The sequence below is a fragment of the Mesoplodon bidens genome, assembly GCF_964165515.1.
Source record: "Mesoplodon bidens genome assembly, chromosome: 2".
Lineage (NCBI taxonomy): Eukaryota > Metazoa > Chordata > Mammalia > Artiodactyla > Ziphiidae > Mesoplodon > Mesoplodon bidens.
The window spans coordinates 84,504,944-84,761,589 of record NC_138177.1 but is presented as its reverse complement, the minus strand read 5'-3'; the positions used below and the strand labels follow the sequence as shown (position 1 = coordinate 84,761,589).

The 256,646-nt window shown below is 35.6% G+C and overlaps 2 protein-coding genes and 1 pseudogene across 5 annotated transcripts; all 3 read left to right on the top strand.

The window, feature by feature from the left end:
• The first annotated feature begins 27,552 nt into the window (after positions 1-27,552).
• LOC308630076 (bile acid receptor-like) lies at positions 27,553-38,509 on the top strand (annotated as a pseudogene). The gene is made up of 9 exons: positions 27,553-27,616; positions 29,439-29,801; positions 32,035-32,175; positions 32,849-32,991; positions 33,086-33,190; positions 33,327-33,426; positions 34,285-34,416; positions 35,094-35,205; positions 38,147-38,509. The product of its transcript is annotated as a bile acid receptor-like (transcript).
• Positions 38,510-42,018: 3,509 nt separating this feature from the next.
• SYCP1 (synaptonemal complex protein 1) lies at positions 42,019-208,723 on the top strand (the record flags this gene model as incomplete). 3 transcript variants are annotated; one of them, XM_081225555.1, is made up of 32 exons in its annotated part: positions 42,019-42,126; positions 43,222-43,306; positions 43,483-43,526; positions 43,700-43,756; positions 44,893-45,057; positions 45,784-45,851; positions 58,067-58,140; positions 70,491-70,549; positions 71,797-71,866; positions 72,474-72,547; positions 75,297-75,405; positions 101,296-101,390; positions 101,896-102,080; positions 103,307-103,374; positions 112,424-112,485; positions 135,728-135,832; positions 136,639-136,742; positions 138,151-138,268; positions 138,956-139,026; positions 141,618-141,699; positions 143,494-143,556; positions 147,315-147,377; positions 147,547-147,609; positions 174,275-174,391; positions 174,820-174,930; positions 176,078-176,170; positions 176,692-176,766; positions 193,668-193,727; positions 197,404-197,583; positions 200,054-200,197; positions 208,387-208,476; positions 208,586-208,723. In XM_081225555.1, 32 exons carry the CDS (start codon positions 42,019-42,021, stop codon positions 208,721-208,723), a joined length of 3,000 nt encoding a protein of 999 aa, XP_081081681.1. The 3 variants fall into 3 exon arrangements, with proteins under 3 accessions (XP_081081681.1, XP_081081682.1, XP_081081683.1); XM_081225556.1 differs by lacking the exon at positions 143,494-143,556; XM_081225557.1 differs by lacking the exons at positions 143,494-143,556; positions 176,692-176,766.
• Positions 208,724-244,265: 35,542 nt separating this feature from the next.
• TSHB (thyroid stimulating hormone subunit beta) lies at positions 244,266-249,347 on the top strand (the record flags this gene model as incomplete). Its single annotated transcript, XM_081224551.1, has 3 exons — positions 244,266-244,324; positions 248,487-248,649; positions 249,093-249,347. 3 exons carry the CDS (start codon positions 244,266-244,268, stop codon positions 249,345-249,347), a joined length of 477 nt encoding a protein of 158 aa, XP_081080677.1.
• Positions 249,348-256,646: the final 7,299 nt, after the last annotated feature.

Below are 256,646 nucleotides of genomic sequence, written 5' to 3'. Positions count from 1 at the left end.
TGGATTGGCTTCCTGGATCCAGGGTCCATATCATACTTTGCATGGTGAATTCAGTGCTTGTTCCCACTATCAGTCATCCTTGAGGAGAAAATGTGGCCCCTACCTAGAGGCCAGCCTTTTCTCTGGATGGGTCTGAGAAAGAGAGCGAAAGCCCATGGCTTGGAAAGGAAAAGATAATGCTAAAGTGACTCCTGATTTTGGGAGGAGAGCTGCCATTCTACAACACCATGACCAACTGGAGGATAAGGAGAGAGCTCACTGTTAGAGAACCCTCAGGATAAAGTATTGCCAGTAGATTCTAGGGCAATGATAATTAAAATTTTGTTTTAAATGATTATCTTTTCCCGTGTTGTAGTCCCTTTTATATTTGAGCCAGCAGTTAAATTTATAAATACTAAAGCCTCAGGTTAGCTGTACTTAGGGATTTTAGGTAGGTGCTTAAGTCTACACTTGGGGCAAAGCTTTAGGGAGATAATCCTGGTAGGATGTTGAAATGAGTTTGAGATAGTATGAAGAGATCTTGTGAGAAACACAGGGCAGTAGACTGGAGGAGGAGATAGCAAGAAACAATAATATATTTGTGGAACACTTAAGCATTTCCCAAGGAATCTTAGAAATACTTAGGGAGTGGACAGAACTCCCTGAGGTCACATAGGATGGGGGCTTAGACTATGTTAGCCGGACATTAAAGATAAAGGTGATCGGGCTTCCCTGGTGGCGCAGTGGTTGAGAGTCCGCCTGCCGATGCAGGGGACACGGGTTCGTGCCCCGGTCTGGGAAGATCCCACATGCCGCGGAGCGGCTGGGCCCATGAGCCATGGCCGCTGAGCCTGCGCGTCCGGAGCCTGTGCTCCGCAACGGGAGAGACCACGACAGTGAGAGGCCCGCGTACCGCAAAAAAAAAAAAAAAAAAAAAAAAAGATAAAGGTGATCACCTCAATTCTGGAGAACTTGGGGATAATTTGAAGGTTATACTTGTAACCCAAGGAACCTTGACTGAAGCTTACCAGGATATGTTAGGACCTTTTTAGAGGGCAGAAATCTGGGGCAATCCTGGCTTTGTCAGCCTTCACAGGGTAGGTCTGACTGTGGGGAGTGAGAAGCTTCACCTAATGCTACACCTTTAAGTCAGTCAGGCATACGTGATAATGTTAGCTGGAGACAGTCTGGTGCTGTTTGTGTCTAAGTATTAAACCTCGTTTCCTCTCCAACCCTATTTCTATCTGACTCTGATTCTTGGCTTCACTTCTTGTTTACAGTTCTGCTCCTACTCATTGGACTGTCATCAGTATTTGGTCTTCCCTGTTGGACTCTTGGCCCTTCCTTAAGGATTTGGATCAGAGCCACCTTAGTTTTTCAGGCCTCAAAAATCAAACTTTGGGGGCTTCCCTGGTGGCGCAGTGGTTGAGAGTCCGCCTGCCAATGCAGGGGATGCGGGTTCGTGCCCCGGTCTGGGAAGATACCACATGCCACGGAGCAGCTGGGCCTGTGAGCCATGGCTGTTGAGCCTGCGCATCCGGAGCCTGTGCTCCACAACGGGAGAGGCCACAACAGTGAGAGGACTGCGTACCGCAAAAATAAAAAAAAAAAAAAATCAAGCTTTATTTTGGGGTGATGAGAGTGCTCTAAAATTAGATTGTGGTGATGGTTGCAGTACTCTGTGAATATACTAAAAACCATTGAAATGTACACTTTAAATACATGAATTTTATGGGATATGAATAAATAAATATGTGAATAAAGCTGTTAACAATCAAGTTCTGGATCACTGGCTAGTCACAATAAAAATAATAGTAGCTTATATTTCTAGAACATTCACTATGTGCAGTGTAATGATCTTAAGGCTTTATTCATAATTCTCACAACAACCTTATGAGGTAGGTATTATCATTACCCCTACTTTAACAGAGAAGGAACATGTAATTTTCTCTAGGTCATACTGCTTATATGTTCCAGAGCCAAGGTAGGAGTTGGGAGTCTGGCTTCAGAATCAGTGCTCTTTACCACTACACTGTAGTGTGGTGTTAGGACAGGGTGGGAGTTAAGTATGTTTGTTTTTCTCATTAAAGAAGGAGGTAAAATCAGGTGCTGAGAATGGTAGTAGGGGTGGTTATTAAATGGTGCAAGGGTTTGGAATAAAGTAATTACTGAAGTGAATCAGAGGGTATATCATTTATTTATTGCTGCATAAAAAACTACCCCAGAACTTAGTGGCTTAAAACAATAATCATTTATTTTGTTCATGAGTCTTCTGGGTAGTCCTTCTGGTCTGGGTCAGGCTTGGCTGATTCTGGTTTGTGATTGGTTGGTTGACAGGAGGCTAGCTGGTCCTGGACATGTTCACTCACATGTCTGGTGGTAGGCCAGCTGTCAGCTGGAGTGATGGGGGTGACTGGTCATGTGTCTCATCCTTTAGTAGGCTAGCCATGGCTTGTTCATGTGGCTATGGGATAACAAGATCATTACAAGCCCAAATGTGCAAGTTTTTTTTCACCTCTGCTTATTCATGTATACTATAGTGTCTCACTGGTCAAAGCAAATCATGTGGCCAGCCCACATTCAAGGGATGGAGAAACAGACTCCACTTCTTTCTGGGAGGGAAAGAATGTGTGTCATTTTTGCAATCTATCATAGGAGATTTGCGATCTCTCATAGTAGGAGAGGTACCAATGTTTAAAGATAAATGAATGGTGTTAGGGGTCTGACTAAAATTAGAAATTATACTTTTGTGGTGGCACAGTCTCCATGATTTTACAATTTTCTGTAGCGTGGTTCAACTTCTTAGAGACAAATTGTAGTACTAGCAGTGGAAGAGAGTGAGGTCTTTGGGAATCTGTAATGAGGCCCAGCTGAAGAAGAAGGCAGTGGACATGGGGGATGGTACTTTGTGGATGGACTGATATGCAACTGAGGGGGCAGTGGTGCTTGATAGAGGCAGAACCATGCAGTAGAGAGAGCCTAGTAGAGACTACTGCTTTTAGTGGGATAGGAGGGGCAAAACAACATGGATTCCAGATAGTCTTTGACTGGTCCTGTCTGTTATCATATGTAATACATTCTTTGAGACATCCATAAATATGAATGAATTTTGCTAGAAGACAGGTGTCTTAAAAGAGCAAGTGGAGCAAAGCTGGTGATACATTAGGTTTTTAAATTTCATACACAATATAAACCACAATTCCCAAGAAGATAGTGGCTTTAATTTTTGATATATTGGAAAGTTGGATTAAGTAGGCATGCTTGCTTTATTTTTCTTTTCTTTTTTTCTACTTGTGAGTGGTATGTGTATGTGTGGGGAGTACTGGCAGGGTTATAACTTTAGCTTTGTTACTCCCAAATGGGGTAGTAGTGATTATGTAGTTGACTTCCTCCACTGGACTGATGCCAAAGTTTCAGCTTTTCCACTTATAAGTTTATATATGCTTTTAATAAAGGTTTGGGATTGTAATGTTGAATTTCTAAACAATGTGAACATTTTTCAGATATCGTTAGACATCTTCTTTTCCCTTTAAAAAGTGCTATAGGAATTCTTTGGTGAATTTGATTTAATGGAACATCTTTGTTAGAAAGTAAGTAGCAACAAAACCCAAATATATCCACCAAAAAGCACAAAAATATCTTTGTAATAATAGCCACAATAATAATAAACATTTATTGAGCACATTTTATGTTTTAAGCATGTAATAAACATTTACAGATATTAGAACATTTACTCTTCACAACATGCCAGAGTTCTGAGGGTAAAATAGTGGAGAGAAAAAAAAAAAGCCTGAGAGAGAGAGAGAGAAATGAAAGAGTACTCTGGAGATGTGGACATGACTGGGACTAGGGTGAGGCAAGAGAGAAGTCCAGACCACAGACTTCAAGGAGGTACTTATTCTTAGGTTTTTGCTTGAGCCTGAGAGTGAAGGCCTCCTTAAATTTTGTTCCTGGGCACCTCTCTTGCCTTACCCTAGTCCCAGGCCTGGATCTGCAAAGTGTCATCCTAAATTCTTCAGCCAAGTACTGATTAGCACAAGAATATTAGGAAACTGCCTGTGGCTGGGGAAAGAACCACCTAGAAGACTAGATAGAGGGAACCATGCTCAAAATTCCTGGATCAGATGTGAAGGGCAGTTTATTACTATCTGCAATAACAGTAGCCAGAGCATCAGGACTTTCATGTTGGTTCCCCTATCTTCACTTCCCACAAAGTGATGTAAAGGGAGCAGGATGACACCTGCACATGTAGTGGGTTGATATAGGAGAAACTGGAGCTTAAGGAACATGGATCTTTTACAAAGGGTAGTAAGCGTGCCTCCCTTTTGGTCTGGAGGGAGACACTATCTTATCCTTAAAGATTGTTTTCTAGTCAAACACCTTTGAAAAGATAGTATGAATAAAGGGGAAAAGTGCATCAGTTGCAAGATGTGCATAAATGTTAGAGACCCTTGGAGAATTGACTCTCAACAACTACCTCCTAGTATTATTCCAAACACATACTATACCTTTATAGGAGTTGTAAACTCAAAGCCCAAGAGGGGCCATACAGGAATAGTAAATGAGTTAACTGAGCTAAGTGCTAATAATAGGGAGTGGAAGGCTCTGTGGTGAAGAATTCAAGAGAGTATGCCTCCCCCCCAACCCTACCTAAATACATTCAGATTAAAAAATTTTTTTAATATAGTGCTTGCCAAATAAAACTATGGTCACTGCTCACACTCACTTAAAGATGAGCACAACCCTTTCCTTATACATTTGTGTTAGTATATTCTCTACAAGAATTTTGAAAAAAATATCAACCTACTTACCGTTTTTAAGTTGTTTGTGATTTTTCACCATAAATATAGATACACTTTTTTATGACTTCTTTGAATTTTTAATTTTTTATAAAATGTTTAAAGGTTATACTCCATTTACAGTTATTACAAAATATTGGCTATATTCCCTGTGTTGAATGATACATCCTTGTAGCCTACCTTACACCCAGTAGTGTTTACCTACCACTCCCTCACCCCTACCTACCTTGCCCCTCCCCCCCCCACTGGTAACCACTAGTTTGTTCTCTATATCTGAATGCACTTATTTTTTGATAAAATTAGGTAGGAAATAGTAAACATTTATAAGATGAGAATTAACTAACAGGAATATTTAATTATATGATTTGACAAATTTGGTTTCAATACTTAATTGAATAAAGCACATCATTTATCTGTAGGTTTCAGTCACTGTATCTCAAAAAATTTGGGAGTCTCCCGAATATTCCATTTATAAATATTATACATAAATATATAACATATATTAAATATGTATTCTATTTATATTGAAAAGAAAAATCCTCACTAATTTATACTGATTCATCTGTTCTGAATTCAGAATATCCTAATGCGGGCCAAAATATCCAATATCTAATGCTAAGTCTTACTAAGCAAGATAAGAAGCCCTATGGGTTACTGTGCTTTGATTTATTGTTAAAGGAGATTTCTCCCAAACTAGCATTTTCATTTATGCTCTTGTTTGATGCTCTGGAAATATAACCCAGGGGAAAGTATTGTGCTAATATTTGGGTTGGATGAGGAATATGTACTTCTTTTGTAAGTAGGTTAATTATTATTATGAACATAAGCTCATTCTTACACAGATCAATTGTGAAAAAGCCTTCTTGAGATTCTTGAAATTGACTTCCCCAAAAATCCTTCAATGATGTAAGGATGTTTTCATGCATTTCTAGGGGTACAAGAATCCTAGTTTAGACACTGCTGGAGTATGAGTGAAATGGGTAAATGTGGACAAAGGGTAAACTTCCAGTTATAAAATAAATGAGTCTTGCAGATGTAATGACAGCATGATAACTGTAGTTAATAGTACTCTATTGTATATTTGAAGGTTGCTAGGAGAGTAGATCTTGAGGGATCTCATCACAAGGGAAAAAAATTGTAATTACGTGTGGTAATGGGTATTGACTGGACTTAGTTTGGTGATCATTTCACAATAGATACATGTATCGAATCATTATGTTGTACACCTAAAACTGAAAATGTTGTATGTCAATATTTCTCAATAATAACAACAAAAAAGAACCATCAAAAAAATAAAAAATAAAAAGAGGTCTCTTGGTCTCCAACTCTCTCAGAGTTCCAGGATATATGGCATCTAATCTAATCACTGATCTGACACTTTCATTCTTGCATATTTGCCGGAGATCCTTCAAGGCCTAAATCAAATGCCTTTAATTCTCCAGATCTCAACTCAATCTTTCATCTGGGAAGCTTTCTGAAATCTCTCAGTTTTGGTTAGGTTCTTTTATTATATACTGTCATAAAATTATGTTCTTTCACACATTTATTTTATTTATAGTGATGTTTCATCAGTGAGAAACATCTGATGAAATCTCATCATATGAGATTACTTTGTTTCCCCACAAGACAGTAATTTCCACTAGAGTTGAGATAATGTTTGTTCTTGCTATCATTGATCCCTAGCACCTGCAGAGTGCCTGAAAAATAGTAGGTATTCAATAAATATTGTGGAACAAATGAATGATGCCATCAGGTTCTCCCAATCAAGTTCCATTAGCTTGAATTTGAAAGCTCCTCAGTTTGATTCTGATGGTTAGGTGGACTTGAGGACCATTGCATTACATATACTAGAAGGTCCTGTTTAACATCCTGGACTGGGTCAGCAGATAGAAATATGACACAAGAAAAGCATGCTACCATTTATTAAGTGCTGTGTCCACCAACAGTCTTACATGCTAGCTATAGAGTAAAATTCTGGTGGGTTTGAATGGAGAATCATTTATTTTAAGGATACTGTGTTGCCTAAAGATCCACTAGGAAGACTGGAAAATCAGGTTCACTGTTTTGCAACCAGGAACAATGTTCAAAATCATGCTGAAGAACTTGTGTAGTGAGACCATTACAACTACCATCTTTATCACTAGATGCTTCAGTTTGCTCTGCAGAGAGTTTTCAAATATCTCTACTGTAGTTGCTCCAGGAACTTTTCTTTCTTTCTCTTTCTTTCTGTCTTTCTCTCTCTTTCTTTCTGGCTGTGCGGGGTCTTTGTTGCTGCTTGCATGCTTTCCCTAGTTGCGGTGAGCAGGGGCTACTCTTTGTGGCGGTGCGTGGGTTTCTCATTGAGGTGGCTTCTCTTGTTGTGGAGCACAGGCTCTAGGCTCATGGGCTCAGTAGTTGTGGCTCACGGGCTCTAGAGAGCAGGCTCAGTAGTTGTGGCACACAGTCTTAGTTGCTCCATGGTATATGGGATCTTCCCGGCCCAGGGCTCGAACCCGTGTCCCCTCCATTGGCAGGCAGATTCTTAACCACTGTACCACCAGGAAAGCCCCCCACAGAGAGTTCTTTGCAGCCTTTGCTATTGGGAAGAGTTGGTGTGGGGGACAGTGTCTGGTCAATTGAGCCTAAGTCATGTTCTAGCTGCAAGGGAGGATGCCACATTTTTAGCTTCCATAGTGAAATCTGGGCTCTGCCTTACCAAGAATCATAAGGAGAGGAACTTTTCCAAGCAGTGAAAAGTTTCAGGTACCAGGTGGCTAAAAGAATGATAAATTTCATCTACAAATGCTTATTGTGGGCTATGCTAATTATTTCTTCCTCTGCTGTGTCCTCACAGTTCTTTGTCTGCTTAGCACTTATCATGTTCTACCCTGTGTAGTAGTTACTTATATACATGTCCTACTCCCTACCTATAAAGCAATTATGTTTTATTTATCTTTGTTCTGCCTTAGGAGCCAGTGAAGTGCTTAGTTTATAGTCAGGTGACAAGAGATTTGGGGCAGTCATTAATATTTGTTAAGAACTTCCTATTAAGGTGTGCTGTAAATTGAATTCAATTAAATTTGTGATTAGAGGGGCTAAAATATTCTGATCTGAAAATTCTTTATTTTATTTTATTATTATTATTTTTTGGCTGCGCGGCTTGCAGGACCTTAGTTCCCTGAGCAGGGATTGAACCCGTGTCCTCATCAGTGAGAGCTCAGAGTCCTAACTACTGGACCATCAGGGAATTCCCTGAAAATTCTTTAATCTAGAGTGCTCATGTAATGATTATTTTTAAATAAAAAAATTTTTTAATAAATGTATTTATTTATTTTTGGCTGTGTTGGGTCTTCGTTGCTGCGTGCAGGCTTTCTCTAGTTGTGGCCAGTGGGGGCTACTCTTCATTGTGGTGCGTGGGCTTCTCATTGCAGTGGCTTCTCTTGTTGCGGAGCACGGTCTCCAGGGGCGCGGACTTCAGTAGTTGTGGCACATGGGCTCAGTAGTTGTGGTTGCAGGCTCTAGAGCACAGGCTCAGTAGTTGTGGCACACGGGCTTAGTTGCTCCGTGGCATGTGGGATCTTCCCGGACCAGGGCTCGAACCCGTGTCTCCTGCATTGGCAGGCGGATTCTTAACCACTGTGCCACCAGGGAAGTCTCTCATGTAATGTTTAATAAACCGAGTCCTGATACTATCAAATCTGTAATCTTGAAATTCTGAAGATTAAATGATAATTATAATGATAATTGTTTCTTGAACAATTCCCTCTCCGACACTTCAGTTTCACCAGTCATAGATAACTAAAATTATATTAATTAACACTAAAGCAACAATTTATGCTGTCTCTTCCTTCTAATGCTTTTACTTTCTGTCACATTTATTCTTTCTAGGCTGAAAAGAATAGATTAGTTGTTCACTCTAATTTTTAGTGTTTGACTTCAGTTTGATAAAATACTTAAATGAGGGTAGCAAGTGAAAAATGAGGTTGCTAAAGGTTAATGTTTTAATGCTTTTAATAACTATTAGCGCCACTTCTGCATCTTGTCAAAATGATACAAATTCATTCTGGCAGGACTCAGAAGAGCTGCTAACAAAGAATTACTTGATTTAGTTAAAAAAACAAGGAAGAGCAACTCTCCTCCTCCATAGATAATTTAAAAAATACCCATTCTAACTCTGGCATTAATATAAAAGGAGGTGCCAAGTATTCATAAACACTGCATAAAAAATGTGACTAATATTTTATCCTAACAATTAGAGCCTGAGCTGATCTGTCAAGGACCCATTAAATAAAACAGTCTGATAAGTCGCCCCCCCCAAAAAAAAGGCCTGCACAAATCGTGTATTTCTGTAACATTATGCCAAACATGATATTGATTAAGGAAAAGGGGAAGTAGAATGAAAAGAAGTCTTAGAAGATTTAATTCTATATTTTAAGGTGCATTTACACAAAATATCTGACAGTCTAAAACCAATGGTTAAATTTCCAAGTAAAGCGTGTCAGTATCATAAATGGTGACTCTCAAATTCTCTCTGATATTATTCAGCTTTTTAATTCATACAAAGGAGATTCACCTGGCTATTTAAACCAGGTGACTTCTTTTTTTTTCCCTCAAAATAAGAACCCTTAACAGGTGGTCCTACACCTTTGCCACTTGGGAGAAAAAATAATACTTTTCCCTTGCAGATTTTCACTAGTATTATGGGAAAATATTGAGCAGTATTATTTTAAAAATTCTCTAGATAGGAAAGTTGTAACTAGAATACTTTAGAAAAATTTCCCACTCTTGAAATTGAGATTGTTATAAGATTTAATTTTTCATTGGTTATTTTATTAAAATGATATTTTAAAATGTATAATATTCTGCAAAAGCTGAGTGAAGAAATTTCATAAATTATTATTTAATGTTAATTAGAAGCCATATATTTTTGGAGCTGTTTCTTCATAAACCAGTGCTAATCAATAAGATTTTAAAAATATATTAAGTATAAATTATAAATAGATAGAAATGTCCTTGCCATTATCTACAGATTCTATATTCTGAAAGGTCTGTGCTACATTAATATACTAGGAACAAAATAAAAATGAAGAAGAAAATATTTTAGAGGAAGTATCAACTTTGGGTTCAACAAGCATTTATTGATTATCTCTTATGTGCAAGTGACTGTATTAAGCACTGGGGAAATAAAAATAAACATGGTCTCTGCTTATAAGGTATACATGATGAATTCATTAGGATAAATATGAATAAAAACAATTATAGCCCAGGGAGATAAAGCACTAATAGATTCATAAACAAAGTGTCAACTGCTAGTGCTCAGTTTTCCTCCCACAAAATGAGCATAAATAAATCTTGAATTCAAAACAGGAAGTATAAGATAATGAAGTCCTTAATTGAGTATTTTGACTTTCTTGAATGCCAGAGCTGTTACTTTATTACATCTTTACTTTCACTCCCTGGATAGTTAGCTCGGCTGGTTAGCATAGCAGCCATTCATTCTTCATGCATTTATTTGTTTATTCAATCAAGAAATACTTATTGAGCATTTATTATGAGCCAAGCCCTGTGATGGGCACTGGGAACACAATAGTGAAGAAGATTGCCACAGACCAATAGTCTAACGGAATAGTAATGAAAAAAGATCATTGACTGAATCACCCTAAGAACCTTTCCTGCTCTATAGCTACAGATTGACCCCCTTATTCAGCAAAGTGAACTAGAAAAGAAGCTCAAACAACATGCTCAATTGATGATCAGCCAGTAGCATCATTTATATATATAAAGCTTGCATCTCATCATTATCCCTTATATTTTGAATTAGCGTTCTAGTTTTTTGCCTTATTTTTCTAACATTCTCAACTCTACAAAATATGAAGACTTGAGGAGAAATGATTACAAGAGTGGAGCATATTTAACTATAAATCACGTAAAACTTTGTGGCATTCTCATTAAATTCCAGTAGAACAGTCTTTTGGAATTGAATATTTAAATCTAATTTCGTTTTTGGATACACAAACTGGTAATTTTGCTTGTGCAATCTCATAAGCATATCATAAACTAAGAAATATGTTTTAAACTGTCTCCCATGCTCTTTTTTACTCAATCAACTGAAAACTAAGTAGACTAGAAACTGATGTCTCTAAAGGTGGTTTGATTAAATAGGAATCTGATTTTTATAGCTTATAGACATAAATAAGCAGCTGAAGACTCTGCTTTTCATATCAGTGAAAAGTATTGTTAAAATAATTACTCTTGTATAAAAGAATTCAGATAACTTTGCCAAGAGAAATGCTGTAGGTCTTAAGATTCTTTCGTAATAAATGGAAAACAACAACAAAATAACTTGGAACACTCCTATAATTAGTTGCAGTAGCTTTTAAAGAGATGTTACTTTGCCCAGATCCTATTCTTTGTTTAAATTTTGTTTGACAAGCATTTTTATAAATGATTAGAGGAGGTGGTTTCTGTTTCATTAATGAAGCTGATAATGGTTAAATACTAAAGTGGGGTAAACAGTTCAAAACCAGATCAAGAATGAAAAGCCAATTATGTAGAAATGATCCAGCTGTACTAAATATGATTTCCTTTTACTATTAAAAACCTCAAAAATGTTTTAAAACACTTGAGGAAAAAAAACAACCAAACCACCTACCATGTAACTTTATTGCTTACTGTTTTGTTTAGAATTGAAAGCCACATCTAGTTTAGTTTTCAAATCCAGTGAAACAGCTCCAAAAACACAAAATGGAATTTACTTGATCTTACCATAAAATGAAAATCAGTGCAACTTTAAGAGACAGCCTTTCTGTTTGCTCAATAGGAACCTCAGCTATAGAGCCAGGCCTTTCTTGTTATTAAACAAGGTGAAGTGTGGTTCATATGAGGTGAGGTTCATGTAACATAAAATTAACCATTTTAAAGTGAACATTCCAGTTGTATTTAGTACATTCAGTGCTGTGCAGCTACCACATCTATCTAGTTCCAAATCATTTTTCCTCAACCCAAAAGGAAAGCCCATGACCATTAAACTATTACTTCCCATTCACCCCACCCCCAGCTGCTGGCAAATTACCAATGTGTGTTCTGTCTCTATGGATTTACCTATTCTGGATATTTCATACAAATGGCAACATACAATATGTGACCTTTTGTGTTTACTTTCATTCACTTAATAATGTTTCTGAGGTTCATCTATGTTGTAGCATATATCAGTATTTCATTTCCTTTTATGGCTTAATATTTCATTGCACATTTATTTTTAATTATTTATTAATTTGTTTGTTTGCTTGTTTATTTTGCGCACCAGGCAGCATGTGGAACTTCCCCAACCAGGGATGGAACCGATGCCCCCTGCAGTGGAAGTGCAGAGTCTTAACTCCTGGACCGCCAGGGAAGTCCTCATTGCATGTTTACACCACAATTTATTTATCCATTCAACTACTGATGGACATTTACATTGTTTACATTTTTGGCTCAAATGAATAGTGATGATATGAACATGTATTTATTTGAGTATTCAATTCTTTTGGTTATGTACTTAGGAGTAGAATTACTTGGTCGTGTAGTAATGATATAACTTTTTGAGGAATCACCAAATGATCTTCCACAACACTGAATCATTTTACGTTCCCATCAGCAATGTAGGAGGGTTCTGGTTTCTCCACCTGCTTGCCAACACTTACTTTCTGTTTAAAAAAAAAATTATTATAGCTACCCTAGGGGCTGTGATGAGGTACCTCATTATGGTTTTGATTTGCATTTTCATGGTGATTAATGAAGTTCAGTATCCTTTCATGTGTTTGTTGGCCACTGGTACATCTTCTTTGGGGAAATGTCTAATCAAGTCCTTTGCCCATTTTTTAATTGAATTTTTTCTTTTTGTTATTGATTTGTAAGAGTTCTTTATATATTCTGGATACTAGACCATTATCAGATATATGATTTGGAATATGTTTCCTACTATTCCATAGATTTTCTTTTCACCTTCTTGGTAATTTTCTTTGATGCACAAAAGTCTTTAATTCTGGTGAAGTCCAATTTATCTATATTTCTTTTGTTACGCATATTTTTGGTGTGATATCTAAGAAACCATTTTTAAATCCAAGATCATGACAATTTACTCCTATGTTTTCTTGTAAGAGTTTTATGGTTTAGCTCTTGATATTTAGGTCATGGGCCCATTTTGAGTTAATTTTTTGATATGGTGTGAGGTAGGGGTCCAGCTTCATACTTTTGCAGGTGGATATTGAGATGTCCCAGCACTATTTGTTGAAGAGACTATTCTATCACCATTGAATGGTATTGGCACCCTGTCAAAAATCACAGATATATGGCTTAAAGACTGGCTTTTAAATTCCTTCAAAACCAAGTGGACATTTCTGTCTTACCACAGTGATTCTTAAAAATTTGATTCCAGACTAATGGGAGTGTGAGGATTTTCCAGGTGTTAGATATTCTGGACTCCAGGTTTAGTCCTTATAGTAGGATGTGGTAGTGAAGAATTCTATAGTGGAAAGAGCATTCACTCTAGGCTGCCTAGTGTTTGATCACACCTTGGCCTTTTCTTGTCATTGACCTCAGGCAAATTATATTATCTGCTTTTATAGGACAATGTCTAGAAGTTCCTTAGTTCAATTAATCATTTTGGTGCTCATCATTGGCATGTTGCCGAAAAAATGCAGTTATGCTTCTGAGCATTGTTCTTTTACTGCTATGACAACTGGTGGGGAAGGGGTTCCACTGGGTCTTTTCTCCATGATAAAGGGTCTTGTACAAGAAAGAAGTTTAGTGTTTACTTTTTGATTGTACATGCTGTTCCGGCCCTATACCTTCTACTTAGTGGTGTGGACTCATACTAACTTATGAAAGCCAATTGTGTGCATCTCTTTCTAACTCTGTGTTCATGTGACATCATGTTGAGAGCTTAAAATTGGCCATGCTAGGAGTATATACACCAGAGAAATTACTGAATTCTACAAATCAAGTTTGTTTGTTTGTTTTCCAGTGAGCTGGCTCACTAGCTCATTGCTGCTTCCACTCCTGCCTTGCCTTATTAATTTTTAATAACTCTTCAAGACTCAGGTTCAGTGAAATCTCACTCCAGAAGTCGTCACTTGCTTCCTCAGGTCAAGTGTACCTCCTCTCTTCTTTCATAGAAACTAGTGCATAATTTTATTGCCTTTTCAAGGACTTTTTTGAGAATCAAATTCTACATCAGGATTCAATCCTAGAAGCAGAACCAGGGATTTTAAGGGATTTATTACAGGGAATAAGTTGATACAATTGTGGAGGCTGGCTAGGTGAGTCTAAAGTCCAGGTGATCAGGAAGGGAAGATCACAAGCAGGCTAGAACCTATGGGCATGAGTTTTTTGGAGTCTTCCTTTTCATTCTCTTTCCTCCCTGCATCATTAGTCTTGACCCTCCTCACAGTGATCATTCTTATCATCTTACAAACATAGCCTACTACTTCATATGAAAAATAACAACGACAATAAAGTAAAACAAAAAATATCCCTGGACCTTATAACCCAATCCAGATACCATCCTACTTCTCTGCTCCTCTTCACAGCTAAACTTCTGGCCAAATGAATAGAAAATGTTTCTATTCATTTCATTTTGCTACCTCGCCTCCCATTCACTCTTCAGTTCCCTGTAATCTGGTTTCAGTCTCACCACACCATTAAAGATGTTGTTGTTGAGGTCATCATGGCAGGCACTTTCGATTGCTTAAACCATCCATTCTCAACCCCTCTTTCTTTTGTCCATTTTCACTGTAGAGGCTAGAAAACTTAAATTCTCACCTTCCCAGAGTTTCCCTTGCAGTTCAGGATGGCTGTGTTACATAGTTCTCACTAATGAGATGCAAAATAATTCCGAGGGAAGGGAAAGTTCTTCTACTCTAGTTAAAGGGGCATATGTTGCTGGCACCACACCTTTGCTTTCTTTTCCCTCTGTCTTGTACATGAGTCCAGAACTTTCCAGCCATGAGGGAGAGTCCAAGGGAATCACAAATCAGCAGGCTCTGACAATTGGCTCCCTAATGCCTTTAGCTGCTTACATCCAGGCTTTTTGTTGTGTGGGAAAAATAGCAGATTCCTAGTTGGGGTTAAAATGGATTTTTCGTTTCTTGACTCTGAAATCAGTTCTAATTAATTCAATCATCATTTACTCTCATGCTGCTAAATTCAGTGGAAAAATTTTTTTCTTTATCTTATTTAGCTTCTCTCAGTAGCATTCTACACTATAGAATACCTTCTCCATGAAACACATATCTCCCTTTATTTCTTTGATGCCTCTTTCTTGGTTTCTCTCTTACCCTTTTAGCTACTCAATCTATTTTGTGAGTTAACTTTTCCCAGAGCAATACTTAAATATTGGAGTTCCTCAAGGCTGTGTCCAACTACTTTTTTTCTTCCTAGGTGATCTTATATAGTTCAACAGCTTTAAATGCTATCAATATCTTGACAACTCCCAGATTATTACCTCCAGCCTTGACTTCTCTAAATTCCAGCCTCATGTATCTAATTCTTTGCTTGACATTCTAGATACTTCACAAACATTTTAACCTCACCATGTGCAAAGTTGAACTATTGCTTTCCCTTAAAAATCCATATCTCTTCCACTCTTACACATCCTAGCAAACTGTAATATAATCTGTCAACCAGAAACATGGAAGTAATCCATTATTCCTTATTCTCCATCATCCCTAATGTGGCAGGTACTCTGGGTTGGCTCACTTAGCGCCCATTGCAATACACTTCTCCCTGCTTTTCTCTACTTTAGAGACTGGAAAATAAAATATTCATTTCCTAGCCTCCCTTGAAGCTGAGTGGCCAGTGATATAGTTTTAATCAAGGAGATATAGACGACCCTCAGAATGGGAGAAAATATTTGCAAATGAAGCAACTGACAAAGGATTAATCTCCAAAATATACAAGCAGCTCATGCAGCTCAATATCAAAAAAACAAAGAACCCAATCCAAAAATGGGCAGAAGACCTAGATAGACATTTCTCCAAAGAAGATATACAGATTGCCAACAAACACATGAAAGGATGCTCAACATCACTAATCCTTAGAGAAATGCAAATCAAAACTACAATGAGGTATCACCTCACACTGGTCAGAATGACCATCATCAAAAATCTACAAACAACAAATGCTGGAGAGGGTGCGGAGAAAAGGGAACCCTCTTGCATTGTTGGTGGGAATGTAAATTGATATAGCCACTATGGAGAACATTATGGAGGTTCCTTGAAAAAGTAAAAATAGAACTACCATATGACCCAGAAATCCCACTACTGGGCATATACCCTGAGAAAACCATAATTCAAAAAGAGTCATGGGGCTTCCCTGGTGGTGCAGTGGTTGAGAGTCCGCCTGCCGATGCAAGAGACCCGGGTTCGTGCCCTGGTCCGGGAAGATCCCATATGTCGCGGAGTGGCTAGGCCCGTGAGCCATGGCCGCTGAGCCTGCGCGTCCGGAGCCTGTGCTCTGCAACGGGAGAGGCCACAACAGTGAGAGGCCCGTGTACCGCAAAAAAAAAAAAAAAAAAAAAAAAAAAAAAAGTTATGACAAAAAGAGTCATGTACCACAATGTTCACTGTAGCAATATTTACAGTAGCCAGGGCATGGAAGCAACCTAAGTGTCCATTGACAGATGAATGGATAAAGAAGATGTGGCACATATATACAATGGAATATTACTCAGCCATAAAAAGAAATGAAATTGAGTTATTTGTAGTGAGGTGGATGGACCTAGACTCTGTCATACAGAGTGAAGTAAGTCAGAAAGAGAAAAACAAATACCATATGCTAACACATATATATGGAATCTAAAAAATAAATGGTTCTGAAGAACCTAGGGGCAGGACAGGAATAAAGATGCAGACGTAGAGGATGGACTTGAGGACACGGGGAGGGGGAAGGGTAAGCTGGGATGAAGTGAGAGAGTGGCATGGACATATATACACTGACAAATGTAAAATAGATAGCTAGTGGGAAGCAGCCACATAGCACAGGGAGATCATCTCGGTGCTTTGTGGCCACCTAGAGGGGTGGAATAGGGAGGGTGGGAGGGATACACAAGAGGGAGGGGATATGGGGATATATGTATATGTATAGCTGGTTCACTTTGTTATACAGCAGAAACTAACACAACAATGTAAAGCAATTATACTCCAATAAAGATGTTAAATAAATGAAACAGAACAAAACAAAACAAAAGGCCATAAAAACTTTTGCTCTGCAAAAGACCCTGTAAAGGGGATGCAAAGACACACTACAGATTAGGAGAAATGTTTGCAAATCACATATGCAACAAAAGATTAGTATCTAAAATATATAAACAACCCTCAAAGCTCAACAATAAGAAGATAAACAATTCAATTAGAAAATGGGGAAAAGACATGAACAGACATTTCCCCAAAGAGGATATACAGATGGCCAAAAAAAAAAAAAAATGTGAAAAGGTGTTCAGGGGACTTCCCTGGTCGTCCAGTGGTAAAGAATCCGCCTTCCAATGCAAGGGATGCAGGTTCGATCCCTGGTTGGGAAACTAAGATCCCACATGCCGTGGGGCAAGTAAGCCCACGTGCCACAACCACTGAGCTTGTGCGCCTCAACAAGAGAGCCTGAATGCCGCAAACTACAGAGCCCACGTGCCACAACTACAGAGAAGACCGAGTGCCGCAACTAGAGAGAAACCTGAGCACTGCAACGAAGAGACCACGTGCCTTAACGTAAGGATCCTGCATGCCTCAACAAAAATCCCGTATGCCACAACTAAGATCTGACGTGGCCAAAAAAAAAAAAGGAAAATAAATAAATAAAATAAATAAATATTTTTAAAAAGATGTTCAGTATGATTAGCCACAAGGGAAACACAAATGAAAACCACAAGATATCACTACCCATCTATCAGAAAGGCTAAAATTAAAAATAGTGACAGTATCAAATTCTGGAAGAGACGGAGAGAAATTGGTTCACTCATACATTCCTAGTAGAAATATAAAATTATACAGTTATTTGGGAAAAGTTTTGCAGTTTCTTATAAAATACACAATTATCATAAAACTAGAAATAATATTTTTGGGCATTTACTCCAGAGAAATGAAAACTTATGTTCACACATAAATCTGTACATGAGTGTTCATAGCAACTTTATTTGCAATAGCAGAAAATGGAATTAACCCATGTGCCCTTCCAAGGGTATTTAATATTTAAACTGTGGTACACCCATAACCATAGACTACTACTCAGCAATGAAAATGAGTGGTTTGTTGATCTACACAACAACTTGGATTAACCTCCAGGGAATTATGCTGACGAAAAAAAGCCAATCATAAAAGGTTACACAATGTATGATCAATTGTATAACATTTTGAAAAGGCAAATTTTTAGAAATGGAGGACAAATTAGTGGCTGCCAGAGGTTAGGAATGGGGAGAGGGAAGAAGGAGGTGAGTGTGGTTAAAACAGGGTGACACCAGGGGTTCTAATATGGGAACTATTCAGTATCTTGACTCTGTGATGGCTACATGAACCTACAAGTGATAAAATTGTACAGAATTTAATTCACATACATAAATAAGCAGAGGTAAAATTGGGGAACTCTGAATAAGGTGGTTTTTATCAATGTCCATATACTGGTTGTGATATTGTACCACAATTTTGCAAAATGTTACCATTGGGGGAAACTAGATTAAGCACGTGATCTCTCTGTATTATTTCTTAGAACTGCAGGTTAATCTACAATGGTCTCAATAAAAACGTCAGTTAAAAACAAAACAAAATAATAATGATTTCCTGTTATATCCAGAATAAAATTCAGACTTCTCTCTAAGGCTCTTACAATCTGGTTTTATTTTCTCTCCAGTCTCATCTTGTTCAATTCCTGTCTTCTGTCACCATTCACCACACTGACCCTCTTTTGATGTTACACAAGCCAACACAGAACAGTGTCTTGTTCCTTCTAAAACATTCATCCCTCAGCTCTTCCTGTGGCTGGCTTTTTGTCATCCTTTAGGTCTTGGATGTCACTTTCTCATAGAGCCTTCCCTAATGATGCTCCTAACTATACAGCAAACAAGTGGGTTAGATTTGTAACTCTTTAGATTATTTGTTACTGATAATGTAATGATAATATTTATTTTAAATAGCATGTATCTATAAATATAAGCCACCTGTGTATTGAGTGACAGTACAAAAAGAATAAATTTCAAGAAATTTCCTCATTTATGCATATTAAGGGATATCAGTGAACCATGTGATTACAAGTAGAATGCTCGGTTGACAGTAGCTTGTGTAAAATTTGAAAAATATAAATCTGCTTTCCTTATTTTAAAATATCAAGATATATTTGCACATATCTTTAAGTACCTTGGAATGAGCACTATGCTAATGCCACAGTAAGTCTAGAGTATTATTATAAACCAGGGAAGTACATGTAAAAATTTGTAGCTGAAAAGTTCTGGATGAATCTTTTTTTTTTTTGTCTGCGGCCACACAGCTTGCAGGATCTTAGTTCCTGACCAGGGATTGAACCCAGTTCACCACAGTGAAAGTGTCAAATTCTAACCACTAGACTGCCAGGGAATTCCCAAATCATTTTTTGTAAAACTAAACAAGGAAGCTGATTGTCAATGAATTGTAAAATCTCAGATATAATTGGGATGGGATTGAGGGTATGCATGGTCAGGATGATATGAATAAGTGAAAAGTTTGAATCATTGAGCATTTGAAATTGTATTTTTTAACTACAGAAGCTAATAATTCTGCTTATAAACAGAGGTTAAAGTTGGGAATTATCTAAGCACTAAAATTGTATACATTATCCCTGATGTTTGAATACTAATAGTGAAAGGATTAAAGTTCTTTAAAAAATATGTTCTTTTAAGAAACAAATGTTCCAGATAAATATTTAGAAGTTAAGCATTGCTTTTAAAAGATATCAAGTATTATATGTTTGTTTTGCTATTTTTTCTTACTTTCTTTTTTTTTTTACTTATTTTATCATTTATTGAGGAAAAAGTTTTACATATTAGGGTTAAGCAGTAGAAATTGACATAGAACCTCATCATTTCCAGGCTCATGTAGTTGTTTTGCTATTTTTCAATGTAAGGTTGCTAGTGGAGAGTACCTCTTTTAAGACATAATCTGGAGCCTATTTTTGGAACATTTTAGAATCAACACAAATGAATTATAATGGCATGACTGTTATTCTTTGGTTAACCAATTAAAATTCACAGATACAGAGCCTCTTATTTTAAAAAGTAAACAAAACTCCATGTGACATGACTTGCAGATTTTATCAGGAATTCTGCTCTGTAGTAGATGAAGACCCTTGAAGAATTCATCATCAGTATTATAGTTTGAAGTCAGAAACTGGAGGTGGACAAGATCAGATGCCAGGAAAGGTAGAGATACATACTGAGGCTATGCCATGTTTACATGCAAGTGGAACTGGGCAGGACTGAGACAAGAGCGTAGAGTCAGATGAGAAAAGTCAGTCATCAGGTCAGAGGTGGTGTGACTAGGAGAATGGAGTTTAGTGGTAGAAAACGCATTTGTAAACTTGCCTCTGTAGAAATGCCTTAAGGGATAAGACTCTGAGCCTGGTATCTAACAGACTTTATTTATGTGACATTAAAAAAATCATAATGAAATTATTTATATATCCTGTTCAACTGCTTGGATTTTCATTGAGTTTCATCTCTGCTACTAACTAGCTATGAGAACTTGAACAAGGAGTAGTATCTATTGGTGTTGCAGTTCTTCTTAGCCAAAAACATGAGAGTTGGATTAGATGATTTGTATACATCTAACACTGCAGCAATCTATGAATTATTACACATTACTAATTGGTTTAACAAATTCCCTTTTTTATAGGTAATGAAAAGATAAACTTCAAGTTGAATTGTTATAGCACCTGTATTAGTGGAGTTTGAATTTAATGAAGGGTTTTTTTTCCTTCCTGTATATATTACTTAGTAGTTTGTAGAGACCCAATGTTTTGTGATCAGAATGGAAGAATGTCAAATTCAATCATGAAAACAAAGTATGTATTAAATAAACAATAAGGAACTCTGGGAGAGTGTGACCTGAAGGTCCCAAAGGCTTCTATCCCTGATGATCTGGTTATTATTTGATTTATGTCAGCTTGTAACTGCCCTTGCTTTGACCTGAGAGGATTGTGTGGGAAGTTTGTCTCTGAGATAGAGCTGAAGCATTGCTCTGCAGAGTGTCTAGAGCCTAAATGTATGCAGAGTGCCCTTATTTCCACTCCTTGATAAATAGAGAAAAGGCTCAGTTGCTCCAGATGGAAAGTTACAGTTAAAGTCATTGCTAAATCTATCTATACTCATTCTGTGAGGAAAAGACAATCTCTAGTAATATCATTGAACTGTGAGTATTTTGTTCTCTCTAAAATAAGAAAAATGTATTTTATACTGTCTAAATTAAATATGAATGCTAATTTTGTTGACAACTCACTTCATTATTAAACAGCAAGATATTAATAAATTAGAGGGTATTTTTTGAGATCTTTAGTTTCCACTAACATTAACTTAATTTTTGCAAGGTAAGACAATTGTTGTTACTACGATAGTCAAGCTATAAAAAGCATTTTCCCCTTGAAAATAAGAAATTTAATCAAGTAGATTACACAATAATTTGGTTCTTTCCTAAAGAATGACAAGATAATTTTAGACTATGGTTGGACTTGACATTTGATGTGATAAGTCACTTCACAGTAATGTTTATTGTTATATTTTAAAAATTAAACTTGTTTTTAAATCAAGAACTTATTGATAAAATATTTTATTTTTTGAAGCAATAGGTTATATGTAAATTCAAACCATTTGAAATAAATTCTGATAAAGATATATTCAGGGAATTATACTTTTGTTGAAAATTTTATGATGATATAATTATGAAAATTATGTCAGATTGTGGAAATAGACACAAATATTTCTATACTTCTGAAGTATATAAAATATTACTTTCATAGTCATGAATTTTCTAAATATTTAATCTATTTTCTTTCTGTCTTATGCTGTGAAAATTACTTAACATATTAATTAAATACTTTTTTCATATAAAACTATGTATGGATTATATGATTAGATTTATATGAAATGTCTAGAATAGGCATATCCATAAAAACAGAAAGTTGCTTAGTGGTTGTCAGGGATTGAGGGGAGGAGGGAATGAGGTGCCATGCTTACAGGTATGGGGTGATCATTTTGGGCTGACAAAAATGCTCTGGAATTAGATGATGGTAATAGCTGCACACTCTGAATATTCTAAAAACCACTGAACTGTACAGTGAATTTAAGAGAATGAATATGATGTTATATAAATTACATCTTGATAAAGCTGTATAATAAAAGCATGAGAAGACTTCACAGAGTAAAGTCCTCTCTGTATTCAAAAGTTAAAGGACAGATACTTATGGAGGAATCAAGAAGCCTTAATTTATGTTATTATTCAAATATATTCTTTTCATTTTTCCTGGTTCCAATAAGCTCAGAGAATTCTGGCTCAAAGAAGCACTACCATAAAAAATCTTTTTATTATTATGTATCATATAGCACTATCACTCATTTTTTAGTAGATGCTACTATGAAAACTAAAATTTTTTTTGTGAAGCAATATACTTTTCAATTATGTCAATTATGTCAATAAGCAATGCATTATTCATGATTCAAATGACATATATTGCAAGAGTAAAAATGTGAAAACTGTAAAATTCTTTAACATATAGATATAGTTCTCAGTAATCAATATATTTTTCCTGTTAAGGTTTTAGACATGAAGATTTACTAAGAACAATTTATGGTTAAAGCAGAGGAGATGCAAATTCATTTGTGCAATTACACATCTTTTCAGTAAAATAGCTATCATAATCTGTGAAAAATATGGTTTTTGATAAAGTTATATTTGTTAAAGAAAAAAATAGACTTTACGCAGGCCAAATTGATCCTCTTGACAAAATCTCCTCTCTTAACTAAGTTATTTTCTCTTTAAATATATATTTACTAGGAAGGTAATGAAACAGAATCATTCCAAGACCACTGTAATTTTTCTCTTTACTTTAATAGGATAGGAAGTTTTTGATTACATACCTCTCTCTACGTTATTAATAATTTGTTTTAAGCTAATTTTATAAGTATATTATTTCTGAAAATTTGTTTTACCATGCATACATATTATAACACTTCTGTTAGACATTTAGAAGTCTGAAGACAAATTTAATTAGTGAACATTTTATGTTGAAAATAATGCAACTATTACTATAAGCATATAAAAGAGAGAAATACTTCATATTTTAAAAGGCATATTTTAATCAATGGCCTATTTATGTTTGTATCCCATATATGCCCTGGATTATAACTACAAGCATACCTCATTTTACTGCACTTTGCTCTGTTGCGCTTTGCACATACTGGGTTTTTTACCAATTGAAGTTTTGTGGCGACCCTGCACTGAGCAAGTCTAGTGACACCATTTTTTCCAACAGCAGTTGGCTCACTTTGTGTCTCTGTGTCACATTTTGGTAATTTTCTTAATATTTCAAACTTTTTCATTATTATTATATTTGTTATGGTGATCTGTGATCATTGATTTCTGATGTTACCATTGTAATTGTTTTGGGGCACCATGAACCCACACCCGTATAAAGTGAACTTAATCGATAAATGCTGCGTGTTCTGACTGCTCCACTAACTGCCTGGTTCCCATCTCTCTCCTTCTCCTTAGGCCTCCCTATTCTCTGAGGCACAACTATATTGAAATTAGGCCACTGAATAACCCTACAATGACCTCTAAGTGTTCAAGTGAAAGAAGAGTCTCATGTCTCTCACTTTAAATCAAAAGCTAGAAATGATTATGCATAGTGAGGAAGGCATGTTAAAAGCTGTGATAGGTCAAAAGTTAGTCCTCTTATGCCAAACAGTTAGCCAAATTATGAGTGCAAAGGAAACGTTCTTGAAGGAAATTAAAGGTGATTCCCCAGTGAACACACAAACGATAAGAAAGTGGAACAGCCCTATTGCTGATATGGAGAAAGTTTTAGTGGTCTGGATGTAAGATCAAACCAGCCACAATATTCCTTCAAGCCAAAGCCTAATCCAGAGCAAGGCCCTAACTCTCTTCAATTCTATGAAGGCTGAGATTGATGAGGAGGCTTCAGGAGAAAAGTTTGAAGCTAGCAGAGGTGGGTTAATGATGTTTAAGGAAAGAAGCCATCTCCATAACGTAAAAGTGCAAGGTGAAGCAGCAAGTGCTGATGAAGAAGCTGCAGCAAGTTATCCAGAAGACATACCTAAGTAATGAATGAAGGTGGCTACACTAAACAACAGATGTAGATTAAATAACTTTACATTGGAAGAAAATGCCATCTAGGACTTCCATAGCTAGAGAGGAGAAGTCAGTGCCTGGCTTCAAAGCTCCAAAGGAAAGGCTGACTCTCCTGTTAGGGGCTAATACAGCTGGTGACTGGAAGTTGTAGCCAATGTTCAGTTACTATTCCGAAAATCCTAGGGCCCTAAAGAATTATGCTAAATCTACTCTGCCTGTGCTCTATAAATGGAAAAACAAAGTCTGGATGACAGCACATCTGTTTACAACATGGTTTACTGAATATTTTAAGTCCACTGTTGAAATGTACTGCTCAGAAAAAAAGATTCTTTTAAAAATATTACCACTCATTGACAATGCACCTGGTCACCCAAGAGTTCTAATGGAGAGGAATAGTAAGTTTAATGTTGTTTTTATGCCTACTAACACAACATCCATTCTACAGCCCATGGCTTTTGACTTTCAAGTCTTATTATTTAAGAAATATATTTTGTAAGGCTATAGCTGCTGCAGCTAGTGATTCCTCTGATGGATCTGGACCAAGTAGCTTGAAAATCTTCTGGTAAGGATTCACCATTTTAGATGCCATTAAGAACATTCAGGGACTTCCCTAGCAGTCCAGTGGTTAAAACTCCATGCTCCCACTGCAGGGGGCACAGGTTCGATCCCTACTTGGGGAACAAAGATCCCACATGCTATGCGTTGAGGCCAAAAACAAAAACACACACACACACCTTAAAAAAAAAGAACATTCGTGATTCATAGGAAGAGGTAAAAATATCAACATTAAGAGAAGTTTGGAAGAAGTTGATCCCAACCCTTATAGATGACTTTGAGGGGTTCAAGACTTCAGTGGAGGAAGTAACTGCAGTTGTGGTGGAAATAGCAAGAGAATTAGAATTAGAAGTCAGGTGTGAATATGTGACTGAATTGCTGCAATCTCATGATAAAATGTGAATGGATGAGGAGTTGCTTCTTATGGATGAGAAAAGAAAGTGGTTTCTTGAGATGGATTCTATCCCTGGTGAAGATGCTATGAAGGTTGTTGAAATGACAACAAAGGATTTAGAATATTAAATAAACTTAGTTGATAAAGCACAGGCAGGGTTTGAAAGACTGATTTCAATTTTGAAAGAAGTTCTACTGTGGGTAAACTGCTATGAAATAGCAGTACATGCTACAGAGAAATTGTTCATGAAAGGAAGAGTCAATTGATGAGGGAAACTTCATAGTTTCATAACTTCATCTTCAGCAGCCACCACCCTGATCAGTCAGCAGCCGACAACATGGAGGCAAGACCATCCACCAGCAAAAAAATTATGACTTGCTAAAGGCTCAGATAATGATTACTTTTTTAGCAATAAAGTATTTTTAACAAGGTATTTTTTTAAAAGACATAATGCTATTGCATGCTTAGTAGACTACAGGATAAAATAAACATAACTTTTAATATGCACCGGGAAATAAAAAAATGTATGTGACTTGCTTTATTGTGATATTTGCTTAATTTTGGTGGTCTGGAACCAATCCTGCAGTATCTCTGAGGTATGCCTGTAGTCCATAAACTGATAAAGACATTTCTGCTTTAGAAAATATTTTGGGGCATTTATTTATCAGTATTGGAAGGACTTGGTTTGAGAACATTGTTATTTATGATATGAACCCTGACAGCAGCATTGTTATAAGATACTTCTGTGTGTATTTGCCTGGATATTACCAGTTTTGTTTTAATGTGCTACCTCTAATTTATTCTATATTATTTCTTAAATGAAATCTTGCTCAGCAAAAAAAAGGAATACCAAATACTTTTTAATTTTCAGATATTTATTTAATATTATGTGAAGCCTAATGCTAAAAGCAGGAATTTTAAAGGAAGGGTGAGTAACAACTACAAGTTTTCACATTCATTTGGAATTTTCTAAAATCAAATTGAGACTCAAAAGAGAAGTTTGGAAAGAACTAAACAGGATTATTGCTAAAGAGTATGACACAAATTAAACCGATAGCACTTAGAATTCTTTTCATATGGAGAGCCAATTAACCTGTTGTAATACTGATCCTATTGATTTTAGTCCTTACTTTTCAAGGAAAACTGCATTTTGAAAGTGCACTTATTTGGGGGCACCACTTTTGCTTCATCTGTTCCATTCAGCACTTCTTCTACATGACTGTCGGAGACTGTGAGATTTAAGTACTTTTAAAGGAAGCTAGAGCCTATTAAGTAATACAGGAGACAAATTTCAGAGATATTACTATTTTAATCATCTTCACGAATGTAGAAACCTTTGCCATGACCTCATCATATGAGAAATAAATCTAAGTAAAAGATTTTTCAATATAATCTCAGAAGCTATCTCAGAAGTTTGTCATGTATATCTTTTGGTATGTTTTAAAACCCATTTTCTTCTTTTTCGGTTCTTTTAAAAGGTGAAAACAGTCTTTACCTTCGAATAGAGAGGATAAAGCTATAAAATGTCATGGACTCTAGAGTGACCTTTATTTTCTTTTAATAATTTCCAATTTCTTTAACTGTGATTTCCTGTTTAAGTCTATTCAAAGATGCATTATTTTTGGAGTTCCTACCTAGGAAATAACAAAAATAGTTTTTTTCCCATAAGGGATTGTCTTAGATTTTGAATAATTTTCCCTCATAATAGCTTATGATTTTTAGTCTTTACTATTAAAAATAAAACACTTTTTCAGTAATCAAAAAACTATTTTCATTAGTCATGCAGAACCAAAATTAATGTTTTAATGCTTAGCATATCACAGTGCTATGAAAGATATTTACAAAGGACTTAGAAGATTAAATAAAGTGCTATGAAAGCCATTCTTTTCCTACTCTTTAATTTCCTTCATGAAAAAGTGTAATTTTTCTTCCTAATTCATCTAAATTTAGAACACTGAGATCTAGAGAAACTATTAGAATAATAATTATACGACTCAGTTTTTAAGTCAAGAACTGTGCTGGATTTTAAACACATTAATTAAACTCTCCCAATAACTTGGCTAGGTGTGTTTCATTCTTTCGCCTTTACAAATGAGGAAACTAAGGTTCAGGGAGGTGTAAAAATGACCATAAATAAGTGGTAAATGCAGTGTATGAAGTCTAACTCCAAAGCTTGGTACCCTTTCAAGAGCCATAATGATTATTACCAAGATTTAAGTTATTTTAAAGAACTGAGCAATAAGAAATTGTCTGAATTAAATAATTTGGTATGTAGAGATATGAAAAATCAATATTCTTCCAGTTAAAGTGTAAATATAAATGTCTTGTATAAAGTCTGCTAAATTCTTTATTTTTCAAAAACAGTATTATACTTTTATCAAATCATACTGATTTGATAATCATACTTTCAAAAAGTCTACAAAATTCTTGTTTCCTTCAGGTTCTATTTTAGCATCTACTAATGAAGAAGTGAAAATTGGACCAGAGAATGGCCAATACTTATGTCACTGCATCTGATGGGTATTGTCTTGCTGAACCAGTGCAGTACTATGGTGTGTAAAAAAACCCCACAGTATAATAGTTAATAAAACCTTCTGTTTTTGGTGGGAATTATGGTTAATCAGAGGGCTTTTTTTAAAAAAGAAATTAATAAATGAACCAAAGACTTTCAATTACTCCCTACCAGAGAATATAATTACTTTCAAAAATCAGAAATACCAAAATGCTGTAAGCCAGAGTCAAATGTAAAGAAGAAAAAGCACAGTAGTCTAAAATTGTATTCAATTTTTAAAAATAGAATTAGCATGCAAACTATAAGTTATTTTTAGGGGTTAGCTGAAGCTAGTTCACATGCAATTTAGACAATGTAGTTCAGAGTAGTTTTTCAATGTACTTGAAACTTTAATCTTAATATAAGATTTTTATCAAAGGGAAAGAAATAGAAAACAGAGTGCAAGAGACAATAGGATTTTTCTCCAAAAAGACCAAGATTATAATATGAATTGAATTTTAAATGCAGTTTTCTTTTATATTATACTTTGAACTCTGATTTCCATGCCAATGGAACATCAGCCAGTACTCTGCAGTCTTTTGATACTCAGCCAAGAAGGGCCCTCTTCTTTAAATAAAAGTTACATTATTTTTAGTGATAAATTTTCTTCTTATATCAGCCTGTTATTGGTATTTATTCAACACTTTGCATTGGATTGGATGCTATCAGATTGCAAATAATTTATGTGAATTAATAGAAATTATACTGTTTACCAATCTTGGGGGTAGAATTTTGAGGGTAAGAGTAAGTCTAATCACCTTGTGATTCAGCACCAGGAAAAGTACAAATATTACTAGATACAGACATAGAGCAACTAAGTATTCCTGGGTCTCTTTGGAGCCAGTTTTCTGGATTGATTTCAGTAATCCTCCAGAAAACAGAAAGTAAGTTGGTGTTTGGGAGCTTCTGATAATAACAATAAAGATACACATTAAGTATCATTTTGTATTTTATACATGCTTTTGCATATCACATTTTATTTCATTCTTTTTTTTTTTTTTTTTTTTTTGTGGTATGCGGGCCTCTCACTGTTATGACCTCTCCCGTTGCGGAGCACAGGCTCCGGACACGCAGGCTCAGCGGCTACGGCTCACGGGCCCACCTGCTCCATGGCATGTGGGATCTTCCCGGACCGGGGCATGAACCCGTGTCCCCTGCATCGGCAGGCAGACTCTCAACCACTGCGCCACCAGAGAAGCCCTATTTCATTCTTATAGTCACCCTCCGGGGTAGGTAAGTTTATCACCAGATAATTGAATTGCTAGACAATAAAACAGAAAAGAAACTAGTAATTTAAATCAGGTCTACAAATGGCGAAGGATAGTGTTAAGGTATATTAAATGGGGAGTTTAAAGAATTTATTTTTTGCTTGAAATAACCAGATAACTGGTATAATTATATTTTAGTTTGATTTTTTTTGGTGGGGGAGGTGGGATAATTTATTAATTCATCTCTTTACTGATCTGATTGCACGGAAAACAATTTTATTTGCAACAAAGAAAATACAGAAACTGGGGAAAAGCTTTCATTTCAAACTCTGGGTAATATTCATTCTACTTAAGGAAATAGAATGCATTGGTATGTAAGCCATTAACAACCCTTTCTCGGAGCTCCTGAGCAACCTCTGCATACTTCTGGGGTGGCAGCATTTATCATGCATTGCAATTCAGTTTACTGTCTGCTGCTCATGCTGGACAGCAAGTCCCTGGGATGTATTGGACATGTTGAACTAACTCTGTTCTTTGAATGTAAAACTCTTTGAAATTTGAAAAATAAATTGACTTTCACCATTTTTTTTGTGTGTGTGTGTTAAATAAAACTAGATACTTTGCCAGAACAAATCAATTATCAGCTGTACAACACTGATTTTCAAGAATCACCTTATTGCCAGTATTCTACTGTCCAGTTTCCTCCAGCTCTACAGTCCCAGTCTTTACAAAGTCATTTCAACTCTCATAGCTTGGATCCACCGTTCAGTGGGGGAGAGTATGGACTTCTTTCCTGTGAATTAAATAAACCCACCTACGTGGTTGCCCACGATGCTGAAGATGGTTACCCTGGAATAAAAAGGTCCAGAATAACTCATTCTTCCATTCGTATTAAGGGACAGGAAGAACTCTGTGTAGTTTGCGGTGATAAAGCATCAGGATATCATTACAATGCACTTACTTGTGAAGGTTGCAAAGGTAAGGATAAAGTTAAAACTTTAATCCTAGTGTTCACTGAAGAGTCATGAAATTTTAAGCATGTAAGAGTACTCTCTTTAAAATGTGAAACATAAAATCAAGGAGAGCCATTGATATGTTTAAAGTGATCAATCTGTGGGATCAAAGATGTGAAAATGGAATTTAATGAAGTTTTGATTTGGTTTTCTTTTTAATTTTGATGAAGACTTTTACATTTAAATATAAAATTCAAAATATTTATGTGGCAGAAAGTTTGCATGTTCCTAGGTGAATCTGATGTTGGAATAAAAATGTCTTTTAAAAAGATCTGAATGTTAACTATTACATCTCATATGGCTGGTATAATTCGTGAATTAGGAAGAAATTTCAATTAAATGACTTCTAAGATTCTATCTAAGTCTATTTGTTGGAAATGCTTTTAAAAAATATTTATTTATTTTATTTTATTTTTTAATTTTTGGCTGTGTGGGGTCTTAGTTGTGGCACGCGGGATCTCCACTGCGGCCTGCAGGACTTTGGTGCGTTGCGTGGGCTATTTGTTGTGGTGCATGGGCTTCTCTCTAGTTGTGGCATGTGGGTTTTCTCTCTCTAGTTGTGGTGCTTGGGCTCCAGAGCACGTGGACCCTGGAGTTCGAGGCACGCGGCCTCTCTGGTTGAGGTGGGCGGGCTTAGTTGCCCCGCGGCATGTGGGATCTTAGTTCCCCAACCAGGGATCGAACCCGTGTCCCCTGAATTGGAAGGCAGATTCTTTACCACGGGACCACCAGGGAAGTCCCAGGAATGCTTTTTTGAAAACAAATGGGAGGTCTACCACTGAAGATCATCATTGATATTGGCATGGAGTAAGGAGTAAAATAGTCCTTGATGAAGTTTTGATGTTTTGAAACACTTTTGCATTTTTAAAATTCACAAATGAAATATTGGGGCAGAACCTGGAAATGATTAGATCAATACAGCACTAGGTAAACATGTCTAGAAGTTCAATGTGAAATCTTATTGTCAGAATCTCACACTCACCCCACACAAAAAATAGCCAAACGAAGACTAAGGGAAAGGAGGTACCAGCTTTATGAGTAGAATAGCTGGGCCAGTATTTGCTTATTCTTAAAATGCAGGGCCTTGCTGTTAAAACTAAGTTGAAGAATGAGGCATAGTTCAGAAACCTAAGCTGAGCTTTCTATTCCCTTTGCTGAATCTAAGTCATGAAACTCCCACTCTCAAGCGTGTCTACAGAAAGAGTATGGCAGGCTTCTAATTGGGGTATTGACTAACTTTGTCAACTTCACTGCTTGGAATGGAATAAGAGGAAGATAGCAGGGATCATTGTACAGGAATGGGAAATGAAACAGGAAATGGGGAGAGACTGCTATGCATGGATTTAGGAAAATGTAGAATCTCTACACCTCTCCCCAGCATGCACACACACACACACACACACACACAAAACAGCCCATTCAATGTCTTGGACTAAATAAATTAGCAATATGTTCTCATCTAGGGAAGTGCTAAAAAGGAAGAAGGACAGAGGAGTAAGTTTGGAAGAATTATCTCTTCCTTTATGAGTTGAGGTAGAAATGTGAGGCGAGAAAAAGAGAGGTTTCCTTATAGTTTTATTTTACTTGAGCACATATTCCTTCTAGGGAACCTTGAGAGATGTGTCATGGAATCTTGATATTCTGTAAAATATAGTTTTAAAATGCTTTTAAATTTTTTTTTTTTTTTTTTTCTCTTTTTGCGGTATGCGGGCCTCTCACTGTTGTGGCCTCTCCCGTTGCGGAGCACAGGCTCCGGACGCGCAGGCCCAGCGGCCATGGCTCACGGGCCCAGCCGCTCCGCGGCATATGGGATCCTCCCAGACCGGGGCATGAACCCGTATCCCCTGCATCGGCAGGCGGACTCTCAACCACTGCGCCACCAGGGAGGCCCCTAAAATGCTTTTAGATGGTATATTATAACCATAGAAAATAGAGAGTTGTTTTAATGTGTTGGGGTTATTTAGTTTAATTTCCAGATAGATTATTGACAGGAACAACCATGGAATAAGATATATCAAATAGGAGAGGATTAAAACAATTATCCAGATAAATGTATATTAAACCAAACCTTCTTACTGAGGGAAAAAACATTTTATTGAAATAATTTAGTTAACTTGATTACTTTTACTATGAAGGTTAAAAACAAGTAACTAAAAATACCTAATAGTAAAAATTTAAACACTCTCCTTTGTTATTAGGGTTTTTTCGATGTAGCATCACCAAAAATGAAGTATATCATTGCAAGAATGGTGGTCACTGTGAAATGGACATGTACATGCGTAGAAAATGTCAAGAGTGCAGACTAAAAAAGTGCAAGGCAGTAGGAATGTTGGAAGAATGTAAGTGCCATTGTGTTTTATTTTTTTTTTAGGGGGATTTTAGTTTTTCTTACCTTACTAGGAACTTATGTTCTTCAAGTTATTTTGAACATATTTGAACATAACATATTTGTCTGGATTTAAGCTATTTCTCCAGCAACTGCTAAATTAGAATAGCCAGTTACCAATCTAGGTAATTATTTCCATAAAATCTGTTCTATACTATATTGCTCTAACTTTGGTAATAATCATATTTTCTTCTTAATTGGAAATCCTTGTATTTTTATATTACTTAACCTAAAGTTATATAATTCAACTACAAAAAGCAGAATTTTAAATTAGTGGTTTCCCTTCAATGTACCAATTAACATTCTGTTGCTTCCAAGATATAATTAATGTGGAAATTTCTCTAACATAAAAAGGTCTAAATTTATAATTTGGAGATGGAAAATTAATTTTTAATTTATGTCTAGGATGACTGTGTAGTTTTAAGTAGACAGGTAGTTGTGGAAGGAAAAGAAGTAAGTAATGTAAATTTAACTGCTGTTGTACATGCTTACCAAAAAAGAAAGGTTCTTTGTGAAAAGGCAAGTTCATGATCACATATGTGTACAATGTAAGACAATTTTCATCAAATCCTATAATGTTATTTGTTGTACCCAAAATATTTTATGTGAATTTTGTAATATCACAGGTTTGCTCACAGAAATCCAATGCAGATCAAAGAGGCTTCGAAAGAACTTTAAGCAGAAGAATAATTTTTACTCTAACATCAAAGTGGAAGAGGAACGGGTAAACAACAAGCTTGTGTCACCTACCACTAGATCTGGAAAAGTGGCAAGACTCTCCTTAAAAAATTTCTTGTTTCTTTAATGATGATGTCTTGTTTAATAGGTATGCATTATAGTTTTCCCCCTCTATTTTCTTACAGATTCAGGAAAGGATGGAACTAACTCAAGAGGAACATCAGCTCATTAACAACATTGTGGCCGCTCATCAAAAATATACAATTCCATTAGAAGAAACAGAAAGATTTGTATGTGTTCATTACTGGCAAGAAATAATTTGTAATTAATTATGTTAGAAAATAACAGCAAAATCAGAAAACTGTAAAATTTAAACAGTTATTTGAAAGAAAAAAATTATTAATCTTATTTCTTTTTGTTGGTTAGCTGCAGGGATATGCAAATCCTGAACTGATCTTCTTGCGACTCTCAGAGACAGTTGTCCTACATGTACAGAGGTTAATGGATTTCACCAAGAGACTCCGGGGTAATCACTTTATCTTTGGAAAAAATTAAAGTAATTTAATACGTAATTTTTAAAAAGTTCCTTGTTTTAAAGGAAGGTGGCATTTTAAGAAAACAAAACCCTCTATTTTTCTACCAAAACTGCTTCTAAATTTAAAAACATGTTTACTTTGTTTGCTTTAATCAGTCAGTTGGATGAAAATATAAATATTTTAAAACATTATTCAAGTGACTTCAAAGACTGAGTTAAGACAGACTATGATTGGTTGTATGTTTTATTTTTATTTTGGGAAATAAATTGTTTTTGTTTTTTAGATAAAACAGGAAACAAAATTCCCTGTACCATACTAAAAAAAAAAAAAAAAAGGTGAAGCCACTGTTGGCCAAAACTTAGCTATCTAGTTACGTGCACAGGTAACTCTCTGTGAAAATAAATTCTTCAACACTAAACCAACTATGTTAAATTTGCTCTTGCCATAGGAAATTATTATTACCTGGTTCTGATGAAAGTGCCCCAAAATAGTACCATGTGGAATCATAATTATTCTAAGGGAACAGTTAAGATTCATATCATTAGTAAATAATATAAAAATGTTAAATCCTGGGCTTCCCTGGTGGCTCAGTGGTTAAGAGTCCACCTGCCGATGCAGGGGACACGGGTTCGTGCCCTGGTCCGGGAAGATCCCACATGCCGCAGAGTGGCTGGGCCCATGAGCCATGGCCGCTGAGCCTGCGCGTCCGGAGCCTGTGCTCCGCAACGGGAGAGGCCACAACAGTGAGAGGCCCGCGTACCGCAAAAAAAAAAAAAAAGTTAAATCCTATACCTGAAAATTATCTTTTCATTATTTACTTCAAACAATTATGTGATCTTTTCGTAAAGGATTTGAAAATTTGACCAGTGAGGATCAGACTGCATTACAGAAGGGATCAAAAACTGAAGTGATGTTCCTTCATGTGGCCCAAATTTACAGTCAAAAAGAATGTCTTTCATCAACTTCTGAAAGCAAAAAAGGTCAACTAACTCAATCTTAATGTTAATAGTTACTATTAAATTTAGCAACAGATTATATAACATTGAGCTATTTTTTATTTTATTTTTATTGTACTAGTTAGTGTACAAATAAGTACTTCATAATAGTGGTTTATAGTTTTCCAATTCATTGTTCTAGCCTTTGTTTTTCTTTTAAAGAAAGCCATTCTTCTTATATAGTATCATAGAAAACACATTTTTGGAGGGTATTCTATATAATGTTTATATAAAGCATGAACTAGTATTCTAGATTCATGTGTCAGTAATAAAAATTATAAAGTTACCATTTGTTGGGAACGTTTCCTGTTTAACAGAGGTTAGAGAGATTGACTTTACTATCTGAATAAAGATTTTAAAAAATCAGACTTTATAGTTTTTCCCTTAACTAGGTACTATGAAAATATCAGATCATTCACTGAATTGTCATGATCAAAGTCGTGATAGAAGTGCTATTTATTCTATGGAAACATTTTGCGATGAAGATTGTCCTTCGGCTATGCTGACAGTTAATATTATATATAATACAAAATATTGTATTGGATGGAAAAAATTTGTCAGACATGTTTCATTTTCTTGTACTGCTTTGAGAAAATATGATAATGACAATATGACTCTGCACTGTGTTCTGATGAAAATACATTTGATATTAATCTTTTTAGGTATTGCTGAAGAATTTATTACTACACTATTACTTCTGTAGAAGAATGAGTGAGCTTAGTATAACTAATAGTGAATATGCTCTGCTTGCAGCCACAACAGTGTTTTTTTCAGGTAAAAAACTATTTAGCAGTAAAAATTTGGATTAAGTTTGGCAATGAAATCATGAAGATTGTGGTTATTTTATTACTCATTGATTCCAAATGTACCAATTTTCATCAAAATAGCCTTCTCTATAAAGGCATTCCCTTCAGCTTACAAACATGCTGTAATTTCTTGCATCTTAAAAAAATGCCTTTTTAAAAATACATCTTTATTGGAGTATAATTGCTTTCCAATGGCGTGTTAGTTTCTGCTTTTATAACAAAGTGAATCAGCTATACATATACATATATCCCCATATCCCCTCCCTCTTGCATCTCCCTCCCATCCTCCCTATCCCACCCCTCTAGGAGGTCACAAGGCACTGAGATGATCTCCCTGTGCTATGCGGCTGCTTCCCACTAGCTATCTTATTTTACATTTGGTAGTGTATATATGTCCATGCCACTCTCTCACTTCGTCCCAGCTTGCCCTTCCCCCTCCCCGTGTCCTCAAGTCTGTTCTCTACATCTGTGTCTTTATTCTTGTCCTGCCCCTAGGTTCTTCAGAACCATTTATTTTTTAGTTTCCATATATACGTGGTAGCATATGGTATTTGTTTTTCTCTTTCTGACTTACTTCACTCTGTATGACAGAGTCTAGGTCCATCCACCTTACTACAAATAACTCAATTTCGTTTCCTTTTATGGCTGAGTAAAATTCCATTGTATATATGTGCCACATCTTCTTTATCCATTCATCTGTTGATGGACATTTAGGTTGCTTCCATGTCCGGGCTATTGTAAATATTGCTGCAATGAACATTTTGGTACATGACTCTTTTTGAATTATGGTTTTCTCAGGGTGTATGCCCGGTAATGGGATTGCTGGGTCATATGGTAGTTCTATTTTTATTTTTTTAAGGAACATCCATACTGTATTCCATAGTGGCTGTATGTATATCTTCTTTGGAGAAGTGTCTACTTAGGTCTTCTGCCCATTTTTGGATTGGGTTGTTTGTTTTTTTGATATTGAGCTTCATGAACTGCTTGTATATTTTGGAGATTAATCCTTTGTCAGTTGCTTCGTTTGCAAATATTTTCTGCCATTCTGAGGGTTGTCTTTTCATCGTGTTTATGGTTTCCTTTGCTGTGCAAAACTTTGAAGTTTCATTAGGTCCCATGTGTTTATTTTTGTTTTTATTTCCATTTCTCTTGGAGGTGGGTCCAAAAGGATCTTGCTGTGATTTATGTCATAGAGTGTTCTGCCTATGTTTTCCTCTAAGAGTTTTATAGTGTCTGCCCTTACCTCAAATCCCCTTTCAGCTATTCTCCTCTTTCTCTGTTCCACATTATAGAAAAAAAAAAATTAAGAGTTGTCTATACTCCTGCCTCCATTTCTCTCTTCTCATTTACTTCTGAATCCAGTGCAGTCAGATTTTGTCCCCTCCTTTCCCTTCCACCATAACTTATCAAAATCTTCAGTAATTTGGCATTGCAGATTCCAGTGGTCAATTCTTAGTCTTCATCTTACTTGACCCGTGAGCTACATTTGACAGAGCAGATCACTCCCTCTTTCTTAGAACACTTAACATTTGGTTTCAGTTGATCACTCCCTCCTTCTTGACATGATTTTTTTTTTCACTTGATTTCCAGGACATTTCACTCTCTTGGTTTTCCTCCTCAGTTCCTGCTCTTTCTGTCTCCTTTGTTAATTCCCCCTCATCTCCCACACTGATAAATGTTAAAATGTCCCAGGACTCAGTTCTCTTTTTTCCTATGTGCACTTCCTTTGAAATTTCATCTTATCTCATGGCTTTAAATGACATCTAGAGGCTGACAACTCCCACATTATATACCAACCTGGACTGCTATCCTAAGCTCCATTAAACAGCCTACTCAAGATTTCAATTTGGATGTTTAGTAGGCATATAAAATTTAACATGTCTGAATGTGAACTCCTGATTGCCCCCTGATTCTCCTATATTCTTCCTCCATCTCTACTAAATGGCATCTCCATCCTTCAAGTTGTATAAGCCAAAATTCTTGAAGTCATCCTTCACTTCTTTTTCTCTTATACCCATTATCAAATATGCAACAAGTCTTGTTGGCTATAGCCTCAAAATAGATCCAGAACTCAACCACTTCTTACTGTCTCTGTCCCTGCCATCCTAATAAAACTACTAACTCACTTTCCTGTTTTTGCCTTTGCCTTCCTAGGGTCTATTCTTTATACAGTAGCCAGAGTGATTCTTTGACAACATAAGCCAGATTATGTCATTCCTCTGCTCATAACCCTATAATGGCTTTTTATTTTACACAGTTTAAAGCCAAAATTCTTTCTATCAGTGTCTATTACTATTCCTTTTGCTCACACCACCACAGCCACACTGCTTTTGATGCATATGTTGCCTGTAAATTTCAAGCAGACTCCTTCCACAGCTTCTACTGTACTTGACAAATCTTCTGCTTGGAAAGTTCTTTCCTAGATAGTTTCATGGCTCCTTCTTCACCATCCTGGATCTCTGCTAAATGTCATCTTATCTCTGATTACCCTTTTAAAAATAGCTACTGCCCCCTCCCCCAATTCTTATCCCGTACTCTCGCTTATTGTTGTCATATATTTTTATTTAAAAAATGTGTATATGTCTCTTTCCTCCCCTACTCCTCCCAGACCCAAAAAATAAGCTCAATCAGGGCAGGAAATTTAGTCTCTGTTCACTGCTGTATCTCTAGCACAATGACTGGATGAGTGAATGCTGTCTGATCATTAAGAAATACTCTTCATAGAGTATTATGAAGATTAAATAAAACATTGCATAGAAGCAAGTTACCTGTCATAAAATCTGACATATATTAAAGGTTCAGTAAATATTTTTTATTTTTATTATTTAAAACTGTATTGTTTTAAATTAATTCATTATCTTCTACCGTTTTCCAATATTCATTAAGATATATGTGATAATGTTTTTCAGATCATCCATGCATTACAAATAAGCAACATGTGGAAAATTTACAAGAACCAGTTTTACAAATTTTGTACAAATATTCAAAAATTTATCATCCAGAAGACCTATAGCATTTTGCTCATCTCATAGGGAGGCTCACTGAACTGAGAACACTGAATCACAACTACTCAGAAATACTTAGCATTTGGAAAACAAAGGACTCCGAATTGGCTAGTTTACTCTCTGAGAAATGGAATTTGTATTCACTTTGATGAAATTTTAGAATGTTGCAGTTTGTCTTAAACTTCCTAAATCTAGATTGTTTATGCTATGATCACAGGATACTGATTTGAAAAACATGAACAGAATTGCTGTTACGAATATATCGCCATAAAATGGACATCATCAAGGGCTCATCAAATTTTGTGGAATATAGGATCACCACTAGAGGGAAATCTAGTATCCTTTTCAAGATTCGTCCCCAAAGAAGCAATGGTTATTGTTACTGCACGGTTCGTTCAGAAAGGAGTAGTACTAAATAGAGTTCTTACCTGAAGAAACTCTCCTTTTTTTCATTTAGTAGAAAATTGAATGAAAATATATATATTATTTGAAGACATAAAAGAGATTATTTAGTGGAAACAGTTGTAATCAGAATAAAAGCAGTTGTGAACCTCTTTAAGGCTAGATTGATGGATAAGGAACTAACATTTTCAACTTATTTCTGTTATAGCATTTTATAAATTATTAAAGAGGAACAAAGCTTTGTTCAACTCTTACTTTTTCTTAATGTCTTTTTTTTAAGATTTTTTTTTGATGCGGACCATTTTTAAAGTCTTTATTGAGTTTGTTACAATATTGCTTGTGTTTTATGTTTTTTTGGTTTTTTGGCCTCGAGGCATGTGGGATCTTAGCTCCCCGACTGGTGATCAAACCCGCACCCCCTGCACTGGAAGGTGAAGTCTTAACCACTGGACCGCCTGAGAAGTCCCTTAATGTCTTTAAAAAAGAGATCTTTTATAAGCCCCCATTAAAAATTTTGTCATGGCAAGATACTGAAAAAATTTAAATGACAAAATATGTTAACATACGTTGGGAAATTCAGCACAATTTAATGCTCATTCTGGTAGACAATATTCTGATATTTTTACCAACACCTTTTGCAGAAAAAATAAAGTTCTTAAAACCTGAAATCTTACCACAAATATTTTAATCCTTGTAAGAATAAGATTAACGTTAAAAATTTTTCATGTGAAATACATGAAAGTGAGAAATTCTATGGAAGCACAATTGTTTTGAAAGACTGGATCTGATTAAATAAAATACTGTGATTTTAAGTTAATTTAATACTAGGAATAGCATTTTGTTTTCAATACAGAAAAAAGACCATAGTTGAATATTTCACTGTTGTAAAACTTAAAAAAATTGGAATATTGAATTTATACCCTCAACTTATAAAATATATTAATTAAATGTATCAATTATTCCCCCCAGGGGTTATGTTGTGCATTTATTCTTGGTATCATCTCTTGAAGGGAGTATTTTATCTTTTTTAGGGTATCTAGACTGTTTCAAGTAAAATGAAAGCCTTACACTGGATCATCCTTTCTAGCTCAAAATGCAATTTTATCAGAAACTGTTCCATCTGATAGGTTAAATTTATACAAAATGAGTTACTTAAAAATATTACTAAACTCCTTTGGAAAAGCATCAATTATATTGTAGTACATGGAGAAAGTTAGAAAACAAAGTCAATATGTTGAAAACAGAATTCATTGTCTTATTGCTCAAACCTAGGTACCTAGCACCCACAATATTTATTGTGTCTAGTAGCGCAAGTCTGAAACCAGGCAGTCATCTTAGACTTATCTCTTTTGCTGCTCACTTTATTGTTATTATTATTTTTTTTTGCGGTACCCGGGCCTCTCACTGTTGTGGCCTCTCCCGTTGAGGAGCACAGGCTCCAGATGTGCAGGCTCAGCGGCCATGGCTCATGGGCCCAGCCGCTGTGCGGCATGTGGGATCTTCCCGGACGGGGGCACAAACCCGTGTTCCCTGCATCGGCAGGCGGACTCTCAACCACTGCGCCACCAGGGAAGCCCTGCTACTCACTTTAAAAAAGCCATCAAATCTTATTAATTTTTCTTCCTAAATATCTTTTACATTTGACACATTTTCTTCATCTTTACTGGCACTGTCATAGCTCAGGTCTCATACCTTACTTACCCAGGCTATTAAAACTGTCTCCCTAACTCCAGTCTCATAAACCTAAACCATTTTTCATACTACAAATTTTCTTCTGAACTTGATCATGCCCCCTTTTCCGCTCAAACTTCCTCAAGATTCCCATCCATAAAGGCTAAAATCCAAAAGCCTTCGAGAGGCCTTCACATCTGCTAAGTCTCCAGTCTCATCATTTTCCCATTTGCGTCCTCACACACCTACACCGCATTGCCTGGACTCACTCACTCTTGGACTCATCTCTCTCACGACTCCAGCGCCTTTGCCTACCGTCCCTCAGCCGGGAACACCCCTTCCCGCATTCACTATCTAGCCAACGCTCTATTCACCCTTCTGTTTTCTACGGAAGCAGTAACAAAAGTGTACCACATCCGTGAAGCTCTTTCCTGACTCCCAAGCCACTGTAAAGGCCACTGTCCCTTTCTAAGGGTCCCAACAACCCTTAGAAAATTACTACCATTAAATGATTACAGGGGGTTATAATTATGTTTGCACTTGTTTCTTCCCTAAGACTGTGAGCTCTTCTTAGAGGACAGAAATAGATTTTTCACTCTCAGCTCCATTCTATCACAGCACCTGATAGTTTTCCTCACATTCTTTAACAATAGGAGAAGCTTAAAGGAGGCCAATCAATTCTAAGGAGAAAGAGTATCCAGGGAAGAACTGCTAATAAGGTAAAGGGAAATCTCGCGAGATGTAGGTCTTGCGCCACGGGCCACCGGAGATCGCCGACCGTTATTTAGGCGTTAAACCGCCAACCGCCCTGCACCTCCTCCCTCCTGGCCGCTCGGCCGGAGCGATTTCCCGCCTTTTCCGAGGTTCGGAGGCAGAAGTTCGTGTTGGTTCTTTCTGCTGCCCTAATAAACAGCAGGTGGCGGTTCGCCTGAGCACCGATCCCGCGGTTTCCCGCTAGTTCTTTAAAGGTAAGGGCAGGTGTGCCGAGTTCCCTCCCTGAGGATCGAGCCCAGAGCTGGGCGACGTTTTGTTACTGGCCCTCCCTCACGCAGGCAGCCCCCGGCGCCTTCTGCGTAGTCGCCTAAGCACCTCAACTAGTTCTTACCGGCGAGGTGATGCATTTTAACAGGGCTGGTGGGGCTTCCCTGGTGGCGCAGTGGTTGAGAGTCCGCTTGCTGATGCAGGGGACACGGTTTCGTGCCCCAGTCCGGGAAGATCCCACATGCCGCAGAGCGGCTGGGCCCGTGAGCCATGGCCGCTGAGCCTGCGCGTCCGGAGCCTGTGCTCCGCAACGGGAGAGGCCACAACAGTGAGAGGCCCGCGTACCGCAAAAAAAGAGAAAAAAGCTCGTTCTCTTAGACTGCTATGCTTCTCTTCCCTGTCAGTCTTTCCTAACAGGGCTGGTGGAGGTAACGGGCTTCTTCTCAGGCTGCCCGGCGATGATGCCTAGTTCGAGTTTCTCGATTATCCATCGACGTCGCCAGCGTGGCCATTGGTCGTGGGGGGATGGTGGGGACAAATAGGGGATGTTTCTGCTTTGAACACCATGGCAGTAAGGGACGCCGTAGGCTTCCATGGTAGCAAATGTTTCACGCATTCCTTTATATACCCATTTATTATAGAATAAGTAGTGCATTAATGAAACAATGTAAAACACTTTCTCCCCCATCTTGAGCAATAGATAAATACGACTGGAAGAGAAAATGGAAAAGCAGAAGCCCTTTAAATTGTTTGTACCACCGAGATTAAGTAGCAGTCAAGTATCTGCAGTGAAACCTCAGACTTTGGGGAGAGAGTCTAATTTCTTCAAGGTAAATTTGCATTTACTCATTCGGTAAATGAGGCAAAGTGAACTTTCTTACTGGTGATATCTTATAATTTTTTACAGTAAATATGGTCTGATTTACCCAAGAATTTTGAATAGCATTGCTTTGAATGAATAATGAGCACACTTAATGTGTTTAGGCATCGTTCATTTAAAGAAATAATCATTGGTGCTTTGGAATTCTGCATACATAATGGGACCTGCTTACTTTAATTCTTTTTCTTTAAATGATTTAAGGCAACTTATGAACATATACAATGAAATAGTAAAATATAAATTAGAAGAATATTAGGATCAAGGAAAATTAAGAAAATTTGGACAAATATGTTGACATACTGGTAAAAATCAGTGTTTGAGGTTAAAATTTGACTCTGAGCTTCTGAGTTGACAGGATAAACGGGAAATTCGTACGTGTAGTAGGTTCTTATAGGAAAGGAAGAATAGAGCTTTTTTAAGTAATTTATTTATGTGGGGACTTCCCTGTCGGTCCAGTGGTTAAGACTCTGAACTTTAACTGCAGGGGGCATGCGTTCAGTCCCTGGTCAGGGAACTAAGAACCCGCATTATGCACAGTGCGGCCAAAAAAAAAAAAAAAAATTACATTAAAAAAAATAAATTTCTTATGTGGAACTTTATGTTGGAAATATGATGAAGCAATGAATATTTTAATTTTCTATGTTGTAGAAAAATTCTTATGTCTCTATAGCCAAAGAGTGTAACATTAAAATGCTATTCAGTGAAGAAAATTCTCAATTTTACCAGGGGAAAGATCATAATGAAATTGAAGAAAGCCAATATTCTAAGCTACTAATTAAAATCACTAAAATTATTCCTGAGTACTTACAAAGCATGTATCATGTAATTTTAGTTTAGCTTTCTCTTATAAGTGAAAATTAAAAAATTTTGCTTTGTTTACAGGGCAAAATCATTTGATATTTTTAACACTATGTATACATTAAAGGATTTACAATTATAGTCATTTTTTAAAGCAGATGTATACTGTATATGTAATTATATATTACACTGCTAGTTACTAGAGTGGTATGGGACAGTGTGTTTAAGAACTTCTTTGTGTTTCTAGGGTTTCAACAAATGTGTTGAAGATGATTTTGGTTTTCCATTTGCAATGACTAATCTCTCCAAAAATGGGAAAAACATTGATTCAGGTAGGAGACTAGAAAAGCAATGTATCACCTTACATAGAAGCATTTTTAAAATACACATTGCTCGATATCAAATAAGAGTATTATATTGATAGCCTTGACATTAAAGCTAGATATAATACTTAATATATAAAACAGGATGTTGGCATATTTAATTCCAGTTGTCTTTTATCTTGCAGATCCTGCTTTACAAAAAGTTGACTTTTTGCCCATGCTTGAACAGGTCAGTTAAGTATAGTGTATATAAATATAACCTGTTTAGATATTGAATTGCTTGCTTGAAAAAGAAAAAAAAACTTTAGTTGTTGGATTACTAGTCTTCAGTATTTAATTGCTGCTATTTGGAAACTATCATCAGAAGTATTTTCTCATAGGAAAAATTTATTCATTTTTTAGGTTGATAATTCTGACAGTTGTCATTACCAGGAGGGACTAAAAGACTCTGATTTTGAGGTCAGAAGATTTCCCATCCATATTAAATTTCTTGTAATTGGAGTATCATTTATTATTACTTGTATTTATCTTTCTTTTGAAGCTTCAAAAGGATTAATATTTAGTTAAGGTTTTAAGTTATATTCTTTAAAACCTTTTCGCCACTTTGCTTTTCTTTTGAATTTGCTGAAATACTAAGCCTCTGTATTTTCCTGAGTTATAAATGCATGAATTCTTAAGGGGCAATTTAACTTTAAACCATAAAAATCAAGAATAGAAAAGGGGAGATGAATGCAATGTGTGAAAAGGTTGAGAATTAAGCCAGTATTTTACAAACAATTCTTGAATTAATAGGTATGATTGTTTAGCTGGTTTACTGTCTAAGGAATTTGTAGGTTGTACTGTACTTTTGATTTTAGTTATAAAAATCATTCTTTCTTATGGCACATAGATGTCTTTAAAACAAAGAGAAATTCCATGGCCTGCTAAAGTGCTATCTGTTTATTGCTGGGATTATGGTATCACAAATTTAGAAATACGGAATTTATTTATATATTTTGATAACAGAGCTATCAGCAAGGAGAAAGTAGCATGACTAAAAAAAAAAACAACCAAAACCTCTGACGTTTACCTTATAATGTGGAAAGGGATGATGCAGGAAATCCAAATAAAATCCAAATAAAACCTCAGGCTAAATGAAACATCTTGTGTTCATTATTATTTTTCTTGTCATTGTACCTTAAACTTCATATCCTTTGGTTAATCCTTAAGCTGTTTGTATAACCAAAATATTTCAAGACCATTGCTACAATTGACACATTTCATGTAGAGTGATTCATTTTAGCTTTTAAGCAGCCAGATTCTCTCATTGACTTAAAGATTTCTAACTTCTGGCTTAGGCACATTTTGAAGTTATTTGATTTTATTCATCAAGGAATAACTTAGTCAGGTGACCGGTAACCTTAGTGAAGTAGCTAATATTGCCTTAGTAGTTAGAAAAAAGTTAATATAGCTTTCAGCATGGTATTAGGGCATAAATTGAGGAGAGATTTGGTCTCAACTATTAAGATACTCAAGGATATTTCAATAGGCAGCTGTAGTTTGGTTATACTAAAATTTTGAACTATTAACAGTCTTTAAAACCTATTTTATAATAGAATTCAGAGCCAATGAGCAGACTATATTCAAAACTGTATAAGGAGGCTGAAAAGATCAAGAAGTGGAAAGTGAGTGTAGAATCTGAACTGAAGCAGAAAGAAAACAAGTTGCAAGAAAATAGAAAAACAATTGAAGCACAGCGGAAAGCCATTCAAGAACTACAGGTATAATGAAATTTATAATTGAAAATATAGTATAGTAAATCTTATAATACTATTAAAACTAGAGTATTATTTCAGAGTAAGTTGGGTTTATCTTGTTTCTGCCATGTGGATTTTAAGAATGGTGTTTTTTGAAGTTTCGTTAATATTAGTTGCATTTCAACTTTAGGATGAGCAGAAGACAGGCTGCATGAAACTTAATGCAAATGACTAGGGAAATAGTAATTTACTTTAGATAAAGATTGATGTAATGATTCTAATTATGGAATTTTAATTTTTATTGGTTCCTGTTACTGATGATGTTTTGTTTGATATGTCTTTTTTATTATATTAGAAAATGACATTATAGATAAAACTTTAAATTTGAAACTGTTTCGCTTCAATTTTATGGCATAGTGAAAGAAAAATTTTGAGAAAATGCAACATTGGGTTAGGAGAAAGAGAAAAATATCATTTCAAAATGTTTAGGGAAGATAATATCACATTAAAATATTGTTGGATACATTTTGGAGATAATTCAGCAAACCTAATTTTAGACTGATGAAAGTGAGACCCATATTCTTATAGGATATCCATAAGTGTGACAAAAAAATTCTTTTTTGTATTCGAAGAAAATAATTCTTATAGACCATCATAGCATGTTAGCAAAGAAGTGCTGCTTAATGAATATACTCATGTTTATTTTGCTAAGTAAAATGTGATGAACTGTTCTTATCTCTTGTAAATTAGTTTGAAAATGAAAAAGTAAGTTTGAAATTAGAAGAAGGAATTCAAGAAAATAAAGATTTAATAAAAGAGTAAGTAATAATTTAATGAATTTGTTCTTTACAAATTTATTTTTTATTCCAAACTAATTATTAAAATAATTTCCAAAAATTGAATGAGCTCTTTCTGTTGTATAATATTAATTGATATATAGAATTCTATCTGGGTGCTGTGGAGAAAAGGAAGACATACCTATTTTACATTCTTGCATTTGGCAAACTGTGGTCACTGACTAATAACTTCTCACTTTTTAAAATGACAGGCAGGGGAAGCCATTACTTAGTGTTGATAAAGGTACCTGATAATCCTATATCTACAACTGCCTATGTATATTGTATACCTTTTTGTTTGACTATTGTTTTAGGTGAAACCCTTGCACAAGAGGGCTCAACTTAGTTCCAAGCTAATTCTCACTGTCAAATTCCTGTTTTTGCCAGTGACCCAATCATTCTTCCATTAACTTTGGCTTAAAACTTTAGTATCATCCTTTTTTTAAATTAATTAATTAATTTTATTTATTTAGTTTTGGCTGTGTTGGGTCTTCGTTGTTGCGCGTGGGCTTTCTCTAGTTGCGGTGAGCGGGGGCTACTCTTCGTTGCGGTGCACGGGCTTCTCATTGCGGTGGCTTCTCTTGTTGCAGAGCATGGGCTCTAGGCGCATGGGCTTCAGTAGTTGTGGCTTGTGGGTTCTAGAGCGCAGGCTCAGTATTTGTGGCACACAGGCTTAGTTGCTCCACAGCATGTGGGATCTTCCCGGACCAGGGCTCCAACCCGTGTTACCTGCATTGGCAGGCAGATTCTTAACCACTGTGCCACCAGGGAAGTCCAAGAATTAGGTTTGTAGTTACTTGTTTTGATTTTACAAAACCAGTAACAATAAAAAGTTCCTCTGTCTAGAACAGTGGTTCTTAAACTTTAGCAAGCTTCAGAATTACCTGCAGAGCTTGTTAAAACACATGTTGTTGGCCTCTCCTCCCCTGCCAGAGTTTCTGATTCAGTGGAGTAGAATTAAGAATTTGTACTTCTAACAAGTGATGTGGATGCTGCTGGTGCAAGGATAATACTTTTTTTTTTCTGCTTTATAACAAGTTTAATCAGTTATACATATACATATGTTCCCATATCCCCTCCATTTTGCGTCTCACTCCCACCCTCCCTATCCCACCCCTCCAGGCAGTCACAAAGCACCGAGCTGATCTCCCTGTGCTATGCGGCTGCTTCCCACTAGCTATCTACCTTCCGTTTGGTAGTGCATATATGTCCATGCCGCTCTTTCGCTTTGTCACAGCTTACCCTTCCCCCTCCCCATATCCTCAAGTCCATTCTCTAGTAGGTCTGTGTCTTTATTCCTGTCTTACCCCTATGTTCTTCATGATATTTTTTTTCTTAAATTCCATATATATGTGTCAGCATACAGTATTTGTCTTTCTCTTTCTGACTTACTTCACTCTGTATGACAGACTCTAGGTCCATCCACCTCATTACAAATAGCTCAATTTAGTTTCTTTTTATGGCTGAGTAATATTCTATTGTATATATGTGCCACATCTTCTTTATCCATTCATCCGATGATGGACACTTAGGTTGTTTCCATCTCCGGGCTATTGTAAATAGGGCTGCTATGAACATTTTGGTACATGTCTCTTTTTTTTTTTTTTTTAAGTTTATTTATTTATTTTTTTAATTAGTTTCTGCTTTATAACAAAGTGAATCAGTCATACATATACATCTGTTCCCACATCCCTTCCCTCATGCATCTCCCTCCCTCCCACCCTCCCCATCCCACCCCTCCAGGCGGTCACAAAGCACCGAGCTGATCTCCCTGTGCTCTGCGGCTGCTTCCCACTATCTATCTACCTTACGTTTGGTAGTGTATACACGTCCATGCCTCTCTTTCGCCTTGTCACAGCCCACCCTTCCCCCTCCCCATATCCTCAAGTCCATTCTCAAGTAGGTCTGCGTCTTCATTCCCGTTTTGCCCCTAGGTTCTTCATGACATTTTTTTTTTAAATTCCGTATATATGTGTTAGCATACGGTATTTGTCTTTCTCTTTCTGACTAACTTCACTCTGTATGACAGACTCTAGGTCTATCCACCTCATTACAAATAGCTCAGTTTCGTTTCTTTTTATGGCTGAGTAATATTCCATTGTATATATGTGCCACATCTTCTTTATCCATTCATCCGATGATGGACACTTAGGTTGTTTCCAGCTCCGGGCTATTGTGAATAGAGCTGCAATGAACATTTTGGTACATGTCTCTTTTTGAATTATGGTTTTCTCAGGGTATATGCCCAGTAGTGGGATTGCTGGGTCATATGGTAGTTCTATTTGTAGTTTTTTAAGGAACCTCCATACCGTTCTCCATAGTGGCTGTACCAATTCACATTCCCACCAGCAGTGCAAGAGTGTTCCCTTTTTTCCACACCCTCTCCAGCATTTATTGTTTCTAGATTTTTTGATGATGGCCATTCTGGTGTGAGATGATATCTCATTGTAGTTTTGATTTGCATTTCTCTAATGAGTAAAGATGTTGAGCATCCTTTCATGTGTTTGTTGGCAGTCTGTATATCTTCTGTGGAGAAATGGCTATTTAGGTCTTCTACACATTTTTGGATTGGGTTGTTTGTTTTTTTGTTATTGAGCTGCATGAGCTGCTTATAAATTTTGGAGATTAATCCTTTGTCAGTTGCTTCATTGGCAAATATTTTCTCCCATTCTGAGGGTTGTCTTTTGGTCTTGTTTATGGTTTCCTTTGCTGTGCAAAAGCTTTTAAGTTTCATTAGGTCCCATGTGTTTATTTTTGTCTTTATTTCCATTTCTCTAGGAGGTGGGTCCAAAAGGATCTTGCTGTGATTTATGTCATAGAGTGTTCTGCCTATGTTTTCCTCTAAGAGTTTGATAGTGTCTGGCCTTACATTTAGGTCTTTAATCCATTTTGAGCTTATTTTTGTGTATGGTGTTAGGGAGTGATCTAATCTCATACTTTTACATGGCCCTGTCCAGTTTTCCCAGCACCACTTATTGAAGAGGCTGTCCTTTCTCCACTGTACATTCCTGCCTCCTTTATCAAAGATAAGGTGACCATATGTGCGGGGGTTTATCTCTGGGCTTTCTATCCTGTTCCATTGGTCTATCTTTCTGTTTTTGTGCCAGTACCATACTGTCTTGATTACTGTAGCTTTGTAGTATAGTCTGAAGTCAGGGAGCCTGATTCCTCCAGCTCCATTTTTCATTCTCAAGATTGCTTTGGCTATTCGGGGTCTTTTGTGTTTCCATACAAATTGTGAAATTTTTTGTTCTAGTTCTGTGAAAAATGCCAGTGGTAGTTTGATAGGGATTGCATTGAATCTGTAGATGGCTTTGGGTAGTAGAGTCATTTTCACAATGTTGATTCTTCCAATCCAAGAACATGGTACATCTCTCCATCTATTTGTATCATCTTTAATTTCTTTCATCAGGGTCTTATAATTTTCTGCATACAGGTCTTTTGTCTCCTTAGGTAGGTTTATTCCTAGATATTTTATTCTTTTTGTTGCAATGGTAAATGGGAGTGTTTCCTTGATTTCACTTTCAGATTTTTCATCATTAGTATATAGGAATGCCAGAGATTTCTGTGCATTAATTTTGTATCCTGCTACTTTTCCAAATTCATTGATTAGCTCTAGTAGTTTTCTGGTAGCATCTTTAGGATTCTCTATGTATAGTATCATGTCATCTGCAAAGAGTGACAGCTTTACTTCTTCTTTTCCAATTTGGATTCCTTTTATTTCCTTTTCTTCTCTGATTGCTGTGGCTAAAACTTGCAAAACTATGTTGAATAAGAGTGGTGAGAGTGGGCAACCTTGTCTTGTTCCTGATCTTAGTGGAAATGGTTTCAGTTTTTCACCATTGAGGACGATGCTGGCTGTGGGTTTGTCATATATGGCCTTTATTGTGTTGAGGAAAGTTCCCTCTATGCCTACTTTCTGCAGGGTTTTTATCATAAATGGGTGTTGAATTTTGTCAAAAGCTTTCTCTGTATCTATTGAGATTATCATATGGTTTTTCTCCTTCAATTTGTTAATATGGTGTATCACGTTGATTGATTTGCGTATATTGAAGAATCCTTGCATTCCTGGAATAAACCCCACTTGATCATGGTGTATGATCCTTTTAATGTGCTGTTGGATTCTGTTTGCTAGTATTTTGATGAGGATTTTTGCATGTATGTTCATCAGTGATATTGGCCTGTAGTTTTCTTTCTTTGTGACATCCTTGCCTGGTTTTGGTATCAAGGTGATGGTGGCCTCGTAGAATGAGTTTGGGAGTGTTCCTCCCTCTGCTATATTTTGGAAGAGTTTGAGAAGGATACGTGTTAGCTCTTCTCTAAATGCTTGATAGAATTCGCCTGTGAAGCCATCTGGTCCTGGGCTTTTGTTTGTTGGAAGATTTTTTATCACAGTTTCAATTTCAGTGCTTATGATTGGTCTGTTCATATTTTCTATTTCTTCCTGATTCAGTCTTGGCAGTTTGTACATTTCTAAGAATTTGTCCATTTCTTCCAGGTTGTCCATTTTATTGGCATAGAGTTGCTTGTAGTAATCTCTCATGATCTTTTGTATTTCTGCAGTGTCAGTTGTTACTTCTCCTTTTTCATTTCTAATTCTATTGATTTGAGTCTTCTCCCTTTTTTTCTTGATGAGTCTGCCTAATGGTTTATCAATTTTTTTTATCTTCTCAAAGAACCAGCTTTTAGTTTTATTGATCTTTGCTATCGTTTCCTTCATTTCTTTTTCATTTATTTCTGATCTGATTTTTATGATTTCTTTCCTTCTGCTAACTTTGGGATGTTTTTGTTCTTTCTCTAATTGCTTTAGGCGCAAGGTTAGGTTGTTTATTTGAGATGTTTCCTGTTTCTTAAGGTAGGATTGTATTGCTATAAACTTCCCTCTTAGAACTGCTTTTGCTGCATCCCATAGGTTTTGGGTCGTCGTGTCTCCATTGTCATTTGTTTCTAGGTATTTTTTAATTTCCTTTTTGATTTCTTCAGTGATCACTTCATTATTAAGTAGTGTATTGTTTAGCCTCCATGTGTTTGTATTTTTTACAGCTCTTTTCCTGTAATTGATATCTAGTCTCATAGCATTGTGGTCAGAAAAGATACTTGATACAATTTCAATTTTCTTAAATTTACCAAGGCTTGATTTGTGACCCAAGATATCTATCCTGGAGAATGTTCCATGAGCACTTGAGAAAAATGTGTATTCTGTTGTTTTTGGATGGAATGTCATATAAATATCAATTAAGTCCATCTTGTTTAATGTATCATTTAAAGCTTGTGTTTCCTTATTTATTTTCATTTTGGTTGATTTGTCCATTGGTGAAAGTGGGGTGTTAAAGTCCCCTACTATGATTGTGTCACTGTCGATTTCTCCTTTTATGGCTGTTAGTATTTGCCTTATGTATTGAGGTGCTCCTATGTTGGGTGCATAAATATTTACAATTGTTATATCTTCTTCTTGGATCGATCCCTTGATCATTATGTAGTGTCCTTCTTTGTCTCTTCTAGTAGTCTTTATTTTAAAGTCTATTTTGTCTGATATGAGAATTGCTACTCCAGCTTTCTTTTGGTTTCCATTTGCATGGAATATCTTTTTCCATCCCTTTACTTTCAGTCTGTATGTGTCTCTAGGTCTGAAGTGGGTCTCTTGTAGACAGCATATATATGGGTCTTGTTTTTGTATCCATTCAGCCAATCTGTGTCTTTTGGTGGGAGCATTTAGTCCATTTACATTTAAGGTAATTATCGATATGTATGTTCCTATTACCATTTTCTTAATTGTTTTGGGTTCGTTATTGTAGGTCTTTTCCTTCTGTTGTGTTTCTTGCCTAGAGAAGTTCCTTTAGCATTTGTTGTAAAGCTGGTTTGGTGGTGCTGAACTCTCCGCTTTTTCTTGTCTGTAAACGTTTTAATTTCTCCATCAAATCTGAATGAGATCCTTGCTGGGTAGAGTAATCTTGGTTGCAGGTTTTTCTCCTTCATCACTTTAATTATGTCCTGCCACTCCCTTCTGGCTTGCAGAGTTTCTGCTGAGAGATCAGCTTTTATCCTGATGGGGATTCCCTTGTGTGTTATTTGTTGTTTTTGCCTTGCTGCTTTTAATATGATTTCTTTGTGTTTAATTTTTGACAGTTTGATTAATATGTGTCTTGGTGTATTTCTCCTTGGATTTATTCTGTATGGGACTCTTTGTGCCTCCTGGACTTGATTAACTATTTCCCTTCCCATATTAGGGAAGTTTTCAACTATAATCTCTTCAAATATTTTCTCAGTCCCTTTCTTTTTCTCTTCTTCTTCTGGAACCCCTATAATTCAAATGTTGGTGCGTTTAATGTTGTCCCAGAGGTCTCTGAGACTGTCCTCTGTTCTTTTCATTCTTTTTTCTTTATTTTGCTCTGCATCAGTTATTTCCACTATTTTATCTTCCACCTCACTTATCCGTTCTTCTGCCTCAGTTATTCTGCTATTGATCCCATCTAGAGTATTTTTCATTTCATTTATTGTGTTTTTAATCGATGCTTGATTCATCATTAGTTCTTCTAGGTCCTTGTTAACTGTTTCTTGCATTTTGTCTATTCTATTTCCAAGATTTTGGATCTTGGAAATAGAATCTTGGATCATCTTTACTATCATTATTCTGAATTCTTTTTCAGGTAGACTGCCTATTACCTCTTCATTTGTTAGGTCTGGTGGGTTTTTATCTTGTTCCTTCACCTGCTGTGTGTTTTTCTGTCTTCTCATTTTGCTTATGTTACTGTGTTTGGGGTCTCCTTTTTGCAGGCTGCAGGTTCGTAGTTCCCGTTGTTTTTGGTGTCTGTCCCCAGTGGCTAAGGTTGGTTTAGTGGGTTGTGTAGGCTTCCTGGTGGACGGGACTACTGCCTGTGTTCTGGTGGTTGAGGCTGGATCTTGTCTTTCTGGTGGGCAGGTCCACGTCTGGTGGTGTGTTTTGGGGTGTCTGCGGACTTTTTATGATTTTAGGCAGCCTCTCTGCTAATGGGTGGCGTTGTGTTCCTGTCTTGCTACTTGTTTGGCATAGGGTGTCCAGCACTGTAGCTTGCTGGTCGTTGAGTGAAGCTGGGTGCTGGTGTTGAGATGGAGATCTCTGGAAGATTTTCGCCGTTTGATATTATGTGGAGGTGGGAGGTCTCTTGTGGACCAGTGTCCTGAATTTGGCTCTCCCACCTCAGAAGCACAGCACTGACTCCTGGCTCCTCAATTTGGGATGATTTGTTGTCTATTCATGTATTCCACAGATGCAGCGTACATCAAGTTGATTGTGGAGCTTTAATCCACTGCTTCTGAGGCTGCTGGGAGAGATTTCCCTTTCTCTTCTTTGTTCTCACAGCTCCCGGGTCTCAGCTTTGGATTTGGCCCCGCCTCTGCGTGTAGGTCGCCGGAGGGCGTCTGTTCTTCGCTCAGACAGGACAGGGTTAAAGGAGCAGCCGCTTCGGGGACTCTGGCTCACTCAGGCCGGGGGGAGGGAGGGGCACAGAGCGCGGGGTGAGCCTGCAGCGGCAGAGGCCGACATAATGTTGCACCAGCCCGAGGTGCGCCGTGCGTTCTCCCAGGGAAGCCGTCCCTGGATCCCGGGACCCCGGCAGTGACAGGCTGCACAGGCTCCCTGGAAAGGGGGCATGGACAGTGACCCGCGCTCACACATAGGCCTCTTGGCGGCGGCAGCAGCAGCCCCAGCGTCCCACGCTCGTTTCTGGGCTCCGCGCTTTCAGCCGCGGCTCGCGCCCATCTGTGGAGCTCCTTTAAGCAGCGCTCTTAATCCCCTCTCCTCGCGCACCAGGAAACCAAGAGGGAAGAAAAAGTCTCTTGCCTCTTCGGCAGCTCCAGAGTTTTCCCGGACTCCCTCCCGGCTAGCTGTGGCGCATTAGCCCCCTTCAGGCTGAGTTCTCGCCGCCAGCCCCAGTCCTCTCCCTGCGCTCTGACCGAAGCCCGAGCCTCAGCTTCCAGCGCCGCCCGCCCCTGCGGGCAAGCAGACAAGCCTCTTGGGCTGGTGAGTGCTGCTCGGCACCGATCCTCTGTGCGGCAATCTCTCCGCTTTGCCCTACCCAGGTACGTGGGGAGTTTCTTGCCTTTTGGGAGGTCTGAGGTCTGAGGTCTTCTGCCAGCATTCCGTAGGTGTTCTGTAGGAGTTGTTCCACATGTAGCTGTATTTCTGGTGTATCTGTGGGGAGGAAGGTGATCTCCGCCGAAAGGGATCATACTTTGAGAACTACTGATTTGTGGTAGAGAATAGTCACAGGCTTTGAAAACAAAACAAAACCACCTTTGATTTCAGTGACTTCTTAACCTTTTCATTTATTAGATTATTGAAAATGTTAAAGGATGTAGTTTATGTAATATTACAGCTTTTGCTCTTCATTAAACTAATATTTAGACTTAAAAATTATTATAAAATGTTAATCTGTAACAATTTATTTCTGCAGAAAAATTATACATTGGAAAATTTAAACTGGTTTATATGTTAGCAACTTCAGGACACCCAGAGGTCTTTTTTTTTTTTAACTTTCAATACCATTTAATGAGATTTGGAAGGTATGACTACATTATATTGACCTTAAAAAGTTTTTTTGGTTGAGATATAATTGACATATAACATTATATTATTTTTAAGTGTACAATGTAATGATTGATATATGTATATATTGCAAAATGATCACCACAATAAGTCTAGTTAATATCCATTACCACATATAATTACAGATTTTTTGCTTTGACAAGAACCCTCAAGATCTACTCTCTTAGCAACTTTCAAATATACAGTATTACTAACTATATTCATCATGCAGTATATTACATCCCCAGGATTTATTTTATGACTGGAAGTTTGTACCTTTTAACTTCCTTCACTCATTTTGCCCACCTCCCACCTCTGTCTCTGGCAGCCATCAATCTGTTGTCTGTATCTATAAGTTTGTTTTTAATTTTTTTTAAGATGTCACATATAAATGAGACCATATGGTATTTGTCTTTCTTTGTCTGAGTTATATCATATAGCATAATGCTCTCAAGTTCCATTCATAATGTTGTAAATGACAGGATTTCCTTCACTTTTATGGGTGTATATATATTCTAGACTTTATTTATCTGTTGATAGTTAGGTTGTTTCCATGTCTTGACTGTTGTAAATAATGCTGCATTGAACATGGTGATGCATATACCTTTTCAAGTTAGTATTCTTGTTTCCTTTGGATAAATCCCAAGAAGTAGAATTGCTAGATCATATGGTTTTATTTTTAATTTTTTGAGGAACCACCAAACTGTTTTTCATAGTGGCTGAACCAATTTATATTCCCACCAGTAGTGCACAAGTGTTCCCTTTTCTCCACATCCTCACCAACACTTGTTATCTCATCTTTTTAATAATAGTCATTCTAATAGGTGTGAGGTAGTATCTCATTGTGATTTTGATTTGCATTTCCCTGGGGGTTAGTGATGTTGGGCACCTTTTCATGTACCTGTTGACTATCTGTATGTCTTCTCTGGAAAAACCTCTGTCCAGATCCTCTGCCCACATTAAAATCAGATTGTTTTTTGCTATTGAGTTGCATGACATCTTATACTTTGGATATTAACCCCTTATCAGATATATGATTTGCAAATATTTTCTCTCATTTAGTATTTTGCCTTTTAATTTTGTTTATGGTTTCCTTTGCTGTGCAGAAGCTTTTTAATTTGATGTAGCCCACTTGTTTATTTTTCCTTTTGTTACCTTTGCTTTTGGTGTTAAATCCAGAAAATCATCACCTATGTCAAAGAGCTTACTGCCTATGTTTTCTTCTAGGATTTTTATGATTTCAGATCTTAGGTTCAAGTCTTTGATCCCTTTTGACTTTATTTTTGTGTATGGTGTAAGGTAGTGGTCCAGTTTTGTTCTTTTGTATGTGGCTGTCTAGTTTCCCCAACACCATGTATTGAAGAGACTGTCCTTTCCCCATTCTATATGTTTTTGGTTTCTTCGTCATGAATTAATTGACTGTATATCTGTGGGTTTATTTCTGGACTGTCTATTCTGTTCCATTGATTTATGTGTCTGTTTTTATGCCAGTACCATACCATTTTGGTTACTATAGCTTTATAATGTAGTTTCAAATCAGGAAGTGTGATGCCTCCAGCTTTGGTCTCCTTTCTCAAGATTACTTTGGCTAATTGGGGTTTTTGGTGATGCCATACAAATTTTGGTATTGTTTGTTCTGTTTCTGTGAAAAATGCCATTGGAAATTTGAGTGGGATTGCATTGAATTTGTAGATTGCTTTCACTAGTGTGGTGTTGTGATTTATAAGAAAAAAATATATATTTGGTCATTCAGATGGCCAGAATATATTTCACATATATATTTAGTTTTCATCCATCTTTCCTGACTCACAACTCCTCAAACCCTTGGAATTTCCTAAATGTTGAGAGTGAAAAGGTGTCTTGTTATGCTAATGCGGTGACTTTTGGACCCCACCTAAGGATAGGGGCCGGTTGCCTGGAGAGCCAACCAAGTGGTTAGAGGATTGGAACTTCCAACCTCTGGGGACGGGCGAGGGCCTGGAGGTTGAATCAGTTGCCAATGGCTAAAGATTTAATCAGTCATGACTATCTAATGAAGCCTCTGTAAAAACCTGAGAGGTCAGGGTTCGAGAGGTTCCTGGTTGGTGAACATGTGGAGATTTGGGGAGAATGATGAGCTCGGAGAGAGCATGAAAGATTCTCACCCTTTCCTCATACCTTGCCCTGTGCATCTTTCCCACTTGGCTGTTCCTGAGTTATATCCTTTTATGATAAACCAGTACTCTAGTAGGTAAATTGTTTCTCTGAGTTCTCTGAGTCATTCTAGCAAATTAATAGAACCCAAGGAGGAGGTCATGGGAACCTCTGATTATAGCCAGTTGGACAGAACCACAGGTAACAACCTGGGCTTGCAACTAGCATCTGAAGTTGGTGGGATAAGGGGAGGGTAGCAGTCTTATAGGACTGAACCCTTAACTTATGAAGTCTGATGCTATCTCCAGGTAGATGGTGTCAGAATTGAATTGTAGGACACTCAGCTGTGGTGCCCAGAATTGCTTGTTGGTGTGAGGAACCCCCTTCCAAATTTGGAATTGGTACCAGACTCCATTTAGGTAGTGTGGACATTTTAACGATAATAATTCTTCTAATTCATGGACACAGAAGATTTTTCCATTTATTTGTGTCTTCTTCAATTTCCTTCATCAGTGTGTTATAGTTTTCAGTGTGCAGGTCTTTTACCTCCTTGGTTAAATTTATTCCTAAGCGTGTTATTCTTTTTGATGCAATTGTAAATGGAATTATATTCTTAATTTCTCTTCTGATAGTTCGTTATTAGTGTACAGAAATACAACTGATTTTTGTATGTTGATTTTGTATCCTGTAACTTTATTGAATTTGTTTATTAGTTCTAACAGTTTTTTGGTGGAGGCTTTAGGGTTTTCTATATATAATAACTTGTCATCTGCAAATCGTGACAGTTTTACTTTGCTCTTTCTGATTCAAGTGCCTTTTATTTTCTTGTCTATTGCTGTGGCTAGGACTTCCAATACTATGTTGAATATCAGTGGCAAGAATGGGCATCCTTGTCTTGTTCCTGATCTTAGAGGACAAACTTTCAGCTTATCAGGGTTGAGTATGATGTTAGCTGTGGGCTTGTTATATATGGCTTTTATTATGTTGATGTAGGTTCCCTCTGTACCCACTCTGTTGAAAATTTTTATCATAGACGGATTTTGAATTTTGTCAAAAGCTTTTTCTGCATCTGTGAGATGATCAGAGGTCTTATTCACATAATTAATGACTCTTCAGAAAATTACTTATTTTATGTTTTGAAGGTAAGATAGCTAGAATATTTCTGGGGTAATTAGTAATGAAAATCCCAATCCTCTCTTCTCATTTTATTTCTTAGGTGAATCTGGAACTGTTTACTAAAAGGTTATTGAAAGCTACTTGGGTAGAAACTTTTTAAGGAGCTTTTCACTTTAAAAGGAGGCAGTTATTAAATCATCTTTGCTAATAGTACAGTCAACCAATTTTTCCTTCATATAGTCACTTATGAATGATATGTGATATATATTAAATATTATGATGTTTTAAGAATTTCTTTAAAATTGTAACAGTAATGTTTCATAACTTTTATATATTTTGCTTTTGAGATAGATTACACTTATGCAAACTCTTTCCTCTGTTTCAGGAATAATGCTACAAGGCATTTATGTAATGTACTCAAAGAAACTTGTGCCAGATCTGCTGAAAAGACAAAGAAATGTAAATATCTTTCTAATTTTATATGATTTTATCAATTTGTTGTTATTACTTTAATGGTGGGGGGGTGGAGAGGGGAACAAATAATATTTTCAGTTTTTGGAACCAATTAAAAACGTTTTTTTTAATTTTTAAATTTTTATTTATTTATTTATTTGGCTGCATCGGGTCTTAGTTGTGGTACGTGGGGTCTTCATTGCAGCATGCAAGGTCTTTTGGTTGTTGCATGTGGGGTCTTTTTGTTGCAGCATGTGGGCTTCTCTCTACTTGTGGTGCACGGGCTCCAGAGCACGCAGGCTAGGTAGTTGTGGTGCATGGGCTGTCTAGTTGCAGCACGTGGGCTCCAGAGTGTGCAGCCTCAGTAGTTGCGGCATGTGGGCTCTCTAGTTGTGGTGCGTGGGCTCTAGAGCATGCAGGCTCAGTAGTTGTGGCACGACCTTAGTTGCCCTGTGGCATGTGGTATCCTAGTTTCCCGACCAGGGATCGAACCCATGTCCCCTGCATTGGAAGTTGGATTCTTAACCACTGGACCACCAGGGAAGTCCCAGGAGCCATTTTTTATTTGAACAAGTTATATGTGTCTCATACCATTTCTTTATATAAGTAGTACCTAGATTCTCAGTTCTTTGAGCTTTGAAATGTTCTTCAAGCTTTTTGAAAGATAATATATTTTAAAAGATATATGTTTACTTGCCATTTATGGTTAATTCTCATTTCAGTTAAAGTGTGATCTTGAGACTAACCTTCTCTTCTGTTTGGAACAACCAGGAAATTGAATCAAGAATGATATATAGCCATGTTCATAATAGAAAATACTGATGGAGGGCTATGCTGAAAGCATAGTGCTTAAGAATAGCAGTGTAGTATTTATTTATAAATAGAATTCTCAAATTTCTTCTAAAGAAACATTATTTTAAAACATTCTATTAAGGTTGTGGTACATATGTGAAAGTGCATGTTTTTATTTTATGCATATTTTGATGTTAATTGTAAAGTAGGAATTTTTTTCATTTTGATGAAAAACATAATCTGATTTTCAAAAATAATTGTTTTTGTCATTGTCATTAATCTGCCACTAGGTCTACTTTGTTGTTTGTTTGTTTCTGCCAAGAATCTGTTGGGAAATACTGTCTACCTGCTTTTTTGGGATAGACTCTATTTTTCAAATTTTAATTGATACCACACAGCTTAAGAGCTTGGACTGAAGAGATAGATAGCCCTGTGCTCAAATTCAAACTTTCAGTTATCTGCTTGACCTTGAATAATTTGAATAATTTATGTAATCTCTGACCCTCTGTTTATTAGTTAATAAAGTACCTCTTAGTGTTGTTTTGAGAATTAAAGTAGTTAATAAATATAAAATGCTTAAACAGTACAAAGTGCTCAATAAATGTTAGCTGTTATTATTATTTCTAGTATGCAGTATTGCTAGTTATTTTATTCTTGGTCTCTGCCTAAAGTACTTTGCTTTTGCAACTAGATGTACCTTCAAGAATGTACTGCACCACTATCAGCTCTTCCACGATACCCTGTTTATTCAACTTGCAAGATTAACTTTTCTGTCTAAATATAAAAAGTGGTGAAAAGTATATGGATGGGGTAGAGAGATAGTATATGGACTGCATTGTAGAAAGTAACCTGGGCTAGAGAGACAAGGCTGCTAGTTCTTTCTTCCATTTAGTTTTAAGCTAAGTCAGATATCAGATGGTGGGAGAGGTCTGAAGAAACTTTTAAACATTTTTAGGTGATCTCTTAAGTGAACTAAAGAGTATATCTTTTTTTTTTCATATTTCAGTTTATGTATGTATGTATGTATGTATGTATGTATGTATGTATGTATTTATGGCAATGCCACATGGCTTGCAGGATCTTAGTTCTCCGGTCAGGGATTGAACCTGTGCCCTTGGCAGTGAAAGCACAGAGTCCTAACCACTGGACCACCACAGAATTCCCCTAAAGAGTGTATCTTGATGTGACATGTAGATTCTTTTTTTCCTAAAACATCTTTTATTTATTCTATTATTATTATGATTATTATTATTTTTAAAATTTTTATTGGAGTATACTTGATTTACAATGTTGTGTTAGTTTCAGGTGTACAGCAAAGTGAATCAGTTACACATACATATACATATATCCACTCTTTTTTAGATTCTTTTCCCATATAGGCCATTACAGAGTATTGAGTAGAGTTCCCTGTGCTATGTAGTAGGTCCTTATTAGTTATCTATTTTATATATAGTAGTCTGTATATGTCAGTCCCAATATCCCATTTTATCCCTTACTCCCACCTTACCTCCTGGTAACCATAAGTTTGTTTTCTACATCTGTAACTCTGTTTTGTAGATAAGTTCATTTGTACCTTTTTTAAGATTCCACATATAAGCAATATCATACGATATTTGTCTTTCTCTGTTTGACTTACTTCACTCAGTATGATAATCTCTAGGTCCATCCATGTTGCTGTAAATGGCATTAGTTCATTCTTTTTTCTGGCTGAGTAATATTCTGTTGTATATATGTACCACATTTTCTATATCCATTCCTCTGTGGATAGACATTTAGGTTACTTCCATGTCCTGGCTATTGTAAATAGTGCTGCAGTGAACATTGGGGTGCATGTATCTTTTTGAATTATGGTTTTCTCCGGATATATGCCCAGGAGTGGTGGAACATATGGTAGCTCTATTTTTAGTTTTGTAAAGAACCTCTATACTGTTCTCCATAGTGGCTGTACCAGTTTACATCCCCACCAACAATGTAGGAGGGTTCCTTTTTCTGCACACCCTCTCCAGCATTTACTGTTTGTAGATTTTTTGTTCATGGCCATTCTGACTAGTGTGAGGTGATACCTCATGGTAGTTTTTTTTTTTTAATCTTTCAGATGGTAAAATTGTTTTTTTTTAAGATACTATAATTTATTTATTTATTTTTGACTGTGTTGGGTCTTCGTTTCTGTGCGAGGGCTTTCTCTAGTTGCAGCAAGCGGGGGCCACTCTTCATCGCAGTGCATGGGCCTCTCACTATCGCGGCCTCTCTTGTTGTGGAGCACGGGCTCCAGATGCGCAGGCTCAGTAGTTGTGGCTCACGGGCCTAGTTGCTCTGCGGCATGTGGGATCTTCCCAGACCAGGGCTTGAACCCATGTCCCCTGCATTGGCAGGCAGATTCTCAACCACTGCGCCACCAGGGAAGCCCTCAGATGGTAAAATTTTTATTGGAAATACCTGATCTATATTTAGAACTCATAAACGTACAGTTGAAAAAAATAGATTCACATACCCAAGTTGTTCCAAACACACTTATAAGTTTTCCAATCACTGAATCAAGAAATGAGTTTTAAATTTAATTAAAATGAAATAAAATGAAAAATCAGTCCCTCCATCTCATCAGCCACATTTCCAAAGGTCTGTTGCTCACCTTTGGGGCATTGGAGGTCTAGATAATAATGTTAAGCCTAAGTCTGATTGTACTGTTGCTGTGCTCCTAATTCTCCAGCAGTTTCCCATCACACTCAATGGAAAAGTCAAAGTCCTGACAATGGTCCGCAAGGCCTTTCATGTCTGCCACTGCCTACTCTTCCATCCTCATCTCTTGCTTCTCTCCCCCTCATTGACTCCACTCTGGCCACCTCAGACTCTCCAGACCTACTCCCACTTCAAGTTCTTTGTCCCTGCTGGTCCCTCTGCCTGGGATGCTCCCACCCCTCCTCAACATCATCATGTGCTGCTCCCTCACTTCCTTCAGGTCTTTATTCAAATACCATCTTCCCCTAGGTTCTAGCCTAGCCACTCTATTGTACATTGATGACCCCAACCCCTACTGACACTTCAAGTCCTTCTTCCCTGAATTGTTTCACTCCTGGGCAGTCAATCACTATCTGACAAACTCTAGATTTTACTTTTTTGAGATGTTTATTATCTTACCTCCTCCCACAATGGAATGTAAGCTCTATGAGATTAAAATTGTTGTCTGTTTATTCACTGCTGGATCCCTGGCCCTGAGCATATCACTTGTTGAATAAATGTACCTCATGGTAGTTTTGATTTGCATTTCTCTTAATTAGTGATGTTGAGCTTTTCATGTGCTTTTTAGCCATGTGTATGTCTTCTTTGGAGAAAAGTCTTTTTAGGTCTTCCACCCTTTTTTTTTTTTTTTTTTTCTTTTTGCGGTATGCGGGCCTCTCACTGTTGTGGCCTCTCCCGTTGCGGAGCACAGACTCCGGACGCGCAGGCTCAGCGGCCACGGCTCACGGGCCCAGCCGCTCCGCGGCACATGGGATCCTCCCAGATCGGGGCACGAACCCGTATCCCCTGCATCGGCAGGCGGACTCTCAACCACTGCGCCACCAGGGAGGCCCTATCCACCCATTTTTTGACTGGGTTGTTTGCTTTTTTGATATTGAATTGCATGAGCTGTTTGTATATTTTGGAGATTAATTTCTTGTCGGTTGCTTCATTCACAAATATTTTCTCCCATTCTGAGGGTTGTCTTTTTGTTTTGTTTATGGTTTCCTTTGCTGTGCAAAAGCTTTTAAGTTTAATTAGGTCCCATTTGTTTATTTTTGTTTTTATTTTCATTACTCTAGGAGGTGGATCAAAAAAGATCTTGCTGTGATTTATGTCAGTGTTCTGCCTATGTTTTCCTCTAAGAGTTTTGTAGTCTGTGGCCTTACATTTAGTTCTTTAATCCATTTTGAGTTTATTTTTGTGTATGAGGGAATGTTCTAATTTCATTCATTTACATGTTGCTGTCCAGTTTTCCAAACACCACTTATTGAACAGACTGTCTTTTCCCATTGTATATTCTTGCCCTAAAAAATCTTAATACTTGCCTTATATTTACTGTAAACTCCATCTGTATTCTTGCCATAAACCTTTATTTTTGCTATTGTAATTTTCTCTGTCTTTTATTTATTCATTCAGCATTTTAAAAAGTGCCTACTATGTGCCATGAAGTGTTCTAGATGCTGAGGGAAAACAGTATTAAACAGACAAAATTTCTGCTATTATGGAGTATGCACTCTTGTAAAGGGACATATACCATAAATGAATAAATAAAATACATGTTGGGTGATGACAACTGCTTAAAAAGAGAATATTTTGGGATAGGGTATTTGGGGAAGTTTTTTTCTGATTAAGTGGTATTTGATTAGAGACCTGAATAAATGAGTGAATGTATCATGTAGCTATTTTGGGAATGAATATTTCAGGCAGAGGAAACAGCAAATGCAAAATCCCTTAGATGAGAGCCTGTTGAATCTTTTCAAGTCATAACAGTGAGGTCACTGTGCTGTTCCTTCCATATTTCTTACCTTTTTTGTATCTTTCGTCTTCTTTTCTCATTGTGCCCCCTTCAAGATAATTTCTTCTGCTTTCTTCCAGTTCACTAATTCTCTATTTAGCTATTTCTAAACTGTTTTAAAATTCATCTGTTAGGCCTTAATTTCTGCTCTTGTATTCTCTGATTCTGTTCTTTAAAAAATATCTGTAGTGTTACTTTTTAGAGTTTCAAATTCCTTGCAGAAATTTTTAAGCTCATTTTTTTTTGTCTTCATGAGCATAGTAAGCTTAGTTTTATTAAATTTTTTGTCCAGCAATGCCAATATCTGGGATCCCTTGGGATCTGTTTCTGTGGTTTGTTGTTTTGTAGATTCTAGTTCTTGTTGTTTATCTCATTGTGTACTTCATTATTTTTGATTGTTTGCTTGAGACTTAGAATGATGTGACATTTTCCTAGTTCTTTGAATGCTGAGAAATTTTAGATTATATCCTGGACATGCTGTGAGATTCTGGGTCTTGTTAAAAGTCCCCTGGAGAATGTTTGTTTGTATTTTAGCAGATAGGCAACTCAAGTTTAGATCACAGGTTCTATCTTACCTTTTGTGTGCTGGGGTTCCATTATCAGTTCAGTTTTCAAAGCTTTTGCCATGTTACTCTGCGTCTGTTTCATGTACGCTCCACTCAAGGTTAGATTAGTTCTGGGACTTGGATAGTGATTTCAGAGCCTTTGCTATATTTGCCTTGGGTCTATCTTGTACATGCACATCCTCCCTTTTCCCTATGGGACTTGTGCCAAGTCATACAAGTAATTAGGGAATCCCCTTCTCCAGCTCTCTCTAGCATCGCCCCTTCACCCTCAGCCTTACAGGGGTCCTGTCCTCCTGTCCTTTGGTGAGAGACATGGAGTTTCTCCTGGGGTTTTATATGTCCTTGCTGCCATGGCTGCTGTAGCTCCACTACTGGAGCCACCCTTGGGGCAGTGCTGGAAGAGAAAGAAAAAAAAAAAAAGAAAATAAATTAGGATTTCCTTTTGCTTTTGCAGTTCTGCTGGGCCCTTACACTTTAGTAATGCTAGGAGAGGAGGTAGGAAAAAAACTAAACAAACAGGAAACTCGCCTTCACATGAGTCACTTCTTCAAGATTTTACTTTTCTTTCCAATCTACCTGCTTTTGCTTACTTTTCAGATTCCTCGAGTAGTTGCTTTATGGATTTCATCCAGAGTTTTTAGTTGTAATCAATGGGAGAGAAGGGCTATCGTGGGCTTATTCCATCTTGACTGACACTGGAAGTTGGTTTAGGTTTTCTGAGTTATAATCCTCAACCTATTCTTGGCCTGATGATTCATCATTATCTTTTTAGATCTTTGATTCTTTCAATAATTCAAAAAATTCCTCCAGATTTTTGTCTTTAGGAGGAAGGTTGGTCTGAATTATTTAGTCATTACCATAAAACAGAGTCCTGGATGCTTTTTCAAAATATAGATCAAATAATGTCACTGTCTAATTTTTTCAGTGGCTTTCCATAGTTTTCAGGATAGCATGGTGTTTTTCACTTCCCTTCACCTTGCCAAATGTTTTCACATGTCCCACATACACAAGCTCATGGAGAACTACTTGTTAACCCCTAAACAGATTATACTTCTGAGTTTTTGCATATGTTTATTGGCTGATCCTCCTTCCTTCTTCATCTTGTTAATTCATATTTGTCCTTCAAAACTCAGAGTAATTATTACCACCCTTGGGGAATATTCCCTATTTTTTCACTCTGACTTAGATGCTCCTCTTCTTTTACTTAGTACCCTTAGTATACCTTTACCATGTATTTATGAATTCCTTCAACAAATATTGAGTACCTACTACATCTCACTGTAAGCTTGCAGGCAAGGGATCATGTCTTATTTGACTCAGTATATTCAACACTTTGCACAGTGTCTGTGAAGATAGCAGGCAATAAATAAATTCATGAATGAATAAAGAATAAATTTGTTCTTAGATGTACCTTAAAAAAGAGAAACCCTAGGGGCTTCCCTGGTGGCGCAGTGGTTGAGAGTCTGCCGATGCAGGGGACATGGGTTCGTGTCCCGGTCCGGGAGGATCCCACATGCTGTGGAGCGGCTGGGCCCGTGAGCCATGGCCGCTGAGCCTGCGCAACCGGAGCCTGTGCTCTGCAACGGGAGAGGCCACAACAGTGAGAGGCCCGCATACCTCAAAAAACAAACAAACAAACAAACAAACAAAAAAACCCCTTTAAATGGCTGTCTATTGCTCACATTAAGTACACTGGAATTCTTTAGGTTGCCATTCGAAGTACTGCATACATTTTTTTTTTGTAGCCTTATTCCTTAATCTAAATTACTTAGTGTTGAAAAGGACTTTAAAGCTTTTTGATCTATTTACATATCCATTGCTTTAATTCTTTTATAGGAAATTAATAATTTCCTTTGTGACTACCAAGTGGTAGTCTCTTTCCTGTGTTTGAACATATTCAGTGTTGGAAACCCACTAACCCCGAGGCTGTCATTTAAGCACAGCTCTTATTTTTATGTTGAAATCTCTCTCTCTCTCTCTTTTTGTTTTTTTGGCCACACCACGCAGCTTGTGGGATCTTAGTTCCCCACCAGGGATGGAACCTAGGCCTCCTGCAGTGAAAGTGTGGACCTCCAGGGAATTCCTTGTTGATATCTCTTATACTGAAATCTCTTTGTAGTTTCTCTCTTCTTATTGTAATTCTTCTCCTTAAGGCATACAGAAAAAGTCTAAGCACTTTTTTATCTCTTTAGACTTTTGAAGGTGGTTACTTGTCCTTTCTGAATCTTGTCTTCTTCAGCCTAGATGTTTTAAGATTCTTTGTAGTTTTGTTATTTTGGTTGATCTGTTTGAATATTGTTGTTATATTTAGGAGTCCAGATCTGTATTAGGTAATCTAATGTGTAACTTGACCTGTGTAAAGGACTATTGCTTATCTAATTGTAGGTGTCATTAATGAACTCTAAAGTCAGCTTATTTGATAGTCACATTGTATTATAGGCTTTAGTGACTTCACTAGTAATTAAAATCTTTCACTTTTTTTTTTACTTCATTCTTTGCAAGTGCATTTACATTTTTGGATCCAAATAGCATTCTTTGCATTTATCCCTACTGGATTTCATTAGGCAGACCTGTGTTTTAATCATGTACCACCACTTATTATTTTGGGATCCTAGCAAATAACATAATTTTTCTGTGTCACACTTTTGTTATCTGTGAAATGGGGATAATCACAGTTCCATTTATCTATATTTAGATTTCTACCTAAATATATAGTATATGTATTTATGCATATATTTTTCCCCTTGCCAGGACTCTGGCATTTTCTTGATCCTTATAATTTACAGTTTTGTCAGTGCAACCATTTGGATCTATATGCACCAGTCTATTTCTTTAGACCAGGAAAGCCTTATGATATCTTTGGTCACTTATTCTTATTTCTGTTTGGGCATACTTATTATTTGTTTGTTGGCCCTCTGTTCTTCATTTCTCTAATTGTTTTAATATTTGTTCCCCCACCCCTTCAATTTATATTTGTTTCCTGTATTAGGAAACAATTTGACTTCTGAAGTATCAGTTCTTTCCTGTCCTGTCTCTAATCTCTAGTTCCTTTGAGTCTCTCATTATCTAAGCCATTGCCCCTTTCCTCCTTATTTATTTTTTCTATTTAATTCACCCCATTTCTTAAATTTCTAATATGGCCTGTTCTTTCTTTATGACTGTAACTTCCTCTTTCACTGAGACCATATTTTCTTGGTTCTGTTGAGAATACCAAATAGTTTTCTGAAATTTTCATCTGAATTCTCTAGAGTTCATTTTCAGAGATAGGCTGTTCCTTTTAACATCTTTCATGTTCCCTTTTCTTTGTTTGACAGTATTTTTTCATAGGCCTCGTGTAGGTTTTCTAACCATATACATCATTGAAAAAAGCAAGAACTATCTAGACTAAATAAACAAACTAGGTGATAAACTGAGCTTGGTCCTAGTATAGTGGTTGAATCATCTTTTTATATTTATAGTTGTACGGCAGGTCACTGAGCAATTTCTAATGTTTTCACCTTGCATGGTTCTACTTATGGTAGCTGAATCTCTTTTCTGTCCCTTCTGTGTGGTTTTCTCATACTCTGATGAATTTTGTAGAATATATGATTCTGAGTGATTTTAGTCAACAAGCTCAAGTATGCACAAGATTTTTATGTCTTAAAATGTTAAAAAAAATCTTAATTTTAAAGATTTTTTATATCTTTATATTTATTTTTTCATATTTTTATGTCTTTTTTATATCTTAAAGCCTTCATTCTGCTAGCATGGAAGAAATTATCTCAGTAAATTTGGGAATTTTTCTTCTTTCCCTGGGATTGTATGTAAATTTGGGGGTGCCCATATAGTACCATGTGGTAGAGAGGGATGTTTGTTTCTCAGTCATCTATCCTCTGAGACTTTTCATCATTTCGATTGGTATTCAGTTATTGGTCCACATAGATAGTTGGTGAGCTGCTCCTCATACCAGTCCTCAGGGCCTATTCAGGTATGCTGGTTCTCTGTGCTTTATCACACCATGCTCAGTTGCACAACGTGTTGGAACAAGGGAAATTGTGAAGCTGTTTAAGGCCGTACCTGTCTATATATATTTCACAGGCATTTCTTCTCAGGTTTTGTCATCTTCCTAGAGTTATACTGAAGGAAAAAAAAAGCACAGCCCCACTCTACTCTTAGTTTACCCTAATTCTCTGGGATTTCTGTGTTCCCCAACCCTGAGGCTTAGCTTGGTGAGGGTAGAGGGCTACAGAACCCTTTCTTATTTATTTATTTATTTATTTATTTACATCTTTATTGGAGTATAATTGCTTTACCATGGTGTGTTAGTTTCTGCTTTATAACAAAGTGAATCAGTTATACATATACATATGTTCCCATATCTCTTCCCTCTTGCATCTCCCTCCCTCCCAACCTCCCTATCCCGCCCCTCTAGGTGGTCACAAAGCACCGAGTTGATCTCCCTGTGCTATGCGGCTGCTTCCCACTAGCTATCTATTTTACGTTTTGTAGTGTATATATGTCCATGCCACTCTTTCACTTTGTCACAGCTTACCCTTTCCCATCCCCATATCCTCAAGTCCATTCTCTAGTAGGTCTGTGTCTTTATTCCTGTCATACCCCTAGGTTCTTCATGACATTTTTTTTCTTAGATTCCATATATATGTGTTAGCATACAGTATTTGTGAACCCTTTCTTAAGTACCTGCCAGAATCTAATAAGCTCTCTCACCTTCCCCTTTTAAAGGCTTCATCCTTACAAACTGGTAAATATTTCTTAGGTCTAGAGGATGGAAGCTTTGTTCTGACTTATATATTTTGAAAATCTATTACTTGTTTATATCTTGAATCTTTCCCCTAATCCCAACACTGGGCTTTTGAAACTCAAAGACATTTTCTTTGCTTTTGGTTGAATCATTTCTTATTTAAGATGATGAATGCAGCAAGATCTAGTTGGCCAAATCAGGGCAAAGTAAGTGTGTGTGTGTGTGTATGTGTGTGTGTGTGTATGTGTATGAGAGAGAGAGAGAGAGGAGGGAGAGGGGAGAGAGAGGGAAGGGAGGAGGTGGGGGTGGGGAGTTTAGATAGATAGATAGATAGATACCAGGAAAACCAGGGAGTTTAGATAGATAGATAGATAGATAGATAGATAGATAGATAGATACCAGGAAAACCAAAAAGGTAGGCTTATATTGTTACAGTATTATGTCAGTACATTAGAACACTGCTACCAAAGTCCCTATGCCACCTGTAGCAACTTGCTCCTGACAGCTGTAAAGTACATCTATACCAATTTATTTTCTTTTTTGTAGTTTTATTTATTTGCTTTTCAGTACTTGCCTATTGGAAGAATGACTGGAGGATATTTTGGAAGTACTGGTGGTAGTGGTAATGGGAAGATTGGAGGTGTTGGCAATAAAATGCAGTTCTTTGGTGCAAATAATTTCTGTGGAATAAAGGTTTGTTGCTAAATGTGTTTGTTAGTGAATATGAGACAGTGAATAGATGGAGTGAGAAGGATGAACCATCTTTCTGTTGAAATGCTGATATGTTCTGTCTCTATTTCTTTAAATTTTCCAGCCCTTTAATATTCAAATAAAAGTGGTTTGGCTCCTGTTCCATGTGCTAAGTCTAGAGCTCTCTCCAGTACTTTTGAGGCATTTAGGATACTTGTATTCTTCTAAAATCAGTTCATTTGGCTCTTCATTAACGTTTGAGTGTATCGTAGCTGCCGTTCTCTTGTTTTGCAGCTTATTACTGAGAATATAGGACTAATACCCTCCTTTTAGTCTAATGTGGTTTCTGTGATGCTTGGCCTTACCTGGGGGAATGATGATGGGACAGCTGCATTTCTTTTCCTGCCTCGTGCCTTAATTCTCTACAGCACCACCTATCAACTCTAAGTTTTACTGACTTTACTCAAGGCTTGAGTATAGTTAGAGGGAAACATTGCTCAGGTTAAAAAAAAAACCGAAAAAGAAAACCCTAAAAAATATTATACAGGACTTACAGGAGATTTGTCCTTGGGGCTACACCTATTCTTAACTTCTTCCTCTGGTCTTGAGATTTATCTTCTTTCCTGCCTCTTCAGAGATAGAGCAGAAACAAGAGTGAGCTTTGCCTTTCATATGTGCTTCATGAATCTTAAATATACAAAGGAAAAATACTTCATAGACTAGTAGTTAAATCCCTACTTATTGTAAAGGCTAAAACTGTAAATATATTTTACAAAGTTTGAATAAATTAATGAATAGTAGTAATTCTATAAAAGGAAATTAGAGATAATTGAACAGTGCCTAGCTTTTGAGGTTGATGTCATGAAGTATGACCATACCTTACTATGAAGCTGCTTTTTGATACTACTTTAAAAGACTCAAAAGATATACCAGTGCCCTTTACTAACACAGATTTTTAAATATTTTAATGTTTACCGGAGACATATGAGTATTATCTTATTGGAATTGTAATTGTTTTAAAATTTACTTTTGAAATATTTTATATTTATGATAGATGAATATGAGCGGGAAGAAACTAGGCAAGTTTATGTGGACCTAAATAGTAACATTGAGGTAAGTGGTATTGAAAATTTGAATATTTTAAACAGAGGCATTTCTAAGCAAATTAGAGTGATAGCTACAAAGATATGAACAATTGTTCTTGCTACAGGGATTATTATTTATCTTTTGATATATGATTATATCCAATAAAATTCCCAGGGTTCTATATATACCATGAGTATTAATGTTCTGTTTTTTAGTATTTTTTGAATTTACATGTTAGTGACACCATTTAACTTAATTTATTAGATATTAACTCTGTGTCAGAGACTAGCACATTGTGACACTTAACCATTAATTTGAAAAACATACCAGTATTATCAATCTGTGTCTGTTGCCTATTTACCTTTTTCACCCCATCCCCTATCATTTTCCACTTTGCTTCTCTTCTATAGTTGTTCCTTTCTTTTTTGTTTCTCAAACTTGCTAAGCTCTTTCTGATCTTGCTTCTTTGAATTTGTTCCTTCTACCTAGAACTTCTGTATCCAAGATCATATGCAAACTCATAAGCTTCATTCTGCTTTTTTATTATCCGCTTTACTAGTTTACCTAAAATGTCTTTCTATTCAATTATCCTCTATCTCCTCACCTTGTCTAACTTTTCTGAAGAGCACTTAAAACTACATGATATTTATTTGATATACACGTGTGTGTGTGTGTGTGTGTATATGTGTGTATATATTCTTTTTTACACTGGAATATAAGTTAGTTCCAATAGGGTAAGGACTTTGTCTTATATCTTAAGTGCTTAAAACAGTGCCTGACACATAATTGACACTCAGTAACTATTTATTAAATGAATAAATGAATTCATCCAATTTTACAAATCAGGATTTGTTGAATGTGAATGAACTCATGCTGCCAGGTAATGGAAGTATAATTTGAACTCTTATGGGGAGAGACCTCACAGAGGTTACACTTTAGTGAAGACAGAAATACATAAGCAAAAATCAATAGAAAATTACAGATTTTGATATGGGCTATTAAATAAATGACTAGAGTACCAACAATTGTTTTGCTGCTGTTTGGTGATATATAACCTGTCTTCAGTGCCTTCAGATACCTGGGAAGCTACCTTAATAGGCACTCTTAATATTTTAGTAAATTATTTAATTCTTAAAAGTTATAGAATTTTCATTATTCAAAGTTATATAGTTTTAAGTATAATGATCACATGATACAAATTTATTATTTTCATTGTTTGAGGAAAGCTATTTAAAAAGTCTAAGTATGATTCTTAAAAGTTAAATGTATTTCAGAAAATGATAATAGCTTTTGAGGAACTTCGTGTGCAAGCTGAGAATTCCAGACTGGAAATCCATTTTAAGTGTAGGAATCCTTATTTTTTATGTTACTCTTTTGCTGTTTATTATTCTGCTAATTTTTCATACCTTCAGCTTGATGCCTAAACTATTGAAAATTTCTGTATTGTATATGGTTTTATAAGCCCCTCAAAATCTTGTGGAATGTGGCAGGGAATTGGTATATGTTAAAAATACCCTTTTGGCTTCAAAAGCTACATTTTCCCTGAAATCAAATTATGGTTTGTATAATGGTGTGAGTTGGTGATTTGAAGTGTGATTTGGTCTTATTTTTACATTTCTTGGTCAAGTTGCATGTTAAAATAATAATATACATACACATTTAAAATCTGTTATTTCAGACTAGTGTGTTATAAAGAAAAAACTTTTATATATCTGCTATTATAAGAACGATGGAATTTTTAAAAGTTATTGTAACTTTGATATTATTTAAATTCTTTATTTTACTAAACAGAAAGTTAGCAGCAAGAAAATAGCAGTTTTAACTTGTTAGAAACCTTTGGGGTTTAATATCTAGATAAATAAGGAAGTGAAATAAAATATCAGAAAGTTAAAATTTTGTTTATTATACAATTATGTGAAGATATTAAAGTGTATTTGTTTTATTTTTAAAGTAAAGGAAGATTATGAAAAAATCCAACATCTTGATGAACAATACAAGAAGGAAGTAAATAACAAGGAAAAGCAGGTGTTTTTTAAAAATCAACTTTCTTTATTCTTTATACTCACTAATTCATGAGATACTTAAAATTTCAAGAGAAATTTGTACTTGCTGCCTGCTTGATACATTTCTGAGATAATTTTAATATTATACATATTTAAATATATTTCCCATTTGCCTTAATTTCCATTGACTCAAATTTATACATACTAAATGCTAGCCCTTTTTTAAAATCAGTGAATCTTCTACAATATTTATATTAGTGGGTTTTAGGACATTGCTGTAAAAATATATTATTTTGTGAGAAGTTTTGTTCAGGCAAAAACCTCATAAAATACAAAGATGATGATGATTGACCCCTCAACCCACATTCTGCAGTTTATTTTGAAATACACTATTTATGACACCAATGAAGGGGAACTAAAACATTCTTTTGCTTCTTTCTATTAATGACACATAGTGCGAGACTTGAAAATGGTGAGTCTGTGTTCTTTTGCAGTCACAAGAATGTTGATTTCAGATGATTATTATGCCAACTTTAACAGTTTCAAGCCTTCTGAATCCAGAATGGAAAATGAAATATAGAAAGGAATCCTCATCTCTCTACTTCCCCCTATTTTTCCTGAGTTTTTATCTGACTTGCCACAGATACCTTGTAATTATAGATAATAAGGATATCTACTTGAACAGTAATGGCAAATCTTAATTGAAAGTACAGAGAAGATTCTCAGTTTTCTTTAAGTTCTGGTTAAATGATAGAATTCTGATTTATGTGTTATACTTCAATCTTTTGAAAGAGTTAACAACTTTTTCTGTATTTTAACTATTTTTAAAACCAGATTTCTGAAAGAAGGAGGTCTTCTTAAAATTTAAAATTGTGCTTGTTATTACAGAACACAAAAATAGAATAAAGTGCGAAGAAGCTTGTTGGATACAAGCTTCTTGGGTACATGAGCAGAGCTTACAGATTTGGGGGGTTCCCTGTAAAATTATGCTGTGGCCAGCTAGTGTTTTTGTTGGGGGACTCCTACATGTCATTATTTGTAAGACTTTTTTTTTCTGGAGTTCTCCAAATTCCTGCCTGGGAATGTAAACTTTGCTGATGGCATTTTGGGGCTGGGTTGGCAGGGTAGGAAGGACAAGCTGAGTCTCATCATTCCATATGCTGACTTCTCACTTATATCCTTTGTCTCCACCCCTTCCTGTGCCTGGAATACCCAGGTTTAGAGATTCTTTTTTTCAATTTGATCATACCAGTGTCTCTTATAAAGATGGAGTAGGTTGGTTCTCTGACTACATTGGCTTTCAGGGAGTAGAGTCCAGGGAAGGAGGGTTAAGAGGGCCTAGGGAGGTCTTACTACTCTTTGCACACTTCCAGTCTCCTTATACTTAGTCTCCTGTTTCATACCTACCTTCCACAGTGTCTGTTGCTTCTAATTCTTGAAACATTCTGTTTCTTTGGGATTGAATTATCTTGCTTCTCATTTGTAATCTTCCCTGTGTAGACTCTTAGTTTTTTTTTTTAATTTTTTTAAAAAAATTTATTTTTATTTATTTATTTGGCTGCGTTGGTTCTTCGTTGCTGTGCACGGGCTTTCTCTAGTTGCGGTGAGTGGGGGCAACTCTTTGTTGCAGTGCTCAGGCTTCTCATTGCGGTGGCTTCTCTTGTTTTGGAGCACGGGCTCTAGGTGCACGGGCTTCAGTAGTTGTGGCACATGGGCTCAGTAGTTGTGGCTCATAGGCTCTAGAGCGCAGGCTCTGTAGCTGTGGCGCCTGGGCTTAGTTGCTCCACAGCATGTGGGATCTTCCTGGACCAGGGCTCGAACCTTTGTCCCCTGCATTGGCAGGCAGATTCTTAACCACTGCACCACCAGAGAAGCCCCTAGACTCTTAGTTTTGACCTTGCTTTTCTATGCTAAATCATTTTCTGTTCCTTCTAACTGCTTTCCTTTTTTACATGTTGTGGTTTGGATTATAGAAGTCTTGTGGTTTCATGGAAGATGAAGTCCATCTTTGTTGTTTTCCTGGTTATTTTTTGGGTGATTTGAAGATGAAAATAGGCCATAGAGGTCTTTCTGCCATGTTGAATCTGCAAGTCTTCAGTCTTTCTTTATGAGTTTATCTTTCACCTTTTCTTTACATGCACTCTGTATTCTAGCCATCTGAATATTTTCAGTTCTCTGAATAGAAGCATGATCTCTTGATCCTTTGTGTTCTCATACAAGTCTAGAATGTTCATTTCCCCTGCAGCCTGATTAATTTGTACTTGTCTATCAAGACTCAGTTCAGTTCTCTGAGAAGGATTAATTTTTGATTACCTCCCCCAGGACTGATTTAGGTGTTCCTTTCTTGATTCCTATAACATTTTTGTCCTATTACTAATAATATTCAAGTATAGTTGTTTGTTTCCTGGTCTAGGCTGTGAGTTTCTTGAAGGTGAGTTCCATCATCTCTGTATATTCAGTGTGTATTATGGTTTCTGGAACAGATTAGGTGCTCAATAATATTTATGGAATAAGTGAATGAGTAGATTTCAATATATAATCTTCTAAGTGATAACTTAAATTGCATACGGTAATATTGGGTATATTGCATTAGTTTGTTCATTCCTTCATCCAATAAATGTTTATCATGCAGGCACATACTAAATGCCAGGCACAGACAGCTAAAAAGCATATAAGCAAGTACATAAAATAATCACAGATAATGATAAATGCTAAGGTGTCATATTTAATTTTTCATATTTATAATGTATTATTTAAATATTTCATTTTAGGTATCACTGCTATTGATCCAAAGTACTGAGAAAGAAAATAAAATGAAAGAGTTAACTTTTCTGCTAGAGGAGTCCAGAGATAAAGTTAATCAATTAGAGGAAAAGACAAGTAAGAATTTATATAAGAAAATATAAGAATGTCTTATGTATTCCTCTTGTTATGTTTTAAATTTAGCTTTCATTACAAGTTTTTTGTAATGCTTTCTAATGCTGTAATTCTCCACCTAGATTGGAACAGTTGGAGGAGGGAATAATAGTCACTTAAGAAGATTTTTCAAAGTATATGTGCTCCTTTTTTCCCTTTTCATACTGTCACCTTTTTCAGAGTTTCAATAAGGTGCTCCATGAAAACAAGGATCTTTGTCTTTTTTTGTTCATTGATGCATTCCAAGTGCCTGGCATATATTAGGCACTCAAACATCTTATAAATAAATGAATACTCTGGGAGCACTATGGAGGGGATTATTAATTATTCTTGGAGCAAGGCATTTAGAAAAAATTGTTAGTTAAACTAAACCTTAGATGATTAAAAGTTCACTAGACAATGAATTGGAGGAGGGAGTGTAGGCAGAAGAAATGGCTTGTGCAAGTCATGGAAGTGTGAAAATTAGGGTATATTTGAAACACTGATTGGTGTGTCTGTATATTTGAAATACTGATTGGTGTGTCTGTATCTTAAAGAACTCAGGTAAATGAGACTGGAAAAAAAATGTTTGGATCAGATTATGAAGGATCTTTAGTGTCATGTAATGTTTAGACTATCTTATTCTTGAGTATTTTTCAAACTTGTTCAACTAGTAAGGCACTTGAAAGGTATACACTTTGTGAAATACTATGTCCCTTTCAGAACATCATAGAGATCTTGTGACATTTTTCACCTTTCTCTTAAAAATGTGGCAAATAATTATCTAGTTCATGCTAACCTATGCCTGCTCATTTCACCTTACTGTCACTACTATATCCTATACTCCAGATATACTGAAATTGTTTAACTTCCTTACCTTTTATGTTCTTCCTATGTCACCATCATGCTTTTGGCTACTTTGTCCAAAATGAACCTCCTACCTCCTCTCCAAATCTACTGGCTAAATTCTAGTGAACTCCTTATTGTTAAGAGTGGCTTAAGCATTACTTGTGTGTCTCCTGTGACCATGAGTGCCTTGAGGGCAGGCACTGTGTCTCACTAAATATCTTTGTAACTCTAGTGCCCAGAATATTGCTATGTATATATAATAGGAGTTTAATAGGTGTTAGGATGAATGAATGAATATTTAATCTTATATAAACTGGAAACAACTTATTGGTAATAAATAACATACAATGTGATTCTGCAGACTCATAACCACTGAAATATATTCATTTAAGTTACTTTTCATTGTTTCCCATATGTATGTATCTTCCATTTGTTTTTCTCTTTGTTTCAACTTAGAGATTTTCTATTGACCTGTTACCTAACCCTGCCTTCTGCTGTGTCTAATTTGGTTTTAAACTCATTTACTGAATTCTTAACTTTAATCATATTTTTTCCTTCTAAATTTCCATTCAATTATTTTTCTTAAGATTCCAATTCTCTGGTTAATTCTCCTCTTTTAAAAATGACATTTCATCCTCTTTGAATATATTAATCATTGATATTTTATAGCTATTCTCTTTTTATTTCAATATCTGGCTCACCTGTTGGTCTGTTTCTTTTTTTAAAATGTGATAAAATACATATAACATAAAACTTACCATCTTAATCATTTTTAAGTGTACAGCTCGGTGGTGTAGATACATTCACATTGTTATGCAGTCATCACTAGTACTTATCTCCAGAACCCTTGCAACTCTTTTCCTGTTGCAAAACTGAAACTCTGTACCCATTAACCAGTAACTCCCCTTCCCTCCTCCCCTCAGCCCATTCTACTTTCTATTCCTTTACAGTCTTACTTTTTAGTGATTTGTCCTTATCTTTTGGTGTGCCCAGTAATTTTTTGATTGAATTCCATACATTGTTATAAGAAAAGTTAGAGGCTCCGGATGATATTGTCTTCTGTTTGCTAGGGAGAAATTGGGAGTGTGGTGGGCTGATTACTATAATGCAATTAGAGGCTGAGCTGAATGAAGGGAAATAGTCAAGTTTATGAGGTTTTTTGAGTGTTCAGTTTTGTTTCTTCAGCTCTTTGAGACCCAATAAAACTATGCTCTTTTTTTTATCCCCTGGCAGTGGCCCTCTGCTGGGACCAAGCCAGCATTTAGACCTCTTGCTCATACCCAGAATCAGCAGATGTCAACTGCACTTTGTCAGTTCAGTTATCAGGAGTTCTTTCTTAGGAATCTTAGCCTCTTTTGTCCTTTCTGTTTCGGTTTGTTTCGTGTTTTCTAGTTATTTTCAACATGAGAGTTGTTCTGTTACAGACAACTTCACTCTGCCTGGAACTATCCATTTAAATGAATTATGATCAGCTAATTTTTATTTTTAATATTTTCTTGCTATTACCTAATTTTTGTCGCTTGCCAATACTTGTTGCCTGCTAAAGAGTGTCAGTGATCAGAGATTTAAGAAATAAATTTAAGGGGAGAAAATTTTGATTATTTTCTTTCTGTGTATTAAGAGTACTATACTTTTAAATAGGGTTCTGTTTGGAGGGGGTTTGGGTTTTTTCATGAGGCCACATATCATTCATCCTTGATTAAAACCCATTACTTTTTTTCATTCTCTTATCAACGTTGGCTTTTCTCCCTGTCTTAACCTCCTATTGTTCTTCTACTTTCCAAACTTTGTCTTTGAAACCCTTGCTCTTCTTATGTAGCATATAAAAATTTTTTTCCCTCAAAACCTATTAATGAAAGTTTTCTTTACCTTCTGGCTTTAACAAATTTGAGGTCTCTGCTTCCTCTGCTATCCTTTTGAATGGAAGCTGCACATTGTCCTACATTCCATGTATAATGCAGTTGGAAGGCAGTTGGAAACTTTCTTTTGGATGTGTATTACCACTTTCAAACCATTACTCATTCTTTCATCTGTTCAACTTTTATTAACCTCCTTTCTATTCTGTGTCAGGCACAAAGCTAATTATGGGGAATGCAATTATTTATTATTGCATCCCTGCTTTCTGGAAGAGAATTACTGTCAAAGAGTTTTATAATGGATATTGACTTAGCAAATGTGCTTTTTTTTGGCATATATTGATATTGTCATATGTTTTTTTCTTTAATTTATTAGTGATTATTTTCTAATGTTAAACCTAATTTTCTAATATTAACTTTTTATCCCTGGTTATGAATCTACTTTTATTATTATTTTTATGTTATTTTATTCAATTTTACATATTGTTTGATTAAGGTTATTTTTAGGACTTTTTTGGCATCCACATTCATAAATTAGATTGGTTTGTAATTTTTTTTCTCATACTTTCTTTACCAGATGTTAATATTGAGTATATCCTAGCCTAAAAATGAGTATAGAAGTGTTTGCTTATTTTGTATATTCTGAAAGAGGTTAAGTATGGTTTGGGTTATTTCTTCCCTGAATGTTTGGTAGAATTCACTGGTCGAGTAATCTGTCCTAGATTTATTAATTTTAGGGGGAGTGATTTTTAAATTTCTGGTTTCATTCCTCTAATGGTTTGGAAATATACAGATTTTCTATATCTTCTGGAATCAGTTTTGTTCCATTAGTTTTTTTCCTAGGGGTTTTTGCTTTTTTTTATAAATTTTCTAAATTTTTTTGCATAAATTTGTTTTTAGTTTCCCTTTAGTCTTTTTAATATTTTGGCTTTGTAATCTTCTCTAGTGTATGTTTGATTTCTATTTCATTATATTTGTAATCTTATCATCATTATTTCCTTCCTTCTACCTACTTTGTGTTTATTTTTCTAACTTCTTCAGATAAATTTTTAGCTTATTTATGCTTATTTTAATATATGCATTTAAGTCTGCAATATTTTCTCTAAATACTGCATTAGCTGTATCTCACACTTTTAATATATGTTCTTTTAATTATTGTTGTGTTAAAAGTATTTTATTATTTCCTTTGGGATTTCTTCTTTGATCATTAGGTTATTTGGAAATGTGCTTATTTTTCAACCAGATGGTGATTTTCTAATTGTTATAAAAAATAGATTTATAGGGCTTCCCTGGTGGCGCAGTGGTTAAGAGTCCGCCTGCTGATGCAGGGGACACGGGTTCGTGCCCTGGTCTGGGAAGATCCCACATGCCGCGGAGCGGCTGGGCCCGTGAGCCATGGCCACTGAGCCTGCGCGTCCGGAGCCTGTGCTCTGCAATGGGAGAGGCCACAACAGTGAGAGGCCCGCGTACCGCAAAAAAAAAAAAAAAAAAAAAATAGATTTATAGCCTAATTGCATTGCATTTTCTATAGTTATTGGCTGGAATATCCAAAAATGTGTACTAGATCAAGTTGGTTAATCACTTGTTCAAATACCTTGAATTTTTGTTGATTTTTTTGTCTGATTCTCTATGAATTATTAAAAGTAACATGTTAAAATCTTTTATTTGCTGATTTTTAAATTTATTCTTTTATTTCAGTTGGTTAGCGTTTTCTCTATTTAGATACTATGTTTTAGGTGCATACAGATTTAAAAATGTTATATGTCCTTGGTGAATTGTATTTTTTTTAATCATTATGAAGTGAATCTATTTATCATGGTAATGCTATTTGTCGTAAAATTTTTTTCCTTATATTAAAATAGCTCAACATGTTTTATTTCTGACTTCGTAGCTCTGGGATGAATACCCAGGAGTGCAATTGCTCAATTGTATGGTAATTGTGTATTTAGTTTCAAAAGATACTGACAAACTTTTCCAGAGTGGTTATAACATTTTATAGTTTTACCAGCTATGTGTGTGCCATCCTGTGAGAATCTGGTGTTGTCAATTTTATTTTAACTATTCTAATAACTGTGTAGAGATATCATGTGGCTTTAATTTACATTTCCCTGATGGCTGATGATCTTGAACATCTCTTAGGTGCTTATTTGCCAGTGAATATCTTCTTCAGTAAAATCTCTCTTTGTGTCTTTTACCCATATTCTAATTGGATTATTTGCTTTTTTATTGTTGAGTTTTCTTTATATATTCTAGATAATAGTCCTTTGTTAGAACTGTGGTTTGCAAATATTGTCTCCCAGTCTGTAGGTTGTCTTTTCATCCTCTTTTAAAACTATGCATATTTTTAATATCTTTCCAGTATAAAATCAAGGTCTATATCATTTGGTAAATGTTACATCTTATGCTATAATTTCCTAATTGGCTTATACATGTACTATTTATTTATTTATTTATTTATGTCTGCATTGGGTCTTCGCTGATGCGTGCGGGCTTTTCTCTAGTTGCAGCGAGTGGGGGCTACTCTTCATTGCGGTGCGCGGGCTTCTCATTGCAGTGGCTTCTCTTGTTGTGGAGCATGGCCTCTAGGCACACGGGCTTCAGTAGTTGTGCCACATGGGCTCAGCAGTTGTGGCTCGCGGGCTCTAGAGTGCAGGCTCAGTAGTTGTGGCACATGGGCTTAGTTGCTCTGCGGCATGTGGGATCTTCCCAGAGCAGGCTCGAACCCGTGTCCCCTGCATTGGCAGGCGGATTCTTAACCACTGCGCCACCAGAGAAGTCCCTACACATGTACTTTTAATAAATAATCAATTCCAGTGTTTTCAAACAAATTATACATTAAAGTGCCTGTTTTACTGCACACTTGCTAAAACTGAATGTAGTAATTAGTTTGTACAAATGTGATGGGTAAAATATATATTATAGTAGGTTTTAATTTGCAAATATATGATTTGTAATGAAATTGTGCATCCTTACCTGTTATTACAGATATTTCATTTCTTTTTTGGGAATTATATTTCTCCTGCTATTTATAATAAATTGTCTTTTTACTGAGTTGTAGAGGCTTTCTATATATGTATGGTATTAATCTTTTCATTTTTTAACTGCCTTTATTGTTAACTTTCAAACTGCCTATATTATTAAATGTGAAGTGAGTTTCTTATAGCCAGCTTGTAGTTAGAGAAAAAATTCTGTCAATCTCTTTTAATTGATGTATTTAAACCATTTAAACTTATTGTAATATGGGGATATATGTATACATATAGCTGATTCACTTTGTTGTACAGCAGAAACTAACATAACATTGTAAAGCAGTTATACTCCAATAAAGATATTAAAAAAATTAAAAAAGAAATTAAATTTAATGTAATTATTGATATGTTAAAGTTTAAGTCTGCCTTTTTCTTTTCTTTGATTTTTGTTTCTGTTTTCTATTTTCTGCCTTCTTGTGTGTTACTTGAAAATCTTTTAGAATCCCATTTTGACTTATGTATATGTTTTTATGTGTATTTCTCTATAGATTTTTTAAATGACTGCTCTAGGTATCTTACGTATTTTATATACCTATATATTAATGCAGTCTACTGGTGTTGTCATTTTACCAGTTCCAGTGAAGTAGGGAGCTTTCCTCCCTTTTATGCTTTTACTCTCCCTATTTATGATATAATTACCTTAAATATTTCCTTTACATACATATAGAACCACATGAGGCAGTGTTTTATATATATATTTTAAATCTTTATTGGAGTATAATTGCTTTACAATGGTGTGTTAGTTTCTGCTTTATAACAAAGTAAATCAGTTATACATATACATATGTCCCCATATCTCTTCCCTCTTGCATCTCCCTCCCTCCCATCCTCCTTATCCCACCCCTCTTGGTGGTCACAAAGCACAGAGCTGATCTCCCTGTGCTATGCAGCTGCTTCCCACTAGCTATCTATTTTACGTTTGGTAGTGTATCTATGTCCATGTCACTCTCTCACTTTGTCCCAGCTTACCCTTCCCCCTCCCCGTATCCTCAAGTCCATTCTGTGGTAGGCCTGCATCTTTATTCCCATCTTGCCCCTAGGTTCTTCATGACCATTTTTTTTTTTAGATTCCATATATATGTGTTAGCATACGGTATTTGTTTTTCTTTTTCTGACTTACTTCACTCTGTATCACAATCTCTAGGTCCATCCACCTCACTACAAATAACTCAGTTTCATTCCTTTTTATGGCTGAGTAATATTCCATTGTATATATGTGCCACATCTTCTTTATCCATTCATCTGTTGATGGACACTTCGGTTGCTTCCATGTCCTGGCTATTGTAAATAGAGCTGCAATAAACATTTTGGTACATGACTCTTTTTGAATTATGGTTTTCTCAGGGTATATGCCGAGTACTGGGATTGCTGGGTCGTATGGTGGTTCTATTTTTAGTATTTTAAGGAACGTCCATACTGTTCTCCATAGTAGCTGTATCAATTTACCTTCCCACCAACAATGCAGGAGGGTTCCCTTTTCTCCACACCCTCTCCAGCATTTATTGTTTGTAGATTTTTTATGATGGCCATTCTGACCGGTGTGAGATGATATCTCATTATAGTTTTGATTTGCATTTCTCTAATGATTAATGATGTTGATATAATATTTTGCTTCAACCATCAAATGCAATTTAGAAAACTCAAGAGAAGGAAAGCTCATTGTATTTACCCATATTTTTGTTTACCATGTTCTTCCTTCTTTCTTGATGTTCCAAGTCTCCTCTTTTCATTGTTTCCTTTCTGTTTAGAGGACTTCTTTAGACATTCTTTTACGGTGAGTTGGCTTGCAGCGAACTCTCTTAGTTTTCCTTCATCTGAGAATGTCTTGATTTCCTGAATGTTTTTTTTTCTGAAAGATATTTTTGCTGGTTAGAATTCTGGTTGACAGTTCTTTTCTTTTATAACTTGAAAAATATTGTGCCACATCCCTCTGGCTTCCATGATTTCTGATAAGAATTCCATTGTTATTCTGATTGTTTTACCCTGTATGTAAGATACCTTTAAGATATCTTTTTTCTCTGGCTTCTTTCAAGATTTTTTCTTTGTCTTTAGTTTTTAGAAGTGTAAATATAATGTCTTGGAATGTATTCTTTTGGTTTATTCTTTTTGAGGTTTGCTGAGCTTCTTGCAACTGTAGGTTTATGTGTTTTGCCAAACTGGGAAAATTTTAGCCATTATTTCTTTGAGTACTTTTTCAGCCTCATCCTTTTTCTCTTCTTCAGGTACTTTGATTACATGAATCTTAGATCTTTTGTTATACTCACACAGGTCCCTGAGGCTCTGTTAATTTTTTGAAAACTTTTAAAAGAGCATTTTTAGGCTCACAACAAAATTGAGAGGAGGGTACAGAGAATTCCCATATATCCCCCTGTTCCAACATATGCATAATCTCCCCCATTATCAACATCCACCACCAGAATGGTACATTTGTTGTAACTGAAGAATCTATTGATACATTGAGATGTCATTAGCACCCAAAGTCCACAGTTTACATTAGGGTTCACTACTGGCATTGTACATTTTATAGGTTTGGTTAAATGTATAATGACATATATCCACCATTACAGTATAATACAGACTATTTTCACTGCCCTAAAAGTCCTCTGTGTTTGGCCTGTTCATCCCTCCCTCCCTGCTAACCCCTGGCAAGCACTGATCTTATTGTCTTCGTAGTTTTGTCCTTTTTGTAATGTCATATAGTTGGAATTGTACAATATGTAGCCTTTTTTATATTAGCTTCTTTCACTTAGTAATATGCATTTAACTTTCCTCCATGTCTTTTCACACCTTACTAGCTCATTTCCTTTTAGCGCTGGTTAATATACCATTATCTCAATGTATACCATAGTTTATTTCTCCTTTTACCTACTGAAAGACATCTTGGTTACTTCCAAGTTTTGGCAACTATGAATAAAGCTGCTATAAACATCTGTGGGTAGGTTTTTGTGTGGACATAGTTGTGAACTCCTTTGGGTAAATACCAATGAACACATTTTCTGGATTGTATGGTAAGAATATGTTTAATTTTGTAAGAAACTGCCAAACTGTCTTCCAAAGTGGCTGTGTCATTTTCCATTCCCACCAGCAATGAATGAGAGCTCCTGTGCTCCACCTCTTCACCAGCATTTGATTTTGTCAGTGTTCTGAATTTTGGCCATTCTAAGAGGTGTATAATGGTATCTATTGTTGTCTTAATTTATATTCCCTGATGGCATATGATGTGGAGCATCATTTCATATGCTTACTTGCCATCTGTGTCTTTTTTAGTGAGATGTCCCTTAAGGTCTTTGTCCCATTTTTATATTGCGTTGTTCTTTGCTTACTGTGAGTTTTAAGAGGTCTTTGTATATTTTTAATAATAGTCCTTTATCAGATATGTCTTTGCAAATATTTTCTCCCATTCTGTGAATTTTATTTTCATTCTCTTGACAGCATCTTTTACAGGGCAGAGATTTTTAATTTTAATAAAGTCTGGGTTACAGTTCTTTCTCTCATGGATTGTGGCTTCGGAGTTGTATCTAAAAGGTCATAGCCAAACCTAAGGTCGTCTAGATTTGCTGCTGTGCTATTTTCTAGGAGTTTTATAGTTTTACATTTTACATTTACATCTGTGATCCATTTTGAGGTAATTTTTTGTGATGAATGTAAGATCTGTGTCTAGATTAATTTTTTTGTATGTGTATATTGTTCCAGCACCATTTGTTGAAAAGGCTATTATTTTTTCTGTTGATTGCCTTTGCTCCTTTGTCAGAGATCACTTGACTATATTTATGTGGGTCCATTTCTGGGTTCTCTATTCTGTTCTATTGATCTGTTTGTTCTTTTTCCAATACCACATAGTCTTGATTACTGTAGCTTTATAATAAGTCTTGAGGTCAGGTAGTGTCAATCTTCCAGCTTTGTTCTTCTCCTTCAATATTGCATTGGCTATTCAGTTATTTTTTTGCCTCTCCATATAAACTTTAAAATCAGTTATTTTTAATTGAAGTATAGTTAATTTACAATGCTGTGTTAGTTTCAACTGTACAGCAAAGTGATTCAGTTATACATACATATATATATATTCTTTTCCAGATTCTTTTCTATCATAGGTTATTACAAGATATTGCATATAGTTCCCTGTACTATACAGTAGGTCCTGTTGTTTACCTATTTTATATATAGTAATGTGTATATGTTAATCCCAAATTCCTAATTTCTCTTGCCCCCCCTAAAATCAGTTTTTTAATATTCAAAAAATAAATTGCTGGGATTTTGATTGGGATTGTATTGAATTTGTAGATCAAGTTGGGAAGAACTGACATCTTGACAATATTGAGTCTTCCTATTCATTAACGTGGAATAAGTCTTCATTTATTTAGTTGTTTGATTTCTTTAATCAGAGTTTTGTAGTTTTCCTCATATAGATATTGTACATATTTTGTTAGATTTATACCTAAGTATTTCAGTTTTTAGGTGCTGATATGAATGATACTGTATTTTAAATTTCCACTTGTTCATTGCTGGTATATAAGAAAGCAGTTGACTTTTGTATATTAACCTTGTATCCTGCAACCTTGCTGTAATTTCTTATTAGTTCCAGTTTTTTGGGTTGATTCTTTTGGAATTTCTACATGGACAGTTATGTCATCTGTGAACAAAGGTAGCTTTATTTCTTCTTTCGCAATCTGTATACCTTTTATTTCTTTTTCTTATCTTATTGCATTACCTAGGACATTTAGTCCAGGGTTGAAAAGAAATGGTGAGAAGGGCTTCCTTACCTTGTTCCTGATCTTAGTGGGAAAGCTTCTGGTTTCTCCCCATTAGCTGTAATTTTTTGGTAGATATTCTTTGTCAAGTTTAGGAAGATCCCCTCTATTCCTAGTTTACTGAGAGTTTTTAACATGAATGGGTGTTAAAATTTTGTCAAATGTTTTTTATGCATCTATTAATATGACCATGTGATTTTTCTTTTTTATCTGTTGATGTGATAGATTACATTAATTGATTTACAAGTGTTGAACTATCCTTACATACTTGGGATAAATACCTATTGGTTGTGTATAATTCTTTTTATACATTATTGGATTAAATTTGCTACTTTTTTCTTTTTTTTTTTTTTTTTGCGGTACGCAGGCCTCTCACTGTTGTGGCCTCTCCCGTTGCGGAGCACAGGCTCCAGATGTGCAGGCCCAGCGGCCATGGCTCACGGGCCCAGCTGTCCGCAGCATGTGGGATCTTCCTGGACCGAGGCACGAACCCGTGTCCTCTGCATCGGCAGGTGGACTCTCAACCACTGCGCCACCAGGGAAACACCCTGCCTTTTGTAGTTTTAATTGAGCATTTTATGCAATTCTGTTTTTCTCCTTACTTAGCCTATCAGTTACACTGCTTTTTTTTTCACATTTTTTTAGTGCTTGCTCTAGATTTTGTGATATACATTTGCAGCCAATCTAAGTCCACTTTCAGTTATCACTGTACCAAAATGATCCTAATTTCTCCTCCTGTACCTTGTATCATTTCTGTCATTCGTTTTTCTTATATGTAAGCATACACACAATGACATATATATAACTGAATACATCGTTGCTCTTCTTATTTTAAACAAAACTATCTGTTGAATCAATTGAGAAAAATAAAAGTTTTATTTTGCCTTCACTATTCCTTTTTCTATGCTCTTCCTTTTTTAATGTAGAACCGATTTTCCAACCTATATTATTTTCCTTCTGTATAAGAACTTCCTTTAAAATTTCTTGAAAGAGAGATCTGTGGCAATAAATTCCCTCAATTATTGTTTATTTGAGAAAGGCTTTATTTTGCCTTCACTTTTTTTTTCTTTTTTTTTTTTTTTTTGCGGTACGCAGGCCTCTCATTGTTGTGGCCTCTCCCGTTGCGGAGTACAGGCTCTGGAGGCACAGGCTCAGCAGCCATGGCTCACGGGCCTAGCTGCTCCACAGCATGTAGGATCTTCCCGGACTGGGGCACGAACCCATGTCCCTTGCATCTGCAGGCAGACTCTCAACCACTGCGCCATCAGGGAAGCTCCCTCGCCTTCACTTTTGAAGGATAATTTTGCAGGTACAGAATTCTAGGTTGTGGCTTTTTTCTCTCAACACTTTAAATATTTCACTCCACTCTTTTCTTGCTCATGTGGTTGCTGTGGAAAAGTTAGATGTAGTTCTTATCTTTGTTTCTCCATAGGGAAACTTTTTTACTCTAGCTTCCTTCAGGATTTTTTCTTTATCTTTGATTTTCTGTAGCTTGAGTATGATTGCCTAGGTATAGTTGTTTTTTACATTTATCCTGCTTGCTGTTCTCTGAGTTTCCTGGATCTGTGGTTGTTGTATGACATCGATTTGGGGGAAATTATTGTTTCAGATATTTCTTTTGATCCTTTCTTCTCTTTCTGGTATTTCCGTTATGTGTATGTTACACCTTTTGTAGTTGTCTACAGTTCTTTGATAGTCTATTCTGTTTCTTTTTTAATCCTGTTTCTCTTGGCTTTTTAGTTTTGCAGGTTTCTACTGATATATCCTCAAGCTCAGAGATTCTTTCTTCAGCCATGTCCAGTCTACTAATAAATCCATCAAAGGCATTCTTCATTTCTTTTAAAAAATTTTTTTTAAATTAAAAAAAAATTTTTATTTTATATTGGAGTCTAGTTGATTAACAATGTTGTGTTAGTTTCATGTGTATAGCAAAGTGATTTAGTTATACATATACATGTATGTATACCCTTTCAAATTCTTTTTCCATTTAGGTTATTACAGAGTATTGAGTAGAGCTCCCTGAGCTATTTGTGTCTTCTTCAATTTCTTTCATTAATGTCTTTTTTTACCTTGATTTTTAAAAAAAAATTTTATTGGAGTATAGTTGATTTACAATTTTGTGTTACTTTCTGATGTACAGCAAAGTGAACCAGTTATAAATATATATATATCTCCACTCTTTTTTAGATTCTTTTCCCATATAGGCCATTACAGAATATTGAGTAGAGTTCCTTGTGCTATATAGTAGACCCTTATTAGTTGTCTATTTTATATATAGTAGTGTGTATATGTCAGTCCCACTCTCCTAATTTTACTGTCGCCTCCTTCCCCCCTGCTCCCTGGTAACTATAAGATTGTTTTCTACATCTGTGATTCTATTTCTGTTTTGTAAATAAGTTTATTTGTACCCGTTTTTTAGATTCCACATATAAGTGATATCATACGATATTTGTCCTTCTCTGTCTGACTTACTTCACTCAGTATAACAATCTGTAGGTCCATCCATGTTGCTGCAAATGGCATTATTTGTTCTTTTTTCTGGATGAGTAATATTCTGTTGTATATATGTACCAGATCTTCTTTATCCATTCCTCTGTCAATGGACACTTAGGTTGTTTCCATGTCCTGGCTATTGTACATAGCGTGCAATGAACACCAGGGTGCATGTATCTTTTTGAATTATGGTTTTCTCTGGATATATGCCCAGGAGTGGGATCGCTAGGTCATATGGTAGCTCTATTTTTAGTTTAGTAAGGAACCTCTATACTGTTCTCCACAGTGGCTTGTACCAATTTACACTCCCACCAACAGTGTAGGAGGGTTCCCTTTTCTTCACACCCTCCCCAGCATTTATTGTTTGTAGATTTTTTGATGATGGCCATTCTGACCAGTGTGAGGTGATACCTCATTATAGTTTTAATTTGCATTTCTGTAATAATTAGCAATGTTGAGCATCTTTTCATGTGCTTTTTGGCTATCTTTATGTCTTCTTTGGAGAAATGTCTATTTAGACCTTCCACCCATATTTTGATTGGGTTGTTTGTTTTTTTGTTATTGAGCTGCATGAGCTGTTTGTATATTTTTGGAGATTAATCCCTTGTCAGTTGCTTCGTTTGCAAATATTTTCTCCCAATCTGTGCATTGTCTTTTTGTTTTGCTTATGGTTTCCTTTGCTGTGCAAAAGCTTTTAAGTTTATTTAGGTCCCACTTGTTTAATTTTGTTTTTATTTTCATTTCTTTAGGAGGTGGATCTAAAAAGGTATTGCTGCGATTTATGTCAGAGAGTGTTCTACCTATATTTTCCTCTAAGAGTTTTGTAGTATGCGGCCTTACATTTAGGTCTTTATTCCATTTTGAGTTTATTTTTGTGTATGGTATTAAAGAATGTTGTAATTTCATTTTTTACATGTTGCTATTCAGTTTTCTCAGCACCATTTAGTGAAGAGAATGTTTTTTCTCCATTGTAGAGTCTTGCCTACTTTATCATAGATTAATTGATCATAGATGCGTGTGTTTATTTCTGGGCTTTTCTGGGCTTTCTATCCTGTTCCATTGATCTATGTTTCTGTTTTTGTGCCAGTATTATACTATTTTGATTATTATAGCTTTGTAGTATAGTCTGAAGTCAGGTAGCCAGATTCCTCCAGCTCCATTTTTCTTTCTCAAGATTGCTCTGACTACTAGGGGTCTTTTGTGTTCTCAAACAAATTTTAAGATTTTTTTGTTCTAGTTCTGTGAAAAATGCCATTGGTAATTTGATAAGGATTACATTGAATCTGTAGATTGCCTTGGGTAGTATAGTCCTTTTGACAATATTGATTCTTCCAATCCAAGAACATGGTACATCTCTCCATCTGTTTGTGTCATCTTTGATTTCTTTCATCAGCGTCTTATAGTTTTCAGAGTATAGTAAGTCCCCTACATATGACTGAGTTCCTTTCCAAGAGCGTATTCATAAGTCCGACTTATTCATAAGTCCAACAAAGTTAGCCTCGGTACCCAACTAACACAGTAATATTGTGCTGTACTGTAATAGGTTTACAATACTTTTCACACAAATAATACATAAAAAACAAACACCGAAAACAAAATATTTTCAATCTTACAGTACAGTACCTTGAAAAGTACAGTAGTACTGTAGAACAGCTGGCATACAGGGGCTGGCATCGAGTGAACAGGCAAGATGAGCCTCCTCCACTGACTGGTGGAGGAAGAGGAGGTGGGAGATGGTAGAGCTGAAGGATCGTCAGCAATAGGAGATGGAGGGAAAGCTGCAAGTTTACTCACGCCTGAAGTTGTTGGAATGCACATTCACATCTTTGAAAGTTCACAACTTGAAGGTTCATATGTAGGGGACTTACTGTACAGGTCTTTTGCCTCCTTAGGTAGGTTTATTCCTAGATATTTTATTCTTTTTGATGTGATGGTAAATGGGATTGTTTCCTTAATTTCTCTTTCTGATATTTTGTTGTTAATGTATAGGAATGCAACAGATTTCTGCATATTAATTTTGTATCCTGCAACTTTACCAAATTCATCGATGAACTCTAGTCGTTTTCTGGTAGCATCTTTAGGATTTTCCATGTATAGTATCATGTCATCTGCAAACAGTGACAGCTTTACTTCTTCTTTTCCAGTTTGGATTCCTCTTTTTTCTTTTTCTTCTCTGATTGCTATGGCTAGGAATTCCAAAACTATGTTGAATAAAAGTGGCAAGAGTGGACATCCTTCTCTTGTTCCTGATCTTGGAGGAAATGCTTTCAGTTTTTCACCATTGAGAATAATGTTTGCTCTAGGTTTGTCATATATGGTCTTTATTATGTTGATGTATGTTTTCTCTGTGCCCACTTCCTGGAGAGTTTTTATCATAAATGGGCGTTGAATTTTGTCAAAAGCTTTTTCTGCATCTATTGAGATGGTCATGTGTTTTTTCTTCTTCAATTTGTTAATATGGTGTATCACGTTGATTGATTTGTGTATATTGAAGAATCCTAGCATCCCTGGGATAAGTCCCACTTGATCATAGTTTGTGATCCTTTTAATGTTGGATTCAGTTTGCTAGTATTTTGTTGAGGATTTTTGCTTCTATGTTCATCAGTAATATTGACCTGTAATTTTCTTTTTTGTGTGGTATCTTTGCCTGGTTTTGGTATCAGGGTGATGGTGGCCTCACAGGATGAGTTTGGGAGTGTTCCTTCCTCTGCGATTTTTTGGAAGAGTTTCAGAAGGATAAGCATTAACTCTTCTCTAAATGTTTGGTAGAATTTGCCTGTGAGGCTGTCTGGTCCTGGATTTTTTTTTTGTTGGGAGTTTTTAAATCACAGTTTTAATTTCAGTACTTGTCATTTGTCTGTTCACATTTTCTATTTTTTCCTGGTTCAGTTTTGGGAAATTGTACTTTCTAAGAATTTGTCCATTCCTTCTAGGTTGTCCATTTTATTGGTGTATAGTTGCTTGTTGTAGTGTCTTATGATCCTTTGTATTTCTGTTGTGTCAGTTATAACTTCTTTTTCATTTCTAATTTTATTGATTTGAGCCCTTTCCCTTTTTTTCTTGATGAGTCTGGCTAAAGGTTTATCAATGTTGTTTATCTTTTCAAAGAACCAGATTTTAGTTTCAATGACCTTCTCTATTGTTTCTTTTGTCTCTATTTCATTTATTTTTGCTCTGATCTTTATGATTTCTTTCCTTGTACTAATTTTGGGTTTTGTTTATTCTTCTTTCTCTAGTTGCTTTAGGTGTAAGTTTAGGTTGTTTGAGATTTTTCTTGTTTCCTGAGGTAAGGTTGTATTTCTATAAACTTCCCTCTTAGAACTGCTTTTGCTGCACCACATAGGTTTCGGATCATTGTGTTACTTTTTCTATTTTAGCTGGCTTCCTTTTACATTCATCTGGCAGGGAAGAGGGGGATGTTATCTTGTTACTGCTTGGTAGAGGTTGAAGTTCAGGTTTCCCACTTGACCTTGGTTGACACCTGAATGCACTGGGTTGGGGGGGGGCAGTCCTCATTAGTGCTTGTTGAGTTGGGAGTTCTGGCTACCTATGTAGCCTTCAGTGATATCATGCATGGATGGCCTTATTACTGTGGGTTTAGTGAAAGTTGTTGCTCTTTATTAGGCCTCCTGTGACACTACCCCAGTGTGGAGTGGGATGAGTGCCTTATTATTACTGGCATGGAGGTGGATATCCAGGCTCCCTATGTCATCTCTGCTGCCACTGCTGGAGTTGGTGGGCTCACTACTGGTTGGTGGGGAATGGAAGACATGGCTCCCTATTTGACCTTCTCTGACACCACTTTAATGGGGGTGTTAAAGTGCCTCATCACAGCCTCATTAGATTGGAAACCTAGGATCACCACTTGGCCTTTGTTGGCATGGTTAGGGTGGAGGACACAGGCTTTTCTGTGGTGTTTGGCTGGGGTAGAGTCTTGTTAGGCTGTCCCTTTCCTTTTCCTTTGGCTGGAGGGAGCAGATGTTTTGGGGAGCTTTTTTTGTCTGTGCCCATTGGTGTTTCCAGTTTCTGGCTTTGTCAGCTCTGAGTACTGGGATATGTGAGGCAAACAATCACAAGACAAAACAAAACTCCATCCCCCCCCCCCACCAAATCCAAACAACTCCCTACCCCCAGGTCTTACCCACTATGTTGTTTCTCAGATCCAAAGGTCTCTAGTTGGTCTGGCTTCTTATCCCCATCTTTCAAAGCCTTCCTATATTTGCTTTTTTTGTTTTTAAGACAGGACTGGTGAATTTGTATTTTTGTTTTTATTTGAAATATCATTTTTGTTCTTTGAAAGAAAAATTCAGATGGATTAAAAATTAAATGTACAAAATGAGGCCCTTTTAGTAAATATGTGCATAATTTCAGGGTACACACTGCTGTTCTAAGTGTGACACCAGAGCCAGAAGATAGAAGGGAAATGCCTAGCTCTTCCTGTGGCAAAAACAAACAAACAAACAAACCAAGAAAGACAGCTGGAAAGATAAACCACAAACTGGAAAAGCATTCCTCATAATCCAAGGCCAGAGAAAGATTTAACATTCCTGTGGTCCAAAAACCTCTTGAAAATCAGGGTTCTAACAAGAAACAGAGCAAACACATGCAATTCCAACAAGAGGTCATGCCTATGGCCAGTCTATATCAGAGATGCTTGACCTCTCAAGTGAGGAAACAAGCAAATGTAAACATTGTGGAGACAGCATTGGTCACCATCACACTGGCAGATTTCTAGTCTGGTGACCAGCAGCCCAGGTGACAACGTGAGCAAGCAGAGGTCCCAGCAGATTCCCTAGAAGGAAGAGTGGATGGACTCTCCTCTCTCGGATAACAGTGTGCAGGACCCATCAAAGTTGCACAGATGCATCCCTTTCCTAGCAGTGCTGATCCTTAGAGTTGATCCCAGTAAAATTCCTGCACAGTTTTTCAAAGATATCTTTTCAAGGGTATTCACAACAGCACTGGCTGAAATAGAAGGAGATTGGAAACATCACTAATGTTCATGGAGAAGGGATGGGATCCATCAGTTCTGGTCCACATATATGAATGAATGCTGTGCAGCTGGGAAAGTGGCTGCAGGGTCTCTAGCTGATGACAGGGGAGACCTCAGGGTTCTCTCATGTGGGATTCACATGGACCAACCACCTGCATCCAGGATCCCATATCCTTCCTTAGGCCCTTCTGCCAGCAAGAGCTGTATCCTCCAGGTCCTGAGAACCAAGTCTTTAAATGCAACCATCCAAGGAAATAACTCTAACTTGAGGGTGCCTTGCTTTTAATTGTGCTTCTTGCCTTGATTTTAGATGTTATCCCTTCCAAGATAGTCTCCCAACCACGTGATAGTGCCCCCAAAGTTGATGCAAGTGAATGGTAGAGAAGGTGTCCCCATAGGTGTTGATGATGAGCAGGAGTTCATCTAGCTGGTCTCAGGACTTAATGAAGCTCAGGTTCTTGATGTCTTACTACAGAAGGAATTCAGTGAGAGACAAAGTGTTTGACAGGTAAGAAGTTGATTTATTTAGAGAGATACACATTCCATAGACAGAATGCTGTCTGTTTCAAAGGCAAGAGTGACCCCAGGACATGGGGTCATCTCAGAAAGAAAGAGCTACAAAGGGAGAGACACACTCCACAGACAGAATGTGGGCCATCTCAGGTGAGAGGCCTGTATTTGTTTTATATGTAACTTTGAGGGTTTTTGGTTGTACTTGGGAGGAATAGGGAAAAGAATATCTCCTTTATCTTCCTGGAAGAGGAACTGTTAGTTTCATTACTTTTTGTTATTTCTAATTTTTTCCCTTTACAACTTTGATTTTTTTAAAATCTTTTAAAAAAATTCAGCCTTTGGTTTAATTGATCTTTTTCATTGTTTTTTTTTTTTTTTTTTTTTTTTTTTTTTTGCGGGCTTCTCACTGCTGTGGCCTCTCCCTTTGCGGAGCACAGGCTCTGGACGCACAGGTTCCAGACACACAGGCTCAGCGGCCATGGCTCACGGGCCCAGCCGCTCCGTGGCATGTGGGATCCTCCCAGACCGGGGCACGAACCCATGTCCCCTGCATCGGCAGGCGGACTCTCAACCACTGCGCCACCAGGGAAGCCCTCATTGTTTTTTTGATTTATTTATTTCCTCTCTGATCTTTATTATTTCCTTCCCTCTGCTTAACTGGGCTTTGTTAGTTCTTTTTTTTTTCCTCCTAATTCCTTTAAATGGTAGGTTAGGTTGTTTATTTGAGATTTTTCTTATTTCTTGAGGTAGGCCTATGTCACTGTAAACTTCTCTCTTAGAACTTCTTTTGCCATATCCTATAGATTTTGGAAAGTTTTGTTTCCATTTTCATTTGTCTTGAGGTATTTTCTGATTTCCTCTTTGATTTCTTCATTGACCCTTTGGTTTTTTTTTTTTTTTTTTTTACGGTATACGGGCCTCTCACCGTTGTGGCCTCTCCTGTTGCAGAGCACAGGCTCCGGACGTGCAGGCTCAGCGGCCATGGCTCACGGGCCTAGCCACTCCGCGGCATGTGGGATCTCCCTGGACCGGGGCACGAACCCATGTCCCCTGCATCAGCAGGCAGACTCTCAACCACTGTGCCACCAGGGGAGCCCTTATTAGTTATCTTTTATATGTAGTAGTGTGAATATGTCAATCCCAATCTCCCAATTTCTTCCCCTCACCTATTGTAGGTTTTTGATTTGTTGTTACTATGGGGTTCATACATGTTGACCTATAACTATAGCTAATTCTTTTAAACTGGTAGTCATTTAAGTCCAAACATATTCTAAAATGTCTACTTTTTATTACTCCCCTCACCCATATTTTATTTTTGATATCTTATTTTACATCTTCATATTTATCCCTATACTGTTTATTGTAGTTATAGTTGATTTTACAATTTTTTGTTTTTTAATCATCATACTAGCATATTTGAGTGGTTGACTCTTAGCCTTTACTGTATATTTGCCTTTACTCTTGGGATTTTTTCCCTTCCTGTCAATACTTCTTGTTGTAGCCTTTTCTCTTCTACTTGATGAAGACCCTTTAACATTTCTTTTAGGGTAAGTTTAATATTGATTAATTATTTTAGTTTTTGCTTGTCTTAGAAGTTCTTTATCTCTCCCTTAATTCTAAGTGATAATCTTGCTGGGTAGAGTATCTTAGGTTATAGACTTATCCCTTTTAGCACTTTAAATATATCATGCCACTTTCTTCTGGCCTGCAAATTTCTGCAGAAAAATTAGTTGGTAGCCTTATGGGGGTTCCCTTGTATGTGACTCTTTGTTTTTCTCTTGCTGCCTCTAGAATTCTCTCTTTATTTTTAAATTTTGCCATTTTAATTATGATATGTCTTGCTGTGTGTCTATTTAGGTTCATCTTATTTGGGACCCTCTGTGCTTCTGTACTTGGATATGTATTTCCTTCTTTAGGTTTGGGAAGTTTTTAGCTATAATTTCATCAAATACATTTTTGACTCTTTTGTCTCTCTTCTCCTTCCTGGACCCCTATATGTGAATGTTGGTTCACTTGATGTTGTCTCAGAGGTCCCTTAAACTGTTCTCATTTAAAAAATTTGTTGTCTTTTTGCTGATTGGGTGATTTACATTTTTCTATCTTTCAGATCATTTATGCATTCTTCTATATCACTTAGTCACTTGTTAATTCCCTGTAGTGTGTTTTTCATTTAATTATTGTATTATTCAGTTCTTACTGTTTCTTTTTTATATTTTCTTGTTTCTTGTTAAAATTCTCACTGTCTTCATCTGTTCTTTTCCCTAATTCAGTTAGCATTCTTATTACTAATGCTTTAAACTCTTTACTTGGTAAATTATTTATTAGTTTCATCAGTTGTTTTTAGGGTTTTTCTCTTGTTCTGTTGATTGAAACAAATTCATCTGTCTTCTCATTTTGCTTAAGTTTCTCTGTTTTGAGGAAATTAGGTGAAAAAGTTACCCACTGAAGTCCTGAAGGGGTATTCTTGTATGGGAGAGTCTGAGTGTGCCCATTGGCTGTGGTGGGAGAGTGGGATCTGATGTGAGCATGAGTCATGTTTTTTCCCAGCATGTGCTGGCAGCTATCACCTTGGTAAGAGGTTGGGCTGGAGATGGAGGGACTAGAGCCAGAGCCAGGTGTGAGCTGGGGTTTCTTTTCTCAGTGGCCAACACCACCCTATTGGGGGCAGGGTCAGGTCTCAAGTTGTTCAAGCAGAAAGCCTAAGGGTTCGGTCTGATCTGTCTTTGTTCCTTCTAAGTGTGTGCTCTTCCCTCCCAGCACTGGCACCCTTACCCCATGCAGAGCAGTGCTGGAGCAAGAGGGGCCAGTGCAGGTGCTCAGCGTGGGTCTGGGTATGGTCTGTGGCATCCCTGGTCACAGTCAGAGTCTGGACTGCTTATGATGTGCTGCATCTGTAAGCACCATTAATAGCTGTCCCTGCCCCATTCAGATGGGTCTAAAATGCCTTTGCAACCCTCACCCTAGTTTGGAGGTGGACTGCAGAGTAGGCAGGGCTGGTGTGGGTGTTCTGTGTGGGTCTGGGTGCAGGCTGTGGTGGTGTCAGCTGTAGTCAGAGCCTGGGACCACTTCTGATGTACTGCTGCTTTAAGCACTGATAATGGATGACTCTCCCTATTCAGATGCTGTTTTGTGTTTGGGCTGGCATAGTCCCTCACAATTGAGCACTCCCGTCAGCCACAGCAGCCCTTTCCCTAGTGTGGAGTTGTGCTGCAAAGCAAGCAAGGCCTGAGCAGGCACTTGGCTCAGGCTGGGTAGCACACCAGGAAGTTGTGGGAAATGGGACAGAGTACAGTGCAGTTTCAGTTTGCTTTCTCTGCCTTGTTTCAGGAGTAAGCAAGTGTTGCACTTCTTCACAAGTTGAGTTTAGGTTTCTTACAGCCCCCTTGTTAGTCTCACTGGTTTTCTAACCAGCTTAGGGGACTTGTCTTGCTGCTTTTGGACCTGAGAGCTGAGGTGCCCAATACGTGGTTTGAACTGCTCACTCCCCAAGGAGGGTTCCCCTCCTCTTCTGTGTCCCTTCACAGGGGCACAGGTCCTGATCTGATTGCTTCTCTTTCCTTTCTACTGGATTCCACGTGGATCTTTCTTACAGCCTTGGATGTACAAGAGTTTTTCTGACATTCTTCAGTTAGTTTTCAGTGAGAATTGTTCCACGTATAAATGTATTTTTGATATGTTCCTGGTGGGGAGGTGAGTTTCGTGTCCTCCTACCTTGCCATCTTGATTTTGATCCCTCCTCTTAATTCTCAGATCTTTTGTTTGGATCATATTCTTTCTACCTTGAAGAGTAATACTTAGAATATGCTTTAGTGAGAATATTCTTGTGATGATTTTGTCTGAACGTTTGTTTATCCATTCTCATCTGGAAAGGATTTTTTTGTTTGATATGTATTTCTAGTTGGCACACTATATGTTAAAACTATATATTTTAGAACACTGAAGGTAGCATCTTGCTTTCTTTTGGCTTCCTTTGTGTCATTTTTCAACCTAACTGTTGAACCTTTGAAGATAAGTTATCTTCTCCCTCTGTTGTGGCTTTTTAGATTTTCTTTGCCTTTGATATTTTAGCATTTTCAGTATGGTATGTTAAGATATATGCTTAATCTTATTTTATAGCTTCTTGAATGTGTAAATTAATGTCCTTTATTATTGCTTTCCTTCAAACATTATATTTGCTCTATTCTCTGTTTCCTCTCATTCTGGAACTTTGAATAAAAATCATGTTAATTTTCTCTATCTTCTGTGACTCTTAATTTCTTTTCCATCTTTTCACAGTTTTGCCTTTCTGTGCCTTATTCTGGACGATTTCTTTTCACCTATCTCGTCATTCACTAATTCTCTCTTCATTTGTTTCTCACCCACTATGAACTCTTCCAATTTTATTTTCAGTTATTAAGATGTTTAAGATGTTATTCTTACTTATTTTTCAAATCTGCTATTCTACTTTATGTAATTTTGTTTCTTATTATTTTCAAGGTTTTTATTCTTTCAATATACTAAGAATAGCTATTTTATAGTTTCTTTCTGATAATTCTTTATCTTAAATGTTTGTGGGCCTCATACTGTCTTTTTTTCTGATATATTTTAGTCCAGATTTTGTTTTATTTATTTAGCCTTGTTTTATTGGGTGCCTTATTGTCTTTGACTACATGTTTATTATTTTTCTTGAAAAAATTTGTAAGTATTGTAAGGCCTGCCTAATATGTAAGTAATTTAACTTCCTCTTTGGAGGATTCCTATTTACTTTTACCATGTGAATGGTGGCTCTACACACCTTAAGTCCGTTTCATGGCTTGGGATTAACTGGACCACTCAGGTGATGTGAACCTGTGCTGCAGATTTCCTTGAGGGTTTGTTTACTTTTGCTCCCTCCACATATAATGATTGTTCTAGCTTATTGTACAAAGGTTTAATTCTTGGGCTTCTTACCTTATATAGTCTTTGGATTTTCATATTTCTTTTTCTCATTTCATCATAATTTCAAATCAAAAGTCCAGCTTTACCAGGACCTGCAAATTTCCCTGGGGCAAAAGCAGGTTTTGTGCTTATCTTCTCTAAGTTTCTATTTTCCCTTCACTTTTTGCCTGGTAATTTCTTATTATTTTGTTGGGAGTTTAATGATTTTAATGTTCTTAATATTTGATCTTGAATTTTTATTCCTTTTTAGAGGAATGTTTGTTTGAATGACATACCTCACTATTACCCCAATGAAATTTTCAGTTTCAATTTTATATGTCATTTCTAGATAGTTTTAGTATATGGACATCTTCCTTATTTCTTTTAGTATTTTTTTTTTTTTTGTCTGCACCGCACGGCATGTGGGATCTTAGTTCCCTGACCAGGGATCAAACCTGTGCCCCCTGCATTGGAAGCATGGAGTCTTAACCACTGGACTGATAGGGAAATTCCTTCTTTTAGTTTTGAAAAATGATATAATACTTATTTTTTAAATTCTACAGCCAGTAATTCTAACATCTGAAATCTTGCAGTCAGGTCAAAGTCTGTCTTTTGTTCATTCTGCTGACTTTGCTCGTAGTGCTTTGTTTACTCTTGTGATTTTTGATTGTGAGGTCATGTAATTTCGGCTGTGGAAATTCTTGAAGGCCTGAACTGGAAGTATATTTTTATAGAGGAAATTTACATTTGCAGCTTCTGGAATCCTGGGGGAGCTTAGGGGGACTTCAAATTAAGTTTTGGCTTGGAGCTTTTTAGGATATTCAAGCAGCATATATTCTGTTCCCACACATGCCTAAGTACTAGTTTGTGATTATGATTTCTCAGAGGAGACACTTATTGACAGACCATTATAAATAGTATTATAATAGACAGTCTTTAGTTATCATTGCCCTCTCTCCAGATCTACTTTTCCTATTTTTTTTCTGAGAGTTGGAGCACTAGCTCCTTCATTTCTACACATATTTTGAGATTGGAATTTAAGAAAAATATAAACCTGGAACATTATTCTGTTGTTTAACATCCTTCATTGTTTTTCATGACTTAGGAAGCATACACCTCTGAGCAAGTTATATGAATCCTGTTATGATTTTGTGCTTATTATTTTTTCCAATCATATCTGCTATGGTTTCTCACTCGTACTTAAATTTCATGCTATTGAAATATATTTCCTTTAGACTTCAGAATGTGTCATCCTGTCTCTTCCATTTTTGCCTTTGTGTATGCTCTTTCACATCTCTTGTGATTTTCCCCCAACTCCCATTACTCTTGTTAATTGTTACTGGCTTTCAAACGTTTCAACTCAGCTGTCATTTTCTGTAACTTTCCCTCTCTATGTCTGTCTCCCCTTACCTCTAACCATTACTGGTCCTATTAAGCTTTGGTGTCCCCTCTATGTATTGATATATTCCCAGAATTTCTAGTGACTACCCATCAGTGCTTATCTTTGATTATTTGTCTGCCTGCCCAGTTGTACTGTAAATACCTTGAATTTTAAGGTCCAGTTTCTGTATACACTATACCATCATTACCATCATCATAATAGTATTTAACATTTGTTGACTATATGCTAGAAAACACTGGGGTTAAATGTTTTAAGTTGCATTATCGTGTGTAATCCTAACAGGAACTCTTCAAGATATGAATAACTATCATTTTACATGTGGGAAAAGTAGAGAGAGATTGGTTAAGTATCATGCCCAAGTGTAGGTAGCTAGTAAAAGGAAATAGAATAATTTGAACCCAGAGAAGGGCATGAACTTTTTTCCCTTAGTGTTTTTTATGAGGTTGAAAAGTGAATGCATATGTATAAAGCATATAAACTAACACCTGGCACTTAGGATTTAGTAAATATTTATCTATCAAGTGGAGTCAGTAGCTTTTTTTCATAATATTTAAATAAGTAAATGCAATTATTTAGAAAAATATAAAAATCAAGATAGGGAATAATGAAAATCATGAATAATTTCACCATCAGGAGACAAATTACTTTTGAGATTTTTATGTGTATTCTTTCCTTTCACATGTGCTATTTATATAAATACTGTTTTTAACTTGCCCTTTTTATTCTATGATTTTTATGAATATCCAAATTAGTAATAAATAAACACCTATGTCATCATTTACAGTGGCTGGCTACATGATATACCATTGTATCACCATAATTTAATCTGTCTCCTTTTGGATATTTAAGTTGTTTCCAATGCTTAGCTACTACTAAAAAATGTAGCACAAAATGTCCCTATATATTCACCTTTGAGTCCTTGGGCAATAACAATCTTGAAAGGTCGGTAAAAGGTGATGATATCAGTGCATCCGTATATGCATAATTCTCTCTCATTTTGGAGTATGTAATAGAGGAAAAAGTAATTGTTGCAAATAATTTGTTTTCTTGGTACGTATTTTTTTTATTATTACCTATCTACAACTTTCTCTTTTAGAATTACAGAATGAAAACTTAAAAGAATCAAATGAGAAGCAGGATCATTTGACATCAGAACTAGAAGATATTAAAATGTCTTTGCAAAGAAGTGTGGTATGGTTTAAAAACTGATTAGTGTGTGATAATTCTCACACCATCAGTCAGTCAACAAATATTTATTGAATGCTAATACTATGTACAAAGAGGTGAAGCTTCAAACAGAGAAGATACAATCTCTGTCTACAAATGCTTATAGTTTAGAGACATTTGATAAAAACACATCAAAAGTATAACAAATACAAGACTATGCTAGGTACCAACATGATTCAGGCAAAAATTCTACAATATTTCTAAGAATTGAAAGAACATTATGGGCTGGATTGGTTAGGAAGACTCCATGGAGAGGTTGGGAGTATAGGTGGGCTTTGGAGGAATGGTGAACTGAAATAAGAGTAGTGGGTGCGGCACTCCAGGTTGGCCAGGGTGGAGTAGAGGAGGGGTGAAAGGATAAGGAGAGAGGGAGGGAGAGGCAGTGAATTACAGAAATCAGATGAATTCAGCCTTTTTTCTTAAGGCCCTTGGTTCATAGGGGTTTTTTTTTGTACTTTATTTCATTTAGAGTACTCAAAAGGCTTTAGAGGAAGATTTACAAATAGCAACAAAAAAAATATATCAGCTCACTGGAGAAAAAGAAGCGCAAATGGAAGAATTTAATGAAGCTAAAGCTGCCCATTCATTTGTGGTTACTGAACTTAAAACTACTACCTGCAACTTGAAAGAATTATTGACAACAGAACAGCAAAGGTAAAAATACTTCTTATTTAGCTGAATAAAAACAGTTTACTTCTAATATTCAGTGCCATTTTCTATTCATTGACAACTGACTTATAATTCCTATAAAAACTATAACCAAGTCTCTTTTTTATATATAAAGTGGGAACACATTTTAAGAGTTTGTATTGGGTAGGCAGGTATCCCAGGAAAAGATAGCAGGTGTTCTCTAGGACAGTTCCCATGCATGCTTTTCATAGAGTTAAGCAATATAGACAAGCTCATAAGGGCTGATGCAGTGATATCACATATTTAATTAAACTGTGGGTTATTATATAGAAATAACTTCCTAGGTTGTTGGTTTGTTTTACTGGGGTCTGTAACCTTCTTTGTGATTTACAAATTTAGCAACTAGCCTGGTACAGAGTAGGTACTCAAACATTTTTAATAAATCAATGCATTAATGAATATGGTTAGGTATATATAAAATATTCATCTGCATTTCATCTAAATAGTTTTTCTAAAACTTGAGTTAAAATCTTCCTCTGTTTTCTACTACTTTGTATTAAGGAAATGTTTATATGAAGTTGTGTTATGAGGCCTAGGTAATTATTTTTGTCTCGTTAGTATAAGGGTTAATTAAGTCTGGAAGATGAAAGAGAGGAATAAGCTTCTCTCTGAAGTCATGACCTGGGCCTAGTAGAGTTTCTTCTCTACTGCTTGTGTATAGTGAAGGAAGGAAAACTAGATATTGTAGCTCAGCTAATCTTGTATATTCTTGATTGACCTATCCAGGTGATTTTCAAATTTTAAGTGACTTTGGATGTCATCTGTTCCAATTACCTCAGTTTTATAGATGAGGAAATGGAAAGTCAGTGGAGTTAAGTGAATTGGTTAATTCTCATATTTATATTGTTCCTAAGGCAGAATTCAGTATAATAGTAGTTATGTACTCAATCTCTTTCAGAGTTCTAGGATGCATTAATTTGATTATCATCAATAGCTAAGAGATAAATCATGACAATAAGTTTGAGGTTTTATGTAGATGTAATTAATATACAACTATGTATGTATAATAGTAATATCTTGTTTTGAAATGTTACACTATCTGGCACAAAGTAGGTTGTCAAGAAATGTGTAATAATTGAATGAGTGAATCTATGATAAGATATACTGTTGCTAAATTGCACCAGTTTTAGTTACTAGATGAATTCTGACTAAAAGAATATTTTACATTATGAACTAATATATTTTACAAGATTGGAAAGAAGTGAAGATCAATTGAAAGTACTTACCATGGAGCTTCAGAAGAAATCAAGTGATCTGGGTAAGTTTTAGAGAATAACATATGTACATGATAATATTAGCCAATTATAAAACCATCAACGTTATTTCAGAATAAAATATAGTTTCTCCTCCATCATTTACCAATAGTGATTATTTGATAACTATTAATTTGATTTTTCAAAGATAGAAAATTTAAATCTTAAGAAAGACTTTTCAGTTTCATTATGCAGCTCATAGATACCTAAAAGTGTAAGGAGCCTAAGAGATGTTTTTGTAGTCTTTTTTTTTCTTACTATATATATATATATGTATATATATATATATATATTAAGAAAAAATGATATATATATATATATAAAATTATTTTTATACAGCAGGTTCTTATTAGTCATCAATTTTATCCACATCAGTGTATTCATGTCAATCCCAATCCGCCAGTTCATCCCACCCCCACCCCCTGCTGCTTTCCCCCCTTGGTGTGCATACATTTGTTCTCCACATCTGTGTCTCAATTTCTGCCCTGCATACTGGTTCATCTGTACCATTTTTCTAGGTTCCACATATATGCGTTAATATACGATATTTCTTTTTCTCTTTCTGACTTCACTCTGTATGACAGTCTCTAGGTCCATCCACACCTCAACAAATGACCCAATTTCGTTCCTTTTTATGGCTGAGTAATAGTCCATTGTATATATGTACCACATCTTCTTTATCCATTCATCTGTCGATGGGCATTTAGGTTGCTTCCATGACCTGGCTATTGTAAATAGTGCTGCAGTGAACATTGGGGTGCATGTGTCTTTTTGAATTATGGTTTTCTCTGGGTATATATATGCCCAGTAGTGGGATTGCTGGGTCAGATGGTAATTCTATTTTTAGTTTTTTAAGGAACCTCCATACTGTTTTCCATAGTGGCTGCATCAATTTACATTCCCACCAACAGTGCAAGAGGGTTCCCTTTTCTCCACACCCTCTCTAGCATTTGCTGTTTGTAGGTTTTTTGATGATGCCCATTCTAATTGGTGTCAGATGATACCTCACTGTAGTTTTGATTTGCATTTCTCTAATAATTAGTGATGTTGAGCAGCTTTTCATGTGCTTCTTGGCCATCTGTATGTCTTCTTTGGAGAAATGTCTATTTAGGTCTTCTTCCCATTTTTGGATTGGGTTGTTTGTTTTCTTTAATATTGAGCTGCATGAGCTGTTTATATATTTTGGAGATTAATCCTTTGCTGATTTGTTTGCAAATATTTTCTCCCACTCTGAGGGTTGTCTTTTCATCTTGTTCATGGTTTCCTTTGCTGTGCAAAAGCTTTTAAGTTTCATTAGGTCCCATTGATTATTTTTGTTTTTATTTCCATTACTCTAGGAGGTGGATCAAAAAAGATCTTGCTGTGATTTATGTCAAAGAGTGTTCTTCCTATGTTTTCCTCTAAGAGTTTTATAGTGTCTGGTCTTACATTTAGGTCTCTAATCCATTTTGAGTTTATTTTTGTGTATGGTGTTATGGAGTGTTCTAATTTCATTCTTTTACATGTAGCTGTCTAGTTTTCCCAGCACCACTTATTGAAGAAACTGTCTTTTCTCTATTGTATATCCTTGCCTCCTTTGTCATAGATTAGTTGACCATAGCTGCATGGGTTTATCTCTGGGCTTTCTATCTTGTTCCATTGATCTGTATTTCTGTTTTTGTGCCAGTAGAATATTGTCTTGATTACTGTAGCTTTGAAGTCAGGGAGTCTGATTCCTCCAGCTCTGTATTTCTCCCTCAAGACTGCTTTGGCTATTCGGAGTCTTTTGTGTCTCCATACAAATTTTAAGATTTTTTGTTCTAATTCTGTAAAAACTGCTATTGGTAATTTGATAGGGATTGCATTGAATCTGTAGATTGCTTTGGGTAGTATAGTCATTTTCACAATACTGATTCTTCCAATCCAAGAACATGGCATATCTCTCCATCTGTTGGTATCATCTTTAATTTCTTTAATCAATGTCTTATAGTTTTCTGCATACAGGTCTTTTGTCTCCCTAGGTAGGTTTATTCCTAGGTATTTTCTTTTTGTTGCAATGGTAAATGGCAGTGTTTCCTTAATTTCTCTTTCAGATTTTTCATCATTAGTATATAGGAATGCAAGAGATTTCTGTGCATTAATTTTATATCCTGCAGCTTTCCCAAATTCATTGATTAGCTCTAGTAGTTTTCTGGTGGCATCTTCAGGATTCTCTATGTATAGTATCATGTGATCTGCAAACAGTGACAGTTTCACTTCTTCATTTCCAATTCATATTCCTTTTATTTCTTTTTCTTTTCTGATTGCCATGGCTAGGACTTCCAAAACTATGTTGAATAATAGTGGTGACAGTGGACATCCTTGTCTTGTTCCTGATCTTAGAGGAAATGCTTTCAGTTTTTCACCATTGAGAATGATGTTTGCTGTGGGTTTGTCATATATGACCTTTATTATGTTGAGGTAGTTTCCTCTATGCCCACTTTTTGGAGAGTTTTTATCATAAATGGGTGTTGAATTTTGTCAAAAGCTTTTTGAGCATCTATTGAGATGATCATATGGTTTTTCTTCTTCAATTTGTTAATATGGTGTATCACATTGATTGATTTGCATATATTGAAGAATCCTTGCATCCCTGGGATAAATCCCACTTGATCATGGTGTATGATCCTTTTAATGTGTTGTTGGATTCTGATTGCTAGTATTTTGTTGAGGATTTTTACATCTATGTTCATCAATGATATTGGTCTGTAATTTCTTTTTCTGTAGTATCTTTGTCTGGTTTTGGTATCAGGGTGATGGTGGCCTCATAGAATGAGTTTCAGAGTGTTCCTTCCTCTGCAATTTCTTGGAAAAGTTTGAGAAGGATGGGTGTTAGCTCTTCTCTAAATGTTTTATAGAATTCAGCTGTGAAGCCATCTGGTCCTGGACTTTTGTTTGTTGGAAGATGTTTAATCACAGTTTCATTTTCATTACTTGTGATTGGCCTGTTCATATTATTTTCTATTTCTTCCTGGTTCAGTCTTGGAAGGTTATACCTTTCTAAGAATTTGTCCATTTCTTCCAGGTTGTCCATTTAGTGGCTAGAGTAACTTGTAATAGTCTCTTAGGATGCTTTGTATTTCTGCGGTGTCTGTTGTTACTTCTCCTTTTTCATTTCTAATTTTATTGATTTGAGTCCTCTCCCTCTTTTTCTTGATGAGTCTGGCTAATGGTTTATCTCTTTTGTTTATCTCCTGAAAGAACCAGCTTCTAGTTTTATTGATCTTTGCTATTGTTTTCTTTGTTTCTATTTCATTTATTTCTGCTGTGATCTTTATGATTTCTTTCCTTCTACTAACTTTGGGTTTTGTTTGTTCTTCTTTCTTTAGTTCCTTTAGGTGTAAGGTTAGATTGTTTATTTGAGATTTTTCTTGTTTCTTTAGGTAGGCTTGTATAGCTATAAACTTCCCTCTTAGAACTGCTTTTGCTGCATTCCATAGGTTTTGGATCATCGTGTTTTCATTGTCATTTGTCTGTAGGTATTTTTTTTATTTCCTCTTTGATTTCTTCAGTCATCTCTTGGCTATTTAGTAATGTATTGTTTAGCCTCTATGCATTTGTGTTTTTTACATTTTTTTCCTTGTAATTCATTTCTAATCTCATAGAGTTGTGGGCAGAAAAGAAGCTTGATATGATTTCAATTTTCTTAAATTTACTGTGGCTTGATTTGTGACCCAAGATGTGATCTGTCCTGGAGAATATTCCACGTACACTTGAGAAGAAAGTGTAATCTGCTATTTTTGGATGGAATGTCCTATAAATATCAATTAAATATATCTGGTCTATTGTGTCATTTAAAGCTAGTGTTTCCTTATTAATTTTCTGTTTGGATGATCTGTCCATTGGTGTAAGTGAGGTGTTAAAGCCCCCCACTATTATTGTGTTACTGTCAATTTCCTCTTTTATAGTTGTTAGCAGTTGCCTTATGTATTGAGGTGCTCCTATGTTGGGTGCATATATATTTATAATTGTTATATCTTCTTCTTGGATTGATCCCTTGATCATTATGTAGTGTCCTTCCTTGTCTCTTGTAACATTCTTTATTTTAAAGTCTATTTTATCTGATATGAGTATTGCTACTCCAGCTTTCTTCTGATTTCCATTTGCATGGAATATCTTTTTCCATCCCCTCACTTTCAGTCGTATGTGTCCCTAGGCCTAAAGTGGGTCTCTTGTAGACAGCATATATATGGGTCTTGTTTTTGTGTCCATTCAGCAAGCCTGGGTCTTTTGGTTGGAGCATTTAATCCATTCACGTTTAAGGTAATTATCAATATGTATGTTCCTATGACCATTTTCTTAATTGTTTTGGGGTTTTTTTGTAGGGCCTTTTCTTCTCTTGTGTTTCCCTCTTAGCGAAGTTCCTTTAGCATTTCTTGTACAGCTGGTTTGGTAGTGCTGAATTCCCTTAGCTTTTGCTTGTCTGTAAAGCTTTTGATTTCTCCATTGAATCTGAATGAGATCCTTGCCAGGTAGAGTGATCTTGCTTGTAGGTTCTTCCCTTTCATCTCTTTAAGTATATCATGCCACTCCCTTGTGGCTTATAGAGTTTCTGCTGAGAAATCAGCTGTTAACCTTATGGGAGTTCCCTTGTATGTTATTTGTCATTTTTCCCTTGCTGTTTTCAATCATTTTTCTTTGTCTTTAATTTTTGCCAGTTTGATTACTGTGTGTCTCGGCGTGTTTCCCCATGGGTTTATCCTGTATGGGACTCTGCGCTTCCTGGACTTGTGTGGCTATTTCCTTTCCCATGTTAGGGAAGTTTTCGACTATAATCTCTTAAAATATTTTCTTTGGTCCTTTCTCTCTCTCTTCTCTTTCTGGCACCCCTATAATGTGAATGTTGTTGCATTTAATATTGTCCCAGAGGTCTCTTAGGCTGTCTTCATTTCTTTTCATTCTTTTTTCTTTATTCTGTTCTGCAGCAGTGAATTCCACCATTCTGTCTTCCAGGTCACTTATCTGTTTTTCTGCCTCAGTTATTCTTCTATTGATTCCTTCTAGTGTAGTTTTTATTTCAGTTATTGTACTGTTCATCTCTGTTTGTTCTTTAATTCTTCTAGGTCTTTGTTAAACATTTCTTGCATCTTCTCGATCTTTGCCTTCATTCTTTTTCTGAGGTCCTGGATCATCTTCACTATCATTATTCTGAATTCTTTTTCTGAAAGGTTGCCTATCTCCACTTCATTTGGTTGTTTTTCTGGGGTTTTATCTCGTTCCTTTATCTGGTACATAGCCCTCTGCCTTTTCATTTTGCCTATCTTTCTGTGAGTGTGGTTTTCATTCCACAGACTGCAGGATTGTAGTTCTTCTTGCTTCTGCTCTCTGCCCACTGGTGGATGAGGATATCTAAGAGCTTTGTGCCTGAAACTGCCTTTTACCCCTTGCTCTCCTTCTAGCCAGTTGCTGTGGGTTTTTAGGCTCTGCATATGGGAAGAGAAGATTCCTTCCATAGAGTGTTATAAATGTGTGCTTGATGCATTCTCAAGGTTGTAGTGGCTGGCTAGGCGAGTCTGAAATGTGTAGGGTAGGCTGGAACTCTGGAGCATGGCCTGAAGCTGCTGCCCACGGGTGGAATGTCTTCCTCCTGTAGTCTTTTTTTCCTAATTTAGGATTCAATGGCCTTAATAATAATTCTTAGTGGGAAATGTCTTATATTTTGATTGAATTTTGAAATTTCATTCATTAGCCATGTTGGATTATGAACTATTTACAGGAAAATGTGACCTTATTTTATCGTGTGGTGTTGTTAATACTCAACTTTCATGGCTAAAAGAGAGAAAAGTTTGTAGTTATTTTGTGAATTTATGACCATTTAGTTAGCTAATTTTAATAAGTCTATGCTTCATATTTATAAACCTTCTTATTTATAATTGTGGAGAATTATAAACATATATAAACATTTTTTTCCAATTTTGGTGAAAAGAATTATTTTATAAATTAAGATAATTCATGGATTGGCAGGCATTTTCTGGAAATCTCTATAATGTTCTATAATCTTTATTATTATCTTTGAATACTTATATAATTAAAATAATTGTAAGCAGTAGTGCCTGTTAGGATGTTTGGTTGAACTTTGAAACCCAATTTATGCTTTTCCTTTTGCAATGCTTACTTTTCCACTACAGACTAGACTAACAGTTTTGAACATCCAAAATTGTACTATCCAATGGTAAATAATATTTTTAGTATTATTTTACATTTAAATGATTGTGAATGCATAATTCACCCATTTTAAAAATCTTCCTTTAGAGCATAACATACTGTCTTTAATCACTGCATATACCTATGTTCTTTAGAATTGGTCAATTGAATGTTGTAGACTAAGGAATAATTAAATCTGATACTGAATATAAGTGGCTGTTATTGTCATATTGAAAGATCGAATGCATAATGTGATTTTTCTCTTAGTAGAGCAATATATTATGAGAAGTTTGGATAAGGAATTCCAGAACTGTGAAATAGTTCTATGTGTGTTTCTTAGCACTATCTTAGGTGGAAACATATACAAGAAGTGAAATACCATGTTTTTGAGAAATCTCTAATTATTGTAGGAGAAAGTTTGAATTCATAAAATCATTGGAACCATGTTTCAAAAATTAAAGGAGTGAGAGAGACTTCTGTTTAGGATTAGGGGAGGAAGTATTACAACTTTTATTTCTATTTATTTTTAATGCTTTATATATGTTTTATAATGAATAATATATGTATTTTATATAAATTTATAAAATATAAATATGTATTTGTATTGTATAAATATTTATATATTTGGAGTGAATGCTCACAGATTTCTTATTGATGGAAATGTGTTAATGCTGTTAACAAGAGAAAGCCAAAGGTATCAATGTGGACTGCAGAGTTGGAAAAGGCTTTATAGAAGAGGTAGATTTAAAAAACAAAGTAGAGTTTAAGGTATAGAGAGGATTTGGATAGTTGTAGAGAATGATGGAGTGTGCAAAGTATTATGTTTAAGAGAGTATCATTAACAGTGATGTAAGTACTCAATATTAGTTTATTTCCTTCTTTGGTTGATAGTATAGTTCTCAAAACCAAAACATCTTCTTTCTCCCTTACCTTTCACTTCTAATTGGTTATCTAATGCTGTTGTTTCTAACTCTTAATATCTAGCTCTTAAAATCTAACTAATTTAAGAGTTTTTAACTCTTAAATATCTTCTGAATCTTCTCCCTTTTCCTCATCTCCACAGACCTGAACAGTTCAAGTCCTCATTTCCTCTTTCCTGGTTTTTAGAGTTTCAAGCACATTATCTTAGCCTAGGAGAGGGATGCATGTGAGTAACATAATGGAACACAAATTGTATCTGGGACATTATCATCAAACCATGCTTCATATTACCCTCGTTTGTCCTCATCTCTGTTCATTTCTTTTTGTGTTTACTAGGCTTCTATTTGCTTTGGCCTTTTTTCATAACCTTCTTTCTTACTGCAATAGCCCTCATTCTTACTGCATTGTTTCCTGGCTACACTTTGCACTCTTCCTTAATGATATTTTCGTAGGATTACATCTTGGTTAGTGTATGCCTCCATTGTCCCCTCAGGAGTTACAATCATTGACCTATCCTAAGACCACTGTTATTCTGTGCACTCCTCAGATACAGCCTACTCTACCCCTTATATCTTGACATTAGCTTGGAACCAGACATCTCTGACCAGAACTAATTGCAGTATCTTTAGAATCAATCTTTTTTGTTTCCACTCTTGTCTACCTTTTGTTCATTCTCTGCATTTATGCTATAGTGTTCCTTTAAAAATACAAATCTGACTATTTTGTGTTGCAGATTTAAGAGTCATCTAATTGCCTAAGTTCAAACTCTGTGTCTCTTCATTGTTCATTTAAAGAATGAGGTAGTGCATACCAAGTAAGTTAAAGACAACTGTAAATTCAGAATCTTTGTCAACTAATTTTTTGTGTTTCTTTACTTGGTACAGTTTTCTTTGCTTCTTCGTGTGTCTCCCATCTTCAGTTCAGTCTAATATAGCTCTAAACAGGTTTTACTCCTGTGGTCAGTTTTCAATCTCTGTGCCCACATTTATTTTCACTCTGGTTGTATAATAGATTCTCCCTCTAGTTTTTTCTATTGCTTCTTCTTTGGTTATTAGATACAAAATAACTATAGAAATTAGACTTAGATGTTTCTCATTTAGCTTTGGATATTAATTAGGAACATAACAGACATGGTCTTTGTTCTCATGAGATTTTGCACTCTACTTGGAGACACATAAAATGAATAATTACAAATAAATATTTAATTACAAATTGTGATAAGTGCTATGAAGGAATGAAATGAATGAAAATGACAAAATATAAGAAAATGATAGGACCTAATCTAGATTTGGTGATCAAGGATGACTTTAAACTGAGACCTAAATAAGTGAGATTTAGTTAAGGGTGTGTATATATATATAATTTTTTTTTAATTTATGGGATTGGGGGTGAGAGAGAGTGGACACATGCTCAGTCTACTGTCTTTATTTTTTTTACTTAAAAAATTTACTTATTTATTTTGGTTGTGCGGGTCTTGGTTGTGGCACGTGGGAACTTTTAGTTGCGGCGTGTGGACTTATTAGTTGCGGCATGCATGTGGGTTCTAGTTCCTTGACCGGGGATCGAACCCTGGCCCCCTGCATTGGAAGCATGGAGTCTTACCCACTGGACTACCAGGGAAGTCCCAATCAGTCCACTAGCTTTAACCAATCCTTGAGTTTTAAAAAATTAACTATTTTTACCTAAGCTGTGTGACTTCATTTTATATAGATCCATTGCTTATTTTGTTTAATGAACTTTGGGCTCATTTGGTTGTGGAATTAATTTTATAGAAACAGTACTATTAATATTTATCCATTATTATTTAGCATAGTTCCATTTGGACTTCCTCTATGCTTTACAGCACTCTAGTTGCATTAACCCATCTCTTTTGGTTTTTCCCTTTCAAATGGAATTCTTATTTCTTGTCTCTCCTTTCCCATTTTTTTAAATCCAGCTTTTAACGCATTTATATTCTTTTGATTTTTTTAGAAGAGGTGACTAAGCTTAAAAATAACAAAGAAGTAGAACTTGAAGAATTGAGAAAAATCTTGGTAAGTGTATGGTTTCTCTTATTAATATGTAGCAATTATTTTTCAAAATAGTATTAAATCCAGTGACTTAGACTCTCATCCTATAGATGTCTTATGGTAGTTTTTCAACTAAAATATAAAAAAACTACATTTGGTTTTAGTGAAGCCACATTTCTTATCTCTATCAATTTTTGTAGTATATTTTGATAACTGTCGGTGTAGGTGTTTATATTACTTAAACATGTGTTGACAGTACATTTAAGTGAGATCAAATATGCCTTTTCTGTAGCTGATTGTAAATTTGGTGTGCATTTGATAACTTTGAGCCACAAAGCTGCAATTTTGAGAAAGATATGTATGATATCTATTCAGTACCTACGTTTGGTATTCAAATAGAATCATATTTAATGAATTTGTTAGGATAAGGCTTCATTATGTTTTACTTGATTATAGTGTGTAGAGCATGGGTTGATAAACTTCTTTTGTAAAGGACTAGATAGTAAATATTTTAAGCTTTGTGGCTATATACAGAATGTTAATTTTCTCCTCCCCCTCCATTTTTTTTTCTTTTATTTTTAACTGTCTTATAAAAATGTAAGAACCGTTCTTAGTTCAAGGGCCTACAAAAGAAGGTTGTGGGCTGATTTTGTCTCAGAGGCTGTAGTTTGCCAACCTTTGTTTATAGAAGACAATAGTGTTTATGATTACAGATCTTTGATTTTGGGTTTAACCAATCACATCTCTACCTGATTTTGCAACTCCTAATTTTTCCATCTCTTGGGAAGCACTATTTCCAAATGCTTATCCTTTCTTCAGTGAATTGCTTTTGCACAAATTCTTGCAAATAATAATATTTACATTTCTTTCAAATTTGATAATGTAAACTTATACTTCAGGTCTCAGCTTAAATATCAATTCTTTAGAAATCTCTCTTGACATTCCTAGCTAGTTTAGGTCTCTGTATAGCTTGTTCCTATAGCACCCTGAATTTTTCCTTTATGGTACTTATCACAAATGAAATTTAATTTATTTTTGGTATAATTATTTAAGGCTTTATTCTCCCTTTAGTGTCTCCTTTACTTAGCACAGTAGATGGCACATAGTAGGTGGTCAATAAATAAATAGTGGAATGCTCCAATAAGGGCTAAGAACCTTTGTCCTGTTTGCCCTGTAACCTCAGTACTTAGCACAGTAACTGACACTTTTGTAAGCACTTTATAAATATTTGTTGAATGAATTAATACTAAAGTATTATTTTTACACTCCTACATGGACAAGGATTGGTTTAGGTTTTGTTTTATTTGAATAGCTGGTAGAGCATAATTAATATCTTGATCCTTAGAATCATAATGCTTTGATGGTATCCAGCTTTTTTCTTTTTAGCTGTATGACCTAGAGCAATTTACCTAAATTCTTTTTTTTTTTTTTTTTTCTTTTTTGCGGTACGCGGGCCTCTCACTGCTGTGGCCTCTCCCGTTGCGGAGCACAGGCTCCGGATGCGCAGGCTCAGCGGCCATGGCTCACGGGCCCAGCCGCTCCGCGGCATGTGGGATCCTCCTGGACTGGGGCACGAACCCGTATCCCCTGCATCGGCAGGCGGACTCTCAACCATTGCGCCACCAGGGAGGCCCTACCTAAATTCTTGATGCCTTGGTTTTTCCATTTATGAAATGGGGGAAATAATTGTACATATCTCATAGGGTGGTTGTGAGGGGTGAATAAGATACATTTATTCATTTAACAAACATTTGTTGAGTTCCTTTTATGGTATACTCTGGGGATGCACTGGGGAGCAAATGGATGCATATCCTGTTTTCGTGGAGCTAGTCACGAAATAATCACACTTAAATACAAGCAGTCATTCAAAGGTAATAATACAATGGTGTCAAGGGCAATAAAGGATTAGTTTACAGTGTAATAAAGGGATTTGAACTATTTAGAGAGTTTAGGAGACGTTTTTTGAAAAAATAAAGATTGAACTGAAATCCAGAGAAGGAAAGGAAGTGCTTATCAGGTAGAGAAAATATGTGCAAAGGTCATTTGATAGGAAGGAATATGGTGAATACAACCTGGAATGAAAGAAAGAGTGTGGTGCAAAATGAGGCTAGAGAGGTAGTAGGAGCCTGTTAATTCATGGCCCTTTAAAATCATATCAACAGAATTTTATGTTTATCCTAAGAGGAATGAGAAGCTCTAAAGAATTTCAGCAGGAGTGACTTGGTCAGATTTGCAATTTGAAGAGCTCATTTGGTTTTCAGTACGGAGAACACAATATATTAAGATAGAACAGTTCAGAATAGACAGACAATCACAGGAGCCAGAGAAGAGAACTTAGGCTGGGAGATGATGGTAGTAGTGAAATACTACTTTGAGAGGTATTTAAGATTTAAATTCTTTGGATTGATGTAGGGTATTGGTAATACCATTTGTTGAAAAGACTCTCTTTTTCTTTATGTATATATGTGTGTATGTATGTATTTATTTTTTTGGCTGCACAAAGCGGCTTGCGGGATCTAAGTTCCTCGACCAGGGATTGAACCTGAGCTCTTGGCAGTGAAAGTGCGGAGTCCTAACCACTGGACCACTAGGGAATTCCCAAGACTCTCCTTTTTCTATTGAGTTACTTTTGCACATTTATAAAAAAAATCAATTGACCATATTTGTGTGGGTCTACTTCTGGACTATTTCTGTTTCATTGATTTTTGTGGTCTATCCATTCACCAGTGTTTTGCTTACTGTAGCTTTATATAGTGAGTCTTAGGTTTGGGTAGTGTGATTCCTCCAGCTTTATTATTCTTTTGCGTGTAATTTTTAAAATGTATTTATTTTTTGAATCTAATTGTATTTTATTTTTTCTTCCAGTTTTCTTGAGATATAATTGTCATACAGCACTGTATAAGTTTAAGGTCTACAGCATAATGATTTGACTTACATACATTACAATAAGTCTATATCCATCATCTCATATAGATACAAAATTAAAGAAATAGAAAAAATTTTTTCCTTGTGATGAGAACTCTTAAGATTTACTGTCTTAACAACTTTCATAAATAACATACAGCAGTGTGAATTATATCACATTGTATGTTACCTCCCTAGTACTGTTTATCTTATAACTGGAAGTTTGTGCTTTTGGCAGCCTTCATCCAACTCCTCGTCCTCCCTTATCTCCTTCACCCCCATAACCATAAATCTCATCTCTGTTTTATGACTCTGTTTGTTTGTTTTGAAGTATAATTGACCTAAAACAGTATGTTAGTTCCTGTTGCACACCAGTGTGTGTGTGCATTTCGAAATGTTCACTGTGATAAGTCTAGTTACAGTATGTCACCATACAAAGATATTACATAGGTATTGACTATATTCCCCACATTGTACATTTCATATCTGTGACTCATTTATTTCGCAACTGGAAGTTTGTACCTCTTAGTCTCCTTTGCCTATTTCTTTCCTACCCTCACCTCTCTCCCCTCTGGCAACCACCTGTTTTTTCACTGTATCTATAACTCTGTTTCTGTTTTGTTGTGTCTGTTCATTTGTTTTGTTTTTTAGATTTCACATATAAGTGAAATCATACAGTATTTGCCTTTCTCTGTATGACTTATTTCAACATAATACCCTCTGAGTCCACCTATGTTGTTGCAGATGACAAGATTTCATTTTTTTTATGGCTGTTATCTATCTATCTTTCTCACATATTCTTTATCTGTTCATCGATTGATGGGCATTTATGTTGCTTCCATATCTTAGCTATTGTAAATAATGCTAATCCCACCAACAATGCATGAGGGTTCCCTTTGTCCCACATCCTCACCAACACTTGTTATCTCTTATCTTTTGATAATAGCCATTCTGACAGATGGGAGGTGGTATCTCATTGTGGTTTTGATTTGCCTTTCTCTGATTAGTGGTGATGAGTATCTTTTCATGTGCCGGTTGGACATCTTTATGTCTTTGGAAAAATCTCTCTTCAGATCCTTTTCCCTGTCCTATTTTATAATGAGGTTGTTTATTTATTTTTTTGATATTGAGTTGTATGAGTTCTTTGTTTCTTTGTATATTGTGGATATTAACCCCTTTTGGATGTATCATTTGCAAATATTTTCTCCCATTCAATAGGTGGCCTTTTCATTTTTTTGATAGTTTCCTTTTCTATGCAAAAGTTTTTTAGTTTGATATAGTCCAATTTGTTTGTTTTGCTTTTGTTTCCCTTGCCTTAGGAAACATATCCAAAAAAGATATTGCTAACACTGATGTCAAATAGTGTACCGCCTATGTTTTCTCCTAGGAATTTTATGGTTTCAGGTCTTGCATTTAAGTCTTCAATCCATTTTGAATTTATTTTTGTGCATGGTGTGAGAGAGTAGTCCAGTTTGATTCTTTTGCATGTAGCTGTCCAGTGTTCCCAATACCATTTATTAAAGAGGCTATCTTTTCTCCATTGTATTTCTTGCTCTTTTTTTGTAGGTTAATTGATTATATAAACATGGGCTTAGTTCTGCGCTCTCTGTTCTGTTCCATTGATCTATGTGTCTGTTTTGGTGCCAGTACCATACTGTTTTGATGAATGTAGCTTTGTGGTAGAGTTTGAAATCAGGGAGCATGATACCTCCTGCTTTGTTCTTTCTCAAGATCGTTTTGGCAATCTGAGGTCTTTTGTGTTTCCATACAAATTTTAGAATTATTGTAGTATGGTGAAAAATGCCATTGTTATTTTGATAGGGAATGCATTGAATTTGTAGATTGCCTTGGGTAGTGTGGTTGTTTTAATGACATTAATTCTTTGAGTCCATGAATATGGTATATCTTTTCATCTTTTTTTGGTTTGTTTTCAATTTCTTTCATCAGTGTCTTATAGTTTTCCAGGTAGAGATTTTTACTTCCTTACTTAGAGTTATTCATAGGTATTTTATTCTCCTTGATGTGATTGTAAATGGGATTGCTTTCTTAATTTCTCTTTCTGATAGTTTGTTGTTAGTATATAGAACTGCAGAAGATTTCTGTGTATTAATTTTGTATCCTGTAACTTTACCGAATTCATGGATGAGTTCTAGTAGTTTTTTGGTGGCGTCTTTAGGATTTTCTGTTTACAGTATCATGTCATATGCAAACAGTGACAGTTTTACTTCTTCCTTTCCGATTTGGATTCCTTTTATTTATTTTTCTTGTATGATAGATGTGGCTAGGATTTCCAGTTCTTTGTTAGGTAGAAGTGGCAAGTGTGGGCATCCTTGTTCCTGATTTTAAAGGAAGTACTTTTGACTGTTGAGTATGATGTTAGCTGTGGGCTTGTCATTTATGACCTTTATTATGTTGAGGTATGCTCCCTCTATACTCACTTTCTGGAGAGTTTTTAACATAAATGGGTATTGAATTTTGTCAAAAACTTTTTCCACATCTATTGAGATGATCATATAATTTTTATTCTTCAACTGATTAATGTGGTGTATCACATTAATTTGCAGATATTGAACCATCCTTGCATCCCTGGGATAAACCCCACTTGATCATAGTGTATGATCTTTTTAGTGTATTGTTAAATTTGGTTTTCTAATATTTTGTTGAGGATTTTTGTATCTATGTTCATCAATGATATTGGCCTGTAATCTTTTGTTTTTGTGATATCTTTGACTGGTTTTGCTAATAGGATAATACTGGCCTGGCAGGATTAGTTTGGAAGAGTTCCTACCTCTGCAGTTTTTTGGAATAGTTTGAGAAGGATAGGTGTTAATTCCCCTTTAAATGTTTGGTAGAAATCACCTATGAAGCCATCTGGTCCTGGACTTTTGTTTGTTGGAAATTTTTAAAATTAGTGATTCAATTACATTAGTGGTAATTGGTCTGTTTATTCTTTCTATGTCTTCCTGGTTCAGTCTTGGAAAATTGTGCAATTCTAGGAATTTGTCCTTTTCTTCTAGGCTGTCCATTTTATTGGTGTAAAATTGTTCATAGTAATCTCTCATGATCCTTTGTATTTCTGTGGTATTGGTTCTATTTATCCTTTTTTATTTCTGATTTTATTGATTTGGGCCCTGTTTTTCTCTTGATTAGTCTCATTAAAGTTTATCAATTTTGTCTATTTTTTCAAATAACCAGCTCTTAGCTTTTTTGATCTTTCCTATTGTTTACTTAGTCTCTCTTTTTAAAAATTTAGTTCTGATTTTTATGATTTTCTTCCTTCTACTAACTTTGGGTTTTGTGTGTTGTTTTTCTACTTCCTTTGGGTGTAAGTTTAAGCTATTTATTTGAAATTTTTCTTGTTTCCTGAGAGGTAGACTTGTATCACTATAAACCTCCCTCTTAGAACTGCTTTTGCTGCATTGCTTAAATTTTGGATTGTTGTGTTTTCATTTTTATTTGTTACCACGTATTTTCTGATTTATTCTTTGATTTCTTCAGTGATCCATTTGTTGTTTAGTAGCATATTGTTTAGCCTTCACATGTTTGGGAGTTTTTTTCCCTTGTAGTTTTTTTCTTTGTAGTTGATTTCTAGTCTCATAGTGTTGTGGTCAGAAAAGATGCTTGATATGAATTGAATTTTCTTAAATTTACTGATTTTTTTTGTGGCCTAGCATGTGGTCTATCCTGGAAAAGGTTCCATGTATACTTGAAAAGAATGTCTATTCTGCTGCTTTTGGATGGAATATTCTGTATAGATGTATTGAGTCCTTTTGGCCTAATGTGTCGTTTAAGGCCAGTGTTTTATTGATTTTCTGTCTGGATAATCTGTCTATTGGTGTAAGTGGGATGTTAAAGTTCCCTGCTATTATTGTGTTACTGTCAATTATTACTCCTTTTATGTCTGCTAATGTTTGCACTATGTATTTAGGTACTTTTATATGTTGGGTGCATATATAATTATAATTATTATATCATCCTTTTGATTAATCCCTTAATCATTCTGTAACGTACTTCTTTGTCTCTTGTAACAGTCTTTGTTTTACTTTGTCTGATATATGTATTGTTACCCTGGCTTTCTTTTGATTTACATTTGCATGGAATACCTTTTTCTGTGCCCTCACTTTTAGTCTGTGTCTTTAGATCCGAAGTGAGTCTCTTGTAAGCAGCATATATATGGATCTTGTTTTTTTGTCCATTCAGGCACTCTGTGTCTTTTGTTGGGAGAATTTGGTCCATTAGTCCATTTCTTTTTTTTTTTTTTTTTTTTTTGTGGTACGTGGGCCTCTCACTGTTGTGGCCTCTCCTGTTGGGGAGCACAGGCTCCGGACGTGCAGGCTCAGCAGCCATGGCTCACGGGCCCAGCTGCTCTGCAGCATGCGGGATCCTCCTGGACCGGGGCATGAACCCATGTCCCCTGCATCAGCAGGCAGACTCTCAAACACTGCACCACCAGGGAAGCCCCAGTCCATTTCTTTTAAAGTAATTATTGATAGGTATGTTCTTATTGCCGTTTTAAAATTGGTTTTGTTGTATTTTTCAAAGTTAGACAGGTTTATTTTTTTGTAAGGCCTGTCAGAGCTTTCTTTCTTCCTCTTTTTTTTCTTGAACTATAGTTGATTTACAGTATTGTGTTATTTTCAGATGTATAGCATAGTGATTTGGTTTTTTGCAGATTATATTCCATTATAGGTTATCAAAAGATATTGGGTGTAATTCTGTGTGCTATACAGTATATTCTTGTTGCATATCTATTTTATTTATAGTAGTTTGTATTTGTTAACTGCATACCCCTAATTTGCCCCTCCCCACTTCCCTCTCCCCTTTGGTAACTACAAGTTTGTTTTCTACATCTGTGATTCTGTTTCTGTTTTGCATATGCATTCATTTGTATTATTTTTTAGATTCCACATGTGATACAATATAGTATTCGTATTTCTCTCTCTGACTTATTTTACTAAGCATAATATTCTCTAGGTCTGTCCATGTTGCTGCAAATGGCAGTATTTCATTCTTTTTTATGGCTGAGTAATATTCCATTTTGTGTGTGTGTGTGTGTGTGTGTGTGTGTGTGTGTGTGTGTACATCTTAATCCAGTCATCTGTTGATGGGTACTTGGGTAGCTTCTGTGTTTCTGTATTTTGGCTGTTGTAAATAGTGCTCCTGTGAACAGTGGGGTGCATATATCTTTTTGAATTAGTGTTTTAGGGTTTTTGGATATGTGCCCAGGAGTGGAATTGCTTCATCATATGGTAATTCTGTTTTTAGTTTTTTAAAGGAATCTCTATACTGTTTTCCATAGTGGCTGCACCAGTTTACATTCCCACCAACAGTGTACCAGGGTTCCCTTTTCTCCACATCCTCTCCAGTGTTTGTTATATGTAGACGTTTGATGATAGCCATTCTCAGAGGTGTGAGGTGATATTTAATTGTGGTTTTGATTTGTATTTCTCTAATAATTAGTGATGTTGAGCATCTTTTCATGTGCCTGTTAGCCATTTGTGTATCTTCTTTGGAAAAATGTCTATACAAGTCTTCTGTCCATTTTCTGATTGGATTAGTTGTTTTTGATATTGAGTTATAGGAGCTGTTTGTATATTTTGAATATTAAAACTCCTTGTCAGTCATATCATTTGCAAATATTTTCTCCTATTTTGTAGGTTGTCTTTTTGTTTTGTCGATGGTTTCCTTTACTGTGCAAAAGCTTTTAAGTTTAATAGGGTCCCATTTATTTATTTTTGCTTTTATTTCTTTTGCCTTAGGAGACTGATCCAAGAAAATATTGCTATGATTTATGTTAAAGAGTGTTCTACCTATGTTTTTTTCTAGGAGTTTTATGGTCTCCAGTCTTACATTTAGGTTTTTAATCCATTTTGTTTTATTTTTATATATGGTGTTAGAGAATGTTCTGATTTCATTCTTTTACATGTAGCTGTCCAGTTTTCCCAGCCCCAAAGAGACTGTCTTTTCTCCATTGTACATTCTTGCCTCTTTTGTCCTAGATTAATTGACAGTAGGTGTGCGGATTTATTTCTGGGTTCTATTTTGTTCCATTCATCTTTGTGTCTGGTTTTGTACCAGTACCATACTGTCTTGATTACTGTAGCTTTGTAGTATAGTCTGAAGTCTCTGAGGATTATACCTCCAGCTTTGTTGTTTTATTTTTCAGGATTGCTTTGGCAACTCATGGTCTTTTGTGGTTCTATATGTATTTTAGGATTATTTGTCCTAGTTCTGTGAAAAATGTCATGGGTATTTTGATAAGGATTGCATTAAATTTGTAGATTGCTTTGGGTGATATGGCCATATTAATAATATTAATTCTTCCAATCCAAGAGCACAGGGTATCTTTCCATTTCTTTGAATCATCTCCTATTTCCTTCATCAGTGTTTTATAGTTTGCAGAGTTTTCACCTCCTTGTTTAAGGTTATTCCTAGGTATTTTATTTTACTGATGAAATTTTAAATGGGATTTTTTTACTTTCTCTTTTTGATATTTCATTATTAGTGTATAGAAATGCAACAGATTTCTGTGTATTAATTTTGTGTCCTGCAGCTTCACCGAATTCATTGATGAGCTCAAGTAGTTTTTTGGTAGCATCTTTAGTACATCTTAATCTTGTATTCTACAATCTTGTTGAATTCATCTCTTAGTTCTAATAGTTTTTGGGTAGAGACTTTAGGGTACTTTGTATAGAGTATCATGTAATCTGCAAACAGTAACAGTTTTACCCCTTGCCTTCCAATTTTGATACTTGTTTTTCCTCTTGTCTGATTGCTGTGAGTAGGACTTTCAATACTATGTTAAATAGATGTGGTGAGAGTGAGCATTCTTGTCTAGTTCCTGAATTTGGTGGGAAGTCTTTCAGCTTTTCACTGTTGAATATTACTTTGGCTGTGGGTTTTTCATAAATGGCCTTTATTATGTTGAGATATGTTTACTCTATACCAACTTTGATGAGAGCTTTTATTGCGAATGGATGTTGAGTTTTGTCAAACATTTTTTTCTGCATCTGTTGGAATGATCATGGGGTTTTTTGTCTTTCCTTCTGTTAACGTGGTGTATCACATTGATTGACTTTCATATATTGAACCCGCCTTGTGGCTCTGGAATAAATCCAACTTGATCATGGTGCATGATCTTTTTATGTGTTGTTGAATTTGGTTTGCTAATATTTTGTTGAGGATTTTTACATATATATTCATAAAATATATTTTCTTTTTTTGTAGTGTCTTTTGGTATCAGGGTAACGGTGGCCTTGTGGAACGAATTTGGGAGTGTTTCCTCTTCAATTTGGGAGAATAGTTTGAGAAGGATAGGTCTTAGCTCTTCTCTATATGTTTAGTAGAATTATCCTGTGAATTTATCCTGTCCTGGACTTTTGTTTGCTGGGAGTTTTATTACAGATTCAGTTTCGCTTGTAGTGAGCAGTCTGTTTCAACTGTCTGTTTCTTCTTGACTCAGTCCTGGCAGGCTGTATGTTTCTAGGAATGTGTCCATTTCTTCCAGGTTCTTCAGTTTATTGGCATATAATTGCTGATAATATTCTCATGACTTTTTGTATCTCTGTGGTATTGGCTGTTATTTTTCCTCTTTCATTTCTTATTTTGTTTGTTTGAGTCCTCTTTTTTTTCTTCTTGGTGAGTCTGGCTGAAGGTTTATCAATTTTATCAAAAAATCAGCTCTTGTTTCTATTGATATTTTCTTTTTTTTGGTCTCTTATTTATTTTCTCTCTGATCTTTATTGTTTCCTTCCTTCTTCTGACTTTTGTCTTTGTTTTTCTTTTTCTAATTCTTTTAGGTGATAGGCTAGGTTATTTGTGATTTTCTTTGTTTCTTGAGGAAGGCCTGTATCACTATAAACCTCTCTCTTAAAACTGCTTTTGCTGCATCCTATAGATTTTGGAAAGTTGTGTTTTCTTTCCTTAAGGTATTTTGATTTCCCCTTTGATTTCATTGGTGACCCATATTTTTTTTTTAGTAGCATGTTGTTTAGTTGCCACGTGGTTGTTCTTTTCCTATTTTTCTTTCTGTAGTTGATTTCTAGTTTCATACAATTGTTGGAAAAGATGCTTGATAAAATTTCTGTCCTCCTAAATTTGTTGAGGCTTGTTTTGTGATGTAGTATGTGATCTATCCTGGAGAATGTTCTATGTCAACTTGAAAAGAATGTGTATTCTGCTTTTTTGGGGGTGTAGCATCCTGTACATAGCAATTAAGTCCAACTGGTCTATTGTGTCATATAGGACCTCTGTTGCCTTATTGATTTTCTGTCTGGATGATCTGTCCATTGATGTCAGTCGAGTGTTAAAGTCTATTATCATTGCATTATTTTCAGTTACTCCCTTTATGTATGTTAGTATTTAAATGTTTAGTGCTCCTGTATTGGGTGCGTATATGTTAATGAGTGTAAAATCCTCTTCTTGTATTGATACCTTTATCATTGTATGATGCTCTTCTTTATCTTTTGTTATAGCCTTTGTTTTAAAACATATTTGGTCTGATATGAGTATTGCTACCCCCACTTTCTTGTTTCTGTTTGCATGAAATCTTTTTCCATCTGCTTACTTTCAGTCTATGTATTTCACTCTGAAGTGAATCTCTTGTAGTTAGAATATTTAAGGCTCTTGTTTTTTTTAGTCCAATCACCCACCATATATTTTGATAGGAGCATTTAGTCTATTAAAATTGAGTATAATTATTTATATGCATGTACTTATTGTTATTTTTTTCCTTGTTTTCCAGTTGTTTTTGTAGTTCTTCTTTGTTATTTCTTCTTTTTGTTTTTCCCACTGTGGTTTGATGATTTTCTTTTGTAATATTCTTAAGTTTCTCTCTTTTTTTTTTTGTTTTTGTATATCTATTGTAGATTTTCGATTTGTGGTTACCATGGGGTTCATCTATGTTGACCGTAATCATATCTACTTGCTTTAAACTGATAGTTATTTAAGTTCAAGCACATTCTAAAAGATCTATATTTTTTACTCCCTTCCCCCAAATTTTGTGATTTTGATGTCCTATTTTACATTTTCATGCTTATCCCTTTATTGTTTATTGTAGTTATAGTTGCTTTTACAATTTTTGTTTGTTTTTTAATATGTGTACTAGCTCATTTAAGTGATCTTCAATCCTTGTTATTTATCTGCCTTTCCTGTTGGGATTTTCTCTTTCCTGTAGCTTCTTACTCCTTTTCATTTAGAGAAGTCCCTTCAACATTTCTTTTAGGATAGGTTTAGTATTGCTGAATTCTTCTAGTTTTGCTTGTCTGTGAAATCCTTTATCTCTTCTATTGTAAATGATAGTCTTGCTGGGTAGAGTATCCTAGTTTGCAAGTTTTTCCTTTTCATGACTTTGAATATATCATGCCAGTCCCTTTTGGTCTGCAATGTTAGTGTAGAAAAATCAGCTGATAGCCTTATGTGGGTTCCTTTATACGTGACTCTCTTTTTCTCTTGCTGCCTTTAGAATTCTCTCTTTACCTTTTGCTGTTTTAATTATGATATATCTTTGTGTGTGTCTGTTTGGGTTTATCTTGTTTGGGACTGTCTGTGCTTCCTGTACCTGAATATCTGTTTCCTTCTTTAGGTTAGGGAAGTTTTCAGCTGTAATTTCATCAAGTACATTTTCGACCTTTTTCTCTCTCTCTTCTCCCTTCTAGGACCCCTATAATGTGGAAGTTGACATGTTTTATATTATCCCATAGACCTTGTATGTTGCTTTCACCATTAATTTTCATTTGTCTTTGTCTGCCATTCTGATTGGGTGATTTACATTTTTCTATCTTCCATATCACTTATGAATTCTTTTGTGTCATTTAGTCTGTGAGTCATTACCTCTAGAGTGCTTTTTATCAGAAATTGAATTGTCTATTTTTGATTAGATCTTCTGTATAATTTCTAGTTCCTTGTTAAAATGTTTAGATCTATTCTCTTTCTCAATTTAGTGTTTTCATTACCAACGTTTTGAACTTGTGTGTTGTACTGATTATCCCTGTTTCATTATTTTTCAGGCAATTTCTCTTGCTCTTTCAATTACGGGTTGTTCCTCTGCCTTTTCATTTTACTTAACTTTTTCTGTCTCTATGAATTTCGGTGAAACAGTTATCTACTGTGGTCTTGAAGGGGTGTTTTTATGTGGGAGCATCCCTGTGTAGACTGCGTGTGCCCAGTGTTTTTAGTGTGAGGACTGGATTTGGTGTGGAGACCAATCACATCTTTCCCCCGGGTGTGCCGGCCACTATCACCTTGATAGGGGATGTGGCTGGTGTTAGAGGAGCTAAAGCCTGCACAGGGTGTGAGGTGTGACTTCTTCTCTGCTCAGTGGCAATCCCCACCCTTTCAGTTCCTAAGTTGCAGGAGTGGATGCCCTGAGGTTTGGGATAGAGCTGGCTATGTTCCCTTAAGTGTGTATTTTTTCCTTCTCCTCGTGCTGGAGCCTTTGCCCCAAAGGAGGGGAATGCTGTATAGAAAGTGGGGCTCGTGGGCTAACAGAGGTCCATTCTGCTACCTGCATATGTGTCTGTGGCTCCACTCACTCAGCCCAAGGTCACGTCTTTTCCCCTGTTGTCCTTGTCCCAGATCTAGTGAAAGGTTATGGCATGGAGTGGGCAGGGCCGGAGCATTAACTTGATTGACACTGGAGATCGTGACATTACGGTTGCAGGAATTGAAGTGGCTGTGCTGCTATCAGAAGCCTGGGCTACTTCTGTGGCGCTGTATGAGTAAGCACCAACAATGGCTGCCGCCACCCTACCCGGACCACACCCCAGGCTTCTGGGCCGCCTCTGCATTCCTAGGTTGAGTCTTTCCCCAGGACCTGGCTTTCCTAGATCCAGTGCCAAGATGTTGCATGGAGTGAGTGGGGCCAAGGTGTTCACTCAGCTTGGACTGGGGAGTGTTCAAGGTGCTAGCCTCTAGGGAAGACCTCTCCCTGCCCTGCCTGGTGGCAAGCCAGCACCCACTCACTCCTCACAAGTAGAGTCTAGACACCTCCAGCCTTTCTTTCTGTCCCAGCAGTTCTCCAAATAGCCAAAGGGACTTGTCTCCTCTATGTAATACCTCAGGACTGAGATGCCCAGTCTGTGGCACAACCCACTTACTCCCCACAGCGAGTGTCCCCCCATGCAATTTCCCTTTTCTTCTTAGTCCCCTCCCAGGGGCACAGGTCCCAACTTGATGCTTTTCTTCCTGTCCTACCTGATTACATGGGAATCTTTCTTGCATCCTTGGTTGTATAGGAGTTCCTCTGTCAGTTTCCAGTTTTCCATGAGAATTATTCCATGTGTAGATGTACTTTTAATGTATTTGTGAGGAGAGGTAAGTTCCATATCCTCCTACTCCACCATCTTGGTCCCCTCCTTGAGTTGTTTTTGTAGTTCTTTTTTGCTCTCTTCCCTTATGATTTGATGGCTATCTTTAGTGTTATGTTTGGGTTCTTTTCTATTTTGTGTGTATGTATCTATAATAGAATTTTGGCTTGTGGTTACTATGAGGTTTATATATAGCAGTCTATCTATCTATCTATCTATCTGATTAAGTTTTTAATGTCTTAAGTTCAAATGCATTTTAACAACCCTACATTTTCTCTCCCCTCTCCCTATGATTACTATTTTTGACATCATACTTTTCATCTTTTCGTTTTGTGTATCCCTTAACTACTTATGGCAGATAAAGTTGAGTTTATTACTTTTGTCTTTTAACCTTTCTTCTAGCTTTGTACATGGGCTGGTTTGGTGGTGCTGAACTCTTTTAGCTTTTCTTTTCTGTAAAACTTTTGATCCCTTTATCAAATCTGAGTGAAAGACTTGCCAGGTAGAGTATTCTTGGTTGTTAAGTTTTTCCCTTTCACCAGTTTAAATATATCATGCCACTCCCTTCTGGGCTGTGGAGTTTCTGCAGAAAAGTCAGCTGATAGCCTTTTGGGAGTTCTCATGTGCATAACTTCTTTTCCATTGCTGCTTTTAATATTATCTCTTTATCTTTAATTTTTGCTATTTAAGTTACAGTGTGTCTTGGTGTGGCCCTGTTTGAGACTCTGTTCTTTCTGAACCTTGATGTCTGTTTACTTTCCCAGGTTAGGGAAGTTTTCTGCTATTATGTCTTCAAATATGTCCTCTGGCCTTTTCTCTCTCTGTTCTCTTTCTGGGACCTCTATAATGCAGATGTTAATACTCTTGATGTTGTCATGGAAGTCTCTTAAACTGTCCTCATTTCTTCTTATTCTTTTTTCTGTTCATCTTCAGTAATTTCCACTACTCTGTCTTCCAGCTCACTGATCCATTCCTCTGTATTGTCTAATCTACTGTTGATTTCTTGTAGTGTATTTTTAAAATTTCAGTAATTGTATTCTTCATCTCTGTTTGGGTCTTCTTTATAATTTCTAACTTTTTGTTAAAAACTTCTAACTTCTCCCCCTGTTCATCCAATTTTCTCTCACATTCTTCGAGCAGTTTTCAATCATTACCCTGAACTCTTTTGGGTAGATTCTTATCTCCACTTCACTTTGTTGCTCCTACATTTAGAACATATTCCTCTGTTGCCTCATTTTGCCTAATTTGCTGCTTTTATTTCTATGTATTTAGAAGGTTGGTTATATTTCCTGACCTTTGAGATGTGGCCTTTTATAGGAGACATCCTATGTGTCTCAGCCACATATTCTCCTCTGGTTATCAGAACTATATGCTTTAGGGGTGCCCCGTATGTGGGCCATGTTTTTCCTTGTGTTGTGGTGGGCTGCCTACTTTGGGTGGTCTTACAGGTGTGGGTGGCCCCGGTGCAGTTGGTTGCCAGGCCCTGCCTTGTGTGGAGGCTGCTGCCCACTGATGGGTGGGGCTGGGTCACAAGGTGGCTGGCTGTGGAGCCTCAGGAGATCCTAGGGTTGGAGTGACCTACTGGTGGGCAGAGCTGGGTTCTGGGATGAGTAGTTGTATTGCTGGGGTCTTGCATCTAGTACCGGCCTGCTGGTGGGCATGGCTGGTTCCTGACACTACTGGCTCTGTGGTCCGGGGTATCCCAGAGCTGGTGTCAGCCTGAAGGTTGGTGGGGCTGGATTCTTGGATGGCTGGCTGAGGGGGTCCAAGGCATCTCAGAACTGGTATTGACCTGCAGATGGGCAGGTTCAGGGCCCAGGGGGTCCTGGGGTTGGTGCCAGCCTGCTGGTACATGGGCTGGTTTTTGACAAGGCAGGCTGTGTGGCTGCAGTGGTACTGTGCCTGTTGTTCGCCCACTGGTGGGCAGAGTGGGAGCCCAAGGGATCCTGGGGTTTGTGCTCACCAACTGGTGGGTGAGGCTGGGTCCTTGTGTTTGTGCTGGCTCACTGGTGGGTAGAGCTGGTTCCTGAGATCTCTGATTGCAGGGCCCTGGTGGTTCCGGGGCTGGTGCTGGTGCACTGATGTGTGGGGCCGAGTCCTCTGCCTTCTCGTGGATAGGGCCATGTCTTGGGGTGGCTGTGGGCTTTGGGGCTCTTAAAGAAGTTGGCCTGTTGGTTGGTGGGGCTGTATCTGGCTAGATGCTTGGCTTGAGGTTCCCAGTATTAGAGTCTTCAGGCTGTTGAGGTGGACTGGGTCCTGGCACTAATAAGCTAGAGGGGGAGGATTCCAGAATGTTGCTTGCCAGCACAAGTATATTGGCGCTATTTTTCCAAGAGCATTTGCTCACTCTGTGTCTTGGTGTCACTTTTTGGTAATTCTCATGGTATTTCAAACTTTTTCATTATTATTATATTTGTTACAGTGATCTGTGATCAGTGATCTTTGTTACTAGTGCAAAAAGATTACAAATAATGTAATGATGGTTAACATTTTTTTAACAATGAAGTATTTTTTTTTCCATCTCCCACCCACCTACCCCTGGCAACCAACAGTCTATTCTCTATATCCATGACTCTGTTTTTGTTTCTTAGGTAGGTTCATTGGTGTCATATTTTAGATTCCACATATAAGTGATATCATATGGTATTTGTCTTTCTCTTTCCGACTTACTTCACTTCATATGGTAATCTCTAGGTTCATCCATGTTGCTTCAAATGGCATTATTTTGTTCTGTTTTATGCCTGAGTAGTATTCCATTGTATATATGTACCACATCTTCTTTATCCATCTATCTATCGATGGACATTTAGGTTGTTTCCATGTCTTGGCTATTGTGAATAGTGCCGCTATGATCATAGGGGTACATATATCTTTTTGAATTATAGTTTTGTCTGGGTATATACCCAGGAGTGGGATTGCTGGATCCTATGGTAATTCTATTTTTAGTTTTCTGAGAAAACCTCCATACTGTTTTCCACAGTGGCTGCACCAACTTACATTCCCACCAACAGTGTAGGAGGGTTCCCTTTTCTCCACACTCTCTCCAGCATTTGTTATCTGTAGACTTTTTTTTTTTTTAAAGGAATGAAACCATATCATCTTTTTTTTTCATATATCCTCTTTTTTATGTTGGGGGTAGGAGTTTTATTAATTAATTTATTTATTCTTGCTGTGTTGGGTCTTCGTTTCTGTGCGAGGGCTTTCTCTAGTTGTGGCAAGCGGGGGCCACTCTTCATCACGGTGCACGGGCCTCTCACCACCGCGGCCTCTCCCGTTGCGGAGCACAGGCCCCATATGCGCAGGCTCAGCAGCTGTGGCTCACGGGCCCAGTTGCTCCATGGCATGTGGGATCCTCCCAGACCAGGGCGCGAACCCGTGTCCCTTGCATTAGCAGGCAGATTCTCAACCACTGCGCCACCAGGGAAGCCCTTGTAGACTTTTTAATGATGCCATTCTGACTGGCGTGAAGTGGTACCTCATTATAGCTTTGATTTACATTTCTCTAATAATTAGCGATGTTGAGCATCTTTTCATGTGTCTATTGGCTGTCTGTATCTCTTCTCTGGAGAAATGTCTCTTTAGGTCTTCTGCCCATTTTTCGATTGGGTTGTTTGCTTCTTTATTGTTGTTGTATGAGCTGTTTGTATATTTTGGAAATTAAGCCCTTGTTGGTCACATTGTTGGCAATTTTTTTCCAATTCTGTACGTTGTCTTTTTGTTTTGTTTATGGTTTCCTTTGCTGTGAAAAAGCTTGTAAGTTTGATTAGGTCCCACTTATTTATTTTTGTCTTCATTTCTATTGCCTTGGGAGACTGACCTAAGAAAAAATTGGTATGATTTTTGTCAGAGAATGTTTTGCCTGTGATCTCTTATAGGAGTTTTGTGGTGTCATGTCTTATGAAGTCTTTAAGCCATTTTGAGTTTATTTTTGAGTATGGTGAGAGGGTGTATTCTTTTTTCTGTTTTTTTTTTACATCTTTATTGGAGTATAATTGCTTTACAATGGTGTGTTAGTTTCTCCTTTATAACAAAGTGAATCAGTTATACATATACCTATGTTCCCATATCTCTTCCCTCTTGCATCTCCCTCCCTCCCACCCTCCCTATCCCACCCCTCTAGGTGGTCACAAAGCACCAAGCTATCTCCCTGTGCTATGCAGCTGCTTCCCACTAGCTATCTATTTTGCGTTTGGTAGTGTATGTGTGTCCATGCCACTCTCTCACTTTGTCACAGCTTACCCTTCCCCCTCCCCATATCCTCAAGTCCATTCTCTAGTAGGTCTGTGTCTTTATTCCTGTCTTACACCTAGGTTCTTCATGACCTTTTTTTCCCTTAAATTCCATATATATATGTTAGCATACTAACTTCACTGATTTACATGCAGCTGTCCAACTTTCCCAATACCACTTGCCGAAGAGACTTTTCCCATTGTATATTCTTGCCTCCTTAGTCGAAGGTTAATTGACCGTAGGTGTGTGGGTTTATTTAGCAATGAAGTATTTTTTAAAATCTTTATTTATTTATTTATTTTTGGCTGCATTGTGTCTTCATTGCTGTGCACGGGCTTTCTCTAGTTGCAGCAAGTGGGGGCTACTCTTTGTTGTGGTGTATGGGCTTCTCATTGAGGTGACTTCTCTTGTTGCAGAGCATGGGCTCTAGGTGTGTGGGTTTCTGTAGTTATGGCACGTGGGCTCAGTAGTTGTGGCTCATGAGCTCTAGAGCGCAGGCTCAGTAGTTGTGGCATATGGGCTTATTTGCTCCATGGCATGTGGGATCTTCCTGGACCAGGGCTTGAACCCGTGTCGCCTGCTTTGGCAGGTGGATTCTTAACCACTGCTCCACCAGGGAAGTTCTGAAGTATTTTTAAATTATAGTATGTGCATTGTTGTTTTTAGACATAATGCTGTTGAACACTTAATAAACTAAGAATAGTGTAAACATAACTTTTATGTGCACACAAAGTTCCTGTGCTTTGCTTTATTGTGTTATTTGCTTTATTGCAGTATTCTGGAATGAACCCGCAATATCTCTGAGATATGCTTGTATTATTCTTTTTCTGTATTGTTGTATTTGTTTTGTTAATATTTTGTTGAGGATTTTTGTTTTCGTTTTCATGAGAGTTATTGGCCTATAGTTTTCTTGGATTGTCTTTCATTGGTTTTGGAGCCAGGCTAATGCTGGCCTTATAAAATGAGTTGGGAATCATTTCTTTCATTTCCATTTTCTGGAAGAGATTATATAGAATTAGTATTATTTCTTTTTTAAATGTTTGGTACAATTCTCCAGAGAAGTCATGTGGACCTAGAGATTGCTTTTTGGCAAGATTTTTGACTATGAATTTTATTTATTTTTGCTATAGAATTATTCAAGTTACTTGCTTTATCTTGGGTGATTTTGGTAGTTTGTGGTTTTTAAGGAATTAACCCTTTTCATTAACTTTGTTGACTGTCTGTGCATAGAGTTGTTTGTAGCACTCCCTGCAATTATCTTTTTAATGTCTTTGGAGTCTGTAGTGTTACCCTTATTTTCATTGCTGATATTGGTGATTTATGTCTTTTCTCTTTTTTCTTTGTCAGTCTTTTAAAATTTTTTTAACATCTTTAATGGAGTATGATTGCTTTACAATGGTATGTTAGTTTATGCTTTATAACAAAGTGAATCAGTTATACATATACATATGTTCCCATATCTCTTCCGTCTTGCATCTCCCTCCCTCCCACCCTCCCTATCCTACCCCTCTAAGTGGTCACAAAGCACCGAGCTGATCTCCCTGTGCTATGCAGCTGCTTCCCACTAGCTATCTATTTTACATTTGGTAGTGTATATATGTCCATGCCACTCTCTCACTTTGTCACAGCTTACCCTTCCCGTCCCCATATCCTCAATTCCATTCTTCAGTAGGTCTGTGTCGTTATTCCCATCTTACCCCAGGTTCTTCATGACCTATTTTTTTCCTTAGATTCCATATATATGTGTTAGCATACGGTATTTGTTTTTCTCTTTCTGACTTATTTCACTATATGACAGACTCTAGGTCCATCCACCTCACTACAAATAACTCAATTTCGTTTCTTTTTATGGCTGAGTAATATTCCATTGTATATATGTGCCACATCTTCTTTATCCATTCATCTGTTGATGGACACTTTGGTTGCTTCCATGTCCTGGCTATTGTAAATAGAGCTTCAATGAACATTTTGGTACATGACTCTTTTTGAATTATGGTTTTCTCAGGGTATATGCCCAGTAGTGGGATTGCTGAGTCGTATGGTAATTCTATTTTTAGTTTTTTAAGGAACCTCCATACTGTTCTCCATAGTGGCTGTATCAACTTGCATTCCCACCAACAGTGCAAGAGTGTTACCTTTTGTCCACACCCTCTCCAGCATTTATTGTTTCTAGATTTTTTGATGATGGCCATTCTGACTGGTGTGAGATGATATCTCATTGTAGTTTTGATTTGCATTTCTCTAATGATTAATGATGTTGAGCATTCTTTCATGCGTTTGTTGGCAATCTGTGTATCTTCTTTGGAGAAATGTCTATTTAGGTCTTCTGCCCATTTTTGGATTGGGTTTATTGTTTTTTTGTTATTTAGCTGCATGAGCTGCTTGTAAATTTTGGAGATTAATCTTTTGTCAGTTGCTTCATTTGCAAATATTTTCTCCCATTGTGAGGGTTGTCTTTTCCTCTTGTTTTCTTTGTCAGTCCTGATAGAGTTTTATTACTTTATCAATCTTTTCAAATAACCAGCTTTCTATTTCATTGATTTTCTCTGTTGGTTTTTGATTTTCAGTCTCACTGATTTCTTCTCTTTATTTCCTTCCTTCTGTTTGCTTTGTGTGTATTTGCTCTTTTTCTATGTTTTTAAGGTGGAAACTTAGATTGCTGTTTTGAGACTTTTCTAATGTAAACATTTAATGTTATAAATTTCCTCTAATCACTTCTTTAGCTGTAGCCCACAAATTTTGATATGTTTTATTTTCATTTTCATTCATTTTCTGATGCTCTTGAGATTTATTCTTTGACCCTGGGGTTATTTATAAGTCTGTTATTTAATTTCTGTGTATTTGGAGATTTTACTGTTATATTTCTGTTATTCATTTCTAGCTTAATTCCATTATGGTCAAAGAATATACTTTATTACTTAAATTTGTTATGGTTTGTTTTAGAAATCATGATATGGTATATCTGAGTGAATGCTCCATGTGCACTTGAAAAGAATATTTTCTCTGCTATTGTTAGGTGGAACGTTCTATAAATGTCAATTAGGTACAGTTGGTTGATGGTATTGTGAAAAATCTTTTGGTTTTGATTGATTTTTGTCCAGTTCTATTGTTTACTGAAAGATGGGTATTAAAATCTCTTACTTTGATTTTGTAATTGTCTGTTTGTCTCTAATTCTGTCAATGTTTGCCTTGTGTATTTAGAATTACGGTTAAAGGTTTTACATTTATATATAACTATTATATCTTCCAGCTGAATTGACTCTTTGCTCATGATTGAATGCCTGTCTTTATCTCTGATAATACTCTCTCATTTTGAAGTCTGTCTTAACTGATATTATTATAGCCAAGCCATTAGTTTTCTTATGTTTATTGTTTATGTGGCATATCTTTGAGTCTTTATATTTGTAGATATTTCTACATATCTATATAGGTATCCTGATTATAATTGGGTCTTCCTATGTACTATTTCTATAGTTATCTTTTTTAAATCACAAATATGATCATGTTATATTTCTGTATCAAAACTTTCAATAGCTCTACACTGCTTATAGATAAAATTCAAACTCTATAACTGCAGTTAGTGGATTTTATAGTTTTTAATCTTGGACCTCTTATTGGCAAGGCTTTAATAAAATTATTATAATCTCATGCTTGAGTAAACAAAATAAAAATTGAATTCATAAACTTATGCTCTGTTGGATAACAGGAGGAAATAATAGAAATTAAGCACTCATAACTAAAGAGTTAATGGTTAGATTATAGTTTGTTTTGCTCAGTAGCTAGAGCTATGCTAACCAGTATGGTAGCCACTGGCCAAATGTGTTATATTTAAATTAATTAAAATAAATCAAATTAAAAAGTCAGTTTCTCAGCTCCAGTAGCCCACATTTGAAGGACTAATAGCTACCATATTGGACAGGATGGAAAATGTTCCTATTGTTGCAGAAAGTTTTTGTTGTATAGGACTTGTCTAGAGCAGAGGTTGACAAAATTTTTATGTGAAAGGCCAACAGTAAGTTTTTAGGCTTTGTGGGCCATATGGTCTCTGATGCAGCTATTCAACTTTGCTGTTTCAGGGCAAGACAGGCATAGATAATATATAATATTGTCTTTTGGTCTTGTTTTCTTTGTCAGTGGCTGGGTTTGATCTGTGAGCTGTAGTTTGCTGACCCATGGTTGTCTAGAACATTGAATTAAATTCTTGACACCTCATTTAGAATGGTATGTTGACAAAGTGAGCCCATCCTGAAGGAATGAGGCAATATAAAACCATTCCATAGGAAATATAATAAAAATAATTAGAAATTTTAGAATAGCTAAGAGAAAAGTTCAGGAGTGATGATAACTCTTCAAATATTTCTCAGCTATCATGTGAAAAGAGGAATTAGACTTCTTTGTGATTAAGGAACACAGAACAGAACAATGACCATTGCATGAAAGTTACAGGAAGAGCATTTTAGTAAAATGTAAGTACAAACTGGGTTAATAGAATAGTGAGTTAAGTAATAGTTAAGTAATAGTTAATAGTTAAGTAATAGTGAGTTAAGTAATAAGTGCTAATAAATTAAAGTGATTTGTGCATAAGGTGAGGTTTGAATTCAGTGACCTGTATGACTTTTTTTTTTAAATAAAAAATTCCAGGGTTCTGCCCATTAAATCCTCTGTTATCATAGTTTGGGAATTTACCTAGTGAGTTGTTTTCTCTTTTTAAAAAATCTTAGCCAAAGAGAAATTCATAATTCTCTTCACAACTCTATTTGAGCAGCTTGATTATTTTGAATGTGTGTGTGCTTTGATTGTCATGATTTGTTAATGTCCTTAAATAGGCAGAAAACCAAAAGCTTTTAGATGAGAAGAAACAATTTGAGAAGATTGCTGAAGAATTAAAAGGAGCAGAACGAGAACTAACTGGACTTCTCAAAACCAGAGAGGTTTGTTTAAAAAGGATACATTTTTTTCTTTCAAGTGTTTTGTTAGTAAGATACAGATTTACATTGTAGATTATGGTGTGGCTGTTAGATTTGTACAAGATTGCTTCACAAAATTCCTCTGGAAGATGTGTTCCTGCTATATTTAGTATGCTAACAATTGATTTAAAGCACATTTAGAGAACCTGCATATTATAATGAGGAAGAGAAAGGTCAACATTTTAGATACCAATAGTATACATAATGCCATGGCTTATACAATTACATTTCTTGATGTCTTGAGTATTTCTTAATTGATACATTTAAATTTTAGCCTTTATTAAGTTCTTAGCTTACAGTAATTTTTATAGTGCTCATGTTATAATTTTAGAATGTCTTTTATTTTTAAAAAGTATGTTTTCAGTCTATTACAGTATTACATTGTAATTGTCTTTCTAATATAGTAAGAACAGCTTATTTTTTCAAGTACTGCCTGATTTCATTAACTAATGCATTTCTTCTTAAAAATGTGACATTTTAATTGAAATTAATTACTTGGTAGTATAAAATTGAAAATAGTATTTTATAATATGCAAATATAATTTTACTGGTTGAGCTTCAGAATATCAAGATGGAATTTACTTATAGTATTGCATTTGTCATTGCTCATTGTTTTAAAATTATAATGACTATGGAATTAAATCAATTTAAATTTAAAAAATTTGACATATTTTTGCCAAAGATATAACTTGCTTACATAGAGTGACCATACTTTTTAAGTGAGAAAACGGTAAAAATATTTGCTCTGATAATACATGTTTATTTTCCAGGAAAATGTACATGATTTGGAAATACAGTTAACTGCCATTGCAACAAGTGAACAGCATTATTCAAAACAGGTTAAAGAGCTGAAAACTGAGCTTGAAAATGAGAAGTATGTTTTCTATCTATAAAGTAGCTTATGTATTCAATTCCTAAGCTTTCTGTAATACTGTAAAGTATTAACTACTTTCCGAAGTAGGTAATACTAAATTAGTAAATTATGTGTAATACTTTTTTGAATAGGCTTAAAGTTGTGTTTTATTTCTGATTAAAGATCAAAATAATGTGTCAATTTCATTGTTAAAGGAGGTACATATTATTGACCTAAGAAGAGTATATATCACAAACTTGAGAACTGCATTAGAAGAGCGATATGTTCTTTTCTTGGAGATTATTTAGTTCCTCATAAAAATAATCATTTGTAGTTGTAACTAGTTATTTTGATTGTTTTACTAAATTACTACATAGGTTTGTATTGATGAAATGACAAAATATAAATTCATTTCTCACATTGTCCAAACATAATATTTAGTTGTTTCACCTACTTAGTAAATTTAATTTCTAGAGAAAGTGGGAGGAAATGATTGTTGTGTTGTTATTCAGGGAGAACTAAACTGAAGTAGGCAATCTAGTGGTGAGCATGATTTTTGCTTTCTTGTTGCTTCTCAACTCTAGATAAAAATGAGAAATAAGTAATTTACTCAGCATCTTGTCACTTCTCTTTCAACTCCCATTCTCAGCTTTCTGGTACATTTTCAACAGTACTTTTGTAGTGGCTCTGGGTAAAATTCATCTATTAACCAAAATTCCTTTTAATGAATGAACTGGTTAATATAAATTTGTGTTATCCTTGGTATATTTGCTTTTTCAACTTTTCATTTTTTAATTAAAACTCTTTGATGAGTTTCCAGTATCAGTAAGTAGGAGATAATAGGTGCTTCTGAAGTCATTCCATAGAGCCAGCCACACACTCCCCTTCCCTCATTTAAAATTGATCCTGGCTGCAACCAGTAACAGCAGTAATCTCTCTTCCAATGTAGAATATTTGAGACCTTGTAAGAGCAGTTTAAGTGTTGTGCATGTGCACAAAGTTTTATTTATTTTAATGAAAATATTTTAATTAAAAATAGTTAATGTCTCATGTACTATTAAATCATCAGAAATTTGAAACAGTTTCTAAGAGACAGTCTACTAGAAAGAAAATATTATATGAAAAAAATAAATACTTTTCAAAATTTGTGGAAAGATGAACAGTATGGAGAATATGCAAGGAAATATGTAACATCTTGAAAAACTTACTATAGAAAATTTTCAAATATATACAACGTTAAGGGGGAATATTGTAATGAACCAGCATATACCTATCACCCAGCTTCAAAAATTTTTAACTAATGGCCAATCTTATTTCATTTGTAGCCCCAGCACTTCCTTTCTTTCCCCTAAGATTATTTTGGATAAAATTCCACATCATATAATTTTATATGTAAATATTTTGGTATGACATGCTTTTTAAAAAACAGGCTTAAGAATACTGAACTAACTGCAAGCTGCCAAAGGCTTTCACTGGAAAACAAAGAACTAGCACAAGAAACAAGGGATATGGCCCTAGAACTCAAGAAACAGCAAGAAGATATTAATGTGAGTTGAAAAGAAAGTCCCAGTGACTTAGTTTTCTTACTGTAAAATTAAGGGGTTAGAATAGATTACCTCTAAAGTTTCTTCCAGCTTTAAAAGTCTGATTATTTTAGATTATCTGATTCTCTTTTTCTTCTAAATACTTTGTTTTAGAAGAAAAATATGCATATTGAGGTTAGTAATAATATGCATACAATGATGAATAAAATATCATTCCTCTTTAGTTTATGACTGAATAAAAAAATAAATGCTCAAATAGCTTAAAATAGTATATCATATGTATTGTTTGGGGGACAAAGTGTTATCACAGTTCACAGGATCACTTCTGCCTTGGGGAAAGAGAAAGAGAAGGCTTCAGAGAGAATACAGCATTGATTTTTGCCTTAAAAAATGAATAATTATCAGTTCAGTCAGTAGCAGTGAGGGGAAAAGCATTCCTTGAAGCCATAACAATATGAACAAAGGACACAAGTATCAAAGTATCACTAGGAAACAGCAAGTAAGACTTGTTTGGGGAATAGAGTAAGGCTGGAAAACTAGTGTGGAACTGTATAAGTTAAATAACCCATTCTCTTGCTTTATATATAACTAAATGAATTTTAAGACAGATAAAGGTCTTGAATATTAATTTCAATTTTATTTTTGTTGAAACAAAATAATTAATACAAACCACACTGATTATTTCTTTAGAACAGCAAAAAGCAAGAAGAAAGGATGTTGAAACAAATAGAAAATCTGGAAGAGACAGAAATACAACTGAGGCAAGACTAATGCATTGGCCTTTTTTGACTGGCCCAAAATAGTATTTCTTTTCTATTAACTTGTTGTAGTTAATTTAGATTAATCTTATGTTGAATATAGTATAAAATAAAAAATTAGACTTAAATCATTGCTTTGGAATCCTGCTTAAAAATAAAATTATAATAATGTCTATTTTATACTTAGTTTGAAATAATGATATTAGATGTAGAAATTAATTTTAAAGTATCATAAACTTTCTAATATTTAATATTTATTTAAGAAAGTATACTAGTCATATGCCAAAAAATTTAGAAGAGATATTTAAAAAATTTAATATTACTTTAAACATTATCTATGTTTCTAGTTGTTTTCACAATCATCTATTTTAATGCTTGTATGCCAGTCAGTCAAGTGGATATAACAATATTTTAATTTGGATATTTACATTTTCCAGTTTTTCACTATCATAAAGAATACTGTAGTAAACATTTTGGGACATAGAGACTTTTTTCTTATAGGATAAATTTCCAGTGTGAATTTATTGAGTCATAGGAATAATTATTTCAATTACTTTTTATAGACCAATGGTTTCTAATATGTTTTATCAGTTGTAAACCATGAAATACAACCAATATTTTATGAAAATGCTGGTTCCAAATGTTTTAATTACTTTTGGATATTATCATTAATTTATTTGATAATATAACAGGTAGAAACAACTCATAGTTCTTATGATTTATAATTTTCATGTTTGGGGTAAGCTTTGGAATTTTTCATGTGTGTTTGCTAGAGTTTCTTCTTTGTAAATTGCTTATACCTCTTGCCCACTAATATTTTGATATCTTGATTATTTTCTTACTCATTTATTTAAGCTTTAAAAAACATATTAATCCATTATCTTATTTTATTTAAAGTACATATTTCCCCTAACCTGTTGTTTTCCTTTCACTTTGGGTAATTATTTTGTTATACAGAAGTTTTTTTTTTTAAATTTTGTATTAAATCTCTTTCCTTTTTCCCATTGCTTTTATACTTACAAATCTTTTTCCTGCCTGCAATCAAATATTAATATTTTCTTTAGTTACTTTAAAAACTGATATATTTAAAAATCAATATATTGATATTTGGTTTATCTTTTTCTTTTTCAAATAATGAAAAACATTTCAAGGTATCAATTTACTTTCTAACACTACTGTAGATCTGTGACCTGGTTTTTGATATGCTGTGTTTTCATGTTTATTATTTTCTAAATAATCTGTTTTTGTATTTTAAGTTTCCTTTTAATCCATTAGTAATTTAGACGATTTCCAAATATTTGGGGGCTCTTGTTTGTACTCACATTCTGATGTATTAAGTTTTGATTTGTTTGATTAAAGAATGTGGTCATTAAAACTTAGCTATTGTAAATTATTTGATATTTCCTTAGACCTAATATATCTCCCTCATAGGACTGTCTGGGCATTACATGAGGAAATGTGAATAAAGTGCTGAGCACAGTGCCTGGCACTTAACCGTTTTCCATATTTGGAAAGTCATCTTTTACTATGCTTCTAAAGATTACTTTTGTCCTTTATGTTTACTTTTCTTCTTCAGAAGTAACGGTTATCTATAGATTAAATCTGTGATTAAGCCGCTGTACATTTTGGGGATAAAAAGTGAAGATATTTTTTAGGGAAAGGCTGCTTTTAATTTAAGAGAATTCAAGTTGTTTGGATAATATCTTTTTGTACATCTGCCTACTCTATGGACTTATAGAACTGTAAATAAAAATATATTTAGGAAAAGTAAGAATATGCCAATTAAAAATTTTAAACTCAGTTGAAGAGTAAACATCCTAGATTCAGTTCTTACAAGGCCAAGTTATTCCACGTGATTGAATACTATTCCATGCATTTATATTAGACCCAGTAACATATCAGTTGTAGTAACAAGAGAGTCTACAATTATTAATAGCTTTAAATATCCTTCTGAGACAAAACACCATTGTTTTCATATGCAACAGACAGATTTTAAATTGAAAAAAGTTTGAAAGGATAATACATGCATGTGGTATAAAAATCAAAAGGACAAAGGGACATGGGGAAAGAAAACTGTTTTGCTTGCCTTTTGTCTTCCTGATATCCAGTTTCCCTCCCCAGAGGTACCATGGTTTCTTGCGTAAGTTTCCAGAGATACTCTGTACGTATATAAGGATACAGGTATATGCAAATATCTCAGTCATGTAGTTCTTCTTTAAAATCACTGGTATGTATGTCCCTAATTTATCTGTACAACATTATGACTATGTCTTAGAATGATGACTAATTTATGACTAAGAAAACAGTAAAGTGAAATCTTGACTTAAATAAGAAATAAGTTTTCCTATCTAGGAGTTTCTTTTTTTATGGAAAAATGGCTATAAAGATCTAAGTAATTTCAAAATAAATGTATAAATTAATTTAAATGTAGGAGTAGAATTGTGCTTATTGACATTAATGCATGAAAAATTATCAAACAAAATGGAAATATAAACCAACAAAAAATTAAATAGTCGACCATTTTAGGAATTCCAGAAAGGGAGTAAAATGAAAATATAGATTTTATTACAATGTCACTCTTCCATTTCTTTAAGGAATGAACTGGAATCTGTGAAAGAAGAACTAAAACAGAAAGGAGATGAAGTTAAATGTAAATTGGACAAGAGTGAAGAAAAGGTATGTTGTATTTAATAAAAGGTTCTAGCACAAATTTTAAATCGTAAAAGCAATACCACGTGTCAAAAAATGTATACTCTTGTATAAATAATTAGTGGGCCAAGGGCTGTTGTAGGCTATTGATCTTAAAAGTAGGGGCCACGTTGGGTTATTTTGCTTATGTGGTTTATATCTAGAGGAAATTGTGGCATGATTCTAAATTTCTTTAAATAGTGAGCATTTATAAATGTTGATTTATATTTTAGGCTAAATAAAAGTCTCATGCTTTAGTAATATGAAGTATACTGATATTGATTAATAAATTTGTGTTGTGGATTGGTGGAAATGATTTCAAAGAGTTGAGATAGGAATAAGGCTTTTAGGGAAGATTATTCACGGAAGTGGAGTAGTATAAAGTATGTGACGTGATTATAGTATATAACATACATAGAGGGAGAAAAGGGTGCCAAAATAGATTGTGTTGATCAACCCAGATTGTGAAAGCCTTGACTGTGTTTTTTCATTCATTCCACAAATATTTTTGACTACCTACGATGTGCCAGGCACTGTTCTGGGTGCTAAGTTTGGTTTTAATTTGTTTTGGTGGACAATAGTGATCCAATTAAGTTTTTTCACTAGACAAGTAACATTTTTAATTTTTAAGAATGGAATAGGGAGCAGTGAAAGGCACTGGAATAAGTTGGAAGGCTATAAAAAATAGTCTTGAAAGCTCTGAAAAAAATCTTAGAGAAGACTCTGGCATAGTTTAGCTCACTTATACCTGAGCCATTCATTGCAGTTAGAGTAATCTGTCTAAGTCTGAGCTGCATTGCCATCCTTGGAGACATATCAGTCCCCATCAAGCTTTATGAACTAAGCAGGATTACTGTGAAATTTCCACTGGAAGAGTCTTTCCAAGAAAGGATGCTGGCCAGATCAAAACATAGGTCTTCTACGTAATTGCTGTTGGAGCCCATGGAAAGGGCATCTATCTAAACTTGAGTCAGGACAAGCTTCCTGGAAGAAGCAACATTCATTTTGAAACCTCTGATTAATAGGAATTAGTGGAAGGCAGAGGTGTGGGCACAAGTATATCAGGGAGAAGAGTATTCCAAGTTACAAACACACACACACACACATACACACATACACATACACACACTGTATATGAAGTATGAGAGAGTCCGTCATATTTAAGCAACTAGACAAAGTTTATTTGGGCTGAAAGGTGGAGTTTAAGATAGTGGTGAGAGTGGAGAGAGGAGGGAAAGATGAGAGGTGAGGAGATGAGAGTGGAGAGATGAATTCAAATTGCAAATATTTCTTGGATATTTTGCCTGACATTGAAATTCATTACACTCTGCTTTTATTCCAATCCACTACGTTAGTTCAGACATTTATTATTTCATACATAGTTTATCTGAGCCTTTGTTTTCTCATATCTAAAGTCGGGATAATGATACCTACTTTTCTATATCATTGGATTGTTACAAAGTTCAGTTTAACAAATGTTTGTGAAAGACATATTTAACAGATTATAAACATTTATATATAGTTTAAAAAAACTCAGTATAAACTGGGAAAGCTAATAAAATATTGTAAAGCACTACTATGCTAAGAATAATGAACATTGACATATAGACACAAAAAGAATTTCTTTTTTAAAAAAGGTTACTGAACTAAACTGGGAGAGCTGATAAATGTTTTTGTAGAAATATAAGACTAAGCTTTATAATTCCATATCTAAAAGATACTCAGAAAATAGAAATTCTGTTAACATTTTTTAAAAATCTGATGTCAAATAATGTTTTTTAGGCTCGAAGCTTTGGATGTGAAGTTGTAAAAAAAGATAAACAAATGAAGATATTAGAAAACAAGGTATTATCAAATGTGAAAAATATTTAGGAATAGAGACTTTGTAACAAAATATGTATGGCTAGATTCTTTAGGGCCAACCTTTACATTGTCCTGTACAAAGAAATCTCAATTCCACTTTGAAGGCTTTCAGGAATAGTATAGGATTTTTTTTAAACATCTTTATTGGAGTATAATTGCTTTACAATGGTGTGTTAGTTTCTGCTTTATAACAAAGTGAATCAGCTATACATATACATATATGCCCATATCTCCTCCCTCTTGTGTCTCCCTCCCACCCTCCCTATCCCACCCCTCTAGGTGGTCACAAAGCACCGAGCTGAATGCCCTGTGCTATGCGGCCGCTTCCTACTAGCTATCTATTTTACATTTGGTAGTATATATAAGTCCATGCCACTCTCTCACTTTGTCCCAGCTTACCCTTCCCCCTCCCCGAGGAATAGTATAGGATTTTTACTACAGGTTTCTTTGAAGAGGCTCTGGGATTAGGAGTTTTTGCATAATGCTTCAAAGAGCAAAGCTTCATTAAACTGCTCTTTAGCTATCTCTTCCCTTTCCCCAAATTTCATCCTCTTAGCAGCTGCATTTGTTGTGGATATCTTTAGAGTGGCAAGATGCTTTTAAAAATCACTCTTAGATATCTCTCCAATTCTTATAATCAAGGGAGCTGCAGAAAAATTTCTGCTTTCTTTATGTGAAATGTTTTTACTGCCTGGCTGGTAATACCAATTCACTTTTCCCTTCTCTGCCCTTCACCACACACTTGTCTTAAACTTGACTTTCTGTATAGTGAGTCAGTGAGTAGTCCTTTGGAAAGCATAGTTCACTTTCTGAAGCTCCGACCTCTAATAATTACACTATTTTCTTCTACCTAGAATTTTGGTGAATAAAATTCTTTGATTTTTTGTACATGAATTATTTGACTTAAAAATAACTGTAATAGTTTAAAATCTTTTCAAGAATTTCTGGGTATTCCACCAAATATATTAATTAGTCCTAAATTTGGATATTATTTAAATTTAAAAGGATTGAAAACTTAAGTTACTTTAATTTTCATTAGTTTATTCAGAAATAAGGGACAGTGAGATGGGCCAGTCAAAATGACAGAGTTGATAGATCTGATGTCATTACCCTTTTAGTAAAATATACATATTTTTTGAACTGTCATAATTACAGTTATAAAGATGGTTTTTATGATATGTAGTAATGTCAGTTATAAAGATAGTTTTTTTAGGAAAAACTGAGTAGCAGAAAAATATGATCATCAATATTAACTCTCAAGGGAATAAGTTTATTTATTTATTTATTTATTTATTTATTTATTTATTTAATGTCCATGCCACTCTCTCGCCTTGTCACAGCTTACCCTTCCCCCTCCCCATATCCTCAAGTTCATTCTCTAGTAGGTCTGTGTCTTTATTCCTGTCTTACCCCTAGGTTCTTCATGACATTTTTTTCCCTTAAATTCCATATATATGTGTTAGCATATGGTATTTGTCTTTCTCTTTCTGACTTACTTCACTCTGTATGACAGACTCTAGGTCCATCCACCTCATTACAAATAGCTCAATTTTGTTTCTTTTTATGGCTGAGTAATATTCCATTGTATATATGTGCCACATCTTCTTTATCCATTCATCCGATGATGGACACTTAGGTTGTTTCCATCTCCTGGCTATTGTAAATAGAGCTGCAATGAACATTTTGGTACATGACTCTTTTTGAATTATGGTTTTCTCAGGGTCAAGGGAATAAGTTTTGATGGTCTGAAGAACGGAGAAATACATAAAACATGTGCTTTTTGGGGCAAAGTTAATAATCTGGTGATACTTCAAACTGATATTTTAAAAATTTGTTCAGCATTCATGTGGTAAGGCCAAGAAGTAAACTATTTTCCTGTCTATTGAGTTTTAAATTTTAATTACATTTTTTATTACTGAAGTTTTAATTAGTTCTTTAAAAAATCTGCTCAATTGTCTTTTATGGTCTCTCATTTCTTTTTCATAGTTTCAAGTCTTTAATTTTAAAAAATATTTAATATATTTTAATATGATATTCTTTGTCTGATAATATCAATATCTGAATCTTTTTCAGGTCTGATTTTGCTCTTTGTTCTTTCTGCTGACTTTTTATTCTTTGAGCCTTATTTATGTTTTTTGATTCCTTGGTTTTTCACCTGTGGTAATTCTTTGAGGCTTGTGTTGAAATTGGTATCCTCCCAGAAAGATTTTCTTGGGGCCACTACTAATGAGGAGCCCATTTTAAAGTAAATTCTCCAGTTGAAGTTTTTTGAGATTATAGAGATAGCATGAATCCAGCTCTAAATGACCGCCCCGCTCTCCTCCCCAGTATAAGGCCACTTCGTGGCTACAAATTTTCAGGACAGTTTTCATACCAGGGTCAAGACAGACAAGTTTCCTTACTGTACCCTTCAGTGTGGCAGATTTATTTCTTGTTTACACTTTCACTGACTAGGTAGTCCTTTGAGTTTGTGACTTTATGCAGGGTTCTCTTATTGGATTCTCTACCTTTAGTGAGCTCTGAGTTTTATCTCCTATCTCTTTTACCCTAGGTAGGTTCAGCAGATACCTGTAGGCCAAATGCTGCCTTTCATGCTAGCCCCAAACCTACTATTACTACACTTTAAAGTTGTAATTTCAAGTAGGCAGATTCCTTACTTTTTAGACATTTAGTTTGAAATTATTTTTATCAGGAAATTTGTTCAGAGTATCTAGGTGATTTTTCTGTCAAAAATGGAAGTCTTTGATTTTTTAATAAATAAAAATTGTATACACAAATAGTTTCACCTAATATGTTTATACCTGCCAATTGGCATGATAATGAGTAAAATGTTTCTCACTTTTCTATGGCTTTTCTTCTTCAGTTTTCTTTTGAGTTTTCTGAAATAGACCGTTGAGGGGGATGGTGCACATTAAAATTTAGATAAAATAAATCACTTGTAAACCTAAGTATCATACCTTATTCAGTTTCAGAATAGTTGCTGACTATGACTACATATGAGTGTTTCAAGAAAAATATTTAACACAGCATTTTGTGCTAATCGTGGATATTAAAATTTTTTCCCGTTGGATTTTCTTTCTACTTTGATGGAAATTAGAACAGCTTATATATCTGTGATGTTTTAGGACCCTTTAGAAATCTGTGCTGCTTTTATGGCACTCCATATATTTCTTGGGCTAGTACCTCTTCATCCACTTCTACATGTGTAGCCAGGTGAAATAGTCCCTCAAAGTGAGATATTAAAAAAATGATTTAGATGGTATTTCTGTAAGAGGAATTAGAATGTATTTAGGAGGAGATAGAGTATTATAGAGGAGATAGAGTATTATATTATTCCCCTTCCCCAAATATAATAAGTAAAAGAGATCTCATAAATGATAAATGGGGAATAATGAATAAGAAAGAAGACAAATTATAGTTAATCCTCTGGCTGGCTTTCCAAAATCCAATTAATTATATAATTCAGCCCTCTGTATGGGATTGAGTAAAAGGTACTTTTCCCTTAAAGTAATTGAATTCATGTGTTCTTTAAGTAGATTAAGACATTTTAAGATTTTCAAATTTGTACTGAGATAATCTATTAAAATTTGTATTTCTTCACATAATTTTTGACATTAATGGAATTATTTAATGACGTGATTTTTGAAGTGATCTCTATGCTAATAGTTTGGTTAGTTTGAAATTATTTATTTTGACTGGAATATTGAACAAAATATTTTAAATTTCTCTTGATTTTTTAGTGTAACAATTTAAGGAAACAAGTTGAAAATAAAAGCAAGATTATTGAAGAACTCCAGCAGGAGGTATGTACTGATTCTCAAAATAAAACTATTAAAAAAAATCTATGTTTTCACTACAGTTTTAGAGAATAATGCTTTCCTTTACGTTAGTAATTTTAGTCTAAGTCAGTAACAGTGCAAGTTTGAATCACTTTGATATTAAACATAATTCTTTATTTTTAACTTTTAACAGAATAAGGCCTTAAAAAAAAAGAGTACGGCAGAAAGCAAGCAACTGAATGTTTATGAGATAAAGGTATTTGGAATCCTTATTTTTGTTTTAAAAATACTAACACATAGATGAGAATTTAGGAATTTTAAGCCCTTTATTTGTAGCAATTATTTTCAATCATTATCTTTTGAGATTGTGGGGATCAATCCTTTTAGTTGTAGTAGAGTGCACATCTTTGGTTTATCTATGTTAAAATCATCTAAGCATCTTAGAATATATGTACATGTGTGTATATATATGTCTTCATATTCCTTACCCATACATTGAAAATTGAGCTTGAGTAGGTTTGGGGTGGAGCCTTGGACTTATTAGTCTGGATAAAAAAGTCAAGGCCACACTATATGCTCCCTGTAAGAGACACACTTTATTAAATATAAAGATAAAAGGAAGTTGAAGTAAAAATATGGAAAAAGATATGGCATATACTATACAAACAGTAAGCATAGAAAAGCTGGAATGACAATTTTTATAACACATAAAATAGATTGAAATACAAGGAGTATTATCAGAGATCCTAAGGGGCATTTGATAATGATAAAGGTATCAGTTCATCAGGAAGATATAACAGTCATGAAAGTATTTGTTCTTAATAGCAGAGCTTCAATATATGTGAAGTAAAAACTTAAAAAACTAAAATGAGAAATAGATAATTTCATTATTATATTTGGGGGTTGTAATAGCCCTCTTTCAGCAATTGATGCAACTAGAAGAAAATTGGTAAGAATATACAAAATTTGAACAACACTATTAACTACCTTGACTTAATTGACATTTGTAGAACATTATAGCTACAACTGTAAATTCTTTTGAAGTGCACATAGGTTGTTTACCAAGATAGACCATATGCTGGGCCATACATTTAAAAATATTAAAGTCTTATAGAGTATATTCTCTCACTACAACAGAATTAAATTACAAATAAGTAACCATAGGATATCTGGAAAAGCCTAAATATTTGGAAATTAAGCATTATACTAGTAAATAACTCATGGACCAAAGAAGAAATCACAAGGAAATTTAGAAATTATTTTAAATGGAATGATCATAGAAATACAATATGCCAAAATTTGTGGGATGCAACTGAAGCAGTTCTTGTAGGGAAATTTATAAATAATGTTTATTTTAGAAAAGGAGAAATGACCTAGGTTTTCATCCAGATACTGAAAAGAGGTGAGCAAATGAAACCCGTAGAAAGTAGACCAAAGGAAATAATAAAAATGAAAAGAGAGATCAAAGAAATAAGAGAGAGAAAGACAAAAATTAATGAAATCAAAAGTTGATTCTTTGAAAATATTAATAAAATTGATAAGCCCCTAGCAGGGTTGATTACAAAAGGAGAGAAAGTAAAATTCACTGAAGGCAGGAATAAAATAGGACATTACCATATAGATACTGTAAATATTAAAAGGATAACAAAGGAATGTCATGGACAACATTATATCAATAAATTTGAAACTTAGATGAAATGGGCAAATTTCTTTTGTTTTAAAATTTAATTAAATTTAACTTTTTTTATACAGCAGATTCTTATTAGTTATCGATTTTATACATATTAGCATACATATGTATCTCCCAATTCTTCCCACCGCCACCCCCACCCCCACCCCCACTTTCCCCCTTGCTGTCCATACGTTTGTTCTCTACATCTGTGTCTCTGTTTCAGCTTTTCAAACCAGCTCATCTGTACCATTTTTTTCTAGATTCCACATATATGCGTTAATATACGATATTTGTTTTTCTCTTTCTGACTTACTTCACTCTGTATGACAGTCTTTAGGTCCATCCACGTCTTTGCAAATGACCCAATTTCATTCCTTTTTATGGCTGAGTAATATTCCATTGTATATATGGGCAAGTTTCTTGGAAAACCTAACTTCCTAAAAACTGACACAAGATGAAACAGTACATCTGAAGAGGCATATATCAGGGAAATTGAATTTGTCATCAAAAATCTCCTAGAGAAGAGATATACCATGTTCTTGGATTGGAAGGATCAATATTGTGAAAATGACTATGCTACCCAAAGCAATCTACAGATTCAGTGCAATCCCTATCAAACTACCAATGGCATTTTTCACAGAACTAGAAGAAAAAAATCTTAAAATTTGTATAAAGACACAAAAGACCGCGAATAACCAAAGCAATCTTGAGAAAGAAAAATGGATCTGGAGGAATCAGATGCCCTGACTTCAGACTATACTACAAAGCTATAGTAATCAAGACAATGTAGCACTGGAACAAAAACAGAAATATAGATCAATGGAACAGGATAGAAAGCCCAGAGATAAACCCACGCACCTATGGTCAACTAATCTATGACAAAGGAGGCAAGGATATACAATGGGGAAAAGAGAGCCTCTTCAATAAGTGGTGCTGGGAAAACTGGACAGCTACATGTAAAAGAATGAAATTAGAACACTCCCTAACACCATACACAAAAATAAACTCCAAATGGATTACAGACCTATATGTAAGACCGGACACTATAAAACACTTAGAGGAAAACATAGGCAGAACACTCTATGACATAAATCACAGCAAGATCTTTTCTAACCCACCTCCTAGAGTAATGGAAATAAAAACAAAAATAATCAATGGGACCTAATGAAACTTAAAAGCTTTTGCACAGCAAAGGAAACTATAAACAAGACAAAAAGACAGCCCTCAGAATGGGAGAAAATATTTGCAAACAAATCAACAGACAAAGGATTAATCTCCAAAATATATAAACAGTTCATGCAGCTCAATATCAAAAAAACAAACAGCCCAATCAAAAAATGGGCAGGAGATCTAAATAGACATTTCTCCAAAGAAGACATACAGATGGCTAAAAGCACATGAAAAGATGCCCAACATCACAAATTATTAGAGAAATGCAAATCATACCTACCATGAGATATCACCTCACACCGGTCAGAATGGCCATCATCAAAAAAATCTACAAACAAATGCTGGAGAGGGTGTGGAGAAAAGGGAACCCTCTTACATTGTTTGTTGGAATGTAAATTGATACAGCCACTATGGAGAACAGTATGGAAGTTCCTAGAAAGACTACAAATAGAACTACCATGTGACCCAGCAATCCCACTACTGGGCATATACCCAGAGAAAACTATAATTCAGAAAGACACATGCACCCCAGTGTTCATTGCAGCACTGTTTACAATAACAAGGTCATGGAAGCAACCTAAGTGCCCACTGACAGACGAATGGATAAAGAAGATGTGGTACATATATGCAATGGAATATTACTTATCCATAAAAAGGAACGAAATTGGGTCATTTGTAGAGATGTGGTTGCACCTAAAGACTGTCATACAGAGTGAAACAAGTCAGAAAGAGAAAAACAAATATCATATATTAACGCATATTTGTGGAATCCAGAAAAATGGTACAGATGAACCGGTTTGCAGGGCAGAAATAGAGACAGATGTAGAGAACAAACGTATGGACACCAAGGGGGGAAGTGGGGGGTGGTGGTGTGGTGGGATGAATTGAGAGATTGGGATTGACATATATACACCAATATGTATAAAATAGATAACTAATAAGAAACTGCTGTATAAAAAAATTAAATAAAATTCAAAAAAAAATCTCCTAGAGAAAATCCTGATCTGGAAGTTCTCAGGTGAATTCTAACACACACTTCAGGAAGAAATAATGCCAGTGTTCTACAAATTCTTTCAAGAAATAGAAGAGGGGAAACAATTCCCAACTAGTTGTTTGATACAAAATCGTGATAAAGATATTACAAGAAAAAAAATTACAGACCAGTATCCTTTATAGAGACATAAAACGCTTAACAAAATACCAGTAAATATAATCTAGCAATATATTAAAACCATATTACATTGAATAAGTGGGGGTTTTTGAAATTTAAGTTAGGTTTAAAATTTGAAACTATCAGTGTAATTTACTGTATCAAGTGATTAACTAAAAAAATATCATCAGCTCAATGATTGCAGAGAAACATTTGACAAAATTCAGCACTCATTCTTGATAAAAAATTTTCAACAAAACTAGGTATAAAAGGAGACTTTATCAGTCTAATACAGAATACCTATAAAATACCTAGAGCTAGCATCATACTTAATGATGAAAGACTGAATACTTTCTCTTTAGTATCAAGAACAGTGTCTGCTCTTACTACCCCATTCAACGTTGTACTGGAGGTTCTAGCTAGTACATTAAGGCAAGAAAAAGGAATAAAGTTATATAGTTTGTAAATATGTAAAACTGTTTCTTCTTAAGCGATGTGATGGTCTACACTGAAAATTCTAAGGTTTCTACACTGAAAATTCTAAGGTTTCTACAAAGTCACTAGTTTACTAGTAAGTGAACTAGCAATATTCATAAAAATATTATAAATTAGACTTCATCAAAATCTGAAAGTTCTGCATATCAAAAGGTATCATTAAGAAAATAGGCGGGTTTCCCTGGTGGCGCAGTGGTTGAGAGTCCGCCTGCCGATGCAGGGAACATGGGTTCGTGCCTCGGTCCGGGAAGATCCCACATGCCGCGGAGTGGCTAGGCCCGTGAGCCATGGCCTCTGAGCCTGCACGTCCAGAGCCTGTGCTCCGCGACGGGAGAGACTACAACAGTGATAGGCCCGCGTACCGCAAAAAAAAAAAAAAAAAAAAAAAAAAAAAAAAAAAAAAGAAAATAGGCAAAGTACAAAGAAGGCGAAAATACTGACAAAAATATTTGTTTGACAAATAACATATATCCAGAATATATAAAGAACTCTTAAAACTCAACACTAAAAGACAAATATTCCAATTCAAAATTGGCAAAAGACAACTACAAACAACCTGGATTGGAAATGGGCAAAGGACTTGAATAAATATTTTTCCACAGAAGATGTATAAATGGTATATAGATACATGAAAAGATCTTCAACATCACTATTCATTAGGAAAATGCAAATCAAAACCACAGTGAGATGCCACCTCACATCCACTAGGATGGGTACTATTAAAGAAAAAAAAGAACATAACAAATGTTTGTGAAATTGTAGAGAAATTGGAATCCTTGTACGCTGTTGGTGGGATGTCAAATGGTGCCATTGCTATGGAAAGCAGTCTGGTGGCTACTCAAAAATTAAAAATTGAATTAACATATGATCTGGTAATTCCACTCTGTGTATATACCTAAAGAATTGAAAGTAGGGTCTGAAAGAAATATGTATACACTCGTGTTTTTAGCAGCATTATTCACAATAGCTGAAAGGTAGAAGCAACTCAACATTCATTGACTAATGAGTAGACAAACAATATGTGGTATATACATACAATGAAATTTTACCCAGCCTTAAGAAAGAAGGAAATTCTGATATATGCTACAGCATGAATAAACCTTGGGGACATAAGCTAAGTGAAAGAAGCCAGTCACAAAAAGACAAATATTATTCTACTTATGTGAGGTATCTAGAGTTGTCAAATTTATGGGCTAGAGAGTGGTGGTTGTCAGGGACTGTGGGAGGTGGGTAGTGGGGAATTATATAATAGGTATAGAGTTTCAGTTTTATGAGATAAAGAGTTCTGGGGATTGGTTGCATAACCATGTAAATGAACTGTATGATTTAGAAAGGTTACAATGGTAAATTTTATGTTATGGCTATTTTACCATAATAAAAATTAAAAAGTGGGCAAAGACTTGAATAGACACTTCACAAAGGAAATATACTAATGACTGATTAGCTCATGAAGAAATATTTAACACTATTAGTTACAGAAATAAAAATAAAATCACAATGGGATATCACTACACCCCTAAGCAGGACTAGCCACATAATATGTAGGGCTCAGTGCAAAATGAAAAGATGGGGCACCTAGTTCAAGTATTCTTTAAAAATTCAAAATAGGCTGGAAACTAATCAGAGAGCATTGTATGACTACATAGGTCTCACACCTACCTACAAGAATGGTTGAAATTTTATTGATTCATCTGTTGATGGACACTTAGGTTGCTTCTATATCTTGACTATTGTAAATAATGCTACAAGGAACATAGGGGTACATATATATTTCGAATTAGTGTTTTTGTTTTCCTCAGAGAAACACCCAGAAATGGAATTGCTGCATCATAGGGTAGTGTTCTTTTTTAATTTTCTGAGGAATTTCCATACTGTTTTCCATAGTGGCTGTACGAATTTATATTTCTACTGACAGTGCATGAGGGTTCCCTTTTCTCCACATCCTCATCAATGCTTGTTATTTGTTGTCTTTGAGGATAGTCATTCTGACAGGTGTGAGGTAATATCTCATTGTGGTTTAAAAAATTTTTATTTGAGTATAGTTGATTAACAATGTGTTAGTTTCACATGTACAGCAAAGTGAATCAGTAATATATGTATATATAGCATACTGTATTGTGTATATATATATATATATATATATATATATAATGGTTGTACCAATTTACATTTTACCAATTTACATTCCAACCAACAGTGTAGGAGGGTTCCCTTTTCTCCACAACCTCTTCAGCATTTGTTTATTGTTTGTAGATTTTTTTGAGGATGGCCATTCTGACAGGTGTGAGGTGATACCTCATGGTAGTTTTTATTTGCATTTTTCTAGTAATAAGTGATGTTAACCATCTTTTCATGTGCTTTTGGCCATCTTTATATCTTCTTTGGAGAAATGTCTATTTAGATCTTCTGCCCAGTTTTTGATTGGATTGTTTGTTTTTTTAATATTGGGCTGTGTGAGCTGTTTGTATATTTTGGAGATTAATCCCTTGTCAGTCATTTTGCTTGCAAATATTTTTCCTGTTCTGTGGGTTGTCTTTCCATTTTGTTTATGGCTTCCTTTGCTGTGCAAAGCTTTTAAGTTTAGTTAGGTCCCATTTGTTTATTTTTATTTTAGTTACTCTAGGAGGTGGATCCAAAAAGATATTGCTACAATTATGTCAGAGAGTGTTCTGCCTATGTTTTCCTCTAAGAGTTTTATAGTATCCGGCCTTACATTTAGGTCTTTAATCCATTTTTAGTATATTTTTGTGTATGGTGTTAGGGAGTGTTCTAATTTCATTCTTTCTCATAAAGCTGTCCAGTTTTCCCAGCACTGGTTATTGAAGAGGCTGTCTTTTCTCCATTGTATATTCTTGCCTCCTTTGTCATAGATCAGTTCACCATAGGTGCGTGAGTTTATCTCTGGACTTTCTATCCTGTTGCATTGAGCTATATTTTTGTTTTTGTGCCAATATTATACTGTTTCGATTATTGTAGCTTTGTATTGTCTGAAGTCAGGGCGTCTGATTCCTCCAGCTCCATTTTTCTTTCTCAAGATTGCTTTGACTATTTGGGATCTTTTATGTTTCCATACAAAAAAAAATTTTTTTGGTTCTATTTCTGTAAAAATGGCCATTGGTAATTTGCTGGGGTTGCATTGAGTCTGTAGATTGACTTGGGTAGTATAGTCATTTTGACAACATTGATTCTTCCAATCCAAGCACGTGGTCTATTTCTCCATCTGTTTGTGTTATCTTTGATTTCTTTCATCAGCATCTTATAGCTTTCAGAGTACAGGTCTTTTGCCTCCTTAGGTAGGTTTATTCCTAGGTATTGTATTCTTTTTGATGCGATGGTAAATGGGATTGTTTCCTCAATTTCTTTTTCTGATCTTTTGTTGTTAGTGTATAGGAATGCAACATTTCTGTGTATTAATTTATTTGTATAGGAATGCAACATTTCTGTGTATTAATTTAGTATCCTGCAACTTTGCCAAATTCATTGATGAGCTATAGTAGTTTTCTGGAAGCATCTTTAGGATTTCCTGTGTATGGTATCATGGCATCTGCAAACAGTGACAGTTTTACTTTTTCCTTTGCAATATGGATTCCCTTTATTTCTTTTTCTTCTCTGTTTTCCATGGCTAGGATTTCCAAAACTATGTTGGATAAAAGTGGCAAGAGTGGACATCCTTGTCTTGTTCCTGATCTTAGAGGAAATGCTTTCAGTTTTTTTTTTTTTACATCTTTATTGGACTATAATTGCTTTACAATGGTGTGTTAGTTTCTGCTTTATAACAAAGTGAATCAGCTATACATATACATACGTTCCCATATCTCTTCCCTCTTGTGTCTCCCTCCCTCCCACCCTCCCTATCCCACCCCTCTAGGTGGTCACAAAGCACCGAGCTGATCTCCCTGTGCTTTGCGGCTACTTCCCATCAGCTATGACCTACTAGAGAATGGACTTGAGGATATGGGGAGGGGGAAGGGTAAGCTGTGACAAAGTGAGAGAGTGGCATGGACATATATACACTGCTTTCAGTTTTTCACCATTGAGAATAAGGGTTTCTGTAGGTTTGTCATATATGGCCTTTATTATGTTGAGGTAGGTTCCCTCTATGCCAACTTTCTGGAGAGCTTTTATCATAAATGGGTGTTGAATTTTGTCAAAAGCTTTTCCTGCATCTACTGAGATGATCATACGGTTTTTATTCTTGTTTGTTAATGTGGTGTGTCCCACTGATTTGCATATATTGAAAAATCCTGCATCCCTGGGATAAATCCCACTTGATCATGGTGTATGATACTTTTAACGTATTGTTTGTTGGATTCAGTTTGCTAGTATTTTGTTGAGGATTTTTGTGTCTCTGTTCATCCGTGTGTAATTTTCTTTTCTTGTGGTGTCTTTGTCTGGTGTTCGTATCAGGGTGATGGCGGCCTCATAAAATGAGCTTAGGAGTGTTTCTTTCTCTGCAATTTTTTTGAAGAGTTTCAGAAGGATAGGTATTAACTCTTCTCAAAATGTTTGATACAATTTGCCTGTGAAGCCATCTGGTTCTGGACTTTTGTTTGTTGGAAATTTTAAAATCACAGTTTCAATTTCAGTACTTGTGATTGGTCTGTTCATGTTTTCTATTTCTTCCTGGTTCAGTCTTGGGAGATTGTACCCTTCTAAGAATTTGTCCATTTCTTCTAGGTTGTCCATCTTATTGGTGTGTAGTTGCTTGTAGTAATGTCCTAATTTTATTGATTTGAGCCCTTTCCCTTTTTTTCTTGATGAGTCTGGCTAAAGGTTTATCAATTTTATTTATCTTTTCAAGGAACCAGCTTTTAGTTTCATTGATCTTGTTTTCTTTGTCTCTATTTCATTTATTTCTGTTCTGATCTTTATGATTTTTTTCCTTCTACTAACTTTGTGCTTTGTTTGTTTTTCTTTCTCTAGTTGCTTTAAGTATAAGGTTAAGTTGTTTATTTGATATTTTTCTTGTTTCCTAAGGTAATATTGTATTGCTGTAAACTTTCCTCTTAGGACTGCCTTTCCTGTGTCCTGTAGATTTTAGATTGTCATGTTTCATTGTCATTTTTCTCTAGGTATTTTTTGATTTCCTCTTTGATTTCTTCAGTGATCCATTGGTTGTTTAGTAACATATTGTTTAGCCTCCTCGTGTTTGTTTTTTACAGTTTTTTCCTGTAATTTCTTTCTTTTATTTTTATATTTAATAAATTTATATTTATTTATTTACTTATTTTATTTTTGGCTGCTTTGGCTTCTCATTGCTGCTCACAGGCTTTCTTTTAGGTTTGGTGAGCGGGGGCTACTCTGTTGCGGTGCGTGGGCTTCTCATTGTGGTGGCTTCTCTTTGTTGTGGAGCACAGGCTCTAGGTGTGTGGGCTCAGTAGTTGTGGTACGTGGGCTCTAGAGTGCAGGCTTCAGTAGTTGTGGTGCACAGGCTTAGTTGCTCCGCGGCATGTGGGATCTTCCCAGACCAGGGCTCAAACCCATGTCCCCTGCACTGGCAGGTGGATTCTTAACCACTGCACCACCAGGGAAGCCCCTCCTGTAATTTATTTCTGATTTCAGAGCGTTGTGATTGGAGAAGATGCTTGATATGATTTCCATTGTCTTAAATTCACCAAGGCTTGATTTGTGGTCCAAGATGTGATCTATCCTAGAGAACATTTTGTGTGCATTTGAGAAGAAAGTGTATTCTGATGCTTTTGGATAGAATGTTTTATAAATATCAGTTAAGTCTGAATGGTCTAATGTGTCATTTAAGGCCTGTGGTTCCTTATTGATTTTCTGTCTGGATGATCTGTCCATTGGTATAAGTGGGGTGTTAAAGTCCCCCACTTTTATTGTGTTACTGTCAATTTCCCCTTTTATGGTTGTTAGCATTTGCCTTATATATTGAGGTGCTCCTATGTTGGGTGCATATATTTTTACAATTGTTATATCTTCTGGGATTGTTCCCTTGATCGTTATGTAGTGTTCTTCCTTATCACTTGTAACAGTCTTTATTTTATTTATTTTTTTAACATCTTTATTGAAGTATAATTGCTTTACAGTGTTGTGTTAGTTTCTGCTGTATAACAAAGTGAGTCAGCTATATACATACGTATATCCCCATAACCTCTCACTCATGTGTCTCCCTGGTATCCCACCCCTCTAGGTGGTTGCAAAGCACCGAACTAATCTTCCTCTGCCATGCAGCTGCTTCCTACTAGCTATCTGTTCTACATTTGGTAGTGTACATGTGTCAGTGCTACTCTCTCACTTTGTCCCAGCTTACCCATTCCCCTCCCCGTGTTGTCAAGTCCATTCTCTACGTCTGTGTCCTTATTCCTGTCCTGCCCCTAGTTCATCAGAACCATTTTGTTTTTTAGATTCCATATCTATGTGTTAGCATACGTATTTGTTTTTCTCTTTCTGATTTACTTCACTCTGTATGACAGACTCTGGGTCCATCCGCCTCACTACAAATAACTCAATTTCATTTCTTGTTATGGCTGAGTAATATTCCACTGTATATATGTGCCACATCTTCTTTATCCATTCATCTGTTGATGGACACTTCGGTTGCTTCCATGTCCTGGCTATTGCTGCAATGAACATTGTGGTATATGACTCTTTTTGAATTATGGTTTTCTCAGGGTATATGCCCAGCAGTGGGATTGCTGGGTCACATGGTAGTTGTATTTTTAGTTTTTTAAGGAACCTCCATACTGTTCTCCATAGTGGCTGTATCAATTTACATTCCTACCAACAGTGCAAGAGGGTTCCTTTTTCTTCACACCCTCTCCAGCACTTATTGTTTGTAGATTTTTTGATGATGGCCATTCTGACTGGTGTGAGGTGATACCTCATTGTAGTTTTGATTTACATTTCTCTAATGATTTGTGATGTTGACCATCTTTTCATGTGTTTTTTGGCCATCTGTATATCTCCTTTGGTGAAATGTCTATTTAGGTCTTCTGCCCATTTTTGGATTGGGTTGTTTGCTTTTTTTATATTGAGCTGCATGAGGTGTTTGTATATTTTTGAGTTTAATCCTTTGTCAGTTGCTTCATTTGCAAATCTTTTCTCCCATTCTGAGGGTTGTCTTTTCGTCTATATTTATGGTTTCCTTTGCTGTGCAAATGCTTTTAAGTTTCATTAGGTCCCATTTGTTCATATTTCCATTTCTCTAGGAGGTGGGTCAAAATGGATCTTGCTGTGATTTATGTCATAGAGTATACTGCCTATGTTTTCCTCTAAGAGTTTTATATTGTCTGCCCTTACATTTAGGTCTTTAATCCATTTTGAGTTTAATTTTGTGTATGGTGTTAGGAAGGGTTCTAATTTCATTCTTTTACATGTAGCTGTCCAGTTTTCCCAGCACCACTTATTTAAGAGGCTGTCTTTTCTCCATTGTATACTCTTGCCTCCTTTATCAAATGTAAGTTGACCATATGTACATGGGTTTATCTCTGGGCTTTCTCTCCTGTTCCATTGATCTGTATTTCTGTTTTTGTGCCAGTACCGTATTGTCTTCGTTACTTAGCTTTGTAGTATAGTCTGAAATCCGGGAGCCTAATTCCTCCAGCACCATTTTTCTTTCTCAAGATTGTTTGGCTATTCGGGGTCTTTTGTGTTTCCATACAAATTGTGCAATTTTTTGTTCTAGTTCTGTGAAAAATGCCATTGGTAGTTTGATAGGGATTGCATTGAATGTGTAAATTGCTTTGGGTAGTATAGTCATTTTCACAATGTTGATTCTTCCAATCTGGGAACATAGTATATCTCTCCATCTGTTGGTATCATCTTGAATTTCTTTCATCAGTGTCTTACAGTTTTCTACATACAGGTCTTTTGCCTCCTTAGGTAGGTTTATGCCTAGGTATTTTATTCTTTTTGTTGCAATGGTAAATGGCAGTGTTTCCTTGATTTCTCTTTCAGACTTTTCATCACTAGTGTAAAGGAATGCAAGAGATTTCTGTGCAGTAATTTTGTATCCTGCTACTCTACCAAATTCATTGATTACCTCTAGTAGTATTCAGGTAGCATCTTTAGGATTCTCTATGTGTAAGTATCACGTCATCTGCAAACAGTGACAGTTTCACTTCTTTTCCAATTTGTATTCCTTTTATTTCTTTTTCTTATCTGATTGCTGTGGCTGAAACTTCCAAAACTATGTTGAATAATAGTGGCAAGAGTGGGCAACCTTGTCTTCTTCCTGATATTAGAGGAAACGGTTTCAGGTTTTCACCATTGAGGACCATGTTGGCTGTGGGTTTGTCATATATGACCTTTATTATGTTGATGTAGGGTTCCTCTATGCCTACTTTCTGGAGAGCTTTTATCATAAATTGGTGCTGAATTTTGTCAAAAGCTTTTTCTGCATCTACTGAGATTATCATATGGTTTTTATCCTTCAGTTTGTTAATGTGGTGTATCACATTGATTTGCATATATTGAGGAATCTTTGCATTCTTGGGATAAACTCTAGTTGATCATGGTGTATGGTCATTTTAAGTATTGTTGGATTCTGTTTACTAGTATTTTGTTGAGGATTTTGACATCTATGTTCATCAGTGAATTTGGCCTGTAGTTTTCTTTCTTTGTGACATCTTTGTCTGGTTTTGGTATCAGGGTTATGGTGGCCTTGTAGAATGAGTTTGGGAGTGTTCCTCCCTCTGCTGTATTTTGGAAGAGTTTGAGAAGGGTAGGTTTTAGCTCTTCTATAAATGTTTGATAGAATTAGCCTGTGAAACCATCTGGTCCTGGGCTTCTGTTTTTTGGAAGATTTTTAATCACAATCTCCATTTCAGTGCTTGTGATTGATCTGTTTATATTTTTTACTTCTTCCTGGTTCAGTCTCAGAAGGTTGTGCTTTTCTAAGAAATAGTCCGTTTCTTACAGGTTGTCCATTTTATTGCCATATAGTTGCTTGTAGTAATCTCTCGTGATCCTTTGTATTTTTTCAGTGTCAGTTGTTACTTCTCCTTTTTCATTTCTAATTCTGTTGATTTGAGTCTTCTCCCTTTTTTTCTTGATGAGTCTGGCTAATGGTTTCTCAATTTTGTTTACCTTCTCAAAGAACCAGCTTTTAGTTTTATTGATCTTATCTATTTGCTTCATTTCTTTTTCATTTATTTCTGATCTGATCTTTATGATTTCTTTCCTTCTGCTAACTTTGGGTTTTTTTTTCTTCTTTCTCTAATTGCTTTAGGTGTAAGGTTAGGTTTTATTTGAGATATTTCTTGTTTCTTGAGGTAGGATTGTATTGCTATAAACTTCCCTCTTAGAACTGCTTTTGCTGCATCCCATAGGTTTTGGGTCGTAGTGTTTTCATTGTCATTTGTTTCTAGGTATTTTTTGATTTCCTCTTTGATTTCTTCAGTGATCTCTTGGTTATTTAGTACTGTATTGTTTATCCTCCATATGTTTGTATTTTTTACAGATTTTTTTCCTGTAATTGATATCTAGTCTCATAGCCTTGTGGTTGGAAAAGATACTTGATATGATTTCAATTTTCTTAAAATTTCCAGGGCTTGATTTGTGACCCAAGATATGATCTATACTGCAGAATTGTTCCATGAGCACTTGAGAAGACAGTGTATTCTGTTGTTTTTAGGTGGAATGTCGTATAAATATCAATTAAATCCATCTTGTTTAATGTATCATTTAAAGCTTGTGTTACCTTATTCATTTTCATTTTGGATGATCTGTCCATTGGTGAAAGTGGGATGTTAAAGTCCCCTACTATCATTGTGTTACTGTCGATTTCCCCTTTTATGGCTGTTAGCATTTGCCTTATGTATTGAGGTGCTCCTATGTTGGGTGCATAAATATTTACAATTGTATCTTGTTGGATTTATCCCTTGGTTATTATGTAGTGTCCTTCTTTTTCTCTTGTAATAGTCATTATTTTAGAGTCTATTTTGTCTGATATGAGTGCTGCTACTCCAGATTTCTTTTGATTTCCATTTTTATGGAATACCTTTTTCCATCTCCTTGCTTTCAGTCTGTATGTGTCCGTAGATCTGAAGTGGGTCTCTTCTAGCATATATATGGGTCTTTTTTTTATTCTTTCAGCCAGTCTGCCTCTTTTGGTTGGAGCATTTAATCTATTTACAATTAAGGTAATTGTCAGTATGTATGTTCTTATTGCCATTTTCTTAATTGTTTTGGATTTGTTTTTGTAGGTGATTTTTCTTCCCTTCCTCTTTTGTTCTCTTCTCTTGTGATTTGATGACTATCTTTTAGTGTTGTGTTTGGGTTGCTTTTTCTTCTTTGTGTGTGATTCTATTGTTTTTTGTTTGCAGTTCCCATGAGGTTTTGATATAGCAATCTTTATATGTACAAGGTTGGTTTAAGTTGCTGGTATCTTAATTTCAAATGCATTTCCCATTTCCTGCTTTTGTACTCTCCTCACGGTTGCTGGTTTTGATATATTTGTATGTAGATGAAGTTTTACTTTTACTGTATGTTTGCCTTTACCAGTGAGTTTTCCCATTTGTGATTTTCTTGTTTCTAGTTGTGGCCTCTTTATTTCCCCCCACCTAGAGAAGTTCTTTTAGCATTTTTTTGTAAGGCTGGTTTGGTAGTGCTGAATTCTCTTAACTTTTGCTTATCTTTAAAGCTTTTGATTTCTCCCTGGAATCTGAATGAGAGCCTTGCTGGGTAAAGTATTCTTGGTTGTAGGTCTTTCCCTTTCATCACTTTAAATATATTCTGCCACTCCCTTCTGGCCTACAGAGTTGCTGCTGAAAAATCAACTGATAGCCTTATGGGTTTTCCCTTGTATATTATTTGTCACTTTTTCCTTGTTGCTTTTAATAATTTTTTCTTGGTATTTAATTTTTTTCAGTCTGGTTAATATGTGTTTTGACATGTTCCTCCTTGGGTTTATCCTATATGGGACTCTCTGTGCTTCCTGGCCTTGAGTGAGTGTTTCCTTTCTCATATTAGGGAAATTTTTGACTATAATTTCTTCAAATATTTTCTCAGGCCCTTTCTCTTCTCTTCTCCTTCTGGGACCTGTATAATGCAAATTTGGTACATTTAATGTTGTCCCAGAGGTCTCTGAGACTGTCCTTATTTCTTTTAACTCTTTTTTCTTTATTCTGTTCTGTGGCAGTGATTTCCACCATTCTGTATTCAAGCTCACTTGTTCATTCTTCTGCCTCAGTTATTCTGCTATTGATTCCTTCTAGTGTATTTTTCATTTCATTTGTTGTATTGTTCACCTCTGTTCTTTAAATCTTGTAGCTCTTTGTTAAACATTTCTTTTTTCTTTTTTTTTTTTTTTTTTTTTGGCGGTACGCGGGCCTCTCACTGTTGTGGCCTCTCCCGTTGCAGAGCACAGGCTCCGGACGCACAGGCTCAGCGTCCACGGCTCATGGGCCTAGCCGCTCTGCGGCATGTGAGATCTTCCCGGACCGGGGCATGCATCCGTGTCCCCTGCATTGGCAGGCAAACTCTCAACCACTGCGCCACTAGGGAAGCATTAAACATTTCTTGTATCTTCTTGGTCTGTGCCTCCATTCTTTTTCTGAGATTTTGGATCATCTTTAGTATTGTTACTCTGAATTCTTTTTTGGGTAGGTTGCCTATGTCCTCTTCATTTAGTTGTTCTTGTGGGTTTTTATCTTTTTCCTTCATCTGAAACATATTTCTCTGTCATCTCATTTTGTCTAACTTTCTGTGTTTGTGGTCTCCTTTCCGCAGGCTGCAGGATCATAGTTCCTCTTGCTTCTGGTGTCTGCCCCTTGGTGGAAGAGTTTGGTCTGGGGCCTTGTGGAGGCTTCCTGGTGGGAGGGACTGGTGCCTGCCTTCTAGTGGGTGGAGCTGGGTCTTGTCTGTCTGGTGGGCAGGACTGTGTCAAGGGTTATGTTTTGAGGTGGCTGTGAGCTCAGTACTCCTTTAGGCAGCCTGTCTACTGATGGGTGGGGTTGTATTCCTGTCCTGCTGGTTGTTTGGCCTGAGATGTTCCAGCACTGGAGCCTGAATGCCGTTTGTGGGGCTGGGTCTTGGTGCTGAAATTGGAACCTCCAGGAGTGCTTATGCGGATCAGTATTCCCTAAGGCCTCCACAACCAGTGTCCTTGCTTCCACAGTGAGCTACAGCCGACCCGTGCCTCCCTAGGAGACCTCCCAAGACCCCTAGGTAGGTGTAGCCCAGGTTCCTTTGGAGATACTGCTTTGTGCTGGGTCCCCGTGCATATGAGACCCTGTGTGCGTTCTCTAAGAATGGAGTCTCTGTATCCCTCAACTCTGTTGGGCTCCCGCACTCAAGCCCCACTGGCCTTCAAAGCCAAATGCTCTGGTGGTTCTTTCTCCCGATGCCAGAACCTCACACTGTGTTGGAGGGCTATTTTTATGTGGGAACGTCCTTCTGTAGTCTCTGTGTGTTTAATATTTTTTGGTTTGAGGGCTATTTTTAGTACGGATGCCTGCCACATGTTTCCTAGTGTATGCTGGCCGTTATCCCCTTGATAGGAAGTTGTGGTGACCAGAGCCTGCACTGGATATTGAGTGAGGCCTCCTCTTTGCTCTGTGATTGTCACAGCCCTGTCAGGGGCAGGGTTTGCTCCCCAGTTCTTGGAGTAGAGGCCCCCAGATCTGTTTTGGAGCTGTATTTCTGATCTGCAGTGCTAGGTAGGCAGGATTGGAGCATTCCCACTGGGAGAGACGCCACTAAATATTACTCCTCTGAAACTCTTCACCTATGAGTGTGCTCTGTTGTGTCACGTTTTACCCATTGTGTGGGCTCACAAAGTACATTTTTGTTGGCAATGCTCGTGGCCCACCTTAACTGTGGGTATGCCAGCAATTGATTGGCCCTGGTGTCTCTTAGGCGTTGTTTTCACCAGGCCACCACCACAGACCTACTGAAGTCAGGTCCAAGGACTGTAGTAATCATGTACCTGGACCCACTGTTGGAGCTATGGAGGCTGCTCAGACTCTGGCCTAGCCTAACTCCTGAGTGTATGTGCCCACAAACCCTCCACTTGCTAAATCTAGACCTGTCTCATCTTTGGGAGCACTCATTGTCCGTTCAAATGTTCCACAGGTGCTGAATTTACAAAGCTGGCAGCAGGGGTGTAAATCTGTGGTTTGCACAGCCTCAAGGAGAGATTTCAGCTCTTCTTCCTTAGTCACACAACCCCTGGGGCTCAGCTTTGGTTTCAGCTCTACATCTGCATGTGGGTCACCCACTGGTGTCTGCTCCCGAGGTTGCCCCAGAGTACATGAGCCTGCCCTGGTGAGAGGGGGCTGGGACAGCGATTTGGGTATGTGAGCCCACCCAGACAGGTTGGGGGGAGCTGAGGTGGTGACCAGGGCATGCAAGTCTGCTCAGGAGGGAGCTCCTCCTAATGCCCACTGAGGCAAGGGCCAACACGTGGGGAAAGAGGCTGCAATGACAGCCCCGCCCTTCATGTGCCACTCAACAATGATGCTTCGCTCCTATGGTGCCCCAGGCTTTTTCCACGAGTGTTCCCAGTTGCGGAGCTCCTCACTCCCATCCCTTCAGGCTGTCTCCTCGCAGCCAACAGCAGACCTCCCCCTGGGTCTGCTCTCCAAACCCCATGTTCCAGCACCCAGCCCCCACCTGCAGTGGCAGACACATGTCTCAGGCTGGGGCATGCAGGGCTGTGGCATGGACCATCTATATATGTCTCACTCTGTCCTGCCTGCCACAGACTGGTTGCTGTACTCTCCTTCGAGCCCCTGAAGTTCCCCTTCTGTCTCAGCTTATCTCCCCACTGCTGAGGGGGCTTCCCTGGGTGCAGGAACCTCTCCTCTTCTTCAGCTCCCCACCAGGGGCACTGGTCCCATCCCACTTCCTCTTTTTTTTCTTTCTTTCATCCTACTGAGTTATGCAGGAATCTTTCTTGTCCTTTTAGGTATCCAAGGTCCTCTGCTAGTGTTTAGCAGGTGCTCTGTGAGAATTGTTCCATTTGTGGATGTATTTGTTGGGAGAGGTGAACTCCGTGTCCTCCTACTCTGCCATCTCGACTCCTCCCCACCTCATTGTGGTTCTGATTTGCATTTCCCTGATGATTAGTAATGTTAAGCATCTTTTCATCTGCCTGTTGGCCTTCTGCATGTCTGTTTTGGAAAAATGTCTATTCAGGTCTTCTGCCCTTTTTTTAATTGAGTTGCTTGTTTTTTTTGATGTTGAGTTGTATGAGTTCTTTATATATTTTGGATGTTAATCTCTTATCAGATATAGTGTTAGAAATATTTTTTCCCATTCAGTAGAGTGCTTTTTCATTTTGTTCATAGTTTCCTTCTCTATGCAAAAGTTTTTATTTTGATTCCCATTTGTTTAATTTTTGCTTTTGTTACCCTTGCCTGAGAAGACATATCCAAAAAAAAATGTTGATAAGATCAATGTCAAAGAGCATACAGCCTATGTTTTCTCCTAGGAGGTTTATGGTTTCACGTCTTGCATTTAAGTCTTTAATCTATTTTGTTTATTTTTGTATATGGTGTGAGAAAGTAGTCCAATTTGATTCTTTTGCATGTAGCTGTCCAGTTTTCTCGACACAATTTATGAAGAGGCTGTCTTTTCCTCATTGTGTGTTCTTCTTTTGTTGTAGATTAATTGACCATATAAGCATAGGTTTATTTCTGGACTCTCCATTCTGTTCCATTGATCTATGTGTCTGTTTTTGTGCCAGCTCCTTTGATTACTGTTGCTTTGTAGTATGGTGTTGAAGTCAGGGAGTGTGATACCTCCTGCTTTGCTGTTCTTTCTCAAGATTATTTTAGCTATCTGGGATCTTTCATGTTTCCATACAAATTTTAAAATTATTTGTTATAGTTTGGTGAAAAATGCCATTGGTATTTTTATAGGGATTGCACTGAATCTGTAGATTGCCTTAGGTAGTATGGTCATTTTAACAGTATTAATTCTTCCAATCCCTGAGCTTAGTATATTTTCCCGTATTTTTTTGTGGCGCCTTCAATTTCTTTCATCTGTGTCTTATAGTTTTCTGAGTACAGGTCTTTACCTCTTTATTTAGATTATTCTTAGTTATTTTATTCTTTTTTTTGCAATTTTAAATGGGATTTAAAAAAATTTTTCTTTCTGCCTGTTCATTGTTAGTGTTTAGACATGCAACAGATATCTGTATGTTCATTTTGTATCCTACTATTTCTTTCAATTTTAGTAAATAATATTTTGGGGGGATTTTGCCCTGTTAAACTACATTTTCTACATTTTGAAAATTGTAGCATCTATAGTATTGTCCTCTTTTCAATCCTGATGTTGGTTATTTATGCCTTTTGTTATTCTTGATCAGTCTTACCAGGCATTTATCAATTTTGGAAGTTTTAAAAAAACACAACTTTGGATTTTTGATCTTCTCTGTAGGGTGCTTGTTTTTGTTTCATTAATTTATGTTCTTTATTATTTTCTCCTCCTTTTATTGTTTTTTCGTTATGTTCTTTTTCCAATTTGATATTAATTCTTTGATAATTAATTTTCATTCTTTCCAGTGAACACATTTTAAGGCAATGTATTTCCTTCTAAGTTTGTTGTAGTTGTGTCTCATAGGTTTAAATATATATTAAATTAGTATTGTTTCATTCAATACCTTCCTATATTTCTCAGTTTCTGAACTTAATGGCATGTTATGCTTTTGGAATTGATTTCTATCATAAGCACATTGTCATTAGAGAACGCACTCTGGTATGACTTCAGTACTTTGGAATTTATTGACATTTGCTTGATGGCCCAATATAGGGTTACTTTTTATAAACACACCCATATACCTGAAAATAATGTGTATTCTACAGTTGTTGGGTGAAGTGTTCCATTTGGTCAAGATTTCATATTCTTTAAACTTCTGCATATTTATTGATTCTATATCTTTACTTCTATTTTCTTTGTGTTTTATTACTTGAATGCGATTGATGTGTTAAAAAATCTCACTTGATGATTGTGGATTTCTATTCTTCCTTGCAGTTCTGTCAATTTTTCTTTTAATACCATGTTATTAGGTACATACTATAATATATGTAATTTTTTATACAATGTGGAACTTTATATGTATACTTAATCTATATTCTATATATATTCTTTATATTCTATACATAATAGAACTTTTTTCCACTTTAGACACTCACTTTATCTATGTAATAGTATTTTGTTGCCTTAGAGAATAATTCTTCTTTTTTATTGTTATGACTATACCAGTTTTCTTCTTAGTGTTTAGTGTTTGCAGGGGGTTATTTATTTATTTAAAGTTTTTATTGGAGTATAGTTGATTTACAATGTTGTGTTAAGCATGGTATTTTTTTTTTTTTTTTTCCCGTACGCGGGCCTCTCACTGTTGTGGCCTCTCCCGTTGCGGAGCACAGGCTCCGGATGCGCAGGCTCAGCGGCCATGGCTCACGGGCCCAGCCGCTCCGCGGCATATGGGATCCTCCCAGACCGGGGCACGAACCCGTATCCCCTGCATTGGCAGGTGGACTCGCAACCACTGCGCCACCAGGGAGGCCAAGCATGGTATTTTTAACAACATATTTACTACTGTGCTTTCTATATCTTTGTTTTAGATGAGTCTCTTATGAACAACATACAGCTGGAGTTCATAATTTTTGTCCTTTTTACTGGTACATTTTAGCTTCAGAATACATAATCTCCTTTCTCTCTCATGTCTAACTTATATGCTATCATACTCTTATTATTGTCACATATTTTAATGAATTTGTTTTTATAAGGGTTTTGTATTGCCCAGGAGGAAGGAAAGAATAGAGTGAATTGGGGAGAGGCAACAAATACTAAGAATGTTTAGAATTGATGAAATACACTAATTCATAGATATAGGAAGACTGATGGATACCTAGAAGGAAAAATTAGAATAAATCCAGAACTAGACTTAGTATAGTAAAACTATAGAATGTTAGACACACATAGGTCTTAAAAGTAGCTAGAGAGAAATGAGAGATCACCAATGAAAGAATGACAAGAGATTTACCGTGGACATCTCAGCAAGCAACAGTGGAAGTTAGAAATCAGTGAGACAATATTCTCAAGTACAGAGAAAAGATCAACCTTGAATTACATCCACAACATATCTCTCTTTTATGTTGGAGAAATAAGGACATTTTTAGATCAAAAAGTGAAGGAAACATATTTTTCAAGAACATTCAGATAGTTAACAAAAATGATCATGTATAGGGCCACAGAATTCAAAGGCTTGAAATCATACAGAATATGTCCTCTAACCACAATTCTATTAATCTAGAAATTATAACGTGTTTTTTTAATGAAGGTCTGAAGTTAATACCTTTATTATGAACATTATTATGCCAATATATTTGAAAGATATAAAAAATATAAAGTGAAGTAGATTAACCAAAACAATCTCAAAACAAATAATTAACCTGAATAGTCTGATTAAGGAGATTGGATCAGCAGTTTAAAATCTTTCAACAAACAAACTTCAGAGTCAGATGGTTTTAGATTGGAGTTGCATTTGTAGAAAATCTATAAGAATCTCCAGATGAGTTAATAAAGTATTGAGTCATTTAGTAAGGTTGATAGATATATAATCATTACACAGAAAAACATACTAGTCTTAAACATCTGCAACAAGCTATTAGAAAATGTAATTTTAACAATATACTATTTATGTGAAAATGCTGGTTCTCTCCAAACTGATATACATATTCACACACTTGCTGGGAGTTTAAATTGGTACATGTACTTTGGAAAACAGTGTTGTTATCTTGTAAAGTTGAACATGCAACCTGCAATTTCAGGTCTGGATATAGAGAAATTTATACATTTGTACCAGGAGACAGTGTTTTTGAGAACAGTCACACCATTATCGTATGTATTATCTCCAAGTTGAATACAATTTATTGTCTGTGAACAGTTGAGTACATAAATAAACCATGGTATATTCATAAAATGGAACATTACTCTGCAGAGAAAATGAAGGAACTATACACACATAAATATGTAAAACCTACTGCTGAGTGAAAATGCAAGACAGAAAAATATACCTACTAAGAAAACATTTATATAGAGTCTGAAACAAAAAACTCTGAAATACTGATATATCATTATGCAGTAAAGCTATAAAAAAGGGGAAGGGACTCATGAATATTAAATTAAGAATCTTTGTTACACTTGAGGGGGCAGAAGGGGAAACTAATGAACAGAGGCATTCAGAAGACTTTATCAACATTGATAATATTCTGTGTTTTAAAGTTGGTGGTTGTGGAACTTCCCTGATGGTCCAGTGGCTAAAACTCTGTGCTCCCAATGTAGGGGGGCCGGGTTTGATTCCTAGTCAGGAAACTAGATCCCACATGCCACAACTAAGAGTTCGCATGCTACAACTAAAGATCCTGCATGCTGCAACTAAAGGACCCATGTGCCACAACTAAAGGTTCCTCACGCCTCAACTAAAAGATCTCGCATGCAACAATGAAGATCCCACATGCTGCAACTAAGACCCGGCACAGCCAAATAAATAAATAAATAAATATTAAGAAAAATAAAGTTAGTGGTTCTTTCATGGGTACAGAATACAGTCTGTTTCATTATTAAATTACTCATGCCTCCCTTCCCCAATTCCTGTCACTGTCCTCTACCCCCTCCTCAATTCTAATTCAGTCCTAATGCCATAAGTGATTCTGGAGAGTGGGTGCTAATTAAAGGTCCTCTTTTTTTAATATTTATTTTATTATTTATTTATTTTATTTTTGGCTGTATCAGGTCTCAGCTGCAGCACACGGGATCTATTGTTGAGGTGTGCAGGCTCTAGAGCACGTGGGCTCTGTAGTTGCACTATGTGGGCTCTCCAGTTGTGGCCTGTGTGCTCAATAGTTGCAGTGCACAGGCTTAGTCACCCTGAGGCATATGAGATCTTAGTTCTCTGACCAGGGATCGAACCCACGTCCCCTGCACTGGTAGGCGTCACTAATACTGAGTATGCTTTTTAATGGAATCCATTTTAACTGTTTTTCTTTAGTTGCTCGTGTTTTTAGTATCATATCTAAGGACACATTGCCAAATCTATTGTCATGAATTTTAACTCCTATTTTCTTCTAAGAGTTTTTGGTTTTAGCTATTACATTTAGATCTTTAATCTATTTTGAGTTATTTTTGTAATGTGATATGAGGTAAGAGTCCAACTTCATTCTTTTCCATGTGCTTATTATTTGTCTTAACAACATTTGTTAGAAACTGTTCTTTCTCCATTGAATTATTTTTCATTCTTATTGTTAGAAGCTATTCTTTCTCCATTGAATTGTCTTGTCATTCTAAGTTGACCATAGTTGTATGGCTTTATTTCTGGACTTCCTATTCTATTCCATTGATCCATATGTTTACCTTATGTCAGTACCACGCTGTTTTGATTATTGTATCTTTGTAGTGAGTTTTAAAATTGGGGATTATGTGTCCTCCAACATTGTTCTTTTTCAAGATTGTTTTGGCTATCCAGGGTCCCTGGGAATTCCTTGTAAACTTTAGGATCAATTTGTTCCGACAAAACGCAGTTGGAATTTAGGTAGAGATTGCAATGAATCTTTTCACTCTATTAATAATGTTCAAGGGGACACTATCAAAGGATGAAAGGACACTATCAAGGGAGTGAAAAGACAAGCCAAAGAATTGGAAAAAATATTTGCAAATCATTATTTGGTAATGATCTAATATCCAGAATATGTAAAGAATACTTACAATTCAGCAACAAAAGCCAGTCACTGAAGAACAAATACTGCATGATACCTAAAATAGTCAAACACATAAAAGCAGAAATTAGAAAAGCAAATACCAGGGACTCAGTGGGAGGGGGAAATAGGGAGTTCTTCAATTTGCTTAGGTTTCAGTTATGCAAGATAAAGTAGTTCTAGAGATCTGCTGTACTACATAGTGCCTGTAGTCAACAATTCTGTATTGTTTACTTAAAGCAGTCTACAGATTCAATGCAATCCCTATCAAATTACCAATGGCATTTTTCACAGAAATAGAACAAAATTTTTTGTAATTTGTATGGAAACAAAGGACCCCGAATAGCCAAAGCAATCTTGAGAAAGAAAACTGGAGCTGGAGGAATCAGACTGCCTGACTTCAGACTATACTACAAAACTACAGTAACCAAGACAGTATGGTGCTGGCACAAACACAGTAATATAGATAAATGGAACAGGATAGAAAGCCCAGAGATAAACCCACACACCTGTGGTCAACTTATCTATGAAAAAGGAGGCAAGAATATACAATGGAGAAAAGACAGTCTCTTCAATAAGTGGTGCTGGGAAAACTGGACAGCTACATGTAAAAGAATGAAATTAGAACACTCCCTAACACCATAAGGCCAGACACTATCAAACTCTTAGAGGAAAACATAGGCAGAGCACTCTTTGACATAAATCACAGCAAGATCTTTTTGGATGCACCTTCTAGAATAATGAAAATTAAAACAAAAATAAACAAATGGGACCTAGTTAAACTTAAAAGCTTTTGCACAGCAAAGGAAACCATAAACAAGACCAAAAGACAACCCTCAGAATGGGAGAAAATATTTGCAAATGAAGCAACTGACAAGGGATTAATCTCCAAAATATACAAATAGCTCATGCAGCTCAATATCCAGACAAACAACCCAATCAAGAGTGGGCAGAAGACCTAAATAGGCTTTTCTCCAAAGAAAACATACAGATGGCCAAGAGGCACATGAAAAGCTGCTCAACATCACTAATTATTAGAGAGAAATGCAAATCAAAACCACCATGAGGTATCACCTCACACTAGTCAGAATGTCCATCATCAAAAAATCTACAAACAGTAAATGCTGAAGAGGGTGTGGAGAAAAGGGAACCCTTTTACACCGTTGGTTGGAATGTAAATTGATACAGCCACTATGGAGAACAGTATGGAGGTTCCTTAAAAAACTAAAATTACAACTACCATATGACCCAGAAATCCCAGTACTGGGCATATACCAGAGAAAACCATAATTCCAAAAGATGCATGCACCCCAGTGTACATTGCAGCACTATTTACAATAGCCATGTCGTGGAAGCAACCTAAGTGTCCATCAACAGAGGAATGGATAAAGAAGATGTGGTACAATGGAATATTACTCAGCCATAAAAAGGAATGAAGTTGTGCCATTCGCAGAGACATGGATGGACCTAGAAACTGTCATACAGGGTGAAGTAAGTTAGAAAGAGAAAAACAAATGTTGTATATTAACGCATGTATGTGGAATTTAGAAAAATGGTGCAGATGAACCTATTTGCAAACCAGAAATAGAGACACAGTTGTAGAGAACAAATGTATGGACACTAAGAGAGGGGTGGGATGGATTGGGAGATTGGGACTGATGTATGTACACTACTATGTATGAAGTAGTTGGCTGGAGAGTACCTACTGTATAGCACGGGGGGAAAAAAGAAGGTACAATCTGTTTGCAGGGCATATATTAAGTTGGCCTTAAAAATACATTCCAGTATACATTACGTGCAGACAAGTACTGTTTGATTCCACTTATACGAGGTACCTAGAATAGTCAAATTCATAGAGTCAGAAAGTACATTGGTAGATGCCAGGAGCTGGTGGGTAGAGGGGGTGGGGAGGGAGAATGGGGAGTTAATGTTTAAAGGGGACAGAGTTTCAGTGTAGGAAGGTGAAATATTCGGGAGATGGATGATGGTGAGAGTTGCACAACAATATGAATGTACTTAGTGCCATTGAACCGTACAGTTAAATATGGTTAAAATAGTATGTTTTATATCATGTGACTTTTACCACAATAAAAAACATTTAAAAAATGTATCAGGGTTAGGAGGATAGGAAGAAATAGGCATCAGTTAAAAAGAACCTGAACACTATCTATTAGAAGGAATAAATATGCACAAAATTAAAAAAAAAATATTTGTTAAGAGAGTAGTCTCATGTAAGTGTTCTTATGACAAGAAAAAATGGGACGGAAGGAAACTTTTGAAGGTGATGGATATGTCTGTTACCTTGATTTTGGCGATGATTTCATGGGTGTATGCATTTGTCTAATATCATCACACTGTATACATTAAATATGTGTAGTTTTTTTGCATATGTTATACCTCAGTAAAGCTTTTTTTAAAAATGCTTTTTCTTTGAATTGCATGTGTGTTCTGTCCAAATGGAATAGTTACTTATTGTAATAAAACAGCAAACTGAGACTAAATAAATATTGTTGAAAAATTCATTAAAAATAAAAATATGGCTACTTTTAAAATATTACTTGTCAAGACTAAATATGTATTTTAGGGAAAAAGATAGATATTGTGAAAAATAAAGCACCTCACCATATGAAAACTGTAAGTAAAATGATCCAACTATAATATCTATGAATAAATCATCTTTTAAGAGTCACAAAACCACAAAATGAATACAGAATATTTTCAAGTAATCCACAGAATTTATTAATGTTCATGCTGTTTTCTTTATTCAAAGGTCAATAAATTAGAGTTAGAACTAGAAGGTGCCAAACAAAAATTTAAAGAAATGACTGACAGTTATCAGAAAGAAATTGAGGACAAAAAGCTATTAGAAGAAAATCTTTTGGGAGAGGTAGGAAAAACTAAATATGTTTGAGAAGTTGTTATACTAAAACCCTATATTTGTATGTTTGCATTTTAAGAGAAAAGTAATAATTCTTACTTTTAACATTATGATTCTTAGAAGATTTAATAAATTTATACTAGGGATAATTAATTAGTTTTTTAAATAGAAGCTAAAAATATCATTGTTATTCTAAGTATTTGAGTATTGGGTAGTATATAATCATTTTGAAAAGATTAAATGATCTTTACAGTGTTATACTGTCATCTCACTTAGTAGAAGACCCTAACTAAAATAAACCAAAACAATAATGTATTTTCTACTTGGCTTTCCTAATTTCCTGGTGTTTGATTTCTGCATTTTAACTTAAATTTAACATTTAAGTTAAATTTGTATCTTGTGCATTAATTTTAAAAAGCTTTAAATTTATTTGATAGGTTGAGAAAGCAAAAGTAATAGCTGATGAAGCAGTAAAATTACAGAAAGAAATTGATATACGATGTCAACATAAAATAGCTGAAATGGTAGCACTTATGGAAAAACATAAGGTAATTTTTTTCCTGTTGTGTAATGAAAATTATTAATTGGAGCCATATTTATGCATAAAAATGGTAAAATATAGCATTCTGATTTGTCAGAGAAAATTATTGTCTATGCAACAATAACTAATTATAGCTAGAATACTCTTGATCTCTCATTTCTCCAAGTTCAAGTCTTAACCACATGAAGCTGAGCCTGGGTGTCACTTCCTTGAGGAAGTCTCTCCTTATTGTCTTGATGGATAAACGTAATCACTCTTTTCCTCAATTTTCATAGTAGTCTCTTATAGACTTTTCCACCTTGTATTTATTTAAATACATACCCAGGATATGTATTTAAATAAATATAATATAACTATAAATATGATATTTTAATTCTCTACCTGTGTCTAACACATACTATGCTAACCAATAATAAATAGATGAAAGACAGTGTTTGTTGTGTTTGTGAGTGTGCTCTATTTTTTATTGTTGTTTGAAAGTAATCATTCCCTTAGGGAATTAAGCCCTATACTCTTCAAGATTTGGAGAGGAAGTGGGCTATACCTATCAATTAATCTTTATAAGTTGTTGCTAGGATATTATTATGAAGTAACCAATGAGGATTTAAAAAAATCTTTTAAGTAATATTGCGAACTCATAGATTTAAGCATATTTGGTATGTCTTAATCCAGTACAGTTTTGATCCTTTTTGACACTTAAATTGTCCCAACTTTGGCCAGTGGGAGCCTCTTCGAATTGGTTGGCAGGTCCCTTTGATTTGACCCTAATAATCTGTGACAGCTTTCTTGCTTTCTGTCATAACAAAATGTTCAAGGCTAATTTTGTATTCCCTGCACAAGATCTGGAATCAGCCGTTTTTCGAAGAGGTCCTGTGTTTCTAGCCTTTTTATAAATTATGAAATTCAGTGTCTCTAATTTTAAAAATTATTTCTTGCTCTTGGGTTATTTCCAAGACAGTTATCTATGTTTCATTGTTTTTATTGTTAGAATTAAAAAATGTAGTTGAAAAAATTAAAAAATAGCTCAAATATGTATTACTGAATTCATAAACATCATTTTTTATAAATATTAAATGCATAAGGATACCAGTCATATTAAAATGTAATCTTTTGGGCTTCTAATATACCTAAAATGGTTTCTCTTTTTAATATAGCACCAATATGATAAAATTGTTGAAGAAAGAGACTCAGAATTAGGACTTTATAAGAGCAAAGAACAAGAACAGTCATCAGTGAAAGCATCTTTGGTGAGAAAAATTGCAGTAGAAGCCAATTTTCATGTCAGCATGGCTGGTAGTAAAGAATAATAAATAAAACCATAATTTTGTACTATAGACTCAAATAATCATAAATCTGAAAGGGATGTTACAGATCTTATAGGTAGGTGGTTTTCTAATCTTATTTTTGAAATGGTAAAACGAACTCTGTTTTTCAAATGAAAAGTTATAAACTCCAGTTACGAATAAGTTTTGAGCTCTGATTGAGGTTGGGAAAGGAGGAGTGAGATAGATTGGGAGAGAATGAGAAGGAGAGATATACATAGTGTTAAACATTTCTTTAGAGCAAACTATACAAAATTTGTCTAAATGAAATCTTTAGTTATATTCAACTAGGAACCTTCATATCAGTAGGGTTTTAAACAGTATATATTTCATGAGTGAATTTATTTCTCTATAAAACTAGATTTTTTTGAAACACTAGTTTGCATTTTTATTGTCTTAAGAAATACATGGATGCACTTATAAGCTTCATGTTCCTTTTTCTTTAGGAGACTGAACTATCCAATCTCAAGAATGAACTTTGTTCTGCTAAGAGACAACTTGAAATAGAAAGAGAAGAAAAAGTAGGTTTTGTGGCATTATAGATAAAGTAAATAATTTTAAGTTTTAGGTGTAACTTAAGTTTTTATAAACATGTCATATTAGAAAATAATAGGATAAATTTGAGTAAGAATTAAAAATATAATTTTCCCCATTAGCTTTTTTTCAGAAGCATTTAGCATATTCCCTTGTTTAAATATTGAAGACATATAAATATAAGTATATTTTAAGAGTAGGAGAGCTTTCAGGTATAAATATTTGAGAAATATTATTTCATATATTATGAAGTACTTATGTATTTGGATGTGTTTTTTAGCTATTGATCATGTTTCAGAAAAAAAATAATGCCTTATATTTGTATAGTGTTTTGGAATTGACAAAGTGAATTGACTCACACTTTAAAATGACAAATACTTTTTTTTTCTTTCTGTATGACAGCTCACTGTGCCGAGTATACTACTTATATATAATTTAATCTTTATCAGTTCTATAAACAATACTTATTATTATCTCCATTTTTACAGAGGTTAGCTTATTTATTCAGGATCACATAAAAAAAAATAGAATGGCTTAGAATTCAAATCTAGGTTTATTTTGCATGATTCCAAATCCTGCTCCCTAATCACTCTGCAACATGCCTAGGTAACATGCAATTTCAAACCTCTATGCATTTGTTCACTTTGTTTCCTGCATTTAATTTCTTTCTTCTTTTCTCCACCTATGGAAAACTTCACATATCTTTTATCTTGCAAACGTGAGCTGACTGTATATAAGTATTCTCATAGTATTTTGCTCTTATATTAAAATAGTTATGTCACTCTGTGCCCCATTATATTTCAAGTTCCTCAAGGGCTGGGGTTATGTCTATTTATCTTTGTCTTTCCTTTATTTGAGCATAGTGCTTTGAAAATTTTCTGTTTTCGACAAATGTTTGTCAAAGAAATGACTAAGTGGCTTTCACTTCACCTGCAATTGTAGCATGCATATTTACCTTTATCCTACTGTTTTAGTAAAAGAGGAATAATACTTCCTTGTATTAAACCACTCCTAATGTTCTTTCTTCCAGGTTCTTTTCCCAATTTTATTGAGATATAATTGACAGCACTGTATAAGTTTAAGGTATACAGCATGATTTGACTTACATACATTGTAAAATGATAACCACAATAAGTTTAGTTAACATCCATCATGTCATATAGATTAAGAAAAAGAAAGACAAAGAAAAAAAAGGTTTTTTTCTTTGTGATGAGAACTCTTAGGATTTACTCTCTTAACAACTTTCAAATGTACCATACAGTAGTGTTAATGATAGTCATCATGTTATACATTACATCCCTAGTACTTGTCTTATAACTGGATGTTTGTGCCTTTTGACCACCTTCATCCAGTTCCCCATCTCTCCAAACCCTGCATCTTGTAACCATAAATCTAATCCCCTTCTCTGTGAATTTAGTTGTGTTTTGTTTGTTTTTTAAGATTTCCACATATAAGTGATATCATATAGTATTTGTCTTACTCTATTTCAGTTAGCATAATCTCTCAAGGTCTAACCATGTTGTTACAAATGAAAGGATTTCCTTCTTTTTACGCCTGAATAATACTCCATTGTATATATATACTGCACTTTCTCTATCCATTCTTTGTCTATGGACACTCAGGTTGTTTCCATGTATTGGATGTTGTGAATAATGCTACACGGGAGTGCAGATATCTCTTCAACATAATAATTTCATTTCCTTTGGATGTAGTCTCAGAAGTAGAATTGCTGACTTGTATGATAGTTCCATTTTTAATTTTTTTGAAGAATATTTATACTGTTTTGTGTAGGGGCTGAACCAATTTACATTCCCATCTGTAGTGCACAAGGGTTCTTTTCTTCTCTGCATCGATGCCAGCATTTATCTCTTGTTTTATTTGATAATAGCCATTCCAACAAACATGATGTAATATATCTCATAGTACTTTTTCTTTCTTTTTTTTTTTTGCGGTACACGGGCCTCTCACTGTTGTGGCCTCTCCCGTTGCGGAGCACAGGCTCCGGACACGCAGGCCCAGCGGCCATGGCTCACGGGCCCAGCCGCTCCGCGGCATGTGGGATCCTCCCGGACTGAGGCATGAACCCGTGTCCCCTGCATTGACAGGCGGACTCTCAACCACTGCGCTACCAGGGAAGCCCATCTCATGGTACTTTTGATTTGCAGCTCCCTGATGATTAGTGATGTTGAATACCTTTTCATTTACTTGTTGGCCATTTATATATCTTCTTTGGAAAAATGTCTACTCAGATCCTTTGCCAATTTTTAAATTGGTTTGGCTTTTTGCTATTGAATTGTATGAGTCCTTTATATGTTTTTGACATTAACCATTTATCACATATATGGTTTGCAAATATTTGGCAGTGTTTTGCATAGTTGGGGAAGCTATGTGCTTACTTTCATGGTCTCACTTTTCCCCATGGGAAAAATTGCTGACTTAACAGGTTCTCTCTGGGAACTGTGCTGTACTGTCTTGGGAGAGGGGGTGATGTGGGTAAAATGAAACCATTCTTCTTATCTTCTTCAGTGTGTTCAATCTGGGATTTTTTTTTTTTTTTTTTGCTCTAATGCTGTGCTGGAAGTTCTCTTTTGCACTCCAGAACTTCCACAGAGGTATTCTGATCTATGGATGATTGCCAAAATCTGTCTTCTTGATGGGGAGGATGGTAAAAATGCCTATTCTTCCATTTTGCTGAAATCACTCTCTCCTTTTTCCTAATGTAAGCATCTAGTACTATAAATTTCTCTCTCAGTACTGCTTTGGCTGTGTCCCGTATGTCTTGATATGTTGTGTTGTTTGTTGTGTTCATTCAGTTCTTTTTTTATTTTTTTTTACATCGTTATTGGAGTATAATTGCTTTACAAGTGTGTGTTAGTTTCTGATTTATAACAAAGTGAATCACTTATACATATACATACGTTCCCATATCTCTTCCCTCTTGTGTCTCCCTCCCTCCCACCATCCCTATCCCACCCATCTAGGTGGTCACAAAGCACCGAGCTGATCTCACTGTGCTATGCGGCTGCTTCCCACTAGCTATCTGTTTTACGTTTGGTAGTGTATATATGTCCATGCCACTCTCTCACTTTGTCACAGCTAACACTTCGCCCTCCCTATATCCTCAAGTCCCTTCTCTAGTAGGTCTGAGTCTTTATTCCCGTCTTACCCCTAGGTTCTTCATGACCTTTTTTTTCCCTTAGATTCCATATATATGTGTTAGCATACGGTATTTGTCTTTCTCTTTCTGACTTACTTCACTCTGTATGACACACTCTAGGTCCACCCACCTCACTACAAATAACTCAATTTCATTTCTTTTTATGGCTGAGTAATATTCCATTGTATATATGTGCCACATCTTCTTTACCCATTCATCCAATGATGGACACTTAGGTTGTTTCCATCTCCGGGCTATTGTAAATAGGACTGCTATGAACATTTTGGTACATGTCTCTTTTTGAATTATGGTTTTCTCAGGGTATATGCCCAGTAGTGGGATTGCTGGGTCATATGGTAGTTCTATTTGTAGTTTTTTAAGGAACCTCCATACCGTTCTCCATAGCGGCTGTACCAATTCACATTCCCACCAGCAGTGCAAGAGTGTTCCCTTTTTCCCACACCCTCTCCAGCATTTATTGTTTCTAGATTTTTTGATGATGGCCATTCTGACTGGTGTGAGATGATATCTCATTGTAGTTTTGATTTGCATTTCTCTAATGATTAATGATGTTGAGCATTCTTTCATGTGTTTGTTGGCAATCTGTATATCTTCTTTGGAGAAATGTCTATTTAGGTCTTCTGCCCATTTTTGGATTGGGCTGTTTGTTTTTTTGTTATTGAGCTGCATGAGCTGCCTATAAATTTTGGAGATTAATCCTTTGTCAGTTGCTTCATTTGCAAATATTTTCTCCCATTCTGAGGGTTGTCTTTTGGTCTTGTTTATGGTTTCCTTTGCTGTGCAAAAGCATTGAAGTTTCATCAGGTCCCATTTGTTTATTTTTTTTTATTTCCATTTCTCTAGGAGGTGGGTCAAAAAGGATCTTGCTGTGATTTATGTCATAGAGTGTTCTGCCTATGTTTTCCTCTAAGAGTTTGATAGTTTCTGGCCTTACATTTAGGTCTTCAATCCATTTTGAGGTTATTTTTGTGTATGGTGTTAGGGAGTGTTCTAATTTCATACTTTTACATGTAGCTGTCCAGTTTTCCCAGCACCACTTATTGAAGAGGCTATCCTTTCTCCACTGTACATTCCTGCCTCCTTTATCAAAGATAAGGTGACTATATATGCGTGGGTTTATCTCCGGGCTTTCTATCCTGTTCCATTGATCTATATTTCTGTTTTTGTGCCAGTACCATACTGTCTTGATTACTGTAGCTTTTTTGTATAGTCTGAAGTCAGGGAGCCTGATTCTTCCAGCTCCGTTTCTCATTCTCAAGATTGCTTTGGCTATTTGGTGTCTTTTGTGTTTCCATACAAATTGTGAATTTTTTTGTTCTAGTTTTGTGAAAAATGCCAGTGGTAGTTTGATAGGGATTGCATTGAATCTGTAGATTGCTTTGGGTAGTAGAGTCATTTTCACAATGTTGATTCTTCCAATCCAAGAACATGGTATATCTCCCCATCTATTTGTATCATCCTTAATTTCTTTCATCAGTGTCTTATAATTTTCTGCATACAGGTCTTTTGTCTCCTTAGGTAGGTTTATTCCTAGATATTTTATTCTTTTTGTTGCAGTGGTAAATGGGAGTGTTTTCTTGATTTCACTTTAAGATTTTTCATCATTAGTGTATAGGAATGCCAGAGATTTCTGTGCATTAATTTTGTATCCTGCTACTTTACCAAATTCATTGATTAGCTCTAGTAGTTTTCTGGTAGCATCTTTAGGATTCTCTATGTATAGTATCATGTCATCTGCAAAGAGTGACAGCTTTACTTCTTCTTTTCCGATTTTCATTCCTTTTATTTCTTTTTCTTCTCTGATTGCTGTGGCTAAAACTTCCAAAACTATGTTGAATAAGAGTGGTGAGAGTGGGCAACCTTGTCTTGTTCCTGATCTTAGTGGGAATGGTTTCAGTTATTCACCATTGACGATGATGTTGGCTGTGGGTTTGTCATATATGGCCTTTATTGTGTTGAGGAAAGTTCCTTCTATGCCTACTTTCTGCAGGGTTTTTATCATAAATGGGTGTTGAATTTTGTCGAAAGCTTTCTCTGCATCTATTGAGTTGATCATATGGTTTTTCTCCTTCAATTTGTTAATATGGTGTATCACGTTGATTGATTTGCATATATTGAAGAATCCTTGCATTCCTGGAATAAACCCCACTTGATCATGGTGTATGATTCTTTTAATGTGCTGTTGGATTCTGTTTGCTAGTAGTTTGTTGAGGATTTTTGCATCTATGTTCATCAGTGATATTGGCCTGTAGTTTTCTTTCTTTGTGACATCCTTGTCTGGTTTTGGCATCAGGGTGATGGTGTCCTCGTAGAATGAGTTTGGGAGTGTTCCTCCCTCTGCTATATTTTGGAAGAGTTTGAGAAGGATACGTGTTAGCTCTTCTCTAAATGTTTGGTAGAATTCGCCTGTGAAGCCATCTGGTCCTGGGCTTTTGTTTGTTGGAAGATTTTTAATCACAGTTTCAATTTCAGTGCTTGTGATTGGTCTGTTCATATTTTCTATTTCTTCCTGATTCAGCCTTGGCAGTTGTACATTTCTAAGAATTTGTCCATTTCTTCCAGGTTGTCCATTTTATTGGCATAGAGTTTCTTGTAGCAATCTCTCATGGTCTTTTGTATTTCTGCAGTGTCAGTTGTTACTTCTCCTTTTTCATTTCTAATTCTATTGATTTGAGTCTTCTCCCTTTTTTTCTTGATGAGTCTGGCTAATGGTTTATCAATTTTGTTTATCTTCTCAAAGAACCAGCTTTTAGTTTTATTGATCTTTGCTATCATTTCCTTCATTTCTTTTTCATTTATTTCTGATCTGATCTTTATGATTTCTTTCCTTCTGCTAACTTTGAGGTTTTCTTGTTCTTCTTTCTCTAATTGCTTTAGGTGCAAAGTTAGGTTGTTTATTTGAGATGATTCCTGTTTCTTAAGGTAAGATTGTATTGCTATAAACTTCCCTCTTAGAACTGCTTTTGCTGCATCCCGAAGGTTTTGGGTTGTCGTGTCTCCATTGTCATTTGTTTCTAGGTATTTTTTGATTTCCTCTTTGATTTCTTCAGTGATCACTTCGTTATTAAGTAGTGTTGTTTAGCCTCCATGTGTTTGTATTTTTTATGGATCTTTTCCTGTAATTGATATCTAGTCTCATAGCTTTGTGGTCGGAAGAGATACTTGATACAATTTTAATTTTCTTGAATTTTCCAAGCCTTGATTTGTGACCCAAGATATGATCTATCTTGGAGAATGTTCTGTGAGCACTTGAGAAAAATGTGTATTCTGTTGTTTTTGGATGGAATGTCCTATAACTATCAATTAAGTCCATCTTGTTTAATGTATCATTTAAAGCTTGTGTTTCCATATTTATTTTCATTTTGGATGATCTGTCCTTTGGTGAAAGTGGGGTGTTAAAGTCCCCTACTATGAATGTTACTGTCGATTTCCCCTTTTATGGCTGTTAGTATTTGCCTTATGTATTGAGGTATTCCTATGTTGGGTGAATAAATATTTACAGTTGTTATATCTTCTTCTTGGATCGATCCCTTGATTATTATTTAGTGTCCTTCTTTGTCTCTTGTAATAGTCTTTATTTTAAAGTCTATTTTGTCTGATATGAGAATTGCTACTCCAGCTTTCTTTTGGTTTCCATTTGAATTGAATACCTTTTTCCATCCCCTCACTTTCAGTCTGTATGTGTCCCTAGGTCTGAAGTGGGTGTTTTGTAGACAGCATATATATGGGTCTTATTTTTGTATCCATTCAGCCAGTCTGTGTCTTTTGGTGGGAGCATTTAATCCATTTACATTTAAGGTAATTATCGATATGTATCTTCCTATTCCCATTTTCTTAATTGTTTTGGGTTTGTTATTGTAGGTGTTTTCCTTCTCTTGTGTTTCTTGCCTAGAGAAGTTCCTTTAGCATTTGTTGTAGAGCTGGTTTGGTGGTGCTGAACTCTCTCAGCTTTTGCTTGTCTGTAAACGTTTAAATTTCTCCATCAAATCTGAATGAGATGCTTGCTAGGTAGAGTAATCTTGGTTGTAAGTTTTTCTCCTTCATCACTTTAAATGTGTCGTGCCACTCCTTTCTGGCTTGCAGAGTTTCTGCTGAGAGATCAGCTGTTAACCTGATGGGGATTCCCTTGTGTGTTATTTGTTGTTTTTCCCTTGCTGCTTTTAATATGTTTTCTTTGTATTTAATTTTTGACAGCTTGATTAACATGTTTCTTGGCATGTTTCTCCTTGGATTTATGCTGTATGGGACTCTCTGTGCTTCCTGGACTTGATTAACTATTTCCTTTCCCATATTAGGGAAGTTTTCAACTGTAATCTCTTCAAATATTTTCTCAGTCCCTTTCTTTTTCTCTTCCTCTTCTGGAACCCCTATAATTCGAATGTTGGTGCATTTAATGTTGTCCCAGAGGTCTCTGAGACTGTTGTTTTCATTCTTTTTTCTTTATTCTGCCCTGCAGTAGTTATTTCCACTGTTTTATCTTCCAGGTCACTTATCCGTTCTTCTGCCTCAGTTATTCTGCTATTGATCCCTTCTAGGGTATTTTTAATTTCATTTATTGTGTTGTTCATTGTTGCTTGTTTCATCTTTAGTTTTTCTAGGTCCTTGTTAACTGTTTCTTGCATTTTGTCTATTCTATTTCCAAGATTTTGGATCATCTTTAGTATCATTATTCTGAATTCTTTTTCAGGTAGACTGCCTATTTTCTCTTCATTTGTTAGGTCTGGTGGGTTTTTATCCTGATACTTCACCTTCTGTGTGTTTTTCTGTCTTCTCATTTTGCTTATGTTACTGTGTTTGGGGTCTCCTTTTTGCAGGCTGCCGGTTCGTAGTTCCCGTTGTTTTTGGTGTCTGTCCCCAGTGGCTAAAGTTGGTTCAGTGGGTGTGTAGGCTTCCTGGTGGAGGGGACTAGTGCCTGTGTTCTGGTGGATGAGGCTGGATCTTGTCTTTCTGGTGGGCAGGTCCACGTCTGGTGGTGTGTTTTGGGGTGTCTGTGGCCTTATTATGATTTTAGGCAGCCTCTCTGCTAATGGGTGGGGTTTTGTTCCTGCCTTGTTAGTTGCTTGGCATAGGGTGTCCAGCACTGTAGCTTGCTGGTCGTTGAGTGAAGCTGGGTGTTGGTGTTGAGATGGAGATCTCCGGGAGATTTTCACCATTTGATGTTACGTGGAGCTGGGAGGTCTCTTGTGGACCAGTGTCCTGAAGTTGGCTCTCCCACCTCAGAGGCAGAGCACTGACTCCTGGCTGCAGCACCAAGAGCCTTTCATCCACACGGCTCAGAATAAAAGGGAGAAAAAGAAGAAAAAGAAAAAGAAAGAAAGGAAGGAAGGAAGGAAGGAAGGAAGGAAAGGAGAAAGAAAGAGAAAGAAAGAGATAAAATAAAATAAAGTTATTAAAATAAAAAATAATTATTAAGAAAAAAAATTTTTTAAGAAAAAAAACAAAAACAGATGGTCTAGGACAAATTGTGAAAGCAAAGCTATACATAATCTCACACAGAAGCATACACATACACACTCACAAAAAGAGGAAAAGGGGAAAAAATAATAAATCTTCACTCAGACAGGACGTGGTTAAAGGAGCAGCTGATTCGGAGGCTTTGGCTCACTCAGGCCAGGGGAAGGGAGGGGCACGGAGTGTGCGGCGAGCCTGCAGCGGTAGAGGCTGGCAGGACGTTTCAGCCGCCTGAGGCGCGCCATGCGTTTTCCTGGGGAAGTTGTCCCTGGATCACGGGACCCTGACAGTGGTGGGCTGCACAGGCTCCCAGGAGGGGAGGTGTGGATAGTGACCTGTGCTCGCACACAGGCTTCTTGGTGGCTGCAGCAGCGGCCTTAGTGTCTCATGACCATCTCTGGGGTCTCGTGCTCTCGCGCCCATCTCTGGAGCTCCTTTAAGCAGCGCTGTTAATCCCCTCTCTTCGCGCACCAGGAAACAGAGGGAAGAAGAAGTCTCTTGCCTCTTCGGCAGGTCCAGAGTTTTCCCCGGACTCCCTCCCAGCTAGCCGTGGTGCACTAACCCCTTCAGGCTGTGTTCACGCTGCCAGTCCTCTCCCTACGATCCGACCGAAGCCCGAGCCTCAGCTCCCAGCCTCTGCCCCGCTGGCGGATGAGCAGACAAGCCTCTCGGGCTGGTGAGTGCAGGTCGGCACCGATCCTCTGTGCGGGAATCTCTCTGCTTTGCCCTCTGCACCGCTGTTGCTCCGCTCTCCTCCATGGCTCCGAAGCTTCCCCCCTCCACCACCCGCATTCTCCACCCACGAAGGGGCTTCCTAGTGTGTGGAAACCTTTCCTCCTTCACAGCTCCCTCCCACTGGTGCAGGTCCCGTCCCGTCCCTATTCTTTTGTCTCTGTTTATTCTTTTTTCTTTTGCCCTACCCAGGTACATGGGGAGTTTCTTGCCTTTTGGGAGGTCTGAGGAGTTCTGCCAGCGTTCAGTAGGTGTTCTCTAGGAGTTGTTCCACGTGTAGATGTATTTCTGATGTATCTGTGGGGAGGAAGGTGATCTCCGCGTCTTACTCTTCCACCATCTTCCCCCTCTCCCCATTCAGTTCTTATAATTTTATTTTTCTTTGAGACTTCTTCTTTGACCCATTGATTAATTAAAAGTTTGTTTTCAAATTTTCATGTGTTCAAAGATTTTCCTGTTGTCTCTCTGTTACTGATTTCTAGTTTGATTCCATTATGGTCAGAGAATACAATTTTTATGATTTCTGTATTTGTCTACGGAATACTATAACAAAAATACCATAGATTGAATGGCTTAAACAACAAATATTATTTCTCACAGTTCTGGATGCTGTAAGTGTGAGATCAGAGTGCCAGCGTGGTAAAGTTCTGGTCAGGGCCCATTTCCTGGCTTGAAGACAGTTACTTTCTAGCTATGTCCTCACATGGCTGAAAGAGAACACTGGTTTCTTCAACTCTTTATAAGGGTACCAGTCCCATCATGAGGGCTTCACCGCTCTGACCTCATCCAAACCCCATTACTTCTCAAAGGCCCTACCTTCAAACCACATTCCACACTGGGTGTTAAGGCCTTGATATATAAATTTTGGGGGGATACAAACATTTAGTCCATAGCAGTTTTATTCTTTTAAATTTGTTGAGGTTCACTTTATGGCCCAGAATATGGTCTGTCTTGGTGAATGATCTATAAGTGCTTGAAACAAATGTATGTTATGCTATTGTTGGTGGAGTGTACTATAAATGTCAATTAAACCTAATTAGTTAGTTGTGTTGTTCAGGTTTTATATATTTTGGCTGATTTTCTGCTTAGTAATTCTATCAGTAGCTGAAAGAGGGGTGTTAAAGTCCCCAACTTTGTCTGTTTCCCTGCTCAGCTCTGAAAGTTTTTTAAAACAATTTCACTGACATATAATTTATGTACTATATAATCATCCATTTAAAGTGTACAATTCAGTTGTTTTTAAATATATTGACAGTTACTGACAGTTGTGCAACCATCACTGCTATATAGTTTTAGAATATATGTATCAACCCCCCAGCAGCAATTATACCTCCCCCTTGGCTCCCATCAACAAATTCACTAGCTCTAGTCAATCAATGATCTACTTTCTGTTTCTATAAGATTTACCTCTTCTGGATATTTCACTTAAATGAAATCATGTAATATATGGTCTTGTTTCACTGAGCATAATGTCTTCAAGGTCCAACCATGTCCTAGCATATATCAGTACTTCATTCCTTTTTATTGCTGAATAATATTTTGTTATATGGGTATACTGTTTTATTTATCCATTTATCAATTGATGGCAATTTAGGTTGTTTCCATTTTGACTATTATGAATAATGCTGTTAAGAATATTTGTGTACAAGTTTTGTGAGGATATATGTTTTCATTTCTCTTGATTACATATGTAGGAGTAGAATTGCTAGGTAATATGGTGTCTCTATGTTTCATATTTTAAGATACTGCCCAACTGTTCTCTAAACCAACTGTACCATTTTGGATTCCCACTAGCAGTGCATGAAGGCCTCAATTTTTCCACAACCTCACCAGTACTTGTTGTTGTCTTTTTTTGATATAATCATCCAGGTGGGTGTGGCATGGTATATCATTTTTGTTTTGATTTGTATTTCTTTTTTCTTTTTTCTTTTTTTTAGATGTTGGGGGTAGGAGTTTTTATTTATTTATTTATTTATTTTGGCTGTGTTGCATCTTCGTTTCTGTGCGAGGGCTTTCTCTAGTTGTGGCAAGCGGGGGCCACTCTTCATCAAGGTGTGCGGGCCTCTCACTATCGCGGCCTCTCTTGTCGCGGAGCACAGGCTCCAGACGCGCAGGCTCAGCAGTCATGGCTCATGGGTCTAGTTGCTCCGCGGCATGTGGGATCCTCCCAGACCAGGGCTCGAACCCGTGTCCCCTGCATTAGCAGGCAGACTCCCAACCACTGCGCCACCAGGGAAACCCCTGATTTGTATTTCTTTAATGCCTAATGATGTTGATCATCTTTTCACGTGCTCTTGGCCATTTGTATTTCTTTTTTGGAGAAATATCTATTCAAATACTTTGCCTATTTTAAAATTAGGTTACTTATTTTTTTAGTATTGAGTTTTAAGAGTTCTTTATATATTCTAGATACAAGTCCCTTACCTGATATAAGATTTTTAAACATTTTCTCCCATTCTTTGAATTGTCTTTTCAGTTTCTTGATGGTATCATTTGTAGCACAAAGTCTTTAATTTTGATGAAATTCAATTTCAATTCTTGGGAGAAATCCTACTTTGTCATGACATATAATCTTCTTTGTATTCTGCTAGATTTGGTTTGCTAGTATTTTGTTGAGGAATTTTTGCACCTAGATTCATAACAAAAATTGGTCTGTAGTTTTTTTGTGATGATTTTTTCCTTAGGCTTCACATCTTTTTTTTTTTTTTTTTTTTTTGAGGTATGCGGACCTCTCACTGTTGTGGCCTTTTCCGTTGCAGAGCACAGGCTCTGGACGTGCAGGCTCAGCGGCCATGGCTCACGGGCCCAACCGCTCCACGGCATGTGGTATCTTCCTGTACCAGGGCACTAACCTGTGTCCCCTGAATCAGCAGGCGGACTCTCAACCACTGCGCCACCAGGGAAGCCCAGGCTTCACATCTTTTAACCAACTCAGACTGAAACCCTGGAGCCCATGTGTCTATCCAACAGGATAAGCTATGGTTATTCATTTTTGCCATTTTTCCAATCTCTCTTCCAAGCTGTATTTCCTCACTCACCAAATTTTATGAGGGAAAAGATAAGAATATCATGATTTGGTATACCCCACTTACAAGGTGATGAGAGGTGGACCCAGGGATAAGGACAAAATTCACATGGTTTTTCAATGAATCTCATATTTTTTATGTTTTCTGCTCCTTCAGGGGAATCTTTTCTTCTTTTTTACATTTTGTCTTTTGACTTTATTTCTAATATGTTCTATTTATTGGCAAGGATAATTAATTCTGTACGGGTATGGTTGTTATGCTTTTTTGTCCAGACTAGAGAGACCAAAATGATAAGGTTTAGTCATTTTTCATGCATTTCCTAGGCTTCTTTTTCTTGGACTGCCTGCTTATCCCCTCAGATTTCTTCTTACAAATTCAGGTATATTAGTGACAGTTCTTCTCATTATTATATGTGTTCACTTTCACCAATACCATGTAAGTAGTGATTAGGTTAGGAGACACATTGAGTCAAATCAGCACAGCTTTACTCTATATCTTTCAAGCTGAACCTTCACTAGAATCAGAGATTATGGCCTGGTATGACATGTTTCTATTGTTGAATTCATTTTTGCCAGTTCTTGACTACTTACCTTTCCTCCCTCCCTTTATACTTTTTTGTTAGTGTAGGGAGAGGAAGATTTTATAATCTGCCTTCACTCTTCCACCTTTACCAAACAGTTTGATCTACTGTATCAGTTTTTTTTGACATCTACTTTAACTTTGTTATATATTTTTTCTGTTTGATCAATCATGAGCTGAAAGAAGGAGTTAAGGGTTTATTACTGTTATATTTCTCTTCTTTGTGAGTTCTCAGCCAATTTTGCTTTACATGTTTTGATGAATACTATTCATTATGTAAAATTTTATACTAATTAATTTCCCCTTGGAAACTGTATCTTTCATCTTTGTCCTTTTTGCTTTGAAGCCAGCTTTGCCTGATATTTATGTTGTGATCCTAACTTTCTTTTTGGACCTGTTTGTCTTATATGTTTTTGTCCATTTCTTATTAACCCTGATGGTGTCTCTAATCTGAGTGTCTCTTTTTCTTTAGTAGCTTATTTTTCCCAATAGTATTTATTGGTATGATTTGTATTTTTAAATTATTCTTGCATTTCTGGAATGAACTCCATTTGGTCATGAAGTATTTTTAATGTGATGCTGGATTCTGTTTGCTAATATTTTTACTTAGTACCTTCATATTGATATTCATAAGATAGAATGGTTGTAGTTTTACTTTTTTTAATCATGGTAAAAATATGTATCACTAAATTTACCATCTGTCTTAACACTTTTTAAGTGTATACAGTTTAACTGTTTTAAGCATATACATATTGTCGTACAATAGATCTCTAGAACTTTTTAATCTTGCAAAACTGGAAGTCTAAATCCATTAAACACTAATTCCCCTTCCAACCATCTTTTTTCTGTTTCTATGATTTTAACTACCTTTGATACTTCATATGAGTAGAACCATTCAGTATTTGTCTTTCTGTAACTGGATTATTTCAATTAGCATAATGTCTTCAAGGTTCATCCATTTGTAGCATGTGGCAAAGTTTCCTTTTTTTTTAAGCTGTCTAATATTCCATTGCATGTATATACCACATGGATGAATATCCATTCATCTGTGATGGACATTTGGGTTGCTTCCACCTCTTGTCTATTGTGATTAATGTTGTAATTAATGAACATGGGTGTGCAAATGTCTCTTGGAGATCCTGCTCTGAATTCTTTTGGATATATACCCAAAAGTGGGATTCCTGGCTCATATGGTAATTCTATTATTAATTTTTGAGGAACCACCATACAGTCTTCTGTAGCAACTGTACCATTTTACATTTCCGCCAATAGTGTGCAAGGGTTCCGATTTCTCTGCATCCTTGCCAACAAACACTTATTTTCTATTATTTTGATAGTGGTCATCCTCCTAAGGAGTGTGAGTGATAGCTCATTGTAGTTTTGATTTGCATTTCTCTTATAATTAGTGATGTTGGGCATCTTTTCATACGCTTGTTGGCCATTTGTATATCCTCTTTGGAGAATCGTCTATTCATGTCCTTTGCCCATTTAAAAATTATTTGTTTTTTTTTTTGGTTGAGTTGTGTGAGTTCCTTACATATTCTGGATATTAACCCTTATCAATATGATATATATTTTAATCATGCTTTTGTCATTTTATTTTATATTACATATTAATATTTATTTTATTGTCTTTTTCTCTAAATTTTATGTGTGTGCATTTTTGGTTGATTTGGGAGGTGTATATAGTTTTTTAAATTATTTTACTCGTTACCTTTATATTTTTAAACAGTATATCTAATACTTTCTCCTACTGCCTATTCTTTTGCGTATACAATTTTTATGTTTTATTATTTTACATTATCAGGATTAATAAAAACACATATTCTGTTCTGTAATCACAATTCCATTATTTAAGTTGAGCTCATGTTTTGTATGAAACTTTTTCTTAGTTTCCAATTTTGATCCTAGTCAATATGCCAATCCCGATTTTGACCTATTTTACATACCAGTTGGTATGAAGAAATTGTTACTGAATGACAGTCTTAGCTTCCACTTAAAATAGGTTGGCTTTGTGAGACTGTACTAAATCACCTTTCCTATATCTTTCATTTCTTGATGGTGCCTTAATCTCTGCCTAGTGAGATGTGGTATTTTGTATATTTGTTTACATTCTTGATATGGAAGGAGAGTTCTAAAGTCTTCCAATTGGTCCTTCCAAATATAAAAATCTCTCACTCTGTAGTCAGAACGAATATGGGGATTTTGCCACTTATTGAGTTTATCTATTCAGCTGTATACTCAGGATCTAAAGAAGTGACCACAGGATAGGTTTATGGTTCCATGGGCTCACCATGAGGTGGACTTGGATTAAGTGCTATTTATCACTTGACCCCAGTACACCTGCGTTCAAACTAGTGAAAAAATAATAACGTTATGGGTTACAAGAATTGGTGTTAGCTAATAGTCAATAATGTCCAATTACCCATAAGTCTTAGTATTTCTCTCAGTGCACATGGTAGTAGGAAGGATTCAGTATGGATTTGTGATATTATTGCAAAATCCTTCCACAATAGTACCAGGCTTTTGTTTAATTTAGAGGGTTCTAGTTTTGTAAATTTATTCAGGTCTGAAATTTGGGCACAGGGCTATCATATTTTACTCCTGTGCCTCAAGTCAATCCTCTCTTTGCCAGACCATATTACAGGCATTTTTTAGTTACTCAGATTAAATAGGTACCTTAGTGGACTGCCTATCACTTTGGTCTTAGGGAACTCATGATTAATTAGACACTACCAAAGATACACCTTTGTATATGAGCTAATTCACACCTTGTAAACCCATGTTGTATTAGAACAGACTGTACGAAGATCTCTGGAGAAGCAAAAGTCAGAGTTGTAGAGAAGGTGCAGTTTTGGGAGGTGCTTTCTCCCTTCCATCCTCTAGAAGCCAAGATATGTATTCTGAGAATCAGTGTAATTTAGCTAGTATAGAGGGTATACTTTATCCTAGAAGACAGCATTTCATCCCCATAGAGTAGACCCCAGTTGTGATAACTGAAGATCAACTATTGGTAGTTGATAGGATGCATAATAAGAGCAGTGACTACTGTTACATCAGCTTATTGCCAGCTTCTTTCATGGTGAAGTGTGTTCTCTGGTTAGGAGCAGCACTTTAGGAGAGATACCATGGTGTACACAGACATTCAGTGAGTGCAGGTATTGGCATAGGCATCATGTGCAGGCAAGGCAAGTTTGCCTAAAGTTGTGCTTATTGAAACTTTTTCTTCTCTGAGATCTTTAAGGCTCCTTGGATCTGTAACCATTCTGTTTTCCAGATGATTGTCATATTAAAGGCATTGCACATATTCTCTTCTCTAGGCCAGGGTTAATTTTTCTTTTTTTCCCACTGAATACACATGCCCTAATCTCCAGCAAAATGTATTATTTCCTGGAGTACTAGAGAAATGATGTATTATTTTGTAAGTATTTTGTACTTTTTTTGTACTTTCTTTTTCTCTCTCATACCTGTTTATCTCAAGTTAAAAATTGATTATTCAGTGTCCAACTGAATTGCTTTTCTCCATACACAGAGAAAAAAGGAATTCTGCCTCTAAAGGCTCACAATATTTTGGATCTCTTTGCAGCTCTTTACAGTTAGTTACTTGTATATACCCTTACTTTACAAGATGATCCATCCACTTCATTTTACAAATGAGAAAGCTGAGATTCAGCGTCTTAAAGGACTTACGAGTCCACAGATAACTGCTGGAGACAGATCAGAAATTTTTAAAAAGATAATCAAAATCAAATAACATACCTTTGTAGAAAGGAACTAATTTGTTCTTCTTTTCATTATTTTATAAGATTTAGAAGGCAGTATTCTTTGTTAATACTTCTTAGGAAAGATTTGATAATAGGAACATTAATTTTTTATAATAGTAATGACTTCATTGTATGTACTTGATATTCATTTTTAACAGGCAAACCTCAAAAGAGAGGCAAAAGAAAACACAGTTACTCTCAAAGAAAAAAAAGACAAGGTAAGAGTTTTATATAACTCTCATAGATTTCTTTATAACCATTTCACTTTCTAACATCTACTTAGTAAATTTTTTGTTCATAAATGGGAAAATAACATCAAAAATATATCACACAGAAGATGTGGTACATATATACAATGGAATATTAGCCATTAAAGAGAACAAAATAATGCCATTTGCTGGAACTTGGATGGACCTAGAGATTATCATGCTAAGTGAAGTTAAGTCAGACAGAGAAAGACAAATATCATATGATATTTCTTATATGTGGAATCTACAAATGAACTTATCTAAAAAACAGAAATAGAGTTACAGATGTAGAAAATAAACTTATGGTTACCAGGGGGTAAGGATGGGAGAGGGATAAATTGGAAGATTGGGATTGACGTATACCCACTACTATATAAAAATACATAACTAATAAGGACCTATGGTATAGCACAAGGAACTCTATTCAATACTCTGTAATGGCCTATATGGGAAAAGAATCTAAAAAAGACTGGATATATGTATATGTATAACAGATTCACTTTGCTGTACCCCTGAAACTAATACAACATTGTAAGTCAACTATACCCCAATAAAAATTAAATATATATATATATGTCACACAATTTCATTTTCAAAATTGTTTCTGTTTATTAATTCAAAAGCATTAGCTAAAAAATTTCAAAGCATTTGTCATTTGGAAATTTAGAGATTTTATTATTTTATAGTTTTTATTATAGCATTAAATTAGTTAGGTACTTCTGTGTTTCTTGAGAAATTTCCAACATTGGGGGAAAATATTTCAATTAAAAATTCTAAAGCTCATGTTTAGATTGTGTTTAATTTTGAGGTTTGAGAGGGCTAAATAAATGACATCTTGCTCTCTTAAGTCTAAGCCAACTGAGAAAGGCAGTGAAAATCAACATAATATCTTTATTATTGACAAATAATATTGGACAGTGTGGCTTATATTTGAAGGCAACAGGATTTCTTAATCCTGAAATCCTAAATTAAACAAGTTTATCTACTCTATCACAGGTAGAGCTAGACTGGGACAAGTGTACCTACTTGAATAGCTTGCTCTTGTAAAATGTATGGCATAGAGTAGAATGTGTACTTCTTTTGGTACCCAAGAGGAGGAGTAAGGAAGGGGCTGAACTATGTCCCCCGTTACTCCTTCCATATTCAACAATCCCATTAAGTCATTGCTGTTTCCCTAAGGAAGCAGAGAGAAGTTAAGAATGTTCCCTGTACGTAGAAGGAAGCATCAGGTATGAGAAAAGGAGGTTATATTCAGCTTCTAATCCAGTTGGTAATATAGAATTATTACAGAAGAGTTTTATTGCAAATTTTAGTTAAAATGATTAATATTCCTTATACACAGTGATGTAGTCTCCTAAGTCCCCACAGAAGTTGCTTTAACTATAAACTGAATGTAACAGTATATTGTTTGTCTTGTTTGTTTGTATATTGTTTGTATATGTTTGTTTAACATAAGAGTATGTTGTTTGTCTATACCAAAGAGCAATGTTCAGTTTTTTTGGTATAGACAGTGCTATAATTTTGTTACATTTGGGTTCAAAGAGAAGAAAGAAAGAAATACTGCACCTGTGAGTGAATATTAGATGCTTCATATGTCCGGACACTGATAGACATTTGAAAATATTATATATGGAGAAATTATTGTTATATTAAAATTAGCCAGGAGGGTTAGATATAGTCTAAGCGAAGTGTCTGATGAAGATAATAAATTGGTTAAACTCCAATATTTATTTCTAAATATAGAATGTGTTCATATTATGAAAGTATATATCACATTCTTATGGAGTTGTTTTGATTCATGTATAATTCCAGTAATATATGTCTATTATTTATATATGTTATCAAGTAGATTAGTTAATTCCCTATATTTTGTCTCGGTGTCTAGATATATATATAGCAAATAATGAGAAAATGATAAAAGAAATGAAAAGATTTAATAGGCTTTTGTGTGCTATGCTTTATTCCAACAATATTGAAGTATCACAAGCCTTATATATAATAATCATTAGGTTTATCAAACATTTCTGAGGTTGGGAACGTTACTTCTTCATGCTTCAGTTTTATCACCTAGGGATAATAATAGTACCTTTTTCCTAAAGTTGTTATGAAGATTAAATGAGAATATTATCTCATTTAATGCTTTGTGAAGCATTTAAAATAGTGCTTGGCACATAGGAAATGCCAAATAAATGTTTGTTTAAAAAGAACAACAGAGAAAATCATGAATGTTCTGTATATATGCATCATTGGAAACGTAATATTCAGAAAAGAATGTAACTTGTAGGAAAGTATATACATTTTCATGATGTATTACAAAGAGGGTTATTTCAGTAGTCTAGAATGCTGGTGCATTTTATTTTAGGCTACCAGGGAAATGTTAGATTCCAAGATATGACCACAGGGTGGTGTAGTTGCTATTCTCAGTCCTTTTAGGTAAGAAAAATTTGTCCATGAAAGCAGTTACATTTTGGAGATTTTGAAGATGACTCCTGATGAGTCCAGAGAGCAGAAGAAAATTTGCTTTCATTAAAATTGTGTTATCAGCTATGATATAGAAATATTTATGGAAAAGGATATAGAAATGCAACTCTGTGGAAAAAATGCTGCCCAAATTCATACCTATTAGAAAAAGGATAATGAAGTGAGATCACTAAAACTGGGCAAGAAACCTTCAAATTACCTCATTTAGCTCCTTTTTAAAAATTTATATTTTATTTTTTAATTGAGGTATAGTTTCCTTACAGTATTGTATAAGTTTCAGGTATACAACATAGAGATTCACAATTTTTAAAGGTTATACTCCATTTATAGTTATTATAAAATATAGGGTAGGGCCTCCCTGGTGGCGCAGTGGTTGAGAGTCCGCCTGCCGATGCGGGGGATACGGGTTCGTGCCCCGGTCTGGGAGGATCCCATATGCCGCGGAGCGGCTGGGCCCGTGAGCCGTGGCCGCTGGGCCTGCGCATCCGGAGCCTGTGCTCCGCAGCGGGAGAGGCCACAACAGTGAGAGGCCCGCATACCGCAAAAAAAAAAAAAAAAAAAAAAAAAAATATATAGGGTATATTCTCTGTGCTGTACAATATATCCTTGTAGCTTATTTATTTTATACATAGTAGTTTGTGCCTTCTAATCAGCTACCTTTACCTTGCCCTGAAAATTTTCCTGAAAATTTCTCTAGTTCTTTACTTTCATAATTTTTCTTCTCTATTTTTTTTTGGAGGGGAATGAAGCTGGTGGATAGGAAAAGCTGATATTTTTATAGATGATAGAGGAAATATGAAAGCATAAAAGAGAATGCCCTTTGGCTGTTAGCTATTGGAATGAACCTCAGATTAAGATTATTTTGCCGCCAGGAATAGAGATTTTTCTCTGGAGAATTCTCAACTTTTGGTCAAATAGGGAGTTGAGATGTCTTACTTGTTTTCATAGCAGCTCTGTGAAGGCAAAGAGGGGCAGATACCATTTTCATCTTAAATGGGAAAATAAAGTGACAAAGAAGATAAGTGAAATTTATTCAAAGTTATCTAATCAATACTAAATTTGGGGGTAAATTCTAGTTTATTTCAGTGATATTTCTTCTAGTTGCTGTACTTTAATTAAAATGACATTTAATGATGACTTTATTCACTTCTGTTGTTCAATATAGAAAACACAGACTTCTTTATTGGAAACACCTGAAACTAGCTGTTGGAAACTTGATTCTAAAGCAGCTCCTTCACAAAATATATCTGGAAAATTCCCATCAGCTGATTACAGCAAATCAAAAGATATTAGAGACTGTCTGTGGACATCTGCCAAAAATACTTTATCTACACCATTACCAAAGGTTTGTTGCTAAACTTTCTAAGAAAGTAGTAATTTTTTTAATAAAAAATAAGTCTCTGTTATCACATACCATATATCTGGTATCACACACATAGACATGAAACCATTTTCTTTAAAGTTTCAATTATTTGTTATACCAGCACGAAATGGTTTCATTTTTTTAATCTATCAATGTTCACAACTTAATGACATCTTGGGCAAATTTTATCACTTTCTGGCATTCACCAGTACATAGGTCCCTGATGTACAAAATCTGGTTTTGACTTGCATTTTCCAGTATGACCTCAGTTACCTCCCTTTGCTGTTTACTCCTCATCATCTTGCTGCTGGAGTCTTTTACTTAGCAGTCAGCCCTGTGGATTGAACCCAGCCCACTTGCACTGGAAGTACAGAGTCCTAACTATTGGACCACCAGGGAATTCCCTCTGCTCTCATTCCCATTATGTGTATGTTGGTATGGTTGATGGTGTCCCACAGGTCTCTGAGGCTCTTTTCATTTTTCTTTTTTCTTCTTTCTGTTACTCAGATTGGATAATATCAGTTGAACTATCTTCAGGTTCATGGATTCTTTCCTCTACCTGCTCAAATCTGAGGTTGAGCCTCTTTAGTGATTTTTCATTTCAGTTATTGTACTTTTCAACTCCAGAATTTCTATTTGGTTCTTTTAAAAATAATTTCTATCCATCTATTGATGTTCCATTTGGTTTGACGTTGTCTTTATACTTTCCTTTAGTTCTTTGGACATGGTTTTTCTTTTACTATAATATGACTATAATATGACTATAAGATTACTATAATATGTTCACTTTGAACATGTTTAAAATAGTGGGTTTAAAGTCTTTGTCTAGGAAGTCCAATAACTAGGTTTCCTTAGGGATAGTTTCTGTTGATTGCTTCCTCACACGTGTATGGGCCATTATTTCTTATTTGCACAGCTTATAATTTTCTCTTGAAATCTGAACATTAAAAATAATGTAAGTAACAAATCTGGAAATCAGATTCTCCCTTTCTCCTCAAGGTTTGTTGTTTCTGCTTGTCATAGTTTTTATTGTTTGTTTAGTGATTTTTCTAAATTAATTCTGTAAAGTTTGTATTCTTTGAGTGCCACTAAAGTCTCTACTAGTTAGCTTAATGTTCAGCTAATGTTTTAATAGCGATTTCCTTAAATACCCGGATCAATAAATCTCACAATCTTTGCCAAAGGACTATAAGTTAGTGTTAAGGCATGCTTTCAACACTCAGCCAGGCAGTAGAAAACTCTGCCTTCACCTTCAGTTTCTGCTTTTGCAGACCCTCAAGATGAGCCACAGGTAAGAGCTTAGGGCCTTCTCATGTCTTTCCTGTGCTTACAGCCCTGTGTGAGCATGGCTTTCTGTATTTCCAGGAATATATCAGGGTTTTTCAAAGCCCCTATGGACATCTTATTTCCTAGCTGTCCTTTTAAGGTTTTTGGTTAGTCTGTCATTCACCCAACTGTTAATCATTGCCTCAGGGAGCTGCAAAGTTAAAACACTTGTCTTTAATTGTTTTTGACAAATATTATTCCCTACCCTACACACATCAAGGAGAAAGCTTTTTTTTTTTTCTAACTGAGTGAGCTCTGAGTTGGGTCCAATACCGACAGTCCTGTAAACAAAATCATCCAGAGAACCACTAGGCAGGTCAAATAATGACAACTCTTCGGGAATAAAACTTTGAAAGAGCTCCCAGTTCTGTTTTGATGTGTCCAGTGGCTGCCAGCCTGGACCAGGAATGTTGGCTGTTACTTTTTAAGGGTACCGTAGAGCTAGACAGCAGGGGATGAGATGAGGAAAAGTTAAGATACAGCTAATTTTGCTCTTCTTACAGAAGTTCAGCCATTAACAACAATAATAAAAAACTCTCCAGGTTGTTGCAAGCTTTTTGTTAATTTCCATAGTTCTAAACAAGCTGATTCTGACCACGTTTACCAGCATTTTTGTTGCTTTGTGGAAGAGCATATTTTTGGAGCTCCTTATTCTGCCATTTTTGCTAATATCAGTGCCCTTACTTTTTAAAGATACTTTTTAAAAATTATAAAACTTACATATTACAGGGTAATATGGAATACTAAACATTGACTAATGGAATTACTTTGTCAACAAAACATAAGCAAACTTTTTGTCAAATAAATCAGTAAGTATTTTTATGGAGTGAGAAAAGCTTTCAGGCCTTGGGCCTTAATCATTGTTAGAAAAATTAAAGTCTCAAGATTGTTGACTGCTGAAGCTGGAGTGCCTCTTTACTCTCTCTTTCTGTATCTCTGCCCATCCCTCTCTTTCTCCCTCTCTTTTTCAAAAACTTCTGAATTAAATTCTTATCCAAAATTTTTACTTCATATACATGCCAATAATAATGGAGAGTTATTATTGATTGCTAAAACCTCAACTTGCCTTTATTAGTAATATATGTTTTATTTGATGGGATAACGTATTGTTTTTCTTTTTGAATAGGCATATACTGTGAGGACACCAACAAAACTAAAAATTCAGCAAAGAGAAAACAAGAATGTACCCACTGAAGAAAGTAGTAAAAAGAGAAAAATGGTCTTCGAGTTTGATATTAATTCGGATAGTTCAGAAACTACTGATCTTTTGGTAAAATTATTACAAATAATCAGCATTTATTATTTGTTTACATTATTATATTTCTACATTATTTCTTGTGTATATGTATAATATATATGCATAGTATCTATTATTGCAATACTGAAAAAAAGTAGAACTCTACTATAACACAGAACCCTCTACTTATGCAGCATTTTAAAGAAATTAGGGTTAAAAAAATCTCCCTGGGCCTCCCTGGTGGCGCAGTGGTTGAGAGTCCGCCTGCCGATGCAGGGGACGCGGGTTCGTGCCCCGGTCTGGGAGGATCCCACATGCCGCGGAGCGGCTGGGCCCATGAGCCATGGCCGCTGGGCCTGCGCGTCTGGAGCCTGTGCTCCGCAACGGGAGAGGCCACAGCAGTGAGAGGCCCACATACCGCAAAAAGAAAAAAAAAAAAAAAAAAAAAAATCTCCCTAAACTTCAGAAAACATGACATTTTGAAATACTTGATATAACATAGTTGTCATATGAGAGGACTAACCCTCTTGTTTTCCAGAAGAGTGTTATTTCTTTTCCTTTTTTTTTTTTTAAAGAAAGGCTAGGTGAATGTCTTTAATCTTGCTGCAGCCAAATTTGTTATTCAAGACCCCTCTTGATTTTGCATTTTATACATGTTCTTTTATTTTATACCACTTATTGGTTGAAATCTATATCAAGGTATTGGTTGAAAACTATAACATTTCTATGATTCTTAATGGGTTAATGTGTTAAAGGTGACATGTTTAAGGAGTATAGTTCCCCTAGCAGTTTGTATCACCAATTACTCCCTACTATGAGTATATTAACACATATCAGTATTTTCTTAAAGCATAATAATGATTTATTGAGAATAATTAAACTTATACTCATTTAATTTAAAACGAGGTAAACCTTATTACACGAAATGGAGCAATTTACCAAAGATTCTTAATTACAAAATTCCTGTTAAAGTCATTTGTTTCATTATTCCAACTCATAGCTATGAGATCCTTCAAGCTTTTATACTGCTTTGGGATCCTCTACTTTCATTTGTTCTGGAATAATGAGTAGCTGAAGTCTTAAAATTGTAATTATTGAAGTTAACTTATAGAAAATCCCTACTCTAGTATCTCTTTGTTTTTTAGATAATGATTAGCATTTTAATGATTAAAATGTGAACCAGGCACTATTGTAAAGACTTTACACAGATTACTTCAGTTATTTCTTGAAACAATCTCATGCTTTAGAAGTAGAGACAGGGTTGTTATTCTCATTTTACAGATGAGGAAACTGAGTCACACTGTTACGTTGCCTAAGGTCACATAACTAGTAAGGCATGGAGCCAAAATTTGAACACCAACAGTCTAGCTCCATAGCCTATGTATGTCATTGTACATAATAACCGCCAGTTCAAACTGAAGTCCAGATATTAAAAGAATGTAATGAGAATTATTAGAAAGAGCATGAGCTATGGAATTAGATATTCCAGGGCTAGAATTCATACTGTTTTTCTAGTAGTGTGAATTTAGGCTAGTTTCTTAGCTTATCTGAGATTCGGAATGACTCATGATTTCATTTCATTTTTAAAAGGAGCATCACAACTTTGTAACACAATAAACATACTACAGTATTTTATTTATTTTTATTTTATTTATTACAGTTCAAACTAGTCTAAAGACATTTCATAGTGGGCTTTATTTGTTATAATTATCACTTGAAGTTAGTTATTTTTGTAATTTTCTTAGCTGTTGCATTTAAATTTTGATGAACATTCAAATTATTATAAAAAGTAAGATTTTAAAATGTATTGTCTAGAATGACCTTAGAGAAGATAGTAGAGTAGGAAGTGCCAGGAACCCATTTCTCCACCTAGACAACAATGGTAATGGCAGAAACAGTCTGAAGTAATTTTTTTTGGAACTCTAAAGACTATTTGAATGCTTGTAACTTCCAGAGGGAAACTTGGCTAGTAAGTTGTGGTTAATTTTGGTCAATTTCAGCCTTAAAAGTGGTAATGGCTACCTATCACCCAACCCATAACCATGTGGTAGGGCCATGCTCATGTCTTGCTGGAACCAGGGTGAACAATAAGACCTTGTCCTCCGAAGATCAAGGTTCAGTGTTCTGACTGCTGATTCTGATCACTGAGGTACAGGTACAGATTCTGGCTGCCATTGTTTCAAACCTCACTGGCTGAAGTGTCTTCCAGAAGATTTGTCTTCCAGAAGAACAAACTGCATTTTTATCTCTCTCTTTTTTTCCCCTCTTTGGAGAGCCAGATGTTCAAGCATTAGAACATTCAAAATCAATCACATTTACAGGGCATTTAGAAAGCCATGCCCAGGGAAAGACACAGGCTCAGAAAAAAAACCAGGAAGATCTCAAGTTTTCACCACAGGCTTATCCAATGCACAGAGACACTTTTAATAGTAAAACAAAAAGCAAAACAAATCTAAATAAATAAACAGTAAACCCTGGGGAAGGGGAAGAATCTGATTTGCAGATGTATCAAATTATAAGATTAAAGTGGCTAGTTTTCAACAGCAATAACAATAAAATCACAAGGCATATGAAGAAAAGGAAAGTATAGCCTATCAAAGGAACAAAACAAATCAGCAGAAAATGTCCATGAGGAAGCTCAGTTATTGGACTTACTAGACAAAGACTTTAAAAACAACCATCTTAAAGATGTTCAAAGAGCTAAAGGAAGACATAGACAAAAACAGAAAAATGTATGAATAAAATGAGAATAGCAATAAAGAGATAGAAATTATAAAAGGAACCAAGAAGAAATCTTGGAATTGACAGTACAGTAATTGAAATTTAAAGTGTATTAGAGGGATTCAAAAGCAGATATAAGTAAGCAGAAGAAAGAATTGGTAAACTTGAAGATAGGACAATAAACTATTGAGTATAAGCACAGAAAAAAAGGAATGAAGAAAAGTGAACAGAGCCTCAGAAACTTATGGGACACCATCAAAAAATCAATATATGAATTGTGAGAGTCCCAGAAAGAGAAGAGAGAAAGGGGAAGAAAGAATGTTTGAAGAAATGGCTGAAAACTTTTCAGATTTTGATGAAGTAAATGAATCTACAAATCCAAGAAGCTCAATGAATTCTAAGTGGATAGATTCAAATAGACTCACATCAAAACACATTATAATCAAACTGTTGAAAGACAGAATCTTTTTTTTTAATACACAATATATTTGTTCCCCTGTGCTATACAGTAGGTCCTTATTTGTTATCCTTTTTAAATATAGCAGTATGTACATGTCAATAGGAGACTCCCTAACTATCCCTTCCCTCCATCCTTCCCCACCTGGTAAACATAAGTTCATTCAAAAGACAGAGAGAATCTTGAAAGCAGCAAGAGAGAATCAACTCATCATATATGTTACCCTCAATAAGATTATCAGCTGATTTTTCATTGGAAACCTTGGAACCAGAAGTCAGTAGATTTACATATTCAAACTGCTGAAAGACAAACATTGTCAGCTAAGCATTTGCTATCTGGCAAAACTGTCCTTCAGAAATGTAGTGAAATTAAGACATTCCCAGATAAACAAAAGCTGAGGGAGTTGTCACTAGACATTCTCTTCAAGAAATGATGAACGGAGTTGTTCAGGTTGAAATGAAAGTATGCTAGATGAAGAAATAAAAGATCTCTGATAAAGTTAAATACATTGGAAATTATAAAAGCTGAAATGATTGTAATTTTGGTTTCTAACTTCACTTTTTATTATTCTACATAATTTAAAAGACAAATGCTTAATTAATCTATGTTGTTGGGCACACAATATATAAAGATGTAATTTTTGACATCAGTAACAGAAGGAGAATGGAGCTGTATAAGAGCAGTTTGTGTAGGCTATTGAAGTGAAGTTGGTATAAATTCAAATTAGGTTACTATAATGTTTGGTCACTAAATGTAATCCCCATGGTAACCACAAAAATTATCTATAGAATACACACAAAAGGAAATGGGAAGGGAATCAAAGCATTTTACTACCAAAAAAGTCACCTAAACACAAAAGAAGAGAGTAATGGAGGAAATGAGTTACCAAAAACAAACAAACAAAACACCTATAAAGCATATAGAAAATGAATATCAAAGGCAAAAGTTAGTCTCCCCTTATCAGTAGTTACTTAAATGTAAATAGATTATATACTCCAGTAAACAAAAAGAGACTCATGTCAGCTTTAAAAAAATAAATAAATAAAAATAAATAAATTGGTTAAATGTGAAAGGATGGAAAAAGATATGCAAATAGTAACCAAAAAGGAGGTGGGATGGCTATACTAATATCTGACAAAATAGACTTTAAATCAAAAAGTACAAGAAACAAATAAGGACATTATATATTAATAAAAGATTCAATTCAGTGGGAAGTTATGAGAGTTTTAATCATTTACACATCTAATAACAAACCCTTAAAATATATGAAGTAAAGCTAATACAAAGAGATGAAGTTAGAAATCAATAAGAGAAGGAAAATTAGAAAATTCACAAACTTGTGGAAATTAACACACTTCTAACCAACCAATGGATCAGAGAAGAAATCACAAGGGAAATTTGACTTAGAGATGTATGAAAATGAAAAACACAATACACCAAAACTTATGTAAGACAGAAAAAACAGTGCTCTAAGGGAAATGTAATAGCTGTAAATTCCTACATTGAAAAAGAAAGAAATCAATAAACTAACTTTATACCTTAAGGAACTAGAAAAAGAAGATCAAACTAAACCCAAAGCTGACAGAGGAAGGAAATAACAAGGTTAGAGTGGAGATAAACAAATTAGAGAAAAGGAAACAACAGGAAATCAATGAAGCCAAAATTTGTTTCTTTGAAAAGATCAGTTAAATTGACAAACCTTTAGCTAGACTGACAAAGAAAAGCAAATACCTAAAGTCAGAAATATAATTGGAGATGTTATTACCAACATTTTAGAGGTAGAGAATACTGTGAATAATTATATGCCAACAAATTAAATAACCTAGAAGAAATATACAAATAGAAAAACTACTTGAAATACACAAATTACCTAAATCTGCTCAAGAAGAAACAGAAAACCTCATCAGAGCTGAGTTAGTAATCCAAAACTCCCAACAAAGAAAAGTCCTCAACCAGATAGCTTTATCGATGGATTCTACCAAATATTTAAAGACTTAACACCAACCCTTCTCAAAGTCTTCCAAAAAATTGAAGGGAGAACACTTTGTAACTCATTCAATAAGGCCAGCATTACCAAAGCCAGATGAAGACATCACAAGAAAGGAAAATTGTAGACCATTATTCTTTCTGAACGTAGATGCAAAAATCCTCAACAAAATATTAGCAAATCAAATCCAACAGCAAAGGAAGAGGATCATTTACCATGACCAAAGAGACTTATCCAAGAAATTCCAGAGTGGTTCAATATAAGAAAATCAATATAATACACCACATTAATAGAACAAAGGAAAAAAATTCCAAATGATCGTCTCAATTGACATGATAAAAACTCATAAAGCTAGGACAGAGGGAAAATTCCTCAACATGATAAAGGGTATGAATGAAAACCAAAGCTAACATCATACTCAATGGTGAAAGACTGAAAGCTTTCCCCCTAAGATTAAGAATAAGGCAAGGATGCCTACTTTCACCAATGTTAATCAGCATTGTACTGGAAGTTCTAGCCATGGCTTTTAACTATTAGACAAATACAAAAAACAAAAATAAAAGGCATGCAAATGAAAAAAGAGGTAAAACTGCCTCTGATTTGCAGGTGACATGATCATATCTATACATGGAAAATCACAAAGCCTAAACAAGAAATCTTCTAGACCTAATAGATAAATTCAGCAATGTTGAAGGGTATAAGATCAACATATGAAAAGCAGTTATGTTTCTATACATCAACAATGAATAATCCAGAAAGGAAATTAAGAAAACAATTTTATTTACTATACCATTAAAAAGAATTAAATACTTAAGAACAAATCTAGCCAAGAAAGTAAAATACTCATACACTGAAAATTACAAAACATTGCTGAAAGACTTAAAAATAAAGAAAAAAAATTCTGTGTTCATGGATAGGAAGACTTAACATTGTTAAGATGTCAATACTACCAAAAGCAGTGTACATATTTAACATGTTCCCTATCAAATTTCCAACAGCTTTTTTGGCAGAAATGGAAAATTCAATACATTTATACAGATTTGCAAGGGGCCCCAGATAGCTAAAGCAATCTTGAAAAAGAAAGACAACATTGGAGGACTCACAGTTCCTGACTTTGAAACTTATTACAAAGCTAGTAATTGAAATAGTATAGTACCAGCATAAAGACAAATATATACACCAATGTAATAAAAAACAGAGCCCAGGGCCTCCCTGGTGGCGCAGTGGTTGAGAGTCCGCCTGCGGATGCAGGGGATACGGGTTCGTGCCCCGGTCTGGGAGGATCCCATATGCCGCGGAGCGGCTGGGCCCGTGAGCCATGGCCGCTGGGCCTGCGCGTCCGGAGCCTGTGCTCCGCAACGGGAGAGGCCGCAGCAGTGAGAGGCCCGCATACCGCAAAAAGAAAAAAAAAATAAAAATAAAAAACAGAGCCCAGAAATAAATCTTCACATATATAATCAATTAAGTTTTGACAAGAGTGCCAAGATCATTCAATGGGGAAAGGACGGTTTTTTCAGCAAATGGTACTAGGAAAACTGGGTGTCCACATGCAAGAGAATGAAGTTGGACTCTTACCTTACATCATATACAAAAATTGACTCAGAATGAATCAAACACCTAATCGTAAGGAATAAAACTATGAAACTCTTAGAAGAACATTGGGAAAATCTTCATGACATTGAATGGCAAGGACTTCATGGATATGATGACACCAAAGCACAGGCACAAAAGAGAAAAAAAATAGGTAAATTGGACCTCATCAAAATTAAGAACTTAAATGCATCAAAGGACTCTATTAAGAAAGTGAAAAGGTTAAAGATTGGGAGAAAATATTTGCAAATCATATATCTGACAAGAGATTAATATCCAGAATACATAAGGAACTCCTGTAACTCAATGACACAAAACAAGCCAGTTGAAAAATGGGCAAAGGACTTGACCAGACATTTCTCCAAAGGAGATATACAAGTGCCCAATAAGCACATAAAAGATGAATGCTACAGAGTTATAAGGACAGACAAGTTTTTGTTGTTTTAAATTAGGTTAATTTATTCTTTTTATATAGGCAGCCATTAATGAACATTCAGTTACCATGCAGTAAGCAAAATTTTAATGATAGTTTACAATATGATTTTTAAAATAATTTCTCTTTTCTAAGTTGGTCAGTTGGTGCATACTGATTTGAGTGTATCTGAAAAGTCAGCTCTTTGTGACTAAGTGAATTCTGCTGAAATCTTAGAATTCATGAAAATGGCTGAATACTTTCATCCATGAAGCTTCTGAAATTTGTGTTAAGTGTGACTTTAATGAGCAGGAAAAGATAATGTGAACTGATTGCTTACCTGACTAAATTTATGTAGCATATTCATTAAGGAACTGGATTCTGGAGCCAGCCTACCTGGATTTGAATCCTGGCTCCACCTCTTACTAGCTGTATAGTCTTGGGCAAGTTACTTAATATTTGTGTGTCTCAGTTCTTCACCTTTAAAGTGGGGATAATAATAGTATTTGTGTGTCATAAAAATATTGTGAGGATTAAAACTAATTAAAACATGCAAAGTGCTTAAAGTAGTGCCTGACATAAAGAAAATACTGAATAAATGTTAGCTATTATTATTTGGGAAAATATTCATAAATTGATAATTGACGACATTTATAATTTTTATAGGATTATGAATGCTTATTATAAGGCCTAAGTGTATTTAAATAAGTAGGTTGGGGAGAAGGAGTGGGGAAAGTGATAGTATGAAGACTCTGAAACTGAAATAGAAATCAGTAGAAAAACACTATTCATACACATCTTGTATTCCACATAACCTTTTAGGTATATAGTTAATAGAATCAAAATCTAGGTCCTTGTTTGACAGATTGTCATTTTCTTCTTTCTTCAGTCTTTTTAATTTTTTTCCTCTTCTTTTCCTTTCTCCTCTCTCCTCTTTTATTCTCCCTCCTTGTACTCCTCCATCTCTTTCTCATATGTGGGATGTAGACAAAAATTTAATAATATAATATTAATGGTGGCAGCCTCCAAATTATATTTTTATATTTCTCTTTAAGAGCATGATTTCAGAGGAAGAGACATTGACAAAACTACACATGAAGAATAATCCACCAATTTCTCAATTTTGTGTCAGAACACCAAAAAAGGTAGTTTTAAAATTTTATTTCAGAAAGCAAATTTCAAAAGCTGGATTTAATTCTTTTTTTTTCTTTTTTTAAATTAAACATATTATGATTTTATTTATTTTCTATTCAGACTCCTTCATCTCTAACAACCCCTGGATGTACACGGAAGCTTGGAGCTATGAGGAAAATGCAGGAGGACCGTTGGGCTGTAATTGCTAAAATGGATAGGAAACAAAAACTAAAGGAAGCAGAAAAGCTATTTGTTTAATTTCAGAAAATCAGTGTGATTAAGGAGCCTAAATAACAGCAAATTTATAGTTAATTTTTTTATTCTTATTTTCTACAGAGCCAAACATTTTCTGAAATTGAGACTTTTTTTGATATTTTCATAAATAATTTGTTTCTTTATATTTTAATATTTTGGCCTAAATGGAAGATAACCACATGTTACTTAAAAACTTGTAATTCTATTCAGATAATTAGATGATTATATTTTGGTTTTACCTTTTCTTGTATTCATGAAAGCTGTTTTGTCTAAGTTTTCACACCTGTAAAGTTGTCCGTTGAACACTAGGAACACATTACTGAGATTTACTATTTATTCTTTACTATTAAAATATTTTAGATGCAAATACTTCTCATTGATTCTGTGAGGTCATCTGAACAGCTAATTATTATAATTTTGCTAATATTATTTATTTTTAAAATCTTGAGGGCATTTAAGTTTCACGGTTCTGAAGCAGCTTTGATTTATCTATTTATAAAATTGACAAATGGCTTTAAGTTGTGGGAAAAAAGGCTCCACCAGTATGACTACCTAAAATACTTCATTTATTCAACATTCATTTGGCAAATATTTATTGAATATCTGCTAAGAATTAAGCACAGTTCTAGGTACTGGGGATATAAGAATGAATGAAACAAAAATAAGCCCTCTCTTCTTATAGAGCTTACATTTTAATGGGGAAAATAGACAAAAAATAAACTATATAAGCAAAACACATAGTATATTAGTTAATGATAATTGCTAAGGAGAAATAAAACAGGTAAGAGTATTAGGGAGTATTGAAGAGGGTTGAAATTTTATGTAGAGTGGCCCTCAGCACAATGACATTTGAAGATCTGATGAATAACTAGTAAGCCTATGGCTATCTTGAGGAGAACATTCCTGATAAAAGGAACAAAAAGTATAAAGGCCCAGAGGTGGAGGTGTGCTTAGTGTATCTGGGAAACAGCAAGGAGGCCAGTGTGGGTAGAGGATAAGGAGCAAAAGAAGAGTATAAGGAGAAAAGCCCTGGTATTTAACAGGATAGGGAGTTTGGGTGGGCAGATTATGTAATGCTTATAGGCTATTGTAAGAACTTTGGCTTTTACTCTGAATGAGATGTGAAATTAGCAGATATTTCTGAGCAAAGAAAACTGTGATCTGACTCATGTTTTAAAATAAGGATCTTTCTGACTGCTATATTGAGGACAGATTTTGAAAAGAGGACAAAAGGTTAAAACAGAGGAAAACAGGTTATTTTAATAATACATATGAGAGATGGTAGTGGCTTGAACAAAGCTGAAAGCAGTAGAGGAGTAAAAAGGTCAACTTCTGGATCTGTTTTTAAGATTAGATGTGGGATGTGATTAAAAAAAAAAAGAAAAGGCCAAGGGTAATGTCAACATTTTTGGCCTGAGCAATGTAATTTTGGACATATTAGGTCTAAAATGTATATTAGACATCCAAACAGAGATGGTAAGTAGGCTTAGAGACAGATCCAGGATAGTGATATAAATTTGGGAGTCAACAGCATATTTAAAGCTATCAGAGTGGATGAGAACATGTACAATTATGAGAGTGACTGTAGCTAGAAAAGAGAAGAGATCAGAGATGAGAAGGAACCATAAAAGGTTTAGCAAGGGTAATAATGAAGTCTAGCAAGAAGGTATTTCAAAGAAGAAGGGAGTGATAAATTGTGTTAAATACTGCTCAGAGATAAAATTGATTAATGTGTTATTAATGGGGAGGTCTTTGGTGATCTTAACGATGGCAGTTTCAGTGAAGTGGAGTTCGATTGGAGGGGGTGGTTAAGGAAAGAATGGAAGGAAAAAAGTGGAGACAGCTATCTTCATTAAGAGTAAGAAAACTAAGAAGTTATACCTTAAAAGGGAAGAAGATAAATGAGATAGCTACTTGAAATGGAAGTGGGTCAAGAGAAGATTCTTTTTTAAAAGATGTAAGAATTAATAGCAAGTTTAAATAATTAAGGAAAGATTCAGGATGATGGGAAATGATTATGCCGAAGAGAAAGAAGATTTTTTTTTAAAGTAGAATGTCCTATAATAAATAGGCAAGAGGAATGGAATCTGATGGAAGATTAAAGTGCTGGGCCTTAGCTAGGAGAATAGACAATTCTACCATAGTAACAAGGGAAAGGAAACATATATATCACAAGATGATGGTGGATGGGAGTTTGTAGAACTTTTGGTTTCATAGCTTCAATTTTCTTAAGTGAGAGTTAAGATCATCCACTGAGAATGAAGGTGGAGGGGAATGTGTTGCAAGTTGTGAATAGAAGAGTAGGTATGAAAGACTCATCTAATAAAGTAAGAGAGTGAATGAACTTTATAAAAACAACTGGCAAATAGATAAAAATAGTCTTAGAGTTGTCTATAACAATTTTGGTATAGTAGAATTTTAATTTCCTTATGGTGGGGAAATGTGTTTGTAGGAAAGGCTAGCCAAGAAAAAATGGAAATGCTATATAACATTATGGAAATTATGTTCCTCCTTCAATTTGTGTGCCTATAACTGTACTCTGAAAACTGGATATAGTCTTAGGATTTCTAGCTTTTGATCTAGAAACTTTAATTGGAACTTTATAATTTGTCTCCTGAGCAAATATTTTCTTTGGAGGATTATTAGTCTTGATGACATGATATTTCACATTTGAAACTACTATATATTTTCAATATTTTAAAATAAAACAAGACTTGTATATTAGTTAACACTAGCTTCTCTGGCTAATCATCAACTTCTCACTTAAATGCTACTATTTAGTAAGCAGTATTTCTCCAGGTGGTGATTTAGGAACCCTGGCTCCTTCCAACTTCTAGCTCTGCCATCTTCAACAACTTGCTTCCAAGGTTGTTGCAAAAGGGGCAATACCATGGAGAATCCATGTGGGAAGTTTTTAATGACCCAGGTCTGAAATAGATATACATCACTTCCACCCACATTCTACTTTCTGGAACCAAATCATATGGCCACACCTAATTTCAAGACAGACTGTGATCCATTTCTAGTTATGTCTCAGGAGATCAGGGAAGGGGGTCAGGTGAACAACTAGCCAGTCTGTCACAATTAATTTGCACTCTTTAAATTTTCAAATATTGTTCTTCCTTTTAATTTAAAAAGATGAGTTAGGCTCTTAAGTTTTGAAAGATTGCTTCTTGCTGTTGTTGAGCATGCTGGGCATGCTTCTTTCTTGGAAACTTCCCCCTTTCTCCAGTGCTTCTGATTCCCCTTACACTGCTCTTTTTTCTCCCCATGGCACATATAATCTTTTAACACACTATATACTTCACTTAGTATGTTTATTATTCATTGTCTTCACTCACTAGAATGTAAACTTCACAAAGACAGGGATTTTTGTCTGCTTTGTTTATTGATGCATCCTGAGTACTTAGAACAATGCCTGGCCCATTGTAGGTACTCAGTATTTGTTGAATTGATTAAATAAAAATTTAATATATATTTAAGAAAAACTTACATATACCATACTGATGATTCTTATAGTAAGTAAAACTTCAGAATCAAAATGTTTAATACATGATTTAAAAATAAGATCAGAAACTAATACATTGTAAAGCAACTATACTCCAATAAAAATTAATTTAAAAAAATAAAAATAAGATCAAATTTTGGAAATTAGAAAAGCATAAAATTTCCTAAAAGCGTATTGTTATAGTAGCCTATATTTGTGTCTTCTGTTTTGAGATTTAGAGAGTCAGTTTTGACAACCAAATCCAGAATAAAACTTAAGACTAATGCTATTGTTTTCACTGTTAGGCAACTCCTGAAAAACACCAGAGTAAGAAAAATAATTTATCATTCTAAATTTAGGGATCAGTGCACTCACTTGTGGTAACCTCATCAAAAAACAAAACAAAACAAAACAAAAAATCTCATAAAAATAATTTTAACTAGCATTAATGAACAATTGGAAAATTTATAATTTAATATTATGAAAATTTTATAGGCTAATTACATAATGATTAATAGCTTTTTAAAGCATATTAATTTAAACTGAGTGCAGTTTAGATATTATTATAAGAAGAAGCTTTTTGTCATAACCCATTTTTAGGTTGTTAGGAAATACTTCCTGCCCTTTAGTCACTCTTTGAAGGAGTGACAGTATGATCCATGAGTTTAGGAAAATTGGGCATAGGGGACCCAGCCTCCTCTACTCTTTTCATCATGAAGCTTCTTGCAGGAGGCATGTGATCTGCTCCATGCTGTATGTTTTACAGAGCAGGCTTTGCCCTGCAGATGAAAGGTCCTCTAATGAGGGGATAAATTCAGTAGAGCGTTATCAAATCCCAGTAATTTGATAAATAGGCTGGATACTTTGAGAAAAAAATAGAGTAGAATTTGGGGCTTCCCTGGTGGTGCAGTGGTTAAGAATCCACCTGCCAATGCAGGGGACATGGGTTCGAGCCCTGGTCCAGGAAGATCCCACATGCCGCGGAGCAACTAAGCCCGTGCGCCACAACTCCTGAGCCTGCGCTCTAGAGCCCGTGAGCCATAACTCCTGAAGCCTGCGCGCCTAGAGCCCATGCTCTGCAACAAGAGAAGACACCACAACGAGAAGCCTGTGCACCGCAAAGAGTAGCCCCCGCTCGCCGCAAATAGAGAAAGCCTGCGCACAGCAACAAAGAAACAACAAAGCCTAAAATAAATAAAATAAATTAATTTTTTAAAAAAGCTTTAAAAAAATAGAGTGGAATTTGGGGGAGCTAAATAACATACTAATATTGAAACTCTGATGTGGCTTTGGTGGTCCTGCTCTGGACCATAGCCCCATAGGAATTTTCACTTGGTGAGTCATTATAGCCTATGGTAGCTTTGCTTTTACATGAATTACTGTTTTTTAGAAATAGGTTGCAGGTTCTGGATCTTAACTGAATGATTTGTAAGCTTTGTCTGAAGCAAAAATGAGTACTTCAGTGTGTCTACAGGCCATAAGCTTCAGCAGAAGCATGGGCTGAGGAAGCCTCAGCCAAATTTGGGCTGTAAAAAGAGCATATGTTAGCCACACTAGACTGAGCAAGGTGTGGGGCTCAGGGGTTATATTTTGGATATATTTTGATAGTGGAACCAAAAAGATGTGCTGACAGTACTGACAGATTGGCTGGAGGTAAGGATGAGGTGAAAGAAAGAAAATGTGTAAGGTTGGGTTTTCAAGTTCTGTTTGGGGTTATGTAATATTTGAGATAGCTTAGATATCTAAGTGGAGATGTTGAGAAGGTCATTGGACAAATGAATCTGGAGTTTTCCAGAAGGATCAGTATTTATTAATCATTGGCATAAACATGCCATTTAAAGCACAGGATTGAATGCACTCTCTTTACAAGTAGTGAGTGTGTAGTTACAGAAGGGAAAGGAGTTAGTACTGAGCCTTGGGATACTGAAACATTGTCAAGCAATAGAGAGGTTGTTGTAAAGACTCATAAGGGAGACAAGTGAAGTGTAAAGTATGGAAGCCTAGAGAACAAAGTGATTCAAGAAAGGAATATTCTGTATCATCATTCTGAGTGGCAATACCTGAAAGTATAGAATAAATAGTTGGATTTGGGGGTATCAGTATGATAAATGACACTCTCAGTGATTTGCAGTCTAGTAGCAAATATAAATGTGTAAACAAATGAGTCACTTATAAGAATTCAACAGTATACAAGTATGAAATATACAGAGACATAAATGATAATTTCATGTCTTGACTTCAGAGAAGGCCTTCTGGAAAAGATGGATTTTGAACATAAATAGGAATTCTACAGGTGTTTAAGAAGGATAAGAGGAAATCAAAGCAGAAGAAATAGCAAAATAAAGGTTGAAATGAAGAGTAATTAGTAGAACCAGACCATGGTCTCTTCATATAGAATGTTGTATATTATGTTGCAAAGCTTGTACTTTTTTGGTATGGAAAATGGAATAGAGTTAAGCAAGGAAAATAAGACTTTATTACTTAAAATATGGTATTTTAAAATTAAAACTTTACAAAAGGATATAAAGTATATGGTTTCCCAACTTTATCATCCATCCTCTCACTTGAAAAAGACTTTTGTTTCAGAAAGATCATTAGATGTAAATCAGAACAGGTGAGGTTATTGAAGATATTAAAATAGTCCAGGTGAGAGATGGGAAAATTTCTTAGACTGATAGTTTAAGTTATAGACTTTTAGATTAGACCTAATACCTGTCCTAAGAAAAATATCATAACTTTATCACTTTAGCAGTAATAAAATGTCTCCTACTTCATGTAAATGTAAATTAATGACGTCAAAGAGCAAGTTGCTTCGGTTGATATAAAGGTTAGAAATAAATTATTCATAATTCAGGCAACCTGAATTCAGTATAACTCAGTATAATTAATAGTCCACAGGCTGTAGTAGTACATCAAGAACTTTAATCAGTAGCAGGTCAACTGTGGGTTAGAAATAGGAAATGACAAATAGAGACAGATAAGACTTATTTAAGTTATGAAATCATAGAGTTTAGAGCTGGGGGCAAGTGAAAAGTTCATTTAATTTCAACAGATCAGTGTTTTGAGGCCTATAAAAGCAATCAAAATTATAAGGAAAAGATTAAAAATGACTTAGTTTCTATATTCATATACATAACTTACATCAATGCATAAATATAATGATACAAATTCTTAGTGCCCTGCTTTTTTCCTTTTGCTTTCTTTTTCACCCTCTCTCTTCCCCTGTCTACGTATATCAGGGTCCCCCTCCACCAAATCCCCCTCTCCTAGGTAGTAACCCTTGGCAAAAACCCTATTTTTCTTCATGACAGATAGATATAGATATAATGTATTTAGTTATATTTTTACATATGCGTGCATACATACAGGGTTCTCTGATCATGGTTAGTTTACAAAAATTAGATAATATATACTTTTTGGATTCTTGCTTTACTCGTTCATTATCTCATGGAGATCTCTCTAAAACATGGTATACTTCCAATTCATTCTTTTAAATTGCTGTGTAAGATTTTATGAATGTACCATAATTCAGCTATTTATCTACTAGAGTAAGATAGAGACTTTTATGATCAGCTGTATCCAGTTCTTCTCTCCTTCCAGGCACATGAGAAAATTATACTTCCCCTCTCACTTCAGTAAGGCTATATGATAAGTTCTGGCCAATCGATTTTAGGTAGAAGTGATGTACGTTAATTTCTTCCATGCCAGAATATTTGGTTAATAACATGAGACCCTCTGTTACACTCTTCCTCCTGCTGCAGCAATTTGTGATGTTACAAATGATGAAACCTCTGTCATCCTAGGTCTGTGAGTGAAAATTACATGGAATAAAGTTCTCTGATTAAGCACATCATGGTCATGTAGTGTGAATAAGTAATAAGACTTTGTGGTGTTAAGCCCCTGTGAGTTTGGGGTTGTTTGTTATTGTTGGCATAAGCTGCTCTATCTTAACTGATGTAATGGGATTTCTCTTTGTTTCCAGTTTTATGCACTATGAACAATGCTAATGTTAGTGCTTTTATTTCTATAGAATAAATTATTAACTTGGAATTCATGGGCCTATGGAGATGTATATTTAAAATTTTAATAGACATTGCCAGACTTCCCTGGTGGTCCAGTGGTTTAAGACTCCATGCTTCCACTGCAGGGGGCACAGGTTCAATCCATGGTCGGGGAACTAATAAGATCCCACATGCTGCACAGTGCGGCCAAAAAACAAACAAACAAAACCTTAAAAAACCCAAAGTGATAAGCCTGTAGTGCAGATCCTCTAATTATTTTAATAATTTCCAAATTATTTTTAATTTAAAAATAATTGCTGTGTTATTTGCTTGATGAGGCTGTCTGTAGTTAAAAGAAACCCGTGTCTGAACTATGATTTGTCAAAGGAAAATGCATCAATTTTTTAAAATGATTTTCCCAGTAAATTAATAGTCATTGGATGACCTAGTCTCAATAGGTAGAAAATTCCTTTTTGTCAACAATATTGTTCATAGTGCCAAATCCTCTCTCAACGTACACTAAGTTAACAGCTATTACATTAAAAGTTTTCTAGCTCACATATTAACAAATTGAAGGATAAAAACCATATGATAATCTCAATAGATGCAGAAAAAGCTTTTGGCAAATTTCAACACCCATTTATAATAAAAACTCTCCAGAAAGTGGGTATAGAGGGAACCTACCTCAACATAATAAAAGCCATATATGACAGACCTGCAGCCAACATCATTCTCAATGGTGACTAACTGAAAGCATTTCCTCTAAGATCAGGAACAAGACAAGGGTGCCCACTCTCACCACTATTATTCAACATACTTTTGGAAGTTTTAGCCACTGCAATCAGAGAAGAAAAAGAAATAAAAGGAATCCAAATTGGAAAAGAAGAAGTAAAACTGTCACTGTTTGCAGATGACATGATACTATACATAGAAAATCCTAAAGATGCCACCAGAAAAGCAATGAATTCGATAAAGCAGCAGGATACAAAATTAATGCACAGAAATCTCTTGTATTCCTATACACTAACAATGAAAAATCAGAAAGAGAAATTAAGGAAACACTCCCATTTACCATTGCAACAAAAAGAATAAAATACATAGGCATAAAACTACCTAAGGAGACAAAAGACCTGTATGCAGAAAATTATAAGACACTGGTGAAAGAAATTAAGGATGATACAAACAGATGGAGAGATATACCATGTTCTTGGATTGGAAGAATCAACATTGTGAAAATGACTATATTACCCAAAGCAATTTATAGATTCAATGCAATCCTTATCAAATTACCAATGGCATCTTTCACAGAACTAGAACAAGAAATTTTATAATTTGTATGGAAACACAAAAGACCTTGAATAGCCAAAGCAATCTTGAGAAAGAGAAATGGAGCTGGAGGAATCAGGCTCCCTGACTTCAGACTATACTACAAAGATATAGTAATCAAGACAGTATGGTACTGGCACAAAAACAGAAATATAAATGAATGGAACAGGATAGAAAGCCCAGAGATAAACCCATGCACATATGGTCACCTTATCTTTGACAAAAGAGGCAAAAATATACAATGGAGAAAAGACAGCCTCCTCAATTAAGTGGTGCTGGGGAAACTGGACAGCTACATGTAAAAGAATGAAATTATAACACTTCCTAACATCATACACAAAATTAAACTCAAAAGGGATTAAAGACCTAAATGTAAGGCCAGACACTATAAAACTCTTAGAGGAAAACATAGGCAGAACACACTTTGACATAAATCATAGTAAGATCCTTTTTTACCCAACTCCTAGAGTAATGGAAATAAAAACAAGAATAAACAAATGGGACCTAATGAAACTTAAAAGCGTCTGCACAGCAAAGGAAACCATAAACAAAACAAAAAGACAACCCTCAGAATGGGAGAAAATAGTTGCAAATGAAGCAACTGACAAAGGATTAATCTCCAAAATATACAAGCAGCTCTTGCAGCTCAATATCAAAAAAAAAAGACAACCCAATCCCAAAATGGGCAGACCTAAATAGACATTTCTCCAAAGAAGACATACAGATTGCCAACAAACACATGAAAAGATGCTCAACATCACTAATCACTAGAGAAATGCAAATCAAATCTACCATGAGGTATCACCTCACAACAGTCAGAGTGGCCATCATCAAAAAATCTAGAAACAATAAATGCTAGAGAGGGTGTGGAGAAAGGGGACCCTCCTGTACTGCTGGTGGGAATGTAAATTGATACAGCCACTATGGAGAACAGTATGGAGGTTCCTTAAAAGACTAAAAATAGAACTACCATATGACCCAGCAATCCCACTCCTGGGCATATAACTGGAGAAAACCATAATTCCAAAAGATACATGCGTCCCAATGTGCACTGCAGCACTATTTACAATAGCCAGGACATGGAAGCAACCTAAATGTCCATCAACAGATGAATGGATAAAGAAGATGTGGCACATATATACAATGGAATATTACTCAGCCATAAAAAGGAATGAAATTGAGTTATTTTTAGTGAGGTGGATGGACCTAGAGTCTGTCATACAGAGTGAAGTAAGTCAGAGAGAGAAAAACAAATACTGTATGCTAACGCATATATATGGAATCTAAAGAAAGGCACTGATGAACCTAGTGGCAGGGCAGGAATAAAGATGCAGACGTAGAAAACGGACTTGGGGACACAGTGGGGGAAGGGGAAGCTGGGATAAAGTGAGAGAGTAACACTGACATATATACACTACCAAATGTAAAGTGGATGACTAGTGGGAAGCAGCTGCATAGCACAGGGAGATCAACTTGTTGCTTTGTGGTGACCTAGAGGGGTGGGATAGGAAGTGTGGGAGGAAGGCTCACGAGGGAGGGGATATGGGAATATATGTATACATATAGTTGATTCACTTTGTTGTACAGCAGAAACTAACATGACATTTTAAAGCAATTACAGTCCAATAATTATGTGAAAAAATAAAAGTTTTCTAGCTCTTTTAATAGTATCTGAGATTTTTGTACATTCTGTTTATTAGCTAAATCGCAAATATAGTTTATTGGATTATCATGTTTAATTAAGTCAAAACTAATTCTTCAGGCCTACCTACCACAGGTGATATGACGTGTTTATTAAAAGTATGGCGTTTGTTTGGCTAAGTTTGGAGTCCTTGCTCTGCCATTCAGGTTCTGAATAACCTCTCTGTGGCTCAGCTTTCTGGTGTGTAAAATGGTGATAATTATAAATAGAAAAAAATGAGTTAACAGACATTTTGAAAGGTATCTAGCACAAAGCAAGTGCTAATAATTATCTCTCATTAATAAAATCAATGTTATGAATGCCCATGATAGGTGGGCATTCAGTGGGTTTTAATGAATTTGACTCACTACATGAAGGTGAATTCAACAGGGACAAGGAAAAAGGAGGACTTGTACTCTAGATGTTCCCTAGCTCTAAACTGGCCCCATGGACTCTCTGCATCCTCAGAAGCCTCCTTCCTGTCCTGGGAGTAGCTGAAATGTCAAGAGAACCCATACTGCCAGGCTGATGCCTGCAATAGCCATTATTATTACGCACCTGCTTATCCCAGGTCCTTTGAAAACAGAAGTTAACTTGGAGGCTGCAGTTCCTACAAATGGACACGTGAGGGCCACCCAAGGCAACTCTGGTCAGTAATTGATGGTCACAGTCTATGAAAGACCAGGATGGCATGGAGCATTGGTATTTTGGTGCCAGCTCTACTGATTGAGTGTTCTCTGCCTCGCTAAGGTCTGCATTTTCTTTGTAGGACTCAGGGAATGGTATTTGGTACATGGGAGTCAAAGCAGGCTAGCTGACAGACCAGCAAGTAGATGAACCCAAGGATGGCCACCTAGCCGTAACCATCTGTGGTGCCCAGGACCCAGAAAGAGGGCATGAGTGTAGCATAGTCTGACCCTCCAGAAACCTTGTGGCAGAAGGAAGATAATGATGCCTAGGGAGGTGGAAATTTTTGTCTAATGAACTTGATTCCTGCAACCTTGATAAACCTGCCTACTAGATCCAGTAGCATTTACTAGTTCCAGCAACATTTTTGTAGATTCCTTACAATTTTCTGTATAGATGATCATGTCATCTGTAGATAAAGACATTTTTACTTCTTCAATCTCTATGTTTTTTTTTCTCTTTTTATTGCCTTGTTACACAGGCTAGTATTTCTAATACAACATTGTACACAAATAGTGAGAGTGGACATCCTTGCCTTTTCCCCAATTATTTCACCTTAAGTATGATGTTGGATATCTTTTTACAGGTTGAAGAAGTTCATTTTATTACTAATTTGCTGGAAATTTTTATCATGAATGAATGCTGATTTTTCTGAAGCTTTTTCTGCATATTTTGAGATGAATATATGGTATTTCATTTTTAGTCTGTTGACATGGTGAATTACATTCATTGATTTTCCAGTGTTAAACCCACTTTGCATTCCTGGGATAAACACCATTTGGTCATGACATATTATCCTTTTTATATATTATTGGACTTGATTTGCTAAAATTCTTGTGAAGAATTTTTGCATCTTGACATTTTTTGAGAGATGTTGGTCTCTAGTTTTCTTAGTCTGTAATGTTTTTGGCTGGTTTGCCATCAAGGTTATGCTGGCCTTATAACATTAACTGAGGAGTGTTCTCTCAACTTTTGGAAAGCCTTTGTGTTAAATTGGTATTATATCTTTCTTAAATGTTTGAGAGAATTTACCAGTGAAATAATCTGGGAATGAATTTTTCTTTGAAGTAATATATTTAATTATGAAATAAATTTATTTGATAAATATATGGCTATTTAGAGTTACTATTTCTTCTTGAGCTTCTTGAAATATTTAGTATTTCAATTACTGAGAGAAAGGTGTTGAAATTTTCAACTATAATTGTAGATTATTTATTTCTCCTTTTAAGTCTGTCAGTGTTTGTTTCATAAACTTTTAAGTTTGTTTTTATGTGCATACACTTTTAGGATTGCTTTTTTGTTCTTGACGACTTCATCCCCTCATCATTGTAAAGTGTTCCTTTTTATTCATAGAATATTCATTGCTCTGAAGTTTACTTTGATATTCATATAGCTACTACAGCTTTCTTCTAATTAATGTTTTCATATTTTATCTTTTTCTACTCTTTTGTCTTTATCTGTCTGTATTTTTATATGTAAACTGGGTTACATGTAGACAGAATACAGTCAGTCTTGATTTTTTTAATCAAATCTGATCATCTTTGCTTTATAATTTGAATGATTAACCCATTTACATATATATTTTTAATTGAAATATAGTCGATTTACAGTATTTTAATTGAATATTATTGACTTACAATAATATGCTGTTACAGGTGTACAGCATAGTGATTCCGTTTTTTTGTAGGTTATATTCCATTATAGGTAATTGCAAGCTATTGGATATAATCCCCTGTGCTATACAGTAAATCCTTATTGCTTATCTATTTTACGTATAGTAGTTTGTATCTGTTAATCCCATACACGTAATTTGTCCCTCCCTCCCTTCCCTCTCCCCTTTGGTAACCATAAGTTTGTTTTCTTTGTCTGTGAGACTGTTTCTGTTTTGTATATAGATTCATTTATATTATTTTTTAGATTCCACATATAAGTGGTATCATTTTTGTCTTTCTCTGACTTCACTAATATAATATTCTCTAGGTCCATCCATGTTGCTGCAAATGGCAATATTTCTTTATTATAGCTGAATAATATTCATTGTATATATATACCCCCCCACACAATCATCTGTTGATGGGCACTTGGATTGCTTCTATGTCTTGACTCTTGTAAATAGTGCTGCTATGAACATTGGGGTGCATGTATCTTTTGATTTAGTTAAACCATTTATGTTTAATATAATTATTGATGTACTTGGGTTTAATTTTACCATCTTACCATTTATTTTCTATTCCATCTGTTCTTTGTTCCTTGTTTTCTCTGTTTCTACAGGCATACTTTGGAGATATTCAAGGTTCAGTTGCAGAGCACTGCAGTAAAAAAGATATCAAAATAAAGTGAGTCACACAAAGTTTTTGGTTTCCCAATGCATATAAAAGTTATGTTTACATTCTGCTATAGCCTATTAAGTTTGCAATAGCATTATGTCTAAAAAAATAATGTATACACCTTAATTTAAAAATAATGCTGTTGGAAAAATGGTACTGATAGATTTGCTTGACACAGGATTACCACAAACCTTCAATTTGTAAAAAGTACACTGTGAAGTGCAACTAAGTGAAGCACAGTAAAATGAGGTAAGCCTGTATTTTCTTTTGGATTATTTTAGTGTTGTCATGATTCCATTTTATTTTCATCATTGGCTTTTTAAAAAGTAACAGACTTTATTTTTTTTAGAGTAGTTTTAGGTTCACAGCAAAACTGAATAGAAAATACAGAGATTTCCCAAATGCACGTGGTCCCACGCATGCTTAATCTCCCCCTCAGTTAACATCCTGTATCAGAGTGGTACATTTGTTACAATTGATGAAGTTTTATCAATTCATTATTGCCATCCAAAGTTCATAGTTTACATTAGGGTTTACTCTTGGTGTTCTACATTTTATGGGTTTTGACAAATGTATAATGACATGTACCCAACATTATCATATCATACAGAATATTATCACTACCCTACAAATCCTCTGTGTTTTGCCCATTCATCCCTCCCTCCCCTGACCTCTGGTAACCACTGATCTTTTTAATGTCTCCATAGTTTTGTCTTTTCCAGAATGTCATTTAGTTGGAATCATACAGTATGTAGCCTTTCCAGATTGCCTTCTTTTACTTAGTAATATGCATTTAAGGCTCTTCCATAACTTTTCATGGCTTGGTAGATCATTTCTTTTTAGTGCTGAATAATTTTCCATTGTCTGAATGTACCACAATTTGTTTATCCTTTCACCTCTTGAAGGCCATCTTGGTTGCTTCCAAGTTTTGGCAATCATGGATTAAGCTTCTGTTAACATCCATGTGGAAATTTCTGTATGGACACAAGCTTTTAACCCCTTTGGGTTAATACCAGTGAGCATGATTGCTGGATCTTATGATAAGAGTCATGTAATTTTGTAATAAACTACCAATCTATCTTCTAAAGTGGCCGTATCATTTTGTATTCACACCAGCAATTAATGAGAGTTCCTGTTGCTCCACATTCTTGCCAGCATTTGGTATTGTCAGTGTTCTGGATTTTGGCCATTCTAATAGGTGTGTAGTGGTATCTTTTTTTTTAATTTGCAATTCCCTGGTGACATATAATGTGGAACATCTTTTCATATGCTGATTTGCCATCTGTATGTCTTCTCTGGTGAGATGTCTGCTCAAGTCTTTTGTCCATTTTTAAATCAGTTTGTTAGTTTTCTTATCATTGAGTTTCAATATTGTTTGATTATTTCAGATAACAATGGTTTATCTGATATATCTTTTGTAAATATTTTCTCCCAGTCTGTGTCTTCTCATTCTTTTGAACAATTGTCTTTTTAGCTATATTTTATTTTTTGGTGGTTGCTCTAGGATTTTCAATATACATCTTTAACTTATCATAGTTTACCTTCTAATAATATTATAGCACTTTACATATGGTATAAAAACCTTACAGATATACATTTCCATTCCCCATTCCTGTCCTTTATTCTGTTCTTGACATACAATATACTTCTACATGTATTACAAACACCACAATGTATTGTTAATATTTTTGCATTAAGCTGTCAGTTGTCTTTTTTAAAGTTATTATGTGAAATTCACATAATAAAAATAAGCATTTCAATATGAACAGTTCTGTGGCATTTAATACATTCACAGTGTTGTGCAAGCACTACCTTTATCTAGTTCAAAATAATTTCATCACCCCAAAAGGATACCCTTTATCCTCTAAGCTGTTATTCCCCATTTTCTACTCCCCCAGCCCCTGGTAACCACCAGTCTGCTTTCTGTCTCTATGAATTCACCTGTGTATTTCAAATAAGTGGAATCATACAATACGTGATTTTTTGTGTCTAGCTTCTTTCACTTCAATTGTTTTTTACACATCTGTAGTGAAGGAAGTTAACTATATTATTAGTTTATTATTCCTTAGCTACCACAGATTAATTTGCTAACTATCTTTTATTGATTTTCACATATAACAATACTGTGAACTTCTTTTAAAGTAAAAGGTGTACTAAACAAAGATGAGAAAAGTTAAAATACTTTTTGGTGCATTAATAACATATTGTTGATTAGTTCCTGAGAAGTGTTTACACGTGTTATTGTGAGTACAGTTAATACTGCTTATATTATTTAGCCAGAGAAATAATATCTAATTACCAAGAGATTATATAAAGTAACAAAAATAGAGTGAAAGATATTATACTAAGGGTTAGAAAAATAAGTTTTGATATATAGGAAAAAAAACTTGGTATTGATCTGACTTTATAACACTACAAATTTTATTACAGAAAATGTTAACAATTCCTATTAACATTTATATATGACCTTAATTTTAAAAATGTTTTGAAATGGATGGGACAAGCTTGCATAAATTCACATAAATCTGTCATATTAGGGGCTTTAACTGGTTACCAAAAGAAAGCAGCAAATTGACATATTTTTTTACATATTAAATCAAAATTGTCTCTTTACTTTGGAGCTTCAAGATAATAAAATTATCAATATGCCCATTAGGTCCAGCTCTTCTTGCTCTCAGTTATCTGTATTGTTTAAGAAAAGAGGATTAAAAGGAGTTTAATAAACAAATAGATTTTGTTTAAAATTGTAGACTATTGCAATTTGATTCTTATAGATAACTCAGAGTTCAGATGAATAAACTGATGTTTAAAAAAATATCTGTTGCATAGGATTTTAGAATTTTATGGAACTAGAGCATCTTGCAAGCTAGAAAAGTACCCACTCTTTGAGGAGGGGAAAGTATTAGTAAATCTGATACATATTCCAATGTCATTCCTCTGTTTAGTTAATTGAAGATTGTGGATGGCTTTTTTTACATTTGAAAGTGAGTTAAAATTTTAATGTGATGTAAAGGATATTAGGAAACTTGGATTTTAGCCTGGCTTTTACTGTAACTATCTATAGAACATTGAAGCAGTTAATAACCTCTCATGTATTGAATTATACACTCTGAGATTAGCTCTATATGTTCACTTATTTATGTGTTCAATAAATATTTATTGAACATATAGTATATACAGTAGGCTGGTTTGAAGTCTGAGGATATAGTGATGACAGATGAGCCCCTCCATTTATGGTGTTTACATTCTCTTTGGAAAGGGAGAAACAGAGAAAAGTGTGTAAACAAATAATACAATATCAGAAAGTTAAAAATGCTATGAAGAATGTACGAGATAGTGGGATAAAAAGTGATGGGGGCAGTGTGAGACACTATATTTGGTTGTCAAGGAAGACTTTTCTGAGGAAATAATTTTTAAGCTGAGATAATGAGGAAGCCATTTGGAGATAGGGTGAAAGAGCTCTTTATAATGAACAAACAGCAAATGCAAAGCCCTGCTGCAAGAAAAGTTTAGAATGTTCAAAAGAACATAGTAAAAGGAAGAGTGAAAGAGTGGTACAACCTGAATCCAGATAAGGCACAGATCGTTTCTATCTACTGGATTTTTAAAAACAGCTTTGTTGGAGGTATGATTGACATATAATTAACTGCATGTATTAGTTTCCTAGGGTTGTTGTAAAAAAGTACCACACTGAATGGCTTAAACATCAGAAATGTATTGTCTCACAGTTATAGAGGCGAGAAGTCCAAGATAAGATATTGGTAGGGTAGGGTCATGCTACTCTGAGAGTGCTGGGAAAAGATCTGTTCTAGGCCTGTCTCCTAGTTTCTGGTAGTTCCTTGTGGCAAGGAACTCCAATCATCACATGGCATTCTCCCTGCTCATATGTCTGTATCCAAATTTCCCCTTTTTATAAGGATACCAATCATATTGTTTTAGGGGCCTAACCTACTCCATCTTAACTAATTTCATCTGCAATGCCCTATCTCCCAAATAAGATTACATTCTGAGTTACTTGGGGTTGGGACTTCAACGTATGAATTTTTAGGGTACTCAATTCAAACCATAATGGTGCATATGTTTAAAGAGTATAATTTGATAGGTTTTGACATATGTATATCCTATGGAATCATCACAGTCAAAATAATGAACATATTCATCACCCCTAAAAATTTCCTCTGCCCCTTTGTAATCCTTCTCTCCTGCTCTTCCTTGCATTTCCCCATCCCCAGGTAGTCACTAATTGTCTTTTGCTCTAATGATTAACTTGTATTTTCTAGAATTTTATATAAACAGAATCATATGGCATGTACTTTTTTTGGTCTGGCTTTTTCACATAGAATAATTATTTTTATTGAGGTAACATTGGTTTATAACATTGTGTGTTTCATGTGTACAACATTATAATTCGGCTTCTGAATACACAACAACGTGCTCACCACCAAGAGTCTAGTTTCTATCCATCACCATTCAGCTGACCCCCTTCACCCGTTTTGCCCTGCCTCCAATCCTCTTTCTCCTCTGGTAGCCACCAATCTGGGCTCTGAATCTATGTGTTTGTTTTTGTTTGTTTTGTTTTGTTTATTTTGATTTTTAAAAGTATTCCACATATGATTGAAATCATATGTTATTTGTCTTTCTCCACCTGACTTATTTCACTTAGCATAATACCCTTAAGGTACATCCATATTGTTGCAAATGACAAGATTTCATTTTTTTATGACTGAGTAGTATTCCATTGTATATATATACCACATCTTCTTTATTTATTCATCCATCGATGGGCACTTAGGTTATTTCCATATCCTACCTTTTGTGAATAATGCTGCCATGAACATAGGGGTGCATATATCTTTTTGAATTAGTATTTTCATACTCTTCAGACACATACCTAGAAATAAAATAGATGGATCATATAGTTTTATTCTTAATTTTTTGAGGAATCACCATGTTGTTTTACATAGTGACTGCACCAATTTACTTTTCTACCAAGTGTATGACAGTTCTCTTTTCTCCACATACTCTCCAACACTTGTTATTTTTTTCTCTTTTTGATAATAACCATTCTGATGGGTGCGAGGTGATATCTCATAGTGGTTTTGATTTGCATTTACCTATTAATTAGCGATGCTGAATATCTTTTCATGTGTCTGTTGGCCATCTGTATGGAAAAATGTCTATTCAGGTTCTCTGCTTATATTTTAATTGAGGTTTTTTTTTGATGTTGAGTTATATGAGTTCTTTATATTTTTTGGATATTAACCCCTTATCGGAAATATGATTTACAAATATCTTCTCCCATTTGGTAGGTTGTCTTTTAGTTTTGTTGATGGTTTCCTTTTCTGTGAAGAAGGTTTTTAGTTTGATGTAATCCTGTTTGTTTATTTTTGCTTTTGTTTTTCTTGCCTGAGGAGACATATCCAGAAAGATATAGCTAAGACCAATGTCAAAGAGTATACTGCCTGTGTTTTCTTCTAGGACTTTTATGGTTTCAGGTCTTACATCCAAGTCTTTAATCCATTTTGAATTAATTTTTGTGTACAGTGTAAGATAATGGTCTAGTTTCATTCTTTTGCATGTGACTGTCTAGTTTTCCGAACACTATTTATTGAAGAGACTGTCCTTTCTTCATTGTATGTCCTGCACTTTTGTTTGTTGGGGTGTTTTTGATTACTGATTCCATCTCCTTACTAGTGATTGATCTCTTCAGATTTTCTATTTCTTTATAATTCAGTGTTGTTAGTTGTATGTTTCTATGGGAATTTCCCATTTTTTCTAGGATGTTTAATTTTTTGGCCTATAATTGTTCATGGTAATCTCTTATGTTCTTTTGTATTTCTGTGATATCAATTGTAGTATCTCCTCTTTTCTGATTTTATTTATTTAAGTTTTCTTTTTTCTTGGTTAGTCTAAGGGTTTGACAATTTTGTTTATCTTTTCAAAAATTGAGCTCTTATTTTCATCGGACTTTTCTATTGCATTTTTAGTCTCTATTTCTTTTATTTCTGCTCTGATCTTTGTTATGTACTTCCTTCTACTAACTTTGAGGTTAGTTTGTTTTTCTTTTTCTAGTTCCTTGCGGTATAAAGTTATGTTGCTTATTTGATATCTTTCTTGTTTCTTAAAGTAGGCATTTATTGCTATGAACCTCCCTCTTGGAACTGCTTTTGCTGCATCATATAATTTGGTAGGTTGTATTTCCAGGTCCATCTGTCTCAAGGTAATCTTTTATTTCTCTCTTGATTTCTTCTTTGACCAATTGGTTATTCAGTAGCATGTTTTTAATCCCCACATATTTGTGAATTTTACAGTTTTCTTCTTGTAATTGATTTCTAGCTTCATACCATTTTGGTTGGAAAAGGTGCTTTATATGATTTCAGTCTTCTTAAATTTATTAAGACTTGTTTTGTGACCTAACATATTTATCCTGGATAATGTTCCATGTGTGGTTGCATTGGATAAAATGGCCACCTTTCCTAGTCTGTAATGAGTGGCTTCATGTAGGAGATGAATCTTATTGTTCAACCCTGCCCTAGCTTTTGGTTGTCTCTCAAATCTTTTTGAGTGTCCAAGCAGCTTAATTTATTCTTAGTTGCTCCTAGTAGTTGGGGGGTGGGGGGTGCAAAGACCTGTCATGTCCCAAACAGGAAGATCTCACACAGCACCTAGATTCAGGCTAGTTGGAAGCCAGACCCTCAAGCAGCAGTTTTTAAAGTATGCAAATATGATAACAATTGTTTTAAAATTTTGATGTTTATGTATAGAAATGCAACTGATTTTTGTATATTAATCTTGCTGAACTCTATTAGTTTATTAAGTTCTATTAGTTTTTGTAGATTCAATAACGTTTTATAAATAAATAATCATGATTTTTGTGACTAAAAATGTTACTCCTTCCTTTCCAGTCTCAATGCCTTTTTGTGTTTCTTACCTTAACCCCAGTGCAGTGTTAAATAGAAGATGTGAGAACAGACATTCTTGCCTTTTTCACTGCCTTCAGTGTGAAACATTCTATCTTTCGATATTAAGTATGATGTTAGTCATACTTTTTTTGTTGATGCCTTTTATTAAGTTAAGTAAGTTTCCTTCTATCCCCAGTTTGCTGATAATTTTGTCAGGAATAGATTTTGGATTTTGCCAAATGTTTTCTGTGTGTGTGCCTTTATTGAGGTGATCATATAGTTTTTATTGTTTAGTCTTCTAGTATAGTGTATTTTTTTCTGTGACCCTTGCCTTCAGGGGTACAGTTACACATAAATTTGGAATCTCAAAGTTGTTCCACAACTCAATCATTTAGTGTTCATTTTTTTTCATTCCTTTTACCTCTGTAATTTATTTAGAATAATTTGTATTCCTATGTATTTAACTTTACTAATCTTTTTCACTGTAATGTTTTATCTGCTGTCAACCTACTTCAGTGTATTCTCATCAGAAACAATGTTGTTTTTATCTTTAGAAGTTCAATTTGGACATTTTATATCTCCATGTATATACATGTTTAGTTTTTCCTCTAACTACTTGAATATATAAAATTTAGTTATAATACCTTTTTCCAACTTTATTTATTAAGGAGTAATTGACAAATATAATTGTATATGTTAAAATATACAATGTGATGATTTGATATACATATACATTGTGGAATAATTACCAAGATCAAGATAATTAATATATCCATCATCTAATACAGTTAACTCATTTTTTGTCTGTCATGAGAATGCTTAGTATCTACTCACAGAAACTTTCAAGTTGACAATACCCTGTTATTAACTATAGTCACCATGACACACATTAGATCCTTGGAATTTATTCTTCTTGTAATTGAAAGTTTATATCCTTTGGCCTACATATCCTTATTTTCCCCTAACCCCAGCTCCTGGAAATAAACATTTTATTCTCTGTTTCTATGAAATCAGCCTTTTTTTTTCTATTTGGCTTCCATATATAAGTGATACCATACAGTATTTGTCTTTGGCTTATTTCACTTAGTATATCCTTTAGGTTCATCCATATTGCTGCAGAAGGAAGGATTTTCTTCTATTTTATGCCTGAATAATAATATTCTAGTGTGTGTATGAGTGTGTGTGTGTGTGTGCATGTAAGACATCTTCTTTATCCATTCATCTGTTGATAAGCACTTAGTTTGTATCCATATCTTGGTTATATGAATAATGCTGCCATGAACATGGGAGTGCAGATGCCTCTTTGAGATTCTGATTTCATTTCCTTTGGATACATAACCAGGAGTAGTATTACTGGCTTATATGGTAGTTCTAATTTTATTTTTCTTAGGAACTGCCATACTGTTTTCCATAATGCTTGTACCAATTTACATTCCCACCACAGTGTATAAGGGTTCCATTCTCTTCATCCTTGCCAATATTTTTCATCTCTTGACTTTTGGATAATAACTTTTCTTACAAGTATGTGGTGATATCTTATTGTGGTTTTGATTTGCATTTTCCTAGTGATTCCTGATGTTTAGCACCTTTTTGTGTACTTACTGGTCATCTCTAAGTCACCTTTGGAAAAATGTCTATTCAGATCATATGTCCGTTTTTAAATTGGATTATTTGGTTTTTTGCTATTGAGCTAAAAGAGTTGTTTTATTTTATTTTTTACTATTTTCCCTCAGCTTGAAGTACAATTGATAAAAGTTATATATATATTTAAGCTGTACAACATGATTTTTGAAGCAGTACAATGTGATGATTTAATATATGTATAAATTGTGAAATGATTACCACAATCAAGTTAATTAGCACATCCACCACCTTATATAGTTATCATTTGTGTGTGTGTGTGTGGTAAGAACACTAAAATTTACTCTTTTAGCAAATTTCAAGTCTATAATACAGTATAATTAACTGGATTAATTATTATTAACTATACTGTACATTAGATTCCCCAGGACTTATTCACCTTATAACAAAAATCTTGTACTCTTTGACCAACATCTCCCAATTTTCCCCAACTCTTAGTCCCTGGAAACCACCATTCTACTCTCTGTTTGTATGAGTTTGACTTTTAAATTTTATTATTTTTTAATTGAAGTATACATGATTTACAATATTGTATTACATTCAGGTGTACAACATGTTGATTCAATATTTTTATAGATTATTCTCCATTTAAAGTTATTACAAAATAATGACTATATTTCCCTGTGCTGTACAACACATCCTTGTTTCTTATTTATTTTATACATAGTAGTTTGTGTCTCTTAATCCCATACCATTATATCACCCCTCTGTTCTTCCCTCTCTGTACTGGTAACCACTAGCTTGTTCTCTATATCTGTGAGTTTATTTCTGTTTTTGTTGTATACATTTGTTTATATTATATTTTAGATTCTACATATAAATGCTAACAGAGCTTTTGTCTTTCTCTGTCTGACTTATTTCACTAAGGATAATACTCTCTAAGTTCATCGACATTGTTGCAAATGGCAGAATTTCATTCTTTTTTATGACTGAGTAATATTCCATTGTATATATACTGCATCTTTTGACATTCATCTCTTGATGGGCACTTAGGCTGTTTCCATATCTTGGCTATTGTAAATAATGCTGCTATGAACATTGAGGTGCATGTATTTTTTTGAAATAGTGTTTTCATTTTCTTTGGATATATACCCATCAGTGGAATTGCTGGATCATATGATAGTTTTATAAGGAAGCTCCATACTGTTTTCCATAGTGGCTGTACCAATTTACAACCCCACCAACAGTGTTCCCTTTTCTCTACACGGGTTCCCTTTTCTCTACAACCCTGCCAACATTTTTTATTTGTAGACTTTGATGATAGCCATTTTGATAGGTATATTGTGATATCTCATTGTGGGTTTGATTTGCATTTCTCTGATGAGTAATTATGTTAAGCATTTTTCCATGTCCTGTTAGCTATCTGAATGTCTTCTTTGGAAAAATATCTATTCAGATATTCTACCCATTTTTAAATTGGGTTGATATTGAGTTGTATGACTTTTTAAATAAATTTTGGGTATCATCCCTTATTGGTCATATCATTTGCAAATATTTTCTCCCATTCAGTAAGTTGTCTTTTTGTTTTGCTGATGGTTTCCTATGCTGCACAAAAGCTTTTAAGTTTAATTAAGTTCCATTTGTTTATTTTTGCTTTTATTTCTTTTGCTTTTAGAGGCAGGTTCAAAAACAAATATTGCCATGATGTCAAAGAGTGTTCTACCTATGTTTTCTTCCAGGAGTTGTATGATTTCAGGTCTTACATTTAGCTCTTTAATCCATTTTGAGTTTTTTTTTTTTGTATGATGTGAGGAAATGTTTTCATCTCATTCTTCTACCTGTACCCTTCCAGTTGTCCCAGCATCACTTATTGAAGAGAATGTCTTTTCTCCATTGTATATTCTTGTCTCCTTTGTTGTAGATTAATTGACCATGTGTGTAGGTTTGTTTCTGGGCTTTCTATTCTGTTCCATTGATCTATATGTCTGTTTCTGTGCCAGTACCATACTGTTTTTTTATGACTGTAGCTTTGCAGTATAGTTTCAAATCAGGGGGCGTTTTTAGTTTGATGTAGTCCCACTAATTTCTTTTAGCTTCTGTCGCCTGTGCTTTTGGAGTTATATCCAAAAGACCATTGCCAAGACACAAATCAAGGAGATTTTCTTGTATGTTTTCTTCTAGGAACTTTATGGTTTCAGGTCTTATGTTTAAGCTTTAATCCATTCTGAGTTAATTATTGTGAGTGGTATAAGATAGGGGTCCAGGGCTTCCCTGGTGGCGCAGTGATTGGGAGTCTGATGCAGGGGACACGGGTTCATGCTCCGGTCCAGGAAGATCCCACATGCCGCGGAGCGGCTGGGCCCATGAGCCATGGCTGCTGAGCCTGCGCATCTGGAGCCTGTGCTCCGCAACGGGAGAGGCCACAACAGTGAGAGACCCGCATATTGCAACAACAACAAAAAATAGGGGTCCTGTTTCATTTCTTCACATGTAACTGTCCACTTTTCCCAACACCATTTACTGAAGAGACTGCCTTTTCTCCATTGTATATTCTTGCCTCTCTTTTTGTAGATTAATTGACTGTAAGTGCATGGGTTTATTTTGGGGTTCTCTGATCTGTTCCATTGATCTGTGTATCTGTTTTTGTGCCAATGCCATACTGTTTTTATGACTACAGCTTTGCAGTGTAGTTTGAAATCAGGGAACATGATGCCTTTGTCTTTGTTCTTCTTTCTCAAGATTGCTTTAGCTATACAGGGTCCTTTGTGGTTCCATACAGTTTTAGGATTATTTCTATTTTTGTGAAAAATGCCATTGGAATTATGATAGAGTTTGCATTGAATCTGTAGATTGCTTTGGGTATTACAGACATTTTAACAATATTAATTCTTCCAGTCCATCAACACAGCATGTCTTTCCATTTATTTGTGACTTCCTCAATTTATTTCATCAGTGTTTTTACAGTTTGCAGTGTACAGGTCTTTCACCTCATTAGTTAAATTTTTCCTAAGTATTTTATTTTTTTTGATGCTATTTTAAATGGGTTTGGTTTGTTAATTTCTCTTTCTGTTAGTTCATGGTTAATGTATAGAAATGTGACTCACTTTTGCATGTTGATGTTGTATCCTGCAACTTTACTGAATTCATTTATTAGGTCTAACATTTTTTTTGGGGGTGGTGTCTTTAAGGGTTTTGTGTGTAAGATTATGTAATCTGCAGAGATCACGTTACTTCTTCTTTTGCAATTTGGATGCCTTTATTTCTTTTTTTCCCTAATTGCTGTGAGTAGGACTTCCCTTACTATGTTGAATTAAGGGAAGTGGCAGTAGTGAGCCTGCATGTCTTGTTTTCATCTTGGAGGAGAAGATTTTTAACTTTTCACCACTGAGTATGGTGTTTGCTGTGGACTTATCATATATGGCCTTTATTATGTTGAGGTACCTTCCTTCTATACCTTACTTGTTGAGGTTTTTTATCATGAAATGACATCGAATTTTGTTGAATATATTTTCTCTTTCTATTGAGATGATCATATGCTTTTTATTATTCATTTTGTTAATGTGGTGTATTGCATTGGTTTATTTGCTCATGTTGAACTATCCTTGTATCCCAGGGATAAATTGTGCTTGATCATGGTACATGATCCTTTTAATCTGTTGTTGAATTTGGTTTGCTAACATTTGTTTAAAATTTTTGCATCTATGTTCATTTAAGAGTTTGGCCTATAGTTTTCTTGTCTTTTTTTTTAGTTTTTTAAAAAAATCTTTATTGAGATATAATTAACAATTAATGGCACATATTTAAAGTATTCAATTTAATAAGTTTTAAAACCATCATGATATCAAAATAATGAACATATCCATATCCACCAAAATTTTGCTCATACTCTTCATAACCTCATCCTCTGTCTCTCCCCTTGTCCCTAGGAAACCACTGATGTACTTCATGTACCATAGGTTAGTTTGAATTTCATAGCATTTTATACAAATGGAGTCATAAAGCATGCACTCTTTTTTGCTTGGCTTCTTTACCCAGAATAATTATTTTGAGTTTCATCCATGTCTAATATCAATAGTTCATTCATTGTTATTGCTGAGTAGTATTCTATTATATGGTTATACCACAGTTTGTTTACTCATTCACTTGTTGATGGACATTTGGGTTGTTTCCAGGGTTTGGCTACTACCAGTAAAGCTGCTAAAACATCTGTATCCAAGTTTTTGTGTTGACATGCACTTTTATTTTGCTTGGAAAAAGAGCTAGCAATGGAATGGGTAGGTCACATGGTATGTTTATATTAAACTTTTTAAGAGACTTCAAAATATTTTCAAAAGTGGTCACCGGGCTTCCCTGGTGGCGCAGTGGTTGAGAGTCTGCCTGCCGATGCAGGGGACATGGGTTCGTGCCCTGGTCCGGGAGGATCCCACATGCCGTGGAGCAGCTGGGCCTGTGAGCCATGGCTGCTGAGCCTGCGTGTCTGGAGCCTGTGCTCCGCAACGGGAGAGGCCACAGCAGTGAGAGGCCCACATATCACACACACACACAAAAAAAGAGGTCACCATTTTACATTCCCATCAACAATGTATAAGAGTTCTAGTCTTCCACATCTTCAGTAGCACTTGGTATGTTCAGTCTTTTTAATTAAGCCATTCTAATGGAGGCATAGTAGTATCCCATTGTTTTTGTTGTTTACATTTTTAATTGAAATATAGTTGATTTACAGTGTTGTGTTAGTTTCAGTTGTACAGCAAAGTGATTCAGTTGTACATATACATATATCCATTCTTTTTTAGATTCTATTCCCATATAGGTCATTACAGAGTATTGAGTAGAGTTCCCTGTGCTATACAGTAGGTTCTTATTAGTTATCTATTTTATATACAGTAGTGTGTACATGTCAGTCCCAATCTCCCAATTTATCTGTCTCCCCCCTTTCCCCCATTGATAACCATAAGTTTGTTTTCTACATCTGTGACTCTATTTCTGTTTTGTAAATAGGTTCATTTGTACCATTTTTTTAGATTCCACATATAAGCGATAACATATGATATTTGTCTTTCTGTCTGACAACTTCACTCAGTATGACAATCTCTAGGTCCATCCATGTTGCTGCAAATGGCATTATTTCGTTCTTTTTTTTTTTCTTTCAAAGATGTTGAATTGTTTATATTTTCTCAGCTTTGGAACTCTATAACAAAAGCTATAACATTTAAATTTAATTCAATAAGTGAATTTGTAATTAGTGTTAAATAAACTACTATGCTCTAAAACTTAACATACTAAATGTGGTCATTTGAGAACAAACCACAATATGCATAATGCATTTTAATATTTCTAAATTAAAAAGAGACTTGTGATGGGTAAAGAAGAAATAGTAATACTGTATTTACATTTTCCTGACTGTTCATATTTAATTATTCCTCCAAATTAATAGGTCCATCTTAACTCCATGTGAATTTCAGAATAAGTTGCACTACTTAGCTACTAATGGGGAATATTAGACCATTAGAACTTTGATTAGCTTTATCCTATTGGTGGTGGTATTCTCCTGATTGCTTCTTGGCATTGTAACAGAGTAAATTCTTTGTTTGTAATTAATTTTTATTGGAGTATAGTTGCTATACAATGTTGTGTTAGTTTCTACTGTACAGCAAAATGAATCAGCTATACATATACATATATGTATATGTATATACATACATATGTATATACATATTCTTTTATATATGTATATATAAAAATCCCTCTTTTTTGGATTTCCTTCCCATTTAGGTCATTAAGTGCATTAAGTAGGTCATTAAGTGCATTAAGTAGAGTTCCCTATGCTATACAGTATGTTCTCATTAGTTGTCTATTTTATACATAGTATTAATAGTGTATCTGTGTCAATCCCAATCTCCCAATTCCTCCCATCTCCCCCTTTCCTCCTTGGTATCCATACGTTTGTTTTCTACGTCTGTGTCTCTATTTCTGCTTTGCAAATAAGATCATCTATACCATTTTTCTAGATTCCACATATATGCATTAATATATGATATTTGTTTTTCTCTTTTTGACTTATTTCACTCTGTATGACACTCTCTACATCCATCCATGGCTCTACAAATGACCCAATTTTGTTCCTTTTTATGGCTAATATTCCATTGTATATATGTACCACATCTTCCTTATCCATTCCTCCATTGATGGACATTTAGGTTGCTTCCATGTAGCATTATTTACAATAGCTAGTTTTCTTGTCTTTAGTGTCCTTTTATGGCTTAATAGCAGTGTAATGCTGGCCTCATAAAATGAATTTGGAAGTTTTCTTTCCTCTTCAATTATTTGAGAAGAGTTTGGAAAGGATTGGTATTCATTGTTTTTAAAATGGAATCACCAGTGAAGCCATCTGGTCCTGGGCTTTTAATTTTGGGAGATTTTTGATTACTGATTCAATCTCCTTACTCATTATTGATCTGTTCAGATTTTCTATTACTACATGATTCAATCTCGGTAGCTTGTAAGTTTCTAGGAATTTATCCATTTTGTCTAGGTTATCTAATTTGTTGGTATATAATTAATTATTTATAATCTCTTATGGTACTTTGTATTTCTGTTGTCAGTTGTAATGTCCCTTTTTTCCTTTATAGTTTTATTTGAGTTATCTCTCCTTTTTTCTTGGTGAGTCTAATTAAAAGTTTGTCATTTTGTTTATGTTTTCAAAAATACCCAACCCAGTTTATTGGTTTCTATACTCTGTCTAGTCTCAATTTCATTTATTTCTGCTCTAATCTTTATTATTTTCTTCCTTCTGCTAACTTTGGACTTAGTTTATTCTTTTTCTAGTTCCTTAAGGCATAATTGTAGGTTGTCTATGATACCTATCTTTTTCCTTAATGTAGTCATTTGTAACTCTAAACTTTCCTCTTAGAACTGTTTTTACTACACCCCATACGTTTTAGTAGATTGTGTTTCTATTTTCATTTCTTTCAAGACGTTTTCTCATTTCTTCTTTGACTCATTGGTAGTTCAGGAGTATATTGTTTTAATTTCCACATATTTGTAAATTTTCCAGTTTTCCTATTATTGATTTGTAGTTTCATACTATTGCTGTCAGAAAAGTTGCTAGATATAATTTCAGTCTTCTTAAATTTGTTAAGATGTGTTTTGTGACCTAACATATGATCTATCCTAGAGAATGTTCCATGTGTGCCTAAGAAGAATGTACATTCTGCTGCCTTTGGATAGAATGTTGCATATATGTCTGTTAGGTCTGTGTGGCCTAAAGCATATTTCAAGTCTATTATTTTTGTGTTGATTTTCTGTCTGGGTGATCTATCCATTATTGAAAGTGGGGTATTAAAGTCCCCTATTGTTATTGCATTGCTGTTTTTTTCTGCCTTCACATCTGTTAATCATTGTTTAATATATTTAAGTGCTCCAATATTGAATACATATATATTTATAATTGTTATAACCTCTTGATGAATTGACCCCTTTGTCATTATTTAATGGCCTCCTTTGCCTCTTGTTACAGCTTTTGATTTAAAGTCTATTTTGTATGGTATAAGTATAGCTGTCCCTGCTCTCTTTTGGTTTCCATTTGCATGGGATATCTTTTTCCATCCTTTAGTTTTGGCCTATGAGTATCCTTAAAGCTTAAGTCAGTCTCTTATAGGCATATTATTGAGACTTTTTTTTAATCCATTCAGCCACTCTATGTGTCTTTTGGAGAATTTAAGCCATTTACATTTAGAGTAATTATTGATATTTAAGAATTTACTATCATTTTGTTAATTGTTTTCTGACTGTTTTGTAGTTCTTTTTTTCTTTCTTCCTCTCTTGCCATCTTTGTGAATTGCTGACTTTTTGTAGTTGTATGCTTTGATTCTTTTCTATTTTTCATTTGTGTATCAATTATAGGTTTTCCTTTGTGATTACTGTGAGGCTTATATAAACATCTCATATTTATGTCTATTTTTAACCTGATAACAACTTAATTTGCATAAATGTTCTACACATTTACTTGCCCCCCAACTTTATGTTGTTGGTGCCCCAATTTACATCTTTTTATATCATGTATTCATTAACAAAATATTGTAGCTATGGTTATTTTCAACAGGCCTGTCTTTTAACTCGTATCCGAGAGTTCAATATGATTACATAGTCTTCAGCCCCAGGATTTCCGTTTGGTTCTTTATTTTTTATGATTTCTATCTCATTGTTAAAGTTCTCATTTTTTCATATATTGTTTTCCTGAGTTCATTGAGTTGTCTGTCTATGTTCCCTTGAATCTTGCTGAGCTTCTTCAATCATTTTGAATTCTTTCTCAGGTAACTCACAAATTTCCATTTCTTTGGCATCAGTTACTGGAAAATTATTGTGTTCATTTGGTGATGTCATGTTTTGATCTCTTTTGTCTACTAATTCTATTATATATATCATTTCTGGGTCAGTTTCAATTGATTAATTTTTTCTTCATCATGAGTTTTATTGTCTCGCTTCTTCGCATGTCTAGTAATTTGTTCATTGAATGCCACATATTGTAGATTATACCTTTTTGGATACCAGATTTTGTTGTATTCTTTTTTTGAATTGAAGTATAGTTGATTTACAATATTACATTAGTTTCAGGTATACAACATAGTGATTCAATATTTTAATAGATTATACTCCATTTAAAGTTCTTAAATATTGACTATATTCCCTGTGCTGTACAATATATCCTTGTAACTTATTTATTTTATTGTAGTAGTTTGTACCTCTTAATCTCCTTCTCCTATCTTGCCCCTCCCCCCTTCCCTCTCCCAACTGGTAACTACTACTTTGTTCTCCACAGATATTTTTGTATTTCTATAAATATTATTCAGCTTTCTTATTTGACTCAGTTCTGTTATTGGTAAACAGTTGATCCTTTGGGATCTTGCTTTTAAGTTTTGCTAGGCAGGGTCAGAATAGCATTTAGTCTGGGGCTAATTTTTCCCCACAAATGAGGCAAAATCTTTGTAAGTATATTACTCAATTTCCCATGAATCAGGAGAGTTTTCACTGTTGCTGGTTGAAACATGTGCTATTCCTATATCTGTGTGAGTCCCAGGACTGTCCTTTTAAACCTTTCAGAAATTTATTTTCTCAGCCTTATCAGGCATGAGTTTATCAGTTTTTAGTTGAATACTCAAAGAGATCCTCTACACATCTCTAGAATTTTCTCTCTGCACAGTTCTCTCCTCTCCAGTACTCTTCTTTGTGAACTCTAGGTGCCTTGAGCTCCAAGAACTCCCAGGTCCATCTTCTCATTTTGGGGACATGTCTGGCCTCTTCCTTGGTACCCCTCCCTACACCAGTAGGCCAGAAACTTTCTCCAGGAAGTAAGCTATAGTTTGCTTGTTTGCATCCCATTTCTCTGGGGTCACTTTCCTTTGCTGTCTAATATTCAATGTGTGTGTGTAGTACCTTGTTTCATATATTTTGTCCTATTTATAGTTATTTTAGGTGGGAGAGTAAATCTAGGCCAGAAGTGAAAGTTCAATCTGCCTGGATTCTTTTAACAGCATGAGATCACATACATGAGAGTTTTTTTGAAAAGAAAACTGTTACCCAAATGTATGATATTTATCATAGTTCTTCTAGTAATAGGCCAAGTGTTTATCAGTTACCTATTATGTGTATGTATATTTCCCAGAGACGTGTGTATAAATCTGGTAGAAACTGAATTCCTGAATCTACTTCATACAAGAGAGACAATATTTCCATTAGAAACAAACATCTAACGTTCCCAGAGTTACCATACTCTTGTCTTAACATAGCATCACATGAAGCAGGTTAAGTTTGGCACCCTTGTTTCCACTTTCCCTGTTTTCTTTCCTTTAAAAAAAATTATTTATTTATTTGTCTACGCTAGGTCTTAGTTGCAGCACACAAGATCTTCGTTGCTGTGTGCGGGATCTTTGTTCTGGCATGTGGATCTTTAGTTGTGGCATGTGGTATCTAGTTCCCTGACCAGGGATCATACCCGGGCCCCCTGCATTGGGAGCATGGAGTTTTAACCACTGGACCACCAGGGAAGTCCCTTTCCCTGTTTTCATAGTTCTTCCCTTACTACACAGTAGCTCATATTCCCAAGATTTGAGGGTTCCAAAATGACTTTTTCTGGTATATATCCTAGATTCTTTCTTGACCTTCCCATCTCCCCTCCAAGGAGACTCAGCTATACCAGGCCTCATTTTTTTCAATAACTTTTATTAATAATATAGACTAGGATAAGTGAAGACTAATGGAATTGTCAATAATCTATAATATCTATGATTTATTGAGCATCTACCATGTGCCAGATGTTCTATATATTTTCTCTAATTCTCTTAAAACCACTAACCATGAGAAAGACCTTGGGGTTTGAGAAGGCTTTGCAAAGGGGTTTTGCAAAGGGGTTCTTTCTCCATTAAGAATGAGCAGGAGGGACTTCCCTGGTTGTCCAGTGATAAAGAATCTGCCTTACAATGCAGGGGATGCGGCTTTGATCCCTGGTCAGGGAGCTAAGATCCCACATGCCACGGGGCAACTAAGCCCGTGCGCCACAACTATTGAGCTTGAGCATCTCAACTAGAGAGTCTGCTGTGCCACAAACTACAAAGCCCATGCTTTCTGGAACCCGCGCGCCACAACTACAGAGCTCACATGCCCTGGAGCCTGCACACTACAACTAGAGAGAAGCCTGCACGCTGCAACAAAGAGCCCACGCGCTGTAGCAAAAAATCCCGCATGCCTCAACGAAGATTCTGCATGCCGCAACCAAGACCCGATGCAGCCAAAAATAAATTAAATAAATAAATAAGTAATAAATAAATCTTAAAAAAAAAGGAACAACCCATTAAAAAAAAAAAGAATGAGCAGGAGTTGGGTAAGATGAGGCATGAAATGAAGGATCAGGCAAATGTTCCAGATAGAAGGAATGACATATGAAAAGACTTGGAGGCAAGAAAGGATGTGACTAATCTGAGGAACTCATGCAGTGTGGCTGAAAAACATAGGAAGTGGAGAAAAGGTAGGGAAGATAGGGGGAAGGTGGGAGATGGTGAAAGATAAAACTAGACAGATAAAATAGATTGTGAGGGACATGGTAAATAATACTAAGGAGTTTGGACTTTTTGCTGAGGGCAATGGGATATTCTCATTGAACTTTTGGCATATTGCCTTTATTACAGTGACGCAAATGGGTTAAAAGGGGTAAAATTGAGTTACAGCTATGGAATGGAGAAAAGTGTATGTTGGTACCAAAAATACAGTAATTGTTTATTCATGCACTCCCTCAGCCATTTATGCATTCAAGAAATGTAATAATTGCCTACTATGTACTAGGTTCTGTAACTAAATATTTTTTAAATTAAAAAAGTTGAGTTATTATAGATTACCTCCCATTTATTGAGCACTTATTATATGCCAGACACTGTGTTGAGTGCTTTACATAAACACTAATATTATCACTTTTTAAAATTTTTTAAATTTAAAAAATTTGTGAGCTAGTTTTTTTTTATTGGAGTATAGTTGCTTTACAATGTTGTGTTAGTTTCTACTGTACAGCAAAGTAAATCAGCTATACGTATACATATCTCCACTTTTTTTGGATTTCCTTCCCATTTAGGTCACCGCAGAGCATCAAGTAGAGTTCCCTGTGCTATACAGTGAGTTCTTATTAGTTATCTATTTTATACATGGTATCAATAATGTATATATGTCAATCCCCATCTCCCAATTCATCCCACCCCCCCTTCTCCCTTGGTATCCATATATTTGTTCTCTACATCTGTGTCTCTATTTCTGCTTTGCAAATAAGATCATCAATACCATCGTTTTAGATTCCACATATATGCATTAATATATGATATTTGTTTTTCTCTTTTTGGCTTATTTCACTCTGTATGACACTCTCTAGGTCCATCCATGTCTCTACAAATGACCCAATTTTGTTCCTTTTTCTTGCTGAGTAATATTCCTTTGTATATGTGTACCACATCTTCTTTATCCATTCCTCTGTTGATGGATATTTAGGTTGCTTCCATGTCCTGGCTATTGTAAATAGTGCTGCAATGAACATTGGGGTGCATGTGTCTTTCTGAATTATGGTTTTCTCTGGGCATATGTCCAGTAGTGAGATTGCTGGGTCATATGGTAGTTCTATTTTTAGTTTTTTAAGGAACCTCCATAATGTTCTCCATAATGGTTGTATCAATTAACATTCCCACCAACAGTGCAAGAGGGTTCCCTTTTCTCCACACCCTCTCCAGGATTTATTGTTTGCAGATCTTTTGATGATGGCAATAGTAAATATTTATACACCCAACATAGGAGCACCTCAATACCTAAGGCAAATGCTAACAGCCATAAAAGGGGAAATTGACAGTAACACAGTAATAGTGGGAGACTTTAACCCTCTACTTATACCAATGGATAGATCATCCAGACAGAAAATTAATAAGGAAACACAAGCCTTAAATGACACATTAGACTAGATAGACTTAACTGATATTTATAGGACATTCCATCTGAAAGCAGCAGAATGCATTTTCTTCTCAAGTGCACATGGAATGTTCTCCAGGATAGATCACATCTTGGGTCACAAATCAAGCCTTGGAAAATTTAAGAAAATTGAAATTGTATCAAGCATGTTTTCTGACCACAACACTATGATATTAGAAATCAATCACAGGGAAAAAAACGTAAAAAACACAAACACATGGAGGCTAAACAATATACTACTAAATAACCAAGAGATCATTGAAGAAATCAAAGAAGAAATAAAAAAATACTGAGAAACAAAAGACAACGAAACCACAACAGCCCAAACCCTATGGGATGCAGCAAAAGCAGTTCTTAAGAAACTGATTATCTTTAAGTAGGTAAAGAAACTGAAGTAAAGAGAGCTCAAGCATGCTAAAGTCATATAACTAGTAAATGGCAGAGTCAGGATTTGCGCTCAATCATTTTGACATCTCAAAACATTTGGCCATTTACTTAAATGACTATTGTTTCCCACATGTAAATTTTACTTATTATTTTTTAAATCCAAAGAAAAAACAAATAAGATATTTTGAACTAATTTTGGGGAGAGTTTAATCAGCAAGATGTATGCCAGTTGTCCTGGATTACCATAAAGAAGTTACCTTTGCTTTACAGATGAGCAATAATTATATATATCTCTAAATGAACATTTAGGTAAAATTTGGGGCACTCAAGCCCCCCCAAAATTTTCGTTCCCAAGACTTACTTAGATGATGTTTAAGGGTTTTTTGTTTTGAATTTGTTTTTTATCCTTCTCTGTTTTTCTCCTTTATTAATAAATATTAATAAAGGATATATTTACAAGGGTAATTTTATTTTGAAATAGGAGAAAAGGAAATTCATGCTGCAATAATGTCAGAGTTTCCAGAGGAAGATGTTGTGAAATTGTTTGTCTAAACACATTTTATTTGTGGTTCAGTATGAATTTTCAATAGATGGTTTTTAGATAAGGAAGCAGTAATTCAAATGTGATTATATAAACAAGAAGATCAGAGAGGAATTATTCTGAAGGGTATAAAATGAACCAAGAGCTTTTAGTCTGGGTCATTACAGCATCAGCTCCCCAGTGCAAAGTAAGGTAGGTGTCTACACTGAGAAGGCATTGTGAAATGAAATGTTGTTATTCTAAATTATTTTCATTTTCATCATTTTAGCATTTATTTAAAAATGGCAAATGCTGAGTGACAATTTGCTTTGATAGGCTCTAGAAATTCTAGTTATTGCTCCAAAATTGTTCAGTGGTAGGTGAAGATGAATGAACTACATATGTAAGGATAAGAAAATATTCTACTGGCTTCAAAGAAGAGGAAAAATTGGTCAATTCCCTAATGAAGGCTGATTGATATTCATGGCCTTCCCTTACTATTTACATCTGATTTAAATGTTTTAATCAGTTAAATAATCTGTGTATTAAATCCTGTCAATTACTAATGGTTATCTTTGATGATAATGTACTTCTGAGAAAAGTTGGGAATAAATTCAGTTTTGGGTACCTGCAGAGGTAATTTACTCTTTATTGTTTTAGTTATAGCTAACCCCCCTTGGATAGTTTCCAAAGCACACACCTGACTTATAGTACATTTTGCTTTCTAGAAAAATATATTGCTTTAGTGAACTTCCTGGAGTTCACAGGGTGGGCAATTGATTCATTTCATAGCACAGTAAGGGATTTGGGGAGAAAAGATCGGTGAAGGCAATTAGCAGAGTAGAGAGAAATGTGCTTAAGAATGAAGGTAGTGAGAACAAAAAGATGAGAGAAAAGGCTGGGTAAGGGGCAAAGGAAAGAAGATATCTTGGAATAAGTACAAATGTTGAAAGTGTAGACATAGTGGTCATGGCACTGAAAAGGGCAGCTCTCATTATTTAGGGCCTAAGATCACACCTCTGTGTTTAGGTGCTCAATAAATCATTTATGAATGATTTTAAAAGAGGCAATTAAGTTACAGAGGATGAGAATCCAGGTGACAATAAAGGAGAAACTGTGGCAGATCATCTAGGGAGGTATTAACTAACACTGATTTATATACTCAATATTATATAGTTACATAGTCTTCTGTAGCATTCCAAGTGCTTCACATGTATTGTTTTATACTTATTATGATTTTAGGAAGGAATATATGGAAAAATGAAGGTACAAACTTCTTAATTTCTCAGTTACACACAATTGCAATAAAATCTGGAAGCATAATTCTAGGTCACTATCTCTTAGACCAGGGACCGGACACTAATTTATCGCATAGAATCATAGTCTATTTGTGCTGAAAAGTCCTTCCTGATCATCTTGTGGTTCTAAGCCTTTTCTTTTACAGCTGAAGAAATTGAGCCCCAGAAAGATTCTTTGGGTGAAGTTTTACGATTTGCAATAAAGGAGAAAGGATAATTCTTACTTTCTTTACTAAGTTATATAGCTACTGCTGATGATGATTCAGCACTTTTAATTTTTCTTTTTGTTAATTTGGAGTTTTACATTTATAAGAGGAACTTCAGAACAATGTAAAGTGTCCATAATGAATATGACAACAATGGATAAAATTTCCAAAACTGTTTTTTATTCTACAGTTTTAAAAAGGATCAGGTGTACTTGTCTTTTTCTGTTTTGCAGATGGGGAAATTAGGCCCAGATAAATTCAATATTTTAGTCGATTTCTCATAGATCCATGGGAGATCTTGAAATAGAATTCTGTTCCTTTACTCCAGGACCAATATTCTCACCACTATGTCAGCACATATCTATTTTATATAGATCATAGAGCTAAAAGTTAAAATATGTGAAGTTAATTATTTCCTATGGCAAAAATTCAGTAGCTGGCTGGCTAGATGGGCAAAAACCATATGACCATGACAGGTGAATATTTTATATCATTTACTCAGCCTATTTTTTTTGATGTGGACAATTTTTAAAGTCTTTATTGAATTTGTTACAATATTTCTTCTGTTTTATGTCTTTTGGCCGCAAGGCATGTGGGATCTTAGCTCCCCGACCAGGGATCGAACCCGCACCCACTGCATTGGAAGGTGAAGTCTTAACCCCTGGTCTACCAGGGAAGTCCCTCAGTCGATATTTTTAAGATCCTGCAGAGGATCCTCTAAGCCTGTGGCTCTAAAATAATGGAACCAGCTCTATACCATAGAGGGAGCTCACATTTGTGAAGCACTGAGAAAACCAGACTCCATGAGCAAGGACTTCTTATAACTTTGCTCCGTGATTGAAATACCAAAAAACCTCCAAGGAATGCTTAAATATGCAAATTTTATTTGAAAGTATTCACCAGAAAACACTTCTTGATGGGTTAGCTCACTTCCTTATCTGTATAGGAAAAAAAAATATCTTTGATTATTGTGGGTGTCAGAGTCATAATTTCAAGTCATTCAGAGCACTTAAAACACTACCTACTTTTTGTTAACATTTGTTCTTATTTATCTTGAGTGACTATCTAGGAGTAGAATTGCTGGGTCATCAGTTAAGTGTATGTTTAATTTTATAAGAAACAATCAAACTTATTTTCAAAATATTTGTATGTACCATCCCACCGGCAACATATGAAAGTTCTAGTTGCTCAAAATCATCACCAACACTTGGTGTTATCAGTTAAACAATATGTATTTTTATTATTAGTGTTCATAGTTGTCTCCTTCGCTAGACTGTCAGCCCTTGAGGTCAAAGACCATAGCTTATCCATTTTGTGTCTGTCAGTGCCTACTTTAAATGCTCAATATATGTTTGTCTAATTTATTGGCAATTCTCATTCTCCAAATAGGAGACTGGTTGGAATGGCCACTAACCTCTGGAAGTTGACATTTAAAATAAATACCTGGTAGCTTGTTGAATGTGGCTTCATTTTTTTCTTACGAGCTGATTAAAGACAAAAATTCTTGTTAACTGAGGCAGAGTCTATGAGATTTCGGTTAATGGAAGTTTCAGTGTATGTAGCTTAAAGATGCTCTTGGGGTATAATTGATAGATTTGAGAAAAAAATTGAGAAAAATCTTGATACATTTTTCATGATTGAATAACAACATTTAATGAATTATAATTTATTTAATAGAATAATAAAACAAGTTTGTGTTCAAAGGTAAAACTACTCCATTAATATATGTATTTTCTTTTCTGACAATGATACTTGAGAGGGAAAAAAATCCAAATATGCCTAGCTAACTGTACAATCTTTGAAGTGATCAACTTACATCCAAAAGTCTGAAACTTGATTACCCTCTCTCAGTAGCAAAACTTAAATAATTATAAGTCGTAACATTATCCAACTCATTACAAAGTCCAGTTGTTAGTGAACACAATCTTCATCAGACAGGCTCTATAAAGGTACGTATTCTGCCTGAGGCACAGTGGATCCTCTGTTGTCTTCCATGCACCCAAAATTTATTTTACTTTCCTGGCTAACTTACAGTGGACCTGTCGTCCTTGATTGTATTATTCTCATTGTGTCAATCTGTATTTTTTGCCTCCACAATCTTTTTAAGATAATGAATTCCATACAACTTCTGAGTAAAATTTTATTTTTCCAACTCTAATTCTTTCAAACTTAAAGGATAGCCTAAGGGTTGAGAAGAGGGGTTTTTAGATTTCTGGGTTAGCCCCTTAACACCAGTGGTAGTTTTAGTTGACCTTTAGCCTTGTCTTTCTTGACAGGCATTGGGTAGAATCATATGCAAGACTGTTTGCATTGAGCTGGTACTGAAGTTTGATTATGCACTTCCTTGATTTCTTTGCCTTTTCTTATTATGACCAATTTGTTGGCCTTTTAAGCTATTGAACGAAAGTTTTTAGAAAAGCACATTTCTGGGAAAGCCCTTACTGAAGCCTGTTAACTCACTTCTTATAATGATAAAGGCAGGTATTTTTATTGTTTCCATTGAGTGAATTATTTTGTACTTAGTTGACACATGTGTCCCTGCCACTTTTCTGTTATAGTGTTTCAGACTTGCCATTTTACTGCCCAGTGGAGCTAAGTGGCACTTGCAAGCAGGACTTTCACTATGTGAGCTCTGTCACTATGGGGTATGTGGATCATAGCCACATCTAAGTATATAAAGAAAGGTTACTGAGAGTATTAACTATGTAAAAACACCTAATATAGGGCCTAGGACAAAGTAGGCATTCAATAAACACATATATTTATACACACACACACACATACACACACATTATAGCTCTTTCTGAATGTCCCTTCTGAATGTCCTAAAGGATACATGTAATAGATTCTTTAATTTTATCTTTGATTTAGCATGACTGCTATCTTCCTGATGTCCATGCTTTTTGGCCTTGCATGTGGGCAAGCAATGGCTTTTTGTATTCCAACTGAGTATATGATGCATGTCGAAAGGAAAGAGTGTGCTTACTGCCTAACCATCAACACTACCATCTGTGCTGGATATTGTATGACACGGGTATGTAGTTCATTTCACTTCTTGTAGCTGAAAATTAGATAAACCTAGACTCAGTCCATTTCTATCCAGAGAGAAAATAAGATAAAACACAACCTCATTTCCAAAATTTAATGGTTATTGGCTCTGTAGAGTTAGAGTACACAGGTTACAGTATCTACTCATCACAGTGGATACAGATAATTTTATAACAGTTTTACTTCCAAAATTTATTTAAAACTTATCTTGTTCTCATGATATAAGGTAAAAGAGGGGGTGTCACTTTTGTCTCTATGGAATTTAGTGTGGATATGTTGAGTTAGTACCGGGGAATGGAACTAAAGTATCCTCCTCCAGTCCTGTTTGTGACAAAGGAATATAAGTGAATTGATTTTTATCTGTTTCCATTAGCTATATATTTTCTAAAGTCCTATCACAGTATGTTCCTTTTTTAATTCTTTCCTCAGGACTTCAATGGCAAGCTGTTTCTTCCCAAATATGCTCTGTCCCAGGATGTTTGTACATATAGAGACTTCATGTACAAGACTGTAGAAATACCAGGATGCCCACGCCATGTTACTCCTTATTTCTCCTACCCTGTAGCTATAAGCTGTAAGTGTGGCAAGTGTAATACTGACTATAATGATTGTATACATGAGGCCATCAAAACAAACTACTGTACCAAACCTCAGAAGTCCTATGTGGTGGGATTTTCTATCTAACTTCAATTGCGATGTAATTTGCAATTTGGTTAAATGTGTTTACCTGGAATAAAACTAATAAAATATCGATATATTTCACAACACCATGTGTACATTTGAGTACTATTTCATCCATACCCATACCCATTCATGCATTAGCGAGCTTAAGGGCTTTAGAAGAAAAGGTGAGTGAAAGAGCATTTCCAGCTCATATGAAGGATGGTTTCCACATGAAAGGGCAGAGTGCGGGTAAAATGGAGAACAGGAACATGAAATACTAATGAAAGATAGCCTTAATCAGGCTCTCTTAACAGAGGGCCACGAGGTTTGTCTTGACATAGAAAATGAATATGGGAAAGCTACAGAGTAATGTGATCAGCGGCTGAAGGAACATATGGCATCAGCGTACTGGAGACACCTACTTCCAAAGGCTGAAACGGGGCTGGAGTAGAGAGGGAGAGTAAGGAATATATGAAATCTACAATATACTACTTTATCCTGTCATTCAAATACACAAGATAAAACTTCACCAAAACTCAGTAAACAGTATATTTTAATCTATTTAATTTAATTACTCTGGTGGGCCTACTGACTTATGAAAGTTATACTCCAAAAGCCTAGAAAAGAGGCCACGATCATTTTACATGTAGAAGTCTAAATCCTTTGTAGTCTTTAAGGTAATTTGAGACACTTTCCAGCAACTTACACTGTTTTGGCTTTCAATGTCATGTAAAACTAGTATGATTATGAAAGATTTTAGGAATAGTGGTAGAGTGCTAAGGGATCTAACAGAGAGGAATCATCCTAAATTCTAACCTAAACCTTCAATAGTTAAACACTGTTTTCCAGTAAATGTGCTTAGAGAGTGGTTTATTTTTCTCTTCCTTCCTTAGGTACTCTTTCATGGGAGTTTGGTTTCAATAGCTGCGTGAAGTGAGACAGACCTAGTGCCCTGCAGACTTGACCTCAAAAAAGATGACTTATCCTATATTTTTCCATTTCTCTCCATGCAAATTGCTGCCATTGGGTGAAAATCAATTGTCAGCAGAGCTGGTTGTCTTTGTTATATCCTAGTCATTGGTTGCATTCATCTGGGCATGTTGTGAATGCCTGCAGGCTGATAGTGTCCACAGGGGGAAGTTAAGGTGGTGTAGATGGATTAGTACCAAAACCATGCTCTTCCAATGGGGACAGAATAGTTGTACATTTATATGCAAAGTCATGAATCCGCATTATTCTTACCTTAACATCTGAAGTCAATGTTATCATGATCTCCAAATATTAATCTGGGGTTTGGGGTTCTCATATCACTTGACAATATGGACACTTAAAGCTGTAGGATTAAAACATTCCCTCTGAAAACTGTATATCAAATATAGATTTTTGATTAATCAAACCTAACTGGCACTAATCACACATGACTTTCACAGAATCTGAAAAATGTTTTCCAAGGACTTGAGCTGTGGAAAGGCTATGGGGTTCAGTGAGGCCCCTTATAAACAGTCCAGCTCAGAAGACATTCATTAAATGGGCTTCCTCAACATTCAGGGAGGAGACTAGGCCTGGACATGGGTGTGGTGGCCTGTATCACCATGGAGCCCTAGAGTGGGTGAATTAGAGACAACTTGTTTCCTTCCAGTGAAGGCAGTCCATTTGGATTAGTGCATATATAAATTATATTAAACTACTTTTGAAAATGGAGTTGTCCAAGGCAAAGTATCCTTAGAAAAGAGCTTAGGAATTGGCATGATCAAAAATTTACCTCAGCTAGATCCAGAAACTTGGGTATATGGAAATGCTATTTTGGAATGTATTAGTATTCTTTGGGTTTAGAAGTGGGAGAATGAATAGAGAACTTAGTGATGGGGAAGTGAAGAATTATTGCTTGTGTGAGAAGAGAAAGATGGAAATTTTGGAACATCTTCTGAACTGGTCTTTAATTCAACCTGAAGTTTAATAAGTCAGTTTTTGGCAGAGGAAGTTTGAGATTCAGTTCTTTAAAAAGAGTCCCTCTTGGGCTTCCCTGGTGGCGCAGTGGTTGAGAGTCCGCCTGCCGATGCAGGGGACACGGGTTCGTGCCCCGGTCCGGGAGGGTCCCGCATGCCGCGGAGCGGCTGGGCCTGTGGGCCATGGCCGCTGAGCCTGCGCATCCAGAGCCTGTGCTCCGCAATGGGAGAGGCCACAACAGTGAGAGGCCCGCGTACCTCAAAAAAAAAAAAAAAAAAAAGAGTCCCTCTTGTTTCTCATTTGACTTTGAAATATAAAAAGTTCTTTCATAACTAAATGGATTTGGGATTGGCGCAGCAGCAATCTCTGCTTTTCTAATGGCCAAACTCTTTAGAAGTAAGTGAATGTACCAAGATGATATATTGGCAGGTAACAGTGTGATGCTTCCTGATAATAGGAACTTCAAGTAATAAAAATTCTCTTTTAGAGGGAATGTACCTCAACATAATAATGGTCATATATGCAAGCCCACAGCTAACATCATACCGATGAAAACGTTTTCTCTAAGAAGAGGAACAAGACAAGAACATCCACTCTTACCAATATATTGGAAGTCTTAGCCAGAACAAGTAGACAAGAAAAAGATAAAAGGCATCCAAATTGGAAATGAAAATGTAAAATGGTCACTACTGCATGATACGATATATAGAAAACCCTAAAGACTCCATCAAAAAACTATGAGAACTAATAAATGAATTTAGTAAAATTGCAGGATACAAAATCATGTACAGAAATCGGTTGCATTTATATATACTAGTAATAAGCTAACGGAGACATTAACAAAACTATCCTATTTACAATTACATCAAAAATAAATAGGAGGTAAAAGACCTGTACACTGAAAACTATAAGACACTAATGAAAGAACATGAAGAAGACACAAATAAGTGGGAAGACAGTCTGTGCTCATGGATTGGAAGAATTAATATTGTTAAAATAAATGTCCATACTACCCAAAGTGATCTACCGATTCAATGCAATCTTTATCAAAATTCCAATACCATTTTTTACAGAACTAGAACAAATAATTCTAAAATTTGTACAGAACCACAAAAGACCTCAAATAGCCAAAACAATCCTGAGAAAGAAGAACAAAGCTGGAGCATCTTCAGTCCTGATTTCAAACTATATTACAAAGCTATAGTAATCAAAACAGTGTGGTATTGGCATTAAAAAAAGGCACTAAATCAACTGAACAGAATAGAGAGCTCAGAATAAAACCATGCATATATGCATTAATATACAACAAAAGAGCCAAGACTATACAATGGGGAAAGGACAGTCTCTTCAATAAATGGTGTTGAGAAAACTGGACGTCTACATGCAAAAGAATGAAACTGGACTGCTTTCTCATACCATATACAAAAATCAACTCAAAATGGATTAAAGACTTAAACATAAGACCTGAAACCATAAGACTCCTAGAAGAAAATCTAGGCAGTATGCTCTTTGACATTGGTATTAGGAATAATTTTTTTCAATCTGTTTCCTCAGACAATGGAAACAAAAGCAAAACTAAATAAACGTCAAACTAAAAAGCTTCTGCACAGCAAAGGAAACTATCAACAAAATAAAAAGGCAACCTACTAAATGGGAGAAGGTATTTGAAAACAATATATCCCATAAGGGGTTAATATCCCTAATATACAAAGACTCATGTAACTTGACATCGAAAAAAAAAAAATGAACAGCCTGATTTAAAAAATGGGCAGAGGACCTGAATAGACATATTTTCCAAAGAATACATGCAGACAGCCAACAGGTACATGAAAAGATGTACAATATCACTATCTTCAGGGAAATGCAAATAAAAACCACAATGAGATATCATCTCACACCTGTTAGAATGGCTATTATCAAAAAGACAACAAATAACAAGGAGAAAAAGGAACCCTTGTACACTGTTGGTGGGGTTATAAATTGGTGGAGCCATTATGGAAAACTGTATGGAGTTTCCTTAAAAAAAAAGGAAAATAGAGCTACCATATGATCCAGCAATTCCACATCTGGATATTTATCTGAAGAAAATGAAAATATTAACTGGAAAAGATATATGCACCTCTACGTTCATTGCAGCACTATTTACAACAGCCAAGATTTGGAAACAACCTAGGTGTCCATTGATGGGATGAATGGTTAATTATGTAGTAGATATAGATAATGGACTACTGCTCAGCAGACAAAAAGGAAATCTTGCCATTTTCGGCAACATGGATGGACGCCAAGTGTATTATAAGTGAAAAAGTCAGATGGAGAAAGACTGCCAATCATTGCCATTGGATTTCACTTATATGTGGGAAAAAAACCCCAAAAAAGCCCATAGAAAAAGATAACAGGTAGGTGCTTACCAGAGGTGCAGGGTGGGGAGGTAGGTGAAATGGATGAAGGGAGTCAAAAGGAAAATACTTCCAGTTATAAAATAAATAAGTCATGGCGAGGTACAACATGGCGACTGTAGTTAATAATATCGTGTTGCATAGTTGAAAGTTGCTAAGAGAGTAAATCTTAAAAGTTCTCATCAGAAGAAAAAAATTCTGTAACTATGTGTGATGACAGATGTTACCTGGACTTATTGTGGTGATTATTTTGAAATATTTACAAGTATTGAATCATTATTTTCTACACCTGAAAGTAATATAATGTATGTCAATTATACCTCAATTTTTAAAATGTTTTTTTATATAAGAAATTACCTCTCCCCCCTTTACTGAGCAGCAAGTCTGAGTTGTTTAAGTAGCAACTCTCTTGCTTCCGCTTTATGGACGCCTTCGCTTCAGTATAAAGCATCCTTGAATGGCTTCTCATCCAAAAAAAAGAAAAAAAAAGCAAAAGTGTCATAAAAATTCTTATATCATGGTATCTTCCACTCTAGTTCTAATGTTCAGTGTTGGGTTCTTCCTTACCCTCTCATTTCCTTTGGCCAATTCTTACTTATCTTTTAACACAACTCTGTCTCACTTTCTCTACTTCTATTACCCTCCTTTCACCTACAATTTTTGCCTAACATCCATGTCCCTTCTTTTGGTAGCTGCACCTTGATTTTCCTTTGGGGGCTCTCCCCCCATCCTTTTCCAAGTCAAATGGTTTGAGTGGAGCTGATGGAGGTAGGCTTGCTACTTAAGCTCAACCAAGCCTGACGGATTAAGGTTTGGACATATGACCTAATCTCTTCCAGTAGGAGTCAGTCTCAGGGCTTTAACTGTAACTGTTGGACAAAGAGGAGTGCTTGGCCTGTTGGGGTTTCTAAGCTGCTAGAATGTGAACCTAGAACCACTGCTAGCCATCCTTGGCATCTCCTAGAAACAGCCAGCCTGAGAATAAAGCCAACCCAGAGAAGAACAAGAGAGTGAGGAAAGGGAGACCTTCTGATATCAGTAGGTCTAATCTGAAGCCAGCTTCAACCCTTAAAGAAGTCATAACTTTCCTGTTCTGCTTAAGCTAGAGTTGGGTTTCTGACACTGTTTCAACTGAAAATTACTGATTGATTCAACATCTTTTCCACTAGTTTCAAAAGATGCTCCTCATCCCACCCTCCGTTTCCTCCAGGCCCTTGCTGTTTCGTCTTCTATCTTCTCTTGCTTCCGCTTTATGGACTCCTTCGCTTCAGTATAAAGCATCCTTGAATGGCTTCTCATCCAAAAAAAAAAAAAAAGCAAAAGCAAACAGCTCTCTTTCGACCCTGTGCAACCTTATATTTATTTACCCCTCTCTCCTTGAATTCTTATTCCAGGTTCTTTGTGAAATAGCCCTGTCTTAGTCTGTTTGGGCTGCTATAGCAAAATACCACAGATTGGGTAGCTTATAAATGACAAAAATCTATTTCTCACAGCTCTTCCTGCTGGGAAGTTCAAGGTCATGGTGCCAGCATGGTCATGTTCTGGTGAGAGCTCTTCCCGCTTCATAGCTGGCTCCTTCTTACTGTGTCCTCACTTGGTGGAAGGGGCAAGGGGTCTCTGTAGGGTTTCTTTTTATAAGAACACTAATCCCATTCATGAGGGTTCCACCCTCATGACCTAGGCACTTCCCAAAGGCCGCACCTCCTAATACTATCTCAATGGGCATTAGGATTTCAACATATGAATTTTAGGGAGAAACAATCAGACCAGAGCAAGACCCTTACACTAAATATTTATTTCCTTACTTCTCATTCTCTTCCTAACCCGTTACAATTTGACTTCCACTCCTATCTCCCCTTGAAACTGTTTTCAGTAAGGTCAACAAAGACTTGCTAATAGTTCAATATTCAGGACAAGTTTTAGTCCTGATCTTCCCTGACTTTTCTGCTTCCCTAGAGGGCCCAGTGGAGGTCACATATCTGGAGTCTCAACGTAATACATTCATGGCATTTATAACCAGTCTTTATGAGGCTGAAGTCAACATTTTCTCCTGTCATGCCTTCATACCCCTTTTCTCTAAGATGACTCAAAATCTATGCTATGGTGTTTAGCAGGCAACAGTAATATAGTTCTGGACTATACTTCCTTCTGGGAATGTAATTTTCTTGGTGCTGTAGGGGTGAAGGTTATAAACTTTGTGAAGGAAGGGCTAGTGTTGTGATAATCTTATGTGTCCTGTTGACCTTGTGGACACTGTTAAATGTAGAGCATATGAGAAACTTCAATTTGTATTCATTCAACCTTGGTTGTCCTAAGGAATTACACTCATTGCATTAAAAGACAGTTTAGATGGCAGCTATCAAAGGAATGCAGGTAGCTAAGAGACACTCCAGTCTGAGATTAAGAAATGCATGAGGAGTAAAGAATTGTTTGGGGCTTTTATCTTACTAGAGTAGGAGATTATAATTTTTAAACTTTATCACTGAGATCTTAAATATGAGAGGTGGCTCATATTGTTCAAATCTGGGCATTACTACTTTTATGTTGCAGATTCCTCAACTACAATTCTAGTCTAGACTTCTTTCCTGAGCTTCAGAGTCATGTATCCAGTGCCTGTTTATATATCCTCTTGGATGTCCTGTAGTCATCTCCAACTTGCATCATCAGTACAATCTGCTTTTCCTCCTGTACACCACTATCTTCCAGCTGCCAAGAAACCTAGGCATGACTCTAGGTTCCTCTTTCCCTCAATTTCTCTTGCATCTGTCTACTACTTCTTGGTAGATTTGCATTTCATTAGTTAGAAATCCTCATGACCCTGGCCTTTGCCCTCCAATCATTGTTTATACTAAAGCTGAGTAATCTTTAAAAGGCTGAAATTTGATTTTTTAAAAATTAATTTGATTAAATCAATTAATCAAATTAATTTGATTTTGTTTAAAAATTTCCCAAGGACCTCTGTACAAACCTAAGACTT